The sequence below is a fragment of the Hemicordylus capensis genome, chromosome 2, assembly GCF_027244095.1.
Source record: "Hemicordylus capensis ecotype Gifberg chromosome 2, rHemCap1.1.pri, whole genome shotgun sequence".
Taxonomy (NCBI): domain Eukaryota; kingdom Metazoa; phylum Chordata; class Lepidosauria; order Squamata; family Cordylidae; genus Hemicordylus; species Hemicordylus capensis.
The window spans coordinates 303,690,219-303,978,576 of NC_069658.1; the positions used below are offsets into that span (position 1 = coordinate 303,690,219).

At 44.8% G+C, this 288,358-nt stretch overlaps 1 protein-coding gene and 1 long non-coding RNA gene across 5 annotated transcripts; both read right to left on the minus strand.

Moving 5' to 3' along the window:
• Positions 1-13,745: 13,745 nt before the first annotated feature.
• Positions 13,746-180,055, minus strand: NCKIPSD (NCK interacting protein with SH3 domain). Of its 4 annotated transcripts, none has more exons than XM_053301706.1 (13): positions 179,969-180,055; positions 94,415-94,527; positions 92,004-92,199; positions 84,440-84,527; positions 70,187-70,785; positions 45,593-45,763; positions 40,932-41,018; positions 37,041-37,179; positions 26,993-27,073; positions 24,508-24,636; positions 19,382-19,474; positions 17,131-17,303; positions 13,746-15,403 (listed from the first exon to the last, which is right to left on the minus strand). In XM_053301706.1, exons 1-13 carry the CDS (start codon positions 180,038-180,040, stop codon positions 15,200-15,202), a joined length of 2,145 nt encoding a protein of 714 aa, XP_053157681.1. In that variant the 5' UTR covers positions 180,041-180,055; the 3' UTR covers positions 13,746-15,199. The 4 variants fall into 4 exon arrangements, with proteins under 4 accessions (XP_053157681.1, XP_053157678.1, XP_053157679.1 ...); XM_053301703.1 differs by lacking the exon at positions 179,969-180,055 and adding an exon at positions 156,414-156,744; XM_053301704.1 differs by lacking the exon at positions 179,969-180,055 and adding an exon at positions 155,897-156,024.
• Positions 180,056-198,644: 18,589 nt separating this feature from the next.
• Positions 198,645-214,072, minus strand: LOC128347288 (uncharacterized). Its single transcript, XR_008317482.1, has 3 exons — positions 213,814-214,072; positions 211,992-212,042; positions 198,645-198,942 (listed from the first exon to the last, which is right to left on the minus strand). It is a non-coding gene; the product is annotated as an uncharacterized LOC128347288 (long non-coding RNA).
• Between the last annotated feature and the right edge of the window lie 74,286 nt (positions 214,073-288,358).

Below are 288,358 nucleotides of genomic sequence, written 5' to 3' on the forward strand. Positions count from 1 at the left end.
CTGCTCTTGCCTGTGGGCTTCTCAGAGGTATCTGATGGGCCACTGTGCAAAACAGGATGCTGGACTAGATAGGCCTTTAGCTTGAACCAGCAGGGCTGTTCTTGTGTTCTCCGGTACTGGAAAGCATGAGCCTTTCCCTTGCTGAAGATGAGCAAGAGAAAAAGCCCTAGCTCACTGCAGAAGCTGATTAGAGGTGATCAGGGGTGGAGCCACCACTGAGCAAACAGGTTCAAAGTACCAACAACGCCCCCTGCGTCTGACGTCAGACACAAAAACATCTGGCACGAGATGCTAAAAGGCAGGGAGAGCTGCTCTGGCTATGCTGCAAATGCAGTGCTGGCCGGGGATTTGGCCGAGGCTGCACAGCCCTGTTTGCAAACAAAGCAATGCCCCCTGCATCTGATGTCAAACGCAGGAAGTGTGGCTTAAGTCTGCCATCAGATGCAGGGGATGGGGCTAGGGGACCGCAGTGGTGGGCTGGACCCAGGCCTCGGCTGGCCTCCCTCTGCCCCTGGAGGTGATTAAAAGAAAACTCCTGGTTAAGGCACAGTATTCGGTGCAGGTTAGATTGGATGCATTTTTCTCCTATTTTGTTTCTTCCTTTAGGCTCATATGGCTGTTGTTTCTTTGTACTAAATTTTCCAAAAGAACTACTGTTTTGAATTGAACTCAAATTGAATTTGAGTAAAATATCTTTTTGAATTTAACAAACTGTAGCCTCTGTCTGTTTTCCCCACCCCACTCTTAGAAGCCTTACCACCCAACCTAACTTTGATTGAAATAGAGGTTTGGAAGGCTGTTTCAGTAGACACAGCCAGTTAAAAATATATAAAAGTCTACTTGGTGGCAGCAGTGAAGCTTAACATCATGGAACTGGTTGAGAGCGGGCCGTGACAGTGCTCAATACCAGAGTTCACATTTTTCTGCACTTGCACAGATTAACAAAATATACTCAGCCCTGATATAAATCAGCTAGCATCATGTCAGTGTTTTTGCCACTGCCTCTAAATAGCCCACCATTTCCAACTTCTGAAGATGTATGCATTTCCCCCAGTCCTTCTTTCTACATTTTTCCCCCTTTTTAACAAAAACTAGTAAAAGAACAATAATCAGTAAAATGTCACTGAGGCTTCCTATTCAGGGTCGGTGATGATAGTTGATTATCCCAGAATTCCCATCATGTTTGCTGCTTAGTGACAATGGTGGGTTAAATGTTTTTCTGGAACTTTTCATGCTGCACCAATACTCTGTACCAGTCCATTCCTGCCTACTCTGACACCAGTTCTGGACATAACCTCCTGCTCCTGGTTGAGAACTTTAGTGCTAAGCAGGAAGGGCAGGATGTGTGTCCTGAGCAATGGCATAGTTGTCAATTCAGAAGTGCAGGCAGACACTCTCCATTACAGCCCCCATTGCCACACCGACCCGAAGCCACACCCTCTACCAGGGGCGTAGCTAGGGAAGAGGGGGCCCATGTTCATTCCTCTCTTTAGTGGCCCCCCAGAGTGAGAAAGATAATGAAGAAAATACGGAGGGCTGGAGCTGGAGGGCCCACAGGAGCTGAGGGCCCGTGTTCTTTGAACCCTTTCACTCAATTATAGCTACGCCCCTGCCCTCTACTTAGAAAGATGCAATAATGGTAGGTGGCGGGGGCGGGGGGGAGGTTCTGTTTCAGTTAGTCAAGGGTAGTCTCCTAACCCTACAGGGCTTGAATGAGCCTCATGTGGTTATTCGCCCAGCAGAGCAGTCTGGATCATCAACCACAAAAGGTGGAAGATGATCTCCTTGTAACAGAAGACAAGAAGAATGGTGGTGAGATCAGCTGTAGTTTAATATTCAGTTGTGTAACTAACTGTTGGAATAGCGAGAGCAGCACATGATTTTCATTTAGAAAGCAAAGGGCTTTGTGTCCCTGCTGAGATTCTGTTGAGACCTTGGAGGGAAGAGTACCCGGACACAGCCCCTGTAGCACTACACCCCTGGTCCTGGGAAGAGGTCGGTGCATCTTTCCCTGTGCAGATACTAGAAGCTGGCTAGAGCGGTTGCAGAAATCCACATTGGTCCCCTTCTGTGCTTTGAGCAGGCAAGGGGCTGATCCGAGCCAAGGCCCAAGTTCACTGGCAGCATGGTGTTTGTATGGGCCCTGGTAGAGCACCCCATCTCCTTTTGGATTGTTGTGGGAAAGCACCCTCTATTGCAATCTCTAAGCCCAGGTGGACTCTTATTCTTTAAAAACCTCTAACCCAGTCCTTTCAGCTGAGCAACTTATTTTATTACTCTAGGGACAAATGAATCCACTGCTATGAAAAGGTCTTTGACACCCAGATCCAAGGGAACCCAGCTGAGGCTACAAAAGCAGAGATTTATCTGCACAATGTTTAGAGGAAGCCATGTTTTGATGAGCTAATGGCACCTGTCTGGCTTGCCCTCCATGTGTGGGCTTACCATGTGCACTGAGCATTGATTTAACTAGATTCTGCTGCTCTTGACCTCTACAAGTAAAAACAAAACCTTCACATTTAAGAGGGAAACAAGGTGCAGAGTTTGGTAATATGCAGAAAGAGAGAGCCGCACATCCTTAATTTTGGGATGAGTGGTGGGAGAAGCTACTCTTTTGGCAGCAGGGGTTGACTACTACATTATAGTTATGACTTTTGCCATCAGCCGATTGAGATAAAGCTAATATCACACTATAATCCACTGAAGCCTCTAACAGGCTTAGGAATAACAGGGGTTTACAGCCTCATTAACGTTCAGCACTTGCCATCAGAAGAAAAGTGCAATCAGGGAAGTTCTTCATAAAAGAAAATGATGTGCCACATGACTGCTGCCTCTTAGCAAGAGTGTGGGGGTTCTGTGCAGCAGGAGGAAACTTGCACTTCTAAATCCCGCCCATGCAACAGAGAGCACCGATGCTTCCCTGTGGCTTCTCCTAAGTGCATTACTGCTAGGGGAGCTATGGGGCTGAGGGCTGCTTAGAGGCCTCCAACACATCATAGCCTCACAATGTTAGGCATGTTTACTCAGAAGTAAGTGTCACCAAGTGCAACAAAGACTGTCTGGTCAATGTGTGTCGCATTGCAGCCCAAGTGAGATTTTGCTAACCTTTATGGAAGCCCTGTTTGCTCCACTCAACACTACTGCCAGAAAGAGATACTCCTGTGTTGTTGCTCTAGTGAACATCAGGGAGAGAGAGTTGGAACAGACGGGCTGCTTTGAGCTGCAGTCTACTGAGATTTGGCTCACACATGCATAGCCACCAACTTGGTCAACAAAGCACCAAAGTGACTCACAGAGAGAAACTAGTGGACATTTCCTCCACAGACAGAGGCCCAACTGGCCATGTTCACCCCAGACTGTGATGGAGACCCTCCATTCTGAACACTTAAAACACTGTTCAGATGCCAACAGAGTGGGTGTATTCATAGGCCAACCATTCCCTTAGAGACAGTTGCAAGCTAATGAGAGCACTGGTGATTTCAAGGCAAATGCTGAGTCAAAATGCTGACCTGAGCCATTTTTGGATGGGCAGTATATAAATCAAATCAAATCAATCAATCAGTGCCAAAGCTTTAACAAAAGCTGTCTATAATTTTAGAAGTCTTCATCAAGATTCTTATGCAATCCACGTTAAGACCTCCTCCTTGGACATGCTCTGTGCTTCTGAGAAGGCTTAATTAGATATAGCCACACTCAAGGCATCATGGTCCATTTGTCTTGTAAGGATGACAGAGCCACCAGTTTAAATGCGAGTTGCCTGGCTTAAAGCGCCCGTGGATTGCACTGTTCAGATGATGGGCTGCTAGATACAATCAGCCTTTTAAAAGGTTTGGTCAGAATATCTGGGTTCTTTCCTAGCTCTTTCAGTGAATTGGTGCATAACCTAGAAGTAATGGGTATTTAGCTGTAGTTCAACCATCACCTAGCATTTGCAGGACGTTTCCAGCAAAGCGACTGCCTGCCTGTTATTAGGAAAAAGCAAGTTGCCGAATGTAAAAAGACTGGAATGGAAAGAGCAATCAGTCCTATGGCCATTATCCCAGCTGGCAGTTCGTGGTCAATCACCTGTAGAAATGGAGGCAAGAGGCCGGCACTAACCTAGATGGTGCTACATTTGCACACCAGCCATCAGCTTGGTTATTTTTCTCTACATTGCTTTTGTTTCATTCTTCCACACGGCCATAAAGCACACAAAAAGGTACAGTTTTTGAAGTCTCAGAACAAGCTTCCCTTTAAAGGCAACTGTAGAACACATTTTAAAAAGGTGATGGAATATAGTCTCTCAAAAAAACTGACTTCATGGTTATGGACAGCCTGGACCAGGGGAAAGAACATGTTTGTTCCTTGCCCATCAGTAGCTTCAGGTTCAACGTTTAACTATTCTACCCTCTTACTATGCTATGTCTAGAAGGACTGTGCTTTATTGAGTGTAGTGATCTCAGAAGGTTTGACGGAGTTGACAAAGCTGTAACTGAGGCTGCAATCTGATACACAGTTACCTGGAACCACTGAGCATAATAAGGGTTACTTCTGAGTAAACATGCAAAGCAAAGTATTGTGCTATCATACTATTAAACTTCTTTGAGTAGGGAAAAGTTTAACAAAACCTCTGTCAAAATGGGAATAAACAAACAAACATCGGAAAAGCTTTGAGGGAACCTAATCTTTGTTGGGTCATGTATCTCTCAACCAAGGAGATAATATGCAAATAGGCCCTACTGGATTTATTTACATCAAGGGGTCATCCTGTGAAACTGACTGTCAGGAAATTTAGGACAGAAAAAAGGAAGTATTTTCCCCACAGAGCATATATTTAATCTATGGACTCCTCTGCCACAGGATGTGCTGATGACCACCATCTAGGATACCTTTAAAAGGGGCTTAGACAAATCCATGTCTTGAGTCTATGAACAGCTACTAGTCATGGTGGCTACTATAGGCCAGTTCTACATTTAGAGGCAGGGTGGAGGGGAGCAACTGTAGGGGAGAAGTCATTGGTTTATATAATTTATATACCACCCATCCCAGAATGGTTCAGGGTGATGGTTATCACAAAAAAATTAAAATAATATAACATTTAACTTTTTTTTACATAAACATAAGTTAAAATTAACATAAATCTCAATTTAAAAAACCATTTTAAACCAATGAAATACTATTTAAAAAAACAAAAACAAAACAAAAAACAAAACCAAAAACACCAGGCTGAAAAGATGTTTCTTTAGTTCTCTTGAAGGCTTCCATAGACTGTATGCCTCATACTCACAGGGAGCATGTTCCACAACCTAGGGGCGACACCTGAGAAAGCCCGATCCCAGGTTCCTCCCAGATGAATGGGTGGCACTTAAAGGCTGATATCTCCTGATTATCTTAATGAGCTGGCAATGGGGATCTTGTAGGGCCTTCATCTCCTGCTTGTAGGCTTTTCAGAGACAGCTGTAGGCCACTGTGGGCAACAGGATGCTAGACTAGATAGGCAATGGGCCTGATCCAGCAAGGGTTTTATGATTTTAATTATTGGAGCACACTGCTTTTGTATGTATTAAATTATTAAATTAGCATGTATGAAATTCACATTTTAAAATCAATATTTATTTATTTTTAACACTTTCTTAACACACCTGATTTAAATAAAAATGCAGTTTAAAAGGAAATAGATTTTGTATCAGCTCTGGAATTGTGCTGCATTGGGTTCTTTTCAAAAAATATGAATATGATGAATATTTATATACTGCTTTTCAACAAAAGTTCTCAAAGCGGTTTATAAAAATGAAGCAAGGCAAAGCCAAGTAAAAAAACACAAACAAACAAACAAACAAACAAGGCTACCCTGTCTCCAAAGGGCTCACAATCTAAAAAAAGAAACATAAAATAGACACCAGCAACAGCCATTGGAGGGATGCTGTGCTGGGGATGGATGGGGCCGTTGCTCTCCCCCTGCTAAATAAAGAGAATCGCCACTTTTAAAAGGTGCCTCTTTGCTCAGTTAACAAGGGAGGAGCCCCCAACTTACGAATGGGTTGTGTTCCAAAACTTCATTTGTAAGTTGGATGTTCATGACTTGGAATGCATATAGTCCCCAAGAGTGACAACTTGTTTTTATATGCAGGTTGATGTTTGTAAGTTGGGGACTTCCTTAATGTAATAGATTCTAGAGCTTTCAGCTTTGTTTGCTTGTATCAATGGTGGTGTGATTCAATGGATGGCGTCTTGCATTTTCACTCGAAGACCTGGAACTGAATGCCAGTTCAGCTGTAGGTTCACTAAGGTGACATGAGGCTGAACTACACATTCCCAGGACTGGAAATACAGAGCTCTGCCAAACCTTAAAAAGCATCGAAGAGGGATGCACGACTTGGTGGGGAGAAGTGGCATGTGAGGAGGTTGCTTCCCCTTCCTTCACTTGCGTCTTCCCTCTGCACTCCCCCCCCACAGCCAGGACTCCTAAATGCATGTTTGCTGTAGCTGGATGGAAGAGGGAAAGGTGGTGGCAAGAAAAGGGCTAAGCACCCCCTCCTGCCACCAGCTACTTCCCTCCAAATCGCACCCCTTCCCCATCGCTGTTTAGGTCTTGGGGGTTTCCAAACCTTGGACTCTGCCAAACATCTAGTTTGGCCTCAAGAGATTATCACTCAGCCTCCCTGCAAAATGTGGCTGCCTACTTACCTCACTGGGTGTTGTCAGCCTGTATATAAGATGATAGTATATTCTGTCTGCCCTCAACCTGGAGGAGAGGGCAGGCTTTTATTCTAAATCAGGGATTCTCAGCGTTGGGTCCCCAGATGTTATTGGACTTCACCTCCCATAATCCCCAACCAAAGGCCACTGGGGCTGGGGATTCTGGGAGTTGAAGTCCAATAACATCTGGGGACCCAATGTTGAGAATCCCTGTTCTAAATAATAATTGAAAAAGTATGTCTTGGTTCCCAAGAGCTCATCAGCTTAACTCTTGCACAGGACTGAAGACATCAGGGCATTTGTTACCTTCCTCATCCCTAACTCCATTTTTGACTAGAGAGAATTCTCCAACAGCCAACATTTCTCCTGGGCTGCCTGCACAATCTGCCTATGCACTATCTTCCTGCTTGGGGAGGGGAAACCCCTCTCGTCAATGCAACCTCCTGTATATCTGGGAGCATAAACTATCAGTGATGTGCTGGACAGTGCTCAAAGTAATCAAAACCAGAGGGCTGTTCTCTGTCACCACAGCAAACTTACCATTTAACAATAGCTGATACAATACATTTTCCATGAGTTTCAGTGAACCTGGTAACAACTGATTATTGAAGAGGCCCTTTTGAAGCAATTCTCTTGAGGATATGGCTTGTAGTGTCTAACCCACCCACCCCACTGTCATTTTTATTATAACTCATGAAGCTCCTGGGAGCTGCCTCTTTCAGAAAAGGCAAAGCCAATTTAATATAAATATAAAACTACAAAAGCCAATAATCCTCACTAGATCCAGGACTGGGTGCCTGGAGATGGTCAGAGCTGTGCTATGTAAAAAAAACCCACCACCACCACCACCACCACCATATATATCAGCTAGGGAGGTCATTAACAGTTTTCTTTATGTAAAATTTCCTTGTCGAATCATATCATTCAACTCAGTTTCTATCCAACATCGTCTGGCAAATCTATTACTCTCATGCCATCAAACTGCATTCCTCAACACCCTCTGTATATTTCAGACTAGGAGCAAAGTTCATTAATTTTCCTTCCCAGACACTCCCAATTTGCTATACATTTAAAGGGACTCTTATTGCAATATCAAAAGGGGGGAAAGGTATCATGGAACTCAAATTTCACAATCGTAGGGCAATAGCAGCTACAACCCCCCTTCCCTGTTCTGATCTATCTTGCTTTAGGAAAGACATTTAGGCAGCTGCAAGGGTCAAAGGCATCTCATTAATGCCAGGCGTCCTCTATTCCAATAAGACTCTGACAAGATGTCTCCTTCAGCTTACAGGACAATGTGATTACATAACAGTGCTTATCACTATATAAGGAAGGCTTTGCAAAAGCTATTCATCTTCCTTGTACAATATCTTGGGGAAAAAGGCCTTATCGAGCACCTTGGAGATATTAGCTCCTTCTCAATTTATTGAAGTTATTTCACTGCTACGGAAGAGCAGAGATTGGCAGACAAGCGGAATAGTGAGGCCCCAATTGTCAGAGCTGAAGGGGGCTGGGAGAAAGTATTTGTCAGCAGTAACTGCCTGAAAGCATACATTGCTTTCCTTAAGTGGATTGCCTGGGTCGAGCCAGCAAAAATATGAAGGCCCGCATTCCACATATGGAGTGGACAAGTTTCTTGGAGACAGGGATATCATTCTCGTATATGCATTGCTTCTAGACCCAGAGGGTTGGAGACTTGACATGAATGGCAGGGAACGCAGACTCTGTACTCTCTGCAGGCTATGCTTGTTTTAAGAATTTCAATAAGTTCTGCCAGAGAGAGGATGGTATCCTAAGTAGCACTTGCACAGCTCACGGAAGTTGCTGCCATGTAGTTTCCAGCAATTTCCCCCTCTCATCCCCCATGACATTCCCAATGACTTCCAACCCACAAGGGCACTTGAGAAACTGCCTTAGGGAGGCGGCGGCAGGAAAGATTGCTTGTGCAAGTGCCATTGTGCTCACACTCCTTAGAATACAGCCCACTATTACTGAATAGGAAGTCTGACCTTTAATAGGCCTCTTCATATACCTGTGAATGTCACAAATTTTGTTCTTGAAAGGACAGAATGATCAGATGTAGAGGCAAGATAGAAATAGGGTTGTATCACCATGTTAGCAATAGTGCATCTTAAAAACAAATGTCAGTTTCTTTCTGGTCCTAGGAATCCTGTTTGCCTGTGAAAGCAGATTAAGCTAACCACTTTGTTCTATGTGTATGAACATTTCACGTGTGCTTTTGAACAAATTTTGCACATTGCACATCTAGCAATGCACCTAGTCACCAGTGCACTTGGAAATTTTTAAGAGTGGATGAGGAAGCAGGAAAGCCTCGGAGGATTCAGGTACTCTGATTTATGGACAAACTACATGCTACAGCCAACATGTGTATAGCTAAGGACCTATTTTTCCGGTCTGAAAAGCCACTTCAGGAGGGGGTGCTTGAAAAACAGTAGGGGGAGACGCTTTCCCTGTCTGTTCCTTTGCTTCCAGTTGAGTCCCCAAGTAGCTTTTCCCCTGAATAGTTTTAAATTCTGAACTCAATGGGAGGAAGACAACTTTGGAGAGCGGAAATTTAGAGCTGAGAAACAGCAGGCCACTTTTCTCCTCTTGAAGAAAAGCTATTAAACAAGTAAAAGAGGGCTGTTGGACCACAGTTACATGTGTGAGGCATATACTTTAGCCTTTAATCATCACAGCATTTTTACTTGCCTACTATTATGTGTGGTAAAATGATGGCAACGTATCATGGATTAAGTACCAATTGTTGTTACTTGATCCATGCATTCAACTCATTCAAATGCTCAGTGTCACATTTGAAGAGTGCTTGCTCAGAATGGCCAGCCCCTGGCTTTAATCTAGTAAAGAAAAAAAGTCACTTTGTCTACAAGCCATTCTTTACTTCCTGTAGAGTCAAGGATGTGATAGGGAGCGTCTGGAGACACTTGAGCATTATATCTTGACCAGAGAAGGGAAGAGAGCAGTTGAATTAAATAAAAATGAAGGTAACAGTCAAAGACGAGAGATCACTACACTCAACTTTTCCAAACCAGAATACAAGTTGCATCTCACAAGAGTGAAATTAAATAGAAAAGGGATGCTTATATAAAGAGAAAGCAAAGGCTCCCAAAGCTTACTTGTTCTCATGGTCCAGCTGATGGCACTAGGGAAGGGCTAAGAAATCACCAAGGCATCCAGTACCATAGAGCAGCAATAACTGAATCATTTTAAACAATCAAGTGAACACACAGGGCTGCAGACTCTAGCCAGGTTGCATGGTGCCAGTTGCCTACATCACTCACTGCTGGGATGCAATAATAAAAAAAAACCCCTCTCACTGACATGGAGAGATACAAGGCTAATAATGGCCCATTATATATAATGAAAATTCAAGTCTGTTATCTGTGCCTGTCGTCTGTACTCTGCACAGGTACAGCAGAACAGGGGTGAATACCTAGATAATGAGTTTACTGAGGGAATGCTAGCTTGATTCACTTCCATTTGCAAAGACCTTTATTTTCAATGCAGTGACACCGATTGCATGATAAGATCCTTGCTCACAGAGAAAACATGTTAGCTCAAGGAATCTACAGAAGTATTGCTCTACCTGAGCGCAGATTAAGACAGCCAACAGCTCAGACTCAACGAACAAGACCTAACCATCTTCCCAGAAATCATGAATTGACTCCCTTTGACTGAAGTATGTCAGAAAGACCATGTTTCCTGAATTCGCAGTGGTTCCTGCCCCATTTAGGCACATACGAATACAATGAATATTTATATACCACTTTTCAACAAGAGTTCTATATATCTATATAAATAAATAGATTTATTTGCTAAATGATTTAGTGAGCTCTGGACACACTGTTTGCATCATAGAAACAGCTGTTACAGTCCTATTATTATTTATTATTATTATTTATTACATTTATAAACCGCCCCATCCAGAGGCTCTGGGCGGTGTGCAACAACTTTTAAAAAGACATAAAACCCACAATTAAAACAATGCTGAAAACAATATTAAAAAAATTCAAAAATGATTAAAACTATGTAAAACCAATTAAAATACATTTAAAAACAACAACACTTTACAAGCCTTGGAAGGCGAGGTCAAATAAAGTGTTTTTTAGGTCTCTCTTAAAGGCCGACAGTGAGCCTAAACTGCGGATATCTGTCGAGAGTGCATCCCATAGACCAGGAGCAGCTACAGAAAAGGCCCGGTTCTGAGTCGCCACCAGACGTACTGGTGGTAACTGGAGACAGACCTCTCCAGATGACCTCAACATGTGATGGGGATCATACAGAAGAAGGCGCTCTCTAAGGTAACCCGGACCCAAGCTATTCAGAGTTTTAAAGGTAATAACCAGCACTTTGTATTTCACCCAGAAACATATCAGCAGCCAGTGCAGCTGTTTTAAGACAGGCATAATATGGTCTCTCTGGGTTACCCCAGAGACTAATCTGGCTGCTGCATTTTGACTTAACTGAAGTCTTCGATCTACGTACAAAGGCAGCCCCACATAGAGTGCATTGCAGTAGTCGAGCCTGGAGGTTACCAGCTGATGCACCAGTTTTGAGATCGTTCTTTTCAAGGAATGGATGCAGCTGTCGAATTGGCCGAAGCTGATAGAAAGCGCTCCTGGCCATAGCCTCCACCTGAGATACCATGGTGAGGTCTGGATCCAAGAGCACTCCCAAGCTGCGTACCTGTTCCTTCTGGGGGAGTGTAACCCCATCCAGCACAGGAAGATCTAACTCATCTCTTAAATTCCAAAACCCACAATGAGCACCTCTGTCTTGCTTGGATTCAGCTTCAATTTGTTATCCTTCATCCAGCCCATTACTGCCTTTAGGCAGGCATTTAGGGAGTGAATGCCATTTCCTGATGATGAAAATGATGATGATAAGGAGAAATAGATTTGGGTGTCATCAGCATACGAATAACACCCTGCACCAAATCTCCTGATGACCTCACCCAGCGGTTTCATGTAAATATTAAAAAGCATTGGTGACAAAATGGAGCCCTGAGGGACTCCATATAATAGCTCCCGTTTTAAAGAGGATCTGTCACCAAGCTCCACCATCTGGAATCTGACTGAGAGATAGGAGCGGAACCATTGCACAGCAGTGCCTCCTGTCCCCAGTTCCCCCAGGTGATCCAGAAGGATACCATGGTCTATGGTATTGAACACCGCTGAGAGATTCAAAAGACCCAACAGAGTCACACTCCCTCTGTTGATTCCCCGGTAAAGGTCATCCATCAGGCCGACCAGGGCAGACTCAACCCCATATCCCGTTCTAAAGCCAGTTTGAAATGGGCCTAGATAATCCGTTTCCTCCAATACCGCCTGGAGCTGGTTAGCCACCACTCTCTCAATCACCTTACCCAACCATGGGAGATTGGAGACCGGCCTATAACTGTCCATCACTGAGGGATCTAGGGAAGGCTTCTTAAGAAGTGGTCTAATAATTTCCTCCTTCAAACAAGGAGGCATCCTACCCCGCCTCAGCGACGAGTTAATGATATTAACTAAGCCATCCCCAACAATCTCCCTGCTAAATAAAAGCAGCCAAGTCGGGCAAGGATCCAGAGAACAAGTGGTAGGCCACACCACTCCAAGCAGCTTGTCCACGTCATCAGGCATCACCTGAAACTGATCCAGTCTAATACTGCAAGAGGGATTGCTGGACACCACCTTAATAGACTCTGCAGAAACAGTGGAGTCCAAGTTGGCCCGAATACTGGAGATTCTGTCTGCAAAGAACCCATTAAAAGCATCACAGCAGAACAAAGTCCCCAGGGATTGGTTTGAGTTGGAATGAGCCTGAATCAAACTCCTCACAACCCGGGACAGCTCTGCCGGACGCAAACCCGCAGAAGCGATGTGCGTAGACCAGAATTTTTTTTGCCACACACACTGCCTCCGCATAAACCTTCAAAAGGGCTCTATGCTGTGTCCTGTCACATTCAAGCCGAGTTCTCTTCCACTTGCGCTCCAGTCGCCTACCATGCTGCTTCAGACCCTGTAACTCCTCTGCATACCAAGGGGCCATTTTTAAAGTAGATCGGAAGGGATGCTTAGGAGCGATCGTGTCTACTGCCCTGGTGAGTTCCCTATTCCAGGTTCCCACCACGGCATTGACGGAATCGCTGGCAGGACCAACATCAAAACCCTCCAAGACTTTTTGGAATCCTACTGGATCCAACAGCCTTCTCGGGTGGACCATCTTAATAGGATGTTGCTTCCTCTGCCCCGCTTTGTGGTAGTTCTATATTTAAGTGGCAATTACTGAAGTTCTGTCAATGATCTTGAGACATGATCAAGCCAGTTTAAACACAGAAAACACTTCCCTATTATGTGACTGAGAAATAGGCTTCTTTGAAAAAAGGCAACTGATGGAAAATTAATCCATGTCCAACTCTGAGTCGAGTCTGACTTGAAAGTCAGCAGATGTGCAGCCTCATTCCTTGATGCACAGCCTGTGTTAAAGGATAATTTACCTTGGTGCAGGCCAAGCTGAATCCTCCGATCCTACACTGGAGGAGGGCTAGCTCTCCACCATGTTGTCCATCCTCTCACAGATATGGGAAGGAAGAGGGAGAGAGCAGGCCAGAGTCTAGCATTTTTGCTGCCCTGGTCAAGACAGAGATTATGGCCCCAGCAGGGGTATTCTAGGGCACACTTCCAATTTACACAGGGAACTGGCCATGCCAGCAGCCGTGCAAGGACGTAGGCTCATGTGCTGCTTCTGGTATGGCTGAGTGCCTCTTGAACTGCATCACTCGAGGTGACTGCGTTACCAACCTGTATGGCTGAGCCTGTCAGGGGCAGGGAGCAGGTGAGAAAGACAGCTTTGAAGTCATTGGGCTTCCTGTAGTTTCAAATAATTCCTACATTATGTGCCCCAAGTTAATAAAACACAGCTTAAGCAACAGATATGAATTGCTAAAGCTTGCAATCTGGTGTTAGTAGACTCTTACCCCTTCATAAAGCACACACACTTCTCCCTGAAAGAAGAAGACACTGAAGACAGAATTGCCGCCAAATTAAAAAGAAGACACCACATTTCTCCATGGACTACATTTATTTCACTCTATGAAAATACAAATCCCTTTCATTGTTCACAATGACTTTTTAAACATTTTGTGTAAAAATAGGGCTGTTCACTAGTCTCAGACAGTTATTCCCAACTAATGTCTTGCTTATTGGCTTGAAACTGCTGGGCCAATGTCAAAGGCTCCCTGCATGGATTTGGCTCACACTAAGTTAGAGGTTATCCAAAGATTTCCAGTTTAAATTCAAGCTACTTTTACAATGAAGGATGCAAAGCTCTTGTTTACCCACTGCAAAGCACTTTGCAGCATGCATGTTTATTAAGATATTACAGACCCGTATTAGTACGTGAGCCTGTCTGAAAAATCTAAATAGGAAAGCAGGCAAATCCATTTTGCTGGAGACCTGGAAGAATTAGATAAAGAAAAAGGCATTCTCCCAACTTGTGCATATTAAGGAGCAGAGCTATCAGACATCAGGTTTAAGCAGCCTTCAGGACATGAAAAGGTAAAGCTTGGCAGAACCAATTGCTATTAAGCTGAAGGCAAGAAACACCCCCAGGCTGAAAAAGAGCACTGTGTGCTGCCTTCTACAGATACATAGTCCTTGCGTGTGCACACAATGCCAGAGGCAACAAGGCCAGCGCATAGCAGGAGACAAGCAGTAGCTTTCATGGAGGACACGCCTTAGCAGTGACTCTAAGCAGCAGCTCTTTTGAAGAAACCCCTGCTGCCTGGGCAATCGGTATTCCTCTGCTGGTGCAGTGTGCAAGAAATTCAAGTTTAAACACCACTACGTAAAGCAGTTAGAAAAGCAGGTGTTTCCTCGGACGATGGCTTAGAAAGGTGGGTTAGCTGTAATCCATGTATCAAGCAGTGGGTTAGGAAGGGCTGAAAGGCTCATTGGGCACAGCATTAAGAGTAGCAAGCAGCGTCCTTCCTAGAACACTAGCATTTTTGCACGAGACGTAGTGGACAAGGTGTTACAAAAGCTTACTCCAAACACTGGCCTACTTCACTTGGAAGCTGGTGGGGAATAAATGCATGTGGAAACGGAGGCTTATGGCAGAGACCTCTCACTTTGGGATTCTTGATATAGGGCAGAAGAGACTCGGGTCACAAGCTCTGTCTTTTTTTTTTTTTTAGTACAAAGGGACCAGGGAGGTGATAAGCGTATTCTTCTACTCTTGTCAAAGCTTGCGATCTGCACATGATTGACAATCCACCCCTTTCTCTGTAACAGGTTTCTCCCCTCGCCCCAGAAGCAGACATACATAGATCAACTTTAATGCTCATCTCACTGGCTTGCATAACTGCTGAAACCTCTCTCGTAGGGCTTTTTAGCACTCCACTTAAACCTTAGGCCTCACCTGAAGGGATAACAAGATATGAGCAGTACTGTAAGGGATGGGAGGGATACATCCACAAGAGGCATTTTTATTCCAAATACTTCCCCCCCCAGGCTAGTTAGCTGGCCCCAGAAGATATTTCTGGGAACTCCTTATAGATCTCCTGGATGATCATTTTGTCCATCTGGCACTGCTGACTCTCTTCTTCTTCCACCATAATGCGCTGCAAGATCCCTTGCAAATCAGTGAGCCGGTGCTTATGCTGCAGGTAGGACGTGGACCGAATGATCGAGTGCATCAGAGATAAATACTCCATCCTCAGCTGTAGAAGCAGAATACATTAGAAGAGCTTTAGAAATTAGATAAACAAATGTGGCTGCCTTCTGGAAACATGATGTGCTAAGTGCAAGTCTTCATCACAGGCAATTAGAACTAGAAGGGATGTGTAGGAGGGAGATTCCAGAGACTGAAAGCCTTTTTGCTTCGAGGCTTAATTTCACATGTGTTTTTATCGTTCCTATGTGTACTATATCATTTTAAAACAATGTATTTTAACTCATTTTTATGGTAATTTCTTTTGTAAACAACTTTGTGATTTTAAAATGAGATCCACATATGGTAAAATAACTTTCTGGGCAATTCTTAAATGGTTTGGGCCCTAGGTATTTGAAGGACTGCCGGTTCCTATACAACTCTAGCTGCCTGCTAAGATCTCTGGGGGAAGCAAACGGCTCTGCATGCTGACATCTGGTGAAGCTCGGTAGAGAAGTAAATGAGACAGGGCCTTCTCTATGGCAGCCCCCCAGTCTTGGAAACTTCCTTCCCTAGGAAGTTCATGCTACTCCATCTCTTCTCCTATTAAGAATATCCAGCGAAATTTCTCAGCGCAGTTTACATAGAAAAATTAATGTGAGCATAGAAAAATTTAGATAGCTTACATAGAAAAATTAATGTGAGGGACACAGACTTATTTAAAAAGGTAGACACCAGCAAAAATCACTGGAAGGTTGCTGTGCTGGGGTTGGATAGGGACAGTTGCTCTTCCCCTGCTAAGCCCAAGAGAATCACCATGATCAAAGGTGCTGGTTTACTCAGTTAGCAAACCTTTGGGTGGTTACTTAAGACCAGACTGTGCTGCCATGTCTGAGACTGGTTGGCCTGGGGCTCATTCTGTGGTTTTATGGTTTCTTTTTATTCTGCTGGGCTCATGTTTTTTAAATATACATTTTTAAAAACAAACAAACCAGCCCATTCATAGCCACTTCAGGGTCATGAGGCAAAAAGTAACCTACAAATTAAAATATAATAAAATAAATCCTTGTTATCTCATTGGCTTACAGGGACTCTTTCTTTCAGAGAAGTTTTTGAAAGCCAATTCAGCCAACCAGCTGAGCTGATTGCAATGATTTGAACTAGCAGTCCTTTGCAACAAGCACCCCAAAACTAGACTCTTCCCAAGCAGATATAAAGAATGTTTATTATCCACTAAAAAGAGAGAATTCAGACTAAAGAACCAGGTGTCAGTAAGGTCTATTACTTTATATCATGGAGGAATATCATGGATTAGTCTTGGGCCTCTAGGAAGTCAGAGTCTGGTATGACAGCTAGCTGTCTTTCTGATAGCTGATGGAAGGTGCTTCTGATGCCCCAGCACTCCAGGAGATGCACCTCTGTGTTACACGACAGTTGCAGCCTCAGGGCAGGCCTGTGTGCAGAAATTCCACAGAAGTGCAGAAGAATGTGCTAAGTCTGATATTGGCATAGAGTTCAGCTTCCTGATAATCTCAGCCTTTTCTTTTTAAAAATAACTTTCTAACCCTAAGGGATGTGAACATATGCTTCAAAATGTGTGGTCAATGCCCAGGGAAATCTCAGAAATATCTCTAAAATGCAGACCAAGAAGCATCTACCTCTTAACCCATAACAAACAAACACACACACCACCCCATAACAAATTGTTCTCTGGGTGGCTCACAACATACAATAGAAACGCAACCATGCCAAGCTCTCCCCATTTCCCAACCCCAGAAGAGTTCTCTCTTTCCGTACCTTTTCCCCAGGAGAGAGGTCTGCAATCTGCCGCACTATTATGTCAATCATTACCATCATGTCTGTGTGGTAGAAGATGTTTGCTGTGTCCTTGCTAGCAAAGATGTCCTGTAGAAACTTCAGCACCGAGTGTGGTGGCTGGGGCTGGTGCTTGAAGATGCACACTGGATCGTCTGGTCAGAGAGGGAAGGATGCAGTGTTTAGGAACAGATCGGCCTGGCTCCCTTTGTCTGAAGGCAGCAATTTATATCATGGGCTCACACGTTTTTGTAGTGTTTGGTCAAGTCACTAAAGCAGGAGAAGTAGTGCATATGCATCAATGACAGGTGATTCACTTTGTGCAAAGGAATGCCCAGTTGAAGACTTAGTCTTGATCTAGGAAAGCTCTTCCAAACAGGAAGCATTGGGCAGAGTGAAACATTGCATTTATGTGACCAAAACATGTAAATAGTGACTGGAGATTCACAGCAGGGTTTCTCAACCTTTTTTAAATGAGAGTACCCTCTCTTGCAAACCTTCAGCTCAGGTATCCTATAGAGATTTTACATGTGTGTGTTCTCTCTTTCTCTCTCTCTCTCTCATGAGTGGGGCAAGTAAATATGTCCTGTTAATTTCAATGACTACTTCTGAGTAAATTAAGCCTGTGACTGGGGTAACCGAATAGTGCAGCTGCAGCTGGGGGAGGCAGGAGGTCTCCGAGTACCCCTAGGAGCCCTTCAAGTAACCCTAGAGGTACTAGCAGCTCATGTTAGAAACCCCTCTCCTAGATCAATATAGGATTGGAGACAGTGTACCTTTCATTACTGGACGTTTAACCCTGGTCAGAAAGGAGAAATTTCTGCTGGTGCAGCTCTTCTACCTCTGGAGTACTCTGATGGGAGAAGCTACACCAACCAATTTTCCCCCTTTGAGCGCAGCTATTCAGGCCCTCAGAGCTACATCCTGAACTGAGCAGCACACAAATAAGCGCCCCTACAGTATGTGCGATGGAGCAGCACTGCACCCCCAGTTTCCCAACACTGCTGAGCTAGAGACTGCAGGCTCAAAATACGTACACTTACTGTCTAATGCAAGACAGCCAACAAAACAGAGTTGTGTGATGTGGGTCAAGGTTCTGCAGCATGTCCGGCCACTCTGAGCACAGTGGCTCAGGTGTGGCAAAAGGGCCACACCTCACTTTTAGGTGAACATTTAAAGTATCTTTAGATACACAAAATGTGAACGACAAATGTAAAGTAGCCATCTGTTTGCAAACAGACTTGTCAAGGAGCAGGGACTGGTTGCAACTCCTGTTGAGTGTATACTTGGTGGTAAACCAGGGTTGGCCTCTAGAGCAAACATTAAGCAGATTCTTGAAACATAAGGAAAGCATGGAGTGGGCAGGGGGGGGAGCTTTCTGTTCCATCCATGTTTCACTTCTCAGTCTTTAGCAGGCCTGCTCAGCTTCAGCCCTCCTGCAGGTATTGGCCTACAACTCCCATAATCCCTGGCTATTGGCCACTGTGGCTGGGATTCTAGGAGTTCGAGTCCAAAAGCAGTCTAAAGGAACAGTATTCTGACATGTGGGTTGTGCCATGCTTAGCATCTAGTTTTCACCACCAAGACTTCCTGTTTTTGACAGGTCACTTGGTATATGCTCTCTCTGTGAAAAAATATGGATGCAATGCATATGCCTCATGAGGTTTTCTAGGGGACAGTGACCCTTTCCCTCCCCTTGTATAGGAAGGAGAAAAGGATTGTAGGTAGGCTTATAAGGAGAAGCAAGCTTGCTGTTTGAAGCAAAGGAAGGGAAAACAGTAGACAATTTGGCCCTGAAAAAGTTTAAGGGTTTGGAGGTGTGCACCTCTGCTTGGCCAAAAGCCATAAACAGTTCTTGGCTGCTGTTAATGCCAACAAATTTCAGCCCTGAAAAAGGACAAACGGAGTAAGGAACTAGAACCAACAAAATACAGGAAGAGTCATTTAAACTAAAGCAGAGACAAAGAAGGATCCTCGTGCTCCAAAAAGCATTAGCTAGCACAATGCTCTGTTAGGAACACATGGGTAGAACACTTTGCCATTAGGTTGTCTGGCAAGAGATAATTGGCTTACTCACCCCAGAAATTTGAAAAGGCAGAAAACTGCATTTGAGTTCAGAACTTGTCTGCCAATTATTAGCATTTCACAGTGTTAGTAAGCACCTATCCCTGAACCTTCTCTGGTATTAGTTCTGCAATATGCTGGGAAAGTAATAAAACTCAGATGGACTCACCTCCCCGATTCAGGAGAAGCAGCAGCTTTTCTGTGAAGGTTTTGACATTGGGGTGCTTGCTCACAGTCACCATGATCACATTATGCTCAGGAACTAAGAAAGAGAAACAGGCTTCATCAGAAGTGACTGCCTGACTTACTATTGGTTTAGGAACACCACCAGTTAATGACAAAAGGAGAAAAAGGAACGAAATGAAGACAGCACTGTTGGGCTAGAAGTGCGATCTCTAGATGTGGGTTCAAATCCCCCCGGCGGACTGAATGCAGGTGAAGCAAGCCCATATAGGGTTGCTGTGAAGCACACACTATCAAAGTACTTGCAGATTAGAAGCATGGCGTGTCGTATGTGATTAGAAGCATGGCGTGTCGTGTGTGTGCATATAAAGAATTTATGTGTTCTCTGTTCTCTCGATTACTTTATAGAATAGTTTTTCAATTGTAAAAAACCCCACTATAGTAGGGGTGTGTACGAATGATTTGACATGAAGTGGTTCACCACGAACTGGGTTGGTTCGTCTGGTTCAATTGGGAGGGGGGGGGCTCTCATTTTTTCTTTTTCTTTTGCAGTACCTGCTTTTTGTATTCCCAAGTTAGTAGCACTCCAGTGAATTTAAGTGTTGCTATTTTTCTTTTTTGGGTTTCTGATTTTTTTTGCCCACCTGTTGACATCCATTTGCCCTTCCCCCTCCAGCTGTTGAGTGCCAGTGTGTGCCTGGCCTGATTGTCTGGAACACCTGATCAGACAGACTCCAGCTGAAGACTCCGAAAGATGATGACAGACTGGTGAACCCCCGCCAAACCCCCTTTAGAGTTCTTTCTTTTAAATAGGGCACAGTTTGTGGGAAGGGGATTTTGTAGGTGGGTACTAGGAATAGGCAGCAGAGGTAAGAGGATGCTGGGTAGCTTAGGTCACAGTAGTCCTCTGCCTCCCTTCCCTTGGACTTACCCCATTGTTGCTTGCTCCCTCCACAAGACCCGCCCCCAAAGCCTGCTTTGTGTGTGCACTACAGTGCTATAGACAGTACCGTGGGGTTAGGATTGATCTACTGACCCATAACAAATGGAAAAAATTCAAAAAATAATTAAAAACCACCTGATTGCCCAATTGTTTTGTGGGTTGGGTGGTAGGTAGTACCCAACATGCCCTACCACACAATCCACTATTGTGTCCCTAGGAGCGACCCGTGGGGAATAAAGGGGTGGTTTGAGTTGCCCACTATTCCCTATGGGTGAACCAGTTCCATGCCGGACCAGACCAGACCAGACCAGCCAGCCAGTTCGACTGAACTGGTTTGCGAACCAGCAGTCTGGTTTATTTTATTATTTACATTTATATCCCACTCTTCCTCCAAGGAGCCCAGAGCGGTGTACTACATACTTGTGTTTCTCCTCACAACAACCCTGTGAAGTAGGTTAGGCTGAGAGAGAAGTGACTGGCCCAGAGTCACCCAGCTAGTATCATGGCTGAATGGGGATTTGAACTCGGGTCTCCCCGGTCCTAGTCCAGCACTCTAACCACTATACCACGCTGGCTCCCCATGCTGGTTTGAATTTGAACCGAACTGTGGAAAATGGTTCTGTGCACAGCCCTAACCAATAGTATAATCTGGAATACTCATCAGGGTTTAAACTGTAAGGAATCCACCTAAAGAGTTGCACTGTCCCCTGTTAGCAAACTATATGACTTTAATTCTAGAACCAAAGATGTTAAGATTATAAAAGTCTAAAAGGAGGTTTAGGGTAGAAAATTTAGCTAACCTATACCACAGCAGATAGTGGGGAGAAGCCAAAAAGACTCAGCTGATCCCATGCAGTGGTGGCCCACTGGTATTCCTTCTCAATCTATAATCAATGCCATTCTGCCACACAGGATAGGTATGACCTTCACAGAAAGTACATGCAGACATATCAACAGATAAGAGTAAGAAGGGCTATACCAATAGCTCTCTTCCTCACAGTGAAATACTGCTATTTAAATTTGATTTTTTTTGTTTGTTTGCATGACACTTTGGGCAACTAGCTGGAAAGCCAGCATATGAATTATTCAAACAAAAAGCAAAAGCAAATAAGCCATAGCCTTTGCTGGCCAGGTTACAACTGGGCTGGCACAAAACTGACGTTGCTCCAGCTCTTCTCTCTTTCAGATACCGCAACTTTCTCATCATTACTTATCAGTAGGAAGGACGAGATGAGTTTTCAATCAAACACACACTGTCCCTCCGCATGAAACATGGCTATGTATAAAGGAGGAATAAAAATGTGTGGATCAGGAAGAGATCTGAGAAACCTGAAATACAATACCCTGGTCAAACCTTTACTCTGCTTCCATCAGTGTCGCCCCCCCGCCCCCCACTGCTTGACATGCCTAAGGTGGATGGGTGCTCTTTCAACAGTCAGAGTAAGATAGCAGAAAAAGTGACAGTGCTTCAAAGGAAAACTCAGTAACCCCTGTACACGTTGGGACATTTGCAGAGCATTTCAGAAGGCCTCCTGCTGAAAAAGTCCATATGTAAACAGCATATAGACAGCAGTTTCTGCCTTTTCCTGCATTAGATACAGATATTCCAATGACTTGAAATATGTGCAAATAAAAAAAAGGTGTCACCCAGTGAGGAGACTGAGCATTATTTAATGACTTCTCGAAATAGAGACGCTCTAGCCCCCTACTCTACCCCAGGTGGGCAAAAATAATTCCCAGGAATTGCACTGCAGTTGAGTGTAACTCTGTAATTATGAAAGCTAGCTACAGAGTGAGTAAGAAGAAAATGGTAATGAATGAAAGGGCAGAGAAAACGAACTTAATCAGCCTCTGTGTGATTAATTTTGTGTGAAAGCAAAAAAAAAAAAAAAAAAAGTGGGGGGTAGAATCAAATCACTACAACCTGAATATTAATGTTCCTCCTTAACTATCTGGCAAGCTACTAGACATATTCACAGCTGATTTATTCACACCCTCCCCACTTGTGGAATGGCACTGCATGTAAGAGCAGCAAGCAATTAAGGCAAGATGCTTACAACATGGAAGCATGAGAGCTTGTGGAGCCATCCAGGATTAACAAGAGGCATCCTGATACCACAATGTGTTTTGACCTGCTCATGACTACCCATTCAACAAATGCCTGCAATCACCATCAGTGAGGATAAGTTAAGCTGCTTCCCAGAAGGCTCAGCCTGGCAGGAAGAAGGAGGGATCAAGCATTCCAGGAGAAAGTGCTGCCCAGCAGAATACCTTTATGAGAGGTGACCTCCAGTGCCTCTACAGCTAATGAGATTCACAAGGCAGTGCAAGGGATAAGCAGAAGATTTGCCAATCACCAGGAGGAGGAAGATGTGTTGTTAATTAGAGAATTGTACTGATAAGGGCCCAGTGAAGTACCATCTCCCTCAAAGTAGAGGTGCTTCAAGGATTTAATCCATGTGGCCCAGGGACTCCTAATGCAACTGCCAGCATCCTGAGGTAGTATAGGGGAAACCTACTCTATTACAAAATGTTAGCTGGCATCAAATAGAATGGAATTTTGTTCCAGCCTTGTGGCTCGGAGCCTCTTCTAAAAACAAAGGACTGAACAGCCATGAAAGCACCAGCTCTCACAGGCAAACTTTGAAATACCTGGAGATGGGGCCCGCCTTTTAAAGCTGGCCTTAGCTGCCAAGCCAAAAGTTGCGATTGTTGCCCCTCTCTGCAACTTCTTCAGGTGTCTCCATCAAGCCAGGGTTAAGGAAGTCCCCAAGCTTCTACACGGGGAAAGGGAGGCACAGAGAGTTTACTTGTTCAACTCCTGCCTGGCCGAGGAGCTCTGAGCACCTCAATGAGCAGAGGCTAAGTGCATCTTAGTAGTACAGCAGCCAGAGCCCCGGCACCCTTTCTGGCTCTAGAGCTGGAAAGGGTGCTAGGGGCTTGCTGGCCTGCCCCAGTGAGACACTCAGAGAGCTCCTTGGCAGCACAGCAGCCAGAGCCCTCAGCACCCTTTCCTGCTGTAGCAGGGTGTTGTGGCTTCTTGGGCTGGCTTTGTAGCATTGAGACACAGCTGGAGGGCCTCAGCAACCCAGCAGCCAAGCCATCCCCAGCATTCCTCCCAATCCTTGGATCTGGAGCGGGTGGAAGATTGATGTGCAACTACAGGACAAATCCCTGTCTACCTCTGCAGCTGGGTGGAAAGCTGGGGTTTCCTCACCAGACAGCAGCCCCCACTTGCCAGGGTGAGGTGGGGGTGAACAAAAATGTAGAGGCCTGCCAGGAAAACCTTTCTTACAGAGACTCTGATAGTGTTCCATTATATGATCATGGGGGAGGGGGAAGAGGAGGTCACCCCTTTACCCAAGTGTCACCTTCTTCTTACCCAGAAGCCACAGATCAGATCCTGGCCAGGGACAGTCTTCCTTGAAACTTTAATGGCTGCTCACATTCACCAAGGTAGCAAAACAACATGCCCTCTCTTGAAGGGGTCAAGAGGCACACAAAACTGTGGGCAGGTGGGTCAGGAAGATTTTAAAGCCTCTTCTGGAAGCAGTTTAGTCATCCTTAGTAATACGTAACTTCACACTATCCAAAACTGGGAACCCACTCTATAGAATTCCTTTTCTGCTGCAAGACATGGCCACCCCCCAAACTCAAGGGAGGCAAGGTTCAAGATTAGCAGAAACAACCACCACAAATATTTATATACCACTTTTCAACAAAAGCAAGCCATTAATTGCCAATGAATATAGCTTCCTAATTGCTTAGCCACTGGCCAGCCCAAGCAACACCCTGCTTGCAAAAAGTACCCAGATTGGCAAGCCTTCAAGGGAAGCAAGCGTCATGTGTGTAAGCCATGAAGACCACTGATTTATGCAGACCTTGCAGGTTAAGTATGATGTACATGTGAGATTATTAAGAGAATTAACCTAGTCCATGGGAATGAAGGACATCAAGATTTATTTTATTTTTTAAACAAAGAGTAGTTAAAAAGCTTTCTGGCTGAAATGCTGTACCCAAATGTGCATAACAGACACATACAGAACTAGGCCACTTAACAAAGAACAGTGAATGGTTAGAAAGCCCACTGCAAATCTTTTTATCTCCTCAAATGAGGGGAGGAGTGGGGGGGGGGAGGAGGAGAAACAGAAACAACTACCACCACTGACCTGGAATGTGAAGATTAAACGCCAGAAGAACATTAATGAACAGATCAGGCAGCTGCTCTGTGGTATCTGATGGCAACCCATCTTCAATTACATCCAACAGGAACTGGACAAACTGGGAATTGAGGTGCTCTGTGTGAAAGCAAAGTTATTTTTCAAAAGTGACTCCACTGTAGACTCTTCATCTGTCAGCATCTAGAGCAGAAGTGGGCTGCAAGTATAGTTACCAAGTTTACAAGACTGAGAAACATCCCCTATGCGCTTGATTAATGCTACGGTAGAGGATTAACAACACATGGTTCTGTGGTCGCCAATAGTCGACACCGACTCTACGGCACACCTTTACTTTAAAGAATTAACAGGACTGGTTAAAACATGCTGTGCTTAGAGCAAACAACATGGCTAGCTGGTGCGATCCCAACAAGCCAAACTTCACATCTGGCAGCAGACTAACGGTTTATGAACTTAGAGTAAATCCAGGTTTGTAGTTTGTAGAGATGTAGTTTGGCTCTACCTCACTTCAAGTGAGCAATAGCCTTCCACTTGAATCTTATCTGTATGCCTGCAAACAACCACCACAGCTAGGCAAAAGGCCAATACTGCTATCCTGTAATTGTTTGTCAGATTAAAATTAATCCTACCCATTAGCCAGTAATTGTTTAATCTATCTATTAGGAGAGCTCTGAAGCCCATGCAAATAAATCTATGTGAAGAAAGTAGTTGCTAGGATCACAGAAAGGGAAAAAAGACAGACCATGTCCCAAAACAACAACAAAAACCTGAAGGTAGGGCGAGTTGACTGCTCTTTCTGCACTCTTTTAAAAAACCAGATCCCTGAGCTTCAGGCAGTTTGTTGTGGAGTCAACTTAGATCAGTCCAGAAAATTCTCTGCTAGAGTTCTATGAAAAAACCAAAACACAAATCTGTTGCTGTTCAGTAGGGATGTACGAAACATTTCGGGTACAGAACGATCTGTACCCAAAACTGCCCGTTTTGGGTGATTTGTTGCCGAAACCTTTTGGAGCCTCCTGAAATCTTTTGGAGCAAAAAAGAATCACCCCCGTTTTGGCTCTGAATAATTTGTCATTTTGGCCCTCCATTTTGTGGCTGATGAAGTGCTTCTTCTTCCTCCTCTATTTTGAGTTCTGACGTCTATTCGAATTTCCTGCCTTTTTACCTCCCATTGACTTCAATGCAAAAAGGTCTGATCTGACGTCTACTTGAATTTTGGGTCCCAGGGCCAAAAGAGTGGGGTGGGGTGGTAGTGCCTAATGGGTGGAGGCTACCACCCAAATTGCAGAGGGAGTGGGCAAAGGGCTGATTTTGGGTGAATTGTTGAAGTTTACGTGTCTAAGGTTTTTCTCCATAAGTTATAATGGAGGTGTATCGCTTCATGTCAGTGTCAACCACCCCCATGGGTTTCTAACCCATGGGGTACAGGGTTCTGTTGTTTCTGAGGTGTTCTGAGTGTGGATTCTCTGGTAGCAAATGAGAGTGGATTCATGGTTTGTATTGAAAATCTCAACAGAACCCTGTACCTCATGGGTTAGAAACCCATGGGGATGGTTGGCACCCTATGTGTACAACATTGCCACTCACTCTGGGCCACCCCAGCACTCCCCAAGTGCAGTTACGGGGCTGCTGAAACCTCCACGATTCCCTATGGAGAAAAAGAGATGCATAAACTTCAACAAATCACCAAAAATTAGCCCTCTGCCCAAATCCTTTGAAAAAATTATGGTAGCTTCCTTGCCCCTCTTGGGCACTACTACCAACCCCACACCACTCTAGGCCACCCCTTTCCCCCCGACGTGAAGCGATACGCCTCCATTATACCTTATGGGGGGAAACCTAAGATGAATAAACTTCAACAATTCACCAAAAATCAGCCCTTTGCCCAATTTCTCTGCAATTTGGGTGGTAGCTTCCACACATTAGGCACTCCCATCCCACCACACCCTTTTGGCCCTTGGACCCGTTTTCTTGATCTGAACTGATTTGGATTATTTGCGATCCGAATCAAATCTGGGGTGATTCGGATGGGTCAGATTCTAACCCAAAAACGAATTGGGGGTGTTTCGATTTGGATCTGAATGGAAACACCGAAAATCTGAATTGCACACCCCTACTGTTCAGCAATATTACAGCAAGTGGCCTGATTGGTCTCAGGGAGGAATCTGATGAAGTGGACTGTAATTCATGAAAGCTTATGCTAAAATAAGTGTGTTAATCTTTAAAGTGCTGCAAGGGTCCACTGAATTCAACAGGTTATTTTGAAGAGAACAGGCGGCAAGATTTCACTGGATTCCATCCAGTTCTACTTATCCATTAGTTGTTTTATTTAGTCATTTTAGTTTTGTTTAGTCATTTTCTAGATTGCAAGGACCAATCTGACCAGGCTGTCAGTCCTTAAAGGTGAAAACATTGCAAGAAATCTCCTCCCCTGTTGCTATCTCCTGTCCCTCCCTGTGGTGCAGCTTATTCTCACCATAGTGATGATATGGCAGTGGTTCTCCCATAGAGAAAATCATGGCCAGCACCAATGCAGAGTAGCACATCTTCTGGTGGTCTGAAAAAGAAATCTACTGGTTAGATCATACACCACCAGCCTGACTTTACGAGTATCTAGCACAGCCATCCAGGGAGAGCAGTTGTGTCTGCAGTCAATCTGAAGGCAAATTTAAAAGCACAATTAAATTAAGCCAAGACTGAAAAACTGATTATATAAATATACGGAGCAGATGTGAATATATAGGTTATATTCACGTTGACATCCTGCATGTTTGACAACACCAACCACAAGACGACCTGGAGTTCAAGTATGCAACACCTCTACACAAAAATAATGGTACCACAGCTTGTGGCCGGGGTAGCTGCCAGATCGCATGCACCCATATGAACCTGCCAGGGCCTTCCGTTCATTGTCTCAGGCCCTGCTCATGGCCCCACCACTAACAGAGATCCGGTTGGTGAGGACTAGAGACAGACTAGAGACTTTTCATTTCCCCTCAGCTTTGGAACGCCCTCCCTAAAGAGCTTCGCCATGCTCCCTCCCCTCAGTGTTTTAAAAAAGCAACTAAAAAACCATCTTTTAAAGAGGCTTTTTAATGCTCCATCTTTGATTATATTTGGTAGGTTCTTTGGTTTTTATAATTCTCAATTTTTAGCTTTTAAATACTGATTGTGATTTCTAACCAGACTTTAAACTTGTTTACTTAGTTTGGTTAATTTTATTACTTTTGTTGTATATTGTATCTATTTTATTGTTGTGAGGTGCCCTGAGCAGTGGTGTACTGGAGGGGCGGCATATAAATATTTTAAATAAATGAATAAATTTAAGAGCAATACATCTCTGAAATGAATAGATCAAAGCTGAAGCTCCACTTTTACTACACTTTCTTTGTGATCACAGGTCTGTTATTTTCCAGGTTCTTTCTGTCTAAAAAAAGTGACCATTTGGTTAAGGCTGCAACAGACTATTATTTCCATAGAGCAATGGGAATGACTTACTAATTGCTAGTAAGTTTCACTCCCAAGAGAAACTCTTTACAGAAGAAGGTTCTTGAAGGTGCTGGGGAGGAAACGATCATACTATTGAAACAAAAATGGATTTGAACAAAAAGAAAATATTCTTGGAATGGCTATAAAGAAGAGGGTAGCCCTGACTATACAAAAACCCTGTTCTATTAGTGAGCCATCTGTACATTTTAGAAACTACCCAGCCTAACCTAAGAGGGGACCCTAAAGTATCATTTGCAGTATCCGGAGACCAACATTTTCTACAGGATTCTGAAGAGGGACTGAACTCAAACGTGAGCAGAAAGGCCCAGTTTCTCAGATTATTATGAAACAAGGCAGCTTTCTCTTTTACATAATCTAGTCACATCAGTAGAGAAGTCTTGTTTGTTCCCATTTCCAGTGGGACTGTGTTTCATGCAGTACTTTCTTCAGCTTCAATTACTGAAGCTGGATTTAAAAAAATTAAACACTTCGCATCACACTCATGTGGGTTTTGTTTTGTTTTACATCCCTGTTCCTAAAAAGCACATTTCTTTTCCATACATCAGCAATGGTTAAGTTTGGTTGCAAGTCTCCCGAGATTCAGAAACATTCCAGGTGTGCATTTTTGCTGCCTTTCCAGTGTGTATTTGTATCTCATGCATCAATCTGTCCCGCAGTCTGCTAGTACAGCACAATTTTCACTGGCAGTGTCTATACATGAACGCTCCACAGAACCACAGCCACTGCCTTTCCTGAATTTTAATTAGTTCGCATGTTCCAGCAGGGGTTTATGTAAGAAACACCACACGATGGGACATATGGCCGCAATGAAACATGCTCTACGCGATTTATAACAGATCATTAATGAAGTGATGTTGAAGTAAGAGCTTCTCCATCTTTGGCAGTTTTTAAGAAGCTGCTTCACACACACCTATTCACCCAAGCCTTTAATTAGATTTAAAAATGTGATTTTAAAAATGGTCTTAATGTTTAATTGGTGTTTTATTATGCTGTCTTTATTGTAAACCAATCAGAGAGGCAAGTTTGGGGCAGTAGAGAAATAGACTAAATAAATAAAACACAGAGAGATATACAAAGCCTAGTTATTATACACCACGATAAAGCAGCCAACAGAAGTTGGGTCATTTTTATATAGGGTATAGATATTTATTTATTTTATTTATATACCACCTGACTCCAAAGGGTCTAGGTATTTCACAAAAACCTCCTAATGTAACAACAACAACAACAACAAGCTGACCCAGTGCAGAGCATCTGCGCCCCTAGTTTTCCTATCTCTTCTCCCCATGTTCATTTCTTCCCCTCCCTTCAGCCCCAGTCCATTCTTTCCCTCCCCGCCTGGCGGTGGCTGCCCCTTTGCCTCCCCATACCCGTGGCTAAGGAGAGCTGGTCTTGTGGTAGCAAGCATGACTTGTCCCCTTAGCTAAGCAGGGCCCACCCTGGTGGCATGTGAAAGGGAGACTAGAAGTGCGAGCACTGTAAGATACTCCACTCAGGGGATGGAGCCGCCTGGGAAGAGCATCTAGGTTCCAAGTTTCCTCTCTGGCATCTCCAAGATAGGGCTGAGAGAGATTCCTGCCTGCAACCTTGGAGAAGCCACTGCCAGTCTGTGTAGACAATACTGAGCTAGATGGACCTATGGTCTGTCTCAGTAGATGGCAGCTTCCTATGTTCCTATCTGGCAGCTGCTTGCGAACTCTTGCAAGAGCTGCCACGCATGGGATTACCCACGGGTACTTCTTAGATACATAAATATATAGAAAATACTCAGGCTATGTAATAATAATAATAATAAATAATACTTAGGCTATGTAATTTACAAGATGTTTAGCAGAAAAGTACTTGGTAGGGTGAGTTTATCCATTTCTCTATCTAGTATACGTGTATTCTTTTGCTTGCTACTTGGGCCATTGCTCTGATCTGGCACAACAATTCCCCTTCACTGGTTGTCACTGCTAGTCAAGCAGGTGAACCTTACACTTTGCAGTGGTGGTGGGCCTAGTTCCCCTGACGCCTCCTAGGAGGGTGGAGAGGCCCCATGCTTCAGATCTATCCCCCTCTGCTCTTGCATAAGCAGATGCACCATCTCAGGGGAAACCCTATTAATACGTAGAGATCCCTTCAGTTTTGCTCATGGTGCAGCTGACTGAGACAATGCCTCCACCTGGGAAAGGAACTCCAGCTCAGCTGGGCAAGAGGTACACTAACTGGAGAGAATGGTAAAGACTTTAACGTTGAAATGTGCTGTATACTGAAGGGCTGCAGCAGCAGCCATTGCTGTTTGTATAGTGCTTTTTAAGTGTGCAAAATGCTTCACATGTTGTAATCTTTATAACCCCGCACAGGAACCAAGTATTATTATTCTATACTGCAGTTGGGGAGTTAAGTGGGAGGAGTTTGACCGAGGCCACCTAGTAAGCTCATGGCAGAGGGGAGAGATTCAAACCTGGAAAGTCCCAATTCACAGCTCATTCTCTAAACCAATACAGTAGTTTACCCTGCAGCCATATTCTCTAATCCCAGGCTGTATGTACCATGTACAAGTTCTGTGCAGATATCCCTCTGAGTGGGAAATAAGTCTTACTGTGGCTTGGACAAGTCTCACCAGTTGAGGAGCACAGCGTGTAGCCTGGCTAGCCCTCCTCTCCCGAGTCATTTTACTGAAGTGCTGGCCCGGGCGACTTCAAATGAGCAGGAGCATCATACTCTACTTTCTCCTAGTCTGGCAGTCACCAAGCAGCATCCAGCTAATCCAAAGAGCAGCATGAAAGGCACGGCTTCTCACCTGGTGGAGCACCCCTCCTGTCACGGGGATAGATGCAGCAACCTCATGGACAGCATCCCAGTTCAAGGGGAGGAGCCCTTGACAGCTGGAGAAGAAGCAACCCACCACACCCTTTAGTCTATGGAGTTGACTTTCCCATGGTCAAGCAGTTTGGGGTGGGCAATCATGCCATCACTTGTGGGTTTCTGGCTGTCCAGAAATTTGGGTAGAAATAGCCCAGCTTCCAGATGAAAAGAAAGTGGCCTTCCCTGTGGCTTTCAGGCACACTGTTTTCAACGCAAGCCAGACAGTTCAAGTGTCTACACTAACAGAGGCAGCTATATTAAAACATTTTATCCACAATAGCTGTTACTTGCTACAGAGGGGAAGAACAAGGACAATTACAGATGCGTAAAAATATATATGTGGAATGCTAGAACTTGAAAAGACATTCAGTTCATAAGCCAGTGTAATAATTCTATGTAAAACTCATTATCAAACTATGGAATTTCTTGCATGTGCCTAGTTTCTCACTCAAGTAGCAGTGAAGTACGTAGTGTCAAGTAGCATTGTGTACATAGCAACGAATGCAACAGTCTACCTTTGCAGAAATATTTTTTAGAAGTGTGTGTGCGGGGGGGGGGAGGTATCAACCGCCATCAACTTGATTCATTTTGAAGATATAGGACTGTAATTCACTAGGGGACTCTGTTGATATCTAATAGTACACACAGACAGCTGAGACCACTTTATGAAGGTAACTGAAAACAGCATTTCCCAATTTTGAGTTAACCTGAATATTTTCTGAACTTAAAACAAAAAGCCAGTCCTCCTGTCCAAGAACGCAGCAGAGGAAGATTAGGGCTTGAATGACAGGGGACTCAAGAATTGCAACTGACAGCCGAGTTATGTGTATATTCAACAGTAACTTGGGACAGTTCATTTACAGAGTGGATTATAACAGAATTGTTCTAGTTAATGCTGTCTTGTAATAAGCTTTTCTTAAAAAAAAACAAACCCCATGTTGAAAAGATTTGCAGTGCAGAAGCATCACAGGAAAGTGACTGTCTACGGGCAATAAAACCAAAGCATCTAGCAAGAAATCTGGACAACTGCCAAGGTGCCTGCATCAACACAAGGGTAAAGCAATATTTCATCAAAAGCATCCAGCATCCATGCAGAGAGTTTTGGCCTCCAGTGTTCCTCTAACGTCAGGAAGGATCCCACAGAATGCTTGCATCTGGCCTGACAACAATCCCCAGTCATCTGAGGGTTGGCACGGATAGCTCCGGTCTCTGCCATCCGCAAAAGGGATTAGATACTCTGCAGTCTATCAGAAGATGGATCAGCCTCAACTCCCAAGTTCCTAGCACCAAAATAAGCTTCTCTCTCTCCAAGACTCAAGGTCATTTTTCATGAGAGATTCTGTTTACAGTTTTGTGACAGCAGCAGAAAATATAAATCCAAGCACTGCATTATAAAATGGCACCTAGAAAGAAAGAGAAGGCTGAAACAAAAGTGCTGGTAAGAAGTTCACAATCCCTCACCACTTATCCATCGACTCTTTGATGAAAATCTCCGGGGTTTTTTTGGCCAGCCCTTCTTTCAAACTAACCCACAGACACAAAGACCTCACGCACAGGGGCTTTTTTGGCTGCTGAAAAACCACATCCTGTCAAGGTCCATGTAGCAATTAAGACAGCAGCCGGGTCTGGACATGGAGGAAGTCATGGTTAAATGCAGTATCTTTAAACAGACTTTAAAAGCAAGTCAAAGATACAGAACTGCAATACTTGAAAGCTGTTTGTGCTACCACTTCTGAGCAATGGTATAAATGCAAGATGGGAGGTATTTCCCAATCAAAGAAAGGCTCAAACTGAGAAAAAAAAATCTGAAAAAGGGGCAATGAGGGTATGCCTTTCCAAGAGGAGATGCATAAAACAAATCAAAGTATCTGTTATACTCACCATCTGACTTTAAGACCCTCTCCACTGGCAACCTTTTCTATTGTACTTGAATTGCTGTGAGCTGCACAGTTGTTAACATCACACTAGAAGAAAACTAACAGCAACCACAACAACCTGCAGGCCAGCTCCAACATATGGAATGTTCTATTTGATGGGAAACTCTGAAAGAGAAGCCTGCGATAACTATCACCAGAACTTGATATGCAGATTTGCAGGAGACAGAAGCCTCATTCAGACATTATTAGCTCATGCTTACAGCGTTGGAAGAGATGAACACTGGTAAGTGAGACTGCACACCTTTCTGTGATTGGGAAACTGGGGCGCCCCCCTCCTTCCATCACGGAAAGGCACACTTCAGACAAACACTGTAAGCATAAGCTACAGTGCCAGGGGAACTGAATGTGTGACAACAGTGGGCAGGACTTCCGGCACACTTTAAGAGGCTGCCCTCTTCTAAAACTCTTAACATCTGAACAAGGCTAGAGAGATTGGATTTCCAGGCTGTGGAGATATCACATAGCTCTTGTGGGATGGGATGGGGAGGAGAGAGAAAACTCTCAGACCCTTCTCTGACCACCGAGCCAGAAAAATTAGGACATCCAAATGAATTTTTGAGCATGCAAGCATGGGGTGAAGAAAGGAATCCCTTAAAGAAGCACTGAGTATAGCATGAAACATCTGCCTGGAGACCAACTTATAAATTAATGATGGATGCAACTTAAAATTTAATTTTAGATGGCACAAAGCCAGAGCTAGCCTTAAAATGCAGGCAAGCTAGCTTCCTACTAGAGTGAACAGTCACAATTCCCTCCAAGTATTGCAATCTTAATCAGCAGAAATAAACAGCCTATGGACATTTCACCTGCCAAGGTAAACACACTAATACCCCAGACATTGTGGACAAGTGATAAGCTGCTGTGATAGAGAGAAAGCTCATTGGTATAAGCACAAGGTGCATGCAAAATACCATATTCACACGGCAAGTGCTACAGGGAAAGAATGTACTACAGAGCATAGCCAGGTGTCTGCAGAAGTCAGTCGGCATCTCTTGCATCCCAATGCCACGGACGCAAGCAGTCCTCTATGCTATCTCTGCTTCGTAGCACACTTAGTTTTCCCACTTCATTTGTGTTATGTTAGACTGCCAGTTCTTTCTGCTTTCAGGGAAGAACAATCCTGTTCATCTGCATACAGATAACCACTCCTTGACATTCACTGCCATTCCCTTGCAGCTCAGCAGGGCTATAAGGTTGCATCTGATCAAGTGCAGGACACTGTTGACTAGCTTCGCCTCTGCTACTACACTGGCTTCTCTGTTGGATTTGGCTGCTTGTATTGGGGAAAGGTCATCTCACTGCTATATTAGCCTGATGTCACAGTCACCCCAAGAACAGTTTTTGAACTAATACAAAACAGCGATTGGCTTTTGTTTTTAGCCAGAAGAAAGAGAAATTTTATTTCATTGTTTAATTTTTATACCACCTTTCATAAGACACCCCAAGGCAGGTTACAAAAGTTACAGTAAAACTCCATAAAAATCACATTTAAACCCTTAAAATCAGCTGTACAATAAAAACCATAACCGCTGCCCCCCGCCCCATTAAACAAACAAACAAACAAACAAACAAACAAACAAACAAACAAATAAATAAGTAAGACAAAAAAGAAGCAGGAAAGCTGAGAGGCCTGGCAGCCCCTAAGAGGTAAAGCCTGAACAAATAAAAAGGCCTATAGTGTTGTTTTTTAAAAAAGCAGCCACAGATGTCAAAGAGCAGACATTCACTGGGAAAGTGTTCCAGAGTCTGGGGGCAACAACAGAGACAGCAGTTTCCTGCATGCACGACAATTTAGCCTCTCTCAACGTTGGCACACAGAGCAAAGGCCTGCCTGACAACCCTGTTGGGCAGGCAGAAGCCCTTTGCAGCAGGCGGTCCTTCAGGTATCCACGACCCAAACCATCAATGGCCTTAAAGGTAATAACCAGCACCTTAAATCGGATCCAGAAACAAATGGGCAGCCATTGCAGCTCTTTCAAAATAGGTGCCATATGCTCTGAGTGAGCAGTTCCAGAGGGACTCCAAGCGAGCAGTTCCAGCAGTTTCACACAGTGGCCCACCAGTTGCCTCTGAGAAGCACAAACAAGAGGTGAGGGCATGCCCACTCCCTTGCTGTTGCTCCCCTGCAGCTGGTATTTAGAGGCATCGTGCCTCTGAGGCTGGAGGTGTCCTATAGCCACCAGACTAGTAGCCATTGATAGACCTGTCCCCCATGAATTTGTCTAAGCTCACTTTAAAGCCATTCAGGCTAGTGGCCATCATCACATCCCATGGCAGAGAATTCTATAGATTGTGTGCTGTGTGAAAAACTACTTCCTTTTGTTGGTCCTAAAATTCCTGGCCTTCAGGTTCAAGGGATAAGCCCTGGTTCTAGTGTTTTGTGAGAGTGGGAGAAAAAATTCTCTGTCCATTCTCTCTACTCTATGCATAATTTTATACACCTCTATGTCATCTTCCTATAGTCACCTCTTTTCCAAACGAAAAGATCTCAGATACTGCAGCCGTGCCACATAAGAAAGGTGCTCCAGGCCCCTGATCATCTTGGTTGCCCTCTTCTGCATCTTTTCCAGTTCTGCAATGTTCTTCTTGAGATATGGTGACCAGAATTGTATATGCAGTATTCCAAATGTGTCTGCACCACAGATTTGTATAAGGGCATTATAATATTAACATTTTTATTTTCAATCCCCTTCCTAATGATCCCTAGCCTGGAATTTGCCTTTTTCACAGCTGCTGCGCACTGAATAGACACTTTCAACGAGCTGTCCACCATAACCCCAAGATCTGCCTCCTGGTCAGTCACTGACAGCTCAGACCCCATCAGTGTATATGTGAAGTTTGGGTATTCCCCCCACCCCAATATGCATCACTTTACACTTGCTGACATTGAACCATACTTGCCATTTTGTAACCCACTCCCCCAATTTGGAGAGATCCTTTTGGAGCTCCTCACAACCTGTTTTGGATTTCACTACCCTGAATAGTTTAGTGAATGTCATCTACAAATTTGGTCACTTCTCTGCTTAACCCAACTTCTAGATAATTTATGAACTAGATCATTTATGAACTTAATACTCAGATCTGTTCTGTTTTGAAATCGATGTTTATTTACCTGCACCAGCATCCTATATGGCAACAACTAGTTGCATGGGAACTTTTCCTAGCCATTCATTTTCTTCCTTAATTGCCCACAAATGCATATTCCGCAGCAGAATGCAAAGCTGAAAATGAGACACAGCCCACTAGGAAGACACTGTGGACTTTTGCTTTGCCCATCAAAGCCAGAGAATAGAAAGCCAAGAGATTTAAATCAGCATTTGGCAGCAATAAACAAACTGCAGAATTAATTTAACCAACCTACTGCATATTTTATATACTGGAGAGCAAAACTGGCTAGCTCTGCTAAACTTATTTAATAAGATATTCTGTCTAATGAAGGCACTTCCAACCTTTTCCTTCTGCAGAAGTTTGCTTTCAAATCTGAATTCCCACAAGAGGTCACCTAGGAGATCAAGACCACCATACCATATTAGAGCACCCTAGGCTTCCCCTATGCACAAACTTAGCTTCTTTAAAAAAAAATATGCCTGAAACTGATAAGCTCTCTTCTCCTTTCACCAAAGCCACATGCATGCTATAATCTTTCCCTCCTCATTTGAACAAAAATACAAACTACTCCTTATCCCAGAGGTATATATACTTTCATAAAAATAAAACACATTTCCACTAAACACCTTTATGAACCATCTGTAAACTCACCCTAGCCTTCATCTCTTTGGACACTCTTGACTTCTTAGTCAGGTATTCCCTCTTAAGAAATCTTGGGCAAGTCAGATGTCTGAAACGAATCTTGGCATTAAATACACACACACACCCCTATCTACCTACCTACCTACCTAGAAACACACAACACTGGTGCCTCATTCATAAGACTTGCTGAGCTGACAATTCAAAATGAACAAAAATGATACTGTTTTTAATCTCACTGCTCACTGATCTCAATGTCTCCATACCACCTCCTCAAGACACTACGGCAACAATGGATAAGATTACTGTTCAAATACCAACCTCCACTCTCTCTTCTGCAGTAGACTTTGGATGCCAGACCTTAACACACATGGTACCTTGATATATCCATGATGAGAATAAAAAAGATGCCTTTAGTGAAGTGTCAGCAGCAGCACTCTCACAGATTCAAAAAAGGCCTGTCTTATCAACATGCCTCACCTTGTGTATGAGTCTGCATGTCTCGGGCTAGCTCCATCGGCAGAACAGAATTCACCAGAGCAGAGATGACAGCAGCATCCAAGTTGCACATTGCTCCAAAACACTTCAGAAGCAGCAGCCGTAATGGGACTCTGTGCTCCTAAAAAGGAAGAATCATTCACATAAGACCAAATATTTTCAGTTCTACTGGTTACAGTTAATTGCATTCACAAAACCAAATATTCAGTGGAGCTCAGTGTAGTTCACACAGCTGTGTTGCAATTGTTTTAAGTGAGCAAGCCAACAGAGAAGTTGTCCATCAATTTCAAGATATCAAAAACTGAAGAGATAAAGACCAGATATAACCTAGCTATCCAATTCTACCATTACTGGTCACATTCTCCATTAACAAAACAATAAATGACTCTCCTCTTTCTGACACAATAAGCTCCTTGCTACCATAAATTACGTACTTTACTGCAGTCTGTGTGGGATTGGGATCTTTTTTTACGGACTGTTCTGTACCGATCTGCTTCCAGGGCAATTTTGAGGCACTACTTTTAACCTTTAACCACTTACAGTCCAAAACCCTCATATCATAAGGACCACCTCTCTAGATAGAAAATGCTCTGGCAGCTGAAGTCCAGTCATCAGGCTGCTCACTCTCCCATCCTTACAGTAGGGAGGTGCGAATCAATTTGCGTACAAATCGATTTGTATCTGAATCTAGCTGATTTGGGTGATTTGGAGACAGAACAAATGGCTAGATAGTCCACTGGCTAGATTTGGGGGGCTGTCACTGAGCAATAAAGCAGGGGCTGTGGTGGGGGGGCAAGGAGAGCAACAAAGTCCTAGCGCACAGATGCTCTGTGTAAGTGCAGCTAGTATAATCTAAAATTACAATAACTTTTTATGTAACAGTATCACATTTTTGGTTCATGCGCAGGTTGTTAGATAAGTCTCTCTCCAATTTTTTGCTGCCAGTTACCCCAAATCCTATAGCAGTACATGTGGTTCTTCTTTCTTAAGTGTAACATTTTGATCTGTCCCTGGAGAATTTTGTTTTGTTGCTCTCTGGCCAGGCAGTTTGAGATCATTCTGAAACAGTCTATCTCATGAAATATTTGCTAGCATCCTGCCCCCTCCTCTCGCCCCGTTTGTATCACTTGTCAATTTAAAAATGTGTTCTCTCTATTCCTCCACCAAAGTCATTAATGCAAATAGCACTGAATTCAGCTCTGACCACTATGGAAAACATTGCTGCATTCCTCTTCTCTACATGCTGTTCATCCGGAGATGGGCAAAATATTTCTAAAAACTATTTTAGATACAAAATACTTGATAAACAACCAAAAAAATACAAAAAACAAAATAGTATTTTAAAATACATCTTAAAATACAAAATAGAATTCCTGAAAAAAGCAACCAATTTTGAGATGTTGGTTACTTATCCAAACTTGCTTCCATTTCCTTTAAGCAATACAAGTTTTTCAAAGATTAAATCACTCGTCGTGCCTTCTGGGGCTGTGAATCATCTCAGCAAAGGAAAATAACTGTTCTGCGGGATTACTTGATGTTAAACTTGTATTAGATCTTTAAAATATAGCCAATGGACAATGGGATACCCATTCAACATACTAATGTGCTTGGGTTTGTCCTGCAAAAATTGGAGTATTTCCAGCATTTTTAACACTCAATCAGAATAATTCCAAAACATCATAATACCCTATTTCTGTTTGCTATGTTTCTCCATTCTCACCGCCCTTCATGGATGCCAGCAAGTTTCTCCCTCTCTCTCTCTCTCTCTCAATCTGTGTGTGTGTGTGCGTGCAAGCATGCACAAAATATACACAATGTCAATAATTGTGTCCAGTGAATCCAATAGATCCAAACAGGATGTATCCAATGTTAATTCTGCTTAGAGTAAGGCCCATTGAAATAATTATAAGTTAGTCATGACAAAGGCTGCAGTTCTATAGCTGTTGCATAGCCAAATGAGCAGCAAGTTGTGTTTATGGTGAAGCAATCATATGGTCAAATCATTTGGGGAGGAGAACAATTCCTTTTACCCCAATTAATCTGCTTCTGCCCCCCTCCCCTGTCCTCTCTCTATCTTTATGCTATTCTTGAAGCCCTGAGAGCAATTCGGAGGATGTTTTACAGGAGTGACTCAGAAGGGTATTGTATTGACACGTGGATGCTTGGAAGCTAACGGGTTGCCTGCTTGCAATAAAAAGGCAGCTCCTAAAGCAAGAAAGCAAGGCAATGATTCGCTAAGATGTATTTTGGTTTCAGCAATGTATTTTAAAAATACAAAATATCTGAGCAAATGTATTTTAGATACAAAATACATACACAAAGATGCAAAATATTTTTCTGACAAGTATTTTAGACACAAAATACATAAATATTGAAAATACATATTAAAAATACTTGTATTTGAGATACTGCCTATCTCGGTGTCATCTATTGATCACCACCTTCTATGCTGATACTCAGCATTGCAAATTACACCACAGTGGAAGATCAAGAAATAGTTTGGGATGAAATTATTCCCCAAGAGAGTCTCCAAACATGGAACAGATAGATTCCCTCATAGTGATTTCCCTGGAAACCCATTTTCTTAAAAGAAATGTGACTATGACCATTAACACTATCCTGAATAACATTGAAGAGGTTTTTGTTTCCATCAACATTCTGTAAGAATTTCAGCCACCTTTTTAAGCTCCTCTGCAAGTAAGTAATCATATTACTCCCTTTCTGTGGATATATTTTCAGACACTCTATCACAGAAGCAACATCATACTTGGAAAATTTGCTAATTCTTAGCTTCTCCAAGTGGGCTCCAAACATACAGCTGGCTCTTGCTCCATTCTATACTCTGGATTTTTAATAAAGAAATGTTTAAACCGGCGACAGCTATGGCATCAAACCTGGGGGAGGAGGAAGAGGAACTACAGAAGAGCAGCTTATCTAGGCCAAACTGCTACAGACAGGGATAGAGCACAGAAGAATTTCTGTAGGCACCAAAGGCAAACTCCCACATGTTCCTCTGCATACTTGATTTCCTTCCTTTGTCCCAAGGAAGTCTCTTCATAACCTAATTTCCAACCCAGAGCTGTTTACCAATGCACAGATGTGGCTCAATTAAGAGAAGAGCAGGAACAGCCTGCCTATGATCCCAAGGCAGTCTCGGAAATCCTTCCTCTAGATGACAGCAAAGCTGCTACCTCTATTCCTTAGTGAAGCCTTTTTTCCCCCCTGTAAAGGGCAGCTAGCTTTATCTTTCAGACTGCTAGCAGGGACTCTGCTATTCCTTATTTCTTCTACTTAAGCAAGTGTCCATAACCCAGATATAAGCTCTGTTTTCCTGAGGTAGTATGTCCAAACAAACTTTGGAAAGGAGCAGTGTGTTGCATTAGATTTGTTTACACCTCTCTCTTTCTAGTTTTACCTCCGCAGGCTCATACTTCCCCACTGCTTCCTCTCTTCCATCACTTGATCATATTGCAGAATACTGTTGCCTGCTGATGTCAGTGACAAGACAGATCAGGAAATGCTAGTGGGGAAGTTGCCTGGTGGAATTCTGTCTTATTCTTTTGCTCACATTCAATGGCACCTGTCTAGAAAGATTTGCCAAACACTTTTCATTTGTGGAGAACTATGTTAGGAATCTTTGCTTATTTATATCCTGCCACCCTTCCATGATGGAAGGGCAGCAGGAAATAAATAAATAAACTAAAGCAATGTCCATGAAGTTCCCAGCTAGCCACCCATCCTGCTGGTGATCAGACCTAAACCTGCTTAGCTTCATTAAGGTTCCTGTATCACAAACCTTCAGATCATCTTAAGACCTGAGTGTTCAAACATTTTATTCTGTTGGCACAAATAATATATAAAGCAGCCTCATACCATCTGATAATATGCAACAAGGGACAAAACTGATTCAAACTCATTCTTCTTGCACATCTTCTTGCAAACTTCAGGATCTGCATCTGTCTGGAAATAAAAGATGTAAAAAATAGTTTTCTGGTGTACCATGAAAGATGGGTCATTTGACAATAACCAAGGAAGATCAAGCTAGAGATGTTTTCCAAGCCTCAGTCTTTCCATCCCTAAAACAGATAAGCCAATAGCAATGAAAATATATCAACATGAAAAGTATCGGTCCAGACTAGAAACAAATGCTCTATAGATGTATAGTTTGGATGTATGCAGCTCCCCAAGAGTGTCATAAGCTTTTTTAAAAAGTCAATCACCACCATGAATATTTCACATCCTGCCTGTGCTGAATCATGTGGCATACAAAAACAGAATCTGAGTATCTGTAGTAACTGCTACCATTTATACCATTACATAAAACATGAGCATGAGCCAAGATAAAATAATTAACCACCACTGGATGCATTAGGTGAATATTCAACATGCTTTACAATTCTTATTCCATTTGGTCTTACATAGGAAGCTGCCTTTGGTCCTTTGGTCATGCCATTGGTCCATCTAGGTCAGTACTATCTACACAGACTGGCAGCGGCTTCTCCAAGGTTGCAGGCAGGAGTCTCTCTCAGCCCTATCTTGGAGATGATGCCAGGGAGGGAATCTGGAACCTTCTGCATGCAAGCATGCAGGTGCTCTTCCCAAAGCAGCCCCATCCCCTGAAGGGAATATCTTACAGTGCTCACACATACAAACTAGGCAGACTCTGCTTAGCAAAGAGGATGATTTGTGCTTGCTACCACAAGGCCAGCTCTTCTAAGAAATGGGTATCTCTTACAATACCCACTTGAGAGGAATTAGGCTGAGACACAATTACAGGTACCATTTCAGTTATTTAGGGTGTAATCCAGCTCCAATACAACAAATAGGTGTTTTGCTATTGATTTTACATGGAATATAGCCTCCCTCTCTTTAGGTTGTACTGAGCAAAACCCAAGGACTGAAAATAATACCTGAACCCATCCCAGCTCTCATTTGGCGATACCAATAAACAATTTTTCAGGCAGCAGTTGCTGCTGTTTATGGCTACCTCTTACAGCAGTAAAGTAGTAAAATTTCCAGAAATTTTACAGTTGTGGGGGGGAAAAACCATTCACCAAGAGTGAGATGGATGTAGAGAAAGTGCTTGGTGCCATGCCAGGTTGGGTGGTGGGGAAGCCCCTATTTGGACCAATCTCTCTTAGTCCTGCAACCTCAACTGGTGTGAACAGCCTGAGAGCACATTCCAGGTCCTTGAATTCTTAAGGAGGCCCAATTTCCATCTGGGGAAGAGAAAGGTTCTGGGACAAAGGGACACTCCAGCAGACTTAACTGTATCCAAGTATGCAATGAAAGCAGCTCTAGTGCAACTTAATTAGATTTGCTAAAAAGAGTCCTTTTGTGCTGACTTCTCCACTTCGATAGTCACCTTGCCTATGCCCCTCATCTGACTCCCTTAATAAAACTTGATTTCTCTTCAAGCAGCCTTTTCCTCCCCTTTGCAGCCCTGCAAGGAAACCCAAGAAGGAAACCTCTAGAAAAAGTCTCTGTATTTAGACACCCTTATGTGATTCCAGATGTGGGATTGGGGCAGCAAGGTCTTTCTTGAAGTTCTGCATGACTGAGTGCCCAGTGTCCATGTCAGCACTGAGTGCCCCTGCCAACCCTGTGCCCCTCCCTCTAAGGCTCATGTGAGGCCAGAATATGTCTCCCTTGAGCAAACCTCCTGAATCCCTAAATGAAACCACTGAATTCTAAGCTGAATTATTATGCCTGGGTGCCTCCTTTTGTGAGCTTGCTTCCAGGTTACTCTGCACAAAACTGCTTGGGCATCCCTTGGCTGAAATCAAGAACTCAGAGAGTGATCACTGAGGCTTGCTATGGGCTAACCCCTGTATTCGACTGAATTGGAATCCCAGTGTTTTCCAGCTTGGCTGTTGGCATGTAAAGTACCGTAACCCCTGGGAATTCTGTGCCAGCCTGGCACCTCACTGCCTCCTCACTTTCTGCTTTGGCAGTACCCTTTGCAGTAAGGGACCTTTGGATCTCCCTTATGAGAACCACCCCCTGAGAGTCACTCAAGACAGCAGACTGGGAAAAGTATTACATCTCTTCTTCTTGCTCTGCTGGGGAACCTCCTACTTTTGCCCCAACCACAAGATTCTCCAAGCAGAAATCCTCACCCATCTGCCTGGGAGCTGCCTGTACTCTCACTATTACAACTACTGCCAAACCACAATTTTTTGAATTTTGCCTGTACAAAATACTATTTATTTCTTTTCAGAAAGTTTTGTTTCCAACTCTGTTTCTCTGGAGTACCCTTAAGGAGACTATGCTTTATAGACCTGCTCTGGAGTTATTCACACTTGCAGGTCTTGATGGACACTGTGGAAGGGGAAGGTAGATGGACTTCTCTTTATCCCCTTTACAAGTAACATACATAAAAAGAAAAAGGGCTGCCTGAGACAGAAAGATTGTATTAAATAACTATGCCTCTAAATAACCTACTCTAAGCACCATGGTTAAGTTTCTAGGTTCATCACTCCCAACGCCTGGGATCTGTCAAATCCTGAGGTAAGCTGCTTGCCTCCCTGACAAGTAGAGTTGGCTATGGTAGGAAGGGGATTTCCCCTAGTATCCTGAGGAATAATTCTACTTCTCCATGTCAACTTCTTCAGGAGCTGGCATATCCTCCCTAAATGCCTGTCTGGAAGCAGTAATGGGCTAGATGAGGGAGAATAAACTGAAGCTGAATCCAGATAAGACGGAGGTACTTATTGTGCGGGGTCAACTCTAGAGACGATTTTGATCTGCCTGTTCTAGATGGGGTCACACTTCCTCAAAAGGAACAGGTTCGCAGTCTGGGAGTACTTCTGGATTCACACCTCTCCCTGGTTTCTCAGGTTGAGGCGGTGGCCAGGGGTGCTTTCTATCAGCTCCGGCTGATACGCCAGCTGTGCCCGTTTCTTGAGATCAATGACCTCAAAACTGTGGTACATCTGCTGGCAACCTCCAGACTTGACTTTTGTAATGCGCTCTACGTGGGGCTGCCTTTGTACATAGTCCAGAAACTTCAGTCGGTTCAGAATGCGGCAGCCAGGTTGGTCTCTGGGTCATCTCGGAGAGACCATGTTACTCCTTTACTGATGGAGTTACACTGGCTGCCAATAGGTTTCCTGACAAAATACAAAGTGCTAGTTATAACTTACAAATCCCTAAACGGCTTAGGCCCTGGGTACCTAAGAGAGCGTCTTCTTCATCATGAGCCCCACCGCCCATTGAGGTCATCTGAGGAGGTCCGTCTCCAGTTACCGCCAACTCGTTTGGTGGTGACACAGAGATAGGCCTTCTCGGTCACTGCCCTGAGGTTGTGGAATGCGCTCCCTGTTGGGATGCGATCCTCCCCATCTCTGGCAATTTTCAAAAAACACCTGAAAACCCTTATTTTCACCGAAGCTTTATCAGCTTCCTAAATTGTGGGGGTTTTAATTTCTGGTTTATTTTAAAATTCAAAACCTGATTTTGGGGTTTTTAATCACTGTAATTGTTTAATTGTTGTTTTAGAATGTTTTTAAATTGTTAATTGTTATATTGTTTTTTTAATTTGTTTTAGCTCTTTACTGTTTCAGTGGTGTGTTTTAATTGTAAACCGCCCTGAGCCATTTTGGAAGGGTGGTATTAAAATAAAATATAAAAATAAAATATAAAAATAAAAATAAAATATAAAAATAAAATATAAAAATAAAATATAAAAATAAAAATAAAAATAAAATATAAAATAAAAATAAAAAATAAAAATAAAATAAAAATAAAAATAAAAAATAAAAAAAATAAAAATAAAATAAATAAAAAAAATTAAAAAAATAAAAATAAAATAAAATAAAATAAAAATAAAAATAAAAATAAAAATAAAATAAAATAATTCCCCAGATTCAAAGACAATGACCCACAAGAACTGAGTGTATGTGCATACAGCACATGGGTCTGAGCAAACACAGTAATGACAACTCTTCAAGATTTCATACAATGGTCTTGCCAAACCCCAGCTGTAGATGCCAGGAACCTGGGAGTCTAGCACCTTTGGCATGCCAAATATGTGCTTTCCCACTAAGCTACGGCCCCTCCCCTGAAAGATGTGCCTTAGCAGATAAAACTGCTCTGTGATATTGTTATGACCTTTTAAAGGTATAAATGCCTTAATTCATTTAAAGCTCTCTAAGCAAAAAAGCATATTCACCAACATAGCTAATAAATTTGAGAGAGGGAAGTTGTATTATGTTATCTCAATTTGCTATAAGATGCATCTTCTGAAAGTGTTGGAAAGAGTCTTTTGCTAGACTCTATTGACTGGCCCTCAAGTTCACTTTCAAAACAAGGAAAACCAAACCATTTCACATTTCAACATACAAATGCCCTCAAACATTACAGAGCAGGAGAGGGTTAATGGACCCAGTTATTCCATCAGACACATGGCTAAAGAACATGCATATTCAGTTCCCACCTCCACACTGGGAACAAGAAGCTGTTTTGTTATTGGTTTTCTATATCTACTAAACAGTAAACAACAAATCATTAATGGAGCAAAGGCTCCAAATTACCAGAATACGAAGCAATTCCTCCAAATAGCAGCAAATGACATTTTCATCTTCATAGAGGGCCCAACTGCGTTGCTGGGCATCATCTTTATGTCGGGCCAGATCTGCAAATATCACCTTCAGCCTCTGTTCGTCATGACAGATCTGCCCAGAGGGCAGCCCCGAACACAGATCCTGCAACAAGAGAATGCACCACTTTTAACAAAGAACAATTACTAAAGAAGACCTCGAGTTTTCAGGTATAATTTGCCTTAACAGTACATAAACTTGATCTAGGCCCAATCAACACGTGAATGGGCAATTACGCAGGAACCCCATGTAAGCCAACTGGAGTTCCATGAGGTGGGATATAACATCATAAGGAAAGCCCTACTGGATCAGGCCAAAAACCCATCTAGTCCAGCATCCTGCCTCCTGCAGTGGCCAATCAAGTGCATCTCGGAAGTCTGCAAGTCATCTGGTGTGGGGCGGGGAGAGAAGGGGGAAATTGTCCCCTTCCACTGGTGTTTCCCAGCATCTGGTATTCAGGGACATGCCACCCTAATCCTGACGGGAGTATGCAGCTATGACGGCCAGTAACCACTGACAGTTCTATCCTCCACGAATTTGTCTCATCCCTTTTTAGAACAATCTAGAGTACTCTAAACTGAAATGCCTTTTTCCAAGTCACTGTCCCGGGAAACAGAAGGCTAAAAGCTTTAACAATTAGTTAATTCAATTGGTACACAGAAAACTATATTCCTCAACTATGCGTATATCCTGGGGAGCAGAAATGTCAATAAAACACAGTTTATTGTACGCAATCACACCTGTAAAGGAGACATTTAAGGATTCTTACAACTGTTGAGTTTTTGCACCTGCCAGCTGTGCCATTAACATGATTAAACAGATGAATTCACATAAGCAGAGAGGGTATAAATTCATTTCTGGATTAGAACATTCAGGAATCAGTGTCTTCTCATTTGTGCAATTTCCACTTTCTCACAAGATGAGACACTGGTGTGACCAGCACATGCTTGCAAAAAGTGACACAACTCTATGAATCCAGTTTAGAAGAGATGGCCAACTTGGAACCCTTTCAGAGTTAAATATAGGACATTTCCCTGCTCCCAATCATTGTGCTCAACCAGCACCATTTTAAAATGTGCATTTTGACTCAAAACATTGCAACCCATTCTCCCATCCCCTAATCCATTAGATTGGAATGAGATATGGCACTACTAGCACTAGACTGAGAATGGCTTTTGGGACACTTTTTTCTTATCATGCAAACAGACCCTGAAAATAAGCCAGGAGTTCCTTGACAGACTAATTAGCATCCTGGGCAACAAAAATTTTTGCAAAGTAAATCATATTAGAAAACATCACATAGTTGTATCAAAACTTTTGCTACAGGAACACTGGAAGCTGCCTTATACTGAGTCAGCCCATTGGTCTATCAAGTTCAGCATTGTCTACACAGACTGGCAATGGCTTCTCCAAGGCTGCAGGCAGAATTCACTCTCACTCTTGATTTCTCTACTACAACAGGCACCTTGAAATGTCATCTAGTAATATGTCAACTACATGCAATGAAGCTCAACCTGCCCAGAAACAGATTCCACACTTATTCAAGCATGTTTCTCAGAAGTCTACTTATTCATAATTTGTCTACCAGCAATCTGAGGTATGAACCAATTACAACCTTTTAAACTACAAAACTGAAGCACTGAATCAAAATGTTATTCATGTCAGCAATTATCCAACATTTTTGGGTTTAGAAAGTGAAGAAAACAGTGTGCTGGCTTAAACAAATTATATTATTTATTAAAAAATTATTGTCTACTGCCTCCTCCAAAGACTCTATGCAGTAACAAAAAGAACAATAATGATTTTTTTTTAAAAAGGGCAAAAGCCTGGCGAAAAAGGCAGGTTTTAAGAAAGGCCTTAAAAGCCACTAAGGAGGGGGCTGAACGAATCGGTGGGGGGGAGGTGTTCCAAAGAAGAGGGGATTCTTTACAAGATTATCCTAGACAGCAGGCATCACAGATAGACAAGTGTCTAGCTACACTGCAAAGAACATGAATCCAGGTTCATATCTAGGATTGAGGAAATCAACTAGTCTACTTATCTATGGCAAGTGAAAAATGATGCCTGATGAGGGGAAAGAAAAATCCCGACCAGTAATATACCAGCATTGCTCGATGAGTAAAAAAAATTTCTGGCTGGCTGGTGAACAGAGCCAACATTTCTTGACCCCTGTGAATATCACATAGAGATGTAGCTCAACACAACACAACACAACACACACACTCACACTCACACTCTATTACAGAATTAAGACTTCAACAACACTCATGCTGGCCTTGTGCTCATTCAAACAAGTGAAGACAACATCTGTGGGGGCTGGGTAGACCAAGCAGCTTGCATTCCTAGTTTGCTGTTATCGGCATGGCAGTGTTCTACTGGAGACGTGATGCTTTTCCTAGGGTCACTTCCTGTTCTCCTTGTGGAATGCTAGATCTCCTATCATAAACCCATTTCCCAAGGATAAAAACCTCTGAGACAAGTTTAAGAGTACTAGGCACCTTTCTGCATCACTCAAAGCAGAATTGATTCAACATGGTCTCACCCATTGACATGCTGCTTAGGCTCTCTCGGCACTAGTAGTTCTCAATATTATTTGTTGTTGGTAATACCACAAGGAGAAGATGGAGCAATGTACAGCACACTCTAAAAATTTGCGTTCCATTTCCAGTCTCTCATACACAAAATCAGGCACCTCATTAAGTGGTGCATGATGTGATGGTAAGTGGTCAAGGCTAAATTGCACTCTGCCACCCTGACCCCGTCCCCCACTTCACTATCTGTGACTCTTCCTCTTTTTGATGAACTTCTGTCACTGCATCCATTCACCTCAAACACACTGACGCAATGTTCACATTACTTCTCTAGTTAAAAAACTATACATCATCTGCCCACAACCACTACACATAGGAACAGTAAAATAACTTAAATGTAAAAATACAAAAGAACAATCAGCAGAAAAGTCAGAAAACAAAATGTGAAAGTGTGAGGAATAAGAATAAAGACTGGCTGAAGGCTAAGTCCCAAAAGCTTGGCAAACAAATACGGTACCTTTAATCTTCACAAACAAAACAGAAGATAGATACAGCAAGGCTTCTCTAGGAAAAGCATTTCAAAGCTGCAGTCTTAACAGAAAAGGTTCTGTTCTGTGTGTCCATTAACTAAATCTTAAGTGGCTGTGGGACACTCAGCAGGGCCCCTTGTCAACATTCTATCCAAAACAGGCCCAGGCTGTACACTTGGGGGGGGGGGTTTGGGTGGGGGGCATGAGAACACACAGAATATTTTAAAACAGCTACTCCACAATCTTGAAAATCTACTTCATAATCCATCTCAAGGCTCTTCCTCCCATCCCCTATTTTCTTCTTCTCACTATATAAAATGTATTCAATATTGTTTGGGTGCACACATTCAGCATGCATTATTAAAAAAACAAAACCTACTAGCATGAAATTGGTGGCGAGTGAAGCCATGCGTGTGCAGCAATCATGTACATATTATTTGGGGATAGTGAAGTACTAACACATTAAATTAAACAGTGACCATAAAGTCTTGGGCTAAACAAAGCTTCAGATTCTCGCAATTGCTTCCAAAGTTTATTTTCACCTCTCTCTCTCTCTTTTTTACCATCCGCCATTCACAGACCTTCTATCACACCCCAAGCTGCAAAGGGACTTTGAACAAGATCAGTCAATTAGCAAACCTTTCTAATCTGACTAACTTCTTGACATACCATGCACTATCTTCATGTAATTTCAGCACCAACTCCATTTCTCCATCACACTGTCAGGGTCAGATCTGGGCTTTTAAGCAACTGGCAGCTATTGCCGCTTTATAGCCACTCCACACTCCTGTTTCCAGGAACCAGACTATGCCTCAGGAACACCACAGACAACTTAAAATGAACAGACAATAATAGTTGCAAGATTTGCCTTGAGCTCATTAGCATTTGTAGTTCTGCATTTGGAGGGCAAGATTATATGTGGGAAACAACATCCACAGGATTTCATTTCTACTGGAGATAACATGATTATTTTGGGAAATTTCTGTCACCTCGCTTTCACTGTTAACAGATGGATTGCTGATTCTGGTATGCAAACTTGGCTACATTTCTGCAAAAAAATACATTTTGTCTTAACTGCTTACTAGTAGGGATGTGCAAAACATTTTGATGTCTCGAGCTTGAAACAAAATTCCCTTTAAATAAAGGCCCTGTTTCGAGCTCGGAACAAAACAACCCCGTTTCAATCTGAAACATTTCAAGGTTTCTAGCACCATTTGGGAGGCCTGCTTTCTCTTGCTGATTGGTTTTCTGGCACTGGCTTCTGATTGGCTTGCAATCTCCTTGCTTCCTGGTTGGCTTGTTATCATGCAAATCAAGTGTTGTCACGGGCAGCTGTGCCCCCATGGGCTGTGGGGAGGGAGCCCAAAGGAGTGAGTTTCAAAATGTATTTACTGGTACCGGGAGGCAGAGCGAGCCCTTATAGTGTGCCTCTCTTGAAGAGGATACATCAGGAGAGGAACAGAGGCTGCAGCAGCAGAGAGCCTGCCTGATGCAGTTGGGGATGGGGAGAAGCTACTGGTTTATCGGTGCCCCTCTTTCCCCCCCATTTTTGTAGTTTTTAAAAGAGAGTGTGTCTGTGCACACATGCAAGTGTGTGATTTTACTCTGTTGAGGACTATACAATAAACTCCTGCACAAACCTACTGTTACTGCAAGAGAAGGGGCCATCATCCCAACAGCAAACCGCCCCCCCGCCCCATGGGAGACTAGTCCAGATTAACAGTGCCAAGTGAGACAGATACTTAATTCAATTTACTGAGCCAGTCTCTAGGGTAACCCCTTTGAAAGCTTCATGTTTCATTTAGGAGCAAACTCAGCTCCCTGTCTGAGTATATAGTAATTACAGGGCTTCCCCCCCCCCCACCCGTGGTTATAATCCTGTTACAGAGGAAGCCTGCTTTACAGAGTAACAGAGGCAAGCACTTACAGATGTGCAGGTACCAGACAGAAAGAAGAGTTCCTTGGTTTTATTACATTAGCTACACTTGCCAGATTTTAGTTGTCAGATATTCCAGCTATCAGTAAGCCAAAAATCAAGTATTCCCCAAAGATACATCAGGCAAATACTTCTAGCTGACTCGCAATCCCTCATAAAGGACATCAGACACATCTAGATGCCCTCATTCCCTGGGAATCCAAGTGTGTTCAGGGTAATTGTACTACTAGTGGGCATGGCAGACACCAAGCTGAGTGTTGACTATGCAGATGCCCACACAGATCACTCCTGTCCCCAATATAGAAGAAGCAGGTAGAATTAGTCACAAGTAGCTAGGAATGGTAGGCCAAGTCCCTATAAAAAGTACCTCTTTTGTGAGACACATACTTCAGTTCAGGGTTTAAGCTCTCACCATTAGGAATCAGCATCAAACCATCCTAAAAGAAAAACTCCATGCTAATGGGGGAACTGGATATGGGATATAACAAGAAAAGTTTATCCTGTAGTAACTTCCAATCAAAACACACCACCCAAATACAAAAGCAAATGTGTGTGGGCAGGAGCTTCATTAAACCACTTTAAAAAGCTTCTCTGGGTTGGGACCAGTGTACCCTCTAACAGGGATTCCCAGATGTTGTGGACTACAACTCCCATAACCCACCAAAGGCCATTGCAGCTAGCAATGCTGGGAGTTGTAGTGAACATCTGGGAATCCCTGTTAGAGGGAACAGTGGTTGGGACTCGGGGCACTGTGATACAGTGGCTCCAGTCCTACCTCGGGGGTCCGTACCCAAGGTGGTGGTGCTGGGGGATGCCTGCTCTATCCCTTGGCTATTGGCCTATAGGGTGATGCAGGGTTCTGTTCTGTCCCCCATGCTCTTTAACACATGAAAACACTGGGAGAGGTCATTGTGGGTACAGACTGTGGTGCCATCACTATGCTGATAATATCCAGCTCTACCTATTTAAATCAGCTAATACCAGGGAGGCAGTGGATATTCTAAACTACTGTCTGTAAGCAGTTCTGGACTTGACGGAGGCAAACAGGCTGAAACTTAATCCAGCTAAGATGGACGTGTTCTGGGTTGGTAAAACTGATTATCTGAGTGGTGAGGTAAATCTGGTCTTGGATGGGGTCACACTTCCCCGGAAGACCAAGTCTGCAGCTTCTGGAGCAGATGCTGTCCTTGGCGTCTCAGGTGGCGGTGGTGTGTAAGAGTGCCTCTTACCAACTATGGCTGGTACACCAGCTGTGACCCTACTTAGAGGAGTCAGACCTGACTTTAGTAACTCCTGTACTGGTAATATAAAGATTGGATTACTGCAATGCACTAAGTGGAGATGCCCTTGAAGATGGTTTGGAAGCTTCAGCTGGTCCAGAATGCTGCTGCAAGGATACCCATGGGCTCTAGTAACTTTTTAACCCATCCTGCGGCTGCTTCATTGGCTGACAGTTTGCGTCTAGGCTTTGACCTTTAAAGGTCAAACCAGCTTGGCCCCTACAGAGCTTGGGACTGGGGAATCTGTCAGATCGCACTCGCCCAGATGAATCTGCCAAGGACCTTTGCTCATCATCACAAGCCCTGCTAGCAGCCCCACCATTAACAGATTCAGTTGGTGGGGACAAAAGACATGGCCGTTTTGGTTGTGTCCCCTCGGCTCTGGAATGCCCTCCCAGAGGAGCTTCATCATGTTCCCTCTCTTAGGGTTTTTAAAGAAGATCTTAAACCCTACTGGTTCAGAGTGGCTTTTTAATTTGTTTTTTAAAGCCCAGTGGGCTTTTAATTTTAAAAGTGTTTTTATTCTACATTGTATTTTGTTTTATTGTGATAAATTTTAGAATTACTTTTATTTTCTTATTGTTGTGAGCTGCCCTGAGCAGTATTGCACTGGAGGGGCGGGATATAAATATATAATCATCATCATCATCATCATCATCATCATCATCCCCCTGTGAGGCACTACGTTGGCGTGGTTGTGGGGCTTGTGTGCTCTGAGGAAGGTGAGAGCTATGCCAGAGGCCCAACCATACTGGACAGGTCTCACCAGAGGAGCCAGACAAAGAGTGCCTCACCCATCAACAATATGGTGAGACATAACTTTAATAAATCTATACCGGATCGGTCATTGCCCAGGTCAACAAGGACCGCGCCAGGTGCTATAGTCCCTGGACATCTGGTGGCAAGTGGGCAACAGGACTCAGGATCTTCAGTTGAGCAACCAGGGCTGAAGACAGCAAAGTTACAGGAAGAAACGTCGCTTAACCGAAAAAAATACGAAAAATGCCAAGAAGGAAATAATGATCTGCTATTACAAGTCTAGTCCAACTAGAAGAGGTTATTTAAAAAGAATGTACCAAATTTGGAAAGAGAAGCATCCAGATACAGAAATAACAGAACAAAGGCTAGCAGACCAGAGAAGATACATAATAAGAAATAAAGTATTCACAGGAGTTGAGCTGGAAGAACTGGAAAGAGCAACACAGGCTCAAGATATGGAAGAAGAATTACCACCAACTGAAGAAGTTGCTCAGGCGCAGGTGGAGGAGGTGTTGGAAATAGAGGATGCCACTGTTAGTGAACTGTTTCAAAATGAAAACCAGGCAACCACCCCTTTGCCTTCACCTCAAAAACCCAAATGCCGTTTAACAGAAAAGCAAAAAGAACTAAAGCAAAAAATAACTGAGTACATGAACCAAACAACCACCAGGGTTCGACTTCCAGCTCTAAAAACAGTTGCCAAAAAACAACTCGCTCAGGCATTAAAAGATGTCAACGCTGCACTTGCAGAAATAACAACCAAGAATTTGCAAGAAACAAACCAACTAATGTACAGTGCAGCAACAATAACAACACAAGAGCTCGGATATAAGATCAGTGGACCTGTAAAAAAAGAAAGCAGTACATCACCTAAATGGAAGATTAGATTAGAAAATAAAATCGCCAGGCTTAGATCAGATGCTAGTAAATTGAAAGATATGAAAGACAAGAAGCTGAAGAATGAAAACATCAAACAGTATCGGATCCAAAAATACCACCTAGATTCAAGGAAAATTAGAGAAGTCCTGGAAATAATAAAGCAGCAAATAACAGCAGTGTCAAAGAAGATTAGCAGGTATGAAGCCAGAATCACACAACACGGGCAGAATCTCCAATTCCAGACGAATCAGAGACGTTTCTACCAAAGCATAGAAGGAGAAACTGCAAGAAACATCGAAACACCAAATAAAGAAGAAACAGTGCAATTCTGGGGGAAATTATGGGACAATCCAATAGATTATAATAAAAAAGCAGGCTGGATGAAAGAGGTCAAAAAATGTAACCAACAAATGCAAGATCTAATAATAACACCAGAACTAATAAGTGAAAGAGCAAAGAAAATTAATAATTGGACTGCGCCAGGCGACGATGAACTGCATGGCTTTTGGCTTAAACACCTAACAAGCCTTCATAAACAACTATCAAAACAGTTCAATCACATTTTGCAAGGAGGTGATACTGAACAATGGCTAACAACTGGGAAAACTCATCTCATCATGAAAGACCCAGCAAAAGGTGCAGTTCCAAGTAATTACAGACCGATAACCTGCCTGCCAACCATGTTCAAATTATTAACTGGAATAATAGCAGATGAAGTGATGCAACACTTATTAACTAACAAACAGCTTCCAGTTGAACAGAACGGAAATTGCCCAAACACCAGAGGCACAAAAGACCAGCTGCTGATTGACAAAATGATTTTAGAAAATTGCAGGAGAAGAAAAACCAATCTAAGTGTTGCATGGATTGACTATAAGAAAGCCTTCGATTCATTGCCTCACACATGGATACTAAAATGTTTAGAAACAACTGGTGTCAGCAAAACATTCAGATATTTATAAAAAACGCAGTGAGCATGTGGAGTACACAGTTAACAATCAATGGCGAGACACTTGGACAGGTTAGCATTAGAAGAGGCATTTTCCAAGGGGACTCACTATCCCCTCAGTTGTTTGTAATCGCCATGACCCCACTTTCACAAATACTAAACAAAACAGGCCTCGGATACCAAACATCTAAAACATCAAGTCAAATCAACCATCTGCTGTACATGGACGATCTGAAGTTGTATGGAAAGTCCCAGTCAGAAATCGAATCACTGCTAAACACTGTCCGTATATTCAATAGCGATATAGCAATGGAGTTTGGACTAGACAAGTGTGCTGCATTAATAATGAACAGAGGGAAAATAGGAAAAACAGAAGGAATAGAACTGCCCAATGGAAGCAAGATCAAGAACCTGGAAGAGAAAGAACATTACAAATACTTGGGCATTCTCCAGGATGATAACATTGCACACACTGAAGTTAAAAGAAAAATGGGAAGTGAATACGTCAGGAGAGTTAGAAAAATCCTCAAGTCCAAAATCAATGGCGGGAACACCATACAAGCCATAAACATCTGGGCTATACCTGTTATCAGATACACTGAAGGAATAACAGCCTGGACCCAGGCAGAGCTAGAGACGCTGGATCGTAAGACCAGGAAAATCATGACCATCAATCATGCTCTGTACCCCGCAGTGATGTCGATAGGCTATACCTCCCTCGCAGCTCAGGTGGAAGAGGAATGCTGCAAGTCCATCAAACAGTAGAGGAGGAGAAAAGAGGCCTTGAAGAATATATCAAGGACAGTGAAGAAGATGCACTTAAAATGGTCAATAACGCGAAACTATTCAAAACCAATGAAACAAAGCAGGCCTACAAGAAAGAACAAGTCAAGAACCGAGCAGAAAAATGGAAAAATAAGCCCCTGCATGGTCAATATTTGCACAATATAAGTGGAAAATCAGACATCACCAAGATCTGGCAATGGCTTAAGAATGGCAACTTGAAGAAAGAAACAGAGGGTTTAATACTGGCTGCGCAAGAACAGGCACTAAGAACAGATGCAATAAGAGCAAAAGTAGAAAAGTCAACAACAAACAGCAAGTGCCGCCTTTGTAAAGAAGCAGATGAAACAGTGGCTCACCTAATCAGCTGTTGTAAAAAGATCGCACAGACTGACTACAAACAAAGGCATTACAAGGTAGCAGGGATGATACACTGGAACATCTGCAAAAAATATAAGCTACCTGTAGCCAAAAATTGGTGGGACCATCAAATTGAAAAAGTGGTAGAAAATGAAGATGTAAAAATATTATGGGACTTCCAACTACAAACAAACATCTGCCACACAATACACCAGATATCACTGTAGTCGAGAAGAAAGAAAAACAAGTCAAAATAATCAACATAGCAATACCAGGGGATAGCAGAATAGAAGAAAAAGAAATAGAAAAAAACCACCAAATACAAAGACCTACCAATTGAAATTGAAAGGCTGTGGCAGAAAAAGACCAAAATAATCCCAGTGGTAATTGGCGCCCTGGGTGCAGTTCCAAAAGACCTTGAAGAGCACCTCAACACCATAGGGGCCACAGAAATCACCATCAGCCAATTACAAAAAGCAGCTTTACTGGGAACAGCCTATATTCTGCGCTGCGACGATATCTATAACAATTGACAATAAAATTCAGCCATCCCAGGTCCTTGGGAAGGACTCGATGTCTGGATAAAACAAACCAGTCAATAACACCTGTCTGACTGTGTAAACAAGAAATAATAATAATTGTTGTTGTTGTTATTAAAATCAAAATATTTCATGCAACTTCCAGATTATTAAGTTGGTCGGATGAGGAAGTCAATTGTTTGAAGCAAGCAACCTTCCATCTTCACAGGATGGTAACCAATGCAGACGTCAGTCACAGAGGTTCAAGACTGGTCCTGCCACTCATACCAGGCTGGAGAGTAAGCAAACTCTTGCGAGAATCAAGAAAGTACAAAGAAGCAAAGTGGCTGCAGGAGCAGTTACTGTTACCGTTTGCCAGATATAACCCCCCAAATCACCAGTCAAAAGGACCAATACAAAGCAGTCAAAAGGACCAATATAAAACAACAGATAAGGCAAATATCTCAAAGGCTTATTGAACACATTAGAGGTATACACATGTATGTATGTATGCCACCATTAAATATGAGGTCAAATGTGCGGAGGCAGGGGGAAGGATATGTCCAGAGGGTTACCATGGGGTTACCATGTATGCAGTATAGTTTAGTGAATGTGTGAATAGGCCTTCAGATGCCCTTCATTATGAGGAACTCTGTTCCTCCACATTCTCCAACTGATCAATATTTTAAAAGGCAACTTGAAGGAAATGGAAATAAAAAAATGTGGGGAACTAGTTTAGAATGCTTCCACTCCTTTTTTGTTTTAAAGTACCCCCTACGTCAGAGTATGGTCTTAAATTACCTTTGGCTATATTCTCCCCATTCTCCCCTGCTTCCCAGCATTTAAGATGATGTAGGTGAATTACAATTTAGAGAGGTATAGGTTCCTTGGTTTTTGAAATTACTTCCACTTCAGAATGTGTACTAGGACACTTTGGTGGACTGTACAACATCAAGGTATGAGAGGATATTTCTTCTCCCTTGATCCGTGTATTGCATGAACAGAGCAGTAAGACAGACCTGAATGAAAAATACCACAAGCAATTCATCCTTCAAAAGAGTACACTGGGAATAAGCCTGTGGTAATGGATTCTAAAATTGATTTAGTAAAGTAATGCTTTGACTTTTAATTGAAAGTAGGATGACAGAAGAAAGGATACAACTAATTAAAGAATGTAATATGAAGTGTAAAAAAAAGGGCGAGAGATTTAGTATAGAGCAGCAGGAAGCTTTAATCAATGATGATCTCTTACTTCACTTGAGTGGGGTGGGGAAGTCTTAGAAAATCTTTCCGCATGCCCCTAGCTCTCTCCACCAATTCCCACTTTACTCCGAGGGGGCACAGAGTTGATTTTTGGGGGGAAGGGAAGTATCATACTTTAAGCGGAAAGTAGGGCCGCTATCTGAAGATCATATCAGTTTGTAAGGAGAGCTTCTTCACACTCCCAGAAGACGTATTCTACTAAAAAAAAAAAAAATCCACTGAGGACAATTTTAGCCTCCTTTCTTAAGACACCTATAGGCTGCATAACCCTTTCTTCAGAAAGACCTGCAAGACACAAGATCAGCATTCTCACAGATACCCTTTAGACATACCCATAGTGTCTCACAAGATGGGAACCACATCTGAATAATGCAACCAAGTCACCCATGTAGTTGCATCATTCAGATACAGCCCCCAGGATGGGATCACCTCACAGAAAAGTGCCTCTCATGCTGCAGTGGAGAAATCTAAATTGCATTTTATATGGCAGATTATTTGGTAAGTCCTTACAGCCAGAATAACAAATGTTAAATCACTGCACTGGGCAAACAGCTGTCCTAGATCTTAATGCGTAATAGTCACATGAACAGGTTTGTCACTCCATATACATATAGTAAATACATGGAAGGTGGACTGAACTCTATAATGTGCAAAAGATACTTTATTTGGAAACTGCCTGAATTTGTTAATCGCAAATGGCATTTTGTTCTATCTTTGTACACAGTTAAACAAATATTTGTGACTCTGATCAGAATAGGAATGTCTGCTACTAAGCACCACATACCTTGAAATACCATGAACCTAATAAGGGTGTGCAATTTGGATTTTTGGTGGTTTGATTAAGATCCAAATCGAAACACCCCCAATTCATTTTTGGGTCTGAATCTGACCCATCCGAATCAACCCAGATTTGATTCAGATCTGAATCGATTCGGATCAAGAAAACGGATCCAAGGGCCAAAAGAATGGGGTGGGGTGGTAGTGCTTAATGGGTGGAGGCTACCACCCAAATTACAGAGGGATTGGGCAAAGGGCTGATTTTTGGTGAATTGTTGAAGTTTACGTGCTGATTTTTGGTGAATTGTTGAAGTTTACGTGTCTTTGGAGCAGATTTGGGGCATAAAGTGGGATCTGGGGTAGAAGAGTGGGGTGGGGTGGTAGTGCCTAATGGGTGGAGGCTACCATCCAAATTGCAGAGGGATTGGGCAAAGGGCTGATTTCTGGTGAATTGTTGAAGTTTACGTGTCCTTAAGGTTTCCCCCCCCATAAGGTATAATGGAGGGTGTAGTGCAGGGCTGCTCAACTTTGGCCCTCCTGCAAATGTTGGTCTACAACTCCCATAATCCCTGGCTATTGGCCACTGTGGCTGGGGATTATGGGAGTTGTAGTCCAAAAACAGCTGGGGGGCCTAAGTTGAGCAGGCCTGGTGTAGTGCGTCATGTCAGGGGGAAAGGGGTAGCCTAGAGCGGTGAGGGGTTGGTGGTAGTGCCCAAGGAGGGCAAGGAAGCTACCAGAATTTTTTCAAAGGATTAGGGCAGAGGGGTAATTTTTGGTGATTTATTGAAGTTTATGCTCTTTAAGGTTTTTTCTCATAAGGTATAATTGAGGTTTCAACAGCCCCATAACTGCACTGGGTATGTGTGTGTGCTGGGGTGGCCCAGAGCGAGTGGTGGTGGAGTGCACATAGGGTGCCACCCACGCCCATGGGTTTCTAACCCATGGGGTACAGGGTTCTGTTGTTTCTGAGGTGTTCTGAGTGTGGATTCTCTGATAGCAAATGAGAGTGGATTCATGGTTTGTACTGAAAATCTCATTTGCTATCAGAGAATAGCAAACTTCAACAACTTCACAAACTTCAACAATTCACCAGAAATCAGCCCTTTGCCCAATTCCTCTGCAATTTGGGTAGTAGCCTCCACCCATTAGGCACTACTACCCCACCCCACCCTCCCGCCCCAGATCTGCCCCAAAGACACTAAAACTTTAACAATTCACCAAAAATCAGCCCCTTGCCCAATCCCTCTGCAATTTGGGTGGTAGCCTCCACCCATTAGGCACTACCACCCCACCCCACTCTTTTGGCCATGGGACCCAAAATTCAAGTAGATGTCAGATCAGACCTTTTTGCATTAAGTCAATGGGAGGCAAAAAGGCGGGAAATTCAAATAGACGTCATTGCTCAAAATGGAGAGAAAACAAGAAGCACTTTATCAGCCACAAAATGGAGGGCCGAAACAACAGATAATTCGGAGCGAAATAGGAATGATGCGTTTCGGCTCCAAAACATTTTGGCTGGCTAGAAGGGTGATTTGTTTCAGGAACTAATCACCCAAAATTGGCTGTTTCGGGTACAGATCGTTCTGTACCCGAAACGTTTCGCACATCCCTAGAACCCAACTTGAAAAAAGAAAGCAATACTACATGTAGATAACAGCTCAAATATGCTTTATTCTCTTCATGAAATGAAGCTGTCCAAGGGCTTTAAAGCCCCTTCCTGAATAAACTGTGGATCAACTGAATCTGGATTTGAAAATACAGACTTTTAAGCAGTCAGGTTCTTCTAATGCATCAGTAATCCAAGACTTCAGTCTGAATTTTCTCTTTTCAGCTCTCCCTTTAGACCTTAGATCTGCCAGATCCTGTTATAGGGTCACTGACAAAGAAAGAAAGCCCTAGTAAATCAAGTTACTAGATTTGATGCCCATATGCTAACTCACATTAAGAGGCAGCAGGCCTCTGTTCTGCATAACTAGGGATGTGTGAGCCAGCTTGAGGTCCAGCCAGCTTGCACTCGAACTGGCCCGGCTTGAGGGCTTGCCTGCAGGCTGGACTGGTTTAGCTCGAGCTTGAGCCAAACCCGATGGGCCAGGCAGGGCATTTTTTTAAAAATGGCAGACTTACCGCCATTGCAGGGCTTTGGGATGTGTGGCCACAGGGTGGCGGGCTCTCCTGAGGCTCTTCCTCCTTCCGCCGGCCTCCTCCCAGTCTCAAACGGCCAACTTTGGGCAGTTTTTGGCTTGTTCTGGGCCTCTCACTGCTGGCGGTGGCCATTATGGAGGCTACCACATATGCGCACTGGCCATCTGCGTGGCCAGGTTACCTGGCCATGCAAATAACTAGTGTGTATGCATGGTGGCCTCCAAAATGGCCACTGCCAACACAGAGAGGCCTGGAACAAGCCGTTTGAGACCAGGAGGAGGCCGGCAATGAGAGGAGGAACCACAGGAGACCCCTCCATAGCAGCACCCCGAAGCCCTGCAATGTCTGCCACTTTTTCCAGTTTTCTAAAAAATAATTCCGTTCCCCCTCCTCCTCCCAAGCCGGGCCAGAACCGGTTTCAATTCAAACCGGACCAGACCCGGCTTTAGTGTGAACAGAACTGGACCTGGTTCAGTTTGAGTCCAGTTCTACTCGAACCTATCCACAACTAGTTTTCAATGACAGGAGGAGGTAGGCCTTTATCTTCTGCTTGTGGGCATCCCAAAGGCATCTGGTGAGCCACTGTGGAAAAACATGATGCTAGACTATATATGATGCCTTGGGCCTGATCCAGCAAGGCTCTACTTACATTCTTATGACTAGATCCTAGTGCATTCCCTAATTCTTCAGCCAGCCTTTCCTCTTTTCCTCTCCACCTCACCTGTCTAGCATTCTCAGCTACTAACCGCCCTGAGCCTTTTTGGAAGGGCGGTATACAAATCAAATCAAATCAATAAATAAATAATACTCTTTTGCCCTGGTTGCTTGATTACTTGGACTTTCATTTTTCCCTGTATACTTAAAGCCTGAATCAGTAAAAAAAAACCATACCTTGATACTTTGTCACTTGGTTATGCCCAGTATCCAGCACCAACCTTTGCCTACCCTTATATAGAAAAAAGACCATGGTATTATTTGACCTTCCGCATAACACGTCTCAGTTAGGGTTTGTTTGCACCTACACTCTCATAAAAGTACATTATTTTAGCAGTGAGCTTGATCCCACTAAAGTCATCTGGGGAGGCTTTGCTCTGGGTTGCTTCACTGGCCAAAATGAAGCTGGTGAGGATTTGAGGCAGTCTTTTCCATAGCTGCATGCAGGATATAAACTCCCTTTGCAGCGAGGTCCATCCAGTCCCTGCCATCACCATCTTTTGGTGATCTGTAAAATATGTCCAATTTTGCTGTGCACATGGCTTGGTGTAAGGGTTTTGGGGGGTCTCTTTACCTTGCATATTATGTTGCAGATGCTATCTGATGCCCCAAGTATTTGAATTTGATATTGTTTATATCAGCCAAGACTCCCAGAGTAGTTTACATAAAGCCAAAAAAGTCATTAAGACAAAACAAGAGCAAATAACCAGTGGCAAAATAGCATTAAGATTTATGTTCAGCAAGTACCTTGGCATGAAAGACTTTACTTGCACCTGACATTTGGCCTGGGTCACACTATGGTTTGGATCAGGTTAGTTAATCTGTTTATGAAAGATTCTGCCCCAGACGGGGGTGGGAGGGGGCTTGGTGATGGCCCACTGGTCCTTTCTACCACTAAACCTCTATGAAGATATAGAAACATAAGATTTTCCACTTCCAAATGGAAAAAGCCTCATTTTCTGTACAGGGCCAGGGTTGCAAGAAAAAAGTTAGATGTTTTATAGTTATCCTTGTGTGAAAAGGTAGTACAAAGGTATCACAGATTCCAGCCTTCAAATTAAAGATTAGTTTCGGAAATGGAAACCTCTTTTATCAGGTTATGGTCAGCCCAAGGTATTTTAGATGCTTCCTTTGGATCCAAACCACAAGATATAGATCAGAAACCAACAGTTTAAGCCAAAGTGTGGATGGGCTATGTGGAGAAATGGCCAAAGCATGAACTGGTTAAAGGTTTTTGCTGAATCTAGCTGGATGTTAATGTAGTATCTTTATCAAGTTAAAAAGCAATTACCTTCTGGGGCATGACTCAAAAATGTGAAGTCCTGCTATTGCCGAGTATTTTATTCACTATGGATAGCTAACTGAATTATGGTCTGATTTGAACTTTTAACAAGTGAGCTTTCTATAACTTAATGCCTCCGTGAACACCCTCCTGTAATCTTGCCCAGCAATAAAGTTTTTAATATGAGAAACTAATTGGAAGTTCCCTGCTCACCATCAGTGTGAAACAAAAAGGAGCTGAACTGACTATTCCTCCACCTAAAGTTGGTTGACCTAATGAGACATCACCAATTCTTTCAAAGACCATTACAAATGCATACTTTACACTGCATGGGTGTAATGCAGGGGGAACAGGAAGTTCCTGTATCATTTGAGTGGGCTAGGTATGAAGGTAAATCATACCTAACACAGTGCAGAACGGATAATATATTTTGTCATTCTACTTCCATGCCTCCAAAAACAGTGGCCAATAGCCATGGGGACTGATGCATATAAAAGGCAGTCCTGGGGCCGTTGCAAAACTACTTAGAACAGTGCACTGTTTAACTCTTTCATGAGCTAAAGAGGGAACTGGAAACTAACGATGGAACATAGCTCTAAAGCAAACAGCAGAAAACCAGTGCATTCCAACAGAAGTTGTATGCATTGACCTGAAACAATAAAAAGCAAGTACAGAAAAAGTCAAAGAAAACATAGCATAACCCAGGTTGACAAAAACCAAAGCAATTGACTGTGGTGGCATGTGAATATTTAACAGCAATATTCTGTGGTGGCATGTGTACTATTATAGCATTATCTCTAGAAATACTAGTTTAGGAATGTAGTTTTGAGTTAAAATTATCTGAAAAGGAACTCTTGCTGAAAAAAGGTTTATGGTTTCCTTTCTCACTCTTTTAGATATAGTATTTTCTTTTACTAGAGAACTACAATTTTTATGATGCACCAACATTTACAAACTTTAGATGGAAAATGACACTGTAAAACAGAGCAAGATGCTGTAGTGTGTATCATAGGAACATAGGAAACTGACATATAATGCATCAGACCATTGGTCTATCTAGCTCAGTATTGTCTTCACAGACTGGCAGCGGCTTCTCCAAGGTTGCAGGCAGAAATCTCTCTCAGCCCTATCTTGGAGAAGCCAGGGAGGGAACTTGGAACCTTCTGCTCTTCCCAGAGTGGCTTCATCCCCTGAGGGGGAATATCTTGCAGTGCTCACATATCAAGTCTCCCATTCAGATGCAACCAGGGCAGACCCTGCTTAGCTATGGGGACAAGTCATACTTGATACCACAAGACCAGCTCTCCTCTCCTCAAGGCATCAGTAACTCATTAGCACTCCTAAGTTTGTTACAAGGCTCAGACCAGAGGAGCTTTGCTAACAGGGGTTTACAAATAGATATCAAATAAGTTTTGCAGGAGTTCAGCAGGAGATTGGTGGGGAACTCTGTTGGGAGGCACATAAGTGGCCTGCCCTTCATCACAGAGGAGACACCCAGTGCAACAATAAGTTAAACTCCATTCAACCTTTGTAATTTTCTTGGAGAACAAAGCTTAAAACCTTTAATTAGCTGGCAACTGTACACAGTACATAGCTTCAAGCCCTCTAAATAACCAATAAAACTAGATATGAAGGTAGAATGCCAACAGGGGAGGGGGTGCTTCCCAGTGTATTTGCACAGAGTGTCACATGTATGACTATCTGCCTGAGGGGCAGAAGTCATGGGTGTGCACTCAGTGCAAAGTGCTCCTGGCTTTCAAAGAACAAGTTCATTCTCTTGAAGCCAAGGTGGCTGGACAAGCTCAGGGAGTCAGAGAGATGTGTGGATGAGACCCTCAGGGATGTGATAGAGGCAACTCACTCCCAGGCTGACAGCACTTCTGCTGTCATGGAGAATGAGGGTCTCAGGGAAGGAGGACGTCAGTCTGAGGACGAGGGAAAGTCTGAGGACGAGGGAAACACTCCCATAGCAGGGACCCCTTCCTTGGGTGATGCGCCCATATCCTTTTGCACAGGGGATACTCCTCCAGGGGGTGGAAGCCTCCCAGTAGTGGGTGATTTGATCGTTAGGGGCATAGAAAGATGGGTCTGTGACCTGCATGTAGACCACATAGTGAATTGCCTGCCTGGTGGCAAGGTTGTGGATGTTACACTGAGTCTAGGTAGGCTGTTAGGCAGTGCTGGGGAGGAGTCAGCTGTTGTGGTGCACGTTGGCACCAACGATGTTGGGAAATGCAGTTGGGAGGTCCTGTAAACCAAATTTAGGCTGCTAGGTAGCATTCTGAAGTCCGGGACCCCCAGGGTAGCATGCTACCTGTTCCACGTGCAGGGACAGAGAGACAGGCAGAGCTGAGGGGTCTCAATATGTGGATAAGACGGTGGTGCTTGGAGGAGGGATTTAAGTATTTTAGGCACTGGGATACATTTGGGGGAAAGTGAAGCCTGTACAAAAGGAACAGGCTCCGCTTGAACTAAGATGGAACCAGACTGCTGGTGCTTATAATCAAGAAGGTCGCAGAGCAACTTTCAAAATGACACCTGGGGGATTGCCGACAGGAACTGGGTGGTATCTGCTTCAGCCATCAAAATCCCCTGAGAGCGAACATGTTTCGGATAAACAAGAAGGGGGACAGAGTAGAGCCAGCAGTTGAGCAGAAGGAAACACATGACAGCTTTCCAAATAGGTCAAATGATGGTAAGGGGGATAGCACACGCCAATATCAGGTGAGGGACTCAGCATACAGGTGTCTAAATATCAATGCCAGAAGCCTCCAAGCCAAGATGAGTGAGCTGGAGTACTTGGTTACAAATGAAAATATAGATATAGTGGGTGTAACAGAAACCTGGTGGAACGGTGAGAACCAGTGGAACATGATTATTCCTGGATATAAACACTATAGAAGGAACAGGGAGGGGAGGATTGGGGGAGGAGTGGCACTGTATATCAAAGAAGGGATAGATTCCAATAAGCTAGAAAACCTAGGTGAACCGAAGTCCTCCACAGAAACATTATGGGTAACATTAAAGGTAAAGTGTGCCATCAAGCCAATTTCGACTCCTGGCGACCACAGAGCCCTGTGGTTTTCTTTGGTAGAATACAGGAGGGATTTACCATTGCGTCCTCCTGCACAGTATGAGATGATGCCTTTTAGCATCTTCCTATATTACTGCTGCCCAATATAGTACCAGTGGGGATTCGAATCAGCAACCTTCTGCTTGTTAGTCAAGCACTTCCCCGCTGCACCACTTAAGGTGTATGGGTAACATTACGAGGACTGAAAGAAAATGTGTTACTAGGGACATGCTATTGCTCTCTGGATCAAAGCACTGAGAGTGACCTGGAGTTGGAAAAACAAATAAGAGAGGTTTCAGAGAGACAGGGCAGTTATAATGGGTGACTGGGTAAATTCATGTTCAGGTAATGAAAGAGAGGCCAAATTTCTAGACATGCTAAATGACTGTGCTTTAGAACAGTTATTTGGAAGTCAGCATGGCTAACAAGTAGAGTCAGGGAAGTTATAAAAGGTAAGACAACTTCAGAAAATGGAAGTCCTGCCCAAATGAAGAGAACAAGAAGGAACAAATTCTGCAAAAGAAATGCAAGGAGACAATAAGGGATGCAAAAAGAGTTTGAGGAGCATATATCTAGAAGTGTCAATGGGAATAACAAAAAATTCTTTAAATAAATCAGAAGCAGCAAACCTGCCAGGGAGGTGGTTGGCCCCTTAAATGATGAGGATGTGAAATGGATTACAGGTATTAAGGAGGATAAGGAGATTGCAGAGAAGCTGAATGAGTTCTTTGCATCTGTCTTCATGGCCGAGGATACTGACCATATACTCTTTCCGGAATTGAGTTTTTCAGGTTTAGCGGCTGAAGAACTGGGTCAATTTGAGGTGACAAGGGAAGATGTTCTAAACTGTTTTGAAAAACTAAAAAATCAACAAATTGCCAAGGCCAGATGACATCCACCCAAAAGTTCTGAAGGAACTCAAATGTGAAATTGTCGATCACCTAGCAAAAAAATGTAACTTGTCCCTACAATCAGGCTCTGTACCAAAGGACTGGCAAGTAGCCAATGTGACTCTGATTTTCAAGAAGGGATCCAGGGGGATCTGGGAAATTACAGGCCGGTCAGCTTAACTTTGGTGCCAGGTAAATTGATGGAAATCATACTTAAGGACAAAATTGTTAAACATATAGAAGAAAATGCCTTCCTGAAGGAGAACCAGCATAGCTTCTGCAAGGCAAAGTCTTGCCTCACTGAGTTCTTTGAGAGTGTCAATAGGTGCGTGGATAAAGGTGATCTGGTTGACAGAGTGTACCTGGACTTCCAAAAAGCTTTTGACAAAGTTCCCCACCAAAGGCTCTTGAGTAAACTTAGCAGTCAAGGGATATGGGGAAAGGTTCATGTGTGGATCGGTAACTGGTTGAAGGACAGGAAACAGAGGGTAGGAATGGACAAATTTCACAATGGAGGTAGATAGGAAGTGGGATCCCCCAGGGTTTGGTTCTGGGACCAGTGCTCTTTAACTTATTCATAAATGATCTAGAAGTTGGAATAAGCAGCAAAGTGGCCAAATCTGAAGATGACACTAAAGTATTTAGGGTATCCACAGGAGATAGTGTGGAGCTGCAAAAAGATATCTCCAAACCGGGGGAGTGGGCAACAAAATGGCAAATGCATTTCAATATAAACAAGTGTAAAGTGATGCATATTGGGGCAACCCCCCTCCCCAAACTTCACATATACACTGATGGGATCTAAGCTGTTGGTGACTGACCAGGAGAGAGATCTTGAGGTCATTGCAGACAGCTTATTGAAAGTGTCGACTCAGTGCACAGCAGCTGTGAAAAAGGCCAATTCCATGCTAGGGATCATTAGGAAGGGGACTGAAAATAAAAATGCTGCTAATATTATAAAGCTGTTATACAAATCTATGGTGTGGCTACATCTGGAGTACTGCATACAGCTTTGGTCACCGTATCTTAAGGAGGATCTTGCTGAACTGGAAAAGGTGCAGAAGAGGGCAACCAAAATGATCAGGGGCCTGGAGCACCTTCCTTATGAGGCCAGGCTACAGCATCTGGGGCTTTTACCTTAGAAAAGAGATGACTAAGGGGAGGCATGATCGAAATGTATAAAATTATGTATGGAGTGGAGAGGGTGGACAGAGAGAAATTCGTCTCCCTCTCTCACAACACTAGAACCAGGGGGCACCTCATGAAACTGAAGGTTGGGAAATTTAGGACCAACAAGAGGAAGTACTTTTCCACACTGCGTATAATTAATCTATGGAATTCTTTGCCATGGGATGTGTTGATCGCCACCAGCTTGGATGGCTTTAAAAGGGGCTTAGACAGATTCATGGTGGACAGGTCTATCAATGGCTACTAGTCTGGTGGCTGTGGGCCACCTCCAGCCTCAGAGGCACGATGCCTCTAAATACCAGTTTCAGGGGAGCAACAGTAGGACATGAACTTATCTCTTGCCTCTGGACTCCCCTGAGGCATCTGGTGGGCCACTGTGTGAAACAGGATGCTGGACTAGATAGGCCTTGGGCCTGATGCAGCAGGGCTGTACTTATGTTATGTTCAAGTCCATACAGACTCAAATCCTCCCCAAACTTGTATAAACAAGCTTCCACTTGCCCTTTTTTGGAGAAGGTTTCATAGACCTTTACCAGTCTAGCCATTCATTCCCTGAGCAACAGCAGTGTTTCCTGTTGCAACCTCAGAGCCCTTCAGAAGAATTTGAGAGCTACCTCATAGAGAGTAGACCACCTGTTCCTCCATGTTGACCAATTCACATCTGTTCCTCATGCCTTAATTGCACAATGCCTTAGGCCTTGTTATTAGACTGAAATATAAAGACTGAAATAATCATTTCAGATTATGCTTTGTGGGACACACACACTGTAAAAGAAATCAAGATGCTTCTCAGCTATTGCTCAACTAGAGGCTTAGTACCTATTAATGTACCAGCATCTGTCTCAACCTCTTCCAGAGCAGGCCTGTCTTCTGCTGATTCTAAGTGTTGGTCTTTACACCTTATCTCAAAACCCTTTTTATTCCAGCTCAAGCCCTGTGGTTTTTAACGACTCTGCAAATTGTTCCCTTTATGCACTCTCTTAGTAAGTTTCCACTGCCAACTTGATCGTATCAATGTAATGTAGCTTTCCTTTCTTTTTGTCCCATTGCACATTACAGTCTTGGCAAACCAGACAGGCCATTAGGCTGCTCTCTGGACATGCAAGTCTTTGCTGGCTTGGTCAGATAGGGAGGGAGGTCTCTTGGATGATAAACAAACAGATTTAACCCAGCCACTGGGAATTGAAATTGCCTCTTTGGGAGCTGTTTTACGAAACAATAAATCAATATGAGGAGCCTGGTACATCCTTAGGAGTATGACAGGCACCAAAATAACCCTCTTATGCCAGACAATGATCCATACATACATCCATGCCATCACAATCACCTAACACACTTAAGCTTTCACTCTGTTAACACCTTCTCCCCCAGACATGCTTTCCATAAACAAAGAGTTCATAAGCCATGAAAGATAGGGTTTTTAGCTCATTTCACACCAGCTATAGAAATAAAAAACCTTCTCCAGAATCTATGGGGGAGTCCACATTTGCCTCGAGTTAAATAGGGGATTGAAAGAAATGTGGAATGAGCAAGAACACATATAAGTAGAAGAAGATAAAGCTGTGAGGGAAAGAAAAGTTGACCTGAAAGAATATTTATTGTTTCATTGATTGGAAACAATAAAAAGCAAGTACAGAAAAACAGTAATGAAAAATCTAACATATTCCAGGTTGATTAAAACCAAATGATTTGTTCTTCTTGTTGCTAATTAAGGACACTTGAACTTTGCTGCAACTGTAATGGGGCCCAAAGGTTTGAGAATTGTTTGTTTCCTTTCTCCTTGACAATCTTAACACATGAAGGAAGCAGCAGAACTACAAAAGTCCTCACTGCCATAGAATTTTAGAGTTGGAAGAGACCTCCGAGGTCTTCTAGTCCAACCCCCTGCTCAGTGCAGGAAACTGCCCCACACTACCCCTGGCGTAGATGGTCGTCCAGCCACTGTTTGAAAACCCCCAGCAAAGGAGCCCACCACTGCGCAAGGCGGGCAGCTCTCACAGGGAAGAAATTCTTTCTAAAGTAAAACCTTCCTCATAATTTCAACCCATTGGTTCTAGTCCTGCCCTCAGGAAGGAGAACAAGTCTGCTGCTTCTATGTGACAACCAGGGGTCCACCAATTGATAATTAGTTCACCAGCCTGCCATTATTTGTGCTCACCACCTTTCCATTCCAGCACAGGCAGAGGGTTTAGGAAATAAGCATGGCCTCTCTCATTTGTACTGCGATATGAAGAGGGTAAGAAACAGTGAGAGCCCCCGCCTATTGCTCAGAAGGAATTCCTGCTGTTCCTTGTCTTCTTAAAAATGGCATTGGAAATGAGACTTCTGAGAAGCAGATTTGTGTGGTGCTGGGTAGGGCACTTACCATTGGCAAGCTGGCAAGTGGATCTGTGAATATCTGGCAAAAGCCCTTCAGATATTTGAAGACAGCCATATATCCCCTGCCCCGAGTCTTCTCTTCTCCAGGCTAAACATTCCCAACTCCTTTAACCATTCCTTGTAAGACTTGGTTTCCAGACCTCTTATGTAAATAGCACTCTTGTTTACCTGAATTGTTGCTCTCCAAGATTTTGAACATTTCCAAAGCTATCCAGTTAAATGCAACATGAATTTTTAAAGTAATATGCCTGCTTTCTGCCTAGCCCATAGATGCAGAATCCGGCACTTTTCCTACCTTGCTTTCCACCAGTGAGATGAGAATCTGCTCCATGATGTTACTTGTGGCAGGAACAAAACTCTGGATATGGCCAATTACCACACCTATGGCAACCCGTGAGAGTTCATAGCTGAGATTCGTATTCCTGCGAACTAGCTCGATCAACTCAGCACCTATTGTCTTCGGCACAGACACTACAAGGCCAGATGATTCCTGATCCACATCCTCCAAGCCAGCTGCCTTCTTATCTTCCAGGCAAAGAGAGTCAAAGTCTTCTAACCCTGCAGAAGCAGCTGCCACAGTCTCCTTGGCTTGTATGCTTTTTTCATCATTCACATTGGAAATCTCAGTTTGCATGAGATGTTGTGGGGCGGCCCTTTTGGTCTGGGGAAATTTGCTTGTATTCCCATGCTTTCTTTGTGTGACAGGGCTGACATCTAAGCTGTGTGATACCATTGTGTGGGCACTTCTACTGGGGACAGGGGGAGGGGTGTTGCTGGGGCTGGGAGTAGCAGCTGGGAGACCCGACTCGGTAGAGCCAGTGTACAAGGTATCCAGTGAAGTTGTGCTTATGGAAGAGGCACTGGAGACTGACCCAGAGGTGATTTCAACTGCATCTGAAAGGGAACAATTAACATGTCTTAGCAACAGCATCAAAGGAAAAAGGGGAGAACACACACTGCAGCAGCAGAGTCCATTAAGAAGCTCATTCTGCATGCTTCCAAAGTAGTTTAACTCCTCTTTCCTGGCTCACTTGTCTCAAAGCAAAATTGTATTAGCGCTCTCTCTCTCTCTCTCTCTCTCTCTTTCTCTCTCTCATATATGTGATCACTCACTTTGCAGCAAGGGAGAAAATGATGAATTTTCTACAGAGATGAATTTTCTTCAAAAATCTGACTTTCTATGGAAAATTATTAAAATGTGAAGGTGGGAGCTTTTCTCTCAAAGGATTAGACAGTATTTTTCTTTTAAAGCATACAGCTGTTATTTTGAATAAAGTGTCTCAATTTTTTTTAAATGAAAGAAAATGTTGCTTAAAGCTCAATCCCACCCCTTCTTTTCCTTTCTGCAACAACTTGCCCACACCAAGAAGAGTGCATGCTGCAGGAAGAATCAAGAGTCAAAGACCACGCTTTGATGGTGATCAGTATCTTTCAACTATCTTTAAATGGCTGTCTGTGTGAAGGGATGCTGGTTCCCAGTCGTCCTCCTACAGGAACGTCTGGATGCTGTTTAGCTTTGATGGTACTGAATATTGGAATTCAAGGGGTTCAAAGAACACACTTCCCAGTTTGGAATTTTCAAGTCCATTTCAAACTCACCCAAACCCTCTTCAAATTCTAAGTCTGACTCATAATGGACTTAGCACTAGCCCTGGCACCACCCTTCCCCACTCAATCTTTTGGCGCTGGAACCTCTATTATGCCCCAAATTTAATTTTCATTTCATTTACATACTGTGCATCCAAAAACAACCTCTAAGAATTCCAGAGGCAAGAGAAACGTCAACTGTGACTGCATTTTGGGGCAGAATGAGGGCTCTGACATCAACCCCTCTTGTTGCTAAAGCTCCACTGCAGGTAAGTTTGGAGGAAATGAAAAAGATCAGCACAGAGTACCCAAGGAAATGGCTGGGGAGAAGGTGCTTCAGACAATACAGTGCTCCCAGTTATGTTACTGGGAGTATGATGGGGCCCAAATTACAGAAGGGGCTCAGAAATATTTTTGCAATTATTTTGGAAAATAATTATTTTGGAAAATTATTTTGGAAAAATAAATAATAAAGATGCATGTACATTGCATCTAGCTAAAACGCTAAATCCATTCAGAATCAAGGGGATTGCCCATCACAAGTTTTACTACCTTAAACATGCACACTCTAAATTAGATGTTTCCACACATTAATAGGAGTATAACACAGGATGCTAGCCAGTTGCACAGTTGTGATTGCACTGTGAACTGCAAAATCTAGTTTGGCATCTGATGCTCCAAATATATTCACAAGAACTTGAAATTTCATAAAACATGAAAATCAAAACCTTATGGATGCCAAGATGAGCTTTTAAAAAGGTAAAAATTGTATCTGACAAAGATATCTGAAAATAGTTGGTCTCAGAAGTTATTTGTGCAATAATGGGAACCAATTTTATTTAATCTTCATAGCTCCTTGCCATTTATGGAGTTCTACCTACCAGTATTCCAGAAGTCCCATTCTTCTAATGTATTATTACAATACTATCTGAGCCCACACAGAGCATCTGTGCGGTAGTATACTGAGCCTGTGGCATCCCCCCCCCTTTCCCCACAACTCACTCTCTCCCCCTGCAACTTGCTCTCTCTGTCTGTCTCCCGCCACAGCCCTTTTGCTCGCACTCTCTGCCCCCCACAGCCCTCTCGCTAGCACTCTCTGCCCCCCACAGCCCTGCCCTCCTCCTCAGCCCGCCAGCGCCTGCTTTCCTTTGGCCTGCCGGTGGCCTCTCTCCCCACCCCACAACTCGGCCCTCCTCCTCAACCCGCCAGCGCCTGCTCTCCCTTCGGCCCACCAGCCAGCCGGGCAGCAGCCGCTTCTCGGCCCAGTGGCTGACCTGGCAACAGCCACCTCCTCAATCCGTGCCCTCTTCTCGTGCCAATGACTGGCCCAACCACAGCCACCTCCTCCCTCTTGAGGCTGGTGGGGCTTCTCCCCCCCTCCCCACCAGGCCACTCCTCCCCACTCCCTGCCAGGCCGCTTCTCCCCCCGCCACCATTGCGCCTCCTCCTAAGCCCACTGGCAGCCTACTCTGGGCGGCGGGGCTTTGCCCGCCACCCGGCTCCCTCCCTCCCTGCCAGCCAGGCAGCCATTTTTGGGTGGCCGTGCTGCCGCCACGTCACCTCCTAAACCCATTGTTTGTCCCGGGGCTGAGCAGCAGCTCCGCCCACCCCTTTTCATTGGTCATGGTTGCCTGGGGGCAGGGCTTGCCAAACATCCCCATGCATCCCCACATCCCCATGCAGTTCTCTCCTCAGTCGGCTGTAAGAGAATTAAATATATAGATACTGCAATTAGGGCCAATATATAATCTAGCATTGTTAAGTGTGATAAAAATCAGTTACAAGAATGTAAAGGGTTTGTGACTAATAAAACCAAGATTTAATGAATTTATTAGAACACAGATGAGGGATGTGCCCAAATTGTTTTGGCACCTCAATAGAGCTGAAACAATTCAGAGGCGGGGTGGTGGGAGCAGTAGCTTTATTTATTATTATTATTATTATTATTATTTTGATCTCTCTTTTTAAAAGGAGGCACGCGGGTTTCTACCTGCTCCTTCACTGCCCCCCACCGTGGCACTGTCCGTCTGTCCATTCTAAAAAGCATCACGCCATGCAGTTGCTTCCCTGTTCCCAGCAGCGCGTGTGGGGGTATCAGCATTTACATTGCATCTGTGCATGCTTAGACACCATTTGCATGGTCAGCAACACCATGCAAACAGCGTCTGCACATGCATGATGCCATGTACATGCTGATGCACGCGTGCTGCTGGGAACAGGGAAGCAGCCATGCAGCGCAGGAACTTTATAATGGAGAGAATGGAAAGCACTGCGGTGGGGCAGCGCAGGGAGCGGAGGAGCAGGTAGGGACCTGCGTGCTTCCTTTTAAAGCTACTACTCTGCGCCACCCCAGAGATGTACAGAATACTTTGTGTACATCCCTAACACAGATGTGCAAAATTTATTCTCTTCAGCAAACTTGCAGAATCCATTTACCTTAGTGGCATGCTAATTTCTCCTTTTGACTGAGAAACTGCCCAAACCCAGTACTCAAGATAATCCAGGTTTATTTGCAATAGCAGTCTAACCTCTAGAACATCCATCTTAAGATTCTGGCCAGTGTTCTTCACTGAGTTTTACTCCTTATCTTCAATAAATAAATGAACAGAATACTAAAGAAAGACTGGACTCTTTCAGTCTTTCATGGTGAGGTTAAGAGAGTATAAGTCTCAACACACAATCAGTGTACAGAGTTGAGAGAGAGCCGTCCTGACCTGCTCTCCCCACAGACGGTCATGCACTCCTCCTCAGGTGCGCGGATTGTCTGCCCAGACAAGCTGTGGCTTGGCTCCGATATGCCCATGCCCGGCTGCAGCTCACCTGGCAGCTCCGGGGGTCAGGCAAAGGGAAGCACTGCTGCGCCCCGCTCCCTGGAGCCCCAGCAATGCACCACGCAAGTGTGCAGTGCATTCCTGGGATCCTCCCTCCCCTGCCCGAGTGTGTCCACTGCGTCTGCAAGCAGCCATGGCTGATACAAGGCTGTTAAAATGAAATTAACGGAGCGCTCACTCAGTTAACCACATTTAAAGGGGATGGTATTTAGGCGGGCTTGCCACCGTGAAGCCATCGGCTCACCCACAAGCCTGGTGGTTCTCACAAGCGAGCAAAATCGAGCCAAGGGAGCCCAGTCTCGTTTTGTTCCCTCATGAGAATTGCCTCATTGTTTATGATAAGTAGTGACACGAATCAATATTTTTTGAGAGAATATTCAAATAGCATTTATGCTGATTCTAATAATTTATTATCCTTACCCTCTCACTTTACCAAGTTCCCTACAGAGCAAACTAAAAGGAAACAGATCTATCCCCCCTGCCTTTCCTAAAGAGTTTTTCCAATTGCTATTTGCCAATTGTTTGTCTCAAAAAGCCTTCCATGTGCAGAAGATGTGGCATACATCAATGTGGAAACCAGGGGAAAGGAACAGATGTTGCCTAGGGCTCACAGAAGAAGGATTTAGGGTGGTCAGTTATGCTTTTGACCAAGTGGATGATGGTGTACAAAATCCCTACCATGAAACTGTCTACTCCTTGTTGGTCTCAGTTAGCCCAGCATATCAGGAAGCATTTTGGAAATGCTCTGCTATAAAGACTAGGCTATACAAATCTGTGTACTTAATAATACATTTATAAATAAATAAATAAAAACAGTCTTTCTTGGAGGCTGTACAAATTTGTGAACTTAATATACATCAGCTTAACAGGTCTAATGACTACAAGAGACTTTTTCTGGTTGTCAAAGCGAACACCATATATGGCAGCGTTCCTGGCATACAATTTATATATGCTCCTGTCCACTTCCACACATTTCCTAGGCAGCTAATGAGAGCTTATGCAGCCACCAATCAGGGACAGTCGAAACCCTGTCACTACCACATAATACAAAGGTAAGGCTAGTTACTGCAATTCAGGGGGAAAAAAATTCTCCTGAAAAGTTGAGGTACTGTATCTTTGCAAGAACTTAATTGGCTCACAGCAGCTCTCTCACTGGGGCAGTTCTCACAACCATCATTTTCCAGTTAGCAGACAGTAAATGCAGGTATACAGGCTTGTGTGAAGCCACGGGAATCCCTCTGACCCATCCCCTGCAAATATGTGTAGCTTGACTTTTGTACTCAAGTCTTAACTGAGGTAGGACAAAAACAGCAGCTGTTCTTCCTTAGAGTTTGGTCGTGAGGGTGTTCACGCTGTTTTAAGCAGCTCTCAGCCGCCATCTTTATCAGAGAGTACTGTGGCTAGAGGGGCCATGCGGAGGAGTACCGCTTATGCAATGAGGGCTGTCTCTCTACTGGGAGTGCAATGCATTGTGGGATACTTGGAGGCCCCAGCTCACGGTTTGAACTATGGAGCCAGCAGCTCCCTCACTTGTCTGGGTGCAGGTCTTGCAGAGTCCAACAGAGGTTCAGCTCATCTGTCTACACCAGGGTAGATCTTACACCCCACCCCCCAAACTACCCCCATATGGTTGTGTGAATGGGCCTACGGCCTTGTACTCAAGTCAAAGCTAGTAGAACCTCTGAGTTCCAGAACTTGCCTTCTTTATTGAAGACCTATCTGCTGATGTATTTTCTATAAACAGTGACTGAAGTAGTGCACCGGTTTTATTATGGAGCCCCATGCAATGAGCAGTTTCTGCTCAATATGCCCTAAGACATCTTGCTTAACCATTGTTTTAAATCAAGCTAGCTTAACCTTAAACCAATTTAAAGTTAAATAACCTCAGGTGAGTATAAATTGCCTCCAGGTGATCAGGGCTAATGCAGCATCTCCTCTTTGCAGGTCCTCTTCAGCACAAAAAACCATAGCAGATGCTCAGTTCAGTTTGGAGAGAGCTTTCAAAACTCATCTGCAAACTGTACCAGTCAGTACATTGTATGTATGTATTGGTTTATTTCGGCCCAAGGCCAGCATAGTCAGTCCATTAACTTTCACATCGGAAGGCTACCATTTGGTTTTAAGATTGGTTTTATCAACAGACTCTGTGGCTGCTTTTTGCATCACCTTTAATTTCTGGTAGAGATCCTGTAATTGTCCAAGTCAGCTTGATTATCTTTCCTAGCTTAGTACTATGGGCTTATCTCCACCACAAGACCAGCTCTCCTCCCCACGGGCTTATCTTCTGCTGCTCCCTTCTCTGCCATGCCCCGAGGCAGCATCATTTGGAATCTGGAAGATTTGTCGTTTCCTCCTTAGTTCTTTGCACTTGCAAATATTTATGGCAGAAGAGGAAACTAGTGCTTCTTGAATGCAGTTTACTATCAGGCTCCCTGTTCCTAGATGTGTTAGAATTGGCTATGGTTACTGAAAATAGATTTTCAGTATGCCAGGTCAATTAGAGGTAGGGTGAAGTGGAGTGAGAGTAGGGATGTCCAACTTTAATTGCAGAACTCTTAGAAATAAAATGTAAAAATAGACCAGTTGTCCCACTGAGTTTAATGGAATTTACACCCAAAAACATATGCACAGGATTGTAACCGTAATCCTCTACTCATAAAACAGTGGCTGACATCCTGACTAAAATATTAAATGGAAGCCTCACTGAAATTAATCAGACAAGTTAGTCATCTTTGCCCTCAGTGTAAAGCACTAGTTCCTATGTTGTGCAACACCCTTCAGTTTGTGCTTAGCAACAAGTTACAAGCATAGACTCGGGTGCCTTACACAGCTTTGCAGCGATTGCCTGGGCCCTGCCTCCAGGAATGTCTGTGTTCCAAGGAACTCTAATTGCAGAGGAGGAGGAGTCAGTCTGCCTGATGAACCTTGGGAGACTCAACATGCAAGCTTCCTTGACTTTGGAAGCAGGCCACAAGGATATGCTAGTTCCAGCTAATTAGCTTTGTTATATTTTGGTTTATATGTGGTGGTGTAACTGCTTTCTCCCCTATTCCTTTGCAAACCCAAGGCCTTACACCTTTGCTAAAATAAGCCAACTTTTGATTTTGGAACTGCTGGTCTGGTTTTTGTGCGTCTAATCCTAAAAATCCCCATGGCCTAGTTGTGCAGGGTATGTTGTTAAGACAGGGTAGCTCTGGGGCTAGCTATCCTACTTGTAAAGGCCTAAGGGCCTTTACAAACTAACTTGTCCTATTAATTTCAATGGGACTCCCATTTAGTAATTTGGCCAGAATGTCAGCCGGTGGTGGTGCTTTTTTGTTTTTTTTACTTTTAGGGGTAGGGGGTTTAAAATAGTAATATATTTAGGGTTTTTAAATACACAGACATGAACCTAGGCAGGCTAGTTTTAAAAAAAAGTGGGTTAGTAACTGTTGCGGGCTTGTTTACAAGACCAACTTAAAATATGGTTACATATTATGGCCCTGTTCGGACATAGTGTCAAACCACGGGCAAAGCTGTGGTTAATCTGTGAAGCCGAGAATCAGGCTGCAGAAGATTGATCAACTGCCATTTGGCACCCTCCAGCTTCTGGACAGAGGAAGGCCTTCCTCTTCCAGGCAGCATCCCAGGACTGTGGGCAAAGCATCAGCGTGTCAGTAAAGCAGAAACTATTCGCTACAATGTTAGAGGGGGTATGTTCAGTGCAATTGTGCCTGTTCGGCATTGGTCGTCCATCTTTGGCAGGGCAAAAACATTTTAACCCTTTCTTCACATCACTTGCACGACTGCCTTTGCTAGAACTCCCAAAGCTACACAGGGATGCACAAGCACAGTTACTGATATCCCAGGACGGCAAGGGGCACTTCCAGATGGCAAGGGGGTCTTAGGGAAGAGATGCAGAACTGTAACTGAGAAATTGGGATGGGTTGGTGGCTGGGTTGGTGGGAGAAGGGATAACCCGCCAGAAAAAATTGATGTCATGTCATATCCACACAGCTGCTCCTGAAGCCTAGGGCGGATCTCATGCAAATTAATTGCAGCTAGTATTTCTGGAGTGGTAAACTGCCCTGAAAGGTGGTGTCTGGTGAAGCCATGTGACCGCCACCTTTGGTCTGTAGAAGTGATCTGCATTTTATGCATCCAAACTTAAAGAGAAGGGGGGGATTGGTGCATGTAGTTTATGATAGCTGCATTTAAAGGGGCAGTCGTGAAGACTCCCCTCGATAGCGACTGCAGTGTAAACCCATATCCTGCCATTGGATGGGAACCTACAACCAGCAAGTGGACTCTTCCTAGCGGGGGAAATCTGCTTGCCGAGTTTGAAGCAAACATCCAGAAAAATTGTTTGTTGCTTCTTTGTAAGGATCCCTGTGTACCCCTTGTGGGGTTTCTCTTTTAATCTCCCTGGGAAAAGACAAACTGTCATCCTTAGTCGGGGAGGAAGGGACTTTGGGGCTTCTTCCTCCCTCCTCTGGGAAGAGAGGATTGGGCCCCTCTCATCCCACTTTTACTGCTTAAAGATAGACTGCACAAGTGCTCCCTCTACTTTTTTCATATGTGCTCAGAATGACTTATGCTCTGGACATTAGTATCAAGGCAGTGTGTGTGTATGTGCATTCAGAATGGGGCCTTCTTGAGCAGGATCTAAAATTAACTAAGCGGACATTAAAAAAACCTAAGGAACACACACATGAGCATGCCTTCATGGGAACACTGCAATGCACTGCACCTGGCAATACCATCCCTGACTGTTGAGGACTCCCCCCCCCACACCATCCACAAGCATCCATTCTATTTTAGAGTGACAGTGGGACAAAGGGCTATTTAGGAAGGGAAGGGAATTGTGCACGCACCACTCCAAATCAGGGTTCTCCAATTCATGGTTAGTTTTCCTTTGCAGGAACACATTCTACTGCACCAGTCTTGGATACCTCCTAAACAGGGAGCCAGGCTAATGCTTTAAAATAGATTCCCACTTGCAATGTGTGCCAGCTAAAGCAGTCATTTGTTACCTGCCTACCAGTGTTCCCTCTCAGGTGTGGGCATGTGTGCACATCCACAAGCTTTACACAGTAAATTTTAAAACCTTGCAGAGGTTGAATCAGGATGGCTGCACTCAATGCATGAGCGCGCACACTGCCTTGATACTGCCGCCCAGAACACTCATTCCACACAGTCGTTAAGAATTAGAAGGAACACTGCTGTCCACATCCACTTTAAAAATACAGATAATGTTCAGCCATGCAAGGCACCCCATGTAGTGCTGCCCAATCAGACAACACATGCAGCACCTTTACCAAAATGGCCTCCTGAGCAGCTGCACTACATTGGGTGTTAGGTCACTGAAAGGGTTCCTTGCACGTGTGCCTCTTCTCCTTCTTTAATTGGAAGCTGTCACAACATTTTCAATAGGAATTTGAAGTAGAGGTCAATGCGCCAGGATACTCGGCAATCCATGCCTCAATCCCTTTTGGTGCTAAGCACACCACAAATCAACCACCTTCTTTGGAGCAAGTCAAGCTCGGACCATCAAACACAGTTGCTCTATAACTAATGACCTCTCTATGGTGGTGGAAGAAGCTTGCACACAAAACCCAAGTTATAGAGGCAGCAGAATTCGGACAACACAATGGTGCCTTGGAATCTCAGGTTTCAACAGCAGAACTCACTAAAAACTGAGGGTTCAAATTCAGGTTTGGAGGCAAAAATGGAGCCGCAGTGGGGTAATGGAACTGCGGCTTCACACATTCAGACAATCACAAACTCTGACCTCTGGCACATTTACCTCTGGTTTGGCATTCTGTCCGAACAGGGCCTATATTTCAACACCTAAACTATAGATAATAATTGGTTGCAACTAGGATATGAAACCTGGTTTGTAGTGAGTGCACATGCCATTAAGGCCCATGGCCCACTTCCCTTAGCTCTCTGCCTGCCAAGGCAACAGTGTGTTTCACTAGTGTCACCCCTATACATGACTTACAGTGGCAAGGCTTAGCTCAGCAAGCTCAACCATGGCTCCACTTTACACTTCGGCTCTTAAGCAGGGTTAAAGCAGCAAGCATGTCAACCATGGTTATATGTTATGCCTGCATTGGGTTTTTTCTGAATAAAGTAGTTTGGTACGACAGCTTTTTGAATAATAGATTCAAGGACTGAGTTCCATGCTAAACAGTAGATACTGTATGTTTTAGCCATTATATCCCATTAGCTTATACTCCAGGACTTAAGAGTCAAGCCTGTGTTAAGCCTAGAAAGGGTTGCCCATCAGTAACGTAGCTGTTTTAGCAAAGAATTCTGTTGAAACTCATCAGTCCTCATCTAGTTGTAAGAATATACTTCTGCTTCCAGGGTTCCATAATTAGAAGTCCTAACCTGTTTTCTAGGAGCAACATTCAGCATTTCAGGCTTTACCAACACAGCAACTAATTGACAGTACCTGTGTAGAGACATACCCTCCGGTTAGAAGCAGAAAGAGAAGCATTCTTGAGAGCACAATTTCTACAACATTCACATTTGAACAAAGAGCAGGATGGACCATACCCGGATAGCATGGTCTTAACTGAGCATCACTGCATTACTTGAGGGCTCCCCCTGGTGACATATGAAGTTATCACATCCTAGTCAGGAGAAAGCTGGAATTCTTGTGCCACTGGGTTGCGGTGCTCCAGGAAGGGGCCAGGAGGATTTCAAGCTATACTGCTTAGACAAGACAAACTCACTGGACAGGTCAAGTTGTTCTATCAAGTCTTTCAGATCTTTTGTGAATGACTGGCATTACCACTTCCAAGAGTCAGCTTATCTAAATGATTGGAAGGGGAAACCTCAGGGATGATTCTCATGATACAGTTTTTCCTTCATAAGAGTGCTTTTTCCAGTAGGAAGCATATGCACACATTTATCTGTAAAAACCAATTACAGGAATGCAGAAAATCCAGCAATATTCAACACACCACATTCACAACATGGAGAAAGTACACTCTGTTATTCCCCAAATACCTATCTGTCTGGGGCAGCTTCTGAGGTTTACAACTTTAGTCATGGGAGTGACTTGCAGCAGCACCCTAGCGACTAAAAATAACAGAAAATATGGGAGCAGCCCTGAATTCTCAGCTAACTGAGAATTACTGCAATTGCAACAGTATCTGAATTAGAGGTGTCCAACGACTCCTCTTATGTGGTCAGGCTGGATCAGTTCCAGTTTGTGACCTGTGAGGATGTGGACAAGCTGCTTGAAACAGTGCGGCCTACCACCTGTTCTCTTGGCCCTTGCCTGACAGGACTTCTACGATCTGGCAGGGAAGTTGTTGTAGAAGGCCTCACAGAGATCATAAATGCTTCTCTGAGGGCAGGAGGCCTCCTTGCCTTAAGGAGACAATTATTGGACCTCTTTCTAAGAAGCCTGCGTTGGATCCCTCAGAGGTAAGCAACTATAGAACTACAGGCCTGTCTCCAACCTTCCATGCTTGAGCAAGGTAACTGAGTGGGTGTTGGCCTCCCAACTCCAGACAGTCTTGGAGGAAACTGATTATCTAGACCCATTTCAGACTGGCTTTCAGGTGGGATATGGGGTGGAGACTGCCTTGGTAGGCCTGAAGGATGATCTCCAATTGGGAATTGACAGAAGAAGAGTGACACTGCTGGTCCTTTTGGACCTCTTGGAGGATTTCAATACTATTGACCATAGTATCCTTCTGGAGCATCTGAGGAGGTTGGGGGTGGGAGGCACTGCTTTGCAGTGGTTCCACGCTTACCTCCTGGGTGGATTCCAGATGGTGTCCCTTGGGGACGGTTCTTCAAATTTTGAATTTTGGTATGGTGTCCCTCAGGGCTCTGTATTGTCTCTAATGTTGTTTAACCTCTACATGAAACCGCTGGGAGAGGTCATCAGGAGATATGGTGCAGGGTGTTATCAGTATGCTGATGACACCCAAATCTTTTTCTCCATGTCAACATCATCAGGAGAAGGCATAACCTTCCTAAATGCCTGCCTGAAGGCAGTGATGGGCTGGATGAGAGATAAACTGAGACTGAATCCAGATAAGACAGAAGTACTTATTGTGCAGGGTCAGAACTCAGGAGATAGGAACATAGGAAGCTGCCAAATCAGACCATTGGTCTATCTAGCTCAGTATTGCCTTCAGAGACTGGCAACAGCTTCTCCAAGGTTGCAGGCAGGAATCTCTCTAAGCCTATCTTGGAGAAGCCAGGGAGGGAACTTCTGCTCTTCCCAGAGTGGCTCCATCCCCTGAGAGGAATATCTTATAGTGCTCACACTTCTGTCTCCCATTTATATGTAACCAGGACAGACCCTGCTTAGCTAAGGGGCAAGTCATGCTTGCTACCACAAGACCAGCTCTCCTCTGATGATTCTGATCTGCCTGTTCTGGATGGGGTCACACTTACCCAGAAGGAACAGGTACGCAGTCTTGGGGTGCTTCTGGACACAAAACTCTCCCTGGTGTCCCAGGTTGAGGCATTGGCCAGAGGTGCCTTTTATCAGCTTTGGCTGACACGTCAGCTGTGCCTGTTTGAGATAAATGACCTCAGAACAGTAGTACATCTGCTGGTCACCTCTAGACTTGACTATTGCAATGCGCTCTATGTGGGACTGCCTTTGTATGTAGTCTGGTAACTGCAATTGGTCCAGAATGCGGCAGCCAGGTTGGTCTCTGGGTCATCTCGGAGAGACCATATCACCTCTATCTTAAAATATCTACAATGGTTGCCAATAAGTTTCTAGGCCAAATACAAGGTTTTAGTTTTAACCTATAAAGCCCTAAACAGCTTGGGCCCTGGGTATTTGAGAGAATGTCTTCTTTGCTATGAACCACACCTCCCATTGAGATCATCAGAAGAGGTATGTCTGTAGTTGCCACCGGCTCGTCTGGTGGCTACTTGTGGATAGGGCTTTTCTATTGCTGCCCCGAGGCTTGGGAACATGCTCCCTGCTGAAATCTCTTACAACTTTTAAAAAGGCAGTCAAGACACATCTGTTCACCCAGGCTATAAGTTAGATACTGTTTTAATAGTTTGATGGTTTTTAATAGTTTTAACATTGTTTTAAGTCTGAAATTGTTGTAATGCTTTAACCTTTTTATTTGTTTTTTTAATTGTATTGTAAACTGCCCAGAGACTTGCTTTTTTTAAACATATATGTTAAATAAATAAATAATAAATAAACTGAACTCATCCTTGAGGATCTGGGAGCTCTTGGAAATACTTTCATACATGCAAGTTCATACATGCATGCTTTAAAGTCTCATGGTAAAAATGGCAATGCAAATATTTAGCATAGGCTAATATTTAGCATTCTCCTTTCCATCATATAGAGCAGAAGCTCTCAACTGGTGGCCTGCGGGCCACATGCAGCCCTCAGAAGATTTCTTGGTAACAACATTTGTAGATGATTGACAAAATGAAAACATGTGCTTCTTTGCAGCTGCTGAACGGAGCGCGAGCCACTGTAAAACCTACCCAATACACCTACCTCCTCCCTGTTTTCTCCATACATGCACATTTGCTCATAATGGATAACAATAGGTTGTGTCGGTCCAAGGCAGCGTCTGCCATATACAAGAACCCAGCTTGGTTATTTAACTGTGTGTGTATAGATGACTTTTCAAAAAGAATCAACTGCATATTCAGAAACACCCACACGTGCGAGTACTTTTTCCTCAATGGACATGTTCAAATCCTCCCAAAGAAGTCACTTGACTGACAGCCACCTTCAGACTTATTGAAAACATCTTCCACTTCATTGCAAGTTCATTAAGATCTGCTTTTATACTCCCCTGAGTACCCATCATCTCTCATTAAGTCTGAGTCTTGTTTTTTAGAAAGACATTGGTAATGGCTCTTAAGTAGTTTTCTATTTCTGGTTTCTTTTTTTCCATAAAAACTAATAAAATGACGAAAGACATTAAATAGTAGGCCAGTCACAACCAACAGAAAACATTCTACCTGAGCTTTATAACCTATGACTACTCCCGTCAAAGATGGAATTCTTTACATCCTAGGACATACAAGCTGGCCATTCCTTGTATAAAACACAAGCAGCCAGAGTTGATGCTGGCATATGTTACTTATATATTTCACCATCATACACCTGCAAATAACCATTTTCTTACTTTTAATGGAGGCAGCCATCTGCATATTCTTGCGTTTCTCTGGCGGTGGGGGCGTAATGGGAGCAGCACGGCGTGGCTGTGGTGGGATCTAGGGGAGAACATTTTAGAACAATCAAATGCAGCAAAGAAGACAGAAATCTGTCATAAAACATGGTGTGCATAGGGCTTTTTCTTTCACATGTGAATAGGTTTGTCCAAATATTGTTCTTCTTCAAAGATGCCTCTGGAGGAGAGCAGTGTGAATAATCTGCTTCCTCCAAGAGCTAAGCAAAAACTCTGAACATGTTCCTTTCATCTCTCCCAAGCAGCATGTTTAATTGCTATGTTCAGCAGTGCACTGTGCTCGTGTTGTATAGCCCTGTCAAAAATGTACAGTTTGCATGGCTCTCAGCCCCTCTACAGAGGCAGCAAGCCATATGCATATTAGATGAAATTAGGAGTGATCCATACAACAAGTTATCCTAGCCAAGGGATACAGACAAAGGCTAGAAGCATGTAAGGTTTCTTCACATGAAAGCATTTAGAGAAATTTTTACTTGGGAAAAAGTCTCAGGCTAGACAAGACAGTTACAATGCTGTTTATACCCCACAGAGGCTCCAGCAATGAAAGCTTCAACAAGTATGCAATGCTAAACCTTTTAATAGCCTGTTCACTTCCAGCCTCTTCCCCTGTGAACAGAGTTGGAGTAATGATTGTAGAAGTTTGATCAGAAGCTGGACAGGGACAAGATTAGGTAGTGTGATTACTCTGATGTAAGCACCCCCAAGCAAAAATCCTTGCTTAGGACCCCTTTTTACAGGACCAGGAAAAATGCTATGTCCCATATCAATGCAATGTTACCAATCTGGTAGAAGCCTCGTAGAAAAAGACCAATACATTCAATTTCTAAGATGTTTCTGCTCTGGGAAGTGGAATTTTACTGCACATGTGCTAGGATGGTTTCCTTTTGCTTCCTAGATGTTGATCTTGGTCTTTATCTAAACAAACAGGGCTTAAATTAAACAAAACCTGGTTCCTTTGAGAGTCACATTTATTCCCTTACAATACTGTAGAGCAAGAGTGTCCAAATAGAAGCAGTCTAAGTTAGTCAAGCGGTAGGAAAAAGGGACACTGAAAGAATAATGTGTAGGCTGGAGCACGTCACTTGCAACTGCAAGACAGAAAGTGACACACTAAATCAGATGAGCATTCTAATCAAGTTAAGTTTTTCATCTAGATTGTGGATTGGTATAACACAAACACTGAATCAAGTGCTATGTATGAAAATGGCCTCAGGCAGTGAAATCCATACTGGTGAATGATACAAATTTGAAGGTTATGCTGCAGTATTTGTGGGCTTTTCCCTAAGTGGCAGAAGAGGATGTTGCTTTGGAGACTCTGAAATGGTATATATTTGAAGAGAATATTTAAATCTTCAGATATGCTTATACCAGCTGAACTCCAAGGACTGCATTAGAAATGTACTTGAGATATTCCGCCTTTGTATCCCAAAGAAGTAAAGTCATTGTACACATTCCAGTTGTGTTTTGCACAATACCAATTTACACATCCTTATCCAACAATGTTTTTAATTAGAAAATCTGACACTCAGTGTTTGTTTGTTTTAAGTCAAAAATTTGGTATGTAGAGTTACATAAGTTTTGCATGGTACCTTGTTTCTAGTCCTTAATAATGTCAAAGACAAGTTTCAGATTGTGATCGCCAAAATGATAAAAGACCATATTTTAAAATGAAAGCTGGAACTCTTAGGATAGACATGCCTTATGAGGAATGAGGCCCATGTGCTGTGAAAAGGGCAAATTCCATGCTAGGATCATTAGGAATGGGGTTGAAAATAAAACTGTTAATATTATAATGCCTTTATACAAATCTATAGTGTGGTCACATTTGGAATGCTGCACACAGTTCTAGTCACCGTGTCTTAAGGAGGATATTGTAGAACTGGGAAAGGTACAGAAGAGTGCAACCAAGATGATCAGGAGCCAGAGCACCTTCCTTAGGCGGCAAGGCTGGAGCATCTGGGTCTTTTTAGTTTGGAAAAGAGGCGGCTATGAGGTAGGGATGTGCAGACCCAGATCGCTGCAGGCCAAGCTGGTTCAATCAGTTCTATCATGAACCGATCCAAAGTGGTTTTGAGCCGGTTCATCGAACCAACGGGCCCAGCCAATCATTCACACACACACAAAATTATGGAGTAAAAATAGTGGAAAGATAAAATTTCTTCTTCTTCTCTCACAAAACTAGAACCAGGGGCCATCCCATAAAACTGAAGATCAGGAAATTTAGAACCAACAAAAGAAACCACTTTTTCACACAGCGCATAATTAATCTATGGAATTATCTGCCATGGGATGTAGTGATGGTTTTAAAAAGGTGCTTTGACAAATTCATGGAGGAGAGGCCTATCAATGGCTACTAGTCTGGTGGCTATAGGCCACCTCCAGCCTCAGAGGCAGGATGCCTCTCAATACCAGTTGCAGGGAAGCAACAGCAGGAGAGAGGGCATGCCTTCACCTCCTACTTGTGGGCTTCCTAGAGGCATCTGGTGGGCCACTGTGTGAAACAGGATGCCGGACTAGATGGGCCTGTTCTTAAGATACTATAATGAAACAGAGGTTTTTCTCCTGTGATTCAGTCTTTCTTCTGTTTATAAGAAAATGTTAGTTTTAAATTAACAATGCTTATTCAGGATTTTATTGTAAGTAAGGAAATAGTGAGCCCACTGGCTCATTTAGAAGTTTTCAGTCTTCAGCCCAAATAAACGTCACAGCTGGGAATAACATTACAAAGGATAACTTTTCAAAATGTTGGGGGGAAATGCCCTTTCCATTCCCCCAACAGCTTCTGTAAATGAAGCTGTAGCAAGTGTTCCTTAAACTTTACAGGATTAGAAAATAGCATGATATGACCAGGAGCACCAGGACTTAACCCTTCTCTTTAGTTACAGTATAGCTTACTACTACTACTACTACGGATATTTATATACCGCTTTTCAACCAAAGTTCTCAAAGCCGTTTACATAGAAAAATAAATACATAAATAAATAACTTCACTTCAAGTCAGTGAAAGAGAAAGATACTTTATTGGTCCCAATGTAGCTTCTCAATTTGACCTCAATTTGTCCTGCTCAGAATTAAAATTGGTAGAGTAGCCCTGCATGGAGGTCAGGAAATAATTTTTTTAATGGAGTACAAAACCTTCCAGATTATACAAGTTAAATGTCATTGTCCTAATGGTTTCTTTTTAAATTGGCCACATTGGAAGCTTTCAAAACTGTAAGTGAGGCCTTCACTACTCTGACCAAAGCTGAGAGCTCATCTCAAGGCATAACTACAGTACACATTATACCCACAACAGCTTATTTTCCAAATGCATGCTTGTCAGTTAATATTAGTATGGTAGCGAGGGAGCTTTATTCTTCCTGTTGATTCTCCTCTGCAATTTTCTCAGTTTTTCCCTATCAGCCGGACTACTTCTGATCAAAGCATTGATCAAGGGAAAAACAAAAGTTGCCCAGGAAAAGAGGAAGAGTTAAGCACCCTTTCTTCCACCTGCCAGTTCTCCCTGGCAAACATCTCCCCCTCTGACCTCTGCATTAATATTATAGGGCAAACACAGGTTTGGGAGCCCTAGGTTTCCCCCATAATGTGCCATTCTGCTCTCAAATTTGGAGTCAGCTCAAGTTACTTTTGTTACTCCAACTAAGTCTTGGTTAACAGAACAAAAATAACCCAGTTTTAAACATGTTTTGCTGTTTCTGCCTTTCTGGACAGTGACTGGAGTCTGTGAAATTGCAAAGAATCAGGTCAATTTCATGCTGCTGATGCTTACCAACCCCCAAAAGAAGCACCAGCAAAACAGCAGAGGAATCTAGAAGAGAAACTTGCAGGCAAAAGCAGGTTTCATGCAGCAAAGACCATTTCAGTTACAACCTTAAATTAGTTCTCTCTAAGAACCAAGGAATTCAGGTTTTATCACACACTTGTAATAAACTTGTGTAATTTAGAGGAACATCAGAATATGTCCCAAAGCTTCTCCAATCCAGGAACTGAGAACCAAGAAGTTTAAATCAGCATACATCTTCCGAGCCCAATTTCACCAAGGGATCCTTTCAGCAAAAAGAGTGATTGCCCCTCTGTCCCTGGAAGGATTGGAAAGGACTGGAATCTATGTCCTATGAATCATGTCCTCCAAACCCCACTGCAAATATTCCCTCTATTTCCCACTGTCCCTGATTTTGTTTGTTTGCTTTTGGAGCAATTACTTGTTTACCCTGACAATAACACTGCTTAGGAAACAATAGGGATGTTGATAAGCAGAACATGGCTAAATTCAGGAAAAAACCTTTCAAAATTGAGTGGGATGGGGGGGAAACGTAGATGTTTCAAAGGGTACCTAACGTTATCCTTAGTGATTCTAAGTTCATCATCTGTGTATAATGGTGTAACACATATCTATCAGGAGTATACGCCAAAGAGATTGGCAATAAATCTTTCACGTATTTGGTACAGGAAACCTGCATTCCTGTTATCGAGGCACTTGTGCTTTGCTAAAGCTTCACAGACAATAGAGGACCTGTAGGGGAAGCATGGCAATTCAGCCCCCAAATAGCAGAGCAAAACCAGTTTGGTGAGAAAGCAGCAAAGCAAGAGGTCTTGAGACAGTTATTTAGTATTGAAGAACCAGAAGGATTTATTTAAAGAAAACGTTGCAAACAAATGTGAAAGATCCTGCAGCTTATTTCAGCCGTAGCTCATGGCTGAAGAGAGAGACCAAAACAAACAGCCTTCTCTGGAGAGACAAAGTGGAGACTAACATTGGAAGAACAAAGAGGGAAGGAGTCCAGCACTTTTATCCATGACCCTAAACCCACCCACCCCCAGTGGTCACTATGAGACTTTGCAGCTGAGAGCTGATGCTGCCAGGGTCCTAGCTCCAACAGGACCATGATAGAAATACAGATGGGGAGAGAATTTCTATTGCTTGATTTTCTGTAGGGATGTGCACAGAACTGCGGATGTGCAGTTCGAAGCAGGCGGGGGTGCCACTTTAAGAGTGGGGAGGGTACACTCAGCCCTCCAGCCATTTTTCCCCCACTGGCGCTCCTTCCCGGTAAAAACCTCGAGGCGGCAGCGTACATCCCTGCCGCCCTTTCCCTGTCCTCGGCCAGAAGTAACGGGTACGCATGCACCTGCTGCGTGCACGTGTGTGTATGTCAGATGGGCATGTGATGAGCACATGCACACCCGGTACTTGCGGCCACTTGAGGACAGGGAAGGGGCGGCATGGAGGTATGCTGCCGCCCTGAAAGTTTTTATGGGGAAGGAATGCCAGTAGGAGAAAAGCAGGAGGGGTAAGTGCACCCTCCCCCACCCTTAAACTGGCACCCCTGATGGCTTCAAACCGGTCCCAGTGTTCGAACCTGTTCGGAGGTCCGTAAAAGGGCCTCTGTACAGGTTCGTGCATATTCCTAATTTTCTGTTCATAGAAGCTCAACTTGTTTCTCCCATCTCTTCCAAAAAAGGTTTAATTAATTTATTTAGCTTGTGTGCAGATGCAATTATATCACAAAACAAGTTAGGACAGGTGATATGCTTCTCTCCACTCAACAGATCCTTTTTACTCCCTTATCAGTGTTAATATCCTAAACAGCAGGAAGAGAGATAACTTGCCTGCTTGTTAAACAAGACACAGTCTGTCTCTTCTGGTGGGGTGGGGGAGAGGAGGTGTCTCCTACCAACATGTGTTTGCTTGACCAATAATTCCAGCACTACATGATCGACTTCAGAACTCAGTGTACAAATTCAAAATCATGCTTTGGAATATTTTTAATGCAGACAAACCTGTTTATAAGGCTATGTTTCTTGTACTACTTCCTTTGGTTTCATAGTCATGAAAAAATATGTAAGGTATATTTGTGCCTTAAGATGGAGAATAAACAGCTCTTTCCTAGTAAGGAGCAGATATAATGGCCTTCTGCCTATTTAACAAGGGTTTGGCAGATGCAAGAAAGGCAACACCATTAAGCAGGGCTGTCCCAGATATACTTTTCCATACTACCTCTTGGAGGAATTAGCATCTCTTTAGAAGTCTGCCATAAGATTATTGAATATCATAATTAGTTCTCACAAACATATTGTATCTGACCCCCTACTGAGATTAACAAAATTTCATTTTCAAATAAAACAGAAGAACACTGGAGTAAGGTAGCTACTAAGGTCATTCTCACAACCAATTGCACGGGGGCAGGAGAGGCCAAGAGCCTACTACCTTCCCCCACATGAGCAACCACTCATCTGGGCTCCATCGCAAGCCCATATGATCAGTGAGATTGGGAGAAGCAAGTCCTCCTTCATCCCACAATGCAATGTGGAAGCAGCAGAGAGGCTGCTTCCAGCATTGCTGCCACTCCACCTGGCCTTCCTTTCCCCCACACTCACTGCTGAAAATGGTGAACAGCCATCTGGGAGCCCAGAGCAATCATGCACATGATTGCCTGCCAAGGTAGGACAGGGGGAGGTTACTATTCTACCTTGGTTAATGACTGGGCTCCAAAGCTGGGCTACCTGGTTTTGCAGGCACTGGGTAGGAGTGGGTCCTGTGGCTCCACACTGGCTCCACACTGTACCCTGGTTGTCCCACTCCTACCCAGCTTTGGCCGGTAGTGAAAATGACCTTATTGTATACTAACCCAAGGGCTGTCTTAATGGATCAGTCCAAAAGGTTCGTTTTGCCCAGTATACCAATTCTAAAAAGCTTGCATCCATTAGTTCTAAACGCCATAAGAGACTTATTACTTGTCACTGGACCTACTACTAATTTAGCAGCTTTACATTTTCATACTCTAATCATTCTTAGAGCGCTTAAGTACTTAGAGCTTTTTTTTTTTTTTTTTAACTGACCTTGTATCCAGCAAGGGTGCTTTTCAGTACTAAGGAATGTACAGGGGAATGCTTAAAGGTTTGTTGGCATGCTTTTGTATTTTTATTCTCTACATTCTTTAAGCTTTTCAGAAACAAACATCCTAGAGCTAAACCATTTTTATGGCCCAATTTAGAGATCACAACAAACTATGGCATGCTGTGACGAGCAACCCAGGGTGAGCCTTGGGCTCACACTTCCCTTCTCCTTCTGTTGTGATGCACCTGTGTGAAGAGAGGTCAAGGAGGTTATATTTTCAGTTTATTAGTAATTACAGCTTCCCATGAAGCCTCAATACAGTTTGTTAGAAACTTTAAACAGAAGCTTTCAGTTGCCTGTCCTTGCACGTTTTTGGGGGGTAGGTTCACCCTTTTGAACCACATGGATTCTTTATCAGGCATAGATACTCAATCTATGCCTGATAAAGAATCCATGTAGTTCAAGAGGTTACACAACCTAAATTGCGTTTGGACTAACAAAATAACTATTTGTTCTACATGTCTCGTTCTGTAGGACCAACATCCATGACAGATAAGCATAAGTGGAAATCTCCTCCCTACAAAAGACAAAATTTCAGTGTAACTAGAACATGCAGAAATACCGTGTAAGATAAAAAAGGTTCAGATATACCAGAGATGCTACCTGGTAAAGGCCGCCTTCATCCTCTTGGGGCTCTGTATTAGGCAAGCTGTGGTGCCGCTCATATCCAGTCCGGCAGACACCATTGGGTTGCCTGGTTAGGTCCAAATGGTGATCACTGGAGGACGGAGTCATCCCTTGAGCAGATGGCGAGTGACCTTTGCGGGAAACAGTTTCCTTCCTATGATGGATCAACTTCCTGGCAACAGAACAGTCATATTGAGCTGACAGGGTTAAGTAAATTGATCCAGAGTTCCAAGCTGCACAGTCAGATACCTAATTATAAGCAATAATTGGTCTCTTCAAAGGAATATATTTAAATTGTTTATACCTCACTCTTCAGTATTTTCACTTCTGGGATGGCTTACACATGAACAGTTTAACACAGAAGAGCAGAAAACAGTTTACAGTACAGTAATTATCATAACCAGAACAGATAATTAGAAGGCCTGGGAAAACAAAAGGTTTCAGCACTTTATGTGGTGTTGAAAAGACAGTGTAGTTGCCTGGGAAGCGTTGCTGGGGCAGCATTCCACAAGTGAAAAGGTCCTCGGCCACCACCCACCTAAATTCAGAAGGCAGTGAGTTTACCTTGTTGTTAGGAAATAAGATCCTTATTACCTCTCAGTGAGGGAATGACACTCTACTGAACTATTACGAACATTTCTTCGAAACTTTAAGACAACTTCTTAGAGGCAAAGTTTTTATACAAAGTACTGAATTCCTGCATTTTTAATTCATGGTATTAAGGATTTTTTAAAAAAAACTAATAATGCACTTTTGCTCATGACTCTGAGAGAACAACAGCAAGATCTGAGAGCAAAAGCATATGCCACAAGATATGCTGATGTACCAAAACAGTGTTGCAGGACAAAATACTGAAAGGCACATTTATACAGAAGCCTGTTTTGATTTCTAAACATCAGAACACCAAGAGCTTATTCTACAGAAAGAAGCTTTATGAAGCTCCTTGGTGACCTTAATACTAAAAAGGTACCTCTTTTCTTCAGACAGACTGCCATTGATTCTAAGGTTACAGAATTATTTGACATCTTGGCAACTGCACAGAATTCCCAATGAAAATGATTGCAACTGTAGAGCATTAAGCACAAAGAATCAACAAGCACTTTCAGTCTGGAGCATCAAGACAAAGTGAGCAGTAAGTTAATAGTGTCTGAAAGCTCTGGCAACCTGAAGCTGGGTTAAATACCTTGAACATTTTCCCCCTTCTCCCAAACACCCAGCATCTCTATTTCTTTACACTCCTATACCTCCATGGTATACATTACATAACAAATCCATTTTTAAAAACCCATATGCCACAAGGACATTCAGAATGAGACAGAGTTCTTTAGTGCACAATCACCTTAACTTGCATCATATCTACAACTAGGGCTGAAAGAAATCCAATAATTATCTAAATTTAGTTCTTAACACATCCAAAGTATACTGCATTTCATTTGCAGGGAATAAAAATGAGCAACAGGCACTCCCATCAGAGGTACATTTAGAACAGTGAATGTCATGGAAGTTATCAAATCCATTTGGATCAAACAAATAAAATGAACTATATATTACCAGTCCAAAAAACAAACACTGACCAGTATGACCCTGAACAAGATTCCTTATTGCCTAAACACCACAAAAGACGTCTTTGTCAAATACAGTTTCCAAAGGCTAATCACATGATTTTTCTAGCTACAGATGTAGCTATCTCCAGTGCTTCAAAGGGCAAGGAAAACAATTACAAATTAATGAAAAGATCCTTCCATATGAGATGCTTGTTCATAGCACATGCTCCATTTTTTCCACAGCAACACACCAATGCATTTTTCCTATAATCACCTTTTGATCTGAAATCTGAATCAACTGATGTTTTATAGCCACTCACTTTTGGAACTGATCTCAAATCTCACACACGCGTACCTAAATTTGGTTTCAAGTGAGAGTTGCAGGTGCAATCCAGTGAATTCTCAAGAGCTGCACTGCTCCCTCAGCAAGTTGGCCCTTCAATGTTCGATGCACAGTGGAATTCTATAGGCCAAACCAGACATCCTAAGAGGTCTGGAGGTATTGCTTCTCTATCTTTCTCTTCCTTGTAACCGCTAATACAAACACCACCCAGCATTACCTTACTATGTATTCCTCATCCCTGTGAGTCACTAATGTGTGGTGCAGCAGAGAGGAGAGGTGTACAGCACAACATCATATAGTATATGGTTTGCATTAGATGCCGCAAAGAAGAAAGAGTAAAGAGTGCTGTGACAACTCTGTATCTCGTAAATGTCTAGTCCGGCCCTAAATAACTCTACTGCAGGCCATAAACTCATTTGCATTCAAATAATGTACTGCCATTAAAATTATTTCCATACTGTCTGGAACATTCTTGCTTGTTTGCTGCTAGCTCTACTTACTGAAGGACATCCCTCTGCTCCAAGTTGTATTTTCCTCCATTCTTCATTGCCACATTATGAATAGCCTCTATAGCTCTGTCAATCGACTGCAGAACCACATCTTGTTCCAGCACCTAAGGAATACAACATGCTATGTGTTAAGCACCTTCTCTTTCATCTTCCCAAAGTTTATACCAACAATACGAAATTGACAGGTATAGTCTTAATTCTCTTTTATTGACACCAATTTGAAACTCTCAGTGTTTAGCACTCTCATAAACATAGCATACATTCATAACAGGAATCAATTTCCCCATTCTGTTTCTTATGGGTATTGGATAAAGGTTTCTTTAAAAATAAAGCACAAAAAACTTTTTTTAAAAAAGCAATATATAAAATGGATTCTGACTGTACAAGATTTATTGGCAGAGTAGAAAAACATTTGTTTGGAAGCAGTGAAAAATACATCACAGCTCCATTCACCCATCCTGGGCCCTGGAGTCCCCACAATTCATTACATGGAGATCAATGGCAAAACTTCAGAGGCGCAAAGCAGCTCTTCAGATCAATTTCACATTCAAATTGCTACAGTGACTCTTCCACCCTCCACTGCAAGTTGTGATAAATTTCAGTTTATTTCCTTCTGGTACAGCTGAAGGACTGGACTCCCACATATCCCAATTCTCACACACAGAAAAATCTAAATGCTAGCACTGAGTGTATATATCAGGCAAGCCAGGCACCTGAAAACAGCAATCCCATGATTCATACCAGCTGCTTGGCCCCTTCAACAATTTTCCACCTTGTTTTGTTTATTTTGTTGTTGGAATACGTGACCCAAATTCCAGTATCTTTATTATAGAAATTGTTCTCCGAGTAACCATTTATGCCTATCTTTGGTCACATATTTTATGGCAAATCCTAGGCCACAAAGTTTACTAAACTATTTTTGTACATGAAATGTAACCACCTTACACTGAAACAGATCACCAGTAATTGTCAACTTGTCGCCTATTACTAACGCTGTAGACACAGCATCACAGAAGACCACCATATCCTTGTAGTCATAGTCTACATAATCTTCTATGAGTTGAGTTAACAGAGTGGATAGTGTTCAAAAGAAAGAGAGAGTATGCTCATTTTATAGCAACAGTTAGAAGCTCAAGTTGGAAAATAGGTTTAAACAAAACAAGAACATGAGGAAAAAAACATGTGAAAAAAAGCAATTCCTGTAATTCAAGACACAGCTACTGTTATAATGGCCTTGTGTACCAATCAGTAAGTGCTTAGTACACACAAGCATAAATACTTGGCAGTTAGCCAAAAGGGTCCTAATCTGTTAGACCTAAATTGGGAAACCCAATCCCATCCCCCACTGTAGTTATGAACAGCACAAGATGGTGCTTGCAGAAAAACAGCTACAGGAACATTACCTGAGGACAAGGGTGGCAGAACTGCCCCACTTTCACTTCTTGCTAATTGATCACTATTAAGCAAGCATGGTTCTGGCTCTATAGACTATGGCTGGCTCTCCTTCCTCTAAACGTCTGCACAGGACTTATGCTTGGTACTCTTCCCCCATCTTGTACCCCATGCTTGTGTAGCAACATCACCAGCTAGTGCTATCCTGAGCGACCGGGTCAGCTCTCAGAGTCAAAGCAATGATACAACAATCTTCTAGCACCAGCATGGAAAACCTATTACCCAATCTACACAACAGAGCAAAGATGTCCTCTAAATTTAATGTGAGAGAATATACTTTGATTAACATAAAAGCCTTGAACCAACTAGTTTAGTGATGTAACCCTCAAGCTGCAGCTCTTCAGAAAGCTGATAGTAAAAGTAATGGCCATTTTCACTCCTCTGTTGAGCCCAGGAGCACTTGAAGACTTATAAGGTTGCACCTTGATTCACCTTGGGCAAGATTCCTGAACAGCAGCAGATGGCACCACTCCCCATGGGTTTAAGACAGGGGTTCACAATCTTGGGTTCCGAGATGTTGTTGACCAACAACTCTCATCATGATGGGAGTTGTAGGTCAACTACATCTGGGAACCCAAGTTTGAGAACCCCTGAATTAAGGGGATCACTGATGCCCTTGCAAAGGAATATAAATCCTAGGAAAAAACTGGACTATATATGCACTAATTACTATGCCAAATGTGTTTTTAAAGCATCCCATGAAAAGTACAGAAAGAAAATTTCAAGTGCTACACAGGGAATTTAATTCCCCCCTTGAAACTTAGTTTCTATGTAGCTGCCTTTTTAAATGAAGCTTTAATATGTGCAAATCTTATTAGACAAGAGATAGGGAGGACCTCTGAATCACATTAACACCACTGCTGTGGACTCATTAAACTATAAGGCTGAGAGAGGTTCCTGCGTGCAACCTTAGAGAAGCCGCTGCCAGTCTGTGAAGACAATACTGAGCTAGATAGACCAATGGTCTGACTCAGTATATGGCAGTTTCCTATGTTCCTATGAGATGGTCCAATCTTCTGTCCATGATGCAGGATCTGCAATCCCCTCCTCCTAACCCATTTATGCAATCCGTACTAGTGGTTATGGTCGTAGAGCACATAATTCCAGCTGACCAACTATCTGTTAAGATTTATATTCCACTATTTCTGACAGGCTCAGAGTGATTTACAGCATTCTTTAAAGTTAATAATCCTGTCCTGAAGGAGCTCACAATCTTTTAAAAAAAGTTGTCAGGGGGGAGGATCCAGAAGTCCCTTGGTTCTTCTCAGGCCAATGGAGGGGCCTTGCAGCTTGTCTCACTCTCTGTCGCAACCGAATGGTAATGAGAGTAATCATTTGAGATGCAGGGGAAAGTTTGTCTTCTATGACCAGAGCCAACTGAGGCGTTGCTTCTCATGTTTGCAAGTCATCATCTCAGGAATCTCCCATGCTCCTTTCACCAAGCAAAAGTTGCTCCTCTAGAAATAACAAACATTTTGTTAAAAATGCACCCTTTCTCACAGATGACGCTTATGAGCTACTACCAGCTGTGCCTTTAGATCATAAATGGACGTTCTTCTTGTTCTCTGAACACCAGTATCAAACTACATACCCCTCTACAGAATAGTTTTCTCTCAGTTTTTCCTGTGACATCAGCTCACTGAGGCCATCCAGAAGTGAACAATGAAGACATTCAGAGCACGTGTGTCAGCTCAACTATCATCTCAGTACCCTCCTCACCCTATCTCCCCCTGTGATTATAGTCAGTCAGTACAGAGTTTTCATTCTGATTCATGTTTAGAGGACATGACATGCTTTTATCTCGGATGCTTACAGTGGATGCCTTACAACATGCACACAGTGCTTTCAACTACTATTGCCATTAGTTAACACTGCAGGTCTCTCTTTTTTTTAATTGTACCCTGCTCTCTTTAACACCACAACAGCCCTGATGGATCAGACCCAAGGTCTATCTGGTCCAGCATCCCATTTCCCACAGTGGCCTGCCAGATGCCTCTGGAAAACAACTGAAACAGTATCTGCATGGCAGCTTCTCCTTACAGCAGGCATATAATGTCAGTAACTCATTTCATAGAATATTTGCATACCACTGCCACAGAATCATAGCAGGCACTAGCTGATCAAATGTGTAGACCATCTTTGAAAGAGACATAAATAGTTAAGACTGCATTGCACATTAGGGATGTCCATGAAACGTATTTTGTTTTTTGTTTCAAGCTCAAAACAAAATGCAGATGGTTGAAATGTTTTGTCGGAACAGCAATTGACTGGTTGTTTCGACTGAACAACACTCAAAAATCTTTGAGTTTTTCGGACATAGGGAGCAATATGGAAACTTGAAGAACCCCTTTGTTCCCCATGGGTAGCTCCTAGGGACACCAAAATGGACTGGATGATAGTGCACGCACACACAACAACAAATATTTATATACAGCTTTTCAACAAAAGTTTCCAAAGCGGTCTACATGGAGAAATAATAAATAAATAAGAAGATGGCTCCCTGTCCCCAAAGGGCTCACAATCTAAAAAGAAACATAAGACAGACTCCAGCAACAGTCACTGAAAGTACTGTCCTGGGAGTGGATAGGGCCAGTTACTCTCCCCCTACTTAACATGGTGATTCTCTTTAACATCTTTCGTGAGACTCTTCCCGTTTCCAGGTGCCCGGTCAGGCAATCTCAGAATTTCGAGTGTTTGTCCTTGAGGGTGGGCCTCCGAGATAGGCTGGGGATTCTGCTGGTGTACCGACCACCCCGCTGCACTTCAGTCTCCCTACCTGAGCTGGCGGGGGTGGTCTCGGAGGTGGCTTTGGGTTCCCCCAGGCTTATTGTTTTGGGGGATTTCAATGTCCATGCCGAGGCCCCCCTAGTGGGTGCGGCTCAGGATTTCATGGCCTCCATGGCAACCATGGGCCTGTCTCAATTGGTATCGGGCCCTACCCACGTGGCGGGACACACTCTGGATCTGGTTTTTGCCGACCGGGAAATAAATGATCTGGAGGTGGGGGAATTTGAGACCACTCCCTTGTCATGGACAGATCATCACCTGGTGGGTTTTAGTTTGACTGCTCCGTCTGCCCTCTGCAGGGGTGGTGGGCCGATTAAGATGGTCCGCCCCCAGAGACTTATGGATCCGCTTGGATTTCAGACGGCCCTCGGGGAGTTTCCAGTGTCCAGAGCTGGTGACCCTGTCGAGGCCTTGGTTGATCTCTGGAATGGAGAGATGGCCCGGGCTGTTGACACGGTTGCCCCCAAGCGCCCTCTCCGGCTTGGTGGAGCCTGTTCTGCTCCTTGGTTTTCCTCGGAGCTTAGGGCGATGAAGCAACTCGGACGACGGCTGGAGCGACGCTGGAGGAAGAGTCGTCACGAATCCGATCGAACACGGGCTAGAACCCATTTTAGGGACTATGCCGTGGCGGTGGCGGCGGCGAAGAAATGTTTTTTCTCCGCCTCCATTGCGTCTGCTCAGTGCAGGCAAACAGAGCTGTTTTGTGTGGTGAAAACCTTGCTCCACACATCCCCCCGGACAATGGGGGAGGAGTCATCTACGGCTCTTTGTGATTGGTTTGCCTGTCGCTTTGCAGATAAAGTCGCTTGCATCTGTGCTGACCTGGACTCCAGAGTTTTGGCAGTTCCGGCAGACGTGCCTCTGGTACCATCTGGTCCCGTTGTGCTGGATTCTTTTCAGTTGGTGCGGCCTGAGGATGTGGACAAGATCCTGGGCAGTGTGCGGGCGACTTCGTGCGCTCTTGACCCTTGCCCTTCATGGCTAATAAAAGCTGCCAGGGAGGGGACAGGTAGATGGCTGGAGGTGATAGTTAATGCTTCGTTAAGGGAAGGCAGGATGCCATCGTGCCTTAAGGAGGCGGTGGTAAGACCTCTATTAAAAAAGCCCTCCCTTGATCCCTCCAACCTGGACAATTATAGACCTGTGTCTAACCTTCCCTTCTTGGGCAAGGTGATGGAGCGTGTGGTGGCGTCCCAGCTGCAGAGGGTCTTGGATGATACGGATTATCTGGACCCTTTTCAATCTGGCTTCTGCCCCGGGTATGGGACTGAAACTGCCTTGGTCGCTCTAGTGGATGACCTACGCCGGGAACTAGACAGGGGGAGTGCGTCCCTGTTGGTTCTGCTGGACCTCTCGGCGACGTTCAATACCATCGACCATGGTATCCTTCTGGGCCGCCTCTCGAGTATGGAAATCGGAGGCACTGCGTTGCAGTGGTTCCGGTCCTTTCTTGGGGGGAGGGTCCAGAAGGTGGTGCTGGGGGACTACTGCTCGGCCCCGTGGCCGTTGGCCTGTGGGGTCCCGCAGGGATCGGTCTTGTCCCCCATGCTGTTTAACATCTACATGAAGCCGCTGGGAGAGGTCATCCGGGGACTTGGACTGAGTTGTCAGCAATATGCGGATGACACTCAGCTCTATCTCTCCTTGTCATCTGATCCTAGGGAGGCGGTGGATGCCCTGAATCGGGGGCTGGAGGCCGTGATGGGGTGGATGTGGGCTAACAAACTGAAATTGAATCCGGATAAGACGGAGGTACTGTTGATCAGTAGGAGAGCCAATCGGGATGAGGAGATTTTACCGGTTCTGGATGGGGTTGCACTCCCCTCGAAGGAGCAAGTACGCAGCTTGGGGGTACTACTGGACCCGGCTCTGCTTTTGGAAGCTCAGGTGGAGGCAGTGGCCAGGGGTGCCTTTGCACGGCTTCGGCTGGTGCGCCAGCTGCGTCCCTTTCTCGAGAAGGCAGATCTGGCCACGGTTACCCACGCCTTAGTCACGTCGCGGCTGGATTACTGTAACGCGCTCTACGTGGGGCTGCCCTTGAAGAATATCCGGAAACTGCAGCTAGTGCAAAACGCGGCAGCGAGGGTGTTATCCGGAGCTGCCCGTTGGGAACATATCACCCCCATTTTGAAAGAGCTGCACTGGCTGCCGGTTCGTTTCCGGGTCCAATTCAAGGTGCTGGTTTTGACCTTTAAAGCCCTTAATGGTTTGGGCCCGGGGTGTTTGAGGGACCGCCTGCTCCCAAGAGTTGCTGCCCGCTTGACAAGGACATCTGAGGGGGCCCTGCTCCGGGTGCCGACAATGAGGGAGGCCCGGCTTTCGTGCACTCAGGACAGGGCCTTCTCTGTTGCTGCCCCTAGACTCTGGAATGCTCTCCCGGTGGCCATTCGTTCCTCAGACTCCATCACGGCTTTTAGAAAGCTTTTAAAGACTTGGCTTTTTACCCAGGCTTTTACATGATCGTTTTTACTGCGGCTTCTCTGTTTTTATCTGTTATCTGTTGTCATGTTTTTATGCTTGTTTATATGTTTTAACTTGATGTTTTTATTGCTTGATGTTTTTACTGCTTTTATTGTATGTTTTAATTTTTGTAAACCGCCTTGGGGTTTTCTTTTAACGAAAGGCGGTATAGAAATGTAAAAATAAATAAATAAATAAATAAAACTGTCCCTATCCACTCCCAGGACAGAACTTCCAGTGACTGTTGCTGGTGTCTATCTTACGTTTCTCTTTAGGTGAGCCCTTTAGGGACAGGGTTCCATCTTATTTGTTTGTTATTTCTCTGTGTAAACCGCCCTGAGCCATTTTTGGAAGGGCGGCATAGAAATTGAAATTAATAATAATAATAATAAATAAAGAAAATCACCACAATACACACACATACACACACATATATATACACACACACACACACATGCACGCACACACACCCCTTTAGCCCCTTCGGGGAGCCTCTCTAGGCCACGGGGGGTGGTCCGCTAAGGTTCCCCCTCCCTCCACCGGCCTCGGTCATCACCGCCGTGGCCCGTTCGCCTGCTTTATTCAGCCCGTTCAGGCCTCCGTATGGTACGGGGTCAAAAAGGGCCCCCCCACCCCATTCGGTCCGACCTCAGACCGATCCCCTTGATGGTTCGGGGGGTTGTGTGTGTATGCATGTATTTATGTGTGTGTGTGTATACACACACACACACACACCTTTAGCCCCTACGGGGAGCCTCTCTAGGCCACGGGGGGTGGTCCGCGAAGCTTCCCCCCCCCACCGGCCTCGGTCATCACCGCCGTGGCCCATTTGCCTGCTTTATTCAGCCCTTTCAGGCCTCCGTATGCTGGCGTAGCAGCCATTTCTTCCACCGCCGCACATGCACAAATGGCCTCTGCAAGGCCTGGCACTGCCTAGGGCCTTGCAGAGGCCATTTGCGCATGTGCGGCAGCCATTAGTTTTTTAAACAGGTTGGGGGGGGGGCAAAAAAAAAAGAATCACTAGCCCAGAATGCACTGCCAGCCACAGTAGGGGTGTGCACAAAAATGGTTAACCTGGTTCAGTTCAAGTCCGAACCAGACTGGGCCAGTTTGGTTTTGCACCCCTTCAACCCCCCCGATCACCTTCCAGGGGGGCACTGCCATGGTGGCTCTATGGAGGTTCCCCCTACCCTGCCGGCCTCCATTATTGCCAGAAATCACCTGGTTTGGGTGTTCTTCGGCCCATTCAGGACCTGCCCTCCACCACTGTGGAGGTCGCCGTGCATGCCCAATGGGCTTCTGCGTGGCTGGGTCATTTGGCTTGATGCCAAACCAAACCGGAGGACTTTGGCTCAATATTGAGCCGTCGAACCAAACCGGTTCGGTTCCGAACCAGTTTGCACATCCCTAAGCTATCGTGCCTGTGCTGCAGTAACACCATTGGCACAACTTGCTCTCTCACACACAATTATTACTCCTTACTTTCTAGAACTGCAACAGCTGCTAGAGCAGCAGCCTTCTCAGTAAGCATAGCTATAAACTCAACTAGAGCATCTTCAGCCACATTTTGACTGAGTATACCTTGCAATGCAGATTGCAGAGCAGAGAGCACTGAGTGAAGCACAAATTAAGTCTCAAAGTCAGACATGGAGCTCATCACAGCAATCAGCAAGCAGTACATCTCTCTCTCTCACACACACACACACACACACACACACACACACACACACACACCACTGCTACTGTCCGTTTCCTGCCACAACACTATCTCACAAAACAAACCACAAGGAAGGAAGGCACATAAATTCTGCCTCTGTCAATCTGAGATCCAGCAAAACCAGATAGTTATAGCAGCAATAGCAAAGCATATTATACTCAGTGCTGAGAAAAGAAAATCACAAAATCAAACCTACCTACCTCCTCTCCTGAGGTATCCTCTTCAAGAGAGGCATACTATAAGGACTCGGCCTCCCAATCCATTTGAATAAATTTCAAAACTCCCTCCTTTTGTGTTTCCCCTCCCTCCTCCCTGCCAAAGAGGGCAGAGTTGCCCATGACAACGCTTGATTTATATGATAATAAGCCAACTAAGAAGCAAGCAGATCACAAGCCAATCGGAAGGCAGTCCCAGAAAACCAACCAGCAAGTTAAAAACAGGCCTCCCAAATGGCGCTTGAAACACTGAAATGTTCAAATTGAAATGCGGTTGTTTTGTTCAGAGCTCGACACATTTGAAACGGGCCATTTTGAATAAAAACATTTCTATGTCAAAACTTTTTGCATGACTCAGTTGCACAGAGGATACCTTCTTTGGAATATCCTCTTTGACTAGCAGGTCAAAGTCTTAGAACTAATTCAAGACACTGATACTTCTAATCTCTCTAATATGAATAAACTGAAGTTTAATAGCTGGATTCCATGGGTCTCCTTACTACTTCTCTGGATTAAGACCACAAATGTCATCACTTTTGTTCCTTTAAAGCTCCATTCAACTTGCTTAGAGCAACACAAACTGCTCCTCTTCCAAACTTTCCCCCTGCTCCCGCCATGTGGTCTCCACAATTTCAAAACATTTTTCATTAAACTCAGTCACTGAGGATCTATACAAATATTCAAGTTGCTCAGCAGCATTTTCCAAAGGAATTACCTTTACACATTCCTCAAAGAATTTTTTAACTTTGCAATAATGACTGCAGATTTTAAGCATATATCTTCTATATTCTGTACTATATAATCTCATGATAGTAGTAGGATTCTTTCCACACTCCATCCTTCAACCTTTTTTTCTTTACCATTTTCTCTCTCCCTTCAATACACTTTAAAAAAAATCACTCCTGCAGAGTACTTCTCCAAGTGTCATTCTACAAAACGCCATGGTTGTTTAAATGCCAGTCACATAGGAAAACTTGTTCAGCAGTCTAGAATAATCATACCTTTCAGAAAAGCATTCTTGTAGACAAATGGGATCTTATAGGGTGTGCTGACAGAACCAAAGATGGACTATAGGCATGCGCTGTGCACACAATTTACATATTTATGGCAATGGACCTATTACAGATATGACAAGCCCCTGAAAAATGTGCTTTTCTGACCAAGCTTTCCCTTTTCTTTGGGAAGGTTACATGAAGCACAATAATATTCCAACTCCTCCCTTGTCTCTCTTGATTTAGGGGAAAGCAACATAAACCTGTACTAGCTTCATTCCTCAGGTCACATGCTAAATTAGAAGCAAGATGCTTTTCTACATTCAGCTTAGGGATTTGGTTCATTTGCAGCAGCTAATGAACAACATTCGAGCAAATGTCAACAGCAGTTTGAATGCTCTTCCATGCTAGCTAACAGAGATGAAGTAAGGCACAAAGATGCTGTTCAGGTGCTTTCCATTGCTGTGGTCCCATGCAAGCATATCACTTAAGCATGATTAGTATTAAACATGGTTTGCTGCTTTAAACCTGATTAAAATTAGAATGGAGCCAAACATTTGGAGAACTTTTTCAGCTGAATGTGGGGAAGTGCAAGCTTACACAAGTTAGTCCCCTGCTAACTTGGCAAAGAGGCACCTTTTAACGTGGTGATTCTCTTTATTTAGCAGGGGGAGAGTAAGTGGCCCTATCCACCCCCAGCACAGGACCTCCAGTGACTGTTGCTGGTGTCTATCTCATGTTTCTTTTTCGATTGTGAGCCCTTTGGAGACAGGGAGCCATCTTATTTATTTATTTGTTATTTCTCTATGTAAACTGCCCTGAGCCATTTTTGGAAGGGCAGTCTAGAAATCGAATAAATTATTAATAATAATAATACATAAAACCACTGTGGTGGCTGCAGCAATCATACTCCCTGCTTCAGCAGGGAGTATTTTACTGCAGTGCTTTGCTTTCTACCAGAAGCTGCTAGAGCAAGGCCAGGAAGCATTGCTTCCTGCACCCATTGAGGCGAGTCTCACAATCAGCCTTAAGTGGGTTTGTGGAGAGAGCAGGCTTAGCCTGCTCTCCCTGCAGACGATCACTACTGCAGCCCTGGGCAGCCGGATCAGCCGCCCACACGACTGCCAGCTCCATCAGGGGCTGCCGGGATCGGGGGCAGCGCGGCCCCTGGAAGTTCCAGGAGAGACCTTGCAGCTTCCCGGGCCGGGGGTCTCCTCATGTGTTGCCGCGCCGCGGCAATACACGATCAAAAAGACGAGATTAACGGAGCACTCGCTCCATTAACCTCAGCTAAGGGGAGGGGTACTTTGGGAGGTTTGCTGCCAGGAGCTGTGCGGCTCCCGTTGCAGCACACGATTGGCCGAAATCGGGCTAGGCTCCCTTAGCCTGATTTCAGCCAATCGTGAGAATAGCCTCATTTTCTTTCAAATTTAAGTTCATCACAGTGCTGTATTAATGGTGCTCAGTAGCAGAGGGAAGTGTGAATGCTGCTGGTGAGTGAGCAGAACACTTTGCATTTTCAAATTGTGAAATCCCCCTCTCCAGCCTGTACATTGTTCAAAGAGTGATGGGGGGGAAGGGGGAGATTTCAGTTCAGACTTAGTGAAAAGTGCCACGTTGAAACAGAGGACCAGGATTAGTGGACATCTGTGTGTAATTCCTGCCCCTAACCCACCCACCCCCATCCCTTGGCTATGTTCATAGCAAGGAGGGAAAGTGAAACTGTTGCCAAGGCAACAAGGTCAATCCACCCCGTTGCCCTACATTATTGCAATCTCCGACACTGCTCCAAAACAACAAAACCACTTCTATTAGTTACTCAGTAAGTAAATGGATTTTAAATCTTACAGTCAAAAGACTCTCATTGGTGTCTTCATAATGGGTATAACATACAAGTTCTCCCCCTGCTTTGGAGCCTGAGCAGTTCTAGGGGGACCCTATTGGGAGGAAATTGATGATTTCTCCTTTTTTTGGCAGCAACTCCCCACCCCACTTTCCCAAAGAAGTCTGACTATCAAGCATTTGTTCCTACACTAATAGTTCAGGATTAAAAAGCCAGAGATTAGAACCTCACAGAGTTCTATGCTGGACTGCTGGGCACAATAGGGGAAGATAGATATTGCTCCAGTGGATGCTGGAAGCTCTGTAGATTAAAGGGGCCTTGCTTACTTTTTAGAGTGATAACTCTGGCAGCACCAAAGGGACTCTGTTTGGACTGGCAAGTCATATTTGGACTGGCAAGTCACTAAGAGACCTCCAAGTTAGAGGATGAAAGCAGGGCCGTGTCCTTGGTTTACCGTAGGAGGTGCTTGTTCTGGTTCCCCGGGAAAGGGAGGTCCCAACAGTGAAGGGCTGTGTCCTTGGATCATGGAGCCAGCGTGGTATAGTGGTTAGATTGCTGGACTAGGACCGGGGAGACCTGAGTTCAAATCCCCATTCAGCCATGATACTAGCTGGGTGACTCTGGGCCAGTCAGTTCTCTCTCAGGCTAGCCTACTTCACAGGGTTGTTGTGAAAGAGAAACTTAAGTATCTAGTACACCGCTCCGGGGCTCCTTGGAGGAAGAGTAGGATATAAATGTAATAATAATAATAATAATAATAATAATAATGGTAGGAGGTGCTTGCTCTGGTTCCCCTGGAATGGGAGGTCCAAACACTGTAGAGTAGCCCAGGACTTTAATAGTAGTTTTCCAACTCAGTCTCACCTTGTCCCTCAATTGTCCTGGATTCAGTGTCCTGACAAGAGCAGACCACTTTTCCAATAAGCTGGATCAGATACATGTGAAAATGCTTTTTCTTATGTCTTGGTACTTAGATGTGATGGACTCACAGGCTTACTGACAAGTTTACTGGATCTGTGCATTCACAACACATCAGTGGCATCAGGGAAACATTCTACGTAGTTTATGATCACTGGGAATAGGCAAAATAAGTTTAGATACCTATTTCAGAAAGCAAATGCTTATAACAAGGCAAACAAAAAAATGCTTTAAGGAACCATTTCCCCTTCAATAGAGTGGGAGAGAACTGACCTTCCAATAGCAAATTTAGAAGACTGCAAAATCAGATTTTAGTTTAATTTAGTTTAACTGAGTCACATTCCAACAGACATATCTTATTTGGACTGGCTTCCTATAGTTAGAGATCAAATAAATATAGGAACATAGGTATAGGAACATAGGAAGCTGTCATATACTGAGTCAGACCCTTGGTCCATCTAGCTTAGTATTGTCTTCACAGACTGGCAACAGCTTCTTCAAGGTTGAAAGCAGGACTCTCTTTCAGCCCTATCTTGGAGGTGCTGCCAGGGAGGGAACTTGGGACCTGGATGCTCTTCCCAGAGCGGCTCCATCCCCTGAGGGGAATAACTTACAGTGCTCACATGTTGGAGAGGCTGTGAAGTTAAGGGTTCCTCTTCAATCCAAATAGATCCCATGTTGGCTCTTATGTCAATCTTCTGAGATTCAAATAAAGCTATATATCACAAAGATCTCAAAATCGTTCTGCTAGTTGCTGCTCGGCTAGAAATTGCCAATTTCTCTCTGTGGGAAGTTGGTTCTCCAGGGTGTGGCTCACAGCTTTAGCAGAAAAAAATGACTCATCAGAAGAGACATGTTATGGGTCTGGTCAGCAACCACTGATTTGTGTGTTACATAGTTTCCCTTCATATCTTAAGTCAATGGTTGATCCTCACATTCTCCTCCTCCTCTTGCTCATAAGAGCTTTTGGAGCAATATCCTTACCTAATTAAATGCTCTCCAAATCCTTTTTGTGGTTCTGATTAGGCCTTAAGGTATGAAATAAGACTCTTAGGCATGCTGTTTATGTATTTATTATGTCTGCTGTAATAATTATTTTCTTATACTTCATCTTGTATAAAAATTCTTCTTTCAATAAAAAACAATTGTAAAAACTGCTTTGAGGAGACAAAAGGTTGCCTGAAAGCCTTAATTGTCAGGATGTTCACTTTTTAAAATTATTATTATTATTACATTTATATCCCGCTCTTCCTCCAAGGAGCCCAGAGCGGTGTACTACATACTTGAATTTCTCTTTCACAACAACCCTGTGAAGTAGGTTAGGCTGAGAGAGAAGTGACTGGCCCAGAGTCACCCAGCTAGTTTTAAGGCTGAATGGGGATTTGAACTTGGGTCTCCCCAGTCCTAGTCCAGCACTCTAACCTTCCCCTATGCCCGCCCGCCCCACTGAAGGCAATTTCTCCTTCTAATTATGTCTTCTGCCTCAGTGAATCACATACATGATCCCAGACAACTGGGGGTCATGAAAATGCCACTGAGGGCAAATGAAACCAGTTAAGAAGGAGGGCAATGCTTCTAGATCTATTTCCACTTTGCAAGTGGTTAGTCAAGAGGGCCAGTGTGGTATATACATTACAGTGTCAGACAAAGAATGGGAAGTTTCAGATTTAAATCCCCACCCACAAACCTCAGTGGATGATCTTGCAATAATCACTGTCAGTTTAATCGATATTATCAGATTGTTTTAAGAATAAAATGAGCGAAGAGAATCATGTAGGCCTTAGGAGAGACAGGGAAGAAAAGAACATTCCAATGCTGATTATGTAAAGTAGCAATGCTGAATGAACAGCTTGCAATTTCAACATTTGTGGCCTTGTGACACAAATGTACACAGAGATGGGCAAGCCTCTTATTTTTAGTATCTGCAAGGATCCATTATCTGACTGAAGGACAATCTTTCAATGCTCCAAGGGGCTTATTTGCCTTTTTATCCAATTGTGGAGCTTCAGGAAGTGAACTTATTTGAGCATGTGCTGTACCCTGTCATCAAGGGAAATGCAAAAATCCATCCTTCTACGTCCCCCACCCTGCCCCAACACTATTATGCAAAGGATAAAATGTATGGGAAGGTACAATAAGCAATACAGGAGAGGAGAGCTGGTCTTGTGGTAGAGCATGACTTGTCCCCTTAGCTAAGCAGGGTTTGCCCTGGTTGCATATGAATGGGAAACTTGATGTGTGAGCACTGCAAGATATTCCCCTCAGGGGATGAAGCTGCTCTGGGAAGAGCAGAAGGTTCCAAGTTCTCTCCCTGGCTTCTCCAAGATAGGGCTGAGAGAGACTCCTGCCTGCAACCTTGGAGAAGTCACTGCCAGTCTGTGAAGACAATATTGAGCTAGATAGACCAATGGTCTGACTCAGTATATGGCAGCTTCCTATGTTCCTATGTAAGTATATTGCTTTCACTTATTTGGGGGTGGGGAAAGAGAGTGACACTCCTTCCAAATTCGGCTGCACATGGCCCTACTGCAGATGTTGGACTACAACTTCCATAATCCCCTATAACTGGCCACTGTGGCTGGGGATGATGGGAGTTGTAGTCCAAAACCAGCTGGAGAGCCAAAGCTATGCAGCCCTGATGTAGAGAGTGCTGCTTACCACAGATACAATATCAGCCATGTGTCTTAAGCTTTCACAGCTCAAAAGTATGTTCAGGCACTGATTTGTCAGGAAAGGAAAAAGTGAGGAAGAACAAATTGCCCTTACTTCCCCTAGCTGAAGCTCAACTCGCTGCTTGATCAATAGCCAGCATCAGCAAGTAGTTATTAAAGGGAAGCTGCCAGCAGTTGCACTGCTGCTGTCAACAGCCAAGCTGGCCAGCTGCAAAAGTGGGGGGGGGGGAGGCAGTGAAGCCAGTGGGGGGGAAGCTGTGAACTTAAAGCATACAAAAATCCCACTCGTCACATGAAGAAAAACAAAATGTAGCTTTCAGGTCTAAGCTACATAGGCAAAGCCATGTGTATTTTAATAAAGCCACTAATGAGGGAGAAGGCACTTCTCTTATGCTCAAGAGACAGACTTAGAAGAAAATGCCACTAGTTACATTTTTCTTCCTGGACAGATGTGAGAAAAACTGTACAAAGAGAACAATAAACTAGAGACACAAATCCCAAGGATCTTTTTAACAGCAATCGGAAGAGAACCCAAGGGCCTGACAGAGCAGCCTGTACTTCTTCCTACAAAGCTATCATTGTGAAATTTAAAGGCATCAGCACAAACTTTAAAGAGACCTTGAAATGTTCTCTGAACACATTTTATTCTGATCTTAGAGGACGAAGCTCTGCCTACTGCAGGACATGATTATTTTAAAGAAGGTCATTCACATGGCTGTTTTCCTAAAATGAGGTTACCTTTGGGCCATTGCCTTATAAAAAGGCCTATATAAATGCTTTTGGGAATTAATTCAAAGTGATATCCACTACATCGCATTATGTGAATCTCAATCCCAAGGGAATCACAAAAAGTAACTTCCTTATGGGGGCAGGGAAACACACATGGCAGAAGATTTCTGGCATTAATTTAGTAGTGTAGCACATGTCAACTTGGAAGAAACTTGTCATTTATTGCTCAGATGGACTTCTTTCTCAAAGGCAGGATCCTCTTAGGATGGGGAGGTCAGGGTTTTAGTGCTGTTTCTCAAATTACATTTTACAAAAATGTTTGAAGACTCCTACAAGCTAGCCCTCACTCAGGTGCTGAATATACATGTGGACATTTGGTCTGAATAAGTAATAGATACAGACTACCTTCCATATATGCCACCTAATGGCACAACGGGGAAATGACTTGACTTGCAAGCCAGAGGTTGCGGGTTTGAATCCTCACTGGAATGTTTCCCAGACTATGGGAAACACCTATATCGGGCAGCAGTGATATAGGAAAGATACTGAAAGGCATCATCTCATACTGCACAGGAGGCGGCAATGGTAAATCCCTCCTGTATTCTACCAAAGACAACCACAGGGCTCTGTGGACGCCAGGAGTCGACACCGACTCAACAGCACACTATCTTTAACCTTCCATACAGACCCCATAAGCCGACACATTAAAAAAGCATTGCTACAATTTAAGGAGCTGTCTGGAAGTCTGTTATATATATTAACCATGAAGAGAAGAAATCTGCACGTTGATAACGTGTTATTAAAAGATGGGATCTTCAGGTGTTAATTTGACAGTTATCCCAGGTATGAAAAATACAGTGCAAGAAGTAGTTCTATGGAGATGTAGAATAATATTCCTGATAAAAAGATAGAGAAATAAAAAACTGTGATGTAGTAGTTTGGGCAACACCTTGTCACAACACTATTTGACAGTACCATAATCCTTAGAATGAGCATAAGCTCATTGAAATGAAAGAAAATAACGAAAGAAGGTTATTCTTTCAATTTTATTGGGCTTGAGGAAATTTTCTCCAGTGGAAAGGTTTTGAAAAGCCAGAAAGGGGACAGGAAGAAGAAAATAAACTAATTTCATGTTGTACATCATATATAAGAGTTAGAGCTAAGCACTGCTTTAAAGATAATATAAATTCCCTAACACTTCCTATTGAAACATACATAAAAGCCTTCAGATTTAAAAACAAAACAAAATGGGAGAAATGGGGAAATGAGCTCTTTAGACAGCAGCTAAGTAATTCAGTAAAGACAGAAGTAAAATGCTTCCTCTTATTAACTTTACCCTTAGCAAACCCATCAGTTGGCGTGGGGGGAGAGAGACTGAGCAACAGCATCCTTCCTATCCCTTTTCCTTATTACAATATTGATTTCTCTCATCACTCTTACTACAGTCCCATGTTTTGCAACTGGCTGAATATCCTCCTTCTGTAATTTGATATATTCTTTGAACACACTGGCTGTACCCAGTATGATTTGCCTGCATAATCTCTTTAAGGATATGCCTGAAAATCAATTCAACCCAAGTTGCAGAAAAAGACCTCTGCACTCAGGAATACTATAGCCAGACTTTTTCTTCTCTGCCAATTACAGCAGACATTTTTCCTGTGAACACTGAATAGAAAAAGGTCAGCTGCAATAAACATGGGCATACAAGAGGCTGCCACTGGCTATGTGAATGACAATATTTTGTATTAAATGTTTTAATTGTTATTGGCTTTATATCATTTTAAAAATTGTTTTGTAATGATTGTTTTCAAAGGATTGATTCACGGGTTTTATTTTTGTTGCTGTGCACGACCCAGAGCCGTTTGGATGGGGTGGTATATAAATGTAATGTAATGTAATGTAATGTAATGTAATGTAATGAATGAATGAATGAATGAATGAATGAATAAAATAAAATAAAATAAAATAAAAAATATAAAATAAAATAAATTAGGGCTGCTTAGAGAATTATGGTACTTTGCAGAGCAGCCTGTTTACCACATCAACAGCAACAATGGGAAGGAATGCTCCTCCAAGTTCATTTGATACTAATTCTTCCTGGGGGTGGAGAAAGGATTCGCTTCCTTTCATCTGAAGTTATTTGCTCTGTAGATAGGTATGGCAACAGGGGGCAGCCATCTGGTATACCAAGATGGCAAAAAGACTGAGCTACAAATTAGGAAGTCCCTGGTTGAATCTCCCCTCTGTTATGAACTCACCATACAATCTTAGCAGTTCAATCTCAGCTTCAATATGGAGAGAATACTGACCTTCCTTACAGGCCAGTTGTGACTGCTAAGATAAAATGTAAAATGCCTTAAACACCCTAAGAATCAAACTAGGTGTTCAGAGCAACTGTGTGTCAAACATGTGCTTGCCTAATTCATCTATAGAGGAGGGCAAGTGGGGGGGGGGGTGTCTAATAATTAATACCAAGAGGAGTATGGGGGAGAGAAATTCATTCTTCCCCACTGTGCAGTTTTCTCTTTGCCTAACTCACTTCCAGTATTATAGACAAGCTAAAAAGAAATTACTTGAACAGCAAACACAGAGAGGCAGGACAGTGAAGGGAGGGTTTCACTCCCTCTGCCCTGTGCACTTTCTCTACCCCTGCTTTACAGTCACAACGGGCAAGCAAAGAGCTGTCCCAAACATCTTGTTTGGCCTTAAGGTACAGAAATGCCAAGGAATAGTATTGTTTTCCAGTTAAAATGCCATGAACTAAGCCCATGCATGACTGGAAATATATCAAATACTATAGATACCTTGAGCCCCTGGTGGCGCAGTGGTAAAACTGCCGCCCTGTAACCAGAAGGTTACAAGTTCAATCCTGACCAGGGGCTCAAGGTTGACTCAGCCTTCCATCCTTCCGAGGTCGGTAAAATGAGTACCCAGAATGTTGGGGGCAATATGCTAAATCATTGTAAACCGCTTAGAGAGCTTCGGCTATAAAGCGGTATATAAATGTAAATGCTATTGCTATTGCTACCTGTATCTGTCTTTTGGCCATTTTAAATATTATTTTATTTATTTTATTTTTACATTTCTATACCGCCTTTCGTTAAAAGAAAACCTCAAGGCGGTTTACAAAAATTAAAACATACAATAAAAGCAATAAAAACACCAAGCAACACCAAGCAATCGGAAATCTGATCATTATTGGAAAAAATCCCCATAGAAGCCAGAATATGGCAACCCTAATCAAGATCTACACCAGTGTTCCCCACCCGCCAACCACACCCACCCACCCACATACACCAGCTTTCACACCAACTGGCAAGAGTGGCTCCCCCAGGAGGCAACAGCCTGAGGTTGCAAGTGCAGCGCCCTCCCCCCGCGCACACACACACCGCCTTCTGCTACAGATATCACTCACCTGCTTGCTGCTGCCACCACCACCCCCAGCCTCCCGCTGCCACCTCATGTTCCCAGTCCTGGTCCACCCTCTCCTCCCTGGTCCCGCCCTCCAGGTCAGAGACTGGCACCAATGCCACTGCTGTTCCTCTCCACTTTTCAGGCATGTGCCGTTTCACCAGCCTGTCCTTCACTGCCACATGCTTTCCCCTAGCACCAAAAGCAGACAGACTTTGTGCTGGAAGGAAAAGCACTGCAGCAGCAAGATGCAAAGGTCTGAGAAACTGGAATGGCATGTGCTAGGCCCAAGAAAAAGGCAGAGCACACATTGCTTCATCTTTGCTTTATTGGGCAGCTTTAGCTGCCCTTGTCCTGGGGCAGATGTGTGCTGCTCCTTGCCTCCAATTTAATCAGCCTCTGCATCCTGCAGCCGCCATGCTTCTTCCTTCCAATACAAAGTTTGCCTGCTGTTGGTCTAGGGAAAGCATGTGGCAATGAGACACAGGAGACCGTGAAACATTAGATGCCCAGAATGCCGGGCGTGGGGCATGAAAGAGCAGCAGCAGCGGCGGTGGCGGCAAAGATCTCTGACATGGAGGGCAGGACCAAGGAGCAGGGCAGGGCTGCATCACACCAGGCTCATCCAGAAGAGGCTGGGAAGCAGGTGGGGTGGCATGCTTGCATTCTGCCCTGAGAAGCGGAGGAACAAGCTGCTGCCGCTGCCGTCACCAACTGGATTTCAAGAAGCCACCACAGTTGCTGGTAGGCGGGAATCAGGTCTCCATATCTCTTGACGAAAGGATTTCCCTCCAGGCCACTACTTAGTAGACACAGAGTGTCATTTCACTAACCTTGGAAGTGACCATTACCCACTTACTTTGATTTGTAAATTTACAGACCACTGTCATGGACATTCTAGCTCTTTAAGTTCTTCTGCTTGCTCTGGGCTGATTAGAGTAAAGTGGAATAGACAGTCTGAGCAAGCTGTTTGTGGATGGCTTAATTCGAAGGCTGGAATACAGACACGCGCTAGAATTTTGTGTGATCAAAGTGTTCCTTCCATTCTCCGTCTATGATGTGCTTGTACAATGCTTGAAACCATTTTTGACTAGAACATGTCATATCTATCCTTCTCGTAGACCTAGACATCCAAAAAAAATGGTTTGATCAGGATTGTATAGTAGCAAAAAAGGATCTGGTCTCTTTTTCTGTTCAGTTTAAAAATAATCCAACCCTGCTGTTGAAATTGGAACTAGCTAAGAAGAAAAAAACCTATAAGGAGCTCTTGAGGAGCAAGAAAAAAGCTGCCATGCAGGAAAATTGGCTACTGCACCTTAATACAGTCAAGAATAAGGACTCAGTGGGTTTTTGGAGGCTAATTTCTGCCTCTGCTAATTCCTCCAATGATAACAGGGATTCTTTGATCCCAGCAGAAATCTGGGAATCTCACTTTGCGTGTCTATATACTGATCAGAGTGTGCATTTTTGCTTGGATCTACCTTTGGGAGATTTGCCTCAGTGGCCTGCTGTATCTCCTCAAGATATCAAGCAACTGATTTCCCAACTTAAAGGTGGGGAAGCCCCAGGAAATGGCTTTATTCCTCCTGATCTCCTGAAGGACCACATAGATTGGTGGGCTCCTGTGCTGGCTGCTTTATTCACCTATATCGATCATTCGGCCCACATCCCAAAGGACTGGGATATGGCTATTGTTGTCCCGATTTTCAAGAAAGGGAAAAGAGAAGATCCATCTAACTACAGACCAATAAGTCTCTTAAATATACAGTGAGGGAAATAAGTATTTGATCCCCTGCTGATTTTGTCCGTTTGCCCTCTGACACAGAAATGACCAGGCTATAATTGGAATGGTAGGGTTATTGTAGCTGTGAGAGACAGAATAACAACAAACAAACCCTCAAAAGCCCAGTGCCCAAAAGTCAGCGATGGATTTGCATTGTAGTGAGGGAAATAAGTATTCGATCCCTTCACAAAAGATGTCTTAGTACTTGGTGGCAAAAGCCTTGTTGGCAATCACAGAGGTCAGACGTTTCTTGTAGTTGGCCACCAGGTTTGCACACAACCCAGGAGGGATGTTGTCCCACTCCTCTTTGCAGATCCTCTCCAAGTCAGAAAGGTTTCGAGGCTGATGTTTGGCAACCCGAACCTTCAGCTCCCTCCACAGATTTTCTATGGGATTAAGGTCTGGAGACTGGCTGGGCCACTCCAGGACCTTCATGTGCTTCTTCTTGAGCCACTCCTTTGTTGCCTTGGCTGTGTGTTTTGGGTCATTGTCATGCTGGAATACCCATCCACGACCCATTCTCAATGCCCTGGCTGAGGGAAGGAGGTGCTCACCCAAGATCTGACGGTACATGGTCCCGTCCATCGTCCCTTCGATGTGGTGAAGGTGTCCTGTCCCCTTAGCAGAAAAACACCCCCAAAGCATAATGTGTCCACCTCCATGTTTGACGGTGGGGATGGTGTTCTTGGGCTCATAGGCAGCATTCCTCCTCCTCCACACATGGCGAGTTGAGTTGATGCCAAAGAGCTCGATTTTGGTCTCATCTGACCACAACACTTTCACCCAGTTCTCCTCTGGATCATTCAGATGTGCATTGGCAAACTGCAGACGGGCCTGTACATGTGCTGCCTTGAGCAGGGGGACCTTGCGGGCACTGCAAGATTTCAGTCCTTCACGGCATAGTGTGTTACCAATTGTTTTCTTGGTGACTATGGTTCCAGCTGCCCTGAGATCATTGACAAGTTCCCCCCGTGTAGTTCTGGGCTGCTTTGTCACCGTTCTCATGATCATTGCAACTCCACGAGGTGAGATCTTGCATGGAGCCCCAGACCAAGGGAGATTGACAGTTATTTTGTGTTTCTTCCATTTGCGAGTTATCGTGCCAACTGTAGTCACCTTCTCACCAAGCTGCTTGGCGATAGTCTTGTAGCCCAGTCCAGCCTTGTGCAGGTCTACAACCTTGTCCCTGACATCCTTTGACAGCTCTTTGGTCTTGGGCATGGTGGTGAGTTTGGAAGCTGAGTGATTGCTTGCTTCTATGGACAGGTGTCTTTTATACAGGTACTGTAACAAGCTGGGATTAGGAGCACTCCCTTACAGAGGGTGTTCCTCATCTCAGCTCGTTACCTGCATATAGTGAAAAGACACCTGGGAGCCAATAAACCTACCATTCCAATACAATAAACATACAATAAACCTACCATTCCAATTATAGCCTGGTCATTTCTGTGTCAGAGGGCAAATGGACAAAATCAGCAGGGGATCAAATACTTATTTCCCTCAGTGTAATAAGCAGATTATATGCGAAACATCTATGCATAAAATTATGTTCCTGGAGGGCTTATTAGAAGATGAGCAAACCGGCTTTAGACAGGGCAGATCAGTTGTAGATCATTGCTTAATATTGCAACATCTTATTGAAAAGTACATTTCCTTGGGTAAACGATAGCTTTTTGCTGCATTTGTTGACTTCCATTCAGCATTTGATTCTATTTCTAGAAATCTATTATGGGCAAAATTGGCTCAACTGATAAGTGGCTCTTACTGTTACTTTATAAATTACACAAGAACTCTTCTATCTGTGTCCGTTTGAACTCTAGTGGTCACTTATCTAAAGTAATTCCAACTACAAAAGGTGTGAGACAAGGGTGCATACTTGCACCTTTTTTATTTTTTATGTAAATGATTTAATTAAATGTTTACAGAAATTGGATACTTTTGCCCCTATATTAGCAAACAGAAGGCTGCCACTACTGATGTATGCTAACGATGCGGTGATTCTCTCTCAAACTAGATCAGGCCTTACGAGAGCTCTGGGGGCTCTGGTTACACATTGTCAGGATGAACCTTTGGACATCAATTATTCCAAAACGAAAATAGTTTGCTTTAACAATAAAGCTAAGAGTTTTAGATGGACAGTTGGGGGACATCACGTTGAGCAAGTAAAGCAAATCAAATATCTTGGTGTGGTATTTCAATATAACAGGCAATGCGCTCATGCTAAAATGGTTTCTGATTTAGCTCAATGAAGCACGGTAGCTATTCTGAGATTTCACCATGCGCAGGGCGGAGTATATATTCCTGCCGCCATTAAACTGTTCCTCACTAAAACTGTACCACAACTTTTGTATGGAGTTCAGTTGAGCCCCTCTGATAGTTTTATGCCCTTAGAGCGGGTTCAGTTGGGCTTTCTAAGAGCGCTTTCTGGTACACCTAGATGCACCCCTAATGTGGTGCTACAACAGGAGGCTGGGTTGTGGAGTATTGAGACCAGGGCATGGTTGCAGATTATTTTCTACTGGCTGAAGCTTCATCTCCAGCCAGTGAGACTAGTGCCTGAGTTTCTTTCAGCGACACCCCAGCCTGTTTGGCTGGTGACGATTATGGATAAACTTTCCCATATTGGCCTGGACCCTGAGTTTTAATTAGAAACTGACCTAGTGAATGCCAAAAAATTAGTACGCCAACGTCTAAATGGTATGGAGCTCCAGAACAAGTCGGCTTGTCTGCTGCCAGTTTACAGTCAGTTTAAGGACAGGATGGTTTTTCCCCCGGCTTCATATTTGTCCACCATAACTGTCAGAAAGTTCCACTGGGCTTTTTCAAGAGCATGTTTTAATGCCTTTCCTTCAGCTATATTAACAGGGAGATTTCAACATCTACCCCTGGAGGCTTGCTTGTGCCCTTGTGGTTCAGGCGAACCTGAATCAATCGCTCATACGCTATAGATTCTACAGTAATATTAGATATCATTTGATTCTGTCGCTTCTTACTAGGTTTCAACGTCAACTGGATAATTTGCTGGTGAAATTTTTACTTGAAGATAATGCACTCTGCATCTCTCATGTTGTAGGAAGATTTTGTTACATCTCAATTAGAATTCGTAGTTCATTGATTGATGCTAAAGTTAATGATTGAGTTAATGTTGAATGTTGAAATAATGTTTATTGTTTGTGTTGTTTTGTTTTGGCCACTGGCCGTAAATAAATAAAGTCACTAACAATTGTATAGTTATTTATTATAAGGCTGCCATCTCTCATCTCAAAAATAAAGGCAAGAAGATCTGGAAATCAGTTCTGGCAGCAGGTTAAAAGGTTTCCATTTCCCCCCCAAATCAATGTAGTGGCATCTGAGTCAGAGATAAGCTTCATTCTTTTAAAAGCCACAACTGATAAGTAATCCTTTACCAAGGGAAAACTGGGGGAAACTATCCATGCTGATTTTTAGTTCTACACAGCTCAGGAAAATTACTTACAAATCTTTCTTTTCACCAAGGTCAGAGATAGAAGGTTCCAACGCAATTTTTCTTCTTTCTGTACTGAGAAACACGAAGATCTCTAAGACTAGGCAGATCTTTGACTAGCCACACTTAATAGCATCCAAGCAGCTGTTTCCAACAAAATTTGGGTTGCTTATCTTAGACTGTAATTTAAGATCTTCTGGTGGTCTGCTGTATATTCCCAATATGGCCTGTTGATGTATTTGTTCAGATTGTGTTTTCACTGTCTGATCAGAGCTGCTATTGGCTCAGTTTCAGATGCAGGAAATAAGAGTGTCCACCGGTTTAGCAGTGGTCCACAGTGCCTGTCCACCAGTTTAAAAGTGGTCAACAGTGCTTGTTCCTAAAGAAAGAGGATTGAGAATCCAGATTGTGGCATGCCTATCTAGTAAACTCAGGCAGATCAAACAGGAGTCAACACAATGCACTCCTTTCAGGCAGAGTAGGAACTTGGAGTGCCCATCTGTGGAGGGAATCTTGCCTCGCTCGGCAAGACTTGCACCTTCTAAACCTTAATCTCACTGCCATAAAATGACTAGTAGCAAGGGAAGAGAGACTGAGGGGAGGCAAGTGGGATGCAACAACAACAACAACAAAAGCCAAAATAATGAAAGGTAATGCGATGAAAGACAGCAAGAATATGAGCAGAATTAAAATAACTAAGAGTAAGTTTCTCTCTTTTAGGGAAAATGGCATGGCAAAGTTACAGAGGAAGACTCCAAGGCAGTGTGAGCAGCAGTCAAAATGATACTGTGGAGAATGGGTGGAATGCATTATTGGTAGAGCCTAGGGGTTGGGGGTACAACCCAAACACCTGGAGGAAAGATTCCCGAAGATTCTAGCTCATGGCTAGGCACATGGGTTCCTATTAGTGGGAATATATAGAGACCGTGTAATAGAAATGAACAGAGAAACAATCTTAGTGGATGTCCCATAGTTGTGGAACTTACTGTAAAGCAAGAACCTGAGAATCTTTTTTTTTTTTTTAAAGATGATCTAGCTTTCAAGAGAAATTTTGTGGGATCAGGGTTAAGCTGGCAGAGAGGATTTGTTTTGAATGCACATGTTAATCTAACTACATTTTATTTGGATATTTTAAAATATCCTATTTAATGTATTGCTGTCCATATTAAGTCATTGAAAGCAGGATATAAAATCCAAACATGTACATGGGCTTCCTGATACCCCCAACAATATAACATTGCTATCACTTATTTCAAGCTACTTTACAGTGAATTGTACTGTATAGTTCAGCTGTTCACACCTATATATTTATTTGATTTCTATACTGCCCTTCCAAAAATGGCTCAGGGCAGTTTATACAGAGGAATAACAAATAAATAAGATGGATCTCTGTCCCCAAAGGGCTCACAATCTAAAAAGAAACATAAGCTAGACACCAGCAACAGTCACTAGAGGTACTGTGCTGGGGGTGGATAGGGCCAGTTACACTCCCCCTGCTAAATAAAGAGAATCATCAGGTTAAAAGATGCCTCTTTGCCAAGTTAGCAGGGGTATATCAAATAAAAACCAGTGAAATGTTAAAGGTCAGGATAGATTCCCAAATGACAGCAGTATCAGTGTTAATCTGCTGGGGGAGGGGAGAAGAGGGGCTAGACATATCCCTCAATAATACTCATATCTAAATGGATGAACTGTATACTGCAGGTTGGAGGTAAGGCCTGGGAGCATTCAGAAAATTCTGATTCAGATCCGACCTGATCTGACTTCGACAATGACCAATTTGGATTCTATAGGCTCTGGCGATGTTGGATATTGGATTAGATTCAGAAATCGAATCCTAATTCAGATTTAAATTTGGATTCCTCCCTATTAGTGATCAATGGGGAAAAGGGTGGGGAGGAGAGAGAATCACAAAAAAAATTACCAGTTGCTTCTAGAGTCTTGAAACTTGCCACACATGTGGGCAAGGAGGTCAGATCCGCCTGTATTGAATTTGAAGAGAACTGGTAGATTCTATGATTTTTTTGGTGAATTTTTAAATGGCTAAAAATGGCGAAATCTGGCTTGAAACAAGTCAGAACTTTACAAGAACTTCTGAAACTGAAGGCCCTCCCTGTAAATCATCATTTCTTCAGTATGATAAGGAATCCTCCCTTTGCCTTCATGAAAAGAGGTAACAGCATGCCTGCCCCCTTTGCCCCCTGCTTTTGTATTTCCAGAATGGATGGGCATGCAGTTATGAAATCTGACACATGTGAAGTCCACATTAGCAGGGCTTATGTTTTTCAAAGCTATGGGTCATTCCTCTGATTTTTTGAGAATTTTTTAAAATTTAAAATGGCTAAAAATGGTGAAATCTGGCTTGTTTCAAGCCAGAACTTTACAAAAATGTCAGGTTCTGAAGGCTGTCCTTGGACCATCATTCCATCACCATGTGCAGGAAAAAGGACATTCCTTTGATTTTATATTATTTTTTTCCCCATTGCAGGAACAGGCAGACCTTTTAAAAGATTAAAAGGACTTTACACCTTTAAATCGCTTAATAGCTAGAACGGAAAGTGAGAAATTCTTTCTAACAACAAGAACAGAAACATCCAAAGTGCTTTCACTTTTAATGACTGTGTGCTTCTGCAATGGAGAAGACAAAAATTAATATAAAAGCAAAGGAATGTCCTTTTTCCTCCACATGGGAGTGGGATGATGGTCCTAGAGAGGACTTAAGATCCAGAACTTTTTGTAAATTAAAAAAAAAACCAAAAAAAAACACCAGTCCCTTCCAGAATCAATCTGGCATATCTGTCCATGCAAGTCCATTACAAGCCTCATTCTAATAAGCAGGAGCCATCTGCTGTCCTCCTGTGCCTATACAGATTGGGCAATGCCTGATAACATTGCATTCCCTTCATATACATAAGCAGAATTTACTTGCCTTGCAGATCCATCTTTTTAAAATAAATCTTTATATGGGGGGGGGGGAGATTCCTCCGAGTAGTGAGCCACTATGCACTTATGAAATACCAAAGCAGCAGGCCAAGAGGAAGGTGACAGATGAAATTAGACAAGCAAAGAAAGATGTGCAACTGGTTTATAATGCTGAGATAGCTAATAAACTGCTAATAATAAAGGACCTTGTTTTTTTAAAAAAAATTATATTGATATTTTAAAGTACCCTTTTACCCACACGTCTCAAGGTGATATATAATATTCTAAAACCAATATAAACACAGATTAAGATAGATAAATAGTACCATAACAAAGCAAGCTACATACAAGCAGCAGCACAAATGGCAGAACATACAGAGAGGAAACAGCCAGCCTTTAGGATAACAACCTCAAAGGCCCAAGTGAACAGCTGTCTACATAATGGCTAGTCCAGGCCATGACAAGTTTTCTTTGGTTCTAGGATCCAGCCCCCTTATTACATTTTATATCCCGCTCTTCCTCCAAGGAGCCCAGAGCGATGTACTACATACTTGAGTTTCTCTTTCACAACAACCCTGTGAAGTAGGTTAGGCTGAGAGAGACGTGACTGGCTCAGAGTCACCCAGCTAGTTTCATGGCTGAATGGGGATTTGAACTCAGGTCTCCCCGGTCCTAGTCCAGCACTCTAGCCACTACACCACGCTGGCTCAGAAGACAGACTGCCCTGTTTCATGGGGGGCAGGGCGGACTCTCCACTCACCCCCAGCAACAATGCCCTCCATTTTCTTTCTTTCTTTGGCAAGTGGAGGGTACAGGTAGTTCCCCCCCTCTTAATTAGACAAGTTGAGTTTTTGTTTTTAATCATAGTTGACCATGTTAATGGTTACACAAATAGTATTCCAGCAGTTTAAATGTTTAATTCATTACTATATTCTAATCTTGATGTAACCAAGGCATGAGTAACTGTGGCCCATTTAAACATGAAGATCTGGTGGTGTGGTGGTGGATTTTTTTCCTGATCCCCTGCTCAAGGTCAGAGAAAGAAAAAATAGGAAATTTTGGAGGAACTGAAAAATGATTATGAAACATTTTCTTAGAATGATGCATGAGGTGTTTTAAAATACATACTTGTAAGATATCACATCCTGCACATTATTGCTCTTTCAAAATCCCAACTGTGTAATATAAAGATGTTTTATGCAAAACAATGAACACTATTTGATAATTGCAATCCTGACTGTATACTACAGAGATATGTATAACTCTTCAATCCCAAACACAATTTCTACCCTCAGAGGACACACTCACCTTTACTAGAGGAACACATAGACCTAGTGTCCTTTGTTGCTTATTAATTATCTGCCTTTCTCTGGCCTGCTTTCCTCTGATCTGGTGGAGATACTGTGGAGATTAAGTATGATACAAAACATGTATCAACTTTCCCCAACATTTCTGGTTCCCCCACAAAATACACAGGGAAAAACATGTTTTCCCCACCCCCGTTGCTGCAAAATTTCCAGAAATCTTGAATTTCTAGACCCATTTTGTCTTCTCTACTATCACCAGCTAAAGCTGTGAGGGGGCATTTCCAGTTACCACCACCACCGCTGGGAGAGCCCCCAGCTGCAAACCCATTCCATCAGAGGGAGTGCCATCTCAGATTAAATTTATCCCCCCTCGCACCCCCCCCCAGTCAGCTATCCTACTGACTAGGTTTTGAGAGGGTTCTGTTTCTCTTAAGAAGCCCCAACAGCACTAGTGAAAGCACAGAACTGTGGGGTAGGAAACTGTCACCTCCATGTGGTGCCAGAGGGGCTGTGCGGAATATTTCACTTTGAATGAAACTTCACACAAGCCTAACAAATTGGTCAGGGAGCCACATTAGGGTCTAAGTGAGCAGCCACTGGCTTCTGGGTGTTACAATGAAGAACACGGGACTTGATAATAGTTTCCAAACATATTCAAAGAACTGATCATGATTTTCCCCCACCCTGAACATTGGGGAGAGGGAGGAGGGTGGGGGGGTGTTTGAATTGTTTGATTTTTATTGAACAATTACTATAAACCTGGATTATACTCTTTAGGATCAATGAAGTACTTTTTCCACACAGCACATAATTAATCTATAGAATTCCCTGCCATGGGATGTGGTGATAGCCACCAGCTTGGATGGCTTTAAAAAGGGACTTAGACCTGTCCTCCATGAATTTGTCTACCAATGGCTATTAGTCTGATGGCTACAGGCCACCTCCAGCCTCAGAGGTAAAATGCCTCTAAATAACAGTTGCAGGGGCGCAACAGGAGAGAGGGCAAGCCCTCACCACTTGTCTGTGGGCTTCTCAGAAGCTCACACTCACCACCAGCTCCAATCCCTATTCACAACACCCAACTCCCGAGGATCTGATATAGTGAGCTAGATCTGGGCATTAGACACATATTGGTGGCATCTGAAAACTCCATACCATCTCTCTCAGCAGTGGCTGTTTAACATCTAAATCAAACAGCAAGAACAAGATCAAATCCAGGGGAGCACGCAAAAGCTAGATTATTGATCCCACAGCAACACCTCCTTTCCCTCGAGATATGACTGAAACCAGTCCAGAACTGAATCACTTAATCCCAACGTGATGCAACTGACCAAAGGATACTATGGTCCACTATATCAAATGCTGCCAAGAAGTCCAACGGAACCAAGAGAGACACTCCCCCAGCCAATTCCCCGTGTAGGCCATCCACCCAGGCAATCAAGACACTTTCAGTCCCAAACCTAGGGTGGAAGCCAAACTGAAATGGGTCAAGATAATATCAAGCATCTCCACTAGAACAAAAACAGGCAGTTGGTAACCATTTCTGGGCAACGGGATGTTTGTTCAGTGGTGTTTTAAAGTCTCCTCTCAGACTTACAATGAAGTACTCAGCTTGATTTTAGTAACATAATGGATGGAAATAGTTACACTGTATTGATTGTTAATGTTATAGGAAGGAACCTAGTTTGTCACCCGTCAGACCATTCCCCTCCCCCACACCCACTTTACAAAGCAACTCAAAGATGCTTAATGCCATGTAACACAAGCAGCTGCACTTAACAGCAATAAAATAAGCTCTAGAGGGGAAGAGGTCTTCCTATTCTTTGGCACCAACATTACACAAGCAAAAACTGAGATGTGAGGGCAGGAAAATCCCAAGGATTTGGCATGAGCATATTACGATCAGTTTGGAGCCACACTGATTGCTTGGCATTTGCAACAATTCACCCAAAATGCATCTGTTGGCAAAGCAAATTATACAACTGAAACTGCTACAGTGATGAAGAAAGGTTACAATTCAAGCCTCCCTACGGAATGGCAGTATAGAATGTATATTTAATTTTTAAAATTCTGCACACAATGGCTCCCACAGAACATGGCATCTATGAAAAATGGTTTATACTGCTGACCACACAACACCTCAGTACACCCAATGTCTAGAGACCAAGTTTTGACTGTAATGTACAATTGCGTATTAAGACTATTTTATATTTCATTTTCAAAAACCCTTCAAGGAATGTATCCTCCTGCTAGTGTCCAGACTGACAGTTCAGTTGCTGAATACATAGTCTTGGCTAAGAACAAAATGAAACTTAAAACCTTTGACTGGGAACTGAGTCAAGACATTAAAAATTCAGTTTATTTTTATTTACACTGAAAATCAACCAGGAAGGAGAAGAGGACGACTCAGTTTCTGTAGCAGAAACAGAGTTCTAACAACAACGTTAAATACGGATGTGCAAACCGGTTTGGAACCGAACTGGTTTGACATCAAACCAGTTCAGTTAGATGGCTTGATATCAAGCCAACCCCCCACCCCTCCGGGTTTGGCTCGATATCGAGCCAAACAATCCCGACCTGTTCGGGGGGCTCTACATTTTTGTTGTTTTTTTAAAAATAAATTAACTTACGCCCCCCAGGGGAAGCTGCTGCAGCCACCGGGGGTGGGGTGTCCTCCTGAAGCCCCCCACCGGCCTCCATTACAGCCCCAAATTGCCCGGTTCGCTTGCTGCTAAGGAAGGTTGCTGCTGTGGCAGCTATTGCAATGCTAGGAAGTAACATAAGAAATCATAATTGTGTGTGAGAGTGCAACTTGTGCTAATGTTGTTATTGCAGCACAGGCATTGTGGCTTACAGTGGATTCAAGGTCAGTGATTTTTTGAACTGTGTCGGTGGGGATAGATTCCCCTTTACTGTGCACTTCCTCAGTGTTTTTCAAGGCAGGGTGAATATGGGCTTTTTGGGGAAAAGTTAAACATTTGTTAAAAATCTCCCACTTCCCCATTTCTTTTGTGGGTTGGGTGGTAGGAAGCACCCATCATGTTCTACTACACAACCCACTTTGGTGTCCCTAGGAGCTACCCATACGGAGCAATGGGGTGTTTCAAGTTTCCCCATTGTTCCTGATTGCTGAAACACTCAAAACATTGAGTTTTGTTCCGTCAGAACAGCTGGCACAACCGCTCTTTTCAACGAAACATTTCAAGTTCGAAACAGAATGCAGAATCTGTTTCATGCACATCCCTACAACAATCCTCATACATGCTGAGCATATTGCAAGGGGAAACTATACAACAAACAATATCCACTAAATGGATCAAACAGCAAATATACACCACAAATTCTGATGGCCTCCACTTTATGCCACCTGAAAATATGCCCCATATTTTCACAGAGACACATTTTCGGGTGACACAGGGTCATCCAGGAAAGAGGATGTCATAAAAATCCATTCTCTCATGCATGGACTAATATAGCACTAGTCTGGAACTCTTCAGAAGCATGGGTGCTACACCAATGCTTCTCCCATCACAGTGGTGCTTCTTTAATCAGGATGTCAGCCACTGTCCACCCAGGAACCTTTGAATCCATTTCCCTTGGGATGCTTGAAACTACTGCTGGCATTTTCTTGCAGTAATTTAATACCAAACTGTGACTGGTAAAGTATAGGTAGGACAGGAGAACTTCTAAAAGTAAACCAGCTATAGACTGCCTAATGTGAACACATCTTTCAAATGGCCACAAAAAACATGAAAAAAAATCCTCAGGGTTTCCCCCCACCCTTGCTGTAACACCCTAAAACACACAGCATTATCTAAAAAGAGGACACAGCAAGTCCCTCAGCTGGAGGGTGGTTCCTATCTATGTTATTTCAACGAACTAGCAAGTCAAATTCTCCTTCAGCTATGAATATTGCCCTTCCTTACATGCTTCATGAAAGTTGCCTGCATGCTTATCCATTTATTAGTTCATTCACTGCTTTAAAAATAAGCACACATTTTTTTTAAACATGCAAAATTGCTCCATAGACGGGGGTACTTGAAGACATCATGGCACACCCATCAGTCAGTGTCATGCACCACTGGTTTCTGCTGCAAATGTGCAGGAGCATTTCTTCCCTGAGCTCAACTTTGAAAAGGAAAGGGCTGAACTCAGTGAGGCGACTTCTAACTGAAAATACTGTCTCTGTCTCCACCCCCTGAAAGAAGCAGAGCAGTGGGCGGAAATCTGTTTACATCCAACACCAATAATTGCTTGAGCAAATGGGCTACTTATTTCTGAATATTGGAGAAATATATTCACAGAGTTATAGCAGCAGCTTTCTAAGTAGGTAGACACATTCCTAAGTACTGTAGTATGCTACCTGTATGAGTGGGGCTCCCCCATGTAAACAGTTATTTGTGCAGACAAGTGAACTGAAATAATGTATAAAATGATTCACAAATACTGAGCTGGCAACATGGCTCACATCTGGGAATCCTACGCATAGCCGACTTAATATTATGCAATTAATATTATGCAATTTTATTCAATGTCAAGGACACAAATTATTTCTGTTCTAAGTGCACAAGCAAGCTCTATTTGTATTCAAACAGAAAAGACTAAAATCATTAGAGTTTATACACGTTACTTACTCTTAAATGGCAAAGCATAGTGTTTTGCAATTCAAATACTGGATTTTAAGGAATTCGGGAGAGAACAGAAGAAATTGGGAAGTTTAACTTCTAATAATGTTTAAACTTGGGCCCAATTTGGTTTCTCGTTACATGCACACATTGTGGCTAATGCTCCTTCCATCTTTTCTGCTTCCCTCCTCCACCCAAGAAGGGAGGAAATTCAAACCATCGTCATATATTGTAACAAACTGCAGTTTCCCATTTCACCCCAATATGTACAAATGGTGGTTTGTATAAACCATACTTAGTCAACAAACTAAGATGTTGTGATACCAAGCTGTAGATTTCCTATCTTTGTATGTTGGAGAGGGGACAGGAGAGCCCATGAGCCCATAGTTCATGCATGTAGTAAGAAACCGTGATTTGTCATTATAAAGCATCTCCACAATTCTGAGAGCTGGTGGGGCAGAGGTACATCTATCCTAGTTCCAGTTCCTTGTAGGAGCATAAGTAACATTGAATTCCCTGCTACAAGATGCAGCCATGACTACTGGCTTAAATAGTTCGACAGCTTTGTGGTGGATAAGTCTATCAATGGCTATTGGCTCTGTTGCCTACACAGAACCACCACTTACAAGCCAGTAAGCCACTGAATACCAGGTTCCTGGGCAAGCAGAAGAGGGCTGTTCCCTTCAGACCCTGTTTATGGAATTCCCAGAAGCATCTGCCTGGCCACTGTTAGCAACAGAATGCTAGGCCAGATGGATTTTTGGTATCAACTAGGAGGGCCAGAACATTCTTCACCCCAGGTCCAATCTTGCAATTCAAGAACAGGAGGGATTTAGAGGCACTCTTTTTTTGCTTGGGAAAATCTCTGTAGGCACTCTGAAGCATAAAAAATCATCACTTATCTTTGCAGGCTTGTTAGAGCAACAGTGCTATTCCTATATATATCCACAACAGTCTGTGGTGGGTGTGAATTTCACAGATTGCTTGTTGGCAGAGTATTTACTCTCAATTCATTGCATGCCAGGTTATTCTTGTATGAACAAGCAGGGTAGAAAGGGAGCCACAGACTATTCTAGCCTAGAATATCTTAGCTCCTCTGTTCATCTCTCCTTTCGCAAATATGCCACCCCAACTGTTAGAATTTGTCAACATCTTTTCTACATTTGTTACTACTGCTTAAACATTTTTAGATTTCTACTATTAACCACGAAGAGTTCATACACTACTGATAAGCCAAGTCATTACATTTTCTGCTTTTGTTCTCCAGTTAAGTCTTTCCAAGTGAACTATTTGTTATTGGTAAAACAATGTGATAAACAGCTGCCACTTTAAGAGCCATCTCCACTGCAGGGCTAACTGGTGCTTTTATCATGCTTGTAACAGGAGACCAACGTGGCTTACTATCTTATAGCTATATATATGACATTATTAATATTGGTTATTTTCAAGGGTGGGGCAGGGTATGAAACAGCTGTGCAGAACTACCAGCAAGGCAAGACAAAACTTTATTCCAAATCCTAGCTCAGAAAAGGGGTGTGTGTGTGCCAGGAAACTAGGCCTGTGCACAGCCCAAAAGCTAGGCTTCCGGCAAGATCTGATACATGGCAGTGACAAGTTCCCAGAGCAGCACACGCGTTGACCGAGCTGCACACAAGCGTATCCAGAGGTGAATACGTGTTCCCAGAGATGCTCCCTTCAACAAAATTAAGTAAGTTCTACAAATACATGCCATATTTTCAAAGTGCATTACTCAACATGCTCCCTTCAAATAACTAAAAAAAAAAAAATACACCATGGGAAAGGAGGACAACAGACATTCCTGGCCATGAGGCAAGTGTTCTCATATCTCTGTCTCAGCTTTAATAAAATTATTGTTTTAAGTGGAGGTTAAAAACAAACAAACACCCCACCTTCTGTAAGAAATCCCCCCTTCCCATCTCTCCCCATGCCACTGGAGCCTGCTCTGACACCTGCTGCTGCTGTTCTTCCCTGGCTTCACACACCCTGCGACTCAGAGACAATTCCTGCTAGAGGAAGGGTCTCTCTCAGCCTTACCCGGTTAAACGGCATTAGCCCTCAGTCTTCCCAACCCTAGATACTGCCAGTGAGAAGATTTCTATTTTTGCCCTCTTTTAGCAACCAAGGTCTTGACTGCCAGTATAATAGAGCTGTCAGAGCTGAGCTGAATCCTTAGAGGCTTTGATTAAGGCAGGGAGATCAGAGCAAGGCACAAGCTACAAACACTGCTATAATCCAACGGCAATGATTTCATTCTCTCTAAAGAGAAGACTTGAAATTAGACTAATAAACTACAAGGAATAGCTTCTTTTTAAATGGGCATTGCAGTGGTACCTCCTTTGATACAGAAATCCTTTCGTCCACTGAGGAAAAGAGTATTAACTCCATTGTACGTGGCTTAAAATAGCCCATTATTAATCACACAGGAGTGAACCTAGGCAATTAAAAACCATATTCCCAGACTGGGGGGTTGGGGGGGGGGAGTGCTGGCCAATCAAAAGCAACAGTGCAATTTCACTTCATTACAGTGCCTCGCTTTAGCCCAGTGCAGATATAATGCACTGGGTCACAATGAAGAGACTGGGAGAGAGCCAGGACATTATGCCCCTCCCCCGCAAGCACCATCTCTATCATGCACCAATTGTGATCTCTCCTACCCTTCCACCATGGTTACAATTCACATATGCACTGACCTGGTTTACATTAAGCCGTTCCCCTCTAAACCAGGAACTGCAAACCAAGTTCAAATCCTGGCTATGATGGGAACCCCGATTAGCATTAACCATGTTCAGAAGTAACTCTTGAACAGATTAAAAACTTACTGGGGAAGGGCAAGTAGAGCTCATGCATGAGAGGAGAAGACTGGGAGCACACAAACAGCATGGAGTCCTGCTCTCTTATTTGTGGTTAGGGACAGGAAGAAAAATGCTTGTACCAAAACATTTTGTTTTAACACAAAATGTTAAAACATTAACATTTGATGTTCAAAAGGAACAAACATCAAATACTTCCTGCAAGCATGAAGCAATATAAAAAGGAGTGACTTATTTTTAGACCTATGTGCTTCTTCTACTGTACTGGGAACCTGCCACCGTCAGATAAACCAGAACGAACCCTGAGGAAGCACAAGGTTTGGAAAACTGTGCCACACAACATGATCAGAACAGGTATGAAAGCACCCAGTTTCTTGACTGCAAAAGGGAAATTTGGTCCTTTGCTTTGGCTCAAATAGGAATTCACCAACATAGCACAGGGGGCAAGAACATGAGTTTCTTGGGCAGTCTTAGAAAATCTTATCTCCCGAAAGCTCACCACCTTCTCTGGCAATAAATGCTACTGGCAAGCTGGTTATCTGAATAATCTAAGGCTGCTGATACTTGTCACATATTTGTAATTCTGATAGGCCTGTGCACATTCAGAAAATTCAGACTCGACCCGATATAAATTTGACAATATTGGCTTCAGATTCTATGGGCTCTGGAGCTATATGATTGGATATGGAATTCAAATGAGAATTCCTACTTAAATTCGGATACCCCCCCCCATAGCGGTCAATGGGGAAATTGGGGGGGGGGGTCATCAAAACGTTGGTCATAGAGCCTTGAAACTTGCCACATATGTGGGCAAGGGGTGTGTGTGTGTGAATTTGAAGAGAATTAGTCAATCCCCTTATTTTTGGCGAATCTTTGAAATTTTTGTAGAAAACAATTTCATTGGTGAAATCTGTCTTATTTCAAGCCAGAACTTTACAAAAACTTCTGAAACTGAAGCCCCTCCTTGGACCATCATTCCATCCCCATGTGAAGGAAAGAGAACATTCCTAGAATTTATATTATGTTTTCCTCCCCATTGCAGGAACATTCAGACCTTTTAGAAGGGATTAAAATGATTCCATACCTTTTAATCCCTTAATGGCTAAAAGGGAAAGTGAGAAATTCTTTCTAACCACAAAAACAGAAACATTCAAATTACTTTTACTGACTGTGCGTTTCTGCAAAAGGAAAAACAAAAATTAATATAAAATCAAAGGAATGCCCTTATTCCTCTACATGGGAGTAGAATGATGGTCCTAAGGAGGGCTTCAGATCCAGAACCTTTTGTAAAGTTCTGGCTTGAAACAAGCCAGTTTTAGCCCTATTTTTAATCTCCTCCCAATTCCCCCCAAATCAGGAGTTACCCGTAACTTCACGTGTGCCAGATTTCGTAAGTGTATGTTGATCTATTCTGGAAATAGAAAAGGGGGGGGGGATTTTAAAAATTCACCAAATATGAGATTGATCAATTCTCTTCAAATTCACTACAGTCACCCCTGACCTCATTCCCCACGTGTGGCAGGCTTCAAGGCTCTAGGACAAACCAGTGATTTTTAGTTTGTTTTTGTTTTTTTAGTTTCCCCATTCACCTCTATGAGGAAAAATCTTATTCACAATTCTGAAATAGAATCCACCAGAATCCCATGAAAATGGCAGCCTTGTCGAGCTGCACGATGGTAGTTTGGCCAGCTGTATGAACTCCAGATGGCTGCTAGAGTCAAAACAAACGTCTAATGTTGCTACATAATAGTTGTTCTCACTGTCTCTTATTTGCTGTAGCTTGTCAGCTTCTGCACGAATGACAGGTTGCTTACCTGTAACTTGGGTTCTTCTAGTGCTCATCTGTGCTCTTACACAAATGGGCTTTGCGCCTGTGCAGAGACCACATTGGAGCTTCCAAGCCAGAGTTCTTAACTTTTGGCGGTAACCCCGCCCCCCTCGGTATACAGGCGGCTGCGCGGGCTTCCCTCTCCAGTCTTCTGAGTCCGCAATCTGAAAGAGACTAGCAGAAAAGACATGAGAAGAAGGGAGGATGGGTGGGCGTGTAAGAGCACAGATGACCACTAGAAGAACCCAAGTTACAGGTAAGCAACCTGTCGTTCTTCGACATGGTCTCTGTGCTTTACACGAATGGGCACATAGCAAGCTGCACTCGTGCCATGCTCACCCAGAGGAGGGATCAGGCGAAGATGGATTGTAACACTGCCCTGCCAAACGCCGTGTCTTTTCTGGCTTGGAGATCCAGGGTGTAGTGCTGCACAAAGGAGTGTTTTGATGCCCACATAGCCGCCTGGCAGATGACGTCCAAAGGAATGGCAAAGGCAGTGGAAGCCGCAACCATTCTTGTTGAACGTGCCCTAATGGAGGGCGGGAGAGGCTTCCTGGAAATCTGGTATGCTAGGGAGATGGTGCAGACCACCCATCTGGATACAGTCTGCATAGAAGCCTGCTTGCCTCTGTTAGGTCCAAAGTGGAGTACAAAGAGAGAGTTGGAGGTGCAAAGGGCGGAGGTGTGGTTGATGTAGAAGGCGAGCACCCTGCGAATGATGAGAGTGTGGAGACGTCGTTTGGCCTCAGTTGACTGCTCTGAGAAGAATGCAGGTAAGGAGATCAGTTGGGAGCGGTGAAACAAGGTGACTACCTTCAGCAGGAAGGCAATGTCCGGCCTAAGGACGGCTTTTTCTTTGTGGAAAACTAGGTACGGCGGGTCAACTCTAAGTGCCCTGAGTTCACTGACCTGCCTGGCTGAAGTGATGGCCATTAGGAAGGCTACTTTACAGGAAAGGAGGTCAAGAGAAATTGTAGCCATGGGTTCAAAGGGAGGGTACATGAGGGAGGAGAGCACCAAGGTCAGGTCCCAAGCCGGGGCCATGACCGGCGAGTCTGGATAAAGGTGAGTGAGTCCTTTAAGGAAACGCTTGACCGTAGGGTGTTGGAACCACGGCGGTGTAGATGGCAGGGAGTTAGCCATTATGGCTGCGAGATGAACGCGCGAGGAAAGCATCTTAAGTCTGGCCTCCTTGAGGGACAGTAAATATGAACAAACATGTTCAACAGAGACAGAGTGTACGGGAATCTCCCTGTCCTTTAGAAAGTTCTGAAAGCATGTCCACTTGTGGGAATAGGAAGTAACAGTAGAGAGTTTACGCCAGGCCTGGACTATTCTTTATAGATCTGCGGGCAGGTTGGGACTATGTGCCAAGCTGTGAGATGGAGGCGCTGTAAATCTGGATGGAGAAGGTGACCCCCTTGCAGGCAGAGGAGGTGAGGCGTGTGCGGGAAGCGGTGGTACCGATGGTTGGATAGGTGGAGGAGGTGGGGGAACCAGGGCCTCCTGGGCCACCAAGGGGCAATGAGTATGCAATGCGGACAGTCCTGGGAGATCTTCTGAAGGACTCGAGGAAGTAGGGGAAATGGAGGGAAGGCATAGACTAGAAGTCCTGTCCAAGTCATAGCATGCTGCTTGGAGCTGGTGAAGTTGGAGCGCTTTCTGTATGGCTGGTACCTGGCAGAGCTAAAGGACTTGTCCTGTGGTTGGTAGTAATAGTGCTTAGAGGAGTATGGCTGTTGCTGCCACTTCTGAGGCTTGTAAGGCCGGGATGAGGATTGTTGAAAACCCATGGAACGGGCCGTGTTACGCAGTTTCTATACTTTCTGAAGTGTATCATCCATCTTCTCTCCAAACAGGGATGAGCCGTCAAAGGGAAGATCCTCCACCCTGGACCTAGCGTCGGGTGTAAGGTTGGAAGATCTGAGCCAGGCATGCCGCCGAAGAGCGACAGAGGTTGCCATCACCTTAGCAGCACCTTCTGTCAAATGACGGATTGCGTGGAGTTCCTGTTTCAAGACTTGCGTGGCTTTACGCAGGAAGACTTTAGCAGGGCCCAGCTGTTCATTGGGCAAATGGTCCAAGAAAGGGGCAACGTGGTCCCACAAAAAAGACTGGTATCTGGCATAGTAGGCCTGATAATTTGTAATTCTGGTCAATAAAGACGAAATGGAATACAAATGCCTGCCAAACGTGTCAAGTTTCTTTCCTTCTTTGTCAGGCGGTGTGGGTGAGGTATATCCATGGAACGTAGAGAGTGAAGACTCTACAATGGAGTCAGTGGAAGGATGCTGCTTCAGAAAGGAGTCACCCTGATCAGCAGAAGCATGTACCTTATAGAAGGAATCGAGTGTTTTCGACGTTTGGGGCAGGGAGGAGGGTTTTGACCAAGAGGCCTTGGTGACCTTGAGGATGGATGGGTTCAAGGGGAGCAATACTGAAGGACGAGCATCTTCTTCAATTAATTGAAAAGGGGGGTCCGGCTCGGATTTATCTCCTTGGGAAAGCTGAACACCCAGAGAGGTCGCCATACGGGAGACGAAGTCAGTATATATCCTGAAATCTTCCGATGGAGAACTGGGTCTAGGTTCCAAAATAAGTGTAGGGGGCGAAGAGCCCAACGATATCCTGTCCGAAATCGAGGATTCTAGTCCTTCATCAAAGACAAATCCGAGGAGTCGCTCGAGATCGGAGGAGGAACGGGTCAGATTTGAAGCCAAGTAGGAGGTGGCCTAGAATCTGATGTGATCGTAGCTGTGGCCACCTGCACGGGGGAGCTTCCTGGCGGGACCCGTGGCGGAAGCAGAGATGTGGTTCGGGGTGGAGAAAGGTATCGAAGCTGGTACCGAGGTCGACGGCCAGGGTAAGGTAGAGCGCCGAAGGGGCAGTTCTGTAGTGGCTGAGGCTCGGCGGTGTTGGTGAACCTCCTGGTGGGCATAAAAATAGTCTGCCTCCTCCTCAACCTGACGGGCGTAGCAATCATCGAGGGCAGCTTCAAGTTCTCGTTTGGACCATCGACAAGGCTGCTCTGGGGGAATTTCTTCAGGCTCAGAATCCCGCTCTGATTTGTAGACAGGATCGTGGGGGCTAGATTCACAGACCACCTCGGCATCCAGGATGGTCTTGAGCGTACAGGATCGGTATTCGGTATCGTACGCCAGTCTATGCTTTTTCTTGGGAGGCTCTGTGGAAGCATGACGGGCCTTCTTTCTCTTTTTCTTCTTAGCGGATTGAACCAAGCGCGGTTCAATGAGCACTGCTGTCGAGATCAACACTGCCACGGAACTCTTCGGTACCAAGGTCGAAATCCTAGACACGGGATTGGCCTCTGGAGTGGTAACTGAGATCCCCAGTGGGGAGGAAACAGGCTGTAAGCCCCAGGCCAACGGAGAAGGGCTCGAAGGGGCCTGCATAGTAGGCGGTTTGTCCGAGCCCAAACACCTGGCTTGTTCCCACAGCCAAGTACGAAGTCGAGACGCCCGATTCTTGCGTGCCTGTTTGGTAAAGGCCACACAGTGTGAGCAAGAGCCAACTTTATGGGCCTCGCCCAAGCAGAAAAGGCAAAGTTTGTGGTCGTCGGTTGAGGGGATGTTCGATTTGCAGCAACCACACTGCTTAAAGTTTGTAATCTTGGCCATAGGCCGGGAAAGAACGGGAGAAACCGTAACACACTGGGTCCGAAGGCCATGACGTAACGGCTAACTCAAGAAAGAACTTCAAGGAAGGGAGAGTGGGGGGATACCAGGGATAAAATAAAAATGCTAACTGAGGGGAATACTGAAAACAAAATATAGGGTAAAACCGGTAAGGGCAATATTCAACAGCGTAGTCTAGCAAGGAGTGCTCAACGATGTGTCTTCTATTGCGGATGAAGAAAGACTGGAGAGGGAAGCCCGCGCAGCTGCCTATATACCGAGGGGGCAGGGTTACCGCCAAAAGTTAAGAACTCTAGCTTGGAAGCTCCGATTTGCTAGAATGGCACTTTCAGGATTAAACAACTGCTTAGAAAGCAACTTTTAGTTTAGACTAGTTCATTCAAGGCACTTTTCTTTTGTGACTCAATGTACAAGCCAATGGTGTGAAATTATCTGTGAGCATGTCAAGAAAAATGTTTGACCTGACCTACCACAAAGGAAATCTAGTGCTCAGAAGACAACCCCAGTTCATACATGTGTAGCTACCCACATGCCTGGCAAATAACTGCATGGGCGGAGCTCACCAAGGGTTCCATGCCATTCAAAATCCTTGCTTTTGAATCATGCACTGGCATGATTCAAATCTCAACTTGCGAGGAGCCATTCACGCAAACAGCCTTTCACATAAAGTTCCCTCAGTGCAGCCCAGGCTACCCGCATGGCTGCTTCTATGTATGAACTGGATATCAGGGTTTCAGACACTGTTCCCTCTAAGGCGTGTTCACATGTGCACGCTCACAGGTTTTTGGATGTCTGCTCAGTTCAATTTAGATCCCACTCAGGTTGAATCAGGAAGGCCCCACTCTGAATGCACATGCGCACACACTGCCTTAATACTGCTGCCCAGAACAAAATTCATTCCGCACACAGATGAAAAAAAATTAGAGGGACCACTGGTTTCAGAAGTGATGAATCACTAGCCATTTCCTCTGACTGAATAAGGAGGCTACTGTGGAAGCTGAGCCCCCCCATTTATTCTTGAAGGCTGATGTGACAGACAGCAGTGAATGAGGATGCCATTCCTTGTCTTGCTCTCCGGCAGAGCAAGAGTCAATGCAGCTTTTACAGTTATCCTTGCAAGCAGGGATTCTGTTCCACTACACCCAAACCTTCATAGGCTAAAAGCTAATGCTTGGAAAAGATCCAGATTCCCATTAAGAGATTACACGTTTCACCATTAATATAATGTATGGACTGTTTAACCAAACCACAAGACCCTCATTTGTTATGTTGGACTTTCTATCCTATTCAGCAACTATTCACTTCCTTGACACACAAAAATAAACCGCTCTCTCCTGACAAGGCTTTTAAATTGAATTTTTTGTAACTACTTCTTATAAAACTTCCATCCTCCACAATAAATTATACTCTGCCTCGGCTGAAAGCCCCCATTGTGGCCACCACACTTTTCTGCTGTTCACAACCTATTTAAGCAACACTCTCGCACACTGCGATCTTCCAACAACTGGCATCCTCCCATTTAATCAGAAGCTGTGAAGTTCTTCAGCTGGTTTTGTAACCACAACATCTGCCCTGCATCAAACCATTGGCAGCATTGATTTGTGCTCTCTCAGTAACCCCAGGCAATGCTGTCAGGTGCACTGCTCAGGCTTCTCAGCTGTAGCACCTGTTAGCCCCATTGTTCCCTCCAAAGGTGTTGTCCTAAAATCCTGTGTCCTAAAAATCTGCCTAACACTTGAGACACAAAGAACTTGCTTACACTACAAACCCTGCCAATATAAGTGGTCGTTTACTAAACCCTTTATGGTGTTTGCACAACTATTTCAAGGATCAAACATTGTGACAAAGATTTGATGGAAAACATTAACAGTGGGATGCTACTTTCTGTTAACTCTTAACACACTGTATGGCAAATATTATGGCATGTGAAGGAGAGTTTTCATAAGCTTGCTTACATATCACCAGTTATATAATTCCTGTAAGGGAATGCCCACACAATCAGCCCATTGTAATATCATAGTTGTAGCCATGCAGTGTGATGCTTGTCTCAACTGGAAAATGGCAGTTGTGTATCCTCAAAATCTCCACCCTAGTTTTAATTTGGGGAGCAGGGAGGAGAAAGAGGGGAAGAAACACATGGCAACGTCTACAGTAGATGGGGAAGAGATATAGCACAGCATACTAATAATGTTAATCTTACTGCTGTATGCCAATGGAACTACATCAATGATCGTACTGCTCCCCAAGTAGTGATCCCTCTAATTTTTTTCATCTCTGTGTGGAATGAGTTTTGTTCTGGGTGGCAGTATCAAGGCAGTATGTGCGCACATGCATTCAGAGAAGGGCCTTCCTGATTCAACCTGAGTGGGATCTAAAATAAACTGAGCGGGCATAAAAAACAACAACTTTATGAGCGCGCACACACATGCACACGCCTTAGAGGGAACAGTGCCCAAGTATATAAATAACCACTGGGAATAGAGACACCAGTCGCTGAGACAATTTCCCCATGTCAGACACTATTTGGTTGCATATACTTTAAGCCGCAAGACAGATCTCCAACTGCTTCTTCATTTCAGTAAAAAATTTAGAATAAAGAGTAACAGACAGATACACCCATCTGGTGTATAGGATAGTATTTGCTGTATTTTGTTGGCACCTTCCTGGATTGATACAGGGTAGTAAGGTTAAGACACCACATAGTCACTCAAGAGACACTGAGCCAGGCCTCATGATCAGTGAGACCCAGTTTAGAAGGGTGAGCGGGGAGAGGGAGCTAAGCCCGCTCTCCCTGCACACGAGCAGGGAGGGAGGCCCTGGGTGGCTGGATTGCAGGGGTGGGGGGTGGGGGCTGGGGAGCCACATGGCCCCCGGAAGCTCCAGTATGCCCTGCGTGAATGCGCAGGGCATACTGGGGAGACCCCCAGAGCTGGGAGGTGAATTTTCACCTCCCCTCCGGGGGTCTACTCATGAGTAACCACAGCACGGAGTCGAGCCACGGCTACTCACGATCTTTAAAACCAGGTTTGCGGAGTGCTCACTCCACAAATCAGGTTTTAGGGGAGGGGTACTTAGGCGGGTTACCCACCTAGGAACCACCGGGCTCGTAGCTGAGCCCGGTGGTTCATACAATGGGGCAAAATCGGGCTAGCCTCCTCTAGCCCGATTTCGCCCCATCGTATGAATAGCCTCCATGAGTGGCTACCAATAACTAGGTTGAATAATAATAAAACCAGAGTTGGGGAGGACCTTGTAGGTCATCTAGTTCAGCCCCACTTCCTGATGTACATCACTGTCAGCAGAAGGAAGAAGAGAGAGTGTTCCATCTGCCCTAGAAGGTGGCGAGTAGAGCTCGTGGTAAGTGCCAGCAGCAGCTGACCCCGTTTTCCTGAGGTTCTCTCTCTTTGGGAGCAATCTTGCTGCAGGCCTGTGTTGGTGGCAGAACTGCAGCTCCCAGGAGGGTCCAGAATGCTGACTCAGCAGTCTTTGCTGGGTCCTGCATAATTTCCTGGGCTGGCAGTATAAAGAACACGCTGCCTGGGGCAGTGAGCTCACCGCCAGCAGAGTTGCCACCAAAGGAGGTTGCCCTTTGGAACCACAAGGCTAAGGGCTCTAGTCTTCCTGCTGGGAGTAGTTTCAGCTGTTTAATTATGTGCCTATGAGGATTTGAACCTGGGGAGAACTGGGGGTGCTTCAATTAGAGCGATTATGGGTGGGGATAGGTATGACATGGGGCCTCATTTACATCAGAAGACAGGGAGAGTGGTTTTATTTATTTATTGTTAAATTTATATACTGGCTTTCATTAAAACAATTCCAAGGCAGTTCACACAAAAATTAAAACAAGACTTTAAAATACACAATTCAAATATAAGCTAAAATATAAAAACATAGATCTGGCTAAAAAGATTTAAAGCATAAAATAACCATATAAAATACAAAGAAGCAGCAGTAGACACAATCATAAAAGCCTGGGTAATAAGATTTCAAATGCTTTCCAAAAACTGTGATGGAGACCGAGGTTCAACATTTTATTCCTATCCCTTTTCCTGGCTGTTCCCATAATGAGAGAGTTCCTGGCTGCTTTAACATCTTGTGCTTTGGCGTGCTGGTGCTGCTGTTTAATGCCAGGTCGGTCCAGAATAAAATCTCTATTATCCATGGTTTAATTGTGGAGGAAGAGGCCAACCAGGTTTGTATTACAGAGACCTGGGTGGGGGAGCTGAGAGCAATTAGTCTTTCCCAGATGTGTCCACCTGGGTATTTAGTGTGGCATCTGCATAGACTAGAGGGCCAGGGTGGGGACGGTGGGTTGCTGTAATTTATAAAAGCTCTATTTTCTTTTCTAGGCCCCCTGTCCAAGTGAGTGCTGGTTCAGAGTTTTTGTGACTGGTGTTGGGCTCTCAGAACAGGAGTAGGGGTTCTGCTTGTGTTCCGCCCACCCTGCTGACCAGCTATCTCCTTGCCTGAGCTCACAAATGTGGTCTCAGATTTGGTGTTGAGGACTAGGGATGTGCATGGAACCGGTGGTTCCGCCACTTGGAAGGCGGAGGGGATCTCCCTTTAAGAGCAGGGGGAGGGGGCACTTACCTCTCCTGCTGCTTTCCCCCCGCCAGCATCAGGTTTTTTAACAGCCCATCAGGGCGGCAGCATACCTCCCTGCCACCCCATTGCCCTCATCTTCCAGATATGACCGGAAGCAGGTACGTCAGCAACTTCCGGTCATATCCGGAAGACGAGGGCAACGGGATGGCAGGGAGGTACGCTGCCGCCCTGATGGACTGTTAAAAAAACTAATGCCAGCGGGGGGAAGCAGTGGGTGTGTGTGTGTTTTAAGTGCACCCTCCCCCTGCTCTTAAAGGGAGACCCCCACCGCCTTCGAACTGCCTCGCCACGGTTCCGTGCACATCCCCCCTATTGAGGACTCCCAAAATGATTGTTCTGGGTGACTTCAACATTCATGCTGAGTCTGCCTTGTCTGGGGTGGCTCAGGACTTCATGGCTGCCAGAACAACCATGGGGCTATCCCAACACATTGTTGGCCCCAACACATGAATTTGGGCACACTCTGGATCTCATTTTTTTTGACTGGACAGGAGCATGGTGATTTGAAAGTGGGGGATGTCATCTATGCCCTTGTCATGATCACATCACTTCCTTCTGAGGTTTAGAGTCTTAGCGGCTACACCTCTCTGCAAGGGTGGGGGACCTATAAAAATCGTCTACCCCTGGAGACTGATGGACTCCAATGGATTCTTGAGGGCTCTGGGGGATTTTCCAGCTGGTATGGCAGGAGCTCCTGTCAAAGCTGTATTTGCTCTCTGGAATGGAGAGATGGCTCAGGCAGTTGACATAATTGTTCCCAAGTACAAGCTCCCACAAAGCAGAGCCCATGCAGCACCTTTGTATATACCTGAGCTGACAAAATGATGCAAGCTGGGAGACGGCTGGAACGTAAAGTGAAGGAAAACTTGGGGTGAGTTTGAGTGAACACAGGTTAGAGCTCATTATCAAGCCTATTCTGTGGCTGTGATGGAACAGAAGAAACCATTTTTTTCATCCACCATTAAATCCTCTCAATGTCATCCAGAGGGGCTTCCCCAGGTGCTTCAGGGTCTTCTGAAATCTGGACCCAGACAAGATGTATTGGCACCCTCGGTAACACACTGACACATTTGCACAGCACTTTGAGGAAAAAGTCACTCGTATTGATGAGTTGGATTCTATGGCTGATGCAGGGTCATTGGGAGGAGTCCAGAGTAACAGCTGGTCTAGCTCTGCTGAAGGAGTTTCAATTATTGGTCCCAGAGGATGTGGACAACGTATTTAGTCGATTTTGGCCAACCACATGCATGCTTGACCCTTGTCCTTCATGGCTTATTGAATCTTGTAGGGAGGGAATTTTTAGCTGGGTCTAGCAGGTTCTAAGCAACTTACTGAGAGGGAGTGGCCCCAGCTCTGTTGAAGGAAGCTATTATTCAACCACTCCGAGTATGGAACCAGAGGATGTAAACAATTATAGGCCTGTGGTCAATATTCCCTTCCTGGGCAAGGTGCTTGAGCGTGTAGTGGCTGACCAGCTCCAGACATTTATGGAGGAAACAGACTAGCTAGACCCATTTCAATCTGGCTTCAGGCCTGGCTTTGGAACAGAAACGGCTTTGGTTGCCCTGTGGGATGACCTGTGCAGAGAGCAAGAGCAACCCTGTTAATTCTCTTGGATCTCTCAGCAGCTTTCGATTCCATTAACCATGGTATCCTTTTGGATAAGTTGGCCAAGTTGGGTGTGGGCGGCACTGCTTGGAGGTGGCTCCGCTCCTACCTTGAGGCCCATTTCCAAAAGGTGGTACTGGGGGATTACTGCTCAACCCCTTGGTAGTTATGCTTTGGGGTTCCTCGGGGTTCCATTCTTTCCCCTATGCTGTATAATATCTACATGAAACTGCTGGGAGAGGTCATCCAGAGATTTGGCCTGAAGTGTCATCAATATGTGGGTGATATGTATATGTGGAGAGATATGTATCTCTCTTTTTCATCAGATGCAGGTGAGGTGGTGACTGTCCTGAATTGGTTCTGGATGCAGTAGTGGAGTGGATGAAGGTGAACAAGCTGAGACTCAATACAGACAAGTCAGAAGTACTGCTGGTCCAGTTCATTTAGTTCCTCTGCCTAGGCAAATGATGTTCAGCTTGTTCTAGATGGGGTTGCACTCCCCCTGAAGGAGCAGGTTTGCAGTTTGGGGGTGCTCATTGATCCAATATTGCCACTAGAGGCTCCAAGTGGCCTCTGTGGCTTGGAGCGCCTTTTATAAGCGACAGCTGATATGCCAACTGCGACTTTACCTGGACAGTGATAGCTTGGCCACAGTTACTCATGCTCTGGAAACCTCTCACTTGCATAACTGCAATGCATTGTACATGGAACTGTCTTTGAAAATGGTCCGGAAACTGCAGCTGGTACAAAATAGGGCTGCAAGATTATTAACTGGGACTGGATGGTTTGAGCATATCACGCAGTGCTTCGTCAGCTGCACTTGCTCCCAGTCCATTTATGGGCCCAATTCAAAGTGCTGATTTTAACCATTAAAGCCCTATATAGCTTGGGACTGAGTTACGTGAGAGATCACTTTGCCCCATATGTCCCAACCCGGTCCTTACAATCTTCTTTGGAGGCCCTCTTCCAGTTGCCTCTGCCAAACAAGGTGAGGTGGGTGGCTACTAGGTAGAGGGGCTTTTCAGTGGTTGCACCTCGTTTATGGAATAGCCTCCCCAGTGAGGCTCATCTGGCTTCATCACTTTGTTCTTGTTAGACAGCAGGTAGAGACCATTTTTGTTCACTCAGGCCTTTTAAATTTTGACTCCCGAATCTGATTTTTATTTTAAGTGATTTTAAGAGTTTTTAAAATTGCTTTGCATTGTATTTTGTATTTCCCCCCACTTTTGGTCTGTTATGATTTAATATATGCGTTTTCATTTCATGTGTTGTGAGCCGCCGAGAGAAGAGTTTGTTATGGGGCGGAAAACAATGTTTTTTAAAAATATTAATATCATTTTCATCATTATCATCATTGGAAATCTAGGGCTGGAGCATCACAAACACATGGATGTTCAGTCTCTGCTTGAAGACTTTAAGTAGAGGGGAGCCTTAGTTCATCCATCAAAGTGATAAAAACTTACTCATGTTCAACTAAATCTACCCTCCTACAACTTAAAACTCCATTAAATCTAGTCCTGCCCTCTAGAGAAGCAGATAACAAATCTAAGATACCTTTCAGGTATCTGAAGCATGCTATCATTGTCCAGTGATAGCATGCTTCTTCTCCATGCTAAACATACCCAGTACCTTCAACTTCCTATCCACTCCCAACACAGTACCTCTAGTGACTGCTGCTGGTGTATATCTTATGTTTTTTTTTAGATTGTGAGCCCTTTGGGGAAAGGGGTCCATCTTATTTATTTATTATTTCTCTACGTAAACCATCCTGAGCCATTTTTGGAAGGGCGGTATAGAAATTGGATAAATAAATAAAATAAGACTTTCCCTCATAGGGTCTGTTTGCCAGACTCTGACCATCTTCATTGCTCTTCCTGGAACCCATCTCAATCTGTCTATAATCTACTTAAAATGAGAGATTCAAAAATACTATTTTAGATAGTTCCACTTTATTCTGTAGTAGTCAGACCTATTGGGCAGCATCCAGAATAGCTAGTCATGACTAACTAAGTCTGACCATGCGGCCCTATGGTTCTACTAATGCATAGAATTGCATTAACAGTGTTTGTAGCACCAGCACAGTGAGACTCTTGTGATCAGCTATTATCCCAAGATTATTTTCACATTTGCTACTCATGAGCCATATGCCCCCCCCCACCACACCGCTTCCTATACATGTGCATTTTTTTCTCACCTAAAAGCATAACTTTGCATTTGTTTCTGTTGAATTTCACTTGGTTAGTTTCAGCTCAGTTTTCCATTCTTTCAAAGTTCTGAATGTTATTTCTGTCTTCTGATGAACTAGCTAGCCCTTTCAGATTTGTACAGTCTGCAAGTTTGATGACTCTTTCACTGAAGTCACTGATAAAAACATTGAAGAGTACTGGGGTCATGACAGGACCCTGCAACACCCTACTCAAAACCTCTCTAGTTTGCTGAGCACCTGTTGATGAGCACTTGGAGTATGATTTTCCAGCCAGCTGTGAATCCACCTAATGGTATCATGATCTAGCCCACATTTGAGTAGTTTCCCAAAATATCATGGGGATCTTTGCCAAGTGTTTTGCTGAAATCAAGATCAACTAGCTGGACTGGGGGCAGAACATCTGCGCCTCTAGTTCACAGCCACCACTACACCGCCACACCCCCACACCCCTGCCGCCATCACCGTCTTCTTCCCTGCCTGCGTCGCAGTTTTCCCCCCCACTCATGCTTCGCCCACCCGCTGGCTGCTATTTCCCCCACTCACTCACTGCCGCAACCGCTTAGTTCCCACCCTCCCTCTTTCCGCCAGCCGGCCAGTTGGCCGTTCACCACCATTTTGTTTCCCTGCCGGTTGGCTGCCGCTGCCATTTTCTTCCCTTCCACCCGTCCCCGGCGCTAGCTGCTCGTGAACTCTCGTGAGAGCTGCCACACATGGGATTAGCAATGAGTATGCCTAAGGGAAATATATAAAGAAGAAGAAGAAGATTACAGTCACTGAATTCCCACAATCCACTAAGCTGGATTTAAAAAGAGATTAGTCTGGCATGATTTATTATGGAAAAATTGATGCTGGTTTCTAATCACTGTATTGTAGAATAATCACTTTTAATTACCATCTAGTGTGCTCTCAGAGCATTTCGTCCCCAGTGATATTTACCCTCCCTCTTCAGAGTATTATACTCTAAGGTTATCAGATGAGCAGAAAGGCCTCCCCACATTCTCTACACCAGGAATTCTCCACATTGGGTCCCCAGATGTTATTGGACTTCAACTCCCATAATCCCCAACCAAAGGTCACTGGGGCTAGGGGTTACGGGAGTTGAAGTCCAATAACATCTAGGGACCCAACATTGAGAACCCCTGCTCTACACTGCTATTCCATTGTATTGAATACTCAATCACACTCATATCCGATATAGTTAGAACCAGGCATCCACAGATCTATTCAGCAGCTTAACCTGAGGCTTGCCTCTTGCCCTCTGGCAAGCTGTCACTTACACTGTCACTTGGAGACAGCAAGAGCCTCTTCCACGGGGCAACACCCAGACTAGTTAATCTGGACTCTGAACCACTGAAATCAATAAGTCAGTCATAAATTATTAGGTCCCACTGAAATCAGTGACTAACTTAGTCAGGATGCTGTCCACCATTTCTTACCTTCTCCATACCCCCAAGCAAATGAGAGAAATTCCTCCCTCAAGCCCTCTACATATGCTATAGGGCTCAAAGGAGAGGCAGGGTTTTTTTCTCATTAGTGCTATAGTTTGGAGAAGGCAAGCAACAGCAGGCTCTCATACATAAAACCCATTCAAATTGTTACAATTCATGTACAACAGGGCTTAACAAATCCCATGAGCCAGGTGATGGATAGACACAAGCAGGAGGCAGCAAGCAAGGTGGTGACAAGTTACTCCCTCCTTCTGGTCACATCCATCCATCACTTGCCTGAGCTAGGGGATGGATGGATGCAATGACAAGACAAAAACAGCAAGCAAGGCAGGAGTTGCTTCCTTCTCCTGGTCATGATTGATCCATTGATGGGGTATGTGTATTAATTTATTTGGGTTCCAAGAGTCAAGCTAAGAATTTATAATGTCTTAGCACAGTGCCAGATGGTAAGGCTGGAGAGAAGGAGATCTGTTCCAGACAAACCAGAGGGACAGGCAACAGCAGTTATGAGAAAGGGATCATTAGGTGTATAGGGCACTGAACCTCACCAGTTCCACACTAAGAGCCATAATCAGCCACCTTTGTTTTTTAAGCCTTCACCAGATACAGCCTTCAAGTTCTCAAGCTGTCCTCTACAACCAAAGTCAACAGCAAAACTCTAGAGACACCCAGTTTTGGAAAGATATTTTTCCAGATGTGGACTCACTTAACTTGGACTCACAGGTCCAAGTTAAGTAAAACTATTCTGAACAACAGGATAGCACCCTATTAAGGTAGAGGATACACTGTCTGGGGGAATGTTTAAAATAAAACAAAAAACCTTCCAATGAAGATAGTTGTGCATGTTTCCTAATTAAAAATAAGCTGTGAAGGAAAGAGCCAGGAAGTTGTAAATCTGTGTTGAAGGAAACATGCAGGTGGCACTGGCAGGTGTAATTCCTTAATTTAAGTCAGGGATCCCACTTTAAATGACATTAGCTCAATTGCCCTGCTGTGATCTCAGTTCATCACCCCCACCGGGAAGTTCTATCAATCAACAAGGTTTACTTCCTTCGACTGTAGCTCTTGCAGCATGTGGAGTTTATCTTGAACCTGACTGCATTATTAATGAAGCTAACTGCTAGGTTATTTTTTTGCAACAGTGACTCTCACTGGCAACATACCCCTTCCTCTTCTCCTCTCATTACACTGCCACTTATTGTTAGATGCTCTTGCAGTGAGCATGGCAACATAAATTACCTATTCACATCTGGCCATTAATTAGCATCAACACTATTATTAAATGAAGAGATATACGAAGTGCTCTGGAACACTTAAGTCACTCTTTGATCAGACAGAGGCCAAAAACGATTTGGTTGGCCATCAACACTGATTTAGAATTTGAATTCTAAATCATAAAATACCTTTCCTGCACTACATAAATAAGACACATTCATTTAAGCAGCAGACTTGGACCAAATTATGCCCAAGCAGCAAGACTTCACATGTGCATGGACAAAGAATGAAAGCTGGGGATGGAATTCAGCAGTCACGTATGCTTCTCAAAGCACAAATTATAAATGGGATAGACTAGAATCAAGCCATCTTCTCTGCAGTGATATAAACTGTGACTGAATTAGAATCACTTTAAATGAGACTTTGTTTTAAAGTGAAAGGTCTGTGTAACTACTCTAAACTACTCTAAGGTTACACAGCCCTTTCATTTTAAAGTAGAGTCTCCTTTAAAGTGATTCTAATTCAGTCACAGTTTATATCACTGCAGAGAAGATGGCTTGATTCTAGTCCATCCCATTTATAATTTGTGCTATGAGTAGCCATCTTTCAACTCCCAGGTGTTTCTGCTGCACAGCAACACCTGAAAGCCAAAACTGATTGTGAAAGACCAGAGCAAAATGGAAAATCCCACCTGAATTACTTCTGAACTAAGGAGAGAGAAAAGCACAAATAACCAAATATGTAAAGGTCCTTTGCCATCTTAATGTTGTCTATTTCTAATTATATAACCAGGGCAGCTTAAAAAAATAACCCCACAAGACAAACATGAAACAATTTAGAGAAATAGTAGCCTTCTTCAGTCACTGAAAAAAGGATGCTGCACCTATGTACAGCATCCCGAGAGAACACCCACAAACCCCACCCTGGCACCAAAGCACTCGGAAGCCTCACCCTCACACTGAACATGCTTACAGCATTTGCCTGCAGAGACAAACATGGTAACTGGAAAGAGATTCTTTCCATGATTGGAATACTGTGGTACTCCAGCCTTCCAACAAATCCTGCAAGCGTGTTCAATGTGGGGGTAAGGCTTCTGAAAACATGAGCACTAGGGTAGAGCTTGCAGATGCACATTTGGGACACTTCAGAGAGGAGAGCTGGTATGGTGGTAGCAAGCATGACTTGTCCCCTTAGCTAAGCAGGGTGGACCCTGGTTGCATATGAATGGGAGACTAGAAGTGTGAGCACTGTAAGATCTTCCCCTTAGGGGATGGAGCTGCTCTGGGAAGAGCAGAAGGTTTCAAGTTCCCTCCCTGGCTTCCCCAAGAGAGGGCTGAGAGAGATTCCTGCCTGCAACTTTGGAGAAGCTGCTGCCAGTCTGTGAAGACAATACTGAGCTAGATAGACCAATGACCTGACTCAGTATATGGCAGCTTCCTATGTAAGCATCTGCTATTTAAAAGAAAGACTGAAGAGGGCTAGTGAGTCAAGAAAGCCTTTTTAGTTGCCCAGAAGGATAATCTGGCCAGACCCAAGTATTCAGTTGCTGCCACCTAGCAACTGAGGCCTCAGGCCCAAAAGATCGAGCTGCAGGAGTGAATGTCAGGGCATCTTGTTTTAATTTAAAAATCAATGGATGGATAACTCAGCATATCATTGAAGTTAGTGGTTAATTATCCTGAAATACAGGACTGCATGACTGAGTCAACTAAATTCCACTATAAGTACTTACCAGAATGGACTCTTGGGAGAAACCTCATCAGGCTAGTAAGGAAAACAATCACAACTAAATTTACCAACTAGGGCAGAGAGCCAATTAAGAGCAAGTTGCTATATAATTAAGCCACGCATAGAGTGAGCCAGGAGAGCTAGCTTTTTGGAGCCTGAATATGTATAAGCAATAGGGATGCGCACAAACCTGTTCGGAGGCCCTTTTACTGGCCTCCGAACAGGTTCAAACTCTGGGGAGTGGGGTTTGAAGTTTGAGGCTGGGGGGGGTGTTGCTTTAATGGCGGGGGAGGGTACTTACCCCTCCTGATGCTTTCCGCCCCGCTGACGCTCGTTTCTGGTAAAAGCCTTTGAGGCAGCAGCGGACCTCCCTGCTGCCCCTTCCCCCTCCTCGGCCGGAAGTACCGGATGCGTGTGCGCCCGCACCCATCTGAAATGCACATGCATGTACATGGGGCACACATGCCCCTGGTACTTCTGGTCAAGGAGGGGGGGAAGGGGCAGTAGGGAGTTACGCTGCCACCCTGAAGGCTTTTACCGGCAACGAGCACCGGTGGGAGAAAAGCAGCAGGAGCAGTAAGTGCACCCACCCCTGCCCTTATAGTGGCACCCCTGAAACCTTCGAACCGCCCTGCTGTGGTTCTGTGCACATCCCTAATAAGCAACATAATCACTTATGTAGAATACAGAAGAGCTCGTGATGAAGATCAGGCCATGGCAATTCAATCAAACGGGAATCGAACTGTTGATCAGAAGCACCACTAATCTTTCAAGAGTTCTCTGCTCTGGCTCCCCACAGAGCAAATACTCTGCATTGCATTTTGAAAGTACATCTAAATCAAAAAGGAGACTGTTCAAGGTGGTCCAAGATGCGGTAACCTTCTGCCTACAGACAAAGCAGTTACAAGAAGTGGATCCAAAATCATTTTCAGATGAATCTAGGGGTAGGATGGAAAGAGAAATGTTCACAGAATGACAGGTGGAAGAAAGCTTGGAGGTCTTTTAGTCTAGTAGTTCCCAACCTGGGATCCTCCAGATGTTGCTGAATTACAACTCTCAGCATCCCCAGCCACAATAAATTGTAGCTAGAGATGCTGAGAGTTGTAGGTTCCAGGTTGGGAACCACAGTTCTAGTCCAACCCTCTGCTCAGTGCAGCGAACTGTTACAGCACCCTTAACACATGGCTGTCCAGCTGCTGTCTGAAAACCTGCAGCAGAGGAGAGCTCACCCCACTGTAAAGCAGCACACTGTTCCACTGTCAAACAAGTGTGTTATAAGGTCACACCTGCAAGTTCTTCCAGTACCCAGGGATGTAATTCATCTGGCCCTGAAAACTTAAACTCATCTAAGATAGCTAGATGTTCTTACTATCTCTACACTTATCTTGAGGTGCATTTCCCTCCTTTCTTCATCTGTACATCTGTTGCCTGGCCCGGCCTCATTTGCTTTGTAGGAGGAGGCAGGTGCAAAATAGGTTTTAAGGAGTTCTGCCTTCTCTGTCATCCATGCTACCGATCCACCACTTCCTTGGCCTTCCTCTTGTTTCATAAAACCCATTTATGTTGTTTTTGGCATCCACTCACAAGATTCAGCTCATTCCAAATGTCAGCTTTCCTGACACCATCCCTACAGATTTGGGCCACCCTTTTGTATTCTTTCCTGATTATATGCCCCTCCTTCCATTTCACTTCTCAGCTGTACAGAGTTCTCTGCGCATCCACTCAGGTATATTTAGATGTCTCTCACTTTCTCTTCTCATGGGAATTGTTTGCAATTGTCCCTTCAATATCTCATATCATTCTCTGACCCTTTTTCCTCTTTAGAATTTCTAGTCATGGGGTCTTGCCCAATTTTTCTCCAAACAGCAAACAAAAAAAACAAAAAAAAAACAAAAATACACCAGGTTTCCTGAAATCCAGGGTACACATCTGACTTCCTTCAGGTTTCCCTCCCCTTGTTATCATGAATTCCAAGATGGTATGGTCACTCCAGGGCAAGTCCTAAGCCCAGAATAGGTGACTTCTCATTCCTTCTTCCATCCTCTAAAAGATGAAGTTGTCAACAAACGAGATCAAAAATGTAGCAGATCTCCTATTGTTAGGCGTTTGTTAACTTACTTCTTCTATTACTACTAACCTGCCTCTTTCAAAAGTTGGTAATGCAAGGAAAGCACAGTCTACATTTTGATTGGTCAGGTGATCTATAATAAATTCCCATGGTGGTATCTCTTTGATCTCTCTCCCCTTTTACATAGAAACTTTCAACCGGGCTTCCATGCTCAGATTCATGGATTTCTGTACAGGTATATACAGGCCATATACATCACCACACCTTCCCCTCTTTCGTTCGGCCTATTCCTTTTGAACAAGTCATGCCCTTCAAGTGCTACCTTCCAATCATAAATCTCATCCCATCAAGTTTCTGTGATATCAGATCATATTTGCCTTCCTCTATTAGGATTTGAAGTTCCCCCTGTTTGTTTCCCATACTCTGTATTGCTAAGAATAAGTTTGACGCACTCATCTAAAAACAAATGTGAAAGCAGGTTCTTGAGGGGTTTTTGCACTGTAAATATTTACAGGAACAAGCTAGCATGCAGCATTAAATTAGGCAGGATCCATGAAAATCGTGTCATTCCCCCAGGTCTTCGAATGGTCACCCCCACCTCTGGTTTCCTTATTGCCAAGTTACAAATGCTGCTCCCAAAATATGTACTAGAGCCACATGCATGGCTAATCTTAACATATCGAAATTCACTCTGTTCCATATCATACAGATGGCTTAAGTGTCTTCATACTGAAAAACACAGGCCCAAAACTTTGTAAGCTTGTTCCAACACAAATCACATAAAAAATGATTCTGTGAAGATTATACTCCCAATGCAGTAGAAGCCATTTGTGCACTTTCTCAACACAAGACAAAATGGTGGCATTCAGTTATTGGTGGAGATCTGCAACAAACCCACAATTATGAGTGCATTCAGTGGGTCTCTTATCCAATACACATAGCTCCATCATCTGAACAGGCTGGGGGGAAATTTTGGTTTCTCAGGTATAGTTTAGCAGGGCAGTCCAACACAAATTCAGTTTCAAACAATTCCAGGCAAGTGTCCATTACATGGCAGTAGCCAAACATTCATCTTATGAAAAAGCTGACGTATTAAATTAGCCATACATGTTCCATACAACTGACTTTATATGGCTGAAAATCAGCCATACAACTAACAGATTTATCTATTTAACTGGCACACTAGGGTTCTCATTTGTGTTTCAGTTAGATGTGTAGCCCACTTTGTGGGGGGTAGAGGGTCCTTTTCCAAAACAAAGTTATTTTACTGAAGAATGACCTCAATCATTAGTACTGATAAATGAGATGTTTATGTAGATATATGCTCCCCAAAGCATGGATGCAAGTATTTAAGTATTTCGGTGAATAAATGTAATAATCATTATGCACACAAGTATTATCTCTTTATGCTACTATTTCAGGCACAGCTTCAAGTCTCAAGCATGCAGCATTAGAGAAAAACACTTTGACCCAAACTGTGTCTGCTCCAAAGCAAATACTCATTTCACTGCTTACCCTTTCCCTAGGAATTCTCCATTAAGTACACCCTTGCACTAGAGAGGATGGTGTTAGCACTGATCACTTCAGTTCCTATTTGGGCTGAAGCAATCTGTTCTTTCACTTTCCATAATTGCTAGCATGTTTGATTTAGCTATAATTACTGTCATTATTGTTACATTTGTTTTTGTTCAGGATTAGCTGCCTGGCACCCTCATCTGCAGTTGGACAAGCCTGTTATTAGCCTCTGTGTTATATTCCAAGTAAGTAGAAAGTTTACAACCAGAACTGCTCTGCGTTCTCACTCAGAAGCAGTGTTTACAGTAGATGCAAAAAAGTGTTCAGAGACACTTTTCAAAAAGCTGCCTGTCTTTTTGCCCAGGGAGACAATGAGAGAGAGAGAGAGAGTGTGTGTGTATATACACATACACACACGCCAACAAAATAGAGAAACACATATTAACTGTCATGCTCTGCACCATTTGTAATGGCTAATATTGCCCCCGACACCCTCTATTGCTTCTTCCTTTTCAACTTTCTCAAGCACCTTCATATTTCGCTCATGCAGATACACTTCAGTTTTAATGAGCCATCTCTCTCTATACACACACATATACATATATACCTGTTCTGGATGGGTCTGCACTCCCCTTGAAAGAGCAAGTGCACAGCTTGGGAGTACTGCTGGACCTGGTTCTGCTTTTGGATGCTCAGGTGGAGACTGTGACTAGAAGTGCTTTTACACAGCTTTGGCTAGTGCGCCAGCTGCAGCCCTTTCAAGAAGGCACATCTGGCCATGGTTACCCATGCCTTAGTCACATCACAGCTGGATTACTGCAATGTGCTCTACCTAGGGCTGCCCTTGAAGAATATTTGGAAACTTCAGTTGGTGCAGAATGCAGCTGCCAGGGCTCTCTCAGGAACGAATCGCTTGGAGCATTCAACACCTATTCTGAAAGAGTTGTACTGGCTTCCAGTTTGTTTCCAGGTCCAATTCAAGGTGCTGATTTTGACCTTTAAAGCCCTAAATGGTTTGGGCCCTAGATATTTGAAGGACCACCTGCTTCCAAGCGTTTCTGCCCATTGAGCAAGATAATCAGAGGGGACTCTGTTCCACGTGCGGATGGCAGAAGAGGCTGGGCTGTTGAGCACACAAGACAGGGCCTTCTCAGTCATTGCCCCCAGGCTTTGGAATGCTCTCCCAGCTGGCATCCACTCCTCAGCTTCAACTACAGTTTTTAGAAAACAAGACATAGCTCTTCAGCCAGGCTTTTAAATGAGGTTAGTTTTACTGCTGCTGCTGCTGCTGAGTTTTATGTATTTTAGAGAGATTTTTAAATAGAGATTATATTTATATTAATAGCTCTACTTTTTGTATTTTAATTGTATTGTTTTAATATGGTAAACGAATTTGAGATTTTAATGAAAAGTGCTATATAAATTGAATATTCTATATCCAGGGACAGGTGCTCAAGTTGTGCCACTGAAACCACACAAACATTAAGAACCGGGTGGTAAGGAGAGAATGAAAGATTTTTTCATTATTTGTATCTGAATATATTATGGGTTGTCTAAACCTCCTCTAATGTCCTGTCCTGCCCATCTAGGAACTCCATTTGGGGATATGAAAGGCTATTACATAGTTAGCCAATGAGATACTGGTGCAGACCAAAGCAGACATAACATTCCACAATTAATGCTAAACATCTTTTTTTCAAAAAGAAGCCTGGGGTGGGGAAATGGTTTGAATCAGGAGACATTTGAGCCTTTTGTCCTTGAGCCAGTTCCCTGCCTTAAACTGCCCCTGCAGAGTAGAAAACTTAGAGACACAATGTTTGTGCTCAAATGTATGAATGCAGTGTTTATGCCTGTATATTTCCCCCTCCACTGAGATGAAATTAAGAGAACAGGCATGGAGGCAAAGTTATCAAGCTCCTCTCCTCAGCCAACAGCTGCTTCAGGGAGGGGAAGATTTGGACAGGGGCTGCAGTGCAGGGGGAGGAGTCATACCCCTTCCCACCAGTGTTCCCTCTAAGGCAGGCCTGCTCAGCTTAGGCCCCCCAGCTGTTTTTGGACTACAACTCAAATGATCCCCAGCCATAGTGGCCAATAGCCAGCGATGATTATTATTAATTCAATTTCTATAACACCCTTCCAAAAATGGCTCAGGGCAGTTTACACAGAGAAAAAACAAACAAATTAAGACAGAACCCTGTCCCTAAAGGGCTCACATTCTAAAAAGAAACACAGACACCAGCAACAGTCACGGGAGGTACTGTGCTGGGGGTGGAGAGGGCCATTTACTCTCCCCCTGCTAAATAAAGAGAATCACCACATTAAAAGGTGCCTCTTTGCCAAGTTAGCAAGGATTAGGGTTAGGGGAGTTGCAGGCCAACATCTGCAAGAGGGCCAAAGTTGAGCTGCTCTGCTCTAAGGCTCACAAGCTTTTTGCTGTCTGCTCAGTTAATTTTAGATCTAGTTCAGGTTGAATCAAAAAGGCCCCACTTTGAATGCTTGTGTGCACACACTGCCTTGATAATGCTACCCAGAACAAAACTCATTCTGTGCAGAGATTGGGGAGGGGGGGATAGTGAAAACACTGCTTCCCACTGCAGCTCCAATTCAAATCCTCTTCCTTGGAAAAACAGGACTTTGGCAGTTTCAATAACAATTCTCACATCATCTAGCCTGGAGAATGTCCATTAGTTGGGACACTGTCCCATCATACATCCACCACAACTCTCTCCCCTGCTTTAAGCAACACACAATATGCACTTTCTACATATGTGCCCATTGCCATTGACATAATAATGCTAAGTTTTCATTTTGCATTATTATATCTGTAAGTAGCTTGAAATGTTTCCCCTCCTTCTCCCTTTTCCCACACTAGTGAAGTTACTTATATATAGGTATACAGCAGGTTTTTTTGAAGGGATTCATTCTGTGCTTTAAAGATCTACACAGCCCCACTCCCCAAAGCCTCCCATTTTAAAATTTAAAAAGTGCCAGGACAGAACAATCAAGGACAAACCTCAACAAAAGAAATCTCATTTCTGTCATCTGGTTAACTAAACATTAAGTCCACAGTAGAAGACCATAGCTGTGAAGTCACTGGAAGGCCCACATCTTGGACTGGAAATGAGGTCCTCTCTCTTAAGCAGCATCTCTAACTCAAGTCACCTCCAGGCCTCATGAATCGGGTCATTTGATTCATGCACACTGTACATGTTTCCTGTTAAGTGTGACAAGAAGCCCATTCTACCAATGTGGGGCCTGGATCATGACCCACATTAAGACATAGTCCACATTTTCAGTTAAGAGACCAGCACACCAGCTAACTAAGTTCCATAAAGGACACCACTGACCTTTAAAGGACAGTATACACATTCTCAGCTGGTGCCCAGCAGCTCTCAAGGCTGCAAACACAAGACTACATCACATCTTTTTCCTTCACCAAAAGCACTTCTGGGTAAGAAATGGTACACACCTTCCCATAGATCCTCACGTGCACACACCGAAGGCACTGAGCGTCTACACTCTGTACAGATACCAAGAAGCCATGGCCAACTGTACCATTCCACCACATGCAGCGGTGCAGTGATCAATGTGTGTGCGACTGGTGACTACGTTCCGTATACTGTCTGTAAAGCATCTCCTTACACAGAAACACCCCACCTCTGCGCGTGGCGGGTGGGGAGAGCCATGATGATGCCTGAAGCGGACCCAAGCTAGCCTCCCTGTCCGTCCTCCGTCATGAAGGAAGAGACGCAGGCTCTCCAAAAGCGCTGGGCTCTGCTTTGGCCCCAGACTTGCCTACGTGACCTTTGCACTTTTGCCCTGGAGGGGGGTTTAGCTCCATCGTGGCGCAGACACAGCCCCTCTCCCCACAGCAGCAGCAGCAGCAGCAGGGAGGAGTGCAGGAGCCCCGACGTGCGTGTCCCCCTAAGGCAGCTGACCCCTCCGCCGCAGCCCTCACCCGCCTTTCGCCCCCTGCCTGTCCTGACCTGAAGGCGCTGCAGGTAAGAGGCCGGCACGTAGCCCGTCTCCCCGGAGCCTGCCCGGGTCACCAACCACCAGTGCTGGTTGCTCCGTTCTAGCAGCAGGAAGGTCTCGCCAGCGGCGAAGGCCAGAGAGCTGGGCTCGGCCGAGCGGAAGCCGTAAAGGGCCCGGTACATGACGGCGCGGAAGGGCGAGGAGGAGACGCCGGTGGGAAACTAGCCGGCACGCTTCCGCCAGCCCCTCCAGCCAAGACGCGCTGCTGGTGCTGCAGCTGCTGCCGCCGCCGCCGCCGCCGGCTCCTGATGTAAACACTCTCCGAATGCTCCGCCCCTGCCCCGGGCCTGCGTCACCGCCCCGGGAGCGTCAGCGCGCAGCCACGCCCCCTCCCCATCTGCCGTCCTGCAGCGCCATCTGCTGGGCTGCCCTAGCAGAGGAGCGTCGCCAGCCAGAGGATTCGCTCCTTCGACAATAGCGCCTTTCCCGTGCATGTCTCAAGCATCCTCGCCCAATCACGGCCCAGCAGCGCCCCTCAGAGACTCAGGTGCTGCCTCGTCCTCTCCCCAGTTCTCTTTTTATCTATCTGATTTTCGGATGAAGAAGGTAATACGAAGGATGCAGAGGGTGACAATCTTGTCGATTAAAAAAAAAAGTAAGCACAATTTTATTTAATAATTATTTTAAACCATATAACATGTTTTCATTCCAGTATCCAAAAATATCAAAGAGCATGCAAAAAGCAACAATAATAAATACAATACAACCCTGATCAGACAACAGCAAAAATAAAGAGCAACAACAATCATATTTCTAATAATAACTGTATTATTATTAGAACTGTATTAGGAATCAAAAAGCAAACTTTCTGATGGTACATTCTGATTAAATATCATATTCCATTCCAATATACTGAGTCTTGTCCAAAGTGATTTCAATACTTAAACCAATTTCCTAATTTATGGATATTTTCTCTGCCTTCAAAGCATTCCACAAGGTAGAAGAGGGTCATGTCATTCTCTGTAAGTAATCTTCTAGCTACGATTTTTCAAAACCAACTAACTTTAGATATGATTGCATTTACCACTGCTTCTTGGTGTTTGTGTGTGTGTGTGTGTGTGTGTGTGTGTGTGTGTGTGTTGTGAACAGAATTAGAAAAACTAATTCCAGGAGGATCATGTACTTTATATAGGGGAGGGCATGTTTCAGCCTATATTTTTTGTAACCAAGACATTTTTTGTAACGAAGCAGAGCATCAGATGGTACCCCGCCTTTCTTTTACTTTCTAAAATGACAGCATTTTCAAGTTGGAAGGGACCTTGGAGGTCCAACCCTAGTCCAACCCTCTTACTCAGTGCAGGAAACTGCTAACAGCATCCCTGGCAGATGGTTGTCCAGTCTCTGCTTGAAAACCTCCAGCGAAGGAGAGCCTCCCAATGCATGAGGCAGTCTGTTCCACTGTCAAACAGCTTTAATAGTCAGGACATTCTTCCTAACCTCTAGCCTAAATTTGCTCCCTTGTCATTGCAACTTGTTGGTGCTGGTCCTGCCCTCAGGAGCAACAGAGAACGAATCCACCCCCTCTTCTGTTAAAAATGCATCTCCACATCCTTCCTTTTTTCAGATCTCTCCCATTTTCTTTCATTTTTTGTAAAACCACCTCCTTCTTTTGTATCTGCAAAGAGGAGCAAATGTGAAATTAAGGCTTTCCATTGGTTCTCTTCCTATACACACATGGACAAGTGAGGTAAGCAAGCATGAAAAATGCCACCAACACCCCCACCCCCCCCCAAACAAATGCTGCCTGAGGCAGCCTGATTCCATCTGCTTCATGGCTGGGCTGGCTCTGGTTTCAGCCACTTCCATCCGGTCCTCCCAAATCACTGTACATCCCCATCACATGTGCTGGTCGTTCATCCTTGGCCTCACATGCTGCCACCAGTATAGACCGTTAACATCATTGTCTCTCAGACTGGAAGAAATATAGCAACTGTTTCAATAAAACTTGCCACATTTCTTCTGTTATTTCCATACTGCAAGCATTAACCCTCAGCTTTCAATGTTTATATTTTTTGTTTCCTTCCATGCGATTATTTAATAGCATGTCATTAACTTTTGATAGTGGCCCCCTAGGAGATTTACATTTTAAATCTTGTTTTAAAAAAAGCTTTCAAATTCAAGATGCAATCTTAGACACATTTACTAGCGAGTAAGCCCCATTGAGCTCAATAGAACTTGCTTTTGAGTAAAGTTACTTAGTACAGTATACAGGTGAAACTCGGAAAATTAGAATATCGTGCAAAAGTCCATTAATTTCAGTAATGCAAATTAAAAGGTGAAACTGATATATGAGACAGACGCATTACATGCAAAGCAAGATAAGTCAAGACTTAATTTGTTATAATTGTGATGATCATGGCGTACAGCTCATGAAAACCCCAAATCCACAATCCCAGAAAATTAGAATATTACATGGAATATTACATGGAACCATGTAATATTCTAATTTTCTGGGATTGTGGATTTGGGGTTTTCATGAGCTGTACGCCATGATCATCACAATTATAACAAATTAAGGCTTGACTTATCTCGCTTTGCATGTAATGCGTCTGTCTCATATATCAGTTTCACCTTTTAATTTGCATTACTGAAATTAATGGACTTTTGCACGATATTCTAATTTTCCGAGTTTCACCTGTAGATTGATTTCCTGTTTGTGCGAATTTGTAACAAAAAATGTCTGCATTGAAAGTATTGAAGTAGCATTGATCTCTTGCTCCCCATAAATTCACAAAACTCAGCACACTACCATACTGAGCCAGCATGTTGTAGTGGTTAGAGTGCTGGACTAGGACTGGGGAGACCCAAGTTCAAATCCCCATTCAGCCATGATACTTGCTAGGTGACTCTGGGCCAGTCACTTCTCTCTCAGCGTAATCTACTTCACAGGGTTGTTGTGAGGAGAAACTTATCTATGTAGAACATCTGGGCTCCTTGGAGGAACAGCGGGATATGAAATGTAAAATAAAAAATAAATATAAATATCTCACTTAAAAAGAAAAAAAGTCCAGTTTTCGCCACACCTTTCCCAAAGTGACACATTCCCAAACTTTATGGAGCCAGGTGAATGGGAAGTCTCAAATCAGGCTGCTAGTTGGAAAACTAGAGCCCTTTTGTTTGGACCTCCATCCAAACAAAAGTAACTGGTCCTACCCACCCCCAGCACAGTACCACAGTTACAAGCCGTGGCTTGTCACTGCTTTATGTTACTTTTCAGATTGTGAGTCCTTTGGGGACAGGAATCCATCTTATTTGTTTGTTATTTCTCTGTGTAAACCACCCTGAGCCATTTTTGGAAGGGCAGTACAGAAATTGAATAAATAAATAATAAATAAATATCCTAGAGACGTAAGTTTTGGGCGGGATATAAATATGTTAAGTAATAACAACAACAACCCAGGCTTTTAATTAGATGTACAGTTTTAACAGTTAACACTTTTCATTCATTTGATTTCTATACCACCCTTCCAAAAATGGCTTAGGGCGGTTTACATGGAGAAATAACAAATAAATAAGATGGATCCCTGCCCCCAAAGGGCTCACAATCTAAAAGAAACATCAGATAGACACCAGCAACAGTCACTGGGGGTGGACAGGGCCAGTTACTCTCCCCCTGCTCAATAAAGAGAATCACCACGTTAAAAGATGCCTCTTTGCCAAATTAGCAGAGTTTTAAATTTTATATTGTTTTAATTTTTAAATTTTTGTTAATGCTTTTTTAAATTGTAAACTGCCCAGAATCATGAGTTTTAGGTGGTATAGAAATATGTCAGATAGCTAGATAGATGTGTACCACTCCACCCATGCATTTTCTCCAGACCTTGCAATATAAGGTTCCCAGTTATCCCTTTTGTTTCTCCAATTTCCCTGCCCCTGCAGCTCCTACTGGAAGGAGAAACCTACCCATAGTCTTTGCTTGTAGATGTGTGAGACTTCCTGCATGGGGCCATGGTGGCTGTGTCTGCCTTGTACTGCTCCTAAGCCTGCCTGGATGAGCACCCATTTGTGCATTGAGTCCCCTTTCTTTTTCAGCTGGCTGACTTCAGTGTTCCAGCTTAGAAGCAGAGATTCAGCAGTGAAGTGGACTCTAGAACTGCGGAGTTAAAATCACGTTCCCTGGGTGATCCTCATGTGGGCCTTTTTGCAAGGAGACCTGCATAAGGAGCATAGAGCTTGGGACTTAGAGCAGCCTCGGGCCATTCCCTGTGTGGGCTTACAATGGGCTAACAACCTGTACCGGTCTGCCTAGAAATTCCCTGCACCTTAGAGTTGGATCACTGGAACTAGGAATGGAACTGCTGAAGATGGGTCATTGTTGCCTGTGTGGGCTTGCTCTGGACTGACCCCTGCATGTGACTGGAAGACCCAGTGCTCCTCTTAGCTGATTGTTGGTACACAAAGTGCCATGGCCTTTGAAATTTGGTGACAAGATGGCACCCTGTTATCTTTCCTTTCCTGCTGCTCTGGCAGATTCTCAGTGGATAGGACTCCTGAGTCTCCCTCAGATGAGGGAGCTGGTCTTGTGGTAGCAAGCATGCCTGGTCCCCTTTGCTAAGCAGGGTCTGCCCTGGTTGCATATGAATGGGAGACTACATGTGTGATATACTGTAAGATATTCCCCTCAGGGGATGGAGCTGCTCTGGGAAGAGCAGAAGGTTCCATGTTCCCTCCCTGGCTTCTCCAAGACAGGGCTGAGAGAGACTCCTGCCGGCAACCTTGGAGAAGCTACTGCCAGTCTGTGTAGGAAATACTGAGCTAGATGGGCCAATGATCTGACTCGATATATGGCAGCTTCCTATGTTCCTATTGTTATAGACCAGGCCTGATCTATATACTAAATATGCTCATTAGCTAGTATATAAAATAGGTCTGGGCCAAGTTCTTTTATATTAGTGACCACCTATGATCTGGATGCAAGGAAGAAAGGAGATCAAACCACTCAAAGATTCAATGGGCTTTATTGAGTACAAAAGGCTTACAACAACCTAGCAAAGCAGAAAGCAGAACACTCTATCAATATTGCTAACAGTATTTAAACAGTACATCTAACCAGTACCAATATATTCAACCCGTGTGCCTAACTAGCATATGTGTGTGCATTTAAATCTTCCTAGAGACTAATACAATTCAAGATACAGGCAGAAAAGACGGGGGGGGGAGGAAGGCTGAGGGCTGGCATGGTTTGGGGTGATTAGTGGAGGAAAGAGGGGGAGGAGAGGGGAGCAGGGAAAGAGGAAGGGATGAGGGGATTCCAGGTTTGTATGAGCAGCATATTTACCAGGCTTGAGAATGGTGGATCTTTCAGCTGAAGAGGAGAGACTGTAGCTGGGAGCAGCAACAGAGCGATGGTCTGGCTTCTGGTGGTCAAGCAGACAGTTTGCTCAGAGCGAGGCAGAGAGTGAAGGTGCCATGGCTGGGGAAAAGTCTTGACTTCTCACTGCGCAGTAGAAATCACAGACAGTTCCTGTTCATGAGCAAAGTTCCTGAGCAAATCTTGCTGTAGGCACAAGATAGCTAGCGTGTGAGCAGAATGCCCGTAGGCACAGAACTGCTAAACTGCCATGTCCAGAGACTCCTTCTTATAGTGGTTCCATCCTTTGATGTCCCTTTTGAGTCTTCTGGATCACAAAAGGCCTTTATTCTTGCTATCCTCAGAATATTGTCTTTTAATTACCAAAATTAGCTCAGGATATTTGATCAGTCCAGAGAGCTCTTAATCCCATCTTCCTGGTCCCAAAAGGTGTTAAAAAGTCAGGAGTTAGTGGGAGAGAGTTAGTTCTATTGGTGTGAGACATCAATTACATTACTTCTTGTTTATTCAAAGTAACGTCAAAAGGTATGCCTGTGTGAGGCAAGTTAATTAACACATTTGACTTAATGCAGAAGCATCCTGGTAAGGGGGATTACTGGACACAGGTTAATTTCAGCAGTGTGAGACTGGTAATTAAGCCTGACCCATTGTCTCAGGGAGTTTCCACAGATAACCAATGCTAGATTCCCCTGCCTCTACAAATCATTGACCAGGCAGTCATGAGATTCACCTCCAGTTCAGACATTGAATTGAACTCTTAATATAAAATAGATCAGACACAGGCCTATATTTCACATGCTTCTGAGTTGATACCTCTGGTTCTGATATGTTATAGACTGCTCATAACACTATGAGATTTACTCATAAGATAGCACACTAAAGGACAGGTATTAAAATGACCTCCTTCCCCTTCCCCTCTTTTCCAACCACACTCCAACATTCATTAACCACTGAGTTCTCCAAGCTTTCATCCACCCACCCACCCTGAAGCTGCCTGCACTCCTGGTATTGCCAAAGTTGCCAAATACCATATTTTGACATTGTACCTCTGCTTTCTAAGAAACAAACATTACAATTTTTTAAAGCATTTACCTCTGAGTCTGTTTTCTCTCCTAGGGTACCCTAACATTGTCTAGCCACTGTATGAACTGCAATCTGTTGTTATTCAGGCTTGCAAGTTGGACAGTGAGTAATTTCCCCATTTTGGTCTCAAAGCCTATGTGCACATATGGGTAGCATATGTGGGCATGAGCAAGCACAGTCACACTTGACCGCTTCTTGCTGGACTTTGCCCTCACCTCAGCTCTTCCAGGCTGCTGTTGGCCTGGCCAAGACCACTCCCCGAGTGATCTTGCTTGGGCAATGGTGCTGGCCAAGTCACAAGGAGGAATGTGTGGGAACGCTCTTTACTATTGCCAGTCACAGGTCCCCTCCCAGGACTGATGGCAACAAGCCAAAGAATTACATCCCCCTTCCCCCACACTAACAGGAACCTAGTGTACTGATCACATAACACCCATACTGCTTCAGCTTCACTGGCTCCAGGTTTGTTTCAGGGCCCAGTTAAAAGAGCTGGTTTTAAGTTTTAAAGCCAGAACAGTTTATATGACTGTCCAAATTAACCTACCCACCCACTTTGGTATCTTGAGGATGTTCTACCCTGTGTCCTGCCACTATCTGAGCAGCGCAAGGGACAAAGCCTTCTTGGCAGTGGCACCCAAGTCACTGAGTGTCTTCTTGTGAGAGATGTGGGCCTTTAGGTACCAACTACATTTTTGTCCACATGTGCCTTTCTCTCATCATCCATTGGTGTGATATTGTTGCTTCTACATTATTATTATTATTTTACACAGTCAGACAGGTGTTATTGACTGGTTTGTTTTACCCGGACATCGAGTCCTTCCCAAGGACCTGGGATGCCAGAATTTTATTGTCAATCTTGTTGCTGTTGTTATAGGTATCGTCGCAGAATATAGGCTGTTCCCAGTAAAGCTGCTTTTTGTAATTGGCTGATGGTGATTTCTGTGGCTCCTATGGTGTTGAGGTGCTCTTCAACATCTTTTGGAACTGCACCCAGGGCGCCAATTACCACTGGGATTATTTTGGTCTTTTTCTGCCACAGCCTTTCAATTTCAATTGGTAGATCTTTGTATTTTGTGATTTTTTTCTATTTCTTTTTCTTCTATTCTGCTATCCCCTGGTATTGCTATGTCGATTATTTTGACTTGTTTTTCTTTCTTCTCGACTACAGTGATATCTGGTGTATTGTGTGGCAGATGTTTGTCTGTTTGTAGTTGGAAGTCCCATAATATTTTTACATCTTCATTTTCTTCAACTTTTTCAATTTTACGGTCACACCAATGTTTGGCTACAGGTAGCTTGTATTTTTGGCAGATGTTCCAGTGTATCATCCCTGCTACCTTGTCATGCCTTTGTTTGTAGTCAGTCTGTGCAATCTTTTTACAACAGCTGATTAGGTGGTCCACGGTTTCATCTGCTTCTTTACAAAGGCGGCACTTGCTGTTTGTTGTGGATTTTTCGACTTTTGCTCTTATTGCATTTGTTCTTAGTGCCTGTTCTTGCGCAGCCGGTATTAAACCCTCTGTTTCTTTCTTCAAGCAACCATTCTTAAGTCATTGCCAGGTCTTGGTGATGTCTGATTTTCCACTTATATTGTGCAAATATTGACCATGCAGGGGCTTATTTTTCCATTTTTCTGCTCGGTTCTTGACTTGTTCTTTCTTGTAGGCCTGCTTTATTTCATTGGTGTTGAATAGTTTCGCGTTATTGACCAATTGAAGTGCATCTTCTTCACTGTCCTTGATATATTCTTCAAGGCCTCTTTTCTCCTCCTCTACTGTTTGATGGACTTGCAGCATTCCTCTTCCACCTGAGCTGCGAGGGAGCTATAGCCTATCGACATTACTGCGGGGGTGCAGAGCATGATTGATGGTCATGATTTTCCTGGTCTTACAATCTAGCGTCTCTAGCTCTGCCTGGGTCCAGTCTATTATTCCTGCAGTGTATCTGATAACAGGTATAGCCCAGGTGTTTATGGCTTGTATGGTGTTCCCGCCATTGAGTTTGGACTTGAGGATTTTTCTAACTCTCCTGATGTATTCACTTCCAATTTTTCTTTTAACTTCAGTGTGTGCGATGTTATCAGCCTGGAGAATGCCCAAGTATTTGTAATGTTCTTTCTCTTCCAGGTTCTTGATCTTGCTTCCATTGGGCAGTTCTATTCCTTCTGTTTTTCTTATTTTCCCTCTGTTCATTATTAATGCAGCACACTTGTCTAGTCCAAACTCCATTGCTATATCGCTACTGAATATACGGACAGTGTTTAGCAGTGATTCGATTTCTGACTGGGACTTTCCATACAACTTCAGATCGTCCATGTACAGCAGATGGTTGATTTTACTTGATGTTTTAGATGTTTGGTATCCGAGGCCTGTTTTGTTTAGTATTTGTGAAACTGGGGTCTTGGCGATTACAAACAACAGAGGGGATAGTGAGTCCCCTTGGAAAATGCCTCTTCTAATGCTAACCTGTCCAAATGTCTCACCATTGATTGTTAACTGTGTACTCCACATGCTCATTGATTTTTTATAAATATCTGGATGTTTTTGCTGACACCAGTTGTTTCTAAACATTTTAGTATCCATGTGTGAGGCAATGAATCGAAGGCTTTCTTGTAGTCAATCCATGCAACACTTAGATTTGTTTTTCTTCTCCTGCAATTTTCTAAAATCATTTTGTCAATCAGCAGCTGGTCTTTTGTGCCTCTGGTGTTCGGGCAATTCCCTTTCTGTTCAACTGGAAGCTGTTTGTTAGTTAATTAGTGTTGCATCACTTCATCCGCTATTATTCCAGTTAATAATCTGAACATGGTTGGCAGGCAGGTTATCGGTCTATAATTACTTGGAATTGCACCTTTTGCTGGGTCTTTCATGATGAGATGAGTTTTCCCAGTTGTTAGCCATTGTTCAATATCACCGCCTTGCAAAATGTGATTGAACTGTTTTGATAGTTGTTTATGAAGGCTTGTTAGGTGTTTAAGCCAAAAGCCATGCAGTTCATCGTCGCCTGGAGCAGTCCAATTTTTAATTTTCTTTGCTCTTTCATTTATTAATTCTGGTGTTATTATTAGATCTTGCATTTGTTGGTTACATTTTAAATCTCTTTCATCCAGCCTGCTTTTTTTATTATAATCTATTCGATTGTCCCATAATTTTCCCCAGAATTGCACTGTTTCCTCTTTATTTGGTGTTTCGATGTTTCTTGCAGTTTCTCCTTCTATGATTTGGTAGAAACGTCTCTGATTCGAGTGGAATTGGAGATTCTGCCTGTGTTGTGTGATTCTGGCTTCATACCTGCTAATCTTCTTTGACACTGCTGTTATTTGCTGCTTTATTATTTCCAGGACTTCTCTAATTTTCCTTGAATCTAGGTGGTATTTTTGTATCAGATACTGTTTGGTGTTTTCATTCTTCAGCTTCTTGTCTTTCATATCTTTAAATTTACTAGCATCTGATCTAAGCCTGGAGATTTTATTTTCTAATCTGATCTTACATTTAGGTGATGTACTGCTTTCTTTTTTTTACAGGTCCACTGATCTTATATCCGAGCTCTTGTGTTGTAATTGTTGCTGCACTGTACATTAGTTGGTTTGTTTCTTGCAAATTCTTGGTTGTTATTTCTGCAAGTGCAGCATTGACATCTTTTAATGCCTGAGCAAGTTGTTTTTTGGCAACTGTTTTTAGAGCTGGAAGTCGAACCCTGGTGGTTGTTTGGTTGATGTGCTCAGTTATTTTTTGCTTTAGTTCTTGTTGCTTTTCTGTTGAATGGCATTTGGGTTTTCGAGGTGAAGGCAAAGGGGAGGTTGCCTGGTTTTGATTTTGAAACAGTTCAGCAACAGTGGCATCCTCTATTTCCAACACCTCCTCCACCTGCGCCTGAGCAGCTGCTTCAGTTGGTGGTAATTCTTCTTCCATATCTTGAGCCTGTGTTGCTCTTTGCAGTTCTTCCAGCTCAACTCCTGTGAATTCTTTATTTCTTATTATGAATCTTCTCTGGTCTGCTAGCCTTTGTTCTGTTATTTCTGTATCTGGATGCTTCTCTTTCCAAATTTGGTACATTCTTTTTAAATAACCTCTTCTAGTTGGACTAGACTTGTAATAGCAGATCATTATTTCCTTGTTGGCATTTTTCGTATATTTTTTTTTGGTTAAGCGACGTTTCTTCCAGTAACCTTGCAGTCTCCAGCCCTGGTTGCTCAACTGAAGATCCTGAGTCCTGTTGCCCACTTGCCACCAGATATCCAGGAACTATAGCACCTGGTGCGGTCTTTGTTGACCTGGGCGACGACCGATCCGGTACAGATTTATGAAAGTTACGTCTCACCATATTGTTGATGGGAGAGGCACTCTTTGTCTGGCTCCTCTGGTGAGACCTGTCCAGTATGGTTGGACCTCTGGCATAGCTCTCACCTTCCTCAGAGCACACAAGCCCCACAACCACGCCAAGGTAGTGCCTCACTGGGGGTTATTGTTGTTGTTGTTGTTAGTATTATTAGCAAGCCCACTGTTGCCATTGGGACTTGCAGTGGTGCTGTCGGAGGTCCAGAAGCCGTGCTGCTGCTGTAGACAACTGGCAGCTGCACTAGCAGCCTTACAGCATCCCCCCTGCTTCATGACAATGGAGGTGGGGGGATTGGTAGCACTGCCAGGGCAAACGCTAGTTCTCTAAAGCAATGCCACTGCTTCTGGGTCTGCTGCAGGGCTGGCTCCAGCTTTCCGAGGGACATCCAGAAACTCCCCTCTATGGGCCTCCTCTTCCTGGTGAGCCCCAGCAGAGTCACTCTGCCGCTGCCACCACATGAAGGCTCTGGTCACAGAGATGGCCTCAGGGATCAGGGTCAGGCCCTTCTGAGGGTCCTGGGCTCTCAGCAATGGCCCAGTGATTCCAACTCTGAACTGGCTCTGACTGCTGGCATCAGCGGAAAGGGACTGAGATAATAACCATGGGAGTTTGCTGTAGCCCGCAGGCCACCAGTGAGCCACCATTTCTGCTATTAACAATGACCAGTAGCCTTCTATCTATCTATCTATCTATCTATCTATCTATCTATCTATTCAGTTTATATACCGCCCTTCCAAAATGGCTCAGGGCAGTTTACAACAGAAAATAAAAACAATTAAAACCAGTTAACAATTAAAATCAAAACTGTAAAAACAGAATAAAACCAATTAAACAATCAAACAGCTAAAAAAAAAAAATCCTGGAAAACCAGGGCAACCATTTAAAACAATTTAAAACAGTTTACAGCAGTTTAAAAACCCTGGAAGGCCAGGCCAAACAGATAGGTTTTAAGGGATAAACAGATAGGTTTTTAGATTTTCAGTTACACACTTAAGCAAAGCCATCACTTTCATGCTGGATCCTCAAGCAGTGTTTTTATTAAGATGATGTAATACATACATGCATGAAGAATAGAAATGAGCAATCTACTGACCAGTTAATACCAAAGAGTCAGTCATTTAAGATATCGGGAACTGGCTTGATAACCAAATGAAACTGGGTTGTACACAGCACATATTTCCTCCGTCCCTCCTCCATCCCCTGACTCATACTGCAAGGTCAGATTAACACTCCATGAGGTTGAAAGGCTGTGAAGGAAAAGCTGAACATTTAAAGGAGACACTTCATGGAAGACTGATGACCATAAGTTATTGCTGAGGCAAGACAATGGAAAGATACAATAGAACTTGGAAATGATGCAGCAAACAAGGGCCAATGTGGCGTAGGGGCCATAGCTCAATGGTAGAGCATCTGCTTTGCATGCAGAAGATCCCAGGTTTAATCCCTGGCATCTCCAGATAGGGCTGGGAAAGACTCCAGCCCTGGAACCTTGGAGAGCCACTGCCAGTCAGTGTAGACAATACTTAGCTAGATGGACCAATGGTCTGACTTGGTAGGAGGCAGCTTCCTATGTCTAGGGGTGTGCACGGAACCACAGAGCTGTGGTCTGGCACTGGGGTGGGGGGTTCCTTTAAGAGTGGGGGAGGGCTTACTTACCTCTCCCGCCGCTTTCCCCCCTCCGGCACATGAATTTTCTTTAGTAATCGGGGCGGCAGGATACCTCCCTGCCGCCCCTTCCCTCACTTGGCTGCAAAAGGCTTTAAGAAGCCTTTTGCACGTGCACATGTCACGCGCACAAAAGGCTTCTAAAAGCCTTTTGCAGCCAAGCGGGGGAAGGGGTGGCAGGGAGGTATCCTGCCGCCCCGATTACTAAAAAAATATGTGCGCCGGGGGGGGGAGTGGTGGGAGGGGTAAGTAAACCCTCCCCCACCCTTAAAGGAACCCCCCACCCCAATTCACACAAACCGCCCATGTCCGGACTGGTCCAGGGGCCTGTAGAATGGCCTCCGGACCGGTCCGGGCACATCACTACCTATGTCTTTGTGACCAGGTGGTGAACTTGAACCAGAGAGGCACACGTGTGAATCCTTGCTCAGCCACATGGAATGATCTTAGTCAGTATCTTGTAGCCTAATCTTCCTCACAAGGTTATTGCAAGGATATTGCTGAATGAACTGATGTATGCCATACTGAGCTGCTTAAGAAAGAACATGATGCAAATAAAACAAATGTTTAGAGAAGGGCAGATTCTCACACAACCCAACTGAGGCTGCCCAACCAGGAATCAGGAGATCTTCACATTGTGTATGCTCCCGATTTCCGGTTGTAAGAACCCAGAAATTTCTGCTGATATCAGATTGGCCCTGCACCAACTCAACATTTAACTGGGATTGGTAATCTGGATTTATGGTTGCCAATCCCAGTTACTGTCAAGCTGATGAGGTGCCAACCTGACATGGGCAGAAATTTCTGGGTTCTAATGAGCAGAAATCAGGAGCACTGACAGCATACAAAGCTCTTGGCAGCCTTGGGTGGGTTGTGAGAATCTGCATGAAGAGCTGGACAAAAATCATTCAATATATTATTCAGCATCCTTGGATCTGCATTGCAAGGTTGCTCCAAGTTTTGGTGTTAGAGCAAAGTCTTGATGTGATGATGGGGAAATGGCAACTAGATTTCCATTCTGACTCATGTTTGCTGATGCTGCACGCACTGAAATGGTTTTTAATGCAGTTCTAAATAGTGCAACAAAGTGCAAAGTGCAGTGGTCAACAACAAAACAGCAAGTGTTAATTTAATGTACATGAGGTTGGATTAGTTTAGTGAGTGCCAGCAGAGGGCACTAAAAGCTCATAAAACAGAAGGGTGCTCCCCGCCCCCCCCGCCCCCCCCCCCATCAGCTCTTCTAAATTACCAAATATAGAAGCCCCAGTTTTTCGTTCTCTACAACAAGGCTGTTTTCTTTTTTAAAGTATTATTTTGTATTACTCATTCCTAACCAAAAATAAAATCTGAAAGATGCAAAGCTCTGGAAAATCTGCTGATACACTGTGGCATGAGTTTTTGTAGATAATGGCCTAATTTGTCAGCTTTGTGGTGAACTTTTGCCAGAAACAGACTTGGAGAGAATCTAGTGTTGCAGAAGTGAAAGAATTGGGATTAATGAAGATGTAACTGGTGGAGCTGGAAGAGGGCCTGGTGTAAAACATAAAAGCATAAGAAGAACCCTGCTAGATCAGACCCCAGGGCCTTCTAGTCAAACATTCTGTTTCAATAGTGGCCAACCAAATGCCTCCAGGGAGCCCAAAGCACGGCTTGAAGGAGGCAATGGCCCTCTGCCACTGGTCCTCGTCACACTAGCAACTGGTAAGAACATAAGAAGAGACTTGCTGGATTAGGTCTAAGGCCTGTCTAGTAGGGATGTACACGAATCGATATTTTCATTTCAATTTGTACCTGAATCGAAACACTCCCCGATTTGTTTTGGGTCCGAATCACCCCAGGTTCGATTTGTACCTGAATTTTCCAAATCTGAATCTGAATCAATTTGGATTTTTTAAAAAAGGGTCCCGGGACCTAAAGAGTGGGAGGGGGTGGTAGTGCCCAATAGATGGAAGCTACCACCCAAATTTCAAAGAAGTTTGGCAAAGGGGTGATTTTAAAAGAATTTTAAGTTTATGTGTCTTTAAGATTTCCCCCATAGGGAATAATGGAGATTCCAGCAACCTTATAGCTCTACGTGGGGGGCACCGGGGTGGCCCAGATTGGGGTGTGGTGGGAGGTAGTGCTCAATGGATGTAAGGAAGCTACCATCCAGATTTCAAAGGAATTGGGCAAAGAGCTTATTTTTAAAGGATTTCTGAAGTTTGCGTGTCTTTAAGCTTTCCCCCCATAGGGAATAATGGGGGTTTCAGAAGCCCCATAACTCCACCTGGGGGTCACCGGGGTGTCCCAGAGCGAGTGGTGGTGTAGTGCACATAGGGTGCCAACCACTCCCATTCCCATCTGGGTGGTAGCAGGCACCCATTGGGGCACTACCAGCCGACCCACTCTTCTGCCCCTAAGCCCCCTTTTCTGCCCTGAATCTGCCCCAAAGATGCACAAATTTCAGAAATTCTTTAAAAACTAACCCTTTGCCCAATTCCTTTCAAATCTGGGTGGTAGCGGGCACCCATTGGGGCACTACCACCCAACCCACTGTGGCACTCCTAGGAGGCACCCACAGGCAGAAATGGGCACTGTCTGTCCCCATTGTCCCATAGGGTGGATGCAGAACACATCAACAACAACAGCAGAGCTTTGCAAAGAACAAGGTTTCCAAAGGTCACACACATCCACTGTGCCACACACTCATCACATCCATTGTGTCCCACCCCCTCAGAAATGCAATTGATCTACACACAACAGTATAAAACAACAACAATGAAATGCACTGCCCCATGCACCTCCTCTCAATGCAGGTAACAGCAGCAGCCAGCAACAAGCAAGCAAGCAAGCAAGCGTCATATCACAGATGCAGCAGACTAGGGCAGCAAACTAGGGCCAACAACAGCATCAAATGTGCCCTGCCCTCCCTCCCCCAGCATTTTTCATCCACAAACAATAGACACAGCCTCATCTGTGGCACCCGGCCATAAAAAGCGGGTTAAGTAAGGAAGGGTGCAAAACAACATCCTGCCAGTGGAACAGTGAGGTTTGGCTCCCCTCCCACCTACACAAGTAAAAGAGGGACGATAACAACAATGGCACACAATTTTTTGGTGCATTTTTTTTTTACATTTCTGCAACAGGTGCCTGTAGCACCAGCACAACCTATTGTAGATGCAAGCAATCTAGTTTAAATAAAAATGATGATGATGCTAGAAGTCACAATATGACCCAATCTTCATTGCAAAGAAGTCCACAGAGCGAGAGAGAGAGAACCTGTCCTGTGCCCATCCATGAGGTCCCCAAAATACAGGCACAACAAGCCAACTAAGGCATTTGAATTGCATTATATATATATATACTGGAAGACTTGAGATTATGTAGGGGGGAAGCATAGAATACCTGTGCATGTGTGCTCTGTGAAAGGGTTAGTGGGTTTAGGGTTAATTTTTGCCATGGCCTCAGAATGCTGCAGTTGGAGGTGGGGGGTGGGGGATAAATGGGCACAGGGAGGAGACTAGAGTCTGTGCCTTCCTGACTACTCAGAACCTGTAGGCTGCTGGGCAGAGAATATTAATGCTGATAGTTTATGGCCACAGAGGGCTGGAGGACAGGTTTCTGTTTTTTAAAAATGGGGGGGGGACAAACACCTTTGGAATGGGAAAAAAGACAGAATTGTTTTTTAAAACTATGAGGCTATGCTACCCTTCTAACCACTTACTAGTACTAGCTAACGTGGATCCTCCCACACCAGAACCCCTGTTTAAACTTATTCTAAACTAAACAACATACAACTTTTAAAATTCAATTGCAACCCAATACCTCCTTCCAAACAGGAAAAAAACCCAAGAATACAGAATTCCAGCGGGGTGTGTGTGTGTGTGAGAGAGAGAGAGAGAGAGAGAGAAAATGGGGTACATTCACTCAGTCTAAGGCTTCACCCATGTTGTGTGTCCAGTTGTCCACTTCTGTGGTTTGGTCTCTGAGTCTACGCTTTCTTCTTCAATCTTCTTCTCTTTCAGTCTTCAGATTGTGGGGGGTGGGCGCGTGCTGGGGCAAAAGCCTGGAAAATCTGGGGTCCAGGTGGCCAGTAGCCACAGGGGCTGGGGCAAAAGCCTGGAAAATGTGGCTGGCCAGGTGGCCAGTGGCTGGCTGCACAGATACAGCATGCACAGGCGGGCAGTGATTCTCTCAAGGGGGTGAAAAAAGAATTCTTCTCAGGAACAAAAAACCAATTCAGCAGATAATCCATTCCCAGGCTGGCATGCAGTAGCCAGCAGGGGCAGGCAGGCTGGGTGGCAAGGCATGCTGGGCTCAGGCTGGCAAGGCAGAGGGCAATAGGCAATAGGCAATGGCATGGCAAGGCTCTCTCTCTCTCTTTTCTCCCATGAAGCAGAAAGGCAGAATGGTGGCTGCTGCCTCTTTAAATCTGATTGAAAATCCCTCCTTGAACTCCCCCCACCACCCTTGCCCCTTCTTTGACCCTCCCCCTGGCCAATGTGGAGTCAGTCAGAAGTGGCAAGAGCCAAAAGAGCCAATTGGGAACAAGGAGACAATTGTCAGCAGATCAGCCCGTGCTTTCATTCACTGATCTGAAGGCGGGAAATTCAAATAGACATCAAACACAAAATGGAGACTACATGGAGATCGTCACAAAATGGAAGTCCAAAGCAACAAAACTTTCAGTTCTGAAATCCGAGCGATTTGTTTTGTGCACAAATCACCCAAAACGGCCTGATTCGGGTACAGATCGTTCTGTACCTGAAATGTTTCGCACATCCCTAACCATCTAGTCCAGAATCCTGTTTCACACAATGGCCCACCAGATGCCTTAGGAAGCCATTCAGCCAGGAGATGAAGGCATTCCCCCTCTCCCACCACTGTTCCTCACCAACTGGTATTCAGTGGCATCCTGCCTTTGGACATGGAGGTTCCATCTGGGCATCCTGGCTCATAGATAGACCTGCCCTCTATTAATTTGCCTAATTTCCTCTTAAAGTCATCCAAGGCCTAGTGTACACATGCAGCAGAATCCTAAGGTAACAAAGTGGACTGCAGGTTGGTGATACCAATTTTGAATACTCCTCCTGTTGTTTTTTTAAAAAAACTATACATGTAGAAAAATAGCACCTCAGTGAGCAAAGTACTAACCCAGCCTAAAACTGCTGTTAGGTTAGTTTTCAACTGGCATAATTTTTTTTCCTACTTAGGGCAGCATTCAAAAGTGTGATCATTCACCTGTAGTCTGAAGTGATGCTGTGTCCATTCCTACCACCTCAGGATGCTGCTACCTTCTTCTGCTGCATGTGTAGACTTGGCCTAAGTTAATAGCCATCCCCACACTGTGTGGCAATAAATTCCTTAAGTTAACTATGAGCTGTGTGATGTGCCTTCTTAAGAACATAAGAACATAAGAACAGCCCTGCTGGATCAGGCCCAAGGCCCATCTAGTCCAGCATCCTGTTTCACACAGTGGCCCTCCAGATGCTGCTGGAAGCCTCAGACAGGAGTTGAGGGCGTGCCCTCTCTCCTGCCATTACTCCCCCGCAACTGGTACTCAGAGGCACCCCGCCCCCGAGGCTGGAGGTGGCCCACAGCCCTCCGACTAGTAGCCATTGATAGACCTCTCCTCCATGAAGTCATCCAAAGCCCTCTTCAAGCCATCCAGGTTGTCGGCTGTCACCACATCCTGTGGCAGAGAGTTCCACAAGTGGATCACGCTTCATACACTGTCCTGAATCTACTGCCCATCAGTCTCACTGGGTGGCCCCAAGTTCTAGTATTATGAAGGAGAGAGGAATATTTCTCCCTCTCTACTTTCTCCAGGCTATGCATAACTTGATAAACCTCTTACCATGTTCCCATAAACTAAAAAGCTCCAAGTGTGTTTAGCCTCTTCTCATGCCAAAGATGCTCCAGCCCACTGATCATGTTGGTTGGTCTTGGTGAGCAGAACTGGGGTGGCTCTGCATGATACCATATGTGGAGGTCACCAAGCCTTATGACTGAAGACCCAGAACTAGGTATGGAAGGGTATTGGCCCAGCAAAGAACAAGTGAGAAATTACCTAATTATTTCATGCTCCTTTCTGTACAAAGCAGTGAATGCCAGCTTTCTCAAGAAGAACAGAAATAAAATGACATTCTGTTGAAGCCTTTAGGTAGCTAATAGATCATTCCATACATACTCATGTATGAAGTTCTTTGGCACACTGTGCAGTACTTACCTACCAATTGTGCCAAAGCACAGGGCTGACCTCTGGGAAGTAGAAGACATGTTGGAGAATTGCCACTGATCTAGTGTCACTTGTGGGTCAAGTTCGTTTGACCGCAAACTAAGACCGGATAAATGAGATTTGACAAGTTTGTTTTCCACCTCCTTTAGATCAGCTCTGCCATTCCCCAGGAAAGCAGTAGTGTTGGCGAGATGGTTTAAAAAATCCCCATTCATTTGCATGAGATCCTTGTAGCTACAAATTATAGGGAACTTTCCTAAGACAGGTTTTATTGAAGCTCTGTTTTGGCTTCCATCAACATTTCCCAGAATATATTCCCTGCCAGGAACCTCTACATTCATTTTGAATGTTTGCTTTAAGTGAAATAGCTAAACCCGCCCAGAGCATCTGTGCACTAGGACTTTGTTGCTCTCCCCCACCACAATCCCTACTTTATTGCTCAGTGGCAGCCACCCATTCTTACTCGCCTGCTCCCCACTGCTCGTTCACTCACTCACCCGCTCCCCACCACTCACTCCCTCACTTGCACACTCCCCGCTGCTTGCTCTCTCACTCCCTGCTCGCTCTCTCACTCGCCCCCTCCCCACTGCTCACTCACTCACTCATCTCCCTGCTGCTTGCCCCCTCCCTGCCATTCACTTGTGCGCCCCCTCCCCGCTCACTCACTCGCCCCCTCCCCACCGCTTGCTCACTCCCCCCTCCCCCCGCTTGCTCACTCACTCGCCCCCTCTCCGCCACTTGCTCACTCACTCGCCCCCTCCCCGCTGCTCGCTCACTCGCTCACTCACCCCCTACCCGCTCCTCTACCCTATCTGCATATAGAATCCCCACTGCCCAATCACCACGGCGCTTCTGCTCCGTTACCTCCAATTGGTAAAGCACTGTGTGGGCAAGGCTTGACTTGTATGACCGTAGCATATTATAGAGAGAGATTCTGTGGCAACTCTGTCCCCATGGCTTATAAATGTTGCCCACTGTGTGTGGAGAGTTTCTTTGACTGTCCAAACTCCCAACAGCAGTATCTGATGATAGTGGCAGCGTAGCCTAACAACTCGCCTATGTTCTGTAGGTCTTTGATAAGGCTGCCTGGCTACCTGCCTCACCCCGCAGTCCAGAGATATCACTAGTCTTATGGAAAGTAGGTGACATACTGCCCAAGAGTACCTCAGCCTAGTAACATTGTGTTTGCTCAGTTTGCGTAAGTTGCACAAATGCAAAACTTGTGCAAATTGTGTTACACAAGAATAAGTCAATTGGAAATGATGGGCTTACTCTTGTGTAACAGAAATTGTGCATTGGTGCAGCTTGTGCAAATACAACATTACTAGGCTGATGTACTCTTATGCAGTATGCCAGCCATTGTTTTTACTTGCCTCAAAAATCCTGATATGTTTTGCCTGAGCAGGACTCCCCACACTGACCCTGATGTGCTGCTTGAGGTGATGTTCAGTAGCAATTTGAGATACAATTTGAGAGACTCCTTGTGCAGGGTTTGTGCCAGGAGAAGGGAGCTGGGGCCCAGTTCCAGTAGCACTGGGAAGCAGCTTCCAACAGCTTAAACAGGGGCGCCTCAAAAGGCCATTTTGTCTGGGGATGATGGGGGTTGTTGTCCAACAACATCGGGCGACTCACATTTGGGACGCCTTGGCTTTGAAAATGAAAAAAGACATAATTGCCTTTGTCATTCTACAGATACAGAATATTTCATATCAACAGTGAAGGGCCCATGCTGCTGACAATGTCAGATTTACCATCAGCAGCCCTTGATAAGACCTTTACTTCACCCATCATTGGCAGTTACCTTTGTAGAAAACTGAAAACTGAAGGGCTCTGCATATCAGAGCAGGAACAGCCAGTGCCCAAGATAAGATCTCCTAAGAAGATGCTGAAAGGCATAATCTCCTACTGTGTGGGAGATGGCAATGATAAACCCCTCCTGTATTCTACCAAAGAAAACCACAGGGGCTCTGTGGGCGCCAGGAGCTGACACCGACCCGACAGCACAACTTTACTTACAGGCCCTGAAGGTGATGTGTAATTTGGTCCAGTTTGTCCAGATGGCCAAACTACCCAGGATGAGCTCTTTTGCTCTGGGTAGCTTGATTATCTGTCCCACCTGCCAGCCAAGTGGGGACCTATGAGATGCAGAAGTTTGGTAGGGTGTGCGGTAAAAAGGTCCAGTGTATGAGCTGTTAATCTTACCAACAAGAGCCATGGATGCTCCTAGAAACAATGGATCATCAGTCCTCAAAGCACAGTAGGGTGGATGACTGCAGCAGACAATGATAACTCAGGCAGAAAAGCTGCAAATTAAAAGATTCACTAGACTGGCCAACCTGGCAAATCACATTTCACACATTCAAGGGTGAATAAGAGGATGAAATGAGATGAAAAATACTCAAGAACAGGGGCGTAACTGTAGCTGTGCGGATGTATTCTATGAGCACGGGCCTCCTGGGGCTCCCGAGGCGAAAGGCAGCCAAGGGTCCCCCTCACCTGTTGCCCCCTCCTCCATTTCCTCCTGCTGCTGCCACCAGCTGCCACTCCCCAACCTGCTCAGGTGGCAGTAAATGGCAGAATGGGCTCTTTCCTCCCTTGAGCACCACCTCACCTCATGTCGATGTAGTGCATGGCCAGCTTCAGTGTGCATGTGCGCCTACCACTTCCCTGCTGGTTCACATGGCAGCAAGTGGCCAGATGGGCTCTTTCCTCTCTCGTTCACTCAAGAGGGAGAAGAACTCACTCAGCTACTTATCACCACATGAGCTGGCTGGGGAATGGGCAGCAGGAGTGGGAGGGAGAAAGGCAGCATTTAAGAACATAAGAACAGTCCCACTGGATCAGGCCCAAGGCCCATCTAGTCCAACATCCTGTTTTTCACATTAGTGGCCTACCAGATGCCTCTGGGGAGCCCACAGGCAAGAGGTGTGTGCATGCCCTCTCTCCTGCTGTTGCTTCCCTGCAACTGGTATTGAGAGGCACCGTGCCTCTGAGGCTGGAGATGGCCCACAGCCATCAGACTAGTAGCCATTGATAGACCTGTCCTCCATAAATCTGTCTAAGCCCCTTTTAAAGCCATCCAAGCTGGTGGCCATCGCCACATCTCATGGCAAGGGTCCTAAATTTCCCAACCTTCAGTTTCATGGGGTGATCCCTGGTTCTAGCGTTGTGAGAGAGGGAGAAACATTTCTCTCTGTCCACCGTCTCCACGTCATGCATAATTTTATACATTTTGATCATGTCTCCCCGTAGTCACCTCTTTTCCAAAGTAAAGAGCCCCAGATGCTGTAGCCTAGCCTCATAAGGAAGGTTCTCCAGGCCACTGATCATCTTGGTTGCCCTCTTCTGCACCTTTTCCAGTTCTACAATATCCTTCTTAAGATATGGTGACCAAAACTGTACGCAGAACTCCAGATGTGGCCGCACTAAAGATTTATAGAAGGGCATGATAATATTAGCAATTTTATTTTCAATCCCCCTCATAATGATTCCTAGTGTGGAATTCACTTTTTTCACAGCTGCCGTGCACTGAGTCGACACTTTCAATGAGCAGTCTAGCATGACCCCAAGATCTCTCTCCTGGTCAGTCACCGACAGCTCAGATCCCATTAGCGTATATGTGAAGTTGGTGTTTTTTGCCCCAATGTGCATCACTTTACACTTGCTTACATTGAACTGCATTATTTGCCATTTTGTCGCCCAGTCCTCCAGTTTGGAGAGATCTTTTTGGAGTTCCTCACAATCCATTGTGGATTTCACTACCATAAATCGTTTAGTGTCATCTGCAAATCTGGCCACTTTGCTGTTCACCTCAACTTCTAGATTGTTTATGAACAAGTTAAAGAGCACTGGTCCCAGTACCAATCACTGGATTTAGGAAATGCAGTGGTATGGAGGGGGGGCTTTGCAGTGGGTGAGTGACAAGGGGGTGCCAAAAACACCTGCCCCAGGCCACTGCCAATGTCACTATGCAGCTCAGCAAGAACCTCTGGCAAGATCAGGGGCTCCTAACCTACCCTTCTCTTTCACCTTAGACTAAGGCAATATGCAAACAGTGAAGTGGTTCTTTCTTAAGAAGAGAATTCCCACAAAAGTGCAGTGGGAATTACCCTAGATCATCAGCAATGGGTGTGACTGAAACACCTAGGAATACCTCATTTGCATAAACAGGGATAAAACAGGACTGGGGCAGGGAGTGGTTTTTAATTTGCAACAAAAATCCTTGGCCAACCTTAGAAAGACAATAAGAAAGGGGGGGGCGGGGTGAGAATCACATAAAATTAAAAGATAATACAAGACCTACAGTACAAATAACAACTAAGCAAGCAGGTAAATGGTTAAAAGGAAATGCAATTCAGTTGCATAACATGATGTTTTCTTGGCATATACTATTCATTTTCCTTTGGGATCTAATCATAATTACCAAATGGTGAAAATGGTCTGGCTTGAATTATTCATTTCTCAGAACACAACAGGGGGGCTTTTTAGAGAATGGGCTTTCCCCAGAAGACTAAGTCGTGGTCTGAAGGGCCCTCACTCCTCTGAAAGAAAAAATAAAAAAAATAAAATCTTCCTTGGAAGCACTGCTTTTGTTCATTTCTTAGCACTCAGATAGTTTGGTTTCAGTCATTCTGAGCCAGCGTAGTGTAGTGGTTAGAGTGCTGGACTAGGACCGTGGAGACCCGAGTTCAAATCCCCATTCAGCCATGATACTAGCTGGGTGTCTCTGGGCCATTCACTTCTCTCTCAGCCTAACCTACTTCACAGGGTTGTTGTGAGGAGGAACTGAAGTATGTAGTACACCGCTCTGGGCTTCTTGGAGGAAGAGCGGGATATAAATGTAAACATAAAATAAAATAAAATAAATTCTCAGACTATCAAATGCAACTTACCTCTGGATTTGCTTTGGGGATACAAGGTGCAGTAGCATCATGGGCAAATATTGGATACAGTGCCCATAACATCACTGCCAGGAACTAGCCCATCCTCTCCCTCGCCATGTTCTTTTGAATGGCCACAATCTGAAAGGAACAAAAACATTTTTCGCCCACCCTTCTTTCTGTTGTGATCTCCTGCAATTTGGAAAGTTGTCTGCTGCTTAGCACTGGATGAGAGTAGACGGAATGCTTTAACAAAAGGGAATGAAAACTTCAGGTACTACAAAACACAAGTGGCTTAGAGAGATCACAACCAATCCATTGGGTTACAGCAGCCCAAACGTAGGAAGATGGCTTGGCTGCCAGCACACAAGTCCATGGAATTCCTTTAAGTTACTGAGATAGAGGCTCCTATAGCTATCACCCGCATCTTCCTTTATTTATTTAATATGTGTGTGTACTGCCACTCAATGCATCTGTAGCGGTGAACAACAAAATAAGATAAGCAATTCAACCATTTTAAAGAATTAAAACAATTACAGACTTCATTTAAAAGCCTGCCCAATAAGATGTGTTTTCAAGGCTTCTTAAAGGCCAGTGAAGATGTTGAGCCTGGTATCTCAGCAGGGAGCACATTCCAAATCTCAGGGGCAGCTACAGAGAAGGCCTGACCCCAAGTCGCTGCCAGGCGATCCAGAAGCAATTGCAGGATGCCTTCCCTGGATGACCACAGTGAGCAGAATGCAGGGTTCCCTTAGCCCAAGGCATTTCGTCCTTTTTAACGGTTTCCCCAGCAATTGGCATCCCACCCAGAAATCTATTGGCAGTTAATGTAATGATTTAAATGGAGTAATAGGATCTCTCATTCTAACCCTGGAGACCACCCTGGGGAGAGCCAACGTGGTGTAGTGGTTAGAGTGCTGGACTCAATAGGACTTACTCCAAAGTAAGAAAGCAGAGGAGTCTACTCTCAATTCACTAGAGCAGCCACTCCGCTCAGTGCAGCCACTCCTTCCCCCAGTGGTAGGGGTGTGCACAGAACCGCCACACTGCGGTCCAGAACTGGGGTGGGGGGTCACTTTAAGAACGGCGGGAGGGTTTACTTACCCCTCCCGCCGCTTTCCCGCTTGGCACCGTAAGTAGTAGTGTAATTGCTTTGTGCCAATAATGCTTTGCGCGCACATCACGTCACTGACGTGACGTGATGTCTCTGACGTGCGCACGCGCACAAAGCATTATTAGGAGCTTTGCCGAGCTTTGCCGAGCCGCAGCGGGGAAGGGGCGGCAGGGAGGGATCCTGCTGCCCCAATTACACTACTACTTACGGTGTCAAGCGGGAAAGTGGCAGGAGGGGTAAGTAAACCCTCCCGCCGCTCTTAAAGCGACCCCCCACCCCCAGTCTGGACCACCCAGGTCCGGACCAGTCCGGGCCCATCCCTACCCAGCGGCGGGCCAGGGGGAAGCCCAGTTGCCTGGCAATGACCGCCCCTATTGATCACCTGCCAAGGTTCATTCTACCCTGGTAAAAAGTTGGGTACAAAAGGCAGGCTGCCCAGGCCTGGAGCAGCCAGGAGTGGAGGGCTCCCAGTGCTCCAGATGACCCGAGCTGCCTGGGGTAATCCAGGCAGCTCGTATTGTGAGAACGACCTCATTAAGTCATAGCAATCATTAGTCAACACAGGAGTCTTGCCTCTGAGAGAAAGCAGCAGCCATACCTCTGTAGTATGGAGCCAGAGTCTCATGAGCCCCATCAACCAATCAATATCTTTATTGCAGTCAGCAACCAGCATTTGCTACACATTAGTCCCATTTGCATGCTGCTGCTACAACTACCAAATATATTTATATACCACTTTTCAACAAAAGTCCCCAAAGTGGTTAAAACAGAAAAATAAATAAATAATAAATAAGGTGGTTCCCTGTCTCAAAAGAGCTCGCAATTTCAAAAAGGAACATAAAGTAGACACCAGCAACAATCACTGGAGAAATGTTGTGCTGGGGTGGGATAGGGACAGTTGTTCTCCCCCTGCTAGATATCAGAGAATCACCACTTTTAAAAGTCTATCTTTGGGATCACCCTGCAGGGATGGGAGGTTGACATGAATAAGACAGTAGGATTATGGTAGGTGTGTCATAGTTATGGTCATCGGTAGGGTCATAGTTGTGGGGCGTAGCATTACCATCTATAGGAGAAGATGCACAAGTGACATGTTGCAGGGATTAGAGAAAGAGGAAAGGGCCATAGCTCAGTGGTGGAGCACAGAGAAGGACTTTAGTTCAGTCCCTAGCATCTTCAGATATGGCTGGGAAAGAAATTTGCCTGAAACCTTGGAGAGCTCCTGCCAGTCAGTGTAGACAATATTGATCTAGGTAGACCAATTATCTGTCTCAGCATGAAGCACTTTCCTAGTTCATGTCCAATGGAAGTTCCTGCCCTCTCGGACTGTACAGTGGTGTATCTATAATCCTGCTAGAGAAAATGTTAGGGGTTGTTGATTTTTACCCACAATAGGTAAAACAGCAGAGCACTAAGGAATGAGCACACACTCCAGTTACAGAGTAGGTAGCAAAGGATGGTTTGGATATTGCAGCTATTTAGAGGAAACACATGGAGATCCTTGTATGACTAAACACTAAATATTTATTGGTTAAATACACCTAGACGGGAAAGACCTATCTCTAATCTAAAGGACTACATAGTGGATAGCTAAGGAGAGAGAGAGAGATGTTTCCATCTGCTCTCTAGGAGGAAAGGAAGGATTGTGACTCAGCACAGGAAGTGCTGCAGAGTCAGTTCAGGGGTCATAGAGTAGGGACAGATAGGGAGACCCTGACTCACTGTCTCTACTCCCAATGCCCCTAGTGGTCATTAGGACAGTTGGTGCAAAAGGTCGATGCACTGGAAGTTCATCTCCAACAGAAAAGGACTGTCCCCTTTAGCGATGGTACAGCTCTGGAACAAACAGAGGAATTACATTTGGGTGGGGGTGAGGGAACAGTTTGAAATGAGGTCTTCTCTTAGAAGCACTGCTTTTAAAGGACAATTAACTTTGGGGAGAGCTCTGCTATTACCAACACCTGCTGAGCCACCACGGCTGTGCATACAGGATAGGGATTTCCCACCTCCACAATACAGAACTCCCTCTTGGAGGAGATTCCTATGGATACCTCTCTCCCAGTTTTTCATAGGTGCCTAAAACCTGCCCTACTGATGCAGGCTTTGGGGGTAAGTGAGGGTCAAGGCTTCTCTGTGGTTTCCCTGTTGGATTGATTTCACTGGCTGCTGTTTTTGCTCTGTGGTAATGTTTGCTCCTACAAAAAAATTCTAAAACATATTTTATGATGGATGTAGATGTTGTTGGGGTCCTAAGGGAAAATGTGGTTTTAAAGTGCAAAAATAAACAAATTTCTCATCCTGCCTTATAAGTAGCTACATTAGCAAAGTTGGGCTATCCTATCACGAATGGTGCCGTTACATTACCATAGCTTGCTATAACACTGAGAACCAGGAGACCAGACAGCTCCAGGCATTATCAGCCTTCCTGTATTCCACCTGCTTTCCTACTATGCAGCCACATGTTCTTACAAATCAAAACCAAAAGAGCTACATGATGGGATCATAGTAATTTTTCATGTGGTACACACTAGGGGTGTGCAATTTGGATTTTTGGTGTTTTGATTTGGATCCAAATTGAAACACCCCTGATTTGTTTTTTGGTCCGAATCTGACCAATCCGAATCACCCCAGATTTGATTCGGATCCGAATTAATCCGAATCTGAATAGATTTGGATAAAAAAAAAATGGGTCCCAGGGCCTAAAGAGTGGGGTGGGGTGGTAGTGCCTAATGGGTGGAGGCTACCACCCAAATTGCAGAGGAATTGGGCAAAGAGCTGATTTTTGGTGAATTGTTGAAGTTTTAGTGTCTTGATGCCAGATTTGAGGCATAAAGTGGGATCTGGGGTGGAAGAGTGGGGTGGGGTGGTAGTGACTAATGGATGGATTCTACCACCCAAATTGAAAAGGGATTGGGCAAAGGGATTATTTTTGGTTAATTGTTGAAGTTTACGCATCTTTAAGGTTTTCCCCCATAAGGTATACTGGAGGTGTATCGCTTCACGTCGGGGGGAAAGGGGTGGCCTAGAGTGGTGTGGGGTTGGTGGTAGGGCCCAATGGGGGCAAGGAAGCTACCAGAATTTTTTCAAAGGATTTGGAAAGAGGGCTGATTTTTGGTGATTTGTTGAAGTTTACACATCTTTAAGGTTTTTCTCCATAGGGAATCATGTAGGTTTCAGCAGCCCCATTTACTGCACTTGGGGGGCACTGGGGTGGCCCAGAGTGAGTGGTGGTGAAGTGAACAGAGGGTGCCAGCCACCCCCATAGGTGTCTAACCCATGGGGTACAGGGTTCTGTTGTTTCTGAGGTTTTCTGAGTGTGGATTCTCTGATAGCAAATGAGAGTGGATTCATGGTTTGTATTGAAAATCTCATTTGCTACCAAAGAATCTACACTCAGAATGCCTCAGAAACAACAGAACCCTGTACCCTGTACACTGCTCTAGGCCACCCCTTCCCCCCAACATGAAGCGATACCCCTTGGGCACTACCACCTCCATGATACCTTATGGGGGGGGGAACCTGAAGCGTAAATTTCAACAATTCACCAAAAATTAGCCCTTTGCCCAATCAACCTGAAAATTGGGTGGTAGCCTCCACCCATTAGGCACTACCACCCCACCCCACTCTTCTGCCCCAGATCCCACTTTATGCCCCAAATCTGCCCCAAAGACACTAAAACTTCAACAATTCACCAAATACCAGCCCTTTGCCCAATCACCCTGCAATTTGGGTGGTAGCCTCTACCCATTAGGCACTTAACTTAAACTAAGTAGTACCCCACTGCCTTGCGGGAAGGAGTGGGGTGTAGTTGGCACATGGCAGTTGACAGTTGGCGCTGTCAAAAAGACAGTCAAAATGAATAGAAGAAAAGAAGGTGTGTAATGAATCCTCATAAGGATTCATTGAGTGAAAGTTATTATACACCAAAGAATCCAAACACTTGAAAAATAGTGACCACACATTTTGCTCCCTAACTCTGCTTCTTTAAGGGCTAGAGCTTAGCTTTTTTTAAAAAAAAATGAAAGCTGGCAACCTGGGGGAATTAATAGGAGGGATCCGAAACTCGAATCAATTCAAATCGAATCAGGTGCGATTCGATTTGTACCCGAATCTAGCCAATGGACCACGGGGTGATTTGTTTTGTCTCTGAATCACCCGAATCAGCTAGATTCGGGTACAAATCGATTTGTATCCGAATCAATTTGCACATCCCTAGTACACACGGACTGCAAAACCAGCATGGTCAAGGGCTTAGATTACTTAGTTGTCCCTTCATGGAGGAAAACTGACAGCAAGGGTTGCAGCATGGCAAGGAAGGGAAAGGAGCAGAGGCCTCCTCCCCTCAGCATCAGGGGCTGACTACCAAAGGAACATTTCAGGAGCCAGGAAGAAAGGGCCAGAAGTCAGTTAACAGAAGCCAAGGTGTCCCTCTCATGATGTGGAAAGGCAAGGCTCTGAACAAAGTGAAACTAAGGAAAAGGCATGCTGTGTAAGGCGCACTTTCCAAGGGGAAAGGGGCCCAAAGAGCAAAGAGCCTCTATCTCTGCCAAAGCATGTCCTGTGCTTCAGACAACTTCAATCCCTCTGGGCTGCACAACTTACTCAACAGAGAGAATCTCCTTGGCAGGTAACAGGCGAGAGATTATGGACTCAATCCACCAGATCCTAGGAGCCTCTGTTCAAAGTACACTGTGCTTCCACCCATCACACATTCTGCGAAGGGAGGAAAATGTGCTCAGAGCTAGACTTTGTACCCAGCTGGGATTTGCACACTATCTCCCACCCCTGTGCCTGTCCTTAAGCTTTGGGGGTCGTTCAGAGGTGTGGTGTCAGGAGTTAGCCAAGTTGGACACTGGCCACTTACCCAGTGCCTGCAGAAAGAGGTGGCTTCACTCTCTCGGCTGAGAAAATCATTCCGTTGCTGCTCTCTCCTACCCTCCTCACCTGCAAATGGGAGCTTTTCCCAGAGATGGAGAGGCCTCTAAGGAATGTTCCCATTCAGGGATGGGGAAGATGGGAAGAATGGCAAAATGACTTGATCTGAGCAAAGTGCTCTGCTGTATCACTCCAAGGACTTTCCCATTCAGGAAATAAGCTTATTCATCACAGATGAAGAAGGTACCTGAAAAGCCCCCTAACTGGGGCTTATCCATGCAATAGGGCACGATATGTTTTGCAGTTGTTGTATTGCCAGTTGACATCTTTTAAAAACAACCATGCAATGTGCCTCTTGGGACAGGTGCATGGTCAAATATAAAAATATGAATCTATCTATCTATCTATCTATCTATCTATCTATCTATCTATCTATGGCACTTGACAACACAGTTGCCCCAAAGCACTTCAGGCTGCTGTCCCATCTCCAAGAAAAGCTTCCACTAGAGTTGGGGGCCTCCTGCAAAGGCTTTTACCTCAAGGCTCCTTGGAACCTGGTAGTTCTTGTTCACTGCCTTTCCTGACCTCATTCATTTCATTCATAAAACTGGCCTTCTCGGTCTCCCCATGCTCTTCTGCACCGAAGTTTTCTTCCTCTAGCCAGGTCCCTCCCAATTGCAATGGATTTTCTAGAACTGTTTGGCTCCATCATTCTCTTGGTCTTCCTGAACTTATGAAACTGCCTTTATACTGAGTAAAGTCATTGATTCTTCTCACCCAGTCTAAGTTCCCTTGGACTCCTGCTCCAATTAGGCCAATTCTCACTTTGTTACCTTTCTGGATTCTGCAGAGACAGTACAATGGCTCCACAGGCAATCCTGAAGCAGCCTGGTCTCCATGGTCTCCTCGATATCCACTCCCCCACCAATCCCCATAATGCGGCACTCTGCATGATGTGCCAATTTGCTTCGCTTTTGACATCTCCAGGTTGGTCTCCATGCTCTCCACAGAACAGCAGCAACAGGTGCCTGCTGGTGCCAGGTGTGCAGGCAACTTCTTTTGTTCCCTGGAATGTGCTCAGCTGTTGTTTACACACTGGATAATTAAGCCTTGTTTCCATGAAGTCAGCAGCGCAGTCTGTGCCACAAGGTGAACACAGCATACCTTTCACATTCTGCACAGCCAAAGAGCTGGCCAAGATTTTCCCATTCTTTGCTTTGCCCAGCATATTGCAGTTTGCATTGGGAAGAGATCAAAGGCCGTCCTACAAGCTCTTTTCTCTGATGGGCCACTACCGAAGGGAAATGGGAAGGATCACAATGAGACAACAATTAGAAAGCTCTCTATGCAAAGTGTGCCATCAAAACTAGGAGTATTATTACCTGGTGAGTGGCCCTATCTATAGCAAACAGGAGGTATACAAGGACCATTGTCCTTCCACTGCCTCTTTAATTAACAAACCAGCCCAATCAGATAAGCAATAAGACACCAACCTTTTCTTCGGAAAGCAAGTGCTAGGACCCAGAGCATCAGAGAGTCAAAATGTCAGAGGTTCAATCCTGGCAACTCCAATCAAAGAATAACAGGGAGCAGAAGTGGGAAAGACCTCAATGAGACTGCAAAGACCCTGCCCATCTGAATAAGCAATAGTGAGCTACATCAACTCAAATAAGGCAGCTGCATATGAACATTTGTCTGATCTGCCCTTCCCTCCAGTCTGAAATCTCAACCAATCTAGATATTTGGTGGAAGACCAAAGTCTGAGAACTTGAGCCTCCACCAGATGTTTAAGGCAGACCTGGCCAAGGCCTTCTGGCACCTGCACTGGCACAGTGAGCCACCACTTTCTTCCCTTACCCTGATCTCCTCATCCCTACCTGCAGCATGCCAGAGAATGTGCCACAAATCAATTACCCTCACACACTGACAACACCGATTCTCCACAACCATCTTCGTGCCAATTCCACCCCACCTCCTTCAATGTCTCCACTTGTGGTTTACATGGTGCCAGTTTTTCTCCCATTCACCCTCATGCTCACCCCCCCACTCCCTTCTCCCCATACCTGGTGGCTATGGCCACCGCCACTGCCACTCTTCCTCCTCCCATTCATCCCATTCATTGCCTTTTGAAAAGGCAGGGAATGGGAAATGAAGTGGAAGGAAGTATGTGGAGGGCCCCACACTTCCTTCTGCTTGTCCCCAACCCCATGCCTTGTATGGAGCAGATGAGTGGGAGGAGGAAGAGAAGCACAGGTGCAGTGGCAGGGAGACGTCTGCTGCCGCCAATGTGTAGAGGCAGCCACACATCTACTAACACAGCGATTGGTGAAGCAGTCAGATGCAGTGGACCAATCCACCACCTGAGGCAGCCACCTCACCATGCCTCTTTAGCAGGCCAGCCATAGTCCAAGAGTGGAAACAGAGATGACACCAGCAAAGATATGTTTGCCAGTTAACAGGATTGTGGGAACCTTTGTGTGGGAGAATCAGTGGGCAGGAGATGTGCTAACTCTTTCCCCTTGCACGGATTCTCCCTCTCCTCATAGGTCCCCAGTAAGGCTTATTTCAGCTCTCAGAACCAGTGGAGGGGAGAGAGCAGCAGCAGAGGGGTTGCAGGGGAGAATCAGTGGGCCAGGGAAGAATTAAGCGCCCTTGTCTGCCCACTGCATCTCCCCTGAAATTGTCCCCTTTCGAATCCTGCATTAGCATTTGCTTAACAACATGACGTATAGGAGTCTGTGATTGCCTCCAAAAACATCTAGTTTTAGCCTATGAAAGCAATGGGGGAAGAATGTCATTTGGAAGGGAGAAGGGCAGGAGAGGGGTGCATAATTCTTTCCCTTCCCAGCGCTTCTCCCCTACTCCAGCCAGGGATCCCAGACGCATGTTCATAGTGGCTGGAAGAAAAAACAGTTAGAGGAAGGAATACAAGGAACATGGCAGTTAATTTTTGAGAGCCAAGTTCCAACAGATAGCACAATATGTTTCATACTAGTATTTTTAAGCCCATTAAAATAACGGGCGCTAGTTCCCTTTTGTTGTTGTTGTTGTTGTCCTTTATTTCTTCTCCCTTTCTCTTGCCCTCTTTTTTTTCTCTCCCTCTTCCTCTCTTTCCTTCCCTTCCTTTTCCCTCTCTCCCTCTCCCTCTCTCTCTTTTCCTTCCTTTCTTCCACCTTTTCTCACTTCTTTCTTTCTTTTTTCTTTCTCTTGCCTTTTGTTGTGTGGAGTGGGGTAATTTTTCTGTTTGTTTTCCTCTACTCGCTCTTCCTGTCTCTTGACCCACATTTATGTATCTGTTTTTCTTCCTCCCTCTCCACCCTTTTTTATTCTATCCTTCCCTCTCACGTACTCTCTTTTTTCCTTTCCTCTCCCCCTTGTCCCTCTGTCTCTTCTTTTTCCCTCTTCTCTTTGTCCCGCTTTCTTTTGCTCTTCCATCTCCCTTATTTAGTTTTTACATACTTATGAGGATTTTTTTCCCCTTCTCCCTCTCTCTCGCCCTCCTTTCCTTTTGTTTGTTTGTTTGTTTGTTTGTCGGGCAGCCGGGCAGAGAGTTCCGCTGCCGCTGCCGCCGCCGCCCAGAGTTCTCCCCGGTTCCCGCTTTGCCGCTTGCTCGTCGCTGTGGGCGGCGGGTGGAGAATTCCGCCGCTGTCGCAGCTGTTGCAGTGGGTGGCCAGGTGGAGAGTTCTGCTGCCGCTGCCGCCCAGAGTTCTCCCCGGTTCCTGTTTTGCCGCTTCCCGCCATTGCCGTCTCTGCTCTCCCGGTCCCCCCGCGGACCCGTCTTTTAACTTTTTACTTTTCTCCCCGCTGGTTCTTTTTGTTCCCCGCTGCTCTCCCGGTTCCCCCGCTGCCACCTCAGCCCTCCCGGTTCCCCTGCTGCTGCCTCTGTCCTCCCGGTCCCCCTGCTGTTGCTCAACATGGCCGCCTGTGTCTGGACGGCCAAGAAATACACAGGCCGGAAAAGGACACGGGATCATGCTCAAGGCTTTTATTATAGAGGATGGGTCCAAATATGTATCATATGGGGACAATCATTAGGCAGCTGAGATTAGCTGTAGCTCCCTTTTGAATGCACACTTGTTAATGCAGCTGAGATTAGCTGTAGCTCCTTTTGAATGCACACTTGTGAATGCAGAGGTGAGGGATAGGTATAATGTGAGGAAAATGGTCCCTGGTGTAAACAAAAACCAGGCACTAGACACTATTCCCAATAACCATTCCCCTGAAACGTCCCATATAATTCACAGTATCGTAAACATGAACTTCAAAGTTCTCTATACCTACCTTTATATAATCCTTAAAGTGCTTACATAACAGAACATACCAGACAAACAGATCAATCATTCTCCAATCATACTCTTGAAAAAAAGCTATTCTGTTCCACCTCCATATGGCACTGTGTGAAAGTACAATGGCCCTTGGGCTGTAACAGGAGCATGGAACACCAACAATATATTTTCCATTATCAGACAAAACCAGGTTGAAGTTGAATGGATCCTGTCAAGTAAAGGTGCTGGCTTGTGTTCAGAAGATACTTTACTCCTATGGGAAGATGAGGCAGCTGCCTCAGGTACCAAATTTGGGGTGCAATGAAGGGCAGGGGAGTGGGCAACAGAAAGATCTGACTTATGGGGCACAATACACCAGGGAATTCAAGCCCCATCAGGATGAACAAGTCAGTCATGAACACAATTCATGTCAATTCCTGTGAGGGGGCCCTGTTTAGATTGTTTCACTAGGAGTCTAACTGCAGAGGCGTATCTAGGGAAAATTGCGTCTAGGGCAAACACTGAAATTGCGCCCCCTGTCCAAGCATCTGACACCCATCTTTCAGATAACTTTGCCATAATATCAGCTGAAAAATACAAGTCAGGCTCGTTAATCTTTTAATATTCCAAAAACTATTTTAGCAGTGGACTTAGCCAGATCAAAAAATGCTGGAAAACTACAAATTTCAGTATGCTGGGGCTCATGAAATACCCAAATACTATGTGGAGGTGTACTTGGAAAACTAAACAGAAGTGCCTGTCTAATTCTCTACTATGTATTGTAGCATCACCATTACAAAAGTTTTAAAAATAAATGGAGAATTTGACTTTTCCCAGATACTCTGTAAATAATTAAAGGATATGCAGAGTAAACTGTGTCACTGCTTGGAATATATTCTAGTCTTTCAGAAAGACAGTTAAAATGAGAGAAAGAGAGCAAGAAACTCCCAGTGGGCCTTAATATTAAGGGTTTCACACTGATTCAAAGACAAACTCACCATTAATAGCCATATTAGCAAGACATCACATTTAACTCACTTATCACAAGAAGCAAAGTAAGAGCAAATGAATACAATCCTAGCTCATAAGCATCAGCTCAGTATTCACAAGCCCTGATTCTCTGTACATAGTGCCAATATGAATATGTGTACAGTGACTTATATTATATATTATTATTTTTTTGCCTGTAGCCCCTTCGGGGGGCTTCCTAAAGGCTGGGGGGTTGCAAAGGTTCCTCCTCCCCCCACTGGCCTCTAGGGCCTCGCAGGGACCATTTGAGCATGTGCAGTGGACATTTTTTAAAATCTTTTTTTTAAAATGGCCACTGAAAACAAAATGGCCACCGCGCATGCTCAAATGGCCTCTGCAAGGCCTGGCATGACCTAGGGCCTCACAGAGGCCATTTGAGCATGCATGGTGGCCATTTTGTTTTTGGCAGCCATTTTTTTTAAAAAAAATAATTTTACAAAATGGCGCCCCCTTCAAGTGGCACCCAGGGCACGTGCCCTGCCTGCCCTACCCCTAGATACACCCCTGTCTAACTGTCTTGGTTCCGGTCCTGACTGAGCATACTTTCGGGTTATAAATCAGCAGAGAACTAGCCATGTCCTCTTTATTTCTATATTTTTTTTCCTTAAAGAAGACTCGAAGAGTTAATTTTGGAAGGTCATTAGCTGACTCCTGCAAGGGTTTTTAAAAGCCACTGTTTTGTATTCAACAAAAAGGGAGGGGAGCAGAGATGTGTCCTCCCAGAGATTACTTTGATAAGACAAAGAATGGAAATGTCCATCCTCTTGAGCAAGAAAAAATATTTAATTATCCACTGTTGCTTGCTCAGAAGCCAGAGGGCTTTGTTGTCCTTCTCAAGCCAAGCAGATATATTTAACTTCTGCCCTTGGTGTTTCATTATAAACAACAGTTTGCACAATTTGGCACCATTACATCATGCTCCATGGACAGGAAATCATGCAGGAGAAGACAGTCCTTCCTAGCAGGCAAGCTCACATGTCAGACAGATGTGCTGGGTCAGCCTGAACCAATAACATTCTTTGGGATCCAAACCCCACTGCACTGTGAAATTGCACTTTTGATTTTGTATTTTAGATTTAAAAAATTAAGCCACCAATATTAAGAATAGGCTATTTTCTGGATGTCAGACCGAGAGCAGTCCTTCCATTATGTGAGATGAAGCAGTTGCCTCGAGCAAACTGGGGCACCACCAGCAAGCAAGGCAGAAAAATGGAACCCCCTCCTCACCACCCCACCTGCCTCACCCCTGCCACCCCCACCACAGGAGCAGCTCTTCACCAGTTCCTCTCCTCCACCTTTTGGGAGGGAGGGAGGGAGGGAGCACTATTGCCACCTCCACCACTTAAAAAGCAAAGCGGGGAAGGAGGACATACATGACGATGGGCAGTATTTGGTGCTCTGTCTCTGGCACACAGGAGTCTTGGGCTGCCCTTGTATCGAACAATAAGCTCGCTTCAGAACTAAGAACAAAGCATCCCAGTTTTGAAACTTACATTTTTATCCATAGCAGTCAGTGAATAGGTCAATGGGCGGACATGATGGCTTTGCACATCACAAAGAACTTCTTTTCTTTGGGGAAAAGGGGAACTGTGAGTGAATCTTCTTGGTTCTCCCCCCACTCCCCCACCACCTTCTGGTGTAACAAGTAAAGAGTAAACCGGAGCATCAGGGAAAAGCAGTGAGGGAGCCAAGTTTGTAGAGACACCAAATTCTTCAAGGTGGTGAAAACCCAAGCAAACTGTGAAAAGCTAGAAAAGCAAACTGGGGTAAATGGGCCAAAAATGAGAAAAGAAGTTCAAGGACACTTCCAGACATGCTCCTTGTAGCACCACCTTGGCATTGGTTTTCTGCTATGAGTCACAAGCAGGACTGGACCATTACTTCCATGCTACAGCCGTTCTGGCATGTTTGGGGAATGCAGTAGACTGATCTTCCCCTTTAATCCTTCTTTTTCTGTCAGGGTCTGTTGCATCTGGGCATGGACCTCTCAAAAAAAAGATGGAACAGTATCTAGCACCAAAAGCAGTCTACTCATGCAGTCATTGCCCAGCTGTTGTACCACTTTTCTTAAAAAAAAAAAAAAATTTAAGTCATATTCTCTCTGCTAATAAATATGACCATTTAAATGCCAAGAAAGAACAGGTTGACAATCGATGGGTGGTGACATTGTATGAACCCTACATAAAGAAGGAGTGAAGAAGGAGTGACTAACCATGACTAAACCACACAGCTGGCATTCCCATTAGTGTTAAGTGATGCACTTTGGGGCAAAACATTCTAATTTCTCATGTACATGGATGAGGTCTGAACTAGCTATGCCTTTCCAGGAAAGGGATCTTGGAGTCATGGTGAATAGGTCAATGAAAACATTGGCTCAGTGGATGGCAACTCTGAAATGGCAAGTTCCCTGCTAGAGATTCTTAGGGAAATGATTGGCTCTATCATAATGTCTTTGAAATGGTCTACAGTTCTGGCTGGAAGCCACCTAATGGGGCAGTGAGAAAATGACTTGATTAGCAAGCCAGAGGTTGCCGGTTCGAATCCCCACTGGTACATTTCCCAGACTATGGGAGACTCCTATATCGGGCAGCAGAGATATAGGTAGATGCTGAAAGGCATCATCTCATACTGCGTGGGAGATTTCAATGGCAAGCCCCTCCTGTATTCTACCAAAGACAACCTCAGGGCTCTGTGGTCGCCAGGAGTTGACACCAACTCAATGGCACAACTTTACCTTTACTTTTACAGTTCTGGCTACCCCACCTCAAAACAGGTATCACATTACTGGGAATGGTGCCAGAAAGGGCAAACCAAAATAACCAAGGGGCTGGAGTGCCTCCTCTACAAAGAAAGGCTAAAGCATTTTGAACGTCTTAGTTTAGGAAAAAAATAAGGACAGAACTGAGGTTTATAACATTATGCATGGAATGCAGAAAGTTAATAGTTTATTTTTAACCTACTTTCTTAAGGGCAGAAGGCTTATGAGATCACTATGTCTGTGTGTATAGCCATGCCAACCCACCCACCCCCGATAACTTTTGCATTTACAGTCTGCTACAAACCAAAATGACAATACATGGAAGGAGGTCCTACTAGGGGACACCAGTGTGGGTATTTTTCTGCAAATCTGCCATGTTGGTTCAAGATGGCGGCCACTCAAAATATAGGCAACAGCCCTTTGTAAATCATGTGCTGACAACTGGATGCAAACCAAATTCAGGGGGGCACATGGGAAAGGGTCCTAGGTAAGAGCTGCCATGTTAAAAAAAGCAACAAGAAGGCACTATTAGTTCTCCTTCCCTCTCATCATGCTAGAGCTCAGGGACACCCACTGAGATGGATTCTCAGCCAGCCCACTAATGAGAGCCAGTGAGGCGTCCACCTCAGGTGGCAGATTGGCAGGGGCAGCAGATTGCCTGCCAGCTGCCTCTCCCAAACCTCAGCTGGGGGCAGTGCACCAGTCACCAAGCCCCAAACTTTGCTTTCATCCTCGGCATGTTCTTTCATCCCTTTCCCCTCAGGCAACTGAAAATGCCAGACACGGGAGCAGAGCAGCAGAAGAGCTGTGGTGGTGTCGGCAGCGTCAGTGTGCTGCCAAGCAAGGTATGGGGGGTGGGACCACAGAGGGAAGGAAAGAGAGCCCTGCTGGGATGCAGGGGAGAAAGAGTGGTGCACTTCATACACTGCTGGGAAGACGGGGGAGAAGAGCCAGGATGGGGAGGAGGAAAAAGAACCCCACCGGGATGGAGAAACATGAAGCTCTTTGTACACTGCCAACAAGATTGGTAGAAGAGCTGGGGTGGGAATTAGCCTTAAAATAAACTATCCAACCATACAGTATCCAGAAAGCAGGCTAAAAATAAAAAAGCTCATCGCATTACCTCAGGCTCTAGGAAGCCTGTGCCAGCCCCAAATGGATGCTGGACAGTCATTCTCCAAACAATGTGTGATTCATGTTAAGCATGTGCAAACCAGTTTGATATCAAACTGGCTCACACTCAAACTGAACCAGTTCAGATGCTCGACCTTGAACCGAACCAGACCCGGTTCAGTCTGAGCTTGAACTGAACCCCTTGGACTAGTTTTGGCCCAGTTCAGGGTGGTGGTGGGGGCATTAAAATAGTCTCAGATAAGGAATGATTTGCCACTGGTGGCTGCTGCAGTGGACTCAGGGGGTGCTGTGGCAGCCCCGGGGGGTGCCTCTGGTAGCTACCCCCTCCGCTGGCCTTTCCCTGAGTCTTCCAGGGCTGGTTTGGTCCATTTCAGAGCCATTTTGGCCCTCTGCATGCATGGTGGCCATTTATGCTCATGGGCCATTTGTGTGCCCATGCAATTGAGTGGTCATACAAATGGCCCATGCACATGTGCAGCAGCAAACAAAAATGGCTGCCATGTGTGCAGAGGGCCAAAACGGCCCCGAAACAGGCCATACTGACCCCAGGAGACTTGGAGGGGAGGGGGAACCATCAGAGATCCCCCCCAGCTGTTGCAGCACCCCTCAAGACCACCACAGCCGGCAGTGATAAGTCATTCCTTATTTTAGAGAATTTTAATGCCCTCCTCCACCCTTGAACTGGGCCCAAACTGGCTTGAATTCGAGCCAAGCTGGGGCCCCTGTTTGAGGGGGCAAAACCAAACATGCCTGGTGTGGTTCGAATCTGGTTCAGATTTGAACTGAATTGGGCAAACCGGTTTTGTGCACATCCCTAATTCATGTATGTTTCAAGATGTGGTAATGGCTACTATCTTAGTTGGCACTAAAAATGCTTAAACCAATTCATGGAGGAAAGATCTGTCAATGGCTTTTAGTCATGCTCAGAGGCCGTAGCCCTTGAAATACCAGTTGCTGGGAGAGGACTGCTGCCTTCATGCCCTGCTTGTCCGTTTCCCAGAAGCATCTGACTGGCCACTGCCAGAAACAGGATGCTGGACTACATGTCCTTCCGTCTGACCCACCAGGGCTCTCTCATTATCTCCCCTGTGGCACAATACATGGGCTGCAGATGTGGAAAGAGCTCACGAACCTCACCAAATCAGAGATGAGCACGTTACAGAGCACATGTGCTTCCCCTTTGCAAATTATGCTCCGAATGCAAAAAGAGGAGACATAGCAGGTTCCTTGTGTTTCCTCCCGATCCCACTTCCTCTTAATGTGGAAAGCAGTACCAGTCAAGCAGGTGGATAACTGCATAACACAACAGATATGGATGGACACCCATTTCAGTCAGCATGACAACTGACAGTCTATATTGGCTGGGATACACTGTTCGCTTCCAGAAGCCGCCCAAGGTAAATAAGAATACGGTTGCCCTGCTATTTACTTTCCCATTGTCCTCCTGTATGTTTTTACCTCCTATCTCTCTTCCCTTCCCTTTCTCCTCTTACAATTCAAACAATCCTGCTCCACAGACCAGTCCCTGCTCAGCTTCCTTTTCCCCTTGGAATTCAGCTGGCAGCAAGTCCCAACTCATTTATCTACACTAGGGGAATAAACACAAAAACAAATCCCTCCGGCCAGCAGCAGGCAAAGACAATCCCTGCCCAGTAAGAATAAATCACCTCGGCTGCCTCTGACTGGGGACACCAGGCTCCATTAACAGCAGGGCAGTGTAAACACAAGGCCCGCCTGCCGCCAAGCGGGAAAGAGAGCAGCCGAGGAGGCCTAATTGAAAACACCAGCGTGTTGTGTTTATATCGAGCCCGGCCTACAGCAAGTGAGAAGTAAACAGAAACTCAAGGCAGAGGGCTGTCTGCATCTGGGTGGTTTGCTGGAATCATTTGTCTTTGCAGATACAGTGTGGTTTTGTTCTCTCTCTCTCTCTCTGAAACGTTCAGTTACATAACCTGTTGTGCAGAGAATCTATAGACTCCTGGCAGAGCTCCAGGGCCCCTCCCTAGAGGCTCCAAAGAAGGAACATTGAGCTGCTGTCAACAGCTGGAATTCCTAGAAGTGAAAAGAGAGAGAAAAGACAAAAGGTCGTACAAGGTCCAGGGAACAAGGCGGACCAAAAGAGAAGCTAGTTCTCCTAAGAAGTATGGGTGGGAGAGTGTAAAGGGACCCTCTGTTTGCAAATGTGGCAGCCCTTAACTTGCCCTGTCCTGGCTTGTTCATCCCAAGAAAATTACATTGTCTGATACCTGACCCTGTGGGGTGACTAAGCACCCCATTTGTCGTTTCCCGCAGGGATCCCCATTCATGCGTGTGTCTTATTTTCCCTGCCCTTGGCAAATGTGAAGCAGTGCCGTTTCAGTATTTAGTCTCACTTTCCCCTTGCATGGAAACAAGGGCATACATCCCACTTGCAAAGGCAGCACCAGGTGCTGGAGGGGTGTTAGGCACCCCTTGCAAGTGATCCTTCAAGACTTTTGACAACCAAATAAGGGTCAAAAGAAGCTGCTCTTTTAGCCAATAGATACAGGCCTGCTCAAATTTGCCCCCCCCACCAGCTGTTTTTGGACTACAACTCCCATAATCCCCAGCCAGAGTGGCCAATAGCCAGGGATTATGCGAGTTGTAGGCCAACATCTGCAGGAGGGCCAAAGTTGAGCATCCCTGCAATAGAACTACAGCCCAATCTCATGCAAGTTTACCTGGAAATAAGTTTCTGCATTCAACAGAACTCATCCACAAACAAGTGTGCAAAGTCTGTCTGTCTGTCTGTCTGATTCCCAAGCAAGTATGTAGGCCCAGTTTGGGAACTATGGCCTCTATCTATATTCACTTGCTTGGAAGTAAGTTCTACTTACTGAGTAAGTACTACTCAGCAGTAGTGCTGCACAAAGATTCTGCTTTGAAGTCATCTGCATGTTGTCTCTGGCCCCACAGGGAGGTGGTGGCTTCCAGAACTCACCACCATGCAGAGTGGTCCTGTGTGCAGCACCTCAGAGGGCCATGAAAGAGGAGAGCACTGGGAATCACTACATTTCCCACATCCTCCATACATTTTGCCACTCATCTTCCAAAACCTCACAGGGGCTTCCCACAACTTCAGATCCCTTTAACGGCCCTCCCCAGTGCTGTGCCCACTGCCCAGGGCCATTTTGTATGGAGGTAAGTGCCGGGAGGAGCCATCACTTCCCTGTGGGGCCAGGGACGATGTTCAGATGATTCAGCTTCTACGCTTCAAAGCCAAATCTTTGCACAACCCTACTCAGCCGCACATGCTTAAGACTTGGTGAAATTCAGGTTAGATAATACTATCATAGCTGTTACACAGCTGGTTGGAAAACTGCACTTAAAGACTATTCATCAGCAGGTAGATTATGTGTCACCTCCACTGGAAATCTTCGTATGCCCTCTCATTACTAGACTGGTATTGATGTGTTTGGGATATTGCATTGCTTAATAAATTGACATTTTTTGATGTGCAAAAGAAAACAAGGATGCAAGCAAATTTATTAAGAGATGGTTTTTGTTTATTGCCCATTGGAATATGAAATTCAGTATAACATTTATCCATATTTCTTGTTTCCCCTTGTATAGATTCTTGTTTGGTTGTTATAATGAAAATGTGTGACTGGAGTGGCAGTGGGGACTACTCATCAATGGCTCCTCATCAAACTGGAGGGAGGTTTCAAGTGAGGTATCAGCGTTTTCTCTTGGATCTAGTACTTTTCAGCATTGGTTTCGATGATTTGGATGATGGGGTGGAAGGAATCCCTCCTCATCACATTTGCAAATGACACAAAACTCGGAGGGATAGCTAACAAGACAAAATTCAAAATAATTTTGACAAAATAGAAACCTAGGCGAAAACTAACAAAATGAAATTCAGCAAAGCTTTACATATGAGCAAAAAATAATCAAATGCACAAGAACAAGATGGATATCTGGCTTGGCAGTAGTACATGTGAAAAGGGTCTCAGGATTGCAGAAGATCATAAACTGAATATCAGTGACCAGTTCTGGGCACTACACTTTAAGAACATAGGAACATAGGAAGCTGCCATATACTGAGTCAGATCATAGGTCCATCTCGCTCAGTATTGTCTACACAGACTGGCAGTGACTTCTCCAAGGTTTCAGGCAGGAATCTCTCTCAGCCCTATCTTGGAGATGCCAGGGAGGGAACTTGGAACCTAGATGCTCTTCTCAGAGTGGCTCCATTCCCTGAGGGGAATATCTTACAGTGCTCATACTTCTAGTCTCCCATTCACATGCAACCAGGGTGGATCTTGCTTAGCTAAGGGGACAAGTCATGCTTGCCACCACAAGACCAGCTCTCCTGAGGAAAGGCTGAAGGAACTTGGCATATTTAGTCTGGGGAAGAGAAGACTAAGGGGAATGTGATAGCATTCTTCAAATACCTGAAAAGTTGTCACATAGAAGAGAGCAAAGATTTCTTCTCTTCTGCCACAGAGGTCAGGACTGGATCTAACAGGCTTGAGTTACAGGAGGACAGATTTTAGTTGGAGAAGCTTTTTAAGGATAAGAGAGCAGTTCAGCAATGGAACCAATTACCTAGGGGAGAGATGGGCTCTCCCTTGCTTGAGGTCTTCAGCCATCTGTTGGGGAAGGATGCCCTAGTTCTGGATTTCCTGTGTAAAGCAGGGGGAGAGACTAGATGGCCTCCAAGTCTATTATTATTATATATTCAATTTTTATACCGCTCTTCCAAAAACAGCTCAGGGTGGTTTACACAGAGAAATAATAAATAAATAAGATGGCTCCCTGTCCCCAAAGAATTCACAGTCTAAAAAGAAACACAAGACAGATACCAGCAACAGTCACTGGAGGTACTGTGCTGGGGGAGGGGGATAGGGCCAGTTAATCTCCCCCTGCTAAATAAAGAGAATCACCATGTTAAAAGGTGCCTCTTTGCCAAGTTAGAAGAGTTACGGGTTAACCCTAACCCTAACCCTATGTCTATGATTCTAAATCAAAATAGAAGGACGAGCCAAGACTTTGCAGTCTATTTCGAGCACTCTGTAATGATATTCCAAGGGGCCCGAGGGGGTAATTTTAAGGCTCTGTGCTCTTAGCTCACAAGACCTGACCTCCCACATCAAAACATTTTGTTGCAGGAGAATAAATTATACAGCAGCATAAGAGAGATGGAGAGATAATTGGAGGGTGCTGGGGAAAGGCTGTGTAAACACGGGGCCACAGAGATTGTATTTTTACCCTTCAAATAATATATGAAATTTATTTTTAAAGTGCCTAAGTAAAGAGGTTAAAGGAATCTTGGAACCTGTACTGCATTTTTCCTGCCCTATGCATTAAATATACCTCAAAGCCATTACCAGCAAATTTTGTGTCTGAGTCAAGCAGATTTTAACATTCTCACTCATTCCTTCTTGAGCATAGGAAGCAGCCGTCTACTGAGCCAAACCACTGGCCCATCTAACTTAGTATTGTTTGCAGTGACCATCAGTAGCTCCCCAGGGTTCCAAACAGCCCTACTTGGAGATGGGGGACTGAACTTTGGACTTCCAGCATGCAAGGCAGATGCTCTGCCACTGAAGTGTGGCCCTCCCCTCTCCCCCTCTGACAGTGTCCTGGAGTCTGCCAACACAGAAATGTAATTACTGATGCACACACACTACAGATATTGTAGGGAACACTGTTTTGCTTTGGTCAATGATTGCATCAGTCCGTTATTTCATTTACTTATCTGAACCATTTTTAAAACTTATTTTATATACTGACTTAAAACATTTTACCTAGCCCTCAAATGCTCACTTACACAACATAAAAAGGATTAAAATAAAATAAATAGAATAGCAGCAACAGCAGAGGAGTGTTACAATGCTCGAACAGCAGTCCTCCTCGACCTTCCAGAACAGGTAATTTTTATCTCCACTCCAAAGAAACCACAAGACCTCCACAACCTGGAAGCAGCCACGTCTGTTTCTAGCCATTGATGCTCTCATCTCATGTGGTTTGGACTGCACACCCAGGACTGGTCCAAAAATTGCTTCAGGGGGCAAAAGGAAGGTGAAAACGAACTACCTTTTTACCACGCCTTTGCCTTCTGCTGCTACCACCATCTGTTTCATACTGATAGTAGCAGCGTTCTTCCCAGTGGTGGAAATTTTCTTCCCAGAATACATGCCCAATCAATGTCACTTCATCCCACTGCATCATTCTGAGAAACATTCTGGGAATAAAATGGCAGCCTACAGACCCTTGACTGAAATGGGTCAAAGAAGGATGTGTCATCCAAGTGTGTGCCTGCAGTTGCTCTGCCACCACACTTTGGACTCCCTTCCCATGAAGGGGAAGAGTTAAGAGTGGCCTGAAACTAATTAGAGCATCCTAAAGAAGTATCCTTTAGGAATGGGCATGTGACTGCTTCCCAGTGCTCGAATTCGAGGGGAGCCAGAAGAAACCAGCCCCCTTATTAGAAGTGGATCCCTCCACTTCTGCTTTCAGAAGGCTATGGATAGTATGATATGGTAAAATTGGTGGGAGTCAGGGAATGGGACTTCTGGATTTAATTAAGAGCCTCTCTGGCTCTCCCCTCTCACCCCCGTAATTCAAGCTCTTTTGACAGGAGAGACTTTCCCCTCCAAATGAAGTACAGCAGGCCTCTAAATTCTACTCAGCTGGCCATAACCAATTAAGATGGGCAAGGATCTAAACACCATGTGTTGGCTTTTACAACCCCGAGTGCTCTGTTGGCATTCTCAAAGAAAACAAGGCTGAAATGATCCAAGTTTAAGAAAAGAGAGAGAGAGATTATCATCACCATATAAGAATGTACTAAGAAGGCAAAGGCCTTCAGACACATGACATAATAGCATGGGAGAACAAAGAGTAAAATGTCATTCTCTCACAATTCCCCCCTCTGTGAAACACACACACACACACACACACACACACACACCACTAAACAAAACTAAACAAAAACCATGGGAGTAGGAGTGACTGAGGGCTGTTCTACCAACCACAGCAATGAAAGACACAACAGCATCAACATCTACTAAGCCAAAAGGATTTAACAAGCTCCAGATGATGACAGACAAACAAACAGCTCAGCCAAAATGAGGCCATTTCTTAGAATGACATCAGGAACTGTACCCTAGGCACAGCATTTAAGATACACAACACCTCCCATGATTCCCTTTGAGTTCAGAGATGTTCCTCAGGCCACTACTAATATACCTCACAATGGCACTAAGCTGGGCTGAAATAGCTATCCACCAAAAAGCCAATCCAATCCCTGTGGGAATTCTCCATGTCTGCTTCTATTGAAGCAAAGAAATTGAGAATTGATCCCATATTTAGTGTGAGCAACAGAATTTTAGGAATTGCTCATTAGCTGCACAGCCTGTTTCTGCTAAATGTTGGTTCTTTTACCATTGATGTCTTTGAAGGTAAGATGTATGTAACTCTCTCCTAAACCAGGCTTTGCATACCCTGTGCTTTAAAAATAAATAATAAAAAAGAAAGCTACTTTAAGATAACCCAAATTAAACCCAAATTACCCAACCAGTGTAAACCCCAGATTCTTCCCAAGGCATCCAGCAGCAGACCACTGTGTGAAACAGGGTGCTAGACTAGATAGGATTTAGGCCTGATCCAGCGAGGCTGTTTCTTATGTTAAATTATGGGCTGAGAAAAATGGAATCCTGCAGCCTTTATAAACAGTAAACATTGCACATTTAGGTTTGAGATTGAGATTTGAGAACTGCTTTGTTTTAATGAAAGGAGGTATATAAATTTAACAATAAATAATTTTTTTAAAAAAAAAAACCTTAAATATTTTGCATAATTTATATTGTTCTGAGAGTCAAGTAAAGGGGCATTGGGATCTACAGGCACTCAAAGCTTTCCCCCCTGAAGTCTGAAAATCCTTCTGGAGTCATGTGCACTAGATAGATAGATAGATAGATAGATAGATAGATAGATAGATAGATAGATAGATAGATAGATAGATAGAAATTTTACTAGACATTGCCCATCTTTGAAACCATGAGGAGCCTCGTTCTCCTTCCCCAAGCTCCTTAGTTATGGAGGAGAGGGGGGCTGTATCCTTCTCCTCCAGGTTCTGCTTCACTTGCTTATCTCCTCTTCAGAAGTCCCAGCCATCTCTGAGGACCTCATCTGCCTTTTCCTTGGTACTACCCTACTCTGCTCAAAAGATCCCGTGCACTTGTGAGAGTTCTCCATATACTCATGAGAGGTCAGCTAAGCCCCACAAGATCTTGCTAGTTGGACCCTCCAGCTGAGATCCTCCAACACTGCCTTGCACCTACCTGCTCCTCACTGCTCCTCACTTAATAACTCCCTCACCTCTGCTTCCTTTCCCACCCTGTTGGAGCCAAGTGAGAGCTGGCTGCTCAAATCCCAGCAGCATCACCCTTGCTCTATTGAAACTCTGATCCCCAACACTTAAAAGGAAAAGAAAAGAAATTCTGCCGAATTCTGCACTCGGTAGAACATTATGTGCTTGTGCGGTATTGCAGAGTGTCCTCCACTGACAAGTCCACTGTATGCACCAAAGCAATAGCGCTCTACCTTTCTGTCATACCAGGGCATTCCAGTGACTCATCAGTGCTCACTCAGGAATCCAGAGCAAGGTCTTTGGCTGCCTGGAGTCAATATATGAATTGCAATGACACACTTCAAAAGGGCAGCCTGTGTAGGATAGGGCTTATATGTTTCCGTTTGCTCACACCTCACTGGCAAGAGCCATAAAGGAGACCCTTATGTGGCAATAAAAGTTCATTTTAATTGCTCAGCCTAGGAATGACCTCAACTTCTATAAACAGCCTTTGGGGATACAGGGCAGCCATAAGCTGTTATTCATTAATGTGGGAAGTGTTGAAGATTTCACACACCAGCTATTGGCAGGAATCAAGACGTCTGTCCACACCAGGATGAGTAAAAACAGCCCACATACATCAGTGAGACTCTTGGTGACATAGATCCATGCTGATCAAAGCATACTGATTCATCAGGCAGCTAGGAACATAAGCTTGACTTGTGTCACTAGCAGGGAGGTTTCATTTTAAAGATTTGAATCCATGTACCTTTAGGGCCTCTTCTTTGAGCAAGATCCCTTGGGTAGTCCTATCAGATTGGGAGGAGGCACTCTGGCCCTGTTCGGACATAGCATGAAACCTTGGGTAGACTAAGCTGTGGTCAATCTGTGAAGCCGAGAATCATGCCGCAGACATAGGAACCTAGGAAGCTGCCATATACTGAGTCAGACCATAGGTCCATCTTGCTCAGTATTGTCTACACAGACTGGCAGCAGCTTCTCCAAGGTTGCAGGCAGGAATCTCTCTCAGCTTTATCTTGGAGATGCTAGGGAAGGAACTTGGAGGCTAGACGCTCTTCCCAGAGCGACTCCATCCCCTAAGGGGAATATCTTACAGTGCTCACACTTCTAGTCTCCCTTTTGTATGCAGCCAGGAAAGACACTGCTTAGCTTAAGGGAACAAGTCATGCTTGCTACCACAAGACCAGCGCTCTTCCCTGATCAACTGCGGTTTGAAGCCCTCCCACTTCCTAGTCCACCCTGGCTGCATCCTTTCCTCTCGCATCGCCAGACTGTTGGCAAAGCAGCAGCACACTAGTGAAGCTGCAACCCTTGGCCGCAATGTTAGAGGGGCCATGCTTAGTGCAATCGTGCCCTTTCAGCAGTGTTCGTCCGCCCTCAGCAGGGCAATGACATTTTAACCCTTTCCTCAAACCACTTGCACCACTGTCTTCCACAGGTGGAGAGGAAGGGTCTTGTGGCCCCCCCTCTTCCCTCCCCTAGGAAGAGAGACTCAGCCCCCTCTCTTCCCACTTATACTGGTGAAAAGATAGACTGAACAAGTGATCCCTTTACTTTCCCTCACATGCTCTCAGAATAAGTGTTTTTAATAGCAATGGCCATTCATGAAACAACCACACCAGCCCATTTCCTAGCCGATATGCCATGAGATGCATGCCCCCTCCCCATTTCTCCAGGAGCTCCTGTTTTTTCCTCCCCTAGACCCCCATCCCTATCCATTGCACAGGTGCCTATGTATGAATGGATAGGGTGAGACTGCAAGGAAGAGGGCGAGATGCCGGGAACCAAGAATATAAATGCCCCTTAAAGAGTCTGGTCTCCACGCAACACATCTCCATGCTTGGTTTTGCTGCTCAGGGTCACCTGGCTGAGTAGGGACCATTCAAGTCCACAGGTGTCCCATCCCAGGGTGCCCCCCAGTGGCTGGTTTGCATTTTGCGTAGCATCAGGCCCAGCCAGTACTGATTAGTCTAGGATGTAGGATTCATCTCAGATCTCTCCATGTCTGCCTACCAAACATGGAATCATTTGAACACACAAGTGGCTCGGACCACTTTTAAGTCCAGAAGGGTTGGGTGGAAGGAGGAAGGTGTGGAGTGTGAGTTCTGTTCTTAACTGTTGTTGCCGGGAGCCCTACAACAGTGAGGGCTCCTATAGTTGGAAGGTTTACCTCATAAGAGTGCAGTCAAATGGAGAGCTGGAATACATTCTTGTGTCTGTTTCCTCAGGCAGATTAACGCCCCAGACGGCACAAAGACAAGAGTATGTTGGGTCTTTTTCACTGCTTTGCCCTGGTCTTTGCAAGCCTGTGGTGGCTCCCTTGGTTACAGTAATCCCCAAGATCCTTTGCCTGCCTTAATATACATACCCCCCTCCTAGGAAGTCAATAAGACAATAAGCTCCTGGAGTACCAGGTGAGTAGCCCTAGCCCTTCCATGGTCCAGCAATCAGTGCCTTCCCCTGGGATTCTTGGGCATGCCCTTTGGTCTCGTCCCCCACCCCACCCACTAGGGCTGTGCACAGAACCATTCAGCGCTCCATTCTAGGAGCACCAAACCGGTTCCATGGACCGGCATTGGAGCCAGTTCAAAGGTGGAGGGGGGGACACCTTTAAGGGTGGGGGAGGGTGGTCTTACCCCTCCTGCCACATTTTCCCCACCAGTGCTGCAGTGTAAAATGGTCTGGCGGGGTAGCAGCGTACTTCCATGCCACCCCATTGCCACATTAGACCAGAAGTGACTGGAAGTCAATGAGCACATCACACATGCTCGCTCACATCACATGCACGCACTACGCACACTTACCCGTCACTTCCAGTCCAATAAGACAACAGGGAGGCAGGGAGGGACGCAGCCACCCCACTGGACCATTTTAAACTGCAGCGCCGGTGGGGGAAGTGCAGCAGGAGGGGTAAGACCACCCTCCCCCATTCTTAAAGGTATCCCCCTCCACCCTCGAGCTGCCCCCCACCATTTCCGTGCACATCCCTACCCCCCCCCGCCCCACACACACACATTAAGGTCTCCTGTACATTAACCACACTATAGTAATAAGCTCTGAGAGCCCTAGGAATGGAGCTAGATAGGGTGTTAGGTCAATGAAAGGGCTCCTTGCACTGTGAATTGTCCTTCCTTTATTTAAAGTGTGCTTTCCCCAATGACATTCTGTCCCTTTAAATGCTGGCACTGCAGGGACGCAGCATCCCCGTTGCCAAGCAGTGGCAGGAGGAGCAAGGAGATGGCAGAGGGCGGGGCATCAGCTTTGAGAGGTGCCCAGTGAGAAACGTGGCCACTCTAAAACTGACATATTTATGGGTTGCTCTGAGCTGGCCTCTCTATGGTGGCAGGAGGAGCTTGTGCAAGAAACCCTGGTTATGGCTGGCAGCAGAATTTGTGCTAGTACAGCATACAGATTACCTCCTATTTTGCCTAGTGGAACTCTATTCCTGAAAGAGGAAGAGCACGTCTGCCCAGGGCTGCAGGGGAAGTATGGTCTGCACTTATTAAACAATGGTGCCTTCTAACCTCAGGTTTCAGCTGCAAAACTCACTACAAACCGGGGGTTCAAATTCAAGTTTAATAGCAAAAGTGGAGCCATGGTTGGCTTACGAAACCATGGCTTCACGCTTTCGGATGATCACAAACTCATACCTCAGGCATGTTCCGACAAATCCCTCCCTCATATTCTTGAGAAAGACAGTTCGGACAGTTAAATAGCTGACCATTACAGCTGAAACCTATCCTTCTAATAAACTATCTCTAAATACTGTAAACAGACAACAAAACCAGTATGAAGATGGCAAGTCAGCAGGGGGAGGGGCACTTCCCAGTGTATTGCACAGAGTGTCGCATGTATGACTATTTGCTCCATGGGCAGAAGTCATGGGTGTGTGTGCTCAGTGCAAGGAGCTCCTGACTCTCAGCGAACAAGTTCATTTCTTTGAGGAAAAGGTGGCGGACATGGAGAAGCTCAGAGAGACAGAGAGGCATGTGTACAAGACATTCAGGGATATGGTAGAGGCATCCCACTCAAGGGCTGATTGCTGTCAGGGAGAATGAAGGTCCCGGGGAAGGAGGACATCAGTCTGAGGAAGAGGGAAATGCTCCTTTAGAAGGGACCCCTTCCGTGGATGATGAGCCCATTTCCTCTTGCACAGGGGATCCTCCTCCGGGGGGTGGGGGCCTCCTTGTAGTGGGTGATTCGATCATAGAGAGATGGGTTTGTGACCCACGTGTTGACCGCACGGTGACTAGCCTGCCTGGTGCGAAGGTTGCAGACATTACGAAGCGTCTAGACAGGCTCCTAGGCAGTGCTGGGGAGGAGACAGCTGTCGTGGTGCACACCGGCACCAGCGATGTGGGGAAATGCAGTCGGGAGGTCCTGGAAGCCAAATTTAGGCTGATAGATAGCATTTTGAAGTCCAGGACCCCCAAGGTAGCATTCTCAGAAATTCCACACGCAAGTACAGTGAGACAGGCAGAGCTGAGGGGCTTCAATGCATGGATGAGACATTGGTGCCGGGAGGAGGGGGTTAGATTTGTTAGGCACTGGGACACATTTTGGGGCAAGCAAAAGGGACGGGCTGCAATTGAACCAAGATGGAACCAGACTGCTGGTGCTTAAAATCAAAATGATTGCAGAGCAGCTTTTAAAATGACTCCTGGGGAACAGTATCCCGTTCAGCAAAAGCCATCCGTGAAAATGTGAGGGTGCAAAGGATTCAGATAAAATAGAAGGGGACAGAGCAGAACCACATAAAGAGCAGACAGAAGGCTGTGCCAGCTGGTCAAAGAGTCAAAAGAAAGATAGCACACATCTTCAGGCGAGCCCTTACCCTCGCCCGACTAAATGCTCTACCTACAGCGGTCCTGTACGGAAGATTCGCAGGCACGTCAAGTGTATCTAGAGTGTGTCCATGTGGATCTGGCCATATTGAAACAACTGCTCATGTCCTGTTGTATTGCGATTATTATAGAGAAGTTAGATGTAAATTAATAGCGCCGCTTTTGAATAATTTCCCTGGTCATCAAGATGAATTTTATTAAAATTACTTGCTTACCAATCCAAATTCTGATGTTGTAGATACGGTGGCTAAATTTTGCTATATAATATGTCAAATGCGGACTCACATGGTGTAATGAACTTTTATTGCTGTTTTTATCCTTTTTTGTTTTGTTTATTTATTTATCTGTTTTTATCTTATTGAACTGGCCTATGACCAAAATAAATTGATTGATTGATTGATTGATTGATTGATTGATTGATAGCACACATCAGGTGAGAGATTCAGCGTATAGGTGCTTATATGCCAATGCCAGAAGCCTCTGAGCCAAGATGGGTGAGCTGGAGTGCTTGGTTGCTAACGCAGAAATAGATATAGTGGGCATAACAGAAACATGGTGGGACAGTGAGAACCAGTGGGACACTGTTATCCCTGGATATAAGCTCTACAGAAAGGACAGGGAGGGGCGCCTTGGAGGTGGAGTAGCACTGTATGTTAAAAAAAGGGATAGAATCTAACAAGCTAGAAAGCCTAGGTGGACCGGAGTCCTCCACAGAAACCCTGTGGGTGACAATACAAGGCCTGAAAGGGAGCTTGCTACTGGGGACGTGCTATCGCCCTCTGAATCAAATCGCCCTCTGAATCAATGTTGACAGTGACTGGGAGTTGCAGGAGGAAATCAGGGAGGCTTCAAGGAGAGGCCGGGCAGTAATAATGGGTGGCTTCAATTACCCACACATAGACTGGGTAAATTCACAGTCAGGTCATGGCAAAGAGGTCAGATTTCTAGATACGCTTAATGACTGTGCCCTAGAACAGCCTGGTCTTGGAACCAACCAGAGAGAAGGCAACCTTGGACTTAATCCTGAGCGGCACCCAGGACCTGGTGTGTGATATCGGTGTCATCGACCCTTTAGGGAACAGTGATCATAGTGCAATCAAATTCAGCATACATGCGGGGAGAGAATCACCAAGGAAGTCTAACACAGACACTTTGAATTTCAGAAGAAGAAACTTCTCCAAAATGAGGGGTATGGTGAAAAGAAAGCTGAAAGGGAAAATCAGGAGAGTCACTTCGCTCCAGAATGCATGGAGTTTACTCAAAACCATAATACTAGAAGCCCAGTTAGATTGTATACCCAAAAGGAGGATGTCAGGGAGGATGCCAGCATGGCTAACCGGTAGTCAAGGAAGCCATAAAAGGGAAGAAGACTTCCTTCCAAAATTGGAAAGCCTGCCCAAATGAGGAAAACAGAATGGAACACAAACTCTGACAAAAGAAATGCAAGGTAAGGGAGAAAAAAGAGAGTTTGAGGAACATTTAGCTAAAAGCATCAAGGGGAATAACAAAAACTTCTTTAAATACATCAGATGCAGGAAACCTGCCAGGGAGGCAGTTGGACCATTAGACAATGAGGGAGTGAAAGGGATATGGAGGTTGCAGAGAAGGACATGGAAGTTGCAGAGAAGCTAAATGAGTTCTTTGCATCTGTCTTCACGGCAGAGGATACTGAACATATACCTGTTCCTGAACCAGGCTTTTCAGGGATGGATGCTAAAGAACTGAGTCAGATAGAAGTGACAAGAGATGATGTTCTAAACTGACTAAACTTTCAGAAAAAAACTAGCAAATTGCCCGGGCCAGATGGCATCCATCCAAGAGTCCTCAAAGAACTCAAATGTGAAATTGCCTACTTCCTTGCTAAAATATATAACTTATCCCTGCAATCAGGCTCTGTACCAGAGGACTGGAAAGTAGCAAATGTAACACCGATTTTCAAAAAGGGATCCAGGGGCAATCTGGGAAATTACAGGCCGATTAACTTAATGTCCATTCCAGGCCCATTGATGGAAAGCATCCTCAAGGATAAAATTGTAAAGCACATAGAAGCTAGGAAAGAACCAGCATGGCTTCCACAAAGGGAAATCTTGCCTCACCAACCTTTTGGAGTTCTTTGAGAATATCAACAAGTGTGTGGATCAAGGTGATCCAGTTGACATAGTATACCTGGACTTCCAAAAAGCTTTCGACAATGTTTTTCATTAAAGACTCCTGAGAAAACTTAGCAGTCATGGGATAAGGGGACAAGTACATGTGTGGATTGCTAATTGGTTGAAGGACAGGGAACTGGTTGAAGGACAGGAATAAATGGAGAGTTTTCACAATGGAGGGAAGTTAGAAGTGGGGTCCCCCAGGGATCTGTACTGGGACCGGTGCTTTTTAATTTATTCATAAATGATCTAGAAGTAGGTGTAAGCAGCAAGGTGGCCAAATTTGCAGATGATACCAAACTCTTTCGGGTAGTGAAATCCAAAACTGATTGTGAGGAGCTCCAAAAGGATCTCTCCAAACTGGGGGAGTGGGCGACGAAATGGCAAATGCAGTTCAGTGTTGGCAAGTGTAAAGTGATGCACACTGGGACAAAAAACCCCATCTTTAAGTATAAGGTGATGGGACATGAGCTTTCAGTGACTGACCAGGAGAGGGATCTTAGGGTCATGGTGGACAGTTCGTTGAAAGTATCGTCTTAGTGTGTGGCGGCAGCTGTGAAAAATGCCAATTCCATGCTAGAAATAATTAGGAAGGGGATTGAAAATAAAACTGCTAATATTATAATGCCCTTATACAAAACTATGGTGCGGCCACACCTGGAGAACTGCATACAATTCTGGTCACCACATCTTAAAAAGGACATTGTTGAACTGGAGAAGGTACAGAAGAGGGCAACCAAGATGATCAAGGGCCTAGAGCACCTTTCTTATGAGGCAAGGCTACAACACCGGGGGCTATTTAGTTTAGAAAAAAGACGACTGCGGGGAGACATGATAGAGGTCTATAAAATCATTCATGGAGTGGGAAAAGTGGATAGAGAAAAATTCTTCTCCCTCTCACATAACACAAGAACCAGGGGCCATCCCATGAAATTGATTGGCGAGAAATTTAGGTCCAGAAAACGGAGGCACTTTTTCACACAACGCATAATCAACTTGTGGAATTCTCTGCCACAAGATGTGGTGACAGCCAGCAACCTGGATGGCTTTAAGAGGGGTTTGGATAACTTCATGGAGGAGAGGTCTATCAACGGCTACTAGTCAGAGGGCTGTGGGCCACCTCCAGCCTCAGAGGCAAGATGATTCTGAGTACCAGTTGCAGGGGAGCAACAGCGGGAGAGAGGGCATGCATATACCTCTTGCCTGTGGGCTCTCCAGAGGCATCTGGTGGGTCACTGTGTGAAACAGGATGCTGGGCTAGATGGGCCTCGGGCCTGATCCAGCAGGGCTGTTTTTATGTTCTTAGGTTTACCCCTGGTTTGGCATTATGTCCGATTGAGGCCTAAAATTTGCTCAGTATTTCAGCTACTCTGGAAGTTGCAATTCACCAGTACACCATTCACCAGTGCTCCTCTTTTGCCTAGTGGAATTCTATTCCTGAAAGGGGAAGAGAACATCTCCACAGGGCTGCAGGGGAGGTATGGTCTGCACTCATTAAACATTTCCAGTCCCCACAAGCTTGGTGTACCTGGAGCCAAAGGGCTGGTTCGAATGATGCTTCTCCAGCTGGCCCAGCTACCTGCAAAAAGGATATGTTTGCACCATAAGTGCACATGTCATTTCACTTGGTTCATTTAATTTCTCCACACACACACACACATACACACCACCCCTGTTTGTTTTTCAGTCATGTTCATTTTATTTGTTTTAATAAAAATCAGTACTAGAACTGTTGGCTGCAGACTAGAGCTGTTCCACAGAAGCCAGTTCCTGGTGGCCAGTTTGTTTAACTCTATAACCCACAAGACAGTGTTACCACAGAGCATTGTTGTTAAAATAATGGTGACTGCCATACAAAAATGGCCACTGCCAGAAATTTGTAACAATGTCCAACAACACTGCATATATTTAAACAAAATGGCTGCAGGGAGGAGATGGTTTGTAAACGAGATGGTTTATAAACACCGGGTAAGCGGTTTTGGTTTGTTTTGAAAAATGACTATATAAATGCATTTGTAATACAGGGATAAAGATGTGTATGAGTTTGGTTTGGAGCTTTATTGCAAGCAGGAACAAGTGCTGTGAGGTGTTTTCATGGTATGTGGTGGTTACAACATTAGTTAGCATGTGTATTGTTTAATCAATTTGCAATGCTGTTTGAAACTGCAGTCCTAAACTGTTTATTTCAAAATAAGTTCTGTTGATGTTTGTGATTCCTGTTGCTTGCATTTCGGCATTCTTTCCTTTTTATATTTATGTGCCACAGCCTGCATAATTAATCTTCAAAGATGTATATGTTCTCTTTGGTGTCCTTTACTTAAACAGAACACCCTGGATCTCCTCCTCCCAGAATGACCTAATAACTCAAACAGAATGGCTCAGATTTCATAACTGGGAGGTTCCAAACTAGAAACATCCAGTATCATTAGCTACCACATTTCCATTAAGCAGGTCTGGGAGGCTCTCACGGCCAGTTATATACCATTTGATGTGAGCTCCGGGCTTAAAGGGTTGTGAACATCACGTTTCCCAGAGATGTGAAAGCTTTAATGATACCAAAAAAGCTAGAGGCAATGACAGAAAAGGCTCCACTTAACTGCAAGTACTGTGTCAGAGTAAAGGGGGAGAGAAACTAGCTCATCAGATTGCTCACAGACTAAACAAGACAGGCTTAGCACCAAGGTAGTGAAGCTGCCTTTAGGTGAATTACATCAAGCATCCACAGCAAACAAAAGCTGTTATTCTTGGGAGTCCTTGTGGTAGTCTGCCAGAGCAGACGGAGAGATGCTATCAGGAACCTGGTCAACAGGCCCATCCATGCTGTTGTGGACATTTTGGTATGTCAGATCACTTAGGAACATAGGAACATTGGAAGCTGCCATATACTGAGTCAGACCATTGGTCCATCTAGCTCAGTATTGTCTTCACAGACTGGCAGCGGCTTCTCCAAGGTTGCAGGCAGGAATCTCTCTCAGCCCTATCTTGGAGATGCCAGAGAGGGAACTTGGAACTTAGATACTTTCCCAAAGTGGCTCCATTCCCTAAGGGGAATATCTTACAGTGCTCACACATCAAGTCTCCCATTCATATGCAACCAGGGTGGACCCTGCTTAGCTAAGTGGACAAGTCATGCTTGCTACCACAAGACCAGCTCTGGGACCTGGGAGCTGGGAGCAGCTCATGTAGCTTTATTCCTTTCCTTTCTTAGCCCTTTAGCTAAGAGGACACAACCAGGCATCACAACCACTGTTTTAGCTTAACTACATTGCAGGGAAGTTCAACTTTTTTTACCCTTTTCAAGAGGTTCAGTATGACATAGTTTAAAAGTTCAGATGCTCAAACACACTTACATCATCCTTCGTCCACATGCGTACAAACAAAGCCAGCTTTACCCAAACGTGTCAGACTTGGTAGTGGGAAAGATTAAGACACAACTGATGGTTTTGTACAGGCGCGTAACAATGATAGGGCAAGGGGAGACAGTTGTCTGGGGCCCCACTGCCTGGAGGGGCACCCCAGAGGCACCTCATGTGACTCCCCATTGCCCCCTGCCCAGCCCCATAGCCTCTCAGCCACTTGCCCTCGTCGCCGTCTCTCCTGCTTGTTCTGCTGGCCCACAATCGAAGCAGCAGGCAAGCTGCAAAGAGCTCCTTTTCTCCCGCCTCTCAGCTGATCGGCGGGTGGGCGGGGCTTCCAGGGAGGCCTCCGTGTAGGCCGCAGTGAAGCCTGAACTCGAGTAGGGCCCAAGCAAGCCAGGAAGGAGGAGGCAGCCAGAGTGTTCTCTGCAGCAGAAGACCCCTTGCTGCACTGCTTAACCCAGACCAGCATTTGCCAGGGAGAGTGTGAACTCCTTTTTGTGGTTACCTTTCCCACCCCCACCCCCCACTATATAGGGATCTGCTTGCCATAGGGCTTGGATATGGGGGGGGGAGGGACCGAGAAGTCTCTGAATATTTATTTTGAAACAGCTTGGAAAATTTGCTGACTTAAAAAAACTATCTAAAAAGTCCTATAAGTGGCTTGTTTCATGGCAGAAAATTGCAAAAACTTCTGGAACAGTATTTTATTAATTTTATTTATTCATTCATTCATTTATAAATGCACTTATGTTCAAGTTGTTTTGCAACCCAGAAGGTCTGAATGAGAACTGTGAAGCATGTGTGGTGCTTTTATTTTATTTTTCTTGTGTGTGAACTGCTCCCCAATAACTTGCAGGGACTTCAGGGTAAATCTGGCCAACATGTGAATGCAGCACCTCCATTCCAGAGGAGATGTGTCTTAAAGGGCTTTAAAAGCCTCCTGTGAAAAACCTCCTGCAATCAAACTTGACTGAATTTGTTCAGAATTCTGAGAAAACAAACATAGGTTCACCCTGCATGGTTGAAAGTCTCCTTTGCTAATCTGCAGCGAGGGGCCCATTTTAATAATTCATCTTTCTAGTGTGTTCTAGGCATTAAAAGTAATACAAATGTATAGTACTCAATGTATATCACTATATATTGTGATGTGTGTGTGTGTGTTCAGTGAAATGTATTTGCAGGCAGCATACTTATTTTGGAATATCAGACTTAAATCCTTGGGGGCCTGGGGTGTGCGGAGGCCCTGGACTTTGGGGGTGGGCCCATTTTAAAATTTTGTCTCTGGGCCCACTCCAACCTTGCTACGCCCCTGGTTTTGTATATAGATGGAAGATACTGTGGCTGCTTGCATAAGTAGGAGAAAAATTGCACTGGGTTTAGGTGGAGGGGGCAGGGAAGGAAATGTCATTATGTATAACATGGAACATTCAGTCTCTGTGCTTGTAGCGTACAGTAGTATAACGTGTGCATGCACATGTGCACAGCCAAAGAGGAAAGTACCATTTGATATTAGGAGAGTAAGGTAGAACATAGGAACATAGGAAGCTGCCATTTACTGAGTCAGACCATAGGTCAATCTTGATCAGTATTGTCTACACAGACTGGCAGCGGCTTCTCCAAGGTTGCAGGCAGGAATCTCTCTCAGCCCTATCTTGGAGATGCCAGGGAAGGAACTCAGAGCATAGACACTCTTCCCAGAGCGGCTCCATCCCCTACGAGGAATATCTTATAGTGCTCACACTTCTAGACTCCCTTTCATATTATTATTTATTCAATTTCTATACTGCCCTTCCAAAAATGGCTCAGGGTGGTTTACACAGAGAAATAACAAATAAATAAGATGGATCCCTGTCCCCAAAGGGCTCACAATCTAAAAAGAAACACGACAAGCAACAGTCACTGGAGGTTCTGTGCTGGGCGTGGATAGGGCCAGTTACTCTCCCCCTGCTTAATAAAAAGAATCACCACATTAAAAGGTGCCTCTTTGCCAAGTTAGCAGGGGATACAGCAACCAGGGTGGACCCTGCTTAGCTAAGGGGACATCATGCTTTGCTATGATCCCAATTATAACAGAGCAAGTGTGTGACAGAAGACCCAAGCCCATCAAGAGTATCTTGAAACAGACATTTAAGACCGAAATACTTTTAAATGTTTATTAAGGAAGTTACATACTTGGATAGAAAGCCTGTGTCCCAGGGCTTTATATCTTCATATTGCAAGAGCAGAAGAAAGGAAGGTAAAAATGCAACAAGCAGGTATGAAGAGGAGGGGGAGGCCTGAGAATATCAGTCTACCAATCAGAGACCAGAGAGGAGGAAAAGAGAGAGAGAGAACAAAGAAGGCCCTTGCTTACTATCTCTGTTCCCAATGCCCTTAGTAGTCAATAGGATAGAAGGTGTAAAGAGTCAATGCTGCTGGAGCTGTTTCTCCAACAGAATGAACGAAATGTATCCCTTGGGGGGAGAGCGTTATATTGCGGAGAGAGGGGTGCAGAATGATGATTGTTGAAAGACAGCAGGTGCCAGATATGTGCCTGCCATGGAGCAAGGGCGGGGGTGCTGTCTTTGTGGTTCCAACGGACTGACATGGTTCCAATGTGACTCCTGGTGTGACAGAGTTGGGCCTTGGCTGAACTGCCCCCAGGAAACAATTCTGTATGATCAGTGCTCATGGTTCTTCATTCTAGGGTTGCCTACCCTTCACGATGGGCCTGGAGTCTCCAGGAATCAGCATCGATCGATCCCCAGATGACTGTAGAAAGCAGTCCTGAAGATGTTAATGGCTTGACATTATGAGAAATATTGGGCCGGGTGGGGGGGTGGAGGGGGAGAGACTCCCGGAATAAGTCCCAGTTGGCAATCCTACTTCATTCTCTCCCTCTCCTGCAGCATAAATAGAAAGAAATCAACGATGCTTCAGCCTTGTATGTCACCAAGAGGAAAAGGGTTGTGAATTTCTGCTGAGCTGCCGTGGGCAGATTCTGCTGCTGCATCAGAGAAAGAGAGGGAGGGAGGGAGGGAGGGAGGGAGAGATGTACTGACAAGCCAGCAGCTGCAGATGTTGTCTCTGTTTTCAGCAGCTGGAGCAGCTCTCGCCTCACGTGCCATTGTCTGGAGGAACACGTGCCAGCGGAGCTCTCTGCTGTGTTGTGCTGTCAGTTTGGTTTAGAATGAAACAGCAGTCTCCTCCTCCATCCATCCTCGTTTCCAAAACCTCCGCCACACTTGCTCTTCCTTTCCAATCATCTGTTGTACTACTCTTCTATATGGAGGACTGCATGTACTCTGCAGTGTATTGTAAACTGCCCACAGATTTTAGATGGGGCGGTTTTAAAATACAATAAATAATAAATAAATATTCCATTGTTATTCTGTTTATTGAAAAGAATTCTGTGGCTAGACTGTATCTCAGTCTTTGGAGTGTGATAGGTTTATTTCTTATTGAACTGCTGCTTAATTGAATTGTTATGAACTTTTTGAATTGTTCTCAATTACGTTTTTGTTATATTTATTTTGATGGCGTATTAATTTTTTTGATTATTTGCCTCTTTTCCTTCCGGAAAGAAAAGTGAATTACAAATATTAGACACCACAAGGACTACTATTACTAATAATAAGTGTTGGAGATTTCACACACCAGCTATTGGCAGGAATCAAGAAGTCGGTCCTCTTCTCCACACCAGGGTGAGTAAAAGCGGCTCATGCACATCAGTGAGACTCTGAGTGACATTGATCCATGCTGATCAAAGCATGCTGATTCACCACCACCAACAAATATTTATATACCACTTTTCAACAAAAGTTTCCAAAGCATTTTACATAGATAGATAGATAGATAGATAGATAGATAGATAGATAGATAGATAAGATGGCTCCCTGTCCCCAAAGGGCTCACAATCTAAAAAGAAACATCAGATTGAGACCAGCAACAGTAACTAGAGGCACTGTGCTGGGGGTGGATAGGGCCACTTACTCTCCCCCTGCTAAATAAATGTGCTCAGTATTTCTGCCACTCTGAAAGTTGCAAATTAAGTCCAAATGAGGCCTTTGTATTGGTGCTAACCTAAAATTTGCTCAGTATTTCAGCTACTCTGAAAGTTGCCATACACCAGTACACCATACAGATTAGCTCCAATTTTGCCTAGTGGAATTCTATTCCTGAAAGGGGAAGAGATCATCTCCTGCAGGGGAGGTATGGTCTGCACTCATCATGCATTTCCAGTCCCCACAAGCTTGATGTAAAGGTAAAGTGTGCTGTCAAATCAATTTTGACTCCTGGAACCCACAGACCCCTGTGGTTTTCTTTGGTAGAATACAGGAGGGGTTTACCATTGCTTCCTCCCGCACAGTCTGAGATGATGCCTTTCAGCATCTTCCTATATCACTGCTGCCTGATATAGTACCAGCAGGGATTCGAACCGGCAACCTTCTGCTTGTTAGTCAAGCATTTCCCTGCTGCACCACTTAAGGTGACACAAGCTTGATGTACCTAGAGTCAAAGGGCTAGTTTGAATGATGCTTCTCCAACTGGCCTAGCCACCTGCAGAAAGGATGTGTTTGCACCATAAGTGCACATGTCTTTCCCCCCCCTCCCAGTGTGCCAGGGCATCTCTCCTTAAATATGTCTGGACGTTAGGGCACAACCCATTGTTTTAATAGACTTCCCAATAAACATTGCCAGTTGGGGTGCACAATGTTTTTAAATTTGATTTTCGGGGGTGGGGGGAATAATTTCACTTGGTTCATTTAAGTTATTTATCATCATCATCATCATCATCATCATCAAGTACCACACAATATACCAGATATAACTGTAGTTGAGAAGAAAGAAAAACAAGTCAAAATAATCGACATAGCAATACCAGGGGATAGCAGAATAGGAGAAAAAGAAATAGAAAAAATTACAAAATACAAAGATCTACAAATTGCAATTGAAAGGCTGTGGCAGAAAAAGACCAAAATAACCCCAGTGGTAATTGGCACCCTGGGTGCAGTTCCAAAAGACCTTGACGAGCACCTCAACACCACAGGGGCCACAGAAATCACCATCGGCCAATTACAAAAAGCAGCTTTACTGGGAACAGCCTATATTCTGCAACGATATCTATAACAACAGCAACAAGGTTGACAATAAAATTCAGCCATCCCAGGTCTTTGAGAAAGGACTCGATGTCTGGATAAAACAAACCAGTCAATAACACCTGTCTGACTGTGTAAACAAGAACTAATAATAATTAGCGGCGAGTGGGTGAGACGTCCATATTCACTGTCCTGTAGTGCACATGCTGCCTGAGCCATCACCTCTCCTGGCCTCATAGGGGAGCCGCCCCTGAGTTGGTGCAATAACACCATTCTGTCCCCTCTTACCAGTTTGTAACCATAAAGTCAAACTCATTAAAGCACAACATGGCATGCCAGTTTAGCAAATGCCTCTTGCTTAAAAGAAAAGTCTTTCTTTCTAGAACTCAACATCTTTGCAATCACTCATTCTTATGTTTTAAAAATTGGTCTTGTCTACCCATACTGCAAAGCCCTTTATTGCCACCACATTGGGAAATGAAGATGGAAGGAGGATGCTGATACAGGCAACCACATTTTGCAGATTAAAAGCCCAAAGCACAGCACAGCACGGAAACATGATGACTCAAAAGGCTTGAGGGGGGTGATTCAATGACCCTTAAACCTGGTGTAGCTTGTTAGCTTCAGGGGCTAACTAAATCCTAGTGTAAGGGGTTGGTGAACTCTGTAAAGAGGAAACACCCTTGTTATGTCTTGCATATTGTTGTTGTTGTTGTTTATTGAATGTATATACCGCCTAGTATAAAAATCTCTAGGCAGTGTACAGAATTAAAAACATAAAACATAAAACATTTAAAATTCATAAAAAGATAAAATCATAATAGATAAAAACAAATTAATAACACATTAAAAATTTAAAAATTGACTCTCAGTTGAAGGCCTGGGAAAACATGTACGTCTTCAGGGTCATCCTAAAAGCAAACAGAGAAGGAGATGCTCTTATTTCAGCGGGGGGGGGGGGGGTGTTCCAAAGCCCCGGGGCAACCACAGAAAAGGCCTGGCCCCGAGTCACCACCTAATGATTTTGCGGCAACTGTAACTGGATCTCTCCAGATGATCTTAATAGGCGACAGGGTTCACAACAGAGAAGGCACTCTGTTAAATACCCTGGATCTAAGCCATTAAGGGCTTTATGGGTAATAATTAACACTTTGTATTTCATTCAGAAACATATCGGCAGCCAGTGCAGTTCTTTTAGAATTGGTGTTTTATGGTCCCTTCGGGTAAACTCAGAGACCAGTTTGGCTGCCGCATTCTGTACCAATTGTAGTTTCTGAACTATGTACAAAGGCAGCCCCACCTAGAGTGCATTACAGTAGTCAAGCCTAGAGGTTACCAGCATATGTACCACTGTTTTAAGGTAGCTAGTCTCTAAGAATGGACATATCTGGTGTATGAGCCGAAGCTGATAAAAAGCACTCCTGGCCACAGCCTCAACCTGAGAGATCATGGAGAGTTTGGGATCCAGAAGCACTCCCAGACTGTGAACCTGATCTTTTAGGGGGGAGTGTAACCCCATCTAGAACAGGCAGATATAAACCATCTCTCGGATCCCAACCCCCTACAGAGAGTACCTCCGTCTTATTTGGATTCAACTTCAGTCTGTTATCACTCATCCAGCTCAACATTGCCTCCAGGGGGGTCATGCCATTTCCTGATGAAGTTGGTATAGAAAAATAGATCTGGGTGTCATCAGCATATTGATAGGATCCCAGACAAAACTTCCTGACGATCTCTCCCAGCGATTTCATGTAGATGTAACCACTACATGAAAAGTATTGGAGATAGTATGGAGCCTTGTGGAACCCCACACTTTAGCTCTCACTTTTCAGAGCAGTAGTCTCCAAGCGACACCGTCTGGAATCTGCCAGAGAGGTAGGAGTGGAACCACTGTAAAACAGTGCCACCCAATCCCACCTCCTTCAAGCGACCCAGCAGGAGACCTTGGTCAATGGTATTGAAAGCCGCTGAGAGATCCAAAAGGATCAGCAGAGTCACACTCCCTCTGTTGATCACCAATTGGAGATCATCCATCAGGCTGATCAAGGCAGTCTCAACCCCATATCCCACCTGAAAGCCAGTCTGGAAAGGATCTAAATAATCTGTGTCATCCAAAACTGCCTGGAGTCCGCAGAACTGTTCTAGCTTCCAGGTTGCTGCATAATGATCCTAGCTCCCATAACTGTTCTAGACCCCAGATCAAGCCCTTGTATGCTGCCTCTGCCAGCCTCATTTCCCCCTGTGATGTGGCCATTTGTAAGATACAGGGCAGCTACTCACAATCTTTTTAAATCTGTGAGGACAACAACATTTAAACATCTGTGGTCTCCCAGGAAGGAACCGAGCATCCTCTTGAGTTATAGGGCCTGAAGTGACTAGGACAGAAGGCACCTGAATATGAAAGGCACAAGCCACCTGGCGAACTAACCCTATGGACGTGTGCACAGACACGCACACACAAAGCGGATTATTCTTGGGCTTGTGTAACAGAGAGGAGGTTCTGTCACCTGGCTGTGCCACTAGGCTCTCTTCATGTGCAATCTTCCTGCCAGACCCTGATATCCCTCAGAGGCTGCTCCTTGAGCTCACAAACTGTTCATGGCAAGAGCCCCAACCAAGAGGCGGATTACAGCAAGAAGGTTACATAAGGCTCATTACTGTCCTGTTCAGGGAAGTTGGCTTCAGCCAGCTACTTATTATTAGCCCTGATCCCTGGTTCATTATGTTCCTTTGACCTTTTGGTGCCATTCTTAAGGAGCTTGAAGAGTAGCATCACTGCGGAGCCTACATGTGCAAAAGGACATTTACTGCCACCTTCCCAAACTAGCGCGGCAGCAGCAAGAATATCACTGACTATAGAGGCCAAGATGACCACTCCCCACACCCCTGCCACTACTCTTTCAAGCCAACTTAGTGTTGCAGAGAAAATCACTGAGGGAAAGCGGGACAAGGATTGTGGAGGCAGTAAAGCCCTGCATGGACCCTGTGCTTGGGGACAGGTAAAGCCCTGCATGGACAGGTAAAGCCCTGTGCTTGGGGACAGGTAAAGCCCTGCATGGACAGGTGCTTGGCAGGGGGCGGGGGGGGGGGACCCTGTACTGAGAGGTCTGTAAGGGCACATATGGGGCCCAGAGAATCTGTTAAAAGCCACAGCAGAATAGTCAAGTGTTTTTATTTTTCAGGAAACAGCTAAGGTATCTACAGGCCAGCAGGTTTTATTACATTTGATCCTTGAGTGGAATGGTGGCATTTCTCAGGCATATAACATGTACATCCGTCACAGAGAGAGGGAGAGTTGAGAAGGGGCAGACACTCTCTCACTAGTCGCTCACGAAGCCTCACAATACCGCTATAGTGTGTTATGACCCTGTGGGCTGTGAGATACTCCCCTCCCTTGGCCTTATCTTGACATCACTTATAGCTGAGCACAGAGCCATTGTGGGCGTCCCAGCAAGTACAACAGAACTCAATAGATCTTTTGTGATGTCAGCATGCAAGATTTTGCAGTAAGACTGAACGGTGAAATAACTTGAGATTGGTTCGAGTGAGGTGAATATGCAGCATGGGTGGATCCTTCCATCCTGTGTGTTTCTCTTCCGTGGCCCTCCTTCAGCTGCCTCTGCAGGGAGTCATTAGCACAAGGCATCCTTTTCCTTTTCCAAGCCAGGAGCAGGATGCAGCTGCCTTTGGGTTAAGCACGAGGCACCTCACTAAATCTACCCTCCCCCCTCTGCCCATCGAACATCACGTCTGCAGAGCAAGGATGCTGAAGAACTATCTGATCCAAAAGCACGGCTCTTCTCCATAACTGAAGAGAAAAGGCCCAGAAAAGTGGCATGCCAGGAAAGCAAGAACATTCAGAGACGGCCACAAAAAAGAGATTTATTTCCACTTCTGAGCACTAACGGCTGCTCCTTTCAGCACTTAATGTTAAAAGAAAGCTGAAGAGAATCAGATGTTCCAATGCATGTCCACTCGACAGGTCCTGATATCATATCCATATCATCATCATCATCATCATCAACATCAAATTAATAGTTATAAACTGCTTTTCAGCAAACAGTTCTCAAAGCATTTTACACAGAAAAAAATAAGGATGTTTCTCTGTCCCCAAATGGCTCACAATCTTAAAACAAACAATTTACAAACATAATCGGGTAGACACCATCAATAGTCACTGAAAAGATGCTGTGCTGGGGCTGGATAGGGCTGGTTGCTTTCCCCCTGTTGGGGCTGGATAGGGCCGGTTGCTTTCCCACTGCTAAGAGAGTCACCATGTTAAAAGTACCTCTTTGCTCAGTTAGCAGAGGGCTGATATACACACACACACACACACACACACACACACACACACACACGATTACTTTTTTAATCACAGGATTACCAAAGTCCAATGCCAGTACAACACAAGTAATGGTGAATGTGGCCTGGCCACTTAAAAATAGATGGAGGACACATTATGATCCTCTAGATGGGGTTTTCACCTGTGAAGTAAATGGCCCCCATGATCTGCAGCCTTCCAGTGATGGAAGAAGGGCTACAGGTCCACAAAGACTGGAGTCTTTGGTGTCCCTGCACTGAAGGCTTCTTGTGCAGCAGAGCCAGGGCACAGAGTGGGGAGCAAGCTTTACATCTCTCCCCTGCCTCCAAAAGCCCTTTCCACATGCAGAAATCTGTTCTTGAGGACTACATGACTGCATGACTGTACAGCTGGAGTCCCAAGGGCCAGCTCGAGCTGGATTGGTCCTTAGAGGTCAGCTGACTGAATGCCAGCTAGGTGTTAGGGCTGGTAGACAGACTCTTGCAGCATAGTCTGCTAGGCTTGTTGCAGAAGTGCAGCCCCACTGGCACAGGAGGGAAGGTGCTGAGGCCTGGCTGCTGGGAGCCCCAGCTTAAGACCCTTTCCCCCCCAGGGTCTGACACCAGATGGGACAAAACAACAACAACAACAAAGCAAACAAGAGTACACCACGGATAACGAGATCTCTGCCATATCACCTTCAGTTCTCTTGAAAACTAGCCCTGCTTGCATCTGTGCCTCTAAGTGGCGATGCTTATGAGCAGGTGAAGCTGCCTAGTCTTGAGCCATAGCATTGGCCCCTCTAGTCCAGTGCAATGTGCTTTGGCTGGTGGTGGCTCTCCAGGGTCTTGGGCAGGGATCTTTCCCATCCCAGCTGCCTCAGATCCTTTTTGCTGAAAATGCCAGGAATGCTTTTGCATGATGGCCATGTTCTTTGTTCCTGAGCGATGGCCCCCTGCCCTGTTGAGATGACTGGCCTGGCCCGGCCTGCTCTTCAGGCTAACAATAGACCTGACTAGATTGGCTAGGAGGACTCTGCTCCATGTGCCGACACCTGCTGAGGCCCGTTTGTCAAGCACACAAAACAGGGCCTTCTCTGTTGTTGCCCCCAGGCTGTGGAACCTGCTCTCAGCTGAGACCCACATGATTCCCTCTCTCCCAGCCTTTAGGCAGAAAATGAAGCCTTTTTATCCAGGCTTTTGATCATTCACTCTTTTAAAACTTTTAGCTGTATTGTTTTAAAATTTTTATTGAATTGTTTTTATCTTGTTATTACTGCCCTGGAGTCTTAGGATGAAAGCTGATATATAAATATAAATGAATAAATAAACCTATGTCTATCCACTTCATATCTGTTAAATGTGCCAGCATAGAACTGGCAAACTATCTTTCTGCAGGCCGAGGGGGCCAAACAAGATTCTAAGGGCCAAACATGATGAAATGATGGAGATCCATAAGCAGATCTCCTGTCTCTCTATACATTTTTGTAAACAGCAGCCATGCAGGGGGTGGAATTCTGAGCAGGACTGGAGGACTGGGAGAAGCCGGGCTTTAACACTTTCCTCATGCTGTTTTCCAAGCGTATTTCCAAAATACTCCCCCCCTCCTCAACAGTTATTTGCCTTGTTAGGGAAAACACACAGGTATGTGGACACGGAGGATGGATTCCAGGGAGGAGACCTGGCTGGAACTAAATTCACTGATAGGCATAGTCTGGCAAAAGACGGATAGGCAAAATCTGGAGAGATTTTGAATGAGTGGGACAAAAAGGAAGGGACAAACACTGGGGCAAAACCTTGGGCAACCGCTTCCCTGATCGACTCCAGTGGCTCAGTCCCAGGGCTCTTTGTTACACAGAGGCCTTCTTGCCTTTGGCTGAGTCTCCTCCCTATTATGTGGCTGACAAATCCCTGCATTGTTGCTCAGCTCAGCCTGCGTCATTAGCGTGGGCACCCAGGGTATTGGGCCCAGGAGGAGCTGTGCCATCTTGGCGGATGGGTGAGCACAGTTTCCCCCTCCTGCTCAAAGGAACACTGTCTCTCTTTCTTGTCTCTCTGGAGAGTAAGTAGCCTACTGGGCTTTTCTGCTGACTCAGCAACTGGCAATGGCTACAGCCAGGAAGGCAGAGTGCTGTCTGGCCAAGACGGAGGAGGAGAGGCAAGGAGACAGAGCAAGCAAAGCCTTTCATCTGAACCTATCGCAGATATTGGAAGGAGTGGAACCATCGCAAGGAGCCACCAAGACCCCTTCCTGCCTACAATTGTCTCCAAGATCATGTGGATCAGAAGGCAGCTCAAGCAGAACAAACAAGCCACAGGCCAAGAACTGGAAGCAAAGTGTTTCAGTGCCAATATGATGTGATGGTGAACAGCCTTTCCTAGTAAGGCAGGATGAAAATGCACCCAGTTACCACAACGAGAAGCTCCAGCATTGCCATAGAAGAATCAGAGGAGTTTCCAGCAGTGTCAAGGGCATCTGGACATCTGGTCTTGAAATGATGGTGCTAGATTGCAACTAGGTTTTCAGCTTTCTGAAGAAAGAGAACAACTTGTTGAGGATCCCCAGTGTACTATAGATGGGCAAGCGTCTCCCTGCAGATGTCTCTGCCAGGCTTCCTGCTGGTTTTAACCCTTTGCATGCTCCCTTCACTTTCCTAACTTCTTCTGCTTGTTTTGCAGTTTGGGGAAATTATCCCTATGTGTGCCTCTGGCAGCTAAAAGCTTGGAGCGTCATGAGAGTGTTCATGACGAAAAACCATCTGACCAGTTTGCTGCAACTCAGATCAAACTACACATTATGCTAAACATGTTTTGCTTCTGCTTTTCTGCATTTAACTAAAATAGCAAGTGGGGGGAGGCTGATCTGGACTGGGACCATGTTCAGCAGGGTGGGGTTATTTAATCTTTGCCCCCACACTGTGGTCCTGAAAATCCCACTTCCCAAAATACTGTTAGCCCTGACAGGGAAGTTTTTGCCAAACTGCTTCCTTTGCTCTTTATCAGAACAAACAAACAAAAGTGCCTGGAGAAGCCAGTACAATTCCAGATGCTGCTCCATTCCTATCTGTGTCTACCATCTTGCCTTTCCCCTGAAACTATATCATCATCATCATCATCATCATCATCATCATCATCATCATTCATGGCTAGACTAGAGTAGAACTGTACTGAGGTACAGGGATTGGGAACATGGTTTAGGTATGTGTAATTTAAGTGTATCATTCCCTAGTAAAGTGCAAATACAGGTGAAAGTGCAGCTCAAGGTGCACCCACACCATGCATCACTACACACTGAAAGCTGGTCCACTAAAGTGGCTAAAGGCCAAATGCATCACTGGCCACATTCGCATGTAACGCAGAACTGGGGGTCCAATGGACCTGCAGTCCCCCTCCCCCGTCTGATGCACTTATCTGTCCACATTTGGGTGTACCTCCTAGACTTGAACTGCAGTCAGGGAGACTGTAGAGAGGAGGGGGAACTGGCTGCCGGGCTTCCTCCTTCATATGAAGGACAGCGGTGGCAGCCAATTGGAATGGAGAGAAGAAGGAGCTTCCTTCTCTCAACTCTAGCCTCGGAGAAGGCTACCTCCAGTTCAGCATTTGGATGTAACAACCCCGAGCTCAAACCTCAGGAGCAGTGAAACTCACAACAACCTGAGGGTTCAAACTGTAGTTTGGGGAGGGAAATCTTGGGTTGTTTTTTTGAATAGGACAGAGGTTCCATGCATTTGGTCATACAAGAAATCCAACCTCTGCCCCATTTAACTCCACTTTCCCATTACATGCAAATGCAGTGACTGTCTTCTGTGTAGGGATTTTTCTCTCCACTGCAGAAGCTGAGGTGGGAGGAAACTGGAGACATCCAGAGCAAGACCATGATGCAGGTGGAGGGGGGGTTTAATATTTTGCCCTTATGCTGTTTTCCCACCAAAAATCCCTCCAAAGCAACAAGTATTTGGCCCCAAAGATGGACCTTTGCGGGTACATAGCCACATCAGGACAGGTGAGATTCAGCAGAAAAATGGCAGGGGTGCAAAGCATTAAAGCCCCAAATTGCCTCCATTTCCGCCCTGAACTGCAGAAGTTCCAGTTGCACAAAAAGAGCCCTAGGCCTATTCATGTACATTCAGTGTCAATGGCTGACCTACTAAGCAGGGAATGGAGGCCAGGAACAGACACTGCTTGCGCTGCTGTGAAGATGTAAACAACCGAGCCGTGTTGCTGTGCAGGCAGATTTGTTCCACTCTTACAAACTGCAGCACAACTGTATGCTGTGCAGGTACTTCCATAGTTTCCAGTAGGAAGCTTGTTACTACAGCAATGATGAAATCGTTTGTAGTGACAGAGCCCCTGTGAGCTTGTTAGCAGCGTGGATGCAGTGTGCAGAGGCACGGAACAAGTGTGCATGCCCCACTCTTGAACCTGTGGGGCACTGCACTGTATTTAAGTCACTGTGCTGGGGTTAGATGGGGACATTGAGCTGAACATTGGGAGGTCAGGGAGAGGGAACAATGTGCAGTCCCATTGCCCCTCCACAAACATATTGAACATCGTGTCTGAATAGGTCTTGATTGTCATTGTACCTGCAATGTTTTCCTGAACAGGATGTCCTCTTAAAATCCAAGGCCTTACTGTTTGCAACACATCATAAATCCAGATTATCAAGGTGTACAAATCACTAAGAAACCCTCCTGTCAGAGCCATGTCAAAAATGAAAGACTGCTTATGCTCTTTCACAATTTCAGTGAGGCAAAGCTCCTGGTGGAACTATACCCAAGTTCTGCAGTTTGTTAGCAAGGCAAACTGGGGTTCACCTGTAAGAAAACAACCAGGGAGCACAAGAATGACTGTAAATTTTAAACATCTACAAAAGCTAAGTATTTTCAAAATTGTTAGAAAATATATTTACTATCCAAACAGAAAAAAGAATATGTTTCACATAGTCCTCTACATTAGTTTGATTGATTGATTGATTGATTGATTATTGATTGACTGATTGATTAAGTGTCATCAAGTTGGTGTCAACTCTTAGCGACTACATATATAGATTCTCTCTAGGGTGATCTGTCTTCAGCTAGGCCTTTAAGGTCTCTCAGTGGTGGATTCATTGCTATCATGATTGAGTCCATCTAACTTGTTGATGGTTGTCCTTGTCTTCTCATACCTTCAACTTTCCTCAGCATTATGGATTTCTCAAGGGACCTAGGTTTTCACATAATGTGTCCAAAGTATGATAGCTTGAGCCTAGTCATTTGTGCCTCAAGTGAAAATTCTGGATTGATTTGTTCTATGATTCATTTGTTTGTTTTCCTGGCTGTCCATGGTATCCTCAAAAGTCTTCTTCAGCACCAATATTTTTTTCGTCAGTGTCAATATTTTTTCTACCTTGCTTCTTCAAAGTCCAGCTTTCACACCCATAGAGTGTCACAGGAAAAACCATTGTCTGAACAATTCTAATCTTTGTATGTGTAGACACATCACGGCATCTAAATTTCCTTTCCAAGGCCTTCATTGCAACCCTACCAAGTGCTAGTCTGCAGCGTATTTCTTGACTTCTGGACCCTTTACTGTTGATGCTCAATCCTAAAAGGCAGAAGCTATCCACCACTTCAATATCTTCATTATCAGTTCTGAGGCTGGTTGCTGTACCTGTTGTCATTAGTTTAGTCTTCTTTATATTTAGTTTAATCCCATTTTTTCACTGTGCTCCTTGACTATCATTACTAGAATCAGCTATCAGAGTGTTGTCATCAGCTTATAGTGCAGGTTATTGATATTTCTTCCTCCAACTTTAAAACCACTCATCTTCTTCCAATCCAGCTTCTCTCAGTATATGTTCAGTATATAAGTTGAATAAATAAGGAGAAAGTACACAGCCTTCTCTTACTCGCTTGCTCATCTGGAAACAGTCTGTTTCACCATGTTTCATCTGGACTGTGGACAGAGGCGGAGCCAGCATTGGGTGAACAGGTTCAAAGAACCTGGGCTGCCGCCAATCATGGGCCGCGCATTTCAGCCCCAGACATGCCCGCCTTGTCTGACGGCTGCGTGACCCCGTTTACCATAGCGAGACCCGGTCCATAGTGTACTATAGTACACTATAGTTTATAGTTCCATAAACGATAGTTTTTACTAGGGCTGCAACATTTTGTCAACTAATAAATTATTAAAATAAATGATTAAGAACATTTTACCAACTTTTAAAAGTACGCTGATTAATCAGCCAGCAGCTTTATATTTAAATGTTAAGTTTCAATACAAGTCCATCTTCAAGTTGATGGGTGCCACACCACTAGTGTACATAATCTAAAAACAAAGCAAACTTTTTTCCTTTAGATGTTCCTTCTCAAATGCAGATATATGTATATTTAATTGGGCTAACCTTTCTTTATTTAAGTAACAGCCCTGGTTTTTTTTTTAAATTGGCGAATGATGCACTTAAAACTTTTTATGTGCTAGTAAGCTAGTTTCAACAACAGAAAGAAGCATATTATCAAGGAAACAGACTATTGGAAATGAATGGATAGCTTGATGCTTAGCATGTTTACTCAGAAGTGGGTTCCAGCAGGGCATAAGAATAAGAAGAACATTAAAAAAAACCCTGCTGGATAAAGCCAAAGGCCTATCTAGTTAAGCACCCTGCTTCATACTGTGGCCAATCGGGTGTGACTGAGAAGCTCCCAAATGGAGGAAAGAGGGCATCACCCCCTTCCATTGGTGTACCCTAGCACCTGGTGTTCAGGGGTATGCCCCCTCTGATCCTGATGGAGGCTAGTGACCATTGATAGCCCTATGCTCCATGAATTGGTCTAATTCCCTTTTAAATCTAGACTGGTGGCCCTTATCACATCCAGCAGCTGCAGATTCCATTGTTTAACTACAGTTTTTTTTTGTAAAGAAGTACTTCCTTTTGTTTGTCCTGAATGTCCCAGCATTTAGCTTCAATGGATGATCCCAGGTTCTAATATTATGAGAGATGAAGAAAAAACTTCTTTCTATCCACTTGATCCACACTGTGCATAATTTTATACTCCCCCATTACCCATCTTCTTTCTAAGGGCCCAAACATTGTAGTCTTTCCTCATAGGGGAGTCACTCTTGCCCCCTGATCAGTTTGGTTGCCGTCTGAAGGCACACAATATTGCAACCATGTTTGAATAATCAGGTCTAGGCTTAGACAGTGCCTGGATGGATGACCACATAGGAACCCCTTTCATCAAGCCTACTCAACTTAGCCCCCCCAGCTGTTTTTGAACTACAACTCCCATAATCCCCAGCCACAGTGGTCAACAGCCAGGGGTTATGAGAACCATAGGTCAAAATCTGCAGGAGGGCTGAGGTTGAACAGCCCTACCTTACATGTTGTCTTACATTTCATCATGGAGAAAAGGTGGGACACAAATCTAATGAAGAATAATAGGCAGGCTCCACTGGGTTGAATGAGATTTACTCCCAAGTAATTGTGGATAGGATTGGAGCCCATAGTTTTTTGTGTTTATCTAAAATCCATGTTCTAGCTGGGTATTAAGTACATTGTATAACAGCATTTTATACATTCCAGTGTTTTCTGCACAATATCCATGCAATGTAATGGACCATTTTTAATGTTTACACACCTGAATGCATGAACAAATACAAGCAGAGCTGACCTATGTGGTACAGAAAGTGAGAACCCTGAGCATGTTTCATTCAGTGAAGTCTTTTCAGCTCAAAGAGTGTCCAATCCCATTCTGTGCCAGAGGACCTCTTCCAGCCTTCCATGGAAGGAAACACATCCAGTGGCTCTTGTCAGATATGTGCAGGTGTACCTCATGGCAGGGAGGAGTTTGTGTCTGGACAATAGAGCATAAAACATACACCCCACCCAGAATTTACGCATTACTGACTTCCGTCCCTGTTATTTAAGTGCTCTAGTTGAAAGGTTGTGGACACAGCACACCCTTCCCTGAGGAGGGGCAGAGCCTAAGGCAATGGGTCAGAACCCTTATCTCTGATACTGATGGGAAGTAAAATGGCAGGGGGGAAAGGCCAATCGGAGCTGCCTGACACCTGCTCTCAGTTCATCTCAACTAGCTTGTCTTGCCCGTCCCTTCTAGATCTATGTTCCTATGTATAGGTTCCCAAAAGGTACAATGCTGCCCAAGGCAGCTATTTATTCAAGCTGGGTCACTTCAATCACAAGGACCCTGGTTAAAATGTTAATCAGCCTTAGTGAGCCCTGTGGATCTGATTGTGAGGATGGAGAATGTGTTTGTTTGTTATATGCCATCTGGTATGTGCATCTCTAGGCAAATTCAAACAATTTCACAGAATAAAAAGTTCAAACCATCTCATAGGATAAAAACAATTAAACAGTTTAAAATTAATTTAAGTTAAAAGCCTAAGGAAACAGTTGTGTCTTGAGGATCTTCCTAAAAGCAAACAGAGAAAGAGATGCTCTTAGAAGAAAGTGCTATCTAAGGTAATCTGGACCTAAGCCGTTCATGACAGAGAAACACTCTCTTGAGAGCTTTATAGATAACTAGTATTTTTAAGCCCGTTATGATAACGGGCGCTAGCTTTCTATCCCGTCTTTTCTGTCTGTCTCTCTCTTTCTGTCTCTTCCCCCCACCCTTGTCCCCTCTCTCTTTTTGTTTTTTGTTTTGTTGTTGTTCTCTGTTTTTGTTCTTCCTTATTTTGCTTTTACTTTTTTGGGGGGAGGGGTGCATGAATAACAGCCAAAATGGCCCATGAGAAGGTAGCCGCCCCCGCCTATCGCCCTCCCACGCACCCAGCTGCCGGAGCCCACCTTACCCGCTCCAGCCCGAAGGAGAAGAGAGGAACTCGGAAACAGAGCTATTCTCTGTGTTAAGCTGCTGCCTATACTGTCGCAATGGACGCAATAGGCGTCCTTTGCGTCCATAGCGGCAGTTTGAGCAGTGACTTAGCACAGAGAGGAGCTCTGCTCGTGAGCTCCTCTCTTTTCCCTCGGGCTGGAGCGGGTAAGGTGGTCTTCAACAGCTGGGAGGGCGATAGGCGGGGGCGGCGACCTTCTCATGGGCCATTTTGGCCCTTAATCTTTTTGGGGGGGGAGCGGGGAAGGTGATTTTGGGCAGCTGGGAGGGCGGGTGAGCAGGCGGCGGTGGCGGCTGTGAGCGGGCGGGAGCCTCGTTGGCGGCTTCGCCGCCACCTCGCCCAGCTTCATTTTGGGCAGCTGGGAGGGCGGGTGAGCAGGCGGCGGCGACGGCTGTGAGCGGGCGGGGGCCTCGTTGGCGGCTTTGCCGCCACCTCGCCCAGCTTCCCTGTCCCCCGTCTCGGTCTTCCCCCGCCGCCATTGCCCTCGCCTTTTTCAGGGCGGCCGCTTCTGGTTGCCTCGGCCTCCTCTCGCCGTGCCGCAGCTCATGGCCGAGGCGGCGGCTCCGCCGCCGCCTCGGCCACTTTCCCCCGCCGCCACACACCGGCTAATGGCCGCCCGTGGCTGTGGGACACTGGTGTCTGAGGTCCTGTGTCCCTTGGGCTCTTCTGGGCCTGCGCTTCGCACAGGCCCAGAACAGCCCAGGGAGGCAGGGACGCAGATCCCCAACGTTCCAAAGCCATGGCCACTCACTTAGCCTTTTATTATATAGGATAACCAGCACTCTGTATTTCACTCTGAAACACATAGCAGCCAGTGCAGTTCTCTCAGAATCGGTGTAACATGGTCCCTTCGGGTTGTTGCAGAGACCATTCTGGCTACTGCATTCTGTACCAATTGTAGTTTCCGGACTATGTACAAAAACAGCCCCAGGTTACCATCATATGCACCACTGTTGTAAGGTCATTTACCTCCAGAAATAGGCATAACTGACGTATCAGCCAAAGCTGACAAAAAACACTCCTGGCCACTGCTTCAACCTGAGAAACCAGAGAGAGTTTTAGATCCAGGAGCACTCCCAAGCTACATAACTGATCTTCTGGGGGGGTGGGGTGTAACCCCCATCCAAATCAGGCAGATCTAAACCATCTCTTGGGTCTCAAGCCCCCCTCCCCCAGTCAATATCTTTATCTTATTTGGATTCAACTTCAGTTTGTTTTCCATCATCTAGCCCTTTATCGACTCAGGGCAGGCATTTAGGGAAGTTATGCCATTTCCTGATGAGGTCTATATGGAGAAATAGATCTGGGTGTTATCAGCAATGCATATTGATAACACCCTGCACCGGATCTCCTGATGATCCCTCCAAGTGGTTTCATATAGATGTTAAAAATAACTGGGGACCATATGGAGTCTTGTGGAACTTCATACTTTAGCTCTCACTTTGCAGAGCAGCAGTGTCCAAGTGATACCATCTGGAATCTACCAGAGAGGAAGGAATGGAACCACTGTAAAACAGTGCCACCCAATCCCACCTCCCTCAGACGACCCAGAAAGATACCATGGTCAGGCCAACCAAGGCAATTTCAACCCCATAGCTGGCTCAAAAGACAGGGTCTAGATAATCTGTATCCTCCAAACCTGCCTGGAGCTGAGAGGCCAACAGAGTCTTGGACAAATCACTCCAGTACAGGTTATATATTTTGTCTAAATGCTGTTTTACTGGAGTGGTTTGACCAAGATTGCCCTGAAATTCTCAGATCATGCCTGCCCCAATCATCAGCTCCACAGGGCTCACTAATCCTGATGAACATTTTAGCCAGGATCCTTGTGATTGTGTGAACCCAGCTTTATTTGTTTAGAGTATTTATATCCTGCTTTTCATGATGAAATAACTAGGGATGTGAATGAATTGATTTTGTGCCTGAATTGAATAACCACTGATTTGTTTGGGGTCCAAATCTGCCTCCCAAATCACCCCAGATTTGATTTATACCCAAATTTTCTGAATCTGGATCTGAATCAATTTGAATCAAAAAAAGGGTCCAAGGGCCAAAAGAGTGGGGTGAGTGGTAGTGCCCAATCGATGGAAGCTACCACCCAAATTTCAAAGAAATTGGGCAAAGCGGTGATTTTTAAAGAATTTCTGAAGTTGGTACATCTTTAAGCTTCCCCCCCCATAAGGAATAATGGGGATTTCAGCAGCCTTATAACTCCAGGGGGGGGGCACCAGGGTGGCCCAGAGTGGGTTGTGGTGGGTAGTAGTGCCCAATGGGTGCAAGGAAACTACCACCCAGATTTCAAAGGAATTGTGCAAAGGGGTGGTATTTAAATGATTTTTGAAGTTTACGTGTCTTTACGCTTTTCCCCATAGGGAACAATGGGAATTTCAGCAGCCTTAGTTATAACTGCCCAGGGGAGGCACCAGGGTGGCCCAAAGTGGGTTGTGGTGGGTGGTAGGGCCCAATGGGTGCAAGGAAGCTGCCACCCAGATTTCAAAGAAATTTAGCAGAGAGATGATTTTAAAATTATTTTTGAAGTTGGCATGTCTTTGTGGCAGATTCAGGGCAGAAAAGGGGTTTCAGGGGCAGAAGAGTGGGTCAGATGGTAGTGCTCAATGGGTGCAAGGAAGCTACCACCCAGATTTCAAAGAAATTGGGCAAAGGAGTGATTTTTAAAGAATTTCTGAAGTTTGTGCATCTTTAAGCTTTTCACCATAGGGAATAATGGGGATCTCAGCAGCACTATAACTCAGCTTGGGGGGCACCTGGAGCAGGTTGTGGTGTAGTGCACATAGGGTGCCAACACACACCTCAAACCACAAGCCCATAGGGCACTGGGTTTTGTTGTTTCCAATGTCTGAGGTGTTAGATTCTCTGGTAGGAAATTACTGAGAGTGGCTTCTCTCTCATTTCCTACTAGAGAATCAACTTTCATTTCCTACCAGAGAATACAAAATGCAGCAGCCAGACTGGTCTCCGCGACAACCCGATTCTGAAACAACTGCACTGTAACTATATGTTTCAGAGTGAAATATAAAGTGTTGGTTATTCCCCATAAAGCCCTCAAGAGAGTGCTTCTCTGTCATGAACTCTGTCGCCTATTAAGATCATCTGGAGAGGTCTGGTTGTAGTTGCCACTGGCTTGTTTGGTGGTGACTTGTGACCTGGTCTTTCCTGTGGCTGCCTCAGGGCTTTGGAATATGCTCTCTATCAACATAAGAGCATCTCCTTCTCTGTTCGCTTTTAGGAAGACCCTCAAGACACACCTGTTTGCTTAGGCTTTTAACAGAAATTAATTTTACACTGTTTTTATTCTATGAGATAGTTTTAACTTTTTATTCTGTGAAATTGTTTGAATTGTTTTTCCTGTTTTATATTTGTTGGGTTTCAAATTGTGTATACTGCCTAGAGATGCACATACCAGACAGCATATACATATAAGACATATAACAAACAAATAAATTCTCCATTCTCACAATCAGCTCCACAGGGCTCACTAATCCTGATGAACTTTCTAGCTAGGATCCTTGTGATTGTGTGAACCCAGCTTCATTTGTTTAAAGTATTTATATCCTGCTTTTCATGGTAAAATAACCACCAGGCAATTTACAAACATTACAAACAAGAAATACCAAGATAAGAGAAAAACAACAAACACACCCAATCAGCAGTCAGCAGCAAGAGGCAACTAAAACCTGCTCTAAACCAGCATGACTGTTGCTGAAAGAGCTTCACTATCTCTAGCAGCCTTTAGAAGAGCATTCAAGACACATTTATTTAATCAAGCCTTATGTTAGTTGTAAGTTGGTTTTACAGTTCTATTTTTGTCTGTTTTAAGTGTTGCTTTTAACTGAGGTTTTATTGTTTTTCTCTTTGTTTAAACTGCCACGAGACACCCATTTTGGGTGGTATAAAAACATAATAAATAAAAACTGAAATAAAATAGCAGTGGAGATCTAAGATCAAACATCAAAGGCCCAATGACATCTTAAAAACACATGTTCGTAGCTCCTTTAAAAGTAGCTGCTGGGCATCCAGACAAATGCAGTGCTTGTGCTGCTAGTGTCACACTGATGCTAGAGAGGGCGAGTGCTCTGGAGCCTCTGGCCTGCCGATAATACGTTGCACATCCCTCAGGGACATATTTTTGGCAGGCACAGTGGACATCTGAACCTAATTACTGTGTGGATAACTAATGTGTGGAAGACCAAGGCTAGATCTTCTTTATCTGGATATGGGCACAGTTGGTGAAGCAGCTGAAGATGTTAAAGGGACTCCTGCCACCGCCATCACCTAGAGATCAATCCAAAGATTAATTTTTAGTGTTCAATCCAGGCGCACCCCTACCTCAAACTGCCCACATGCCTTTTCAGGGAAAGTGCAGCACCATCTAACATCTCTGTTCAGACTAGCAGAACATCCAACCAACAGCACCTCCATTAAGTTTCACCTTGTATAACCCCCATCCAGAGCAGAAGAGCCTCCAAGCACCATTTCAGGGTTTCCATTGCAGCCCTGGGATTGGACACTGGAAGTGAGAGGCAGAGCTAGGTGTTATCCTGGTGACCCCATTCAAATATCGAGATGATCTCACCCATTGCTTCCATGTATGTGTAAAGTGTGCCATCAAGTCAATTTCAACTCCTAGCACCCACAGAGCCCTGTGGTTGTCTTTGGTAGAATACAGGAGGGGTTTACCATTGCCATCTCTTGTGCAGTATGAGATGATGCCTTTCAGCATCTTTCCTATATCGCTGTAAATGTAGGGGCTGTTTCCCTTACTCTCCCTCTTCTTTATTCCTTCAAAAGGGTGTGCATTGTGGGGGGGGGCAGGATGCTTCCTCAGTCTATCTGATCCTGTTTGGATCTATCTGCATTTGTGGGAATCACTTCTGTGACATCACAAAAATAGTCTGTTTTTGCTTGCTGATTTGTCCATTTTTCTTTCCCATTGGTTTCAATGGCAGGACCACCTCAATTTCACAGTTTTTCAGCCAATCAATATAGAATTTGGAGGTAAGTTGGAGGAATTTTGATATCCCCACCAGGAGATCATGCCTGCCCAATTTCAGACAGATCGCACCAAGGGGACCTGTTTTACAAGATATGGGAAATTGTGCACCTACTAGAAGTTTCTCATCGATTTCAATGGGGAAACAAGTTCCAATGTTCCTCCCCATAACTTCACCACACTTTTCCAACTTCATCCCCCTTAATGAACAAACAATAGTGGCCAAATATGGAAGAAGAAACAAGAAACAAACTGGAAGGAATGATAGAATTTTGGGGGGTGGGGGCTAGATTTGTGGGGGGTGGGGATTTGCTTTGCAAGTAAAAATCTCGAAGGAAACCAGGCCTGTCATGAGCAAGTAGTGCAGAATTCATTTCCCAAATATCCAGACTTTTCTTTAGAAGCTTCCAGTTAAAGATACTGATCCTGTGGAAGGTGTGAAGTGGGTACCCTTGCTTTTTGTCCACCCTTGGTAAAATGCTAGGGACAGAGGAAAAGCTGTCCTGTCCAGCTCCTGCCTACCACATGATCACCCTCTTCTCCTCCCACTTTGCTTTTTGAGTTCACACGAACACAGATCAAAACTCTCCTACCCTGGCTGAGCTCTTCCGACCCTGTTTAGGGAGTGCGAGGGTGGCTTCAGAGCGGGGAGCAACTAGGTGGCAAGCACCCTCCAACATCTAGTTTGCCCCCTGCCACCCCTCCATTTCTGTTTTAGAAACCTAATATGTAGCATACAGCTTGCCCACCCATAAATGCACTTTGCCTTTTCTGTGCCCCCTCTCAATTTTTCCCCTGCTATCACCACTGGGATAATGTACCCCAGGGGTTCCCAAGCTGTGGTACTCCAGATGTTGCTGAACTACAACTCCCATCACCCCCAGCTGCAATTTATTGTAGGTGGGAAAGGTGGGAGTTGTAGTTCAGCCTACTGTATGGCGGCACACCAATGGTAACATGGTGTGACGTTAACGATAGACTGTGTAAACGACTGGAGATATAATAGAATGGATCACAGGAACATTGGCTAGCTCAGACATATCCTGAGAGCGAGACCCATTAATTTCACAGCTTATGCAGCTGCCACATCCTTTGCTACAGGGGATACTGTGAGGAGTCCATAGGCAGGCAGCTTGCAGTTGAGAATCAAAGCTAAGTTCATGGGACCCCACAGGAATGTGTCTTATGCTTGGCCAGCTCCTGCAGGGCAACTTGTGGTGACTTATTGGGGCCTCCCTTCCTGCTCCAGTTTCACTGAGAACTGACCTATTTACATGCTAAAATGTGTATGAGAAAAAGGACAGCACATCTGGCACACAATAAAGGGGAAGCAAGGAAAGCAATTGCTAGCTGGTTGGCCAAGAGCCAGACTGAACAGCTCCTAACAGAAGTGTGTGAGAGGAAAACAACCATGGGGCTCAATCATGATGTGCCTGCACTGAAGAATGTGGATGACCAGTAAAGATCTCCTTTGCCCGTAGCTAAGCTGAGTGGAACAAACCATGCAAGTGGGTCGTGAAGCCCTCCTTCTTTGCAAAGGCTTTTTGTTTGGCTGTTACTGGTTTGAGTAGGAAGGCTGAATTTGGTACATGTGTATTTTGTGGTTTTAGAGAACTGCGTTTATTATTTATTTATTTATTTATTTATTTATTTATTTTACACAGTCAGACAGGTGTTATTGACTGGTTTGTTTTATCCAGACATCGAGTCCTTCCCAAGGACCTGGGATGCCAGAATTTTATTGTCAATTGTTATAGATATCGTCGCAGAATATAGGCTGTTCCCAGTAAAGCTGCTTTTTGTAATTGGCCGATGGTGATTTCTGTGGCCCCTATGGTGCTGAGGTGCTCTTCAAGGTCTTTGGGAACTGCACCTAGGGCGCCAATTACCACTGGGATTATTTGGGTCTTTTTCTGCCACAGCCTTTCATTTTCAATTGGTAAATCTTTGTATTTGGTGATTTTTTCTATTTCTTTTTCTTCTATTCTGCTATCACCTGGTATTGCTATGTCGATTATTTTGACTTGTTTTTCTTTCTTCTCGACTACAGTGATATCTGGTGTATTGTGTGGCAGATGTTTGTCTGTTTGTAGTCGGAAGTCCCATAATATTTTTACATCTTCATTTTCTTCAACTTTTTCAATGTTATGGTCCCACCCATTTTTGGCTACAGGTAGCTTGTATTTTTGGCAGATGTTCCAGTGTATCATCCCTGCTATTTTGTCATGCCTTTGTTTGTAGTCAGTCTGTGCGATCTTTTTACAACAGCTGATTAGGTGGTCCACTGTTTCATCTGCTTCTTTACAAAGGCGGCACTTGCTGTTTGTGGTGGATTTTTTGACTTTTGCTCTTATTGCATTTGTTCTAAGTGCCTGTTCTTGTGCAGCCAGTATTAAACCTGTTTCTTTCTTCAAGTTGCCATTCTTAAGCCATTGCCAGGTCTTGGTGATGTCTGATTTTCCACTTATATTGTGCAAATATTGACCATGCAGTGGTTTATTTTCCCATTTTTCTGCTCGGTTCTTGACTTGTTCTTTCTTGTAGGCCTGCTTTGTTTCATTGGTGTTGAACAGTTTCGCATTATTGACCATTTGAAGTGCATCTTCTTCACTGTCCTTGATATATTCTTCAAGGCCTCTTTTCTCCTCCTCTACTGTTTGATGGACTTGCAGCATTCCTCTTCCACCTGAGCTGCGAGGGAGGTATAGCCTCATTATTATAGTATAGCCTTCTTCTTCTTCTTCTTCTTCTTATTATTATTATTTTACATTTTATATTCCGCTCTTCCTCCAAGGAGCCCAGAGCGGTGTACTACATACTTAGGTTTCTCCTCACAACAACCCCGTGAAGTAGGTTAGGCTGAGAGAGAAGTGACTGGCCCAGAGTCACCCAGCAAGTATCATGGCTGAATGGGGATTTGAACTTGGGTCTCCCCAGTCCTAGGCAGCAGAATTCTGTGAGCTGCCTTGGCATGTTCATGAAAACATATGAATGGATGGACAGATGGATTTGGAGCTGCATTATGACCTCGTAACTGCAAAGTCTGCACCAACACCAGAAATGTGACTGCAGTGGTATTGTTGGTGCAAGCCCCAGTGTTAGGGGCCAACAACATTGTTTATGGAAATGTTTATCCCACTCCTTTATGCAGATCAGAATTTTATTCATATAGTTATGTGCGTAAATGAATTTCAAACATCCAAACATGTGGAGATAATGGTTATCAGTCTGATAGTCATATTAATGCAATTATTGGAAAATGAGGTTGCAGAGTGCTCGTAATTTATAGGCCAGATAGCAAAGTTGCAGACTGGGCCATTTCAGGCACAGCTAGAGATCCTTGTTCCTAACCTGAATCAGAAGTAGAATTCTTGTTACTCCTGTGTGGGCAAGGAAGTGGGGGAGCACACATTCAAAAGATACAAAGTTTGTTTGTGGTTGTGCTTGTGAGACACAAGGTCTTATTTCCCTATTACCTACAGATATCAAATTTTGCATACACAATCCTGCCACTGAAATTAGCTGAATGAACTACTTTTTACACCAGAATATGCTGGGGGAAAGTGTTTTTGCGTGTTTTTTAAAAATGTATTTTTAAAGATGAAAATATAATCTTCAGATTTTGTTATTGTTCTGAACAGATTCTTAGCACTCAGTAATCAAATCAATAATTCAAAAATGACATAATACCCAAGAGAAGCAGATCTTTCTCAGATTGAAATTTACTGTGATTCACATTTACCATAAATGGTAATTATTCCATAAAATGAATAATGTTTGAAATTGATATCCTACAAATTTTTAACTGCTCTTTTACTTCCCTTTTGCAATCACATTAATAAAAAAAATCTATTATATATTTTGAAGAGTTTGGATTTGTTTGTGCAACATCAAGTCACACTTCCCAATTACTTTTTGTGATGAACCATTTTGTCACACCTTTAGATACCAAAATTCTGTATAAACAATCTTGTCACTTAAAAGTAACTGAATGCACTACTGTTAACACCAGAATATACTGGAGGAAAGCTGTAAATAAATTGTTGACTTTGCCTAGTCAACTCACCTACTAATGACATAAAACCTGAGTAGTGTTTCCTCCTACCTTGCTTCCACACAATCACTTCTACCCAGGTTTTCCTCCTACCTTGCTGCCACACAACCAAAAACTGGGAGCTCACACAGCTGCCAAACACAGGTAGAACAAAGTTTTTGATTTGGTGAATGACCTCAATGATTCTTTTACTCTGCAATATTCTGTTCCACTCTGTTTTATAAGGCAAGAGAGTTTTTAACCTTTTGGTTAAAGCCGTTAAAAAGGTAGTTTAAAACATCTATAATATCTTCTTGACAGTTGCAGTTGTGTACTGCTTGGGACCTTAGTGTGCATGCACATACATTTGCCTGTGAGTGTGCACTACTAAGATGCATCCCCTGCTGCTGCACACAGACACAGACATGCAGACATCCACTCAGCATTTAGCTACTAAGCACCTCAGGAGGAAACTGAACTCTGAAGGATGCCCATTCTAGCACTCGCATAAACAACACTTAGAAGTCACCCCACCCCCAAAGGCAAAAACAGAGACCAAACAGCAGGCCTGCACAACATAAGGCCCCGGGGGGTGGATTTGGCCCTCAGAGACTATTTTATTGGGCCTCAGGTATCTTGCAGCAACGCAGGAGCTGGAAACTGCCTTATTGCACCATCCTATGTGTGTTTTCTCATAAATATGCTCCATGGTGTTCCCAGTGAGGCTTACTCCCATGTATGCATGCCTAGGATTGCAGCCTGAAAGCAATGATATTTTAGGTAGAGGAGAGGACTTGGCATTCGTTTGGGGCTAGCATGCACTTCAGGGACCCCACTGATTGAGCAGGGACAGGACCCATTTTCTGGCCACTACCCTTGGTTGAAACGATGGGTCAATTGACAGGGGGAATAGATCCACAAGTAACTAATAATATTTTTTAATTTTAATGTGCTTATAAATGGACTTCGGCCCCTGCACACCAAGTTGTGGATGGTTCCGGCCCACTAGGGCATTTGAGTTGTGCAGCCCTGCCAAACAGGGATGGTGTTTTTCCAGAGATGAGAACATTGGAGCTTTTCCTGGTAAAAAGAAACAGTTGGAGCACATGATACAAAAGTGAAGGCAACAAGACTGCTCACACGTGTTTCTGCAGCCAACTGGACACTGGGCAGCCTTCAGCAAGGAGAGTTACAAGATACAAAGGATTCTGATGTTTCCCCTCCCTTCCTCTGTCCCCCAAGAGTTAAGACCTTTTCTCTATACTTGCTCAGTAAACCCCTGAGTGCTCCCCATTCCTAAATTGAGCACATGCCTATGTTTGTTATGCTGAGACTGCAGAGGAGCCAGGAAATCTCTGCAGCCCAGGACTGTGGCATGATCGTTGGGTGGGAGGGCTCGCCCCCATCCCTGCTCACCGAGTGGGCAATGTCACTTTGTTAGACTGCACATATCTCGCTCCACATTGACTCAGTCATGTAACTGTTTTGGCTTTGGCAGGTCTTTCTTTGGCTTCCAAGCTCTCCAATAGCAGTCTCAGCCACTGAGCGGCAGAACATAATTTTCTGGGACTGAACCAGGAGCTTCTAAGCACATGAAGTGTATTGTTGTGGCGTGAACTGAGCTGGATTGGACACATTCCATTCATCTATGGCTGGATACACATAATTAGTGCAGGTGCATGTCAGGCATATCCACATCATGCATTAGCCCCCAAACTCGACCTGTAACCAGAAATGTTGTGGGGCGTAAGAGTACATGGGGTAAGGGGGAGGACTCATAAATCAATGCAAAAACCTTAGTCCAAATAGGCTAACTTGTCAAAATATAGTTCTTTAAAAATATATAGAGAGACATTATAATAGCTGACATATTATGCATTGCAATACTTGTGGTTCTCAGCTTCCTGTGCTTGCTTAAAAAAATCTCTAGCAGTAGTATGCTTTTGCAAAAGAGTACAAAGATCATGCCTGAGACTGGGCCTTCTCAGTTGTTGTCCAGAACACAAGAAACCAAGAACAGGCTTTTTTTTTTTTTTTACTATGTAGGTGGAATAGTGTCTGCATGGGTCCCCTAATTTCTCTCTAAGTAAAAGAGTGAGATACTTTTTTTCTTTAATGAAAGGTGGATATCTTGAGACAGGACTTGGCCTATTCCTAATGGGGGCCTGGCCTCTGCAACCAATCATGCCTTGCCCACACACACACATGCAGCATTACCACCACTACTGTGGCTTTTGTTTTATTTTAACTAATGTTTTAACTTTTCTGTTGTCATCTTTTTTGCTTTGTTGTAAACTGCCCAGAGAAGTAGGTTTTGGGTGGTATGAAAATATAATTAATTAATTAATTAATTAATTAATCAAATGCCTTGATCTAAAAACACTGGATTTTCATTATGCTAAAGGGCTGCTCATTTTTTAAGAGAAATATTCCTATCATAGAAAACTCAGTGTTGATACGGGTTTGTACAGCACTGACAATTAAACCTCCATTTAGGACCAAACTAATCTTCCTTTAAGCACATGTTTGGGGCTAGCACATATGGTTTTTATACAGTAAATAGCAGCCAGACAGGCCAATCCCTCCATGGACTGGAATGGGGAGATTAACCCTCCACCTGACTGGGATTCTCCCCTGCCCCCAATACTGCACCTCCTATTTGCCCCAAATGGAAACTTTCCCCCCTGGGCAAATAACAGTCGGGGTAAAGTTGATGCAGATCCGGACTATGGTGCAGGCAGAGCACATGATAGGGACTAGCGTGCTTGTTTTTTTATTCAGTAAATTTAAAAAAAACCTTACAATTTTCCTAGGGAGCTGCCATACCATGCATGATTTTATAGACCTCTATCAAGTCTCCCCACAGTTGTCTTTTTTCTAAACTAAATAGCCCCAGGTGTTGTAGCCTTGCCTCATAAGAAAGGTGCTCTAGATTACAAGTTCCCTCCTTGGCATCAATAAGATAGGGCTGAGAGAGACTCCTGCTTGCAACCTTGGACAAGCGCTGCCTGTCTGTGTAGGCAATTCTGAGTTAGAACATAAGAACAGCCCTGCTGGATCAGGCTCGAGGCCCATCTAGTCCAGGATCCTGTTCACACAGTGGTCCACCAGATGCCACTGGAAGCCTACAGGCAGGAATTGAGGGTATGTCCTCCCTCCTGCTGTTACTCCCCTGCAACTGGTTCTCAGAGGCATCCTGCTTTTGAGGCTGGAGGTAGCCTATAGCCCTCTGACTAGTAGCCGTTGATAGACCTCCCCTCCATGAAGTTATCCAAACCCCTCTTAATAAAGTTAGATGGACTCGGTATAAATTAACTTCCTATGTTCCTGTGTTTAATGAGTGCAGACCATGCCTCACCTGCAGCCCTGTAGAGATGTGCTCTTCCCCTTTCAGGAATAGAGTTCCACTAGGCAAAGTAGGATCTAACCTTATGATGTACTGGTGTATTGCTGACTCGGAATATGGCAGCTTCCCATGTTCCTATGTACACTGACTGGCAGTAGCTCTCCAAGGTTTCAGGGCTGGAGTCTTTCCCAGCCCTGCCTGGAGATGCCAGGGATTGGGTTTGAGTCCTTCTGCATGCAAAATTCATGCTCTACCACTAAGCTACAGCTCCACCTCTGAGCAGTAATATCACCTGGAGGCTTGACACACATGGCTTTTTCTCTGAATCTCCTCTGGAATGGAGTGTGTCAGTCCACATATTAGCTGCATTTACCCCAAAGTCACTGCAGGCTATCAAGGACCAATACAGACAAGACGCTGTTTTTCCATGGATCAAAGCTGCACATTTGGGCTTAGCCCGAATTATGTCTGGCTTTTAAAAATCCTCTATTTTCAGCGGCTTTATAAAACAACAACCCGATGCTTCTGTTATGCCCCGTAGTTTCTCTGTGATGCATTGAGTAGCCATTGCCAGTAATTCGGCATTTTTCAAAACTCAGTAAAGGAGAGTTTGACAGCTGCATTGGGTGTGGTCTGCTCTGAGTGATTTGCATTTGCAAGTGCTCAGGGGGAGGCGTTGTGGCACATTGGTGAAATTCTGTGGAGGGAGTCCAGAAGGGGAGGGGGAGGGAGAAATTCCTGAGTTAAACGCAAGCACAAACTGCAAAATGTGGGTCTTCCTATGCTTTAGATATACAGAATGGAGACTACAGCTTCTATGTAACCAGAGTCCTTTTTGTCTGAGCTGATTCCAGGAGCCTGCATTTTTCTTCATGACAGAGAGAAAGCAATGGTTTCTACTTCAAACTTCCCTGCCTCTTAAATGGTTGCAGGGGGGTGGGGGGACATGAGGTGATGAAGGCACTCACTCACAAAGGCAAGTTCATTATAAAAATCAGCAACGATTTGGGTCGGATTCGGCAGGTTCAGGTTAAGCGTTCTGCTGTTTGATCCGGCTGCCTGGCAACTTGTCATGCTGTTCTTAACTAGCTGTCAAACTAACAGCAACAAAAAGCTCTCTCGCCTCCTCCTCAGCTGGGGATGTGATTGGTTGGGGGAAAAACCTGGAGCATGCTGTGGGAACACACAAGGAAAAAGATCTGCAAGGATCGAGGTTTTAGGAGAGGAGATGACCCTGTGTGAACTGTCCATTTAATCCCCCAAATTAAACATCTGTGAATCTGCTGCGAAGCAGATTCGCTCTTCAGATACCCCGCGGCATGAAGCCATGTGTGAATAACTCTCAGGTAAATTTCTCTAGGGAGGACATTCCATAGCCACACCAGAGAAGACATGGAATGAAGGGCACTTTCTTGCCCAAAAATTCCAATTGATTGAGATGGGAGGGCATATTGGATTTCTTAGGAGTCAAACATTTTCTCATTAGGCCACTGGTTAACTGACATGCATAGATTATTTGTCTGAAAGTAAGAGATTTGCTTTCTACCCACCCCCAGTTTAAAAGTTTGAGCCAGGTAACACAAGAACATGCTTACTCCTGCACAACAGGGGTTGGTCCTGTTAAAATATCTGTTGCATCACATGCGGCTGTACCTCATTATCTGCCGGGGTTCAGTTCCCGCATATTACTGTGGGTCACAAAAACGCAGTTAATGAGGCACTGAGTCTATGGGATCGCGGGGGTTAGGTTCCCAGATGGAAAAAAAACACCTGAAAGAGCACAGTGGGCAAAATAAAGTGCCTTACCATGCTCTGCGGGCCTTTGGGAGTCCAAGGACACCCCCCACCACACACATACACACAAAGGTCCCAAAAATTCCATGAAAAATTGCTTTAAAAAACAAAAACAAATGAGCCATAAAATGGTTCTCTTCAACAATATGGCAACCAGAAATGACATCTGAGGTCATTTCTGGCCACTCCCGACCCACGGATATGTGGAATTAACCCCTTTTCTGCAGTTTGTTTTGTTTTGTTTTTTGTTTTGCGTATGCTGAAGTGGGGTGTTAATTACCTGACCGAGGATACATGAAACCACAGATGCTGGATCTGCACATAGCGAGGTCCATTTCAGTCCTATTTCAGTTCCAATCCCATATTACAGTTGTAAGTCACTGGACAGGCCAATGCTGGAGAGAGACTAGCAAAGCTAAAAGGAATTTTCCATGCTGACTTCCTTGAGTTGCTGCATGCACAACTCAACTCATAATCCACAGCATGCTATGTGCTTTCAGGTCACCAAAGAAGCTATTTAAGTCTTTTGCACTGGGGAAAGTTTTTTTGATTTTTAAAAAAATTAAAATGCCCTAACACTCTTGGATGGGCTGGAGTCAGATGATTTGTAGCCCAGCAGAATGCACAGCGGACTGTGGACAGCAACAGTGATCCCCAAGACAAGCAAGGGCTGGGTCAACAGCACCGCTATCTGATAATCTGAAATCATAACTACCTTCACTCATCTCAGCAGATAAGAAGCAACACTTGCTTCTCTGCATGTCTTTAGCAAAGCTCCGGTCCGTCACTTTTAGAATGTCCTTGCCCCAAGAAAGGTCTTGGAAGGGAAAAGAAAACTGAACAAAACTAAGAGGAAGTGAATGGATAAAGCTAAAAATCCTGGGGGTGTGGGGGTGGGAACATGGGGAGGGGGAGAGATGATAGCTTGCTCTCCAAGAATAACACTTTACCAGCCTGAGTGTTTGAACAAGGGCCACAAAAAGCTCAAAAGCCCAGGACTGGAGGGATTTTAAATTTCTGCTGTCTGCAGCTGATCTGCCTTCCTTCCACCTGTGTGCTAGCAAAGCCTTCACCTTGAGATGGAAGAGGAACAGATATTCAAGCTCAAATGACATGTTACACAAAGTTCCTTGATTCTTTCCTCTGCATTTTTCTATACCACAAAGCAGCCTGGGTCAAATTGTGTCTGAGTGGAAGAAAGGCTTAGAGAGGGAGACTTCTTAACCCTTTCCTATCCTTTCAGTTTTCAGCTCAGAATCAGTCTCCCCAAGCTGCTCATGGGGAAAGATACAAGAAAGACATAGAAAACCCATATTTTTGCCCATGGGTGGAAAAAACCAGCTTGGAGTAAATGGTTTTGAACTGAAAAAAGAGATAAGCAGCCTTTCTCCCTAATAGATGCAGTCAGACCCAGACTGCCTTGGTGTTTTGGGGGTGTGTTATGTTTTGTTTTGTTTTTAAAGCTTGCATTAATAAGAGAATGATGGAATTCTATATAATGTTTAATTGGATCCTGTCTCTGGTCTCAGGCTCCCAGCTATGCTGAAAAAAAAAATTAACCCACTTTATTCTGAAGTAGATATAAGAAGAAAAAATCAAAAAGCACACTGGCAATATACCATTTACATATATCTAGTGTGCATATGAACCTTCTAGAGAAGGCTGTTCAGAGATTTGGGGTGAGATGCCATCAGTGGGCCCATAACACCCAACGCGGGCTCTACCTGGTTCCAGGAAAACAGTGGAGGTCCAGAACTGGTATCTGAGCGAAGTCAGTGATCATGAGCCCTTTCTCACGATCACATGAGTGGGCTTGCCAGCGGGTGGTGGGAAAGGCTACAGAAGCTCGCTTTCCCCACAGACTATTCTGGTGCCAGGTCTGAGTGTGCAGATCACGTGCCCATTCTGCTGCTCCCCGGGCAGCATGGAGGTACAGGGGCTGGGACACATCCTTCTGGCCCTGGAGATCCCACAGTGCACTGCACAAGAGAACGGTGCGTTGTGGGGCACCCCCAGTGAAGGCCGAGAGCCCACTCGAGCAGTTAGCCCGGGTTAAGTGTGTGCTCCTGCCCTTAACCTCGGGTACCTGGCAGCCTCCCTAGGCAGGTTTGCCACCATGGCGCTGCCGGGAGCCACTCAGCTCCCAGCAGTCCTCAATGGCAGCCAAGCCTAGGCTTAGTTAGGCCAGTCTTGGCTGCTCATGAGAAAAGCCTCTATGTGTAGATGAACAAGCTGAGACTGAATCTACAAGGAAAGATGTGCTTTGGCTCAGCAGGGAAGCCGATCTGGGATTGCTGATACATACAGCCTGTCTGGACTGGATATGCGGTGGAGACTGGACATTTAAAATCTATCCAGTTCCCTCTAAGACGTGTGCACATGCACGCACTCACAGAGGTTTTTTTTAATGTCAAATCAGTTATTTTTAGATTCTGCTCAGATTGTATCAGGAAGGTCCCACTCTGAATATATGTGCACACCACGCAAACTGTCTTGATACTGCCACCCAGAACAAAACTCATTCTGGACAAAGATGAAAACAAATTAGAGAGACCAGTGCCTGGGGATGGCCGACACGCATCAGCCATTTACATCATGACCAGTGTTCCCTCTAACAGGGATGCCCAGATGTTGTTGACTACAACTCCCAGAATCCACAGCAGCAATGGCTTTTATGTAGTCAATAACATCTGGGGAGCCCTGTTAGAGGGAACACTGGTCATGAGGCTGAACAGGGCTTCAAGGAGGTACGCAGCAGCCTCGCACCAACCCTTTCGGGGAGAGCACATGGGAGGAAGCAGCGGGGCAGATAAGGGCACCCTCCCTGCCCCTTCAAGGACCCCTTGCCTCAGAACCAGCTTTAACACTGGACATTCAAACCGGTTCGGTGCTCCAGAAAAGGAGCGTTGAACCGGTTCGTGCACATCTCTACTGGGAATATAAGTTTGTTCTTTGCCTTGTTCACACACACAGGATTTGGGGTGGGGTGACGGTTCTTCTGAAGGATCCAGTTCACAGCTGAGGAGTGCTCCGGGACCCAGCTTCGCTTCTGCCTGGTCAGGTGGTGGCTGTATCCAGGAGGTGCTTCTGTACCACCTCAGCTTGTGTGCCGGCTGCTGCTTATCCTGGAGGCAGCAGATCCGGCCACTTTTGCCACACATGCCTGTGGTGCATCCCAGTTGGACAACTGCAACACAGTCAACAGTGGCTGCCTTTGTATTTGGAAACTGCGGCTGGGGCAGAGCGAGGCTGTCAGCCTGTTGACAGGGGCCGGTTGTTCACAGTGTGTCATTCTGCTATTTTACTTTAAATTTTTTGGTGCCCAGTTTGTTTCTGAGCCCAGTTCAAAGTGCTGGTTATTGCCTTCAAAGCCATACACAGTTGGGGACCAGGCATATTCACAGGGCTGCCAGTTCTCGCATGAGTCTGCCTGCTTCTTGAGACGATTGCAGGAGGCTCTGCTCCATGTGCCACGCTGTCTGAAGTACAGAGTGTGGGGTATGTGGGTCAGGGCCTTCTCAGAGGTGGTGCCCAAACTCTGGAACACCCTCCCTCTTAACTTTGGGGAAGCTGGTAGGTGAAGTCCATTTTGTTTATTCAGAAAAATAAATACATTTCTTAAACATAAACATACAAGGAAGAAAATATTTCTTTCTATAAATGGCAAAAAGCATTAGAAATGTCTTAGGCAAATGCCTTTCTACACTGCCTGACAGATTATGCCTGGCAGAGACCCCCAAACCTCAATTGTTCCAGGAGTCCTTTGTTTTCAAGCCATTTAAAAGGGTTTCTTAAAGGGAGCCAGCCATGTGCAACCTACGCTCTGTCAGCCCCAGGCAATCATGTGCTAGTTTTGTAGCTGCTAAGAGACATCTTTTGAATCGTGCAGGTTTCACTAAGTTTTGAAAGCTTATCCTGTCTGGATCGGTAGGTTCTCAACCAATAAGGAAGATGAAGAACTGAAACTAGCACAGAGAAAAGTTTTTTTTTTTAATGCAGTTTTGAAAACTTACGCAGGCAAAGGGGAAGTGGTTTATTTTTGTCTGCGTGACAGCCAAAAGGAGTCACGCGTGACTCTTTGTGTGGGACAGGTTTCTGACACAGGAAACTGAAAGCACACACATCCCAGCAGACTGCTTATCATGGAAGTGTGGGCAGGTTTGAGGCTATGAGGAGCTGGAGCTGGTTAAGTGCAGTTGACCAAGCTTTAGAAGTTGGGCCAACTTAGGCAGTTTTCACCACAGCACCTAATACTGGGTTGTTATGAGCCAGTGTGGTGTAGTGAACAGACGCTTAGACTTGAGTCAGGGAGACCTGGGTTCAGGAGCCCTGTTCAACCACGCAGTCTTCTTGGGTGAGTCACTAATTTGCCACTTAGCGTACTCCCCCAAATTGTTGTGAGGATAAATATGAGCTCAAGTCTGTGTATGCCACCATGACCTCTTTGGAGGCAGTGTTATACTGACGTAAGAAATAAAACAACTCTGCAAAGAATGTATCTGTGAATTGTCAACGCAACAGCCACCCTTTTAAGAGGAGCAGGTTTCCGCACAATGACATATAATGATGCAAAATGCGTCAAGAGAAAACCTTTGACCTCAGCCTGGGGAGAAAGTGCCAATTTGTGGGCCTTGAGGTTTCTTGAGCCTGTGCTCTGTTGCCTTTGCTCAGGCTCTCACAAACGTTGGGGCATTTTCAGGTGAGTCTCCTTTCCATGTGGTTAGCGGTTTTCAAGGGAGTGTGTTCTCAGTTGTACAAACCTTCTGTATGAGCTTGTCACATTCAGAATGGCAGAAGAGTGCCATTGTACAGTCTTCTGAGAAGCTGAGTAAGACAACTGGCCCAAATGAGTAGATAACAGCCATTTGGCCTTCTGGAAATGTATTTATTCTAGAATAAGCCATAGTATCCAGTTCTGTAGAAGGAAAGAAACATATGGGTTCTGAATGCAGGTGATCAGTGTTGCGTAATGGCTAAGATGTTAAGACTCTGACCAGGGTTCAAATCTCCACACAGCCACTGAAGCTCACTGGGTGATCTTGGGCCAGTCACTCTCTCTCAGCCTAACTTACCTCATTATTATTATTATTATTATTATTATTATTACTACTACTACTACTACTAGTAGTAGTAGTAGTAGTAGTAGTAGCAGTAGCAGTAGCAGTAGCAGTAGTAGTAATTCGATTTCTATACCGCCCTTCCAAAAATGGCTTAGGGCTGTTTACACAGAGAAATAATAAATAAATAAGATGGCTCCCTGTCCCCAGAGGGCTCACATTCTAAAAAACCCCCAAAAGATAGACACCAGCAACAGTCACTGGAGGTACTGTGCTGGGGGTAGATAGGGCCAGTTACTCTCCCCCTGCTAAATAAAGAGAATCACCATGGTAAAAGGTGCCTCTTTGCCCAGTTAGCAGGGGATGACAGACTCATCCTAAAAGACTCATAGGACTGTTGTGAGGATAAAAGGGGGAGAAGAACCATGGACACCACCCCAAGCTCCTTGGAGGGAGGGAGGCATCAAAACGCAAGAAATAAAGACAACAAAGGCAAATATACAATTAGGAACTTTAGCCAATGAAGTAAGACAACCTGGGCTGCAGCCATTCTCCACCTCAAGTCATGTCAAGGGATGCTGTCCTGTCGCCTACGCTGCCACCTGTGCTTCAACAGGTCTAGTTGTCCCTCTGCCCCTCCCCTGTGGCTCTGTCAGCTGCATAGAGGAATCAGCTTGGCTTGGCTGCCTGCTCTTCCTAGATTCCTCTGGGATCTTTTGCCATGCCTGACTAACTCCTGGTCCCTGGGTCATGTTCTCACCACCTTGGCTGACCAACAGCTGGCAAACGTTCACATGAGAAGCGCATTAAAAATAATGAACGGTGCTTCGCACCTCCTCCATCTCCTGAGCCACACCAGCTTCTGAGTCCATTTCAGCAACATTTCCATGCCCTCCACAAGGCCTATAAGCTTTCAGCACTTTCCCTCGGCACCTGTTACCCATGTCTGTCAGTCACAGCCCACTCACATTCCCTGTGCAATCTGGTCACCTGCCTTAAATGCAGTCTAGGAGTCTTGCCGGTTGATGTCCGATTACTCTGGAGCCAGACATGACAGCTGAAGAAGAGGGACAGTCTGCCAGACAAGAGGCAGAGGGTCGAAGATGAAGTTCTCTCCTAGAATCACTTGGGTCTGTGTGCTGGAAAAGCTGCCTCTCCTCTGCTAGATGTATGGTTATGAGGATTATGATTATGATCATCATCATTTTATTTTATTATTAGATGGGATGTGCAGGGATAGTGAGGCCAGAAGACATAGGAACCACCACTGTTGTGCTGTGCTGTGTACTTAGTCCCAACCAGCAGTTGTGCCAGCTGCATCTCCCGCAGTTTCTCCAATTCGGCACAAGGGAAGAAACTCTGAGAATGCAGCTTATGCAACTGCCAGTTGAGTCAACAGGGCGACTGCTGTCATGTACGCAGCAGTGGTGGCAGGACTAATGTCTTCCAGCCCCATTACTCTTGTGTCTAACGTCAACCATTTTTATTATTGTCAGAGACATGATTATTTCTTTAAAATTAAGACCACAAACACCCCCCAAACAATATGGTGGCGTGAGTGAGGCACTGTTGCTTGTGCTGTCCATATTTATCTTATGGTTGTCTCTGGTATGGGTGTGCCTGGAACCATTTTTTGCTATTTGAACCAAATTTTAACCACATTTGAATTGAATTGCCAGTCCGCAAACTGGTTTGGTTGAATCAACCATTGGTTCAGTCCATTCAGTTGAGCCAGTTCAACCTGGTTCAACCCAGTTCAACTGGCTATGCTTTTAAAGGGGAATCATGCCTTTAAAAGGCTTCTAAGGGTGGCCAGGGGTGGCAGCGGTGAGAGGGCATCTTTCCAGTGGTGGCTCCTCTAAACCCTGGTGCTCCCCCCAGTAGTGTGGGCCACATGGCAGCGGCACAGTTCCTGCCTCTGTGCACACTAGGAAAGACCCTGGAGACTATCACGAAAGCAGTGGTCCTGTTGTCTCAATTGGCAGTTGCATATGCTGCATTCTCACCATTTCTCCCATTGTGACTTGAACCATTGAACTGGTCTGTAATACACTGGGCCTGGTTTGGTTCGAACTCAGACTGGCCACCTTTTCTGAGACCAGTTTGGTTCAAGGTCAAACCAGTCGAACCAGAGAAGCTTGTGCATACTTGCACAGGATATGGCCATTTCCCCCCTTTTCAGGGCAGCCCCTCATGCTTTATGGGGTGCTGATGATGATGGGGAGATGGGGGGAGGGCTGCCACAGAATGGGGGGGCTATAGCTCAAAGTTAGCACACACATACTTTACACGTGATCATCTGGTGATAGAGACGTAGGGGACATAGGAAGCTGCCATATACTGAGTCAAACTATAGTTCCATATAGCTCAGTATTGTCTACACAGACTGGCAGTGGCTTCTTCAAGGTTGCAGGCAGGAATCTCTCGCAGCCCTCTCTTGGAGAAGCCAGGGAGGGAACTTGAAACCTTCTGCTCTTCCCAGAGCGGCTTCATCCCCTGAGGGGAATATCTTGCAGTGCTCACACTTCTAGTCTCCCATTCAAATGCAACCAGGGCAGACCCTGCTTACCTAAGGGGACGAGTCATGCTTGCTACCACAAGACCAGCTTTCCTCTGTTCCAGAATCAATCCAGATTAAATTCAGGTTTAATCCAGGATCATTCCTTTGGTTCCAGGTTCAAATGGCTCCAGATGCAATCCATACAATTAAAGGATCTCAGGTAGCGGGCTTAGAAATACCTTGGAGAGTCACTACAAGTCAGAAGAGAGACTACTGGGTTAGACAGACTGACTGGATGGTCTGATTCAGTGTAGTGTAGGAAGGGACCATAGTTCAGTGGCAGCAGAGCATTTCATGCTGAAATTTCCAGGTTCAATCCTTGTCAGCATCTCCAGTTAACAAAGCTGAGAAAGACGCTGGAGACCGTCACTGTCTGTCAGGGTAGACTGTAGGCTAATTTGACAATAGTCTGGTTTTAGCAGGGCTTCATCACTGTGGAAAAAGTAGCTTTAACGTTGGAGGAAAGGAGGGAGCTGCACAGCCCATGCATGCCTCTTTGGATCCTGGTCTCTGTCCATGGGGTTCAGGCTCATATGGTGTTTCAAAAACTTCTCTTTATGTGATTGCACTTGTTCCTACATGTGCTAACTCTCTCTCTCTCTCTCTCTCTCTCTCTCTCTCTCTCTCTCTCTCTCTCTCTCTCTCTCTCTCTCTCTCCACCCATACAAACTGGAGCACATTTATTTATTACATTTTTATCCCACCCTTCTTCCAAGGTACTCAGTGCAGCATACATGCCACCTCACAACAACCCAGTAAGTTTTATTCTCACAACAACCCAGTAAGGTAGATTAGGCTGAGAGCGAGGGGGAGAGGGAGACTACTCTAGCTTACTCAGTGAATTTCCAGGCTGAGTGTGGATTTGAACCTCCATCCCTCAAGTGGTAGTCTAGCGCTCTAACCACTACACCACACAGATTTCAGCAAAGGTATGGACATGTACCTATATTAGCGTTTTGCTTCCTGTTTTGTGCTCCCCACTTCCCCAAGGTCCCATGAAGGGTCCCAAGGCAGCATCAGAGTTTGATTTTCTTGTGAAGAGAGTCCTGGAGGCCTGTGTTGATTCTGTAACATCAGCTTGTTGCAAGTATGTGGGTTGTGTAGATGGGATGTTATGCAGCACGCACTCAGGTAAACAAAAAAGCTGTTTCTGCCCTCCAAAACCACCATGACAATCTTTGCTAGCCAGCTCCAACTCCCAAAACCATGTTTTTCTCTTTCTCTGAAATCTGGCCCCACCTCAAAACAGTTTCCTTCCAGCCCCAATCTGGGTAAGTGGGGTGTGACAAATTGTAGCAGCCCAGAACAGTCCATTGGCCTCATAAGCCTTTAAAAGACAATGTTGTCCACCCTGGTGGGTAGCTCTAGGATGACTCATTCATAAACTGTAGTGACAGCATGCTCACTCATACTACTTGTTTGCCCAAAATCTGTGAGTAGCTGCATGAGGCACATAACACTTTGAATAAATGGAAACAGAAACTGGCAAGACTAACCAGTTACAAAGCTGTGTTTCTAGTTGCTATTGGGAGTCAAGATTAGGTCTTCTTAGTACATACCCACAATGCAACTATATGTCAGCTTTATGCCTGTTTAACTATAATGGCTTCCCCTAAAATGTCATGGCAGTCATTGTGAAGATGCTAATCATTTCTCTACCTGGCAAGCCCTTAACCCCTATTAACTGAGCCAAGAGGCGCCTTTCAACATGAGTGGTGGGACTGCCTTCTTTCGCAGGGGGAGGACAACTGTCCCGGTTCAGCTTAGCATAAAGTCTCTCCAGTGGCTGTTGCCAAGGGAGTAGTTAGGGGAGCGGGGGCCCGTGTTTGCCCCTCTCTCCGGGGGCCCCTTGGAGTCCCTTGGAGAGAGATAATGAAGAAGATTGGATGGGGTGGAGCTGGTGGGCCCTCAGGAGCTCGGGGGTCCGGGTTCTTTGAACCCATCCACTCAATTATAGCTACACCCCTGGCTGTTGCTGCTGTCTTCCTTGTGTCTCTTTTTAGACTGTGAACCTTTGAAGGACAGAGAAAAATCTTCTCATTCTTTCTGCTATGTAAACCACTTGGTGCACTTTTTGTTGTAATGCAGATAGAGAGGCGCTTCATACGAGCGGTGTGAAGCACCCCGTGGTGGTTTGTGGGGAGAGCAGGCTTAGCCTGTTCTCCCCAAAGATGATCAAACATGTAGCCCTGGGGTGGCCAGATCAGCCACCCACACGACTACCGGCTCCGTCACAGGCTGTGGGGATCGGGGGCCACTCAGCCCCCTGAAGTCCCAAGATGCCTTGTGCAAGTATATGGGGCATTCTGGGGGGACCCCCAGAACCGGGAGGCTGCTTGTAGAACTTGGGGGTCTACTCATGTGTCACCATGTGCTGTGGTGGCACACGAGCAAATAAACGAGGTTAACAGAGCACTCACTCTGTTAACCTTGTTTAAGGGAAGGGGGGTTTAGGCAGGCTAGCCGCCTTGGAACCACCGCCAACGAGCACCAGAAAGCAAGCTAGGCTCTCTTAGCCCATGTTCTGGTGATTGTCAGAATAGCCTCTATAAATATTCTCAATACACAATAACAACAGCCACTCTCAGGGGTGAAAGTATGATGGGGTGGCCATGTTCAGTGAACACGGGTCGTCGAATGGAGTTAGGGCTGAAGGTGCTGGCTGCCCAATGGGGCTGGGCCCAGGGCTTTTGAGAGGATTGGGCTTATCTTTTGGGTGGCTCCTGCTGCCACCAGCCTCCCAGGCATCCACATGCATGCCTCCCTCCCCCCCCCCCCAATGCCAGCAAAGAGCTGGTGCAAATGGACCTGGGGCAATGGCCAGGAGAGCAGTCCACCCATCCACCTGCTCTTGTTGGTGCTGGCAAAACCAAGAAGGGCTAACGGCCATCCAGCATGTGTTGCTCTATTGGCTTTGCCAGTGCCAACGAGGGTAGGCATGCTGATGGCTCTTCTGGCCCTGGCCTCATGCATGCCGGCTCCTTGCTAGTGCCAGGGAGGAAAGCAGGCAGGCAGACAGGTATTCAGATGGGTGGCTGTGGCGATGGGAATCCCCCCCAAAAGTACATTCCCTGAGTCCTCTCAAAAAATTGCAGTGGCACCTATGGCACCAAAATTAAAAAAAAATGCAGGGGGTAGGTGCCAATGTTTAGTTATGGAACACAAACACCTTCAGACCTTGCTGTGTCACTGGCCACTCCTTTGATGAGTTTAACACTTTTTTTAAAAAAATCTTTTGTTTTAAAATCCACAGCACAATTCTATGCATATTTGCTCAGAAGAAAGTCTATCTGAGTTCAGTGGGGCTTACTCCCAAGTAAGTATGCCTAGGATTTGCAGCCTCAATCTCATTGTAGAAATGGAAAATTATTAACACGGGTAGGTAAGCAAGAGACATTTTGTTTTCTAAAAGCTATCTGGAAATCCTACCCAATACAAAGGCATGTGTGCCTGGATCTATTTTAAAGTGTACACTTGCAAGTAGCAAGCCAAGAGTTACCTTAGCTTCCCTCAGAGGAGTTGTCTGGACTTTCAAACAAACATGTTTTCTTCTCACAAAGTTAGAAGTGCCTTGTGCCAGACAAACAGGTTAATATTTCACTTGTGCTTGGTGTAATAGGAGAAAGCCTTTAATTCTAAAACAATATGGTCTACAGGTTCCTGCTGAATCCAGCAGTTTCCAGAGGCCAAACTTCAGGGGGCAAACACCAAACAGGCACCTGTAGCATTAGCCAAGTTAACATTATCTTCTCACTTGGATACAGAATCGGTGACCTGTAAGCTCCCCACAGAGTTTTGGAAAGGATTAAATGGGTTTCGATTGCTTTCTCACCCAGAGACCGGAGAAAATTAAATCGAATGCAGGGAACTCCACAAACACTGTTGGTAACCTTGGCAACCCACCTTCGGTAACTGTAAAGGTTTTTAATGCCAAGCACTGCAAAAACCAAGTATTGTGATATAACCTTGTGAAGTATCACAAAGAAGAGAAAATTTTGAGGTATTGCCAGCATTCTTAGCATCTGACTTACACAAGGGGTGGATATCAAGCTACTCTATGAAAGGGCCTGGATTTTACTTCTAGTTTAGCAGGGAGGGGGACACCTCATATAGCTTTTTAAGAGTGACTATCCAGGGCTTGTTGAGGAAGTGAGATGCTGTGTAACTGAAGATCTAGTTCAGTGATGTCATCATGAGGAAAAGGGAAAGCTGTGGCAAACCGGAGCATGTAATCCTAATTGTAGTTATTCACGAATAAATTCCAGTGATGTCAGCAACCTCTTTCTATAGGTATCCATTAAGGATTGTGGGTTTGAAATCTACAGGGCAAGTGAATGCTTGACTTCCTTGAAAACATCAGGGAATCCAAGCAAGAAGTCAGCAAGCAATTTCTCCTTTTTTGCTTTTTCATTATGTTCTTCGTTTTTGTTTGTTTTCATTGTCAGTGATCTCTGTTAAAGATTCAAGACCTTCTTGTTCCCCTTGGGCACATGCTCATCTTCAGTTTTCTACAGGGGAACAATCACATGCAAACATCAGGATCTGGCTCCAAATTTTAATTCCTAAATCTTACCATTTTTAGAGTAATGAATAGCCTATGCAAGCACAGTCAGCAAAAGAGTCCAGAGTGTCTGATATGAGATCTCTGGGCAGTCCTCATGCAAAATTCCATGTTCAAGGACCTAACCACATGTTCCAGAAGATGCCTGGAGGCAGTGGTAGCTGCTGCTGCAGCTCCTGATGACCTACCCTCGACAATTCCCCACCCCTTGGTCTGATTCATTGGCTACCACTTGCCGGGGTCAGAGGAATGCTGATTGAAGGCGATGCTGCAACACCACACTTCTTTTACCACATGTTACTGGGGAGATGCCTGGGGAAACCATGGGTCAGCATAGCCATGAAGCCCCCAATGTATCATTAGAACAGGGCTACTCAACTTGGGCTCTCCTGAAGATATTGGCCTACAACTCCCATAATCCCCTGCTATTGGCCACTGTGGCTGGGGATTATAGGAGTCGTAGTCCAAAAACAGCTGGGGGGGGGCTAAATTGAGCAGGCCTGCATCAGACCATTAGGGGAAACAGGACCAGCACACTGTAACGACACAATCTTTTCAGATTTGGTTTGTACTTCAGGGGTGGCAGGGCTGAGGAACCCAAATACTTGTAGCCAAAGATGCAGCCTGTTACTTGGAAATGTGTGGAATTCAGCCCTCCCTGCCCCATTGGCCCTTTGCCTGCCTAGATCACACCATGAACCTCCCCAGGCCCCTTTTCCTTTCTCACCCTCTTCCCAAAAGAACAACATAGTTCATTTCACCTGCCCCTAAATACTAGGGTTGCTAACCCTTCTGCAGGACTGGTCTAGGGTCTCCAGGTGGCTCTTGAAACCAATCCTAGAGATTTTAACAGCTTGATATTGTAAAACATATTGGAGGGGGGATATTGGGGGTGGGGAATCTCCAGGAATAGCTTCAGTCAGAGCTGGTAGCCCAACTAAGTATTGGGTGAGTTTTCTTTCAAAATCATAACCATGGAAACAAAATTAGTTGAGGTCCTCTATGCAGTCCACTAACTGCATAGTGCCAACAGCAAAAGTTGGGGATTAGTGTTACAGCAATGTTTAAGCAGACTGTAGTAACATGTGCTTCTAAGCATATAGTGAGTGCTCATACCTCAGCAGGTAACAACCAGTGCAATTAGTAAAAGAGAACCTTTGATGATTTTGTAGGGCATTACAATATCTCAGACTGAATGCCCTCATAGTGCTCATGCCCTCATAGCATGCCCTCAGTGTGAACATCATGGGCCATTGAATTTCCTCGATTTCTGGAGCACCATTGGAGCTGCCACACCCACCAGTATCCCAGTAAACCAATGGGTTTTTTGCTTTGATTAACAACATGTGTGCATACATCTAAAACCCAGCTGGCTTTGGGTGTCTTATCTCCTGAACATTAAACATACCTGTGCAGAACCTTATTTTACATTCTGAGATGAAGAACTGGGATGGAAAAGGCCAGTTGATTGGCAGTACAGGTGAGCATTATGAGCTCAACAAATTCATATTCTGAGTCTGCTGCTTACAGACTCTGGCAGTTTCACTCATCTTAATACATACAGATGGCTTTTCAGTTGATACCTCTCTGTATCATATGAGCTGGATCATGTTACCAAGGTTTAGGAGAGACTTTGTGGGTGGCAAAAACTTTGAACAATCTCCGGGCTAAATGACCCTCCACTAAACAATAGATTTATTCAGGAAAGTTTAACCATTTCAAGCATCTCTAAAGAAACATAATAGCGTTCTAATACCTTCTAGCTTACTTATGGGAATCAAGGTTCCTACCTCTTTTGAAGGTTACTGAAATCAAAGGTTAGTTAGAAAACCACAAAGAATGCTAAAAAACAAAAATACAATCCAATTGGACAGAGACCATCAAATAGGGGAAGTGTAATGAAACCGGTGAATCAAGAAACTGACTCACCACTGGTGTATCAAGGTCACCTGCTCAGAGACAAAGAGGTTATTCACACGTGCGTGCAAAACTGGGCTAAGGGAGCCCAGCCTAGTTTTGCATGCATGTGTGAACTGCTGTCATTGGGCCTATCCCGGTGGCCCCACAGCGGCAAGCCCACCTATGAAACCTCCCTTTAAAATGAGGCTAAGGAAGCAGGTGGTCCCTTAACCTCGTTTTACCGACCGTGAGTCAGCCGCGGCTGCAAGCAGCCACAACGAGCAGACTTGGAGAGGGGAGGGGGGTCCCCAACTCACTGTGCACTTGCACGGTGCATTATTGGAGCTCTGATGGCGGTGTGTGTGTGTGACATGGGGAAACACATCCTGATACCGCAACTCTTGGAGCAACCAGTAGCAGCCGGTGGTCGACTGGGCGGGCCATCCGCCCACCCACAGGCAAGAACCAGCTTGTCTGTGGGGGAGGTAGGCTTTTCGAGGCTTCCTCTCCTCTCTCTGTCAGAGCCCTTTCTCTGCTGGTGAGAAAGGGCTCTAATTCTGTATGATCAGGGCGTAAATTCCTTTGAAGCTAAAGGGACGTTGTATTCACAACACCTTGTGGGCTGAATTATTTCCAAATTCTCTTTGAATTTATTCTGAGGTTGTTCCAGGAAACTAGAAATTGCATTTTAAGGATTTGGTTAGCATAATTACAGCATTGGCATGGTGATTGACTCGGTTGTTTGCAACAAGAAAGCTCAGGTTAAGTTCAAAGAAAGGGCAGAAAAAGAGATGAGGATCTTTTTGATGTACATTCAGAACAAAGGATAGCACAAGCTGAAAGGCAGAGCCTTTGAACATAGGCAGATTTTGAGTCAAGATGGTTGCAAAACCAATATAGATTGATATTTGTTAATATGGAAGTAGCATCACCTGCCATTGCCCCTTCCTCCCTTTCCTCAATTGTTGTCTTCTCACACTCCTTCCTTCTTCGGCCTACACCTATCTTTCCCTCTGATCTTTGCTTCTCAACCCACAGCTAGGAATGTGTATGGATCCAGTTTTGCTGGTTCAGTTCTAATCCGAACTGGATTCAAACTAGCCCAGCCCTGTCTGGATCTGGTCAAACTGGACCTGGTCTGCTTCAGCTGCTGGAGCTGTTTGAACTGGTTCGTGGACTGATTTGGGGGTCTACTGGTAAAGAGGGATCTGGTGAGGATTCCCCTTTACCTGTAAAGTGGCAGAGGGCCGTCCCCAAGGCTAGAAAGGGGGCAGGAGGGAAATCAGGGGTACTTAATCCAGTTTTCAGTGGTGGCATATGGTATGAGCAGAGGTCACTAGAATCGGCCAGAAAAGGCCCAGAATGGGCCAAAGAAAGTTTGCCGACAACCCGGCCTACTCTGGGGGAGGCTGCAGGGGAGAGCTGCCCCTGCTGCTGCCGCTGCCAAAAATTGAGTTAAATACCCCTGACTTCCCTCTCGCCCCCTCTCTAGCGCTCTTGCCCCTTTACTGGTAAAGGGGAATCCACATCAGATTCCCCTTTACCAGTAGACTCCCCGAACGGAGGCCAGTCCAGTTCAAACTCGGACCATCTGAACTGGGCCAGTTTGAACTGAGCCAGCTTGCACTTCCCTAGCCACAGCCCTACACTAGCATGCTTCAGCCTTGCTGTGCACTGCGCCCCTATCCTATAGCCCCTAGCCATTCATAGGCTCATAGACTTCTCCATCTTTAGGTTCCCTGCCTGTCCCTATGCGCTGTCTGAGGTGTTTTTTTTTTCATTTCTTCTATTCATTTTGACTGTCTCTTAGACAGTGCCAGTTGTCAACTGCCATGTGCCAACTACACCCCACTCCCACACACAAGGCAGTGAGGTACTACTCAGTTTAAGTTAAGTGCCTAATGGGCAGAGGCTACCACCCAAATTGTAGAGGAATTGGACAAAGGGCTGATTTTTGGTGAATTGTTGAAGGTTTAGTGTCTTTGAGGAAGATTTGGGGCATAAAGTGGGATCTGGGGTGGAAGAGTGTGGTGAGGTGGTAGTGCCTAATGGGTGGAGGCTACCACCCTAATAATAATAATAATAATAATTATTATTATTATTATTATTATTATTATTACATTTCTATCCCGCTCTTCCTCCAAGGAGCCCAGAGCGGTGTACTACATACTTGAGTTTCTCTTTCACAACAACCCTGTGAAGTAGGCTAGGCTGAGAGAGAAGTGACTGGCCCAGAGTCACCCAGCTAGTTTCATGGCTGAATGTGGATTTGAACTCAGGTCTCCCCAGTCCTAGTCCAGCACTCTAACCACTACACCACTCTGGTTCTCTAATTGCAGAGGGATTGGGCAAAGGGCTAGTTTTTGGTGAATAGTTGAAGGTTTAGTGTCTTTGAGGAAGATTTGGGGCATAAAGTGGGATCTGGGGTGGAAGAGTGTAGTGAGGTGGTAGTGCCTAATGGGTGGAGTCTACCACCCAAATTGCAGAGGGATTGGGCAAAGGGCTGGTTTTTGATGAATAGTTGAAGTTTACTCATCTTTAAGGTTTTTCCCTATAAGGTATAATGGAGGTTTCAGCAGCCCCATAAGTGAACTTGGAGGGCGCTGGGGTGGCCCAGAGTGAGTGGTGGTGTAGTGCACATAGGGTGCCAGCCACTCCCATGGGGTTGCTAACCCATGGGGTACAGGGTTCTGTTGTTTCTGAGGTGGTCTGAGTGTAGATTCTATGGTAGCAAATGAGAGTGGATTCATGGTTTGTACTGAAAATCTCATTTGCTACCAGAGAATCTACACTCAGAACACCTCAGAAACAACAGAACCCTGAACCCCATGGGCTAGAAACCCATGGGGGTGGCTGGCACCCTCTGTTCACTACACCACCACTCACTCTGGGCCACCCCAGCACCCCCCAAGTGCAGTTATGGGGCTGCTGAAACCTACATGATTTCCTATGGAAAACTTCAACAATTCACCAAAAACCAGCCCTTTGCCCAATCCCTCTGCAATTTGGGTGGTAGCGTCTACCCATTAGGCACTTAACTTAAACTGAGTAGTACCTCACTGCCTTGCGGGTGGGAGTGGGGTGTAGTTGGCACATGGCAGTTGACAATTGGCACTGTCTAAAAGACAGTCAAAAAGAATAGAAGAAATGAAGGTGTGTAATGAATCCTCATAAGGATTCATTGAGTGAAAGTTATTATACACCAAAGAATCCGAACACTTGAAAAATAGTGACCACACATTTTGCTCCATAACTCCACTTCTATAAGGGCTAGAGCTTAGCTTTTTTAAAAAATGAAAGCTGGGAATCTGGGGAAATTAATAGGACAGATCCGAAACCCGAATCGATTCAAATCGAATCAGGTGGCGCAGTGGTAAAACTGCTGCCCCGTAACCAGAAGGTTACAAGTTCGATCCTGACCAGGGGCTCAAGGTTGACTCAGCCTTCCATCCTTCCGAGGTCGGTAAAATGAGTACCCAGAATGTTGGGGGCAATATGCTAAATCATTGTAAACCGCTTAGAGAGCTCCGGCTACAAAGCGGTATATAAATGTAAGTGCTATTGCTATTGCTATACCGGGGCATATTGTTTGGCACTCTAGACCTTTAATTGCAGGTTCCATACAAGATGATTTGATAGCTTTCATCCAGGGATGAGGAGGGGAGGGGGCACATGCACAAGGAAACCTTTCATTAATAACACAACTGATAAAGTGTGGCTGTCCCCGAAGGCATCCTTTCTAAGGTGTTGTGTGTGGAGTGTGGTCAGTCAACAGGGCATTGATTTCCCTGGATGCTGGGATGGTGCCTGCACTATTAAGGTTCCTGTGGCAGACGCTGCTCCCACTAACTGTATAGAGTGCTCCCCTAAATACAACATGCATATGTATTTGTGTCCAAATGTTCAACCTTGGCTCCCTGGCTTAGATGTGCCCCAGATTGTGTAGTGCCATCTGTACCAGTGAAGGAAAGTCTACCATCAAAGGGGTACTCCCAAGTTTGGGTTAGAAGATAGCCCCTAGAATTCTTACGTTCTGTTCTATTTTTTGTACCAGTTTGTAGGGGAAGAGGTGGCCCTTCCCCTTGGGTACAAGCTTGCAGTCTCTCGTATAACTCATAAGAAGAACTTTCCATCTGGAGCATTATTCAAGCCAATCACAGGAGATATTCTTCCTGTGTGCTGATGGTGGATAATGTTCCGGAGTGGACTACTCTCTCATGAGAGTGAAAGGCCATGGAGACATGCATGTGGGCCAGAGGGCTGTTGTCCTCCAGCTCAGTTGATGGATCCATGCAATCCCCAGGGAAAGGCACCCCAGCAACATCCTCCCCTGTCCAGGAGATCGCCACAAGGAAGTAATCCAAGCAATCCCTCTTGCAGTCTGGGCTCCCCACAACACACATCAATGTTTTCCTTTTGCCCAGCACAGCCACCAGCCTTGTCAGGAATCTCTGAAAGCAGCAGGTGCCCTGCCCTGGGATGCCCTGCAGCGGCTGATCTATGTACCCTGCAACCTTGAAAGTTTGAATGTGGACTAGGAGCCATCCCTGTTATTACCCAACTCTGCCCACCCGGACCTGCCAGGACACATGGAGCTGGGCTGGACTCCTTGTGAGCCTGAAAGGGTTGAGTGGGGAGGGGAAGGCACAGAATGTGAGTTCTATTATTAACCAGAGATACCGGGAGCCACATATGAGTGGGGACCCCTATAGTTGGGTGGGCTATCTCATGAGAATGTAGTCCAATGGACACCTGAAGCTCATGGAGCCTCTGGTCCTCCACCATGGACTGGCCCTCTCATGAGAGGGCTAGTCCCTGGCCACCAAGCAGAGACGGGGGCAGGAGTGTGTTGGGGCTTCCTGGACTGCTTGGCCTGGGTCCACGATTCCAAGAGCAGCCTTTATCACAGTGGACCAAACCCCAGGATCCTTTGCCCCTCTCCTCCTATACATGCTCCCTCCTAGGAAGTCATCATAATCCCTTCCAGGGGTAACAGAAAGCCCCACTCCATCCCCTGGTGCCAGTAATTGTGCTTGTGCAAGACCGTCTGGCTGCATAGCCCTTGCAAGACCAGCAGTGCAAGTGGTGTGAAGAATGGGTTTCAATGCCCTTTTCCTGCTGCGGATGACTGATTGATGTTGAAAATGCACACAGTGTGAAAATCACACTGGGCATCCCCCTCCCCCCCCCCCGAAGATCGTGGCCAATGGTTGATGCTCTGCCGATGTCCTGACGCCTTGCCCTGAGTCTGGTGATGCGAGCACTACAGCTCTTGCTGGGATGCACCCTCAGAGGACCAGGAAGAGGGAGGGGCCCCTCTGCCCACAAGCAGAGGCTGCGAGACCGCAGCTCTGCGATCATCTGCAGGATGATTCCTGGGCTTTCAGATTAACCATGGGTTTGTCTACCAGAGGTTTCGCGCTATGTCCGAAGGCGGCCCTGCTTTTAACATGTTATCACGTTGTTTGCTGGTGTGTAACATGTTTCTATGGCGCACAAAAACCTTGTTGTACCATGTGCAGTCTGACAGCAGCCAGTTCTGGATTGGTTTTATAGAGATCTGAAAGCCGAAATAGGTAATCCCAGACAAAATGTAAGTCAGGGCCTTATCCTTAGAATGCAGATAAAGTACCCAACTTTGGATATGGCAGATACAGATAAGAGCCCACTGGATGTATGGTGACTCATGATCAGGACTCCTCTCCAGGCAAAAGCAGATGTTAATGTTCCGCTGCCTGGAGATGAAATCTCGGGGGAAGCTGCTGCTGCTGCTCAGAGGGCTGTACAGGGAACTGCTGAGCAGAAACTAGTAGCTGTGCTTGACCGTAGGGAGTCCCCTGTCCCTCTGCGTCCTCCTCTCTGCGTTAGCTCTGCCTGAATTGCCTTGTATGGGGAATGGATGTTCCTTGCAGCTGTGCCTGAATTGCTCCAATTTAATTATGTCTAACTGACAAGCCTCATCCTCCATGCTAAGAAACACTGAATATGGAAAAGGACTTCTCAGGGGCCAGGCTTACCTGTGGCAGAATGGTAGAATCCAGTAATTTCCCTTACTGGCTCTCTTGATGCCAATGCAAACTTTTCTCCTTGGGCAAGTAGTAACTGTAGGTTACTATTATCTGGCTTGACTAGATAATAACCTAATTGGGGCGAAGGGTTAAATCCCCCTCCCTTCACTGAAGCCCTGATCCTGACCAGCCCCTCCACATGTGCCTTCCACTTTGGGACCATCGAGCACACAGGCCCCAATCGCACAAGAGTATAGGCTCCCACTGTCCCCGTCCACCAGGGACAGTCCCTCTTTCCTGGAATCCGTTCCTGCTTTGTCCCTATTTATGCCTCTTGGGAATGCCTCATACAGGTTTTCTTAATGTCCGTTGCTAGAGTTGTCATTCGCCAGGATGCAGCTCCCTTCCCAGAGCCTCTAGCAAGGAAATCTCCAAATGGCTGGGTGGATGCATTGTGGCTGTCGTGCATGTGCATGTAAATGGGTGCACAATAATGAGGCAAGTCGCAGTGCACAGCACACGGTGGCGGGGGGGGGCAGGATCCCATGTTCAGCAATATGTGATAGTGGGGGTTGGGAGGGCTTGGGCAATAATCCAAATGTATCCCTTTTTTCATCTCTGAAATGTTCGAGGGTGTGTGCTAGGGTCATCAGCTTTGGTCATCGGGCTTTGTCAAAGCCTAGGGCATGGGGGAGCCGCTGGTGGACTTTGTCCTCCAGCCATGGACAAGCTCCCTACACCCACTGGGCAGAGGCCATGAGCAGAGTCTACTGATGGGTGCAAGCTCTGGCATCCATGCAGCCTCATTGGCCTGAAACAAGCAGTGGAAACACCAAGCACTGGTGTGTCCTGGCTGGTGAGGGTGGCAAGAAGGAAAAAGACCAAGGAATGGGGCAGAAACAACAGAGGTGAGGTGCGGTGGTAGGAACAGGCTGGTGGGGTAATGTCCACAGTGGGGGCCGGGGGTCAGGTCACCCACACTCACCACCTGAGGCCATCGCTTCACCTTGCCTTATGGGAAAGACACCCCTGGGCACAGTCTGCATCCGGAAAAACCAACATGACTGTGGACTTCAGGAGTCTCTGTCAGGTAACCAAGAACTTGTAAGGGCCTAACTAGAGCAAGAGAGGATACACAGCTGTTGTCAGCCCATGATCTCCACCATGCTTCTCTGCAGTGAATTCCTACTGAAAGAAACACACGTCGTCATCAATGACATGTGGGATTTCCTCACTTTCTGCAAGCAATAACCAATGAATTGTAGTCTGGGGTGATGAAACATTGAACTAAATTATGTCACATCATCCCTTTCTTACAGTACCTTGCTTTGGAGAATCAGATCAGAAACAGCCATACATCCCCCATAAGATCTAGTGAAGCCTTAATCCAATGGTGTGACCTTGCTTGTAAGATGAGCCAGATGGGGGCCCATGGGCCACATACATTCCTGCATCCTATCTTGTGGCCTTCTGAAGTTTTTTTTTGGGGGGGGGGAGTAATATTTGTAGCCAACTGACAAAATGAATGAGGCAAAACATATACTCTGCAGAAGCTGTTGAACTGAGTTGTGAACTGAGTGAGAGTTGTGAGTGAGTGATGCCACGCAGAGGCCCATTGGCCATGTGCAGCGGCCTCCAAAATGGACGCTGTGATGGGGGTGAGGCCTGGGACGGGCCGAAGACTGCCTGAACAGGGCGATTTACAACATAATGGAGGCTGGGAGTGGAGAGGAGGAACTTCCGGAGAAGCCCCCCGGAGGGGGTAAGTACACAATAAAAAATACAACATTTTTTTTAAAGATCGTGAACCGCCTGCTCCAGACTGAACTGAAGCGGGGAGTTCGAGGGGGTGCTGGGACTGAACTGGCCCAGTCCAGTTCAGGTCCAATTCAGACCCGAACCAAATCGGGCCAGCTGGTTTTGTACACACCCTTACTAGAGGGGATGCTGTGATGGAATGAATAGGACAATTGTTCTCCCTCTGCTAAACATAACAAGTTCCCCCACTTTGAAAGGGGCCTCTTGGCCCAGTTAGTATGGGTTCCCATGTTCTAAATCTTCTTAAAGAAACATTGGTTTAGATTCAAACTGACCGCTCTGTTCATTGGAAGTCCTGGAATGGAAGAAGAGTTGCGCAAGAGGAAGGGGTCCTTGCATGCAGTTTTCCTGTTCGCAGAAATAATTACCATGAGGGGAGCAGTTCATCTGAGTGTTTGGTTCTCTTGTTTTCCTTAAAAGAATAATAATACGACCAAAAGAACAATTGAGAATAGTGGCTTACATTCTTAGATTGGCAGCACCCTCCCAATGCAAGCGCAGGGCCGGGATGCGGCTTCTGTGTGACCCTACAGTTCAGCCTCACTGCTAGCAAAGGCGGAGAGGCTCCATGGCTACTAAGGACTGTGTCTCAGCTGTAGGGACGATTCTCTCATGATACCCAATGGGCAGAGTGAAACTACAGTGATAATTCTTCGTAGCCATGGAGCCTCTCCTCTTTCACTAGCAGCGAGAATGGGCTTGTTGGTTGGAACACAACCAGCACATACGCCCCACTCTTGGATTGGTGGGGCGCTGAGCAGAGTGTAAGCCAGTGGGCCAGCCATGGCTAATAATAGATTAGCAATGGATAAAATACAAATCAGGTTCCGAGAATCAGCTTGGGCCTAGTAATGTGTGGCCCTCAGTTCCTTTGAAGACTTAGCTCGTGGCCCTGAAGGATATAAAAGTTGGCCACCTCTGAAACAGACCTTGTAGAAGAGTCAGGAGTCCTGCTGACTGTCGGGGCAGCAAGTGTTGCGAAGAGAGCCCTTCCAAAAGGCAGCTTCCTCCACTCTCCCTTTCTCAATGCCAACAAATATGGGCTGGCCATGATCTTTCTCAGCAGGGAAACTAATCAGCAAAACACCTGTGGTGTAATCCCCACTGAAGGGACCATGTGGAGAATTACAAGGAGGGGAATACGTGCTTGCTGAAGTCAGGTCCCTGAAAATGTTTTGAAGCAAGGCACATGATGTATTAGTGAAGCCAAACAGGTCTGACCCTGGAAAGTTGCCTGGGCAACTTGGAAGAAAAATGGAGACTATGGAAAAAGAAATACACTGTTTAAAAGGTTAACGCAGAAATAAGTTATTGCTGTTGAAGAAGGTACGTGGCATCCCAGGTGCCTGCTGAAACTCAGACACTGGCCTATGACAGCATGGATGGCTGCTGTGCAGAGCCGTCACTCCATCCCCCTCCCCTGCCCTGGTTTCTTCTGGGAATTCAGCTTTGCCCCAGAAACCAAGCTGGCTGCTATTAGACCCCTGCAGACTCTGGCTTCAATGAGGTCAGGTGAGATGGAGCTGGCCGGGAAGGGATGCTTGCCCACTCCAAGTGGATTGGAGAAGGTAGCCTGTGAGCCAAGAGGAATTTTCCACTCCTCCTGTGAGTCCTGGCTCCACAGAAGGTTAAATGCCAATTGGGGATGAGAGACCGGGGCTACTAGCCAGGGCCAGCCGTTCTGGGAGCAATTGCCATGCGGGAGCTCACATTAGTCGGCAGCATCCTGGTTTGCAGTGATCAACATTCTTCCTCCTCCTGCTCTCTCTCTCACACTGATGTAATGATGACTTTTTCTCAGGACAAGGGGGTTTGGCGTACCAGGTACCAACAGCAGGAGCCTCTTCAGCCCAGTTTGGACAAATTGCAGGACCACAGGAGAACCTGTCCCTAGAACAGTTGTTACACACAAGGAAAACAGAGTCAGTGGGCCTGATGGGCTGTCTGCACAAGTGAGGTCGCAGAAGGCATTTCAGTCGCTGGGATACAATCCCTGTGAAGGTGTGTACAGCAGTGCCAGGGTCACCTAGTGAGTTCTAGAGAAGGCGTTCCCAACCTTGGGCCCCAGAAGTTGTTGGATTACAACGCCCATCCTCCCCAGCCACAATGTCTCCTGGCTGCCTGCACGAGGGGTAGAAGGGATTCTAGAGATTCCCTCTGGGATTCTTTGGAAAGTTAATCCACTCAGCCTTTCACCTGCTGGTCTATAACAGGGCATTTTAGACTTCTGTTTCCTTTGATATATCGCCCACTTCTGTGAGATCATTCCTCACCATATTTACCCCACAGGGAGACTGTGAGGTCATTCTCACAACCGTTCGTGCCGGGGCTGGGAAGGGCTGGAGGGGAGCCTGGACACTACTTACTTCCCCTCACACGACCCTTGCCACTCTTGGGCTCCACTGTGCAATTGGGGGGAGGGGGAGGGGGAAAAGCAGGCTGCATCCACCCATAGGCCACAATGCAATTCACAAGGAGCATCTCCCCACTGTCAGGCCACTCTTCTGCCCAGCTCTAAGGAAGCTTGGGCTGCCAGTTGTCCAAGCTTCCACACGACCAGGTGCTGAAATAGAAGGGTGCATGCACACTGTCCTACCTCACTTTTAACTTGGGTACAAAACCTGGGCTACCCAGCAGAGGAGTGCCAGGATTGGGATAAATCCTGGTGGTTCTCATGCCAGTCCTACCCGGGTAGGGCAGTGCCAGCCTGAGTAGGGAGGGTCATGAGAATGTGTGTGTGCATATTCATAGTGGCCGCCATGTCACACAGCATTCTAAGAACATAAAGACAGCTCTGCTGGATCAGTCCCAAAGCCTCTCTAGTCCAGCATCTTGTTTCACACAGTGGCCCATCGGATGCCTCTGAGAAGCCCACAGGCAAGAGGTGAGGGCATGCCTTCTCTCTTGCTGTTACTCCCCTACAACTGGTATTTAGAGGCATCTTGCCTCTGAATCTGGAGGTGGCCTATAGCCACCAGACTAGTAGCCTTTGATAGGCCTGTCCTCCATTAATTTCCCTAAGCCCCTTTTAAAGCCATCCAAGCTAGTGGCAATCACCTCATCCCATGGCAGAGAATTCCATAGATTCATTATTCACTGTGTGAAAAAGTACTTCCTTTTGTCAGTCCTAAATTTCCTGGCCTTCAGTTTCATGGGGTGATTCCTAGTTTTAGTGTAGTGAGAGAGGGAGAAAAAAATTCTCTTTGTGCACTCTCTACTTCATACATAATTTTATTCACCACTATGTCTCTCCATAGTTGCCTCTTTTCCAAACTAAAAAGCCCCAGATTCTGTAGCCTGGCCTCATAAAGAAGGTGCACCATGCCCCGGATTATGATGGTTGTCCTCTTCTGCACCTTTTCAAGTTCTACATTGTCCTTCTTCAGATATGGTGATCAGAACTGTACCCTTACTCCAAATGTGGCCACACCATAGAATTGTGTAAGGGCATTATAATATAAACATTTTTATTTTCAATCCCCTTTCTAATGATCCCTAGCATGGAATTTGCCTTTTTCACAGCTGCCATGCAATGAGTCAATGCTTTCAACAAGCTGTCCACCACCAACCCAAGATCTCTCTCCTGGTCAGTCACTGACATCAGTATATATGTAAAGTTGGTGTTTTCTGCTCTAATATGCTTCACTTTACACTTGTTTACACTGAACCACATTTGCCACTTTGTCACCCACTCACCCAGTTTGGAGATATCCTTTTGGAGCATCTCACAATCTGTTTTGGATTTCACTACCCTAAATAGTTTAGTGTCACCTGCAAATTTGGCCACTTCGCTGCTTACCTCAACTTCTAGATCATTTATGAACAAGTTAAAGAGCACTGGTCCCAGTACAGATCCCTGGAGGGCCCCACTTCTTACTTCCTCCATTGTGAAAACTGTCTATTTATACCAATCCATTCATGAACATTTCACATCCCAGAACTGCTAAGTTTACTCAAGAGCCTCTGGTAGGGATCTTTGTCAAAACCTTTTTGGAAGTCCAGGTATACTCTGTCAACCGATCACCTTTAACCAAATGCTTGTTGACACTCTCAAAGAACTCCAAAAGGTTAATGAGGCAAGACTTGCCCTTGCAGAAGCCATGCTGGTTCTAGGGATGTGCACAATTCTGTTTTTTCTGGTTCCACTCAAATCCAAACCGGACTCAGGCCTATCAAGTCCAGTTTGGTTTTGCCCTGATTCAAGTTCAAACCAAGCCGGTTTGACCAGCTCAGTGCTATATGGTAAAGGGGAATCCAGCGAGGATCCCCCTTTACCAGTACAGGAACAGGGGGGCTGTCCTAAGTAAAGAGGGGGTGGGAGGGGAGTAAATCTGTACTCACAAGTACAAGCTGCGGCCAGAGGTGGACCTAGGTAATTTTGGAGCCTGGACCTAAAGGCCTTTGGAGGGCCCCTGTCCCCTGCAAATTAAGCATCATCATGCTCTGCTGGGCAACCACACCACCTGGGACAGACTAAAGAGGATTGGAGGGGCAGGGGCTGTGGAGGCCCTGGACTATGACCCCAAAGTCCAGAGGTAAGAGTGCCTCTGGCTGCAGCAGCAGCAGGTTCCCTACTCCTGCCGACCTCCATCTGAGTAGTCCGGACTGGGCTTTCTCTGGCCCGGCTCAGGTCTCTGAGCACTGGCCTGTAGTTTCCCGGATCCCCCTTGGATCCCTCTTTGAAAATCAGTTATTTCCAGTCCTCTGATACATACAGAGCTTGATTGTAGGGACAAGTTACATATTTTGCCTAGCAATTTCACATTTGAGTTCCTTCAGAATTCTTGGGTGGATGCCATCTGGCCCTGGTGATTTGTTAATGTTTAGTTTTTCAAGACAGTTTAGAACATCCTTTCTCATCAACTCAAATTGGTCCAGTTCTTCACCCTCCAAGCCTGAGAAGCTCGGAGTGGGTATATGGTCAGTATCCTCCATGACCAAGTCAGATGCAAAGAACTTGTCCGGCTACATGTCCCTGTCTCTTTTACCCAGCCTGGCTAGGCTTACCGGGTCCAGCCTCAGAGCAGGGACAGGAAGGGGGTTGAGCATCACCCTGTGCTTCCTCCATCCCAGGCTGCTTGCTCCTTGTGTCTGCCCCTCTCCGAGGGGACCCTAACACTCTCCACCAGCCTCCTTCTCACCCCAGCCGGCTCCTTATATGCCTCCTCACAGGCTATGCAGCGCCCGCCCCCAATTACGGGGCCAGCGCCCCTCTTTGTTACCTGTACTTGAATATCCCTTACAGCTGTTGCCAATGCCTCTTCCCGCTCTCCCTCCTCCTGCTCAGACCCCCTCTCTTTGGGAGGCATGCTGCTGATGTTATCCTCGCACGCCTCCCCTTTGGTCTTACCTGGGCTCTGCTCCATCTTTCCTCTGTCTCTTCTCAGCTGCCACCCCTCCCTGCTGCCTTGGGCCCTCTCACACTCCGTCCTCAGAGGAAAGGACAGCCGGCCTCACCGGACAGAACTCATTCAGCTTCTCTGCAATCTCCTTAACTTCCTTAATAGTCCCTTTCACACCCTCATCATCTAAGGGGCCAACCGCCTCCCTGGCAGGTTTTCTGCTTCTGATATATCTAAAGAAATTTTTGTTATTCCCCTTGACACTTCTAGTTATATGCTCCTCAACTCTCTTTTTACGTTCCTTATTGTCTCCTTGTATTTCTTTTGCCAGAATTTATGTCCTTATCTGTACTCTTCTTTTGGGCAGAACTTCCATTTTCTGAAGGAAGTCTGCTTCCCTTTTATAGCTTCCTGGACTCTATTTGTTAGCCACACAGGCATTCTCCTGAACTTGGTGGTACCTTTTCTCCTTTTTGGTATACATTCCTACTGAGCTTCTATTAATGTGGTCTTAAACAAGTTCCATGCTTTCTGTAGTGATTTGACCCTCCTAACTTTCCTTTCAGCTTCCTTTTTATTTGAGAAGTTTCCTCTTCTGAAGTCCAATACATCTGTGTTGGAGTTCCTTGGCAATGCTCCACTAGCATATAAGCTGGATTGGATCACACTATAGTCACTGTTCCCCAATGGTTCTACAACTCTGACATCTCGCACCAAGTCTTGGGCACCACTCAGGATTAAGTCCAAGGTTGTCCTCTCTCTGGTTGCTTCCGTGACCAACTATTCTACCGCACACTAATTTAGCATGTCTAGAAATTTGTCCTCTCTGTCAATAGCCACACATGAGTTTGCTCAGTCTATGTGAGAGTTATTGAAGTCACCCATTATTGAAGTCATTCTGTCTCTCCAGCTGGAGATTGGAATGAAGTTGGAATGGAATGGGCCCCCGAAAAGAGTCCTAATTTATTTATGTCACCATCTGGATGCTTGCTGTAGCTTAACAATGCAGAGCACACTGCACCTTATCACACAGCTCTAGTGGAGTTGGAATGACTCCAGGTCATTCTCGGTGTTTTGATCCAGAGGGCGATATGAATATGACAAATATTTACATACTGCTTTTCAAGAAAAGTTCCCAAAACGGTTTACAAAGATATATAAGCATTGGCATGTGCTATCTCCCTTACTGTCATTTTACCTTTTTGACAGCTGTCATGTGTTTCTGTCTGCTTTACTCCTAGTTCTACTCACCCCCCTTCTGGTTCATCTGAAAGTTTTGCATCCTCACACCTTAGGGGATTTTGCTTGCCGAACCCGATACAATCCAGTTCCTGTTGGCACACACACGACATACTTTAAAAAGCTGCTCTGTGACTTTTTTTACTTTAAGTGCCAGCAGTTTGGTTCCTTCTTGGTTCAAGTGGAGCCCGTCCCTTTTGTAAAGGATTTGCTTGCCCACAAATGTATCCCAGTGTCTAACAAATCTGAACCCCTCCTCCCCGCACCACTGTCTCATCCACACATTGTGACCCATCAACTCCTCCTGTCTTACTGGCCCTGCATGTGGAAGAGGTTGCACTTAAGAGGATGCTACCTTGGGGTTCCTGGACTTCAATATGCTACCTAGCAGCCTACATTTGGCTTCTAAAACCTCCCAACTGCATTTCCCAACATTGTTGGTGCCAATGTGCACTACAACAGTTGACTCCTCCCCAGCACTGCCAACAGCCTATCTAGATGCCGCATAACGTACGCAACTTTTTCATCAAGCGGGCAAGTCACCATTGCAGTCTACACGCAGGTCACAAACCCATTTCTCTATGCCCCTAATGATCAAATCACCCACTATTAAAGGCCCACAACCCCCAGAAGAGTATCCTATGTGAGAGAGAATGTAGGCACATCACCCAAGGAAAGGGTTCCTTCTAAGGGAGCGTTTCCCTCTTCCTCAGACTGATGTCCTCTTTCTCCAAGACCTTCATTCTCCATCACAGTAAAGGAGCTGTCAGCCTGGGAGTGGGATGCCTCTGTCACATCCCTGAGGGTCCCATCAACATAACTCTCTGCCTCCTCGAGCTTCTCCAAGAAAGCCACCTTGGCTTCAAGGGAACAAACCTCTTCTCTGATAACCAGGAGCTCTTTGCACCAAGCACACACCCACAACTTCTACCCCTCAGGCAGATAGTCATATATGCAACACTCCATGCAATCATCAATATGGAAGCAGCTCTTGATAATTTATTATTATTATTATTATTATTATTATTATTATTATACATTTATATCCCACTCTTCCTCCAAGGAGCCCAGAGCGGTGTACTACATACCTGAGCTGAGTTTCTTCTCACAACAACCCTGTGAAGTAGGTTAGGCTGAGAGAGAAGTGACTGGCCCAGAGTCACCCAGCTAGTATCATGGCTGAATGGGGATTTGAACTCAGGTCTCCCTGGTCCTAGTCCAGCACTCTAGCCACTATACCACGCTGGCTCAGACCAGGGGAGGCAGCAATCATTACTGAGGAAGCTCAGTTTGGAAGCAGATCTTAGGAAAACAACACTCAGACCAGGGGAGGCAGCAAACTTTTGTTTTCTTTCCTATAAAAGGAAGGAAGGAAGGAAGGAAGGAAGGAAGGAAGGAAGGAAGGAAGGAAGGAAGGAAGGAAGGAAATCAAGCAAGCAAGCAAGCAAGCAAGCAAGCAACATGAAAGCAAGGGAGAAAGGACTAGGGGTGTGCACGGAACCAGCTGGCCCAGTTTGGTTCGAGTCCAAACCGGACCTGAATTGGACCAGGCCAGTTCAGTCTGGCATCCTCTGGACACCCCTCCCCCCAGTTTGGTTCAGTCCGTGGGGGTTGCAATTTTTTTAAAAAAACACCTTACCCCCTCTAGAGGACTTCCTCTAGGTGGCAGGGGTTAGAATTTTTTAACTTTACCCTTTAAAAACCAAAATCCCACGAACCCCCGGTAGAATTCGGTCCAAAGTCGGGCCAAACAGGAGGTGATTCGGTTCGACCCCAAATGGTCTAACAGACCCGGTTCGACGTCAATCATGCTCAACGTTGAACCTGTTTGCACACCCCTAGAAAGGACAAGGCTAGTTTCATTCTGATGCTGGAACCCTAAATGCCGGGACTGCTGCAGTCATACAGGCAGCCCCAATGTTGTTAAGAACAAGCAGTTGCATGAGCAGTGCTGCTGCAGTTATACTTGTTTCCCACAATGGGTGTAGCTGCAGTAGCACTGCTTGTGCAACTGCTCATTCTTAACTGTGTCAGGGCTGCAGCCACAGCAGCCATGGAGTGGAGTGCTTTGGTGCCAGAATGCTGCTCATCATGTTTCCCCCTGATCCCAAACCTGCTTAACTAACATGAGAGCCAGCATAGCATAATGGACAGAGCATTAGCTATATTGAGGGGAAAGAAACATGGGCTCAGAGACCAGCTCAGTTTATTGGGTGAGCCTCTTGAGCAAGTAACCCCCACTCAGACTAGCCTATTTCAGGACTGTTGTGAGAAGGCACTGAGGACTCCATGAATGTTGCCCTACCAAGCTCCATAGAGGAAGGGTGGGGCACAAAGGTATTCCATTAAACACCATACTTTATTGCACTTGTCGCATGTCTATGGGGTTGGATTTCACAAATGGCTGGAGTGGTTTCTGGAACAGGGTCTTGATTTCCAGTTCAGCCTGTATCCCCTGGGCATCCCCAAGTTGATAGAAGTTGTTAGAAGAGTGACTACCTGCAATCTACAAAAGAGCAGTGTCAGCCCCCCTGCTGCTCACTGCCAGTCCAAAGGGACTAGCAGCATAGCAATCAGTGAAAGAACTGAAACCAGCATCAGCAGCACCCACTCTCCATGCTAGTTGGTACTTCTTCCCTCCAATGTGGAGGTAAAGCAGGGGGGAATCCGCTACCCAGAAGCAGGCAGATCTGGAAATCTTGCCCTATGTCGCTCTGTTAAAGGAGGACAAATGAACATGCTGTATGAACTGAAAGGGAGCCAAAGCTTGAGGAACCTGAAGGCAAGAACTGAGAGATTCTGATTATTTCAGTGATTCCCAGCAAAACCATAGGCAGCCCTGAAAGCTCTGCTCCTCCTCTCAGCTCTTGTATTGGCATTGGCATGTTTCCACAGCGAAAATATTTCTCTTTTTTTAAAAAAGGAGCAACCCTGTTGCGTCACACACAGAGATAGTTGTGTGCCATTTGCAGTTGTCTTGCCATGTTGCTCCCTGTGAGAGAGGAAAACTAGTCTACAGCTCCAGCCTAGAAAAACTATAATTTCTGCTAGACAGACCTCAGCTTTCCTTGCCCACCACATCTTTGAATTGTCTGCAGCTTTAAACACTTGAACACCTGCATTTTGGACATACGGGCCAAATATCCTGGCTTGGTTCACACAACTGTTTGAATCTAGTTTAATGTGGGTTACTGACATTAGTGTGACTGTGTGAACCCATGCCAAGATGGTTTATGGTCTGAGATTAATCTGAGATACCTGCCTTGGCATGCGTTCACACAATAACACTAATGTCAGTAACCTACATTAACCTAGATTTGAATTACTGAGTGAACAAACCTAGTAGTTCTAGTTTAGAGTGAGCTAAGATTCAGATAGAAACAGGGCCCTCTTCTTCAATGGAAAAAAGGTTGCTGAAGGCCTACTGCTGTCTGGGGCCCCTCTTTCTTGAAGAAGGTGAGCATGGCTGAAAATGTCGTAAACTGAGCCTATGCATTGTTTTCTAAATTCACCTTCTGTAGCCTGTGACCTGCACAGGTAGTTCACAATAGCAAGCAATTCACAGTAGCAAACAGGCTGCTGGTATGTGCTCACTGGCAGAAAGCTATAGTCTGCCCTGAGTTGTTCATTCTTCATCTACCATCACTGGGTGGATGGCAGGGGACGTAGACACATAAGATGGGATCTGAACTAAGTCAGTCATGATTAAGTGCCATTTAAACAAACATCAATCACATGAAGATCATTCATAAGAATTACTGAGGGGAGGTTTCATATTCTGGCCAGTGTTTCCCACTTTGAATTAATTGTATGTTTGCACTCAGTAAAGATCCCTGCTGGACAAATGTCAGCTAGAGCAACTTCAGAAGCTGCAGGTTATATGAATGTTGCCACCTGTTGCTTCCCCATATGTCCTGGTGGTGAATTATAAGGTTCACCACCTGTAATCACAAACAGTGATTTTCCCGTTTACAGAAGGACGCACCATCTTCTGCACATTACACAGCTCCCATGAGTAGGCCATTCACATGAGCACAGAGTAGTGAAGGGTGCTGTGGGATCTGTCCTTGAAGAATAGTTTTCTTAGTAGGGGAGGAGTGGTGTCTTCCATATCTCGAATAACTCCGGCTTTAAAAGCCTTTGATGTCCACAGCGGCTAGAATTGGTGGTGGTGCCGGGTTTGCTGATGGCAGGCAAAGCTATCAGTGATGGCTTAGCTTTGAGGTCAAAAAGTGCTGGCACCAGACTGAAGATGACCAATAGCCTGGGCAGAATGTTTTTATCTCAGAGAGTACTCCATTCAGTTCTGATTGTTCCAGGTAGCCTTTTTTTCTGTTTTGGCTTCATTGATGATGAGTCTCTGCAGGGCTGTCCTTAGGGCATGGCAAGCAGGATGACCACCCCAGGCCCAGCCCTTTTAACCCCCATTAGAATTAACTGGAAGGGGGCCCTGCACTGGCTGATTTGCCCCACACCCCACCAGGTCTCTCTAAGGATGGCCCTGAGTCTCTGCCTTGATACCAACATCGAGGGCTCTGACTCGGAAGACTGTTTTGATGCTAAGGCCGTTGAAGTAAGCTACACTGGCACAAGTAAGCCCAAGTGTAGGGATCTTTTTCAGTACCATATGATTTGCATTTGCATTTGATAGCAAAATGAGTTCCTGCTAGATTTGTAAATTCCATCACCAAAAATACTTCTTTTGCATATATCCTCAAAATATGTTTTGATCCTATTGTGTCTTTCATCTCCTGGGAGGGGGAGGGGACTTATAAGAAATATTTGGTTGTGCCTCTGGCATGCTCCCACCTTAGGTCAGGCCATGCCCCAATTGTGGGCTATTACCCATCAGCAGAAACCCAATATTTTAATGAATTGGTACACAATCGCAGAGCAAAAGGTTAGATGTGGGACTTATCCCATCATAATAAATATTTCTAGCAGCAACCGTGTGATGGAAATCCTGCCTTATGCCATGCAGAATCTGATATCTGATATCAGTTTTTGAAGTATCCAAATCAGCAATAGATTTCAACTCCAAAAGCCACTCTGTGTCCAAAGGATCTCCAGAACTGCTGTAGACTGAAGGAATATATAACTCCAAGCAAACGACATAGGGAATGATAGCAATGGCAGTGGGGGTGCTAAAGACATTTTCTTATAGAATAAGCGTGCAAGAAACAACCCTACAAACAGAAGACAACTTAGCCTTGCTCTGTACCACCGTTGCCAGAGAACAACCTTTCCTGTCTCTCAGCATTACAAAATCCCTGTGCAAATTCCCAGACTCCCAGACAGCCTTATCGATGGGCAGTTCTGAACACTGTTGTTGTTGAGGCAGTCACCTGACTTCACCTCTCCAGATACAGGAGTTCGTCTCTCTTGGCAGCAGCTTCCTTCTGCAGTTGACACGCACCGTTTGCAGCAGTTTTCTGCCCTTCCTCAACAGGACCTCTGAGCTCAGGGTGGGGGTGAGGGTGAGGTCGGAAATCTGTGTGTGTGGCTTTCAGTAATGGGAAGGTCCCAGAAGTGCTTCACAGTGGGTCAAGTGTTTGGAATTGTCCTCTTCTCCTCTCATTGATTAGCTGGGAGACAGCAATGGTGGTAGGCCATCTTCTGGGCTATTGCTGAGGGCCATGGCTCTCTTTGTTCGTGGTCAGAAGCGCTCTTACCCCTGGACTTTGGGGCCAACGTCCAGTGCCTCCACACCCCCTAGGGGCCCCTAAATCCTCTTTAGCCTGTCCCGGGTGGTGGGGTTTGTGCCCTCAAGAACCTATGTGTTAAAAAATGATGCTTAACTTGCAGCGGGGGGCCTCCAAAGGCCTGTAGGTCCAGGCTCCAAAATTACACCTCTATTTTTTGTGGTTTGTTTCGTTGCACAGTCATACTTCTTTGTAAGCTGTTCACCAGTGGAACTTCCCATTGTGTGCTCTTTTTTAGTCATCCACATGCTGACAGCTGATATTCACTCACTGCAGATTCAAGTGTCTCATGAATTATCAAATGGAGAACAGTAATTTTAAACTCGCATTTGGTGACAGTATACAGAAGCTGGAGTGAGCTGAGATGGAAATAAAATTGGGAAGCTGTGACCAAAGGGCACTTGTATTAGAACAGGGTGACATTGCTTTCTAGGATGTATTGCTTCAATAGTCTCCCTCCAGCATGGCTTGCTGCCTTGGCACAAGACTTTGGTTGCTGCTGCTGCATGATCTGCAACAATATCATTCCCTGATGCTCCCAAGAGATGATGTGCATCATTAATGCAAAACGTGACAGAGCATCTGCAGAAGAGAGCTTGCTACCTCAGCTGTTGTCTCGACTTTGGATGACAAAGCTAAAGGAAAACAACTTTGTCTTCTAATGATGATCTGCTAGAAAAAAGCTGCAGTTACCAGCCTTTGCCAAATGCTAGGCTTTGGAGGTACACATTGGCCTAGACTTGTTAATACACACAGCAGGGTGACTCTAGATACAGGTCTGCTCAACTTCGGCCCTCCTGCAGATCTTGGCCTACAACTCCCATAATCCCTGGCTATTGGCCACTGTGGCTGGGGATTATGGGAGTTGTAGTTCAAAAACAGCTGGGGGCCTAAGTTAAGAAGGCCTGCCTAGAACAACTAGTTTGGGGGAGAAAAGGAGTGGCAAAGAACATTATTGGGGGAGTGAGGATTTTGTGATACTTCTGGAGGTCAGCATATGTTTTTTAGCGTATTTATCTTTTTTGTGAAGCTGGCTTGACATTTTCAAACTAATTCTAAACATGGGCCCGATTCCTCTTAGGAAATGCTGAGGCTGTTCTCACACGCAGGCAAAAATGGGCAAAGGAAGCCAAGTTGGGTTTTGCTGGCATGTGAGAACTGCCAGGAACCTCGCAGCTCCTGGTGGCAACACAGCAGCAAACCCACCAAAGAGCCCTGGCTCTTAGCCAGCATGAAGGGTGTGAGTGTACCATTAGCCTGGACTAAATGATTGTGTGTCAGTGCCGTGTGGCTTCACATGGTGTCAACACAGCAGCAGCCTCCCGGCCAGTGCCAAAAAAATCCCCATAATGTACTCCATACTCATGCAGTGCATCATGGGAGTTCTGGGGGTTGTGATGACACGTCCCAGCCCCCAACCCTCTGCACTGGAAGGGGAGGTAAGTGCTAGCAGCCTTTCTCCCCACTCTCTCTTGAGCCCTTTCTCACTGATCATGAGAAAGGGCTCGCTGTCTTTTTGGATTAGGCCAAACCTTCCAGGTTAGTTTTCTCTTCTTGTTCAAGACTATGTGGCAGGAAAGCCTAGAGTGGGGAGAGAGTTTAGTAGCAGGCCAATTGAAATCTGCAGGGGTCAGGGGAGACGGCCCTGCATTCTGCTGCACACATGGTCTCGGCCTGGGGTTGGCCTGTCTCCTGGGAGACTGGAGGAGTCCCCTATTTTCCTGGTTGCACTGGCTTTTGCTGCTTGTCCTGGGGTAAAGGATGAGACTTCTTTAAAAAAATGGAAGTCTTTTAAAGCTAGTGCCAGACAATATAACTGTATTGCCTGCCACTTTACTGTACAATCCGATGGATGGAGGAGCAAAAGGGGATGTGGTAAATACTTTGCAGGGAGTGCCCACTCCCTCTTGCAACCCTTGGCGTAATCGTTCACAAACAGGGGCATATCTAGGGTAGGGCAGGCAGGGCACGTGCCCCGGGCGCCACTTGAAGGGGGGCGCCATTTTGTAAAATTAATTTTTTTTAAAAAAAAGGCTGCCCAAAACAAAATGGCCACCATGCATGCTCAAATGGCCTCTGTGAGGCCCTAGGTCATGCCAGGCCTTGCAGAAGCCATTTGAGCATGTGCGGTGGCCATTTTGTTTTCAGTGGCCTTTAAAAAAAAAGATTATTTTTAAAAATGGCCACCGCACATGCTCAAATGGTCCCTGCGAGGCCCTAGAGGCCAGTGGGGTGAGGGGGGAACCTTTGCAACCCCCCAGCCTTTAGGAAGCCCCCCCCAAAGGGGCTACAGGTGTTTTTATATATATATATATATATATATATATATATATATATATATATATATATATATGAGACACTGTACAAATATTCAGATTGGCACTATGTACAGAGAATCAGGGCTTGTGAATGCGGAGCGGACGCTTATGAACTAGGATTGTATTTATTTGCTCTTACTTTGCTTCTTGTGATAAGTGAGTTAAATGTGATGTCTTGCTAATATGGCTATTAATGGTGAGTTTGTTTTTGAATCAATATGAAATCCTTAATATTAAGGCCCACTGGGAGTTTCTTGCTTTCTCTCATTTTAACTGTCTTTCTGAAAGACTAGAATATATTCCAAGCAGTGACACAGTTTACTCTGCATATCCTTTAATTATTTACAGAGTATCTGGGAAATGTCAAATTCTCCATTGATTTTTAAAACTTATGTAATGGTGATGCTACAATGCATAGTAGGCACTTCTGTTTAGTTTTCCAGGTACACCTCCACATAGTATTTGGGTATTTCATGAGCCCCCACATACTGAAATTTGTAGTTTTCCAGCATTTTTTGGTCTGGCTAAGTCAACTGCTAAATAGTTTTTGAAATATTAAAAGGTTAACGAGCCTGACTTGTATTTTTCAGCTGATATTATGGTAAAGTTATCTCAAAGATGGGTGTCGGATGCTTGGCCAGGGGGCACAATTTCAGTGTTTGCCCTAGGCGCTATTTTCCCTAGATACGCCTCTGTTCACAAACAACCTTTTCGAGTAATCACACACACAGGCACACCTTGAGCTGGTGGGATGCAAACTTCTGTGTGTGAGAGCTTGGCCACAGCGGGCCTTCAGTCCAACCATCTGCTGTCACCAAAATAAGATCTTTAGCTAGTGATTCATGCCAACTTCCGTCTTTCTTGCTGAGCCTTTCCAATCATGAGTGCCGGCCCTGGAGACAATCTGTGCCACCTGGATACTTGTGCAATAAAAGCTAGACTTTGTTTAAACAATCACACTCTGTACTTCCACCCACAGACTAATGGTGCTTAACACTGGCAAACTCAGAAGAAGCAGTTATGTAACTGGCATTCTGCAAACATAGGAGCTGCTTAGAAAGAATTTCAGAACAAGAAGCAAGGGAGAAAAACAATCTCGTTCTTACAGTTGCCAGCCCAGAATGCCATTCAACTCTCTCCAAGTCCTCCTTGTACTTCTTGGGTGGAGGATATATTTTTCTAAACTCTTGAGTGATTGTGTTCCATCATTAAAAGGCAATTCTCAGCCTCAACAAAGCAGCATTATCTATTCGGGAAAAGAATAACCGGCCATGCAGTCCTATGCACGCAGGGGTGGCCCAAGATACTGCTGTGGTGCCTGAGGTGAGGCACTCGCTGCTGCCTTGCCCCCTGCACAAACCTAGTGGAGCCACTCCCTCTCAGAACCAACCTTTGCAAGCTTGGAAAGCGGGGAGGGGGAGGGAAGCTTGCCAGCAGCCTTCTCTCCTTGTGCTTCTTGTAAGCTCTGCTTGCACAGGCCAGCCGGTCCCAAATTGCTGTTCTGATGATAGTAACAGGGATCTTACCACCCTCCTGGCACTCCAATGATCCGCCGCCTGAGGTGACTGCCTCACGTGGCCTCATGAAAGGGCTGCCCTTCTATGTATGCTTCTGTGGAAGGAAGTCCCACTGTGTCCAGTGGAGCTTATTGCCAGGTAAGTATGCATAGGGTTGTAGCTTGATTCGCAAAAGTAAGTTAGTTACATCTATATAGCATGTTTAGAATGAGATTAGAGTTTCATTCAGCTCTGGAAGCTCCCAGTCTCTCTGCTCCAGTCAGAACCAGAAGCAGCCACCCCTTATTTTCAGCCGTCTTGTCCTCCATACATCAATAACAGTGTGTGGGCATATCACACAGGCATGAGCAACATTTGTATGCAACACCTCCCTTTTCTTTATTGCCAGGCAGCTTTCACTTTCTGTGCTGACAAAGTAGCAAAGTGAGCACTTGAACCCCAACCCTCTGGCAAGATATTTGATGAGATGGTGGTTTGATGAAGACCACTAATTTGGAGGAGGAGGAGGAGGAGGAAAGAAGATGCACTTGAAGATCATTCAAAACAGCACCCTAGTGAGCTAGACCTTTGTCTCCAGTTATGCTCACATCAGCCATCAGTTCAGAACAAGGAGGAAGAGTTAGCTGTACCGCAGCTGGCTGAGTACTAAATAGAACTAGCAGTCAGAGTCTTGGCCACAATATAGAACCATCCCATGCCAAGCTATAGCACAGAACAGAGACATAAGAAGAGCCCTGCTGGATAAGACCAAATGTCCATCGGGTTCAGCCTTCTGTTTCCATAGAGGCCAACCAGATGCATCTTGGAAAGCCCACAAGCAGGGTATGGATAAGAGCCTTCCACTGCTGTTGCTTCCACCAGCAACTAGTATTCAAAGGAATTCTGCTTCTGAACACATGGCCATAATGGCTGATAGCCAGTGATAGAGCTTTCTTCCATGAATCCTTTTAAAGTGATCTAAACTAGTAACCACCACCACATCCTATGGCAGCAATTCCATATAATTATGTGTTTTGTGAAGAAGTACTTTCCTTCCTCCTGAATTTTCTGTTGGTGGATGATCCAGAGTTCTAATATCATGAGAGAGGAAGAATAACTTCTCTCTATCCAGCAAGAAGCTTGTTATAAATCTCTAAAATGTCCCTCCCTGGTAACTTTGTTCCTATAAAAAGTGTGCTTTCACTTTGCATACTTTGCTTCAGAAGTTACTGAAATGGACTTCCCCTTGTTTTTAAGGGCTTAGAATACTGGGAAGCAATCCTGCTATTTCTTGGTAGATTTCTTTTCCACCAGGATTATGCCATTTCAGACTGCTTACAGCAAGCATAATGAACGTATGGAATTCCCTCTCACAAGCTGTAGTGATATCCACAGCTTAGATGACTAGGTGGCGGACGGGGCGGGGGGGGGGAGGCTGGATAGACCTTTTTCTTGATAGATTTATCAATGGCTATTAGAATAGGCTCTGGTGATTTCTACCAAGAATAAGAAAATATTCTATACAGTGCCCTAAGCTGCTGCTTTAATGTGATCAGTTAATTCTTGTTCACCTAATCAATCATAAGAAATGGCAGCGATCCTAGGAACAACTGCTATAATATCGGCCTATACAACAGGTTCAGGATTAATGAAAGGCTAACCCTAGGGGTTTTTGCACCCTAGGCAAAGTATGAACTTGCTACCCCACCAGCTAAGACATATGGAGCCCTGTGTGTGTCCGGGGGCCAGGAGCAGTGCCTGCACACAGGGGTGAGCTCCTCCACAGCCCCATCAGTTCCCAGAGGCTGGCACAAGACTACACCAGGCATGCAGCTCACTTGTGCCTGGGTGCCAGAGGAGGGAAGAGGAAGAGGAGGAGCAGCAGCAGCAGCCACCACCACCATCACCACTGCTGCCGCCGCCGCCACCACCTCCTCCTGCTCCACTACCACCACCTCATCACTGAAGGGAAGGGGGGGGGGAAGCATTGGTGCCCTTTGAAATTTGGTGGTCCAGGCAACTGCCTTGGCTACCTAGATGGATTGGTAGATGGAGAAACGCTGTAATGGTTGCTTGTACTCCACTGTTATAAAAATCTGACACAAGCAATAACGAATTTATATGCAACTCCAGCACATCAAAATTTAGAAGTACATCCCACCAAGATCACATTTCCTAGATGTATTTTATAGATGTGTCAGACCATTTGCAAGTATTTATACAAGATGAATTATTTTGACCACCCACCTGTGCTCCACTTAATCTAACATCTTGACTCTACTTATAGCTGGTAATAAAGGAGGGAGAACAAGTAGGAACTCGCCTTCAACCTGCCTCAGAAACCAGGAGCTTTTTCAGACAGCAGGTTTTACCACAGGTTTACCGTGAGGCTTTACTGCAAGTTTTGGGCATAATGGATACTTTGATGCAAAAAGAGGATTTTTTTTTTTACCCCAGACAGAAATCAGGCTAGGTTCCAATATGGAGGGAAAAAACTGAATTGTGTGTGAAGTGCTCTCTGGAATATTACACGGACTTTAGGTAAATCTGGCCGATTTGTGAACGCACACCCACCCTCCCAAAGTAAAGTTGCAGTAAAGTTGCCATCTGAAAAAGCTCCATCATAGGATAATTAAGCAATTAAAAGGTTTTCAAATGATTATTTCATTAAAATTCATGGCACTGCCACTGGAAACAACCTTCATCTTCTTGCTTGCTTGCTTAATTAATGCATTCATTTAAGGGGTTTTATCCTACCTTTCTATTTATTTTTAAAAAATCTATAAGGTGTCTTACAATAATAATTTAAAAACAAACAATATACAATAGGTAACAAAACAATATTGACTTGCCCTAGTATGGCATCTGGTGCTTGACTGTACTCCACAATTCTAAATAATGTGAAAATGATTTAAACATATTTTTAATCCCACCTTTTAGTAAAATATTTACAAGGTGGCTAACAAAATAAAATGTAAGTAATACATTAAAACTATAAAATAATTACCTGTTACAACAAACATCTTTAAAAAGTAGCACTAAAACAACAATTGTGCTTCAATAAAACAAGCTGACTGCTGCAGACTGAATTAAAAAAATTAAAAATCTTGATCTTCTGAGCCGAAGTTCCTTAAACTATTTTCAGTGTAGGAGCAGAAACGACACCCCCTTCTTTGTTTTCTCTTTTTCTCTCTTGCCCTCTTCTCTTTTAATTTTTAATTTAATTTTATCTTTCTTTTGTGTGTGGGGGGGCGGGGAGATGGGTGACTGGTTCATTGCTTGCAAATATTTATAATCAGTTTTTTAAAGTGTATATTGTATTGAGAAATCCGAGATGACTGTACAACCCCTCCCCCCAAAAAAAGTGTTGTAAATGCTTATACATATGTCTTTCTCCCCATATTTGAAGACAATTAACCCATTAATAAATACAATTTTTGTTACATAAAATTAATAAATGCTTTTAAAAACCTGAATCAACTCTTCTCAACAATGTCTAAAATTTTAACAAAGCAGGTATATCATTTGACTGTCCTGTGATGGGATGGATTCCATAACCAAAGCATCATCATAGAAAAAGCCGCATCACTGCTCACCCTTCACCTGAAAGCTATAGAGTCATGCTCAGGTGTTTTTCTACTTGTGGATGCTACCTGGAATGCCCACCTTTAACCTCACTCCCCACTCTCTGTGCATTTGTCTAGAGATTGATGCTGTCCTCAGGGACAGCGAGGAATGGGGTTTAAGTGTACATCACAGTGGGAGTGGTGCTAGCCAGCGTGCTCTCTGGGACATTGTAACTGTGCACTGCATCCCCACCTTCATGGGATCATATAATTTTAGAGTTGAAAGAGATCTTGGAAGTCTTCTAGTCCAGCTGCTGAGAATTTCCAACATAGGAGAGTCCACCACTGCACAAGGGAGACTGTTCTACTGTCAAGCTGCTACTTGTGGATCGGATGAAAAAGAAAGCGTATTGACTCATATTGAAAAGTGGTATATAAGTGTATTGATGACACCTTGGAACTGTCTTGATAGTCAAGACAGTTCTAAGCAAGGTGTCATCAGTATGCTGATGACACCCAGCTCTCTACGTTTCTTTTTCCTCAGATCCAGAAATAGCTGTTAGTTCCCTGTATC

Bases quoted from the DNA above. Each gene is read 5' to 3' on its own strand.
- NCKIPSD (XM_053301703.1), bottom strand. From the start codon at position 156,584: ATGTACCGGGCCCTTTACGGCTTCCGCTCGGCCGAGCCCAGCTCTCTG. The intron at 84,528-92,003 runs GTAGCATCTCTG...GTTCTCCCCTAG, and splicing joins ATGAAGGCGGCCTTTACCAG to ATCCCACCACAGCCACGCCG. The intron at 15,404-17,130 runs GTACGGAAAGAG...CTGCTTCTACAG, and splicing joins ACCTCTCTCCTGGGGAAAAG to CTGAGGATGGAGTATTTATC.